The sequence below is a fragment of the Poecile atricapillus genome, chromosome 1, assembly GCF_030490865.1.
Source record: "Poecile atricapillus isolate bPoeAtr1 chromosome 1, bPoeAtr1.hap1, whole genome shotgun sequence".
In the NCBI taxonomy this organism is placed as follows: domain Eukaryota; kingdom Metazoa; phylum Chordata; class Aves; order Passeriformes; family Paridae; genus Poecile; species Poecile atricapillus.
Genome location: NC_081249.1, coordinates 62,709,404 through 62,995,541, shown reverse-complemented (window position 1 = coordinate 62,995,541; position 286,138 = coordinate 62,709,404). Strand labels below are relative to the sequence as shown.

Genomic DNA, 286,138 nt, shown 5'->3' with positions numbered 1-286,138 from the left:
ACAGGCCAGGCTGGAAGGGAACTGAAAACATCATCTGGTACAGCCTTTCATGTGAAACAGGGCCTCCATGAAACCATTTAGCATCCTCTTCTAAACTTCTAACAATGGAGACTCCACCACATCTGTGGGGAGGTTCTTCAGTGAATGATGGTTCTCATTGTAAGAAATATCTTACTTCAAGACAAATATGAACATAGTGACATTACTGACCCAAAAAATCCCATTTGAAGTGGAAGCATTGACTCTTACATTCCCATTTATTACATTACATAACCTGTAAGCAGCTTAGGAGATGTAGTCCTATAATCACATTATTCTCAACCCATACAGCTCTAGAACAAGCAAAGAGGACTTCACTGTTTCTGCTGAGCTTCTGAACTTGGGTCAAGCTGAAATGCCCCACAGCAGTAGCCAAAGAAAAGAGGTGTCCAATAATGGCACTACTAGTCTGGGAAGATCAATTTCACTGAAACTCCTTAGGGCAAGAAACAAACAGATGGCTGAGTCCCACTCCCATTATTAAGTGCTGCAATTAAAGTGCAGCATTCACCTTTTAAAACTAATGAAAAGCCAGATCTAATTGGTCAGCCAAGAAAGCCCGAAGTGGTTCTCCTGGGCTGTTCAAAGCCTTGGGAAGATGGTGTTTTACCAGCAACAAAATTGAGATGCAACTAACGCCTCCCTGAAGTTACTGCTATCTTCTTTCCCTGCCTTGATGGAAGGACAAAAGATTCTTAATTTATAAAGCTTCATTAACTTACCTCTCTCAGTACCCGAGCTAATTTTGGCATCTTTACAAAGCTTTGTACAGGACTAACATTCCCAAGGCTCTTAAAGCCACTTCTGCTAAGCCTTCAACTGTGTTGTACTTAACAAGTGCTAAAAAATCCTTTGCACTATTTTGTTTGAATCTATACAAACTCTTTCAGCTGAAGGGCTATTTATCACATTTTCATCCTTTTTATGGTGAAAGCACTAAAAATTAACTGACCTTCTCTCCACAAAGATCTTTATCATTTAATTCTCAGAACCAAAGAGCATCTTAATGCCACCAGAGTGGGAAGAGAGGACAGGAGTGTTCTGCAAGACAGAGTCACACATTATTTCACAAACCTCAACGATAGCTTTCACAAAGCCACACAGCAGCACAACTCAGGATGTTCCCCTTATACTGCTCTCAGCCAAATATCAGAGAGTCAGTGAATGGAAGCACTAATCGATCCTTGGGGTTTGCATTCCTCCTCCAGCCACATCTCCAAACTCTTGAGATGACAGTTGCATCAAGATGTTATTTCTTCATGTATTACCATGTTTTTAAAATCTACTTGCAGATTAGCACAGAACATGAAAACAATTTTCTAGAAGGAATGGCTGATGCTTGGCGAGTCCTTATGTAAATTTTAGCCACAGAGAAAAAGCAAAACCAGTTCTTGGAAATGCTGAAATCTAGTCCACAAACCCAGTGTTGAATCTGGGCTTCTTTCAGTTAAAGAGGGGATGAAGCGGTAAAAGGTAAGATTTCAATATTTTTCCCAAATACTTGAAAGTAAATGTGTTACTTCCCTCAATAGCTGCAGTTTCAAACAAGACAAAGCAAACAAAAAAAAAAGCCATTAGTGCTGACACATCCCTCTCCTACATTCAAAAGATGGAAGAAAAAGTCTTTATTTTCCTTTTCGCACTTGGCTTCTCCTTGCCTGTGCTACCCCAGAGCTCCCTGGGGTTTGGTTCACCATGATGGCAAGGCCTGCTGCCCTCTTCATCCTTTCAAAAGTGTAGCATTCAACCTTCTCTTCACTGGTGACTGTCCTGGTGCTTATGAGGCGAAATCCATCTTTGAGTAAAGTGTCAAGCAGCAGGCCTAGCACATTAGTACCATTAATCAGCTTTCTATTATCAGGCTTTATGGAAACATACCTAAAATCAGGGAAAAAAAAGGCAGTTACAACACACTTTAACTACTTCTTGACAGCACAGATCAGCACAGCTGCACTGTGTTTACAGCAGTCAAGGTTCCAGATATTATTTTACTCCTTTAAGGACAACTGGACTCTTTCCTTCATTAAGAGTAATTCTCAGTTCGTCCATTTATGTGCTGGGGAAGAAGTGCTTCTCTTTCACACCCTCCCCTGCCACAAAACTTACTTTCTTAAGAAATATCTGTGACAACCCCATCTTGTCTCACTTAACAGAGAAGAAGGGAGCAGCAGGTTCTGCAATGCTGCAACATTTTTCAGGTAAGAGTAAATGATGGACTGCAGAGTCACGTTCACCCCAAGAGCATCACTCCAACACACACGATCTCTCTCTCTACAAACAGTGACATTTATTGCAAATTACTTTGTACAGCAGGTCGTGTGGTAACAAATATGAAAATCATTTTCACATGGCCTCAAATGATTTTATTTGATATAAAGTACAGTGTAAGAATTTATCCAGACATTCTGAGGAGCAGTAGTCAGGTAAAAATACCATTACAAAATATATAAACTGACAGGTGAAACTGTTCCACAGTTCACAGGCAAGTACACCAAATATTCATGGAAAACACAAGAAAGACAAAAAAGTCCATGTCACCACAAAGATTAAGGAGATAGAGGAGACAGAAATTCAGCAAGGCAACGTAATCAAATTTGACTTGTTTCATTACTCAAGATAGGTATTTTTATTGATCTGCAGAGGGAAATTTTTACCAAGTCTGAAGAAATAAATGAAAAAATCAGAAATATTTTCCCCACTACTTAAGTTGCCATAACCTACTCAACCAATTGCTAATCCATTAAAATTAGTAATATGTCACAAAGTTAAGGTTTGGCACACAAACATATATATAAAAGTCACGTATGTTGACTGATTTCACAATTGCAAAGTAATTTTTATTCTACTTGCTTAGCCAAAGAAAGCTGGAAGAAAGATAGATTTTATTTTCTTTAAAAAAATAATCAAAAGACTGCTGTGTTGGTTCATATATTCAAACAGAATAACCCTTTTGGAAATATTTCAATGAAATTTCCATAAAATTCCAGATGTTCTAATAGCCACAGAGGACAAATTAGGTTAACATTTTCTTATACAGTAAGAACAAGTCTCCATACAACAGAGACATCCAGCAAAAGATAGTTTAAAAAACCTAAGTAGTCATTAGAATACAATAATGCTATCACAAAAATTACTGATACACAGTTATCTTAATAAAAACAGAACCTGGCTCTGAAGTCAAAGAAAACCCACTGTGAAGCATATAGTTAATAATGACTCTTCTCCCTCCTCCTAAAACGCTCTACAAAAGCTTTCCAGTCCCTGAAATGCTGTCTCAGTTCCACTGGAGTTTTTAACCCTTCTTGCCAATAAGCTACTGGATATTTTAGTACTTTAAAGTACCCCCAGTACTTTACTTCTTTACTTTGCCTCATTTAACTGCATTTTTTATGTTCTCCAGAAGGTGATACTGTGAAATTCTAAAGTGAGTGAGGAGGAAATGGCAGAGAGAAAGAAAAACCAAAGAGAGCTCATAAACAAACATCAAGAACACTATTTTAGAAAGCTAAAGAACAGGCAAATCAGTGTAACAAACTAAACTGGGTGTTTCAGAACTAGAAAAAGATAACATTGAACAGAAAGAAGGAAACATATTTCTTTTCTTTCAGTTTCTTTAAAATGAGCTTTGCTAGCACATAGCGTGCACTTCATGAACTGGAAGCCACAAAGACATGTCTGTAATGAGAAGTCACTCTAGGGACAGTACCTGGCCACAAACTGGTCTCCAGCAGAATACTCAGTACCACACTGAAAAACCATATCATGATGAGAGGGTCTTTCCAAAGGAAGTGGAATGAGTGTTTTCTGAGAAGGAAAAGGGCTATTCCAGCCCTGTCCTGACTGCTGCCCTGTACACACAGTGATCTGCTCAGCCAGTGCCTCAATGGTGCTACTGCAGGAACCAAAGATCCGGAAAAAGGCCTGCATTTCTTGGAGAGAAAAATGCACTTCCAAGACCTCCGGCTTCGGCTTCAGCAAGTGTTCTTGGCTCAGGATGTCGGCCAGGGGGTAGAGTCCATAGAATTCTGCTTCTCTCTGCAACCTCTGATAGTCTGAGAAATCAGCTGGTAAGGACACCTGTAGAGTCCTCAAGAAGTCCATGATATAACTAAACAAAGCTCCATCTCTGTCCACAAAAAACTCTCCATTCACCAGTTTAAATTCCCGGTCATCATCATTCACCATCCGTGCCAGCCTGGACTCAGGGAACTGCTGCAAGGTAGAAGCCCGGGTTACAAATCTCACACCTCCCACACTCAGAACAATCACCTCTTGACTACTCATGGCTACCTCAGCCACTCAGGAATCGCAGTTCTCTGATCTACATGTCTGTGACTTGATCTTTCCTAAACAGCAAGGCAGCTGCAAGAACCATTGCGTGCTTTTAGCAAGTGTTTGGAGTGAGGTGTGGAGCAGCAACAGCATTCCCAGGCAACAAAGATGTAAATATCATGTACAATAGTTTTGTTTGCTGGGTTTGGTTGCTTGGAAACTTTGATTCTTGGCATTTTATGTTTTATTTTTGAAATGAACAGCTTGCAAGGACTACTGGAATACAGTGAATTTACTGTCACAACTTATGAAACCTTGAGAGAGGCCAACAAATATTCCCAAAGTATGGCACACGTTATGTTTGTTTTCTAGAAATGCCAGTTCAACATTTTCATTCCATACACTGCTGTTCATAGGACCACTGCAAAAAGAGGTTAGATGAGCTTCAGGCAAGACATTTCAGTACCATATGCTTCAAAAGAAGGGCACTTCAGAGAACTCAAGCTTAAGGTTCCCTTTAAAATGTAAGGCTAAGTCAATACAACCAGAAAATTCAATTAGCTCCTGAAACGAGATACACAAAAATACAGTAACAGCAGAAGAACCTGTACAAGGCTCTTCAAACACCACCAACATCCATACACCTGCTGCATCATACAACCTGTTCCAGGAATCACCCAATCACTTTTCCTGGCTTTTGGAATTGCAATCTGGAGAGGCAGAGAGGGACAGGAGAGCAGCTGTTGTACCTGCCACCTCTGCAGGGCTAGAGTCCAGGCTGCCTTCCTGTGGCAGGCCCCTGCACACCTTTCACTGCACTAAGTTCTTTATGTTAAGGCCAGTTTTTAAGAAAGCATGGCTTCAGAGAAACATGGATCTAACAAACCAGCCCAGCTACCCCAACAATTTGATGTTGGAAAAGTAAACTGCAAAGTATGAACTATCTGCAAAGCACATACCGTCTTGCAGCTTGCTCTTATCATTACCTCTAGAATTTATGCTTGCCCTGAAGATACATCTTTGTATAGAACACACAATCTGAATGCACAGGGTAATTACAACGTTTGGTTGTACAAAAAAAAAAAAAACAAACCATAAAACCAAACCAGAACATATAGCTATTTCAGAGAGAAATAACATCATCAGATAGAAGCTGGTTCCAGAGTCTGAATGATGCACACTGCATTTTGCAGTGGAAGGGCAGTCCTCAGCAAACCTGTCAGCACAGTGCTCACCTCAATCACAACTCTTCTTGCTCTTTCCAAACAATCTCCCAGTTAGAATTTTTTTTTTTAAACTACAATTTTTAATCTTATTCTACAGTTACATTAACATCAAACTAAAGATACAGTTTGGCCTTATATTTTGGTAAGAAAAATGATTTACAGTGAGTAATATTCCCATAATCACCACTGAAAGAAGAATCCACAAAGTGTTTTCAAAGCTCCATTTCATTTTCTGGTTTAGCAGTGCTCAAACTATGTGAACATTATGAATGTTTTGGAATCATTTTGAATCTTTGAATGTTTTCACTGGAAGTCTGAAAAGACCAATTAATTTAAGAAGTTCCATGCTTTCTTCCCCAGATCTCTCTTAGTTCTTATATTCCAGCAGACTCTTCACAACAGTTTATATTTGCACACAAACTGTGCAACGTTATCCAGTACAACCAACGTATAGTTTTTACACTTTTCTCTTAAAAGTGAGGCTCCATCTGTCATCTGTTCCCAGTAAAAGACTGCATGATCTGCTATCTCCACAGTATCTGCCAAATAGGACAAACAAATTGTAAGGAACTGAGATTTCCAGCACTGGAGATTGTCAATGACTGACTCCACAAAGGACATTCTGGTGACTGCAAGAATGAGCAAGAAAATAAGAGAGTTCACTATAAATCTGCGTGAAAAGACTGAGGGAATCTTGAATTTGAAAGTGTTGCTTTCCTGAGGCAAGGAAAGTTTGTCCACATCAACAAGTTTTATTCCATTCCACTGGCTGGTATCAAAGCTCTTCATTGTGGGACTGATGTCCACAGTGGAACAAGGTAAAGGGGTTTCTTTGAGCACCTTAATTTTTTCCCTGAACTCCTGCATCTGTTGCAGAAATATGATGGGTTCAGACACATCTTTGAAGGCCTCTGCAATGTTAAAAGCCATCCGCTGCTCTTGTAGAATCGTGTTCAGTTTATTGATTTCCGGATCGTAGGCCTGCATCACTGCAAGCTTCATGGTCTCAAAGTCAGACAGGATCTCATTTCGCTTCTGCTCCAATGTGTGTTGCAGCTTCTCAAAGAACTCCTTCACTTTGTCAGAATCTTTCGTCAGCATCTGCAGAGCTTTCCTCTTACTGGTCTCTAAGGTATCCAGCCGTGAGAGGGCATCTCCACAACGCCAAGTTTCGAAGCCCTGAAACAAGGTTTCAAAAGCCCGCTTCTCCTGGGAATAAGCTTCCTCAATGGAACAGAAAACGTGCTTTGTGTGGTCACCACGGGTGGCACAAACCCCACAGATCAGCTGCATGTCTGTCCGGCAAAAAATGTTAAGGGGTTGTCCGCTGTGCACTTTGCACACAGGCATTTTTGGAGTTACTTTGATTTTGTTGTACTTCTCCACGATACCTTTCAGGGAATAGTTGACCTGCAAGCTGTTGACTCCAGTGACAGGAGTCTCCTTCCTGCATGTGGGGCACTTGAAAGGGGATGGCCTCCAAAGCACATTCCGCACATTTCCCTCAAGAATTCCTTCCAGACACTTTCTGCAGAAATTGTGTGAACAGGGCAGGACACGAGGATCATCAAACAGGCTACAGCAAATGGGGCAGGTCAGATCTTCTTCTAGCAGCTCCATCATATCCTAGGAAAGAGAAAAAAGATGGTAACAGAACTTACAAAACTTATTTCTCCCTCAAGGAGATCATACAAAAGCCAATCTCCATCTGAGACACGTCTCAGTGAGAACAGGATGTATTTTTTTCCTCCAGTACCCTTAAGACAGAGCTGCAGCTGGGTTTTTGCAGCCAGTTCCCCTTGGCTGTGGTATCTGGCCAGCAAATGGCAGGCACAAGAATGGTGCAATGCTCAGGCAGAACAATTTTTTTGGACTCTCAACTAGAAATGCTAGAAAAGAACACTTGCCAGTCCCAGCAAGGATTCTGAAAGAAAATAACTCATGGACTCATAGTAAAATGAGTCTTACAAGACTTACATCTTTCCTTGCTGATGCAATACACAGAAATGGGATTTGCACAGAAGATACCCAGCCAATACACCCTGCTAAGATTTCATTACTTTCTACTTGCTCCACTCATCCAAAGCTTCCAGTTTCAAACCCCATGCACTGGTACTGCAGACAATACTAAAAGTGACTGAAAAAGCCTAGCTGCAGTATTTCTGCTGCTACAGAGTACATCATGTGTCTTTTTGATTTACTTGCAAGGCCAAAGGAGAGTCACCACTCATTTCATGAATTAGCTTTTCTCTTGCTCCTGCAATATTTTTAAATAACCAATGGAATGTGTTAGTATTGAGGTATTCAGCATGAAGTTAAAATACTTCAAATAACAGCTGCCCATAATCCTTGATAATTCATCATGAAACAAAACTGTTAACCATTTTACTCATCTGTAATCTCTATTTCCAATTCCATTCTCACAGCATTCATGCCTCAGTAATTTCTTTCTGGAAATGTAGGAGAAACCCTACAGGAAGAATAGTTATCATGTAATCCTTCCTACGGGAATGTCTCAGTTAAGGGACACAGTGCACTACCCTCTCCCTGCCTCCAACTAAAGCCAAGTTTTCAGATGCAGACACCTTGTAACTTACAGCAGGCTCTAAGAAAACAAATAGCTAATGAAGACCAAAATAAGTGACAGTCTGTATCATCCAAAGCTCTCAAACACTTAGTTTTGAGCTATAATTAGAAAGATGCTGCACTTGCATAAATTCCTTCCATAATATACAACATATATTCAAATATATGCAATAAAATTCCTTTTATAAATTGAAAGATATCACAGAAAAGTGCATCAAAGTACTGCTGTGACATCAAGGTATGTGAATGACCTCTTAATTAGTTTTGACGTAATTTCTAAGGTTTCTGTCCCCTCAAAGAAATATTAAGTGGAAAACGTGGGAGCCAAGAAGAGAGCTGCAAGGGACGATCCATGCTGCACAGGACAAGAAGAGCAATAAAATCAATACCACTGACCCAAGGAAAGTTCGCTATCAAGAAGGTGAGGTCAGTCCTGACTTTCCCTCATAAAAGGACCAATAGTCCCAGTGCGACTTCACAGTAAAAGCCATTCTTGGGAAGTGTAAGCAAACCTCCCATGCTTTTCAGGTGAGGAGGAGGGGCTGTCACAACCCAGAAATTCAGCAGAAATTCTGGGTGGGCTGAAGAAAGACAGCAGTCCAGTGTCAGGGAACTCTTACCCTTTACTACACAGCCACCTTAACTCCAACAGCTATCCCACTATTTAGTCAAAGAAGTGTTGGCCAACCAGCTCTTAACTCTTACAGTGAACTTTACCAAGCTCCCAACTCTCCCAGCAAACTTCGGTACAGAGCAAGTGGTGAAATCCTATTGCCGCACTGGCTGGGATAGAACAAGAGAGAGTGAAGACGGAAAATAAAGTGAAGGAAAAAGAGCACCAGCCCTACATCCTGCATCGGTCCTGCCACTGTGTACAGTCCAGATCTGGGATGAACAAAAGCCCGGCACCGATCCCCTCCCTTTACAGTTTTCCTAGTGCACATCCCCTCGCTTTTTGCGCCACTTGCTGCTGCTGGCACAGGTGCGGTGAGCCCTGAGAGTCCCTCAGGAAATGAGCAGGGCTGGGGGCCTGCGGTGCTGCAGCAGCCCCCTTTAGTGAGGCGCCCGGGACTTGACCCTTCTCTTGCTGCAGGCACACTAAACGTGAGCCTCCAGGCTGGATTACACTCCCAGCAATGAAAGGGAAGCTGGCTCACAATAGTGCTGCCCTGCCCCAGAGGGACCCTCCCTCCCAATCCCAACTTCCCTGTCACAGCATGACAGTCAGAATGTTTGAGACAACCATGCTTATGTGCTTTTGCCTGTTCACATATTATCTATGCTTGTTGGAAAAAAAGAGACTTCAGAAAAATTGACAGCTTTTTTACTCAGAACTAAAGTCAGGAGGTAGAAGCAGCCACCACTACAACTAGGGACAATGTCCCAGAGAAAAAGTCTAATAACTCTAACTAATGGGTTTCCTGTAAGCCCACAGATGCCATTCAGAAACCTCATTTTCTGTGAGGAGAATGTAGTTTTGAAGCACCTCTCATGGTCTCAAAGCAACGTTTCTCTTCCATCTTTTTCCCAGTGCTAAAAATAATGGGATGACAGGAAGATGATAATTTCATCCCTCCACTCTTGAGCCATCCTTTTTGTGAGCAGCTCTCTCTTTCCAACTTGTAGTCATAGCTTTTAGGCACCGTAGCAGTACAAAGATCAGTTCTGCTCATGTGTTAAGAGGATAATAACTACAAAACTAAAATGACAGTTTTCCATCTCTTAGTAAATGGAAATGCACAGGGCAGAAAATATTTGCTCTGGTCCATCTCCTTTACCAGGGAGGATTTTACTTCCCAGTTAGGGAGCTGGAAAAGCAGCTTTGCATGCCTGACAGCAAGAACTGCAAACCAATGCAGAAAATGCTTACTATAACACTTTCCATCAAAATTGCAGGACAAACACTGAAGATTTTCACACTCCTAAGAATACAAAGAACATACACAAAAAGGCTTCATGATCCAACTAAAACTGTCCTGTTCCATTTCAACCCCACTTACCGAATTACATAATTATGTTTTATAAATGTAACTGAATTCCAAAACCTTTATACAACATCATTAAAAACACTGGATTTAGAAAAAAATAAATGAGTAGGTCTACAAACTTCCCCCCACCCTAACAATAGCAGAAATACCAAACCAAACATACAGATTTGTATGACTGGTTGGACAAATTAACTTCTGCCTTCTTTAGGAAATTAATTTCAGACAGTAAATCGTCCGTGGATTGAAACATTCCTTTGAATTGAAACAACCACAAACCTGGTATTTGTGTGATGAACTACAGCGACATTTAAATTTTTCCACGGGGAATTTCTCTGTGTAACTTCTGACCCAGATTTAGGTGGCCCTGGAATTCCCCACTTGTAGCACATGGACCAAAAGCATCTTTGGATAGAAACCCAACATATGTCACCCATCAGAAAGAGCAACTTGCACAGTTTTATCATTAGGAAGAAGAATGGCAAACAACATCAAACCATAAAAGCAAAAACAACCACAGCAGCTTTTTCCCACACTCCAGAGAGAAATTCATTTAGCATGCTTCTCAGCACAGAAGTTGGGTTTATCAGCCAGCAGTGTGCTGAAAGCAAAACCAGAATTTCACCAGGCTTCAAACAAAACAACAAACTCCTGAATTACAAGTCTCCTGCAATGGCATGTAACTGTTCTAAATGAGACTTGACCGAGTCAAGCTACATTTCTACAAGTAATTGAGCTAGTCAGGAGAGGTCTCATCTCCCTTCCTTGGAAAGGACCCTGGTCTGTGTCAGGAACCCCTATGAGCAATCCACCAGCCTTCTGTCAGACTGGTGTGTTGAACCAGCCCCAGAAAGAGTTCCACATACAGGGGAAGGGAGATGGAAGATCCTCCTTCCAGCAGCAATTATCTTAACCTTGTTCATTCCACTGAGAGAAAATGCAATCTAATGAATGGTCATTGTATAAATTTTAATGTGGAACTGACCTCTGTGTGCAGTAGGTAACAGGATTATAGAATGTTAAGGGGTTGAAAAGGACTTTGAAGATTATCTAGTCCCAACTCCCCCTGCTATGGGCAGGGATACCAACCACTAGACCAGGTTGCCCAAACTGGGCACTAACCTGGCCTTGAACACTGCCAGGATTGGGACATCCACGACCTCCCTGGGCAACCTGTTCCACTGTCACTGCCCGCACAGTAAAGAATTTCTTCCCAATATTTAAACAAAATTTCCCTTCTTTCAGTTTGTACCCATTAATTACTCCTTGTCCTGCCACTATAGTTCCTGTTGAAGAGTCCCTCCCTGGCTTCCCTGTAGGCCCCTTTCAGCTACTGGAAGGTTGTTATCCAGACAGCCAAAAAGACCTGGATAAAGTGTCCATGCTTTAAACCTGGTATTTCATGGCCAAAAGTTTTTCCAGGGGCACCAGGCATCTCCAACCCGTTCAGACTGGAAAGGCAGGAAGGCCTGGAGAAAAAATAAGCAATCTGAGCTCAGTGCACCCACAGCCCCGTGAACACCGTTTCACCCCCGGAGCTGGACGGTCTGTCGAGCGCAGGGGCTGCCCCAACGCTGGTCCCCGCGTTCACCCCCACTGTCCCTTGACCTGCCAGAGGTTTCCATGCCGCTGCTGCTGACAACTCCCTCTCCAATTCCAGCGGGGAATCGCCCCTCAACGATAGCACTGCAGCCAGCCGCCGACCCTGGCCTCCGCCGGGCACCGCAGCCCGGGGTAGGGGGCCCAGCTGCTCCGCCCGCGCCCCGCGAAGCACAGCGGGGCCCGCGGGGGATGGCGGCTGCCAGCGGAACCGGCGGCTCGGGCCGCGGCGAGCCCCGGGCCGGGCGCTGCCGCCGCCTCTCACAAAGCCGCGGCCTGCGCTCGCCCGGCCGCGCCCGCCCGTCCTGCCGCCCCCGGGCCCCGCTACTCACCATGGCAGGCCGGGGCCGCGGGGAGCCCGGGGCAGGCGAGGACCGGCCGCCTCCGTCACTCGCACGGCTCACCGCCGCTCCCGTCCCGGCCGCCGCCCGCCTTCCGGGCCCGCCGCTCCCGCCCCGCCGCCCGGCCCCGCCGCCCGGCCCCGGCCCGCCGGAGCGATGGGCCGGGAGCTGCTGCTGCCCCGCCGGCCCACCCACCTTGGCCCGCGGCCGCCGATCCAGCCCCAGGGCAGGAGATGCTGCGGCTCTTCCCTTCCTCCGCCTGCCTGCGAGCGGCCAAGACAGCCTCCGGAGCTGCCGGGAGAGAGGGCCGGCGGTGGACGCTGCTTGCCTAAGGCGGCGGCCGAGGCTGCAGCCTGTGCCTCCGCCGAGATATGTCCGCCGAGATATATATACGGGTTTCTGTTGTTAACTCTGTTAAATTACACTTGAGCCTGCAGCTCACAGGCGCACGTTGCACAGCCTAAGGAGGGGCGCTGCTGGGTGGCAAGCCTGCTGGGCATCTGCCACCTTCTGAAAGCACTTATTAAAAAAATAACATAATTTGAGACAGATAGCCTTATGTGCTTCATAAAAGGATAGCGACTCATTCTTATTTGCTTGAACATGCTGGTTATACCGTTTCCAGCTGGTGACTCTCTTGGAGAGTTAACGTGGCCTGTAAAAGCTGTGCAGGTTTTCCACAATAACACTGACTAGTCTCAGGGAGATGGAGCAGAAGAGGTAGCTCATGTCCACTTTAAAGAACATTCTAGTTACAGGACTATGAAACTCAGTCTGGTAGTGCTGAGACATCAGAGGACCTTTGTGTTGGGTATCTCTTTTGCAGTTCTGTTAGTTCGCAGTCAACAGGTCTCACATCAAAGTCAAACTGAACATATTTTCAAGTTAGACTCTGTGAAATACTACATCAAAAGCTGTTCCCAAATGTGCATACTCTGCCTCTTGCATCCCTTCCCTACTCTGCACCTACTGCAGTCACGTCACTCATCAGCACAGGGGAGACTCTTCACCCCCAGGAATGCCCCACACAAGGAAGATCATAAATCAGACTGTGCTTCTATCAAATGAAGCTCTCTCACACATCTGACATATTTATCTTGATTATTTAGGAATCTGGATCTTAAAAGCCATTCAATAAAGTGCTAAGGTTATGCTTCCCCAATTTACTGCACTCCTCACCTTCTCTCCTTGCTGCCCCATCCAAGTTGGCCTGCCTGCTCAGCTTAAGTCAGTGTGAACAGTTTGACCAAGGATAAGCATTTTTGAAAATCCCTTTCAGAGTGCCTACACACTGAGGCATTTCTTCCATTATCCACTGGAGAACAGCCCCAGGAGGTAGAGCTGCTGCACAAAAGCAACTGAGACCTTCACATGTATTTCAACATCCTGCTTGTTTCTTCTTAGTTGTCCAGCGTCTTGTTTGCTGTTTATTAAAAACAAGTAATTCCAGATAGTTTCCTTCAGCCACCTAAACTATTTTCAAGTGATATTCCAATGCTTGTGCATTTACATTTGCTGAGTACTCCTTGTCTACACTTTCCCAGCAGCCACTTTGGTCTCAAGAATTTCTAGGTCCTATTAATCTTCTCTGTAATTTTATGGTTAAAGATTAACAACAACATGGCATTTTAGATTTCTCACTATTATATATATATTTCCATATATTTCTCCTATAACATTTTTTTCTGATATATTTTTAGAGTACATTTTATTCTCTATTAATTCTTTGGGCTGGTCCAAGTCTGTCTCCTTATAAATGAAGAAGGAGCTGAATGGGTGGAAGAATGGTTGCCTGCCCACCTGGCATAATGCCTCTTTATTAGGTCCACCTGAAAGTGTTCTTGTCCCTCCTTGCCTTTGATTTCTTCTGTCAAAGAGGAAAGCTTAAACTTCTGGGCAAACACACAGCAGGATTTCTGTGCTTGGTGCATAGAAACACTGCCTAGCCAGCACCCTGCTTCAGTGACCCACGGCTGTCCTGAGCACGATCAAATAGAATTTGGGCACTCTTCTACTTCTTATCTGGCTATCAGAGCCACACAGAACCGTTTTTCACACATTACAAGTCCATCTTTCTATACTTTTTAACTCTGCTGCAATAGCAGCACTTTCAGTAGCAGTTTGTTTATGAGTTTGCATTCCTGCATCCAAGAGCACAGTGTCTTCCCAAGACAGCATCAAAGGCCGGTTGTGGAAGCTTCAGAGTAAAGCTCTGGCTGATGGAAAAAAATATTTGTAGATCTGTGGAGTAATAGATAAACAAAGCAAAGGGAAATTTAGGCTCAAAGGAGAGGCTCAGCTTGAAAGGAGGTGTTAGGATATATGCCACTTAGTTATGGGAGGGTTGAAAATACAGGGGTAGAAATTTGGAAGGAATTATACAATAGTGGCAGTTTCCAGATTTTCAAGACAAACACCGTATTTGTTGTAAGACAAAGGGCAATAATCTACTGTCATCTTTAAACTACAGAGAAAACTTAGATCACAGCTCTTCTAAGAAGCACTATGCCAGGAGTTTTCTGAGACTGAAGCTCTGTGTTGTGGTTCAGTCAGCGACCGCAGAGCTGACAGCTACTACTCCCTTTGCCTGTCCCAGCTCTGCCAGCCTCTGCAGATGCTCTACCAAGCTGATTCCACCCACTCAGCCAGCAGAACACTATTCCCTTTTGTTTGTTGAGGTGAGTTTTGTGCTGATTCAACAAGTTAAATCAGTCCAATGCAAGATTAGACAATCATCAGGTCTAACATCAGAAGAGCGAGGGAAAAAGGAACAAGATTTTTCTCATTCAGTGGAAGCAAGCCATTAACGTGACTCAAGCTGTAACAGGTAACTCTACCCTGACAGGCAGATTCTCGGGGGGGTTAAGCCAAGATGAGACTGTGCTACTGGCAAAGTCATCGTTCCATCCTTTCCCCTTTCCTTAGTCATGCTTTCCTGATGCCTCCTCTCTGCTGGCTCCGACACTCATGCAGCCACACGTTAAGCCAGATCAGCTTGCCAACAGAGCTGAAAGCTAATCCAGTTTTTAAAAAAAAAAAAAAAAAAAAAAAAAGTTTCCAGCAGGATCAATTTTGGCAGCCAGCTGCAGCTGATCCTGCAGCCGAACAATCACCAGTGCCAGGATGAGCCAGTGAGAGGGCCTGTTTCGGCGGCAGCCTGCACACACGTCAGCATAAACCAGAAGTGCCCCCACAGGCCATAATTTCACAAATGCTTCCAGCCAGCTATTGCCAGCACTGCTGCCAAAAGTAACACAGCCTTGCCCTCGGCCACACCAGCTGCTCATTCCAGGCTCCAGGCACCCGCTGTGCTTTGCTAGAGAAGAACTGATTGATAAATATAGCTGGAGTTAAAAGCAGCATTTTTTTTCCTCCCAGATTTGTATTCCACATCAGTAAAGCACCTCTTAACCAAAGACCTGTTGGATTGTAATTGTCTCCTGGGGTGAAGCTCCGGGGAAAAGAGGTGAGTTAAGGGCATTTTACAGTCTTATCCTTGGCTGCAAACCTGCCTTCCCACTAAGGCTAAGGCTTCACATCCTGTTACAGAGGTGTCAGAGCACACACAAAGTACACTCTAGCTTCAGGACAGAGACTTCTTGAAGGACTCTGCTTTATTCAGCTGTGCTGGGATGAACATACTCTCAATCTGAGGTGGATAATGTAGTTGCTGTGGGGACCTAAATATGGACATAAATCTGCAAGAGTTTAGAGCAGCTTGATAAGAAGACACACTGTAAGATAACACAAATAAATAAATTATTCAAAACTGCTCTACTTATCAAACACCTTACTGATGTTTCACAACTATATTGTATCTGACTACATTTCTTTTCAACAGATGCATCTGGACTATATTAAACATTCCAAACAAGGGATCAGAGAAAGCAGTTTCTTGTTATTGTTTCATAAAAGCTACTTTTAATATGGATTGTAGAAAAACCAGGCATTAAAAACCCATGAAGGATCATCAGCAATTGAAGTGATCAACTGTTGTTCTGAGGTCTGAATTTCAGAGACTGCCTTGATATCTGCAGGGTCTCTGGTGACTATTTTAGCAGTACTGAAAAGCTCTCTGGTTTTGCATACAGAACTTTGACCCACAGAGTTAACTAATAATCAGCACTTCGCCAGTTTTTTCTGCGGAGGGACAGGGGGGCGGGAATCGATGATTAATTCAGTCAGCTCCTTAGCGAAATCCTATTTATTTACAAAGAATGTACAGCCACGTCCCATTTCCTTGCACGCAGAGGAAGAAAATGGGAGGGAGAACTGTGCGGCAGTCCAAGTTTGCTGCTCCAGCCAGGATGCTTGCCCAGAAGAAGCTGTCCCTTGGCTTTTTCTCAGGGCCATACACCGCTGCTTCTCCCACTGTCTGCTGGCTCTTGTGTGGTGTTTCCGGTCCCGGACATGCACACAGGCAAACACAGCTGCAACCAATCTGTGCTCTTGCTGCTGCACTCACAAGCAATCCCTAGAAAAGTCTCCCTGACTTTCCCCAAATTAGTGCTTGCTCATACAAGTTAGCTCATCTTAGCACTTGGCCATGCACCCCTGTGCCATGGGCAGCAGTTTCTCATTTTTATCTATCTTATGCCATAAAATAACTTAATTGTTCCTTCCTGAACAAAGCGTGGCCAGTGTGCCTGTCAGTTTTAATGAGGTTTGGGATTGCCTATAGATCAAAGCTCTGCTCCAGTGGGTTTTGCTTGTATTGCATAAAGAGGAAAGGAGAAATGACCTCCAAAGCAAATAGAACAACAAGGAACAAAATTAATTTCCATATGTAATTTCTTCTACGATTTGGCAAGCGTCAGATTAACTGTGTAAAACAGAGGACTTCCTACAAAATGTTAATCCTCACAAGAACTACATTACGGTGAAGATTTCAAAAGCACAACCTGTTTTTCATCTGAGACCTTGTCTGTATCATCTTCCAAACCACAGGCCTGACCCTGGGAGTGGAACGACTGCTTTCAATAAACAAACCTTGATTTTCCAGTCCTGCACCATCATTTACTTCTATGCAAGTTGCATGGAGACATTACTAAATCCATTCCAACATACATAATAACTACCTTTTTTCATTGGTTTTCACAGGTGTAAATGCCTCCACAAAGCATGTGGCAGCAGAGAAGCAAGTCTGATTGGTTTTTACTTGCAGGACAAAGAGGAATTATTTTTCTAAGAAGGGATTAGTCATGTATTACATTGCTGTAATGTGTGCTGCCACAACGGGAGAGAGCTGCCCTCTCCTGCAAATTTGGCGTATCAGGGAATCCTTCTGAAACATATTTGTCTGAAGCCAGTAGATGTACTTTACAACGCTAATGAGAGACAGTTGTATTTTGTGAATGAAGCTATAAGCCAGAGAATGAAACAAGTCAATGACCATCATTTTCCTTCAGCAGATCTTCCAAATAAGTCTGCATTTTTGAAATGGATGGGAGTGGTCGTGTTCTACTAGCATGGCTCCCAGACAAAATGTCTCTGCTGCTACTGTTCAAGGAAATAAAACACTGCAAGCAGCAAACATGTCTAGGCATGCTGAGCATAATTTTGCATCCAGTGTGGGAAGGTCCAAAATACTTGGCCTCCCCAGTGAAAGAAATGAACATTCAAATAAGGCAGAAGCTGAATTAACCCTTGATTCCCAAGCACAATTATACTTCTAAATATTGAAGGCAAGATCTTAATTTCTTTGGGGCAGTTCTTTGTGCACTGTAAAGCTTTTGGTGTTCACACACTCAATACACAGGCTGACAAGCACATTTACAAACACAACACTATCCTCCTGCCATTGTTCACCTCATCCTTTAAGACAGGTATACAAATAAGCCACATTTCTTACCAGCTGACTTTTGCCTTACCTCCACCACATCAGAGTATATTCTGCTTGACTGTGTCCGGTGCCAGAGCCTTCACTCAGGGCACACAAACATCTCTGCCGCCGTTGCTGCTCATCGTGACACCAGTCTGCCACCAGCCGCTGCCAGGGTGCTCAGGAGCTGGGCTCTGCATCTGCAGGGAGACAGGATGGGCACAAGGATGAGTTGGTCCCTGAGGCTTCCTGCCTGCCAAGCACACAGGGGCTGCAATCAACGTGCTCCAAAGCAGCACCGGCAACTTTTTCAAGCTGCAGTGTGTGCTTTGCTGCACGAGGGCTGCAGTCTGCTGGCCTGTAAAACCAGCCTCTCCAGTTATGAGAGCAGTGGAGCAGGAAACTGGCAGGGAGGCACAGCCAGGCACTGCTCCCCAAAGCTTCATCCCCCTGAGTCCAACAGATTTGGCAACGCTGACTTCGTGTGGTGAGATGTGTTTGTATTCCTAGTGTTCATTTTGGAGAAGAAAGGACATAGTGGGGCAGAGAAAACCATGGGACAGGGGGTCATTTAGAGCTTAAGTCTTTATCTAAGTTTTTTTAATTTTTTTTTATTTTTAAAATGATATTAACATTTATCTTTTAGCATGTACTGTAACAAACCCACAGGCAATAAAAATCCCACAGTGACTTAAATGAGACTAAATTTGTGAACAACAAGTTACCAATAAGAATCCCAATGCCCTCCATATGAAATAAATAAACATCAGTTTCCACCTAATATTTACTTCTTGGAAGTTCAAGACTAATCCCATTTGGCATATTTTAAGGAAGTGAGCTCTTGACCCCAAATGTTTATGGTCTGTAACAGTAAGTCCAATAAAAAAAGGAAGCACATTTTAAAGCTGCTCTTAAAATCACATTGCTTTTAGGCACAATTTTGAGAAAGACAGCACTTCACCTCATGTTTCAAGTAAAAAGGGGTAAGTGTGACTGATACAGCCCATCCAGTAAGATATTTGTGGCTATGAAAGTTTCTTTTAACAAGGATTTCTGAATATCTGTATTAACCCCCTGGCCCCCATTCGACAGATAACATAGTACCACCTGGGTTACATTAATTACATCATACTTCATACTGTAATAAAATGTTAAGGGAGCCTTCTAGGTGAAATGCCACAAAACAATACATCAACTGAAATAATGAGAAACAACAATTTCATCCCAAACTGGGTTGGAGATAAATAAGCCTTCAGATGCAAGTAATCAAATTACCTGCTGCCTGCAAAACATTCTACATCAGCAGCTCAACATCATGGCACAACATTTATTTGATATTTTTCTGTAGGTAAATAAAAATGTGCAGTGGAAACGGGTAGGCTTCTATAGTCATGTTATCAATATTTACTGTGCTTGTTGGAGCCCAGTGTGTGGGTCCTGCTCCAGATGTTGTGCGTGCTGTAGGAATGCAGAAATAGACATAGAAATGCCTGTGTAACCCAAAGACCACAAGTCATGTTACAGCTTTTTTAATTACGTGGTATTCCACCTCTGTGAAAGGGACACAAAGCTGGCCCCAAACTGTGCTTTGCAAAACAAAACTGCAATGATGGCACACTGTAGCAGACTTTGCAGTTGAATTTAACTGACTAAATTAGGAAAGATTTTGAACACATGAAGAAGTACTCTAGAAGCAAAGAGTACTTCTTCAAACACTCAGGGTTAAGACTCAGAGATGGACTGGTCTGGAAAATGTGGAGAAAGAGCAACTCACAAGTGCACCTGGCAGGTGTGTGAACCTCTCATTTCAGTCAGCCACGTCTGACTTTTCCAAGAATTAAAAAAGAGAAAGGTGGATGGAGAAAAAAAAAAAAAAAAAGGAAATAAAATAAACGCTGTTCTTGTTACTTGGCGCCAGGAATAACTAAGCAGCAAATTTCCATGAAGGAGTCCCTTCTCACGTGTGAGGTTCGCTGATGTCATACCTATCACCTGACCATCATAATCAGTGTCCTCTTTTTTTATATATGTATATATGCATATATACATGAATTATCCTTTATATCCATGTACATACGTGCAATCCGTCCTTTAGGAGGCTGCGCCGGTTGCCTCACGCCACGGCGACAACGGCGGAAAAAGAACAGCAGGGGCTGCACTCACTGTCCGCTAGATTTTAATTTCCAGAGGAAAGATGAGGCTTTAATGTTGATTTTTATTATTTATTTTTTTTTAATTAAGTTTAATTTCACTCCAGCCCGCGCCCAGAATGGGGGTCCCCGCCCGCCATGTCGCGGCGGGGCGGGGCCGCGCGGGGCGGCCGTTGCGCCTGCGCGGTGCGGGGGGTGCGGCCGGCCATGGCCGCCTCCGTGTTCTGCTGCTTCTCGTGGTGCCGGGATGGCGGCGCCGGGCACATCCCGCTCAAGGAGATGCCGGCCGTGCACCTGGACACGCAGCGCATGGGTGAGCGGGGCAGGGCCGCTGCTGCCGCCGGGCGGCTCCCCGGCGGGCAGGGCCGCAGCCCCGGGGCGCGGCACCGGGTAACCGCTGGGAAAGTCGTTTTGGGGCTACTTCTTTAGCAGGAATTGGTAGTTTAAGGGAAAAGAAAAATAAGGAAGCTTGGTTTAAAAAATGGCTTAAAGCAGTTCGGGTTTAAGTGCGGTTGATCGGCACAATGAGTTGAGAGGTGCCCGAGGGGGGCTGTCGTGAGCAGGGTGGGCAGGGGTGGTTCTGAGCTGAGGGGCTGAGTTCACAGAACCACAGAATCTTTGAGATTGGGAAAGACTTCTGAGGTCATCGAACCCAACCTGTGACCCAACACCACCATGTCAGCCAAACCAGGTGCCACGTCCAGCCTTTCCTGAAGCATCTCCAGGGACGGAGACTCCACCTCCAGTCAGGGCAGTAGAGATGAAGAAGGAGCCAGGCCATACAGTCTTGTCCTGCTCTTTTGAGAATCACCCTTAGCCTGAGCTACCCACAGAACCGTGCCTGGGCTTTGCTGGGGAGAGAAGGGTTCAGGGCCAGCAGCAGCAGAGCGGGGAAAGGGCTGGGAAAGAATAGGTATGGTCCAGTGATCGAGCATAATTGTTAGCCACAGCATCCCATGTGCTTGGGAGGACAACAACAGTGCCTAAGGATGAAGTCGTCCAATGGAGAAGGAAAATTTAGCCGAGGATTTTTTTTCTCTCTGCATTGGCAGGCACATTTCTAATAGAAGGACTATTTCAGAGACTAACTAAACGCCTTGCAATTCCATCAATCATTTCTACCCGATATGCTTTTCCTTTTTGTTGCAGAATGCTTTTTCTCCGATGTTAGAGAACAGAGTTCAGGGCTTTGGTCTCACAGTGAACCCTTTCTGACTAAATTGTAAGTTATGCTTCTGATGTGGCTAAGCAAAGGTTGTAATCAGCATGGTGCCGTAAAGCCCAAGAGGTGAAAATTAGATCAGCTTATAGATCTTAAATGAATATATCCTAGTGGAAAGATTAACTACTCTGTAAACAACCTTCCTTCTCTTGCTTCAAAGCAAGGCCCATCATCATATTTTTCACAGACTAATGAAGCTTTTACTTGGGGCAGAGGTAACAAAAACTGGTCACAATGTTTAGGGCTTTTGAGGCTGTTTTCAGATTTCTAAAAATGTTTTGAAGTTCTGTGGGGTTTTTTTTCTTGCAGGAACAGATGTCGTCATTGTTAAGAATGGCAGAAGAATATGTGGCACGGGAGGCTGCTTAGCCAATGCACCTTTGCATCAGAACAAGAGCTATTTCGAGTTTAAAATCCAGTCCACAGGTCAGTCAGCAAAAATTATACAATTTTAAACTTGCCTGCTGGTGGCAATATCTCAAATGCTTGGCATATGCATCTTTCTAATTGCATCCTTGAACTTGTGAACATTAGAGAGATTTATAAGTTACTGTGTGAAAGGAAATTCTTTTTTTTTCCTTTTTTTAAATTTTTACTCTAAAATACTAAGAATAATAGTAAGTGTGTTACTAGAGGAGTGCAAATACTAAGCCCCTACATTGTTTTGTATGCTGTTATAGCCATGTTTTTCAGGTGGCATATTTTAGAAATTATTTTTGCTCAATAAATGTTTATGACCCCATAAAATACTGTAGCTATGAAGTATTTTTAAAGGAGTGTAGTTTATCCAGTGGTATTTGTATCTATTTGTCTACACTTATTTGCTCTTAGCAGGCACTGTTTGCCCAAGGGAGGGTAATGCTCCTTGTGCTACCCTTTGCTATTCAGATCAAGTGTGAAGCACTTATTCTGACACTGCCTTATCCAGAGGAGCCTTTCAGCACCTTGTTCCTTTGTTTTGCTCCTACAAATATGGTCAGCTTCAGTACCAAAGAGAGCACTCCAGGCTTGCCTGTATTCTAGCATGAAAAATCAGCCTGTACTTTTAAAAGCTGCTAGAAGATGCTCTGAAAATGAAGCTGTGCTTTCTCTAAGTGTGTGTGGGGAAGGAAGAAGGAAAGTGCTAGTCCAGAGGCAGGCCTTATCTACCAGCTGGAGCTTGATGCTGAAATTTTTTGGGTAGGAGTTGTTTGCCTTCAGGTGGGTGGGAGTGCAGGCAGCATGAACACAGATCTGCCCACAACACCTTGCAGTCCAGCTAGCTGGTTAGTTTTAAGCTACATGTAAGCCCATATCCACCTTGAATTGGCAATTTTATTAGCCTTTACGTTGGGAAGAAGCCATTGCATGTGGTGTTCATACATGGTCACTATTCACATAGATACGTATCCCTGTTCTTACACTTGAGAAACACAGGAAATAAACTCTCACGGTCCCTATGAGCCTTTTTTCCTCTATTCCCATGCTCCAAGGCAGGAGAACTCTAGAAGACATAAAGTAAGTCTTTGATTTCCAGAAGTGTCCCTGCACAGTCAATTAGAGGTTATCTGTGCGATCATCCTGACCATTATAAAGTTTTCTGAAGTTGAATCACACTGTTGTCCTTTTCACTCTTAGCATTAGAATAAATTATTCTACAGTTTCATCTTTTGAATATGAGTTTCTTACATTTTTGCCTCATTTTAGTCTTTTCTAGTCTAAACAGTCCCAGTTTGTTGGGGTTTTTTTTCATTGTCTCCTTATAGGTGAAGTTTTTACACTTTTGGTTGGTTTTATGTTTTTTTTCTACAATATCTCTAGTCAGTCTAATTTTTCTCGAGGTACAGTGCTTAAAATGGATGCTCTGCTTCAGCTGCAGGAACAGTAGATGACCTCGTCTTTTTTATACGTGCCACACATCCAGAAGTTTTCCACAGCAGTAGGGTGCACTCGCACTCAGTGGTCTGTGAACTGGTTACCAAGCCACTACTGTACTTGTGCCACTAAGTGTTCTTACTTACCTGCTCTTCTTCATAATTTAGTGAAAACAGATGCACTTTCTTTATTTCTAACCAGTTAGTGAGGATCACTTTAAACTCAAGGGGCCTCTCAAGAGCTTGCAGTCCTGTCAGGCTGGGATTGGCAGCACATTTAATCAACACATTGTCAAGTTATGCAACTAATTGATGGGAATACAGAACAGTATCTGACCTTGTGCATTCAATGCAAAACCTCAAACCCCACTTGAGTCATCTCTTTTGATTTGACAGGGTGCTACTGATGAGTAATCCTGGAATAGTTTTCTAACCACTCGTGCCTTTGTATTTCTGTAACTGTCTAGACCATGTTTTCATCATTTGACTATTTCAGTGTTGTATGAGTTTCAAAAATAATATCAAGATCTATAATATTAACACTTTCTTTTCTTCCACAAGACTAGTCTAACTAGCCAAAAAAGGAAAATTTGTTGTTTACAGATCCATGCTAGTTGGATTTATTTTTTGTATCCTCTTACAGTCTCAGAGTTTGTTTTCAATATTTTTCTGGGAATAAAAGTTAAGCTGAGTGGTTACAATTCTCTTTTTCAGGCATCCTTCTTTTTCAAGATAGATGCTGTTTGTCTTCAGTCTGCTGTGGCTGCTTGTGCTGGGTCTGATCAAGATGAAGTTAATTATCTTCATAGCAGCTGCTATGATTCTATGTTTTAGATTTGTGACCAAAGCAATACTGATAAAAAAACAATACTGATAACATGCCAGTATTTTAGCTGTTGCTGAGCAGGGTTTGCACAGCATCAAAACCTCTGTTTCTCACTCTGCCCCTGAAGTGAATACAATTAGGGTTGCATAAGAGCTTGTGAGGGGACATATCCAGGTAGATGACCCAAACTAGCCAAAGAGATACTCCATACCATGTAACACCTGTCTTGTTCAGGACAGGAAGGGGTTTAGTGAGATTAGCCATCTTTTGCTTGGGAATTGACTGGTCATCTGTCTACCCATGTGAGGTGGTTAGTGACTGCCATTGCATCACTTAGTTTTGTTGTTTCTTTCACTTCTGCTTTACTTACAAAACAATTTTTATTTTTAGCTGCAAGTTTTCTAGGTTTTACTCTTTCCTTCCTCTTCCTCCATTCCATGGGGGCTTAGAGGGGGGAGAGAATGACTGGCTGGATGGTGCTCAGCTGCTAGAGCTAGCAGAGCTAACCTACAATAATTCTGATATTTCCAGGAGATATTTACTGGTAGTACCATCATGGCATTAATTTAAAAAACAAATTCTTTATCTGTCCTGTTTCAGTCTTCAAAATAACATATTTTTTTTCTTACTGTGTTAATGTCACATTTTAGGGATTTGGGGTATTGGAGTTGCAACCCAGAAAGCAAACTTGAATCAAATTCCACTTGGTCGAGATGTCCACAGCCTGGTGATGAGAAATGATGGAGCTCTTTACTATAACAACGAGGAGAAAAATAGGCTACCAGCAAACAGCCTTCCTCAGGAGGGTGATGTGGTGGTGAGTTTCTTAAGGCTTTCTTCTTCACTTGTTCCCAAATGTCTCTGATTTACAACTCAAGGTCAAACTGACTGTTTTAAGTCAAATTGTTCAGTTTGCATCTCCTGGTTTGGAAAGTGCTGGGATTTAAATTCCGTCTGACTTTGAATGGATCAGCAGCCTGGATATGGGTGAACTTCACTCTTGGTATTGATAGGTTCCTAATGAGGGATGGACTTGGCCAGACTTTGAGAAATAGTTTCTGATGGTCTGTTGCAGTATCTGTCTGACTGATAACTCCCATCACAAGGATCTTACGTTATTTGAGATGGGACCTGCCTGAACAAACAACGTGCTGGAATGCATTACACGGCCATGCACCATGCCCAGCTGAACTCAAGATCCTTTAGCTAACTGGTTAATGATTAGAAGGACAGAGGGGAGCAGGGATGGGTCCTGGATGATAAATTAATGGTATTTTTAGCTGAATTTTTGTAGTTTGTGGGGATATTAAGTGGGGAGGGGGGTAATGTTCACTGGAAAAATGATTGAGAGAAAATTTCGTTTTCTTGTACCTTATTATTTCAGGTTTCTCAAAACATCCTTAAGTGACTTTGAACAAAGTATTTTTTCAGTACTGTCATTTTCTCCATGTCCTCTTGCATATTTTCCAAAGTAATGACAGCAATGCAATGAAGTTGAGACCATTTATCACCCCCACTTTTTCATGCTGGGTAACTTGCCTATCTATAGCCATGGTTAGAAATGCCATCTTTAGAAGCCCCAAACAGCTAAGGGTGACATCTGTACCCTTTACCCTCTGATACAATTCTGTTCTTTTAATCCCCTTCTGAAGCTGTTTTTTGATGGGTTGCAGTCTGTTTCAGGGTTTGGTGAACTAGTGTGGTCTGAACAGCTTCAACTAATAACAAAAAAACCCAAACTGATGTGTTACTGCTAACTCCCCCTTTTCCATAAACATCAAGTTATTTTGTTCTGTCATGAAAACTAATTTTTGAAGTCCTGCACGAGCACCCAAACTGTCACACTCAGACATACCAAAGCAGTGAGAAAAGTCCTTTAGCTAGCAGATAAGTAATCTTAAGTTGCTATCTTGTTAGTGTTTGCTTTCTGCTCTGTGGTCAGCATATTTATAGCATTTTGTGTGAAACCATGGTGTGTTGCTGCCAGCAGAGTAAATGAACTGAGAGAAGTATCCATCTGGAGGTATGGAAGGATGAACTCGGTTCATGGCATCATTAAATATTATTTCCGTGAGAAGATACAAACAAGAAGATTTCAAACCGCCTCATACTCAAAATCGTTGAACACCTTACGTTTTTTTAACATGGTGAAGTTTAGAAATTTGTTTTGTAAACTTAGTAAGATGCAAAGCGTACTGTGCAGTAGTGTGCTGCATCTCAGTTGAACAGGCATTAAGGAATCCTGAGTGTTTGAAAATATGGATGTTACTGGTCTTTTATTAACTTCTAACTTGGCAGGAATATGTCAAGTGAGTTTGTCTAGGATGCTGTGGTTTGCATAATGGTGTTAAAATCTGCCTGTGGCTAAAGTGAAGTAGCAGTCTTATGCATATAAACTTGTTGATGCTATTTTTTTATGTTAATTTTCTGTACTTTTTAGGGCATTACATATGACCATGTAGAATTAAATGTATATTTAAATGGCAAGAACATGCACTGTCCAGCTTCAGGAATCAGGGGGACTGTCTATCCAGTGGTCTATGGTAAGTCAGAGATTTTCACACTGCTTCACATTATGGAAAATATTTTCATTCCAGTTCTGTTTTGTGAGCTTTGTATTCTTCTCACTTAAATGGAACACACATCAATCATCTATTCTTGGCAACTACAACACTTAATTACATGAAAATGCAAACCTAGGAAATTACAAAATAATATTTTTGCCTAACTTTTAATGCTGCTTAATAGGAAAAAAAGCACTACTTACTAACTGCTTAGTATCCACATTCAGTAAGCTGAGGAGTTGCTGCACCCAGTCTAAAAGTGCCAGGTAAAAAAAATACGAAGCAGATGGCAGACTTGTTGGTTAATCTGTTTTATCTATGAAGCTTTATACTTGTGCCTTTTAATTTCACATCATAAATGCCTTTAGTGTTACATAGCAATAGAATTGTTGTTTGCATTTTCTTGAACTTCCTGTGCAGTTTCTGCCCACTGCTGCTCATCCTATTGCTTGGGACCACCAAGCAGTGCCTGGATCCACCCTCTTGGCACCTCCTCTTCACTTACTCATAGACATTGACGAGGTCCCTTCTCAGTCATCTCTTTTCAAGACTGAACAGGCCTAGCTCCCTCAGCCTTCTCTCATAGGAGAGATGCTCCATTCCCCTCATCATCTTTGTCACCATCATCTGGATCTGCTCCAGGAACTCCATGTTCAATTTATCTGAGCCTCATCTAAGTAGTAGCCAAAATCATTTTGGTCTTCAGCACAACTGTTAGCTATGTGATGAGGATAATTTTTAATTTCATGGTGGGTTCCTAATGAACTGTTCATAATGGCATGGCATATTCCCATTTATATCTTGATACATTTTGATTGATACGGAATTTTATGAAGAGGAAGAAAATACTCCAGATGTGTTGTAGAGTCTTCGAAGTCTATAAATGTAGCTGGTGAATTACTTGCTTCCAAGCCATAAGGGTGGGATGTATTATCTGGTCAAGTTGTGATGTGTCCTTCAGCCACGTGATGGCGCTGCTAAAATGCTGTGGCAGCTCCGCGGGATCTCCTCGTGCCGAGTCTCCATGAACAGCAGCAGAAGAGTTGCTGTGTGGCTGCATCTTCCCCCTGTTTTGGAAGGGGTCTAACACAGCATGAAGAATGAAGGTTGCTTTCAGAAAATACTTGGTGACATGTTAGCCGACTGCTAATCTTTTTTCTCTGACCAAAGAAGTTCCGTGCCTGGAGAATGCGGTGACCTTTTGTTGCCTGGCTCTTTTTGTCTTCTTCCACAAGTGGGCATAATTTCATCATAATTACCATGTCTCCTACATATAGCTATAACTTGAAGCCTGCAGGTTGTTTTTGTACACTACTTATTTGGTATAAACTTCAATTATAAGTGTCCTTAATTTAACGTGAACTTTTAGTCCTGTGGAAGGATTTGACCATACAGAGGAGAGTTTCTCAAACATTTACCCTATTCAGAATAGAACTATAGGTAAAAAAAGGTCCTTTTAAAAGGACCATGATAGATCAGGCAAGCACAGTGTCAAGCTTGAGAAGATAAAACAAAAAAATGGGCATAAAGGTTATTCCCTACAGCAGCTGTACCTTAGGCACTTTCATGGAAGCAAGACGTAAACACTGCATAAGCGCTAGAGAACTGTACAAACACACTGATAGGAGTTTTCACAAAGCCTACGTGGGAAAAATTCTGACCTTGTCTCTGAGATAGCTAAATTCCAAAATACAGAGATAAAGCTTTTCTTCTTTGAACTAATGTTGATAGTCTGCCAGGTTCATCTCAGAAGTTGTCTTTGAAAGAGACCTTGCTTTTCTGACTAGATGGGTGTTTCAGTTTGCTAGTGGAGTACACAAAAGTGCTGCTCTGAAAATACTCAGCAGCTTCTTCTTTACATTCTACATTGAAAGTGCTGTTGCAGGTGGGTAGATTATGCAGGGAGTCAAAAACTGGAAGAAGCTCTGTAAAAAAACCACATTAACTTCCAGCTTCAAGAAGCTCTCTTTGGATCATATGCTAAAACTGATGGTTTGATACCAACCACTGCAGACATGTGAAACGTTGTAAACCTCCAGAAATCCACAGTAGACAGCTGAAACTCCAGCAGAATGAGGAACAGAAAAATATGCACATGAAGAGGTGACATCCCTGCAAGGTTTATCTGGTAGCAACCATAATCTGTGTATTTCTGGAGAAATGGAGAAAATTTGGAATCAATAGCCTGAAGCTCTGCTAACACTCCCAGTGAAATTAGGCATTCTCATTGACTTCACCAAGGAGCCATTAACCAAGTATAGCAGAGAAGAGAGATGGTTTGTTCTCATGGCATAAGGCCTTACCAAATTCATTGAAGAGATTTCTTTTAATTCTGTATATGTAATGGATGTACTGAAGAAATTCTTTGTGGTTTGAGCACAGTCTGTTAAGATGGTGTAAAAGAGGATCAGACTGTGTTTCTTCTCTAATTCCTTCTTTTTGGTTTTCTTCTGCAGTTGATGACAGTGCCATTCTGGATTGTCAGTTCAGTGAATTTTATCATACACCTCCACCCGGGTTTGAAAAGATCCTCTTTGAGCAGCAAATCTTCTGAATGTCTTCATACTGAGAATTTGCACCCTGCACTGTTACAAAAGCTTTGTCATCTTGAAGCCTCACTTTATTTTTAGGAAACATATCTGTATTTTTAGTAAGTACTTGTGACTGTTGTCTGCAGAATAAATATGTTAACTGCAACACCAGGTAAATGTGTTGCAAATAAGAGTTTTCTGGCATTGTTTTGTGGTTGAAAATGAGTGTTTTGGGGCAGGGTTTTTCTCTGATTTGTACTTGACGCATAAGAAGACTAAGAGATTTTGCTGTTGTCAGTATTACATTCAGTATTTTGAATAAACTGGAGCTCTGTAAGGCAAATAGTTCTTATGCATATGATAGCTATGGAGACGGGTAGTTCTCATGACTTTTTCCCCCAGCCTTTTTCTCACAGAAATAATGTAATTTCTTTAAAAGATACACTGTGTTTCTAGTCTGTGATTTGGACTTGTGGTGTCCCAGTTGTGCGCAATGACTGATAATACAATGGCATAACTAGCAGCTGGATCCTTTTATTTTGGCAAGGTGTAGGTTAATCCATTCCCTCAAATTTAGACCAGCAAATACAACTTATCTGTTTCTTCTAGCTTTTCATTTGCTTTTATTGTGACCAAAAAAATTTAGAATATTTTCTAGTAATACTTTTTTGTTGAACTTTAAAAAGCAAACCTGAACACTACCTGTGTGTTTGAGGACCATCATGCTCTGTTAGAGGGTAAGTACAGATCATTCAACTTGGGTAAGCAAAGATCCAGGTGAAGGGTATGAGATGTTGTGGTGAAGCCTTACATCTCAACTGTAAATTAGATTATTCTCTTATGGAATAGCATATTTAATTTCTTTGTGAATCATTTATAAATGGCTAAGACATTGTTCTAAAATGTGATGCCCTTGAATATATGTTGTGAGATGCTATTTTTTCCCCTCCTGTCATATTTAACATACTTCCTAGAAGAATTTTTATTGTAAAAAAATATCTTCATACTGAATATTTGTGTTTTGGTTTTGGCTTTTCCTGGATTAATATGTTCTCATAAATGATTTTATTTAAATATTTTTAGAAATTACCTTATTCTAAAATTTTCAAATACAAACAGCTTTCTCAAAGCCTTTCACCTTAGGATTTACTGCACGTGTCTTAATTCTGTGGCCTATGTTTTCCTTCCTTTTAGCCTTGCCGTCACGTGACCGTATTGGGTAGTCTATTTTCAACCTTGTCAGCCATTATGGTGTAAACCTTGGGAGATCAGAGTGCAATTTTATCATTTCCCTTTCAAATCTGCTTAGGTCAGAGTAGGGTAATGAGAAATAAAACCTAAATCCTGAAACACCTTCACCCCACCCCTCCCTTCTTTCTGGGCTTAAATTTTTTCCCAATTTGCTCTACCTCATTCCCCCAGCAGCGCAGAGGGACAAGGAATGGGGGCTGTGCTCAGTTCCTCGCATGTTGTCTCTGCTGCTTCTTTTTCCTCAGGGGATTGCCTCCTCACATTCCCTGTTCCAGCATGGGCCCCTCCCTTGGGAGGCGGTTCTCCAGAACTTCTCCAATGTGAGTCCTTTCCATAGGCTGCAGTTCTTCATGACTTGCTCCAGCATTGATCCCTTGCACTGGATGCAGTCCTTCAGGAACAGACAGCTCCAGCATGGGTCCCCATGGGACCTGTTCTGGGTCACAGCCTCCTTCAGGCATCTATGTGCTCTGGGTGGGGTCCTTCACAGGCTGTATTTCTGCTCCCCCTTGGATCCCCACGGGCTGCACAGGGCACAGCTGCCTCACCATGGGCTGCACCAGGGGCTGCAGGGGAATTGCTCCGGTGCCAGGAGCACCTCCTGCCCCTACACTGACCTTGGTGTCTGTGGGGCTGTTTCTCTCATGTTCTCATCCCTCTGTCTGGCTGAAATGGTGCCGTTTTTCCCCTCCACCCCTTCTTAATCTGTTATCCCAGGGGCTCTTCTGCTGTCTCTGCTGGGCTTGATCTTGGCCAGCAGTGAGAAGGAGAAGGCACTAATGGGACAAGTCAGTAATTAACTGTAGATCTAGTGTTGGGAACATCCCTTAAGATCCTAATAGACAGGTTGTGGTGAGAGCAGACAGTGGGGTGGGCTGAAAACTGGATGAAGGCCAGGCCCAGAGGGAGGTGAGTGGCACGAAGTTTAATTGGAGGCCAGTAGTCAGCACTGTACTCCAGGGACAGTAATGGCTCCAGTCCTCTTTAACATCCTCGTTAACGTTCTGTATGATGGTGCAGAGTGTACCGTTAACGAATTTGCAGCTGACACAGACTTGAAAAGATTGGCTGATATGCCAGAGGGTTATGCTGCCATCCAGAGGGACCACAACGAGTTGGAGAAATGAGCTGATGGGAAACTTGGGAAGTTCGGCAAGGAGAAGTGCAAAGTCCCACAGCTGGGAAGAAACAACCCCATCTATCTGAACAGGCTGAGGGCTATCCATCTAGGAAGCAGCCTGGCAGAAAGGAACCTGCGGGTCCTGGTGGACAGCAAGGTGAACTGAGCCAACAGTGTGCCCTTGCAGCAAAGAAAGTGAATGGTATCCATGGCTGCTTTAGCCAAAATATTGCCAGCAGGTTAATGGAGGTGATCCTTTGCCTTTATTCAGCCCTCATGGGGCCACACTTGGACCACTGTGTCCAGTCCTTGGTACGAAAGAGACAATGACACACTGCAGAGAGACTGAAGAAGGGCCACAAAGATAATTAAGGGTGAAGCATCTTCCCTATGAGGCAAGACTGGGAAAGCTTGGACTGTTCTGACTGGAGAAGGCTCAGGGGGATTTGATCAGTGCATATAAGACACCTGAAGGGAGGCTGAAAGGAATGCGGAGCCAGTCTCTTTGCCGTGGATCACAGTGAAAGGCCTAAAGGCAATGGGCAGAAACATGTGCAGGAGGCTCCCTCTGAACATCAGGATACATTTTTTACTGTCAGGATGACTGAGCACTGGCATAGCTTAGCCAGACTGGTTGTGGAGTCATCATTCTTGGAGATATTCGGAAGCCATCTGGACATGGTTGTGGGTAACTGGGTCTAGGTGGCCCTGCATGAGCAGGAGGATTGGACCAGATGACATCTGGAGATCCCTTCCCAGCTCATCTATTCTGTGTTCATTCAAATGCTTCGCCTGGAATTATATTTCTCATGTTCATGGGTAAAGGAGGAAGTACTTAAAGAAATTCTAATCACTGCACCTAACTGCATCCAGCAAACAAATCTCTCTGAAGACTGCTGTGGTTAAGAAGATTTAACAGAAGCTGCTACCTTGAGCTTAAAGTAGACTTTAAAATAGAGAGGAGGCTGTCTTCATCAAAACTGGTGTTTGAAATGGGAAACATTTTGGTAAATATAAAATACTCAAAATAGCTGCTACATTCACCAAAAATGTGGAAAGAGCCTGCTTATGTGGCTTAAGTTTGCTCATTTCTCATCTTAAACAGAATAAGATGCATTTGTAATACTGCACAATGTAACTACATCTCTTCTGTAAAAGTTGGAAAACTTCTTGTTTTATAATTGGTGACACAAGAAAACTCCACAAAAAAAAAATAAAAAAAGAGGTGTATAAAATCTTAAAATAATCTATTCATCAAAACGTAAAGAAAGACCAATTTTCACCTCAAAATAAGTTTTGTGATGAGAGTTCTTAAAAGAAGCAAGGCTAGATTTAACTCCATTGGCCACAGAAATAGAATCTGAGTTTACCTGTGTCTCAGCCTTTCATTCCAGCACCTGGCAATGAATCCAGATGTTTTCCCAAAAGTATTCCCAGTCTCAGCTTTGCCCAAAGAAATGGGATGCAATACCTGTTTCTAAAAGTTGTGTTTCAGTAAAAAGTAAATTTCAGTTAAGATTTAGCAAAATGTATTTACTAGTAGCAAATTTATTTTAACAAGAATGAATCATACTTCCCAGTGAAATGGTTGAGGTATTTCCACTAATTGTTTATACCCAAAATGTTTTCTTAATCTTTGAATGTCACAATTTTTACACTCTGTCTCTTTGAGTACAAAACTTGGTATTAACTAATGTTTCCTGAGTCCTTTTGACATTATCCTGTGGTAGCAAGATATGAAGTCTGAAAAGGACTTAATTTTGACATCCACAAATTGATAGAAGTGACAGGACACATAATACAGGCTACATTTAGATCAGAGGAGTTGTTATTTTTACAATACTGGAACTGCCTGTGGTGCTTTGTGGGTAGATGAAATTGGGCAGTACTATTGCAACAAGATTAAAATCCTAATTAGATACAAGAAGGCTGGAAACACCTGACAAGGATTTCCTGAAAAGGTGCTCTTCCACAAAAAATCAGGATCCAGTACCATGGATTCTCTGCAAAGAGAAACTTTGTGCTGTTCTTTGGGTCTCTTAAATGCCATTCAGCACAGTTCTAATCCCACGCTGGAAAAGAGCATTCAGAGATGGCAGGACATGGCATTCAGGTGCAAATGATCACAAGAATACAAACTGCCATGAATATTCAGGCTGTTTTTCCTTTCCTCAGGCTTTCTCGGGGAGTGCACTGCCATTCCCACAGCTGTGTGCAAAAACAGCAGAAGGAACTGGGTTCTATAGTGGGAATTTCTTTACTTCATCTGAATTCTTAGATTATTTTTGTGTACTCACTCATCTTTCTTATCAGTTTGTGTTGATGTTGCCTTGCATACCGGCAACCAATCGAGCTCCTGGCTGAGATAAGGTTCCACAAAGGTCCACAAGTAAATCAGTAAAACATTGTTTCATACCTTTCTCTCTGAATCCAGGCTTAAAGGCCCAAGGATCCAGCCCCCACAAGTAACCTAAGGTGTTCAAAACCAGTGTTTCTCCTGGAAATGGAATACCTCTTGCTTTAGTGAAGAACCGCTTGCATAAATGCATCCAAAACTAAGCCACTAAGGTACTTACAGGGAGCCTGTGACGGACAATTTGGAACAAATTTAAGTGCTTCTTCACTCCTCTTCACTGTTCCTTCCCTTGCCCAGTTCTGCAGTAGTATAGTTTTCAGTATAAGTATCTTGGACTTCATGGAATTATAGAATCACTTAGGTTGAAAGAGACTTTTAAGATCCTCAAGCCCAGCCGTTAACCCAGCACTGCCAAGTCCACCACTAAACCTTGTCCCCATGTGCCACATCTGCATCTTCTACCTGCAGGAATGGGGACTCCACCACTTCCCTAGGCAGTCTGTTCTAAAGGTTGACAACATTTTCAAGGAAGATTTTTTTTCCTAGAATCCAATCTAAGCTTCACCTGGTACAAACTGGAGGCTGCTTCCTCTTCTCCTGTCACTTGTTAAATCGGACAAGAGACCGACCACCATTTGGCTCCACCCTCATTTCAGGCACTTGTAGAGTGACAAGGTCCCCCCTGAGCCTCCTTTTCTCAGCTAAACACCCCCAGCTCCCTCAGACACTGCTCAAAAGACTTGTGCTTCAGAGCCTTCAACAGCTATGTTGCCCTTCTTTGGATACACTCCAACACTTCAGTGACACAGATTTCTAGACAAAAGTGCAAAGGATTAGGGAGAGCTCTCAGGTGAACAGTGCTTTGTGCCTTTGCTTTTCTTGAGTGTTTCATGTGTAAGCTGTTGAGGCAAATCTTGGTGGCTTGAATGTTTGTTGAATGTTTGTAAGAACAAAGAGTTGGAAGTACCATTTCCCACCTCACCTGGTTTGTGCAAGAGCCCTTTAATATTTTCTTTATTTTAGTTTCCCCATCCAGACATTTCAGCTTTTCCTAGCTCCTTTTCTAGCTCTCTGTTGGAGTTAAGAAAGCTGACCTGATCTGGCTGCCAAGATGAGTCAGCAGAAGAGCTCTTTGTCCCTCCACATAGTCCTAATGTCTGACACTTCCTGGGAAGAGGAATAATTTCTTAGACGCTGGAATTTCCTTTGCTGCAGTCAAGAGAGGTGGGCTGGGGGTAAGATGAGATTGAAAGAACATTCTCAGGGGGAGTCAACTGCTAAAATGCCAGAAATTCAGTAAATAAATAAAGTAAATAAAACTAAGGTCACTATTCCTTAATTCCAGAGCATGCCAACAAAAGAGTTTATATTTTTGTGTATATGTATTTAGGTTGCATTGTGCCTGCAATTTAATTCAAGTTAAAATAGGGAGAGCAAAAATTGGAGCCAAGTCACATCCATGGAAAATTCTGGCATGTTTAGTAGACAAGACACTTCCTAGCTTCAAACGTGAAAACTTGAGTAATTTTTCTTGGATGTGCTCTTTATATTGGCAAGCAGTACATGTTAAAATCCCCATTGTTGAGAAATCTAAATTCCCTTTTCCCTTAAAATGTCTGTACTCAGTATAGGAGGGCTTATGACCTCTTCATAAATGAACAAGTATTATACTGAATAATGGTTGCAGTAGTTTGGTGAGGATTTTGTGTGGGAAAAGTGCTGCTCTTGGCCAAAGTAAATGTTGGCAAAATCGAGATAAGTTGGTGGAAGAGGCATTTTTCATGCAAGTTGATAGCTTGTTCCAGACAAAGTCATCTTTTCCTGTGTGTAGGATGGAAATAGCGCTTCCCTCTTGAGAGAGAAGTCAGGAGAACACATTGAAGGAAGGTGAGGCAGCCAAGGCCATGTTCAGACTGCCTGTACCCTAATGCCTGTCACAACTCCATCTCTCCATTGTCTGAGGAATCAAGTCTGAGCAGGCTGAGTCACTCATGACTAATTTGAATGTAGTAGTTATAACTCCTAAATTAAACTCCCCGAGTAGGGAGTGTGAACACACCTTCAGATGTTACAGAAAGGGAGGGCCATCTAATTATCTTAAGAGTCTGTGTTTTCCCAGAGATTTCTTTAGGAAGGGACTGGGTTGCTTGTAGTTCATTTCTTTGGTTCTCTTTCAATTCATAATCTTTTTTTCATCTGCTGTAAAAGACCATTTTCCCACTAATGTTAAAATAAGTGATATACCAGCCATTTATTTGTTGCAGGCTGACAGTTCCCAAATTCTGGGAAACTTTGTCCCTATTCAAAAAACCAATGGTCAACATAATCCTGTCAGCTAAAGTCCCTGTGGGAGATGCATGTCACACAGCAAAATATCTTTGCTGATGCTGCTTGAATTATTTCCTCAGACAGAGTGAGCAGTAGTGACAGATGGCCTTTTTTCCTATTCTCCATATATTGCTGGAGGTCCGCCTTGCAGAGCCATGCTGGTTGGGATAAGGAAGCAAACAGAGCTGCCTCAAGGCTTCTCAACAGCATAAGCACATTGAAAATTGGGGCTCTGGGGAGGGAGCCAGAGGAGGACAAAACCAAAATCCTCTGCATTTTCTGTGTTTGCTGCTGCTGCTATCACGGTGGGGTGGAAAAGGAGGAGGTGGTGACTGTAGCTGGTGTGAATGCATGCCTTGCCCACTCCAGCAAGGCTCTGGTAAAACTCTTCCCTAAGTAATTTGTCCCAGGTCACACAGAAAGTCTCAAATCAGGTGAAGCAGACCAGCTCTGTCGGTGAGGAGAGGGAAGGGCTGATATCCCCAGCTAACACAGGCGTGCAAGTGGGAAGGAGCTTCTGCGCTAGTGAGTGTTGAACAGTCAAAAACATTGCTTGTAGCTGCATCACTGCTCACTGCATTCATGAGGGTGTTACACTGCTAAAAAAAAAAAAAATAAAACCCCAGTTTTACTGAAATAGCTCTGTCCTCGCTAGACGTGCTTCTCAGGATAGCACACTGCTATTCCGGAGCTGGTAAGGCTGCCCTGTCGTGCAGATAGCCTTGACAATGCTGCTATTCGTTCCCCTCTGTGGAATGGCAATCATAATATTTCACCCTTTGTCTTCATCCTAAGAGCCAGGGATGTCAGATCCATCCTGGGGAAACAGCCAGATCCCCCAGGTTTGGCTGTCAATTCAGCTCTGCATCCGTCGCTCCACAATGAGCTTCCCACTGCGGGCGGCTGTGGGGGAAGGTAAACTGTGACCTTGTGTAGCAATGAACTGTATAGCTGTGCCTTATTGTCAGTGCCTGATTGTTGCTTTCAGGATTGGTCTATAAGAAAGTTCCCTTTTAGAGCAATCTCTGTTTCTGCCCTTTGTTTCTCTTCCTTTCTTATTTTCCTGTGTCTGAATCTAGCAATGCACATGATTTATACCAGTGCAAACCCTGTTGCATTGATGTGGAAGGATCTGCAGCTGCTGGTGTTAGCTTGACTGGTGAATTGCTCAGTGGCTTGGACTCCTCCTAGAGCCTGGAGTCATTCTGCAACTCGACCAAGTTAAGCTTCAGCGATTACTGCCCGGTTCCTCTCTTGGGCTGCATGATCTTGTCCTCGTATGGAGTTGTTCTGGCCTGCAGCCAGACTGCACTTCTTTGTGTCCATGTGCTCCAGAGAACATATCTAACACATTCCCTTAGTTAGCTGGATGCCCTACCTAGGCTCAGTGTTTGCTTTCACCTGGCTCTGTTTTCTTTATGCTCTGAGGAGAGCAATAAGCGCAAATCCTGATCTCTCACCAAGTTGCTTTGGCCATCTACAAAGTCATCCAGACCAGTTCCAGTAAAATCAGGGAAAAGATTATTCTGGGAGGTATTGAAAAACATCTGGATGACACAGACAATGGTCATAGCCAGCATGGCTTCATGAGGGGGAAGTCCTGCTAATCAAACCTGATGTCCTACAACAGGGTAACCCACTCAGTTGATCTTGAAAAGCCAGTGGATATAAATCTTGGACTTCAGCAAAGCTTTCGATACTGTGTCTCACAGTATCCTTCTGGATAAAACATTCAGCACACAGCTGGATAAACGCACCATGTGATGGGTGAGCAGCTGGCTCATGGGTCAGGTACACAGGGTTACAGTGAATGGGATGACATCAGAGTGGTGACCTGTCACTAGTGGGGTTCCACAGGGCTCCATCCTCGGCCCTGTGCTCTTCATCACTGTCATTAATTACTGGAAGGGATTCTAAGTTTCCTGACAACACTAAACTGGGAGGAGCTGTTGACTCCCTTGAGGATTGAGAGGCACGGCAAAGAGACCTTGACAAATCAGAGGTCTGGGCAGTCACCAGTCATATTGAGTTCAACAAGCAGAAGTGTCAGATTCTGCACCTGGGATGGGGCAACCCTGGATGTATGGACAGACTGGGGAGTGAGAGGCTGGAGACCAGTGGCATGGAAAGGGACCTGGGCATCCTGGTCGACAGCAATTTGAACATGAGCCAGCAGTGCCCCAGCAGCCAGGATGGCCAACCCTGGGGGGCATCAGGCACAGCATGGCCAGCCAGGCAAGGGAGGGGATTGTCCTGCTTTGCTTTGAGCTGGGGCAGCCTCTCCTTGAGCGAGACATTAAGCTATTAGACAGACATTAAGCTATTAGAGAGTGTTCAAAAGAGGGCTATGAATGTAGTGAAGGTCCTTGAGAGGAAGCTGTATGAGGAGTGGCTGAGAGCACTTGGTCTGTTCAGCCTGGAGGAGACTGAGGGGAGATCTCATAATAATCTACAATTTCCTCATGAGAGGAAGGGGAGGGGCAGGCACTGACTTATTCACTCTCATGGCCAGTGACAGAACCCAAGGGAATGGCCTGAAGTTGTGTCAGTGGAGGTTTAGGTTAGAAATTAGAGAAAGGTTCTTCACCCAGAGGGTGGTTGGACACTGGAAGAGGCTCCCCAGGGAACTGGTCACAGCACCAAGCCTGACAATTCTCTCAGGCACCTGCTGTGATTCTTGGGGTGTCCTGTGCAGGGCTCGGTGATTCTCGTGGGTCTCTTCATATTCAAACTTCATATTCTGTGATTCTATGATTCTATTATTAGTTGTAGCTAAAAGCTTGTTAAAACTTGGAACCAAAACTGACTATACATTTTTTCAGTACAGTCTGAACACCAGGTCTGTGCAGGATATGTCATGATTGAGCTCTGTGGACCATGTTCAGTCCTGTAGCTAGAAAGGAGCTGATCTTGGCAATGATTTTCTGGCTCAACAGTCACCTGCACAGTGACACCAAGCCTTTTTCCTGCAGTGTAGGCAGAGGCCAGCCTGGGAGTTATCTGAAAATATGATTCTTCATGCCAGCTTCACAAGGGGATGGTGAGTGACAGCAACGAGCAGGGACTTGCTTCTTCTCCAGCACTTTGCTACTACGTGAGGCTGCAGCAGCCAAATACCATAAGGGCCAAGAATCAGCTGTTCTCCAGGCAGTGCTCCTCCCAGACACACCTTCTTCTGTGATATCTCCTTGTGGGGCCACAGCAACATGCCCTACCCATAATAAAAGCATTATTCTAAGTAATATTTATTAGTCATAAACGTTACTGCTTATGGGTACTTTGTGCCATTTGGATATGTCAGTGCTGAAATATTTTATAATGCCCTTAATGATATTAATCTCTTGGGTTTTTTTATTAATTGCAGGAAACAAATCCTGCTGCTTTCAGGTAGATTGTAAAACCTGCAAAATTAGTACTAGCAATGCTCTTTGCATCTGCAAAAGGCATTCCTTCTTTTTTTTTCCTCCAGTATATTCTAGTGAATTTTTTTAATAATTGTAACCCCTTCATAAGTATCCCACAGCATGGTAGTGGCATTTTAGTCAGCAAGCTTTGGTGGGAGGTATTCTGGGGAATAGGCTGTTTTGGAACAGGGTGACCTTCACAACCACATTTTTAGATGACCCTTGTGGAAACTGTTTTTCAAACCTGTGTAAATTAAATGAGCTAATGCAGCAGTCTGCAGGAGACGATGGACTCACAGTCAGATAGGAACAAAGGCCACATGAGAGGAAATTCAGCTTAGAGGATGCTAATTCACACCTATAAACTACTGTGCACAAAAGCAGCTGGGAGTGAATTCCTTGCTCCTCTTTGGACATTGAAGACATGACAAAAAAAATGCAGCAATAATGGTTTGATCACTCTTCAAGAAAGACTCCTTGGGAAAACTGAACAGGGGCAGGGAGAGAAGAGGAGAGTCAGGTTTGAGTTCAGCAGCAGCACCAAGAAGTCTGGCTGTAGATGCCCAGAAAGGTGCTACTGCCTCTGCTTCTGCTCCCACCAGTATTGTAGTGCAGCTGCTGGTAGTGGCAGAATCTGCTTCTGCTCCAGTGATGAAATGGAACATTTGAGGAAGTGAGCAGTGAGCAGTGAGGAATGTTGCTAAAATTCCACATAATTATTATTATTGCTTTTGGATAAACCATAAGCATGCCAGGCTCTCCAGTGTGCATGCCCAGTGAATGCAGTGGATGTTAATCTCAAGTGATACATTCCTGGGTGTGCTTCAGCCTCCACACTAGCATTTTGCTTGGAAAGGAGCAGGGTGCTTGAGAGAGGGTCAAGCTGCAGCCTGTCCCTACCCCTCACAAAGCTCAGAGGACATGTGGTGCAGGGGTGCTTATCAGTGGCCTGTAGGTTGGCTCAACAACTCCTCATCCCTCCTAAAATCTCACTCATCCAATCCATCCTTTCAATTTGTCTTTGAGAGATTCCTTGTAACTGCTTCAGAGCTTTGATGCAAACACCTTTGTTTGAAATACAAAATGACAGCAGCAGATGCCTTCATAGACAGCAAGAGGCTTGGAGAAGGGCAGAGTAAATAAACAGTGAAAATTAAATATATAATATTGCCACACAGAGAGGAGCTTTCTCTTCAAAATGAAGCAATTAACATGTACGGACTCATTCTGCCGGGCTGGGAGGAAGCAGGAGGCACGTTATTTAAACAAATTGCCATGTAGCCCGTGATTATCATTAGGATTCATTCAAACCCAGGCATTCAGTAAAGCTTCTGCTCTGCTGCTGGCTCTGTGCTGCCTCTCTATCAGTACCTATTGTTTCATAATCTCGCCATACTCGACGCTTTTTTTATCCCAACCAAGTCTGCCTTGTTTATTACCCTCCCCACTGACTAAGCCGGAGCACGTTAACAATGCAGGGTTTCATTCGGCTCTTTTTCTCTGTTAGCTTGAAAGAGGGATGTCTTCTCCCCTAATTGCAGAGGATCTCTCCAGCTTTGCAATTTCTGCATTGAAGCTTGTTTAGGGGAAGGCGTGAGGCTATACATAAACCTGAGAACTCACTGGCAGGGCAGATAATTGCTCCTTCCCTCCAAGCACGGCAGAGCCCTCCTAAACAGCTCTGCACAGCCAAGCTTCTGCATGGCAGACGGGAACCTCACACGTGGCACAGCAGCCACAGGCTCTCTACCTCCATCCCAGCCAGATGGCTTCCCTCTGCTCACAGCAGCACAGCTCAGGTGGGCTATCCAAGAGCAGATCTGGCCCTTCCTGGCCATGCTCTGCCCAGGGGAAGATCCCATCTGGGGTCTGAAGCTGACCTGGTTCAAGGATGTGCTGCTGAGTGTGCCTCTTGCACAGGCACCACCACCACATGTTTCCCACCGAGAAGGGAATCACTTCCCTTGCAAGAACAGGGGGCTTGTCACAAATATTTCCAGGTTTTTAATTCTTTTCCTCCCTCTGTTCTGACCCAGATCAAAACCAACCCCTTTTTGTTGCTTTAGGAGTATTTACCTGACTGAGGAGGAATCTTGCCTCCTAGATATCAGGAGGAGCAGCCTGATCATCTCCAAGGTGCCCCAAACTGCATGGTCATTTTCCCCTTTGCACATCTGCCAAGTCCCCAGTGCCCACAGTGTCCTGTGGCAGATGACCTGTAGCACCAGGAGTCCATCCCTGCCCAAGCCTCAGCATGCTCAAACCTCCCTTGGCATCTTCCCTCACCCTTTTTCCACATCATGAGTATCTCTGCCTCCCAGTGTGGGTCAGGCACATCCAGCATCCAGGACCCCACTGCACAGACATGCAGACTCACCATCACTCCCTTCTCTCCTTCTGCCAGGAACACATTGCAAAAAACCACCAGTCCCTTCTGCAAGAAAGTGGCCCCCTCTTCCACAAACCTCTGCGTCTCCTATCAAAACCTCAAAGCGATGTTTACAGGACGAATTTGAAGCATCACTCAGGGTGGATTAATCCAATCAGGACTGGGCTGTGTTTCCCTTTCTGCATGCTGTGTTTCAAAGATGCACCCAGCACAGCGTCAAAGCCTCTCCACCCACAACTGAAGGGAAAGTGCAACACTAACACAAAAGCTACCATAGACAAATACATATTTTGCATGTAATGTGTCCATATAAACAAAATTTATAAAGATTACATAAATCTATATATACACATGTAGAGCATTTATATATGAAACAGATATTAATACTACATAATGAACACAAATCTATACTTCTATACTATATGCATTTATTTACATTTATAAAGATATATTGTGGCTATACAATGCACTTGAGCCACTGTTTTAGCTCCAATAAGACATTTTTCAGACTAACATTTTCACATATGTCCAAGAAGAGAAGGCTGTGCCCAGAGGCAGATGCCGATGGTTCAGATACTGCAGATGGGAGTGGAGAAGGGGTCTCAGAAAAGCTTCAATACAATGAGCCAGGAGACCTTAAGCAAACACAGGCTCAGGGCGTTGCTTTAAATTGCACCTCTTATGTGAGGGGAGAAGGTGCTTCCTCAGCTCACCACCCTTGCTGCTGTCTGAAGCTGTTCCTCTGCAGTTTAGGGTCACCTTCTGGTAGCCCAGACCTGGCCATGACAGGAGGATGACCACGTTCAGTGGAACAAGAAGCCGTGCTCAGCACAATGAGCCATCACCCAAAGCAGGTCTCCAGCAGCACCCCTGCAGGGTGGCTTGGCTGGGCTCCCAGTGCCTCTGCTCTCTAGGTGTGACACACATTGAGGCTGTGTCCCCAAGCCCAAACCCTCTCCAAGCTTCAGCAGCAGCTTGCACAGGATTTTGAGGTTCACATTTCTGGATTTAGGCTCAGAAATGATGGGCTGAGCTAACCATAGCCACTAAATCCCCTTCTGGATCAGGACCTTAGTGTGGTGCAGCCTAAAAAGTACCTTTCCACTGCAAAACAATGACTGGCTACAGGACTCTGAAAGGACCCGGGACTGTGCCTGGAGAAAAGGAGGCTCGGGAGGGGGACCTTGTCACTCTCCTGAAAGGAGAGTGGGGCCAGGTGAGGGTCAGTCTGTTCTCCCAAGAAACTAGTGAAGTACAGAGAAGAAATGGCCTCAAGCTGCACCAGGGGAGGTTTAGATTGGATACTAGAAAAAAATTATTTCCCGAAAAGGTTGTCAGGCATTTGAACAGGATGCCTAGGGAAATGGTGGATTCCCAATTCCTGGAGGTATTTAAAAGACATGCAGATGTGGCAAGCAGGAACATGGTTTAGTGGTGTACTTGGTAGTACTGGATTAACAGTTGATCTTAGAGGCCTTTTCCAAGACAAACTATTCTATGATTCTATGTGCTCACCTGTGCTAAATCAGCAAAAATGCTGAGCTGTAAGAAGCAAGACTAAATCCAGGTATCTGGAAGGGTTTTTACCTTCAGTCTGAGCCTAGAGAGGGCATCAAGGTGTGCCAACCTAACCTTCCTGTCCTGAGGCTGCTCAAGACAGTACAGGCAGATGTAGCCCCTAAATAGAGTGAGATAGGAAAATGTAAGAATCAAAACAGAAGTGTATTGCAATTTCTGCTTTCTGAAACATGCAGACATACTAACAAGGATGTCTAAAGTCTGTAATCTGTCCAGAATGGAATGTCACAATGAAATACTAACAAAAGTGTCTTATCATCCCCAAATATTGATTTGCCCACTCCACATTTTCTTATATTTATCCCTTGTTAATTTTCAAGTTATTTTCCATATTTTCTGAAATTTCTGTACGTCATCTGCAACTGAATTTCACAGCAATTAACTCCTCAGGATATATCAATTGTGTAAGGGGAGCCTGAGAAATATCTCAGGGCATTCCTGAAGATGAACATTGAACATCTAATGATTAATCATAGTATGCACAATAATGAGGATGGTGGTGGCCATTTGAAGACTACCATATGACAAATGATAGAGTAAATATTCTTCACTCAGCCGTTTTTTTTCTGTCTTGATACTTGTTTTGCTTCTTGGAATGTTAATATTGAGAAAGAATTAACTAACAGTTTAAATTACAATTCATCAGTGCAAAAGTATTGTGTTCCTGCAATTTAATTGTGAAAAAGATACAAATAACCTCTTAGCTAGTAATTTTAAAATATTTAAAGTAAAATAGTAAAGAAGTATTGAATCAAACGCTCCAGTACTGATTGATGTTAGGTTATCCAGCCTCAAAGAGATTTTTCTTCCTCAGATGAAATGAGCACTGCAGTGTGGTGTTGGTGAAATGAGGGCTGGCTACAGTTCCTTTCACACTACTGATTCCATCTGAGTTTATCTTTCAGCTTCCCAAATAACTTGGGTAATCTCAGCTCCCATAAGGGATTAACCTGCCACTCCACAGCTCAACATCTTGCTTGGAGCTGGCTCTTACCATGAAACCTACAGCCCTGCATGAGCAGTGATGTTCCTCATACCTGCACAAACCTGTCAGAGCCCACCCAACCCGACATCTCAGAAGCTGGCATGACCCATGACATCATTTCAGGAATCCATGTTTTCCCATAAAACTCGAGCTCTGCCCATCATCTGCCTTTGCAGCAGGCCACAGAAGTGCCCTTTGGGGACAGCTGTGTGGCACCTTGCGGCCAACATGACACATCCCAGGCTGCCATGTTGGCCCAAAACTGGCCATCCCAGAGGGTTGGCCCTCTTCCTTGGCACACTGAAGAGGACGAGAGAGCACTGTAAATCCTTGGGGTGGAGGTTGCTAACTCTAGGGCAATGCTCTATTGCATTCAAATAACTGTGATTGAGACAGGATGGGGGGATTGGCCATGGGAACAAACAAGGCAGTGCAGGGCAGTAGCTGCCACTCCAGCAAGTACTGGGTGTCTGCTGTAAACATCAGCCAGGCAGGAGTTGCTCCAGGCTCCCTGTGATGGCAGAGGCTTTGGAAACTCTCCTCCAGCTTAAACCAGATTCCCCTTCTTCAGCACAAGCCTAATGGGATTGTGAGCAGTTAAATCCCTGTGACTTTCTCAGTGTAATTTTACACAGCCTTGCCCTGTCCTTCTCCTTTCTACACCATAGCCTTAAGATCATACAGTTTTCTTTCATTTCAACTTGAGTTTACTCAAAAGAAAAACAATTAATCTCTAGCCAGTTTAAACAATTGTCAAATAACCTGCTGTGACCAGGCAGAGAGAAAAAGTGTGAGGGAAAATACCCTGCCTTTCCCTGCCAAGTCGCCTTCCAAAGCAGTATCTGCTCCTCCAGCTGATTACAGGTGTCAAGCTGCCTCAGGATCTCTTGGTGATTTTATAGTGATGCATCAAGGAAACATTACACAGCTCTGAGCTGATAGGTTTGTCCAGGCAGCTGAGAGATACATGCATGCAGAGATACAGCCCAGGCCTTGGCCCCGCTTCTGATGGCAGGGTGACTTTGCTGGGGAGCTGGGCTGGGCTCCCTCATCCATGTCCTGCCTGGTGACCTGGGCAGATGGAGCCACTGGGCAGAGGCACCAGTGCTCAAGGGCAAAAAACTTGAGAGGAGATGGTAATGCTTTCTAGGGCAGCATCTGAAGAAGGATGTTAATCCATGACAGTGTTGAAACCTGGAGAAGATCCTTTCCTTTGAAAGAAATTTGAAACTTCAATAAGCTGAGAACTTGAAAACCACAAGTTCTCAGCTTATTGAAGATAAGAGATAGCATATAGTTATCAAATTAGGGTAAACCGGTGTGATTTTTGTATAACTTCTGTTTTTGCCACCCCAAGAAGAGAGGCAAACATACCATAGCTTTTCTGCTTTCTATCCTAGACACACTGATGTTTGCTGTGCACCAGAAACAAGATCTGCTTTCCATTGTTTTCCCTGAGGTTAGCCCAGCTGCTTGAAGCATGGCACTAATAACTCCAAGGCTGTGGGTTTGACCCCCATGTGGGTCACTCCATTAAGAGCTGGACTCAGTGATCCTTGTGGGCCCCTTCCAGGTCAGAATATTCTGTGATTCTGTAACTCTGTGAGCTTACCTCAAATCCAATGTGGTCAGCAGTTTGCCATGTTTGTGAGCAGGGGACACTCGGGCACCGAGGCCATGGCTCCGTTGCAAATCCTCTTTGGTGTATAATTCAGTGAGTGTTGCCGCTTGTTTCACCTTTTCATTCTTGTTGCGCTAAGAGCCATGGAGAATTTTAAGATGATGACTCGCATCCCTCACCAATTTCCAAGGACACTTGTCCTTCAAATAATGGATTTGTGATTCATGGCAAATAATTTCGTGGTTTATGTGTGCTTTTCTGCTGGGTCAAGGATCTTTAAAAAGTCTTTGACCCCTAAAGGTGTGTACGATCGTATTAAGAGGCTGAAGGTGATGGGTGCAGCACGCTCCTAGCTCAGGCAGGCTGGCAGTGGCTAAAACAGACTATTTAATCTTTAATCTTCCTGCTTTCTCCCCACTTTAAATCAATACCAAAAGCAGAGGGGATACTCTTGTGATTTGGCTTAAATTAAATCTGCTTCTGATCTGAGTAAGCTGAGTTGAGATCAGGCATTTTTATGCCAAAGCATGTGATTTCTTACATGTAGACCCCATCATTTCAAGGAGAAGTTGGAGGAAGGAAAAGTACACAAGGGAAGAGCAAGAATTCAGTAGTGACAAAGCCATTCCTGTATTTCCTGGGGAAAATTGTTGTGGGGGCCCATCAGAGTGGTCCATAAAATCCCCACGCCAGCCAAACTCACCATGAAGAGACTGAAGTGCAACTAAACTGGCTGCCCATGACCTTTGCAAGGCCTGGTAAATCTAAAGACAAAAGAAGATGTTTGGAAAATTAATTGCTTGTTCCCTAACTGGGTTCTTTGCACTTTCCTGTGTTTGTTCCCTGCTCCTTGAGAAGCAATCTGTAGGACCGGTGCATGAGTTTGCTGAATCCTGCAAAAAACCCCACTGTAGATGAGAATGGTGAGTGTGTGTGGTCTGCAAAGGTGACATAGAAGGGTCCCCGGTGTCACCAAGCTCACTGCAGATCAAGGAGCAGGGCAGACACTGTGCCTTCAGAAACAAACTGTCATTAAAACCCATGGGGCAGGGTTCAGAAAGGGACTGACACAGCATTACTTATTATTTTGAAGGGTATGTAGGAAAGGAAAAGTGGCAACCAATTTAGGTCTGAAGCAGTCCAGCTTGTGGCCCCTGCTTTGCTAGGCATCTACTGTGGTTCTCCTCCCCACTTTTTAGCTTCTCACAGGTGAGTAAAAAAGCTATTCCCTGGGCCATGGGCATGGCTGGCACTTCCAAAAATACTGCTGCAATAGACTGGTTTGGACCTGTGCTTCTGACAGTTATCCAGGTTGCTGCTGGTGTTCCACATGCCTGTCACTGTGGCATCTTTCATCACCGTGAAAGACGTGGCATCTTTCCATCACCCTTTGCAGAGGTCTCCTGTCCATCTGCCAGAAATGCAACCTGTGTAGCAATTAAGGACACTTGATGAAAAACATCTGCCCTCTAATCCATTGTTTCATTTCTTGGCATCCTTTTGTGGAGTGAACTGAAATACAGATGGTAGATAATACTCACTATGAGGGATTTATTACTTTTTTTAATGCTATATGTAACATTCAAAAACTGTAGCTCCAAATAACGTGTATAATGGTCAAATATGTCTAAGAGGTGAAGTTTTAATAGCTGCATTTGTCTTGCTGTATTGCATTTTTACTAGATTTTAAAAACGTAATCATGTTTTACTCTGGTCCCTACTGGTACAGGTTTCTAATGATCTGCACAGAAATTCTGCCTTAACTTGTACATTTCTGCCTTAACTGTTAAATGTAAAAGTGTAAAGTGTAAAAGGAATGTGAAGAGTGATTTGTCTTCTTTCCTCCTCATAATCTGCAAGGATTTCCCCTCCAGCTTTAGAACCCAAATGTATCTCCCCATGTTTGATACCACTCTAAAATGTGACTGTAATTATTAGCAAACCACCACCAGCACCTAGCGAGAGTTTGAACAGAGCCCCAAATGTATTATCTACCAAACCAGATATTTACATCTGACTTCATCTCAGACTTCTGAGATTCTGTAGTAAGCAAAGATTCTTATTCTGGCACTTTCCCCAAAGCAACCTACCAGGTTTCAGATATTACAGCCATCAGTCAATGCAGGTTGAGCATATTTGCAGCAGAGACCCCCTGCACTGCTGTCATGGCTGTAAGATTAAATTAAAAAGCATAGTTATCTTTTGTAGCCTGGAGCACTGTTATCTCTTCAAACACAAGGAAGCCCCATTCCTTTTACACTGACAGAGCAATTCCAGGGACTCACCAAGTATGCTCTATGCAAGACTGTTTAAAAAAATTAAAATCTGTGGCACTGAGATAATTATCTCAACTCTCATTTATTATGTGGAAGAAATCTGTCAGGAATTTTGGTAGATCTGGCACTCATTTTCTGCCAGGGAAGGAATTCCCTGTAGCCAGCAGGGAGGCTTTCAGTTTCTCATCCACTTGGCCTCCCTCTTGTTTCAATATGAGCTTGCTGAGTGCTGACAAGGGACATGGTGATGTGCAGCTCAGCATTTCATAAAGCGAGCAGCGCTCCAGCTGAGGGGCAGGAGGGAGTACGTGGGTCTGCCAAGGGGATCCCTGAGGGGGACCCACCCAGAATTCCCCCCAAACAGAGTCCCCTGTCACTACCATTTTGCCAAGTGGATGAAGGAGGCTTGCAGGGTTTTGGGGTTTACCGCTGTTGTTTTTCCTCACTGCTTGTATTTACCTTTGCAGCTGGGGAAATACTGATCCATGTTGCTGAAGGTTTGCTGGAGGGTTTCTGGGAGGCCCTGGTGGTTTCTCACTTAGTAGCTAGCTGAGGGCAGGAAAAACAGCCTGGGAAAAGAAAAAAGACCACCATAAACATCTCTCTCCATTTTTCTCTTTTTCCCATGGATCAGTTCTCAGACCTGGTTCATTACATACCTGCCAACCACCCACACTGGCACATGGCAGGGGCCTCGGGGTACAGAACCAGCCCTTGTGCCTGGGGCTGCCAGGAGGGATGCCAGCCCAAAAGGCAGCCCCTCTCTCCTCGCCTAAAACAATTGGTGTAAAATAGAAATTTCAGCTAAATTTTAGTAGCCACACCAGGCTGGCTGACATCCAGTTCAACTGAGCCAGATTTTACATCAACTGCGTTGAATCATTGTAAAACTATCTGTAAACAATTGCTTACAAAAGGCTCCCTCCCCTCTCAATTAGTCCACACTCACATTTTTTTGCTCCTGCTCTGTTGTCATCGTCATGTTTTAGCTTAGCTAGAGCATTGACAACACTCATACTTCTTGAGGTTGCACTTTAAATCCACTGTTTGAGACAAGCAGTGAAGTAGTAATTACAGCACTCCTTATTAGTTTCCTTTTGCCCTTTTTTCTCCTCTCCTCTCCTCTCCTCTCCTCTCCTCTCCTCTCCTCTCCTCTCCTCTCCTCTCCTCTCCTCTCCTCTCCTCTCCTCTCCTCTCCTCTCCTCTCCTCTCCTCTCCTCTCCTCTCCTCTCCTCTCCTCTCCTCTCCTCTCCTCTCCTCTCCTCTCCTCTCCTCTCCTCTCCTCTCCTCTCCTCTCCTCTCCTCTCCTCTCCTCTCCTCTCCTCTCCTCTCCTCTCCTCTCCTCTCCTCTCCTCTCCTCTCCTCTCCTCTCCTCTCCTCTCCTCTCCTCTCCTCTCCTCGAATCTCCTCTCCTCTCCTCGAATCTCCTCTCCTCTCCTCGAATCTCCTCTCCTCTCCTCGAATCTCCTCTCCTCTCCTCGAATCTCCTCTCCTCTCCTCGAATCTCCTCTCCTCGAATCTCCTCTCCTCGAATCTCCTCTCCTCTCCTCTCCTCTCCTCTCCTCTCCTCTCCTCTCCTCTCCTCTCCTCTCCTCTCCTCTCCTCTCCTCTCCTCTCCTCTCCTCTCCTCTCCTCTCCTCTCCTCTCCTCTCCTCTCCTCTCCTCTCCTCTCCTCTCCTCTCCTCTCCTCTCCTCTCCTCTCCTCTCCTCTCCTCTCCTCGAATCTCCTCGAATCTCCTCGAATCTCCTCGAATCTCCTCTCCTCGAATCTCCTCTCCTCGAATCTCCTCTCCTCGAATCTCCTCTCCTCGAATCTCCTCTCCTCGAATCTCCTCTCCTCTCCTCGAATCTCCTCTCCTCTCCTCTCCTCTCCTCTCCTCTCCTCTCCTCTCCTCTCCTCTCCTCTCCTCTCCTCTCCTCTCCTCTCCTCTCCTCTCCTCTCCTCTCCTCTCCTCTCCTCTCCTCTCCTCTCCTCTCCTCTCCTCTCCTCTCCTCTCCTCTCCTCTCCTCTCCTCTCCTCTCCTCTCCTCTCCTCTCCTCTCCTCTCCTCTCCTCTCCTCTCCTCTCCTCTCCTCTCCTCTCCTCTCCTCGAATCTCCTCTCCTCGAATCTCCTCTCCTCGAATCTCCTCTCCTCGAATCTCCTCTCCTCGAATCTCCTCTCCTCTCCTCTCCTCTCCTCTCCTCTCCTCTCCTCTCCTCTCCTCGAATCTCCTCTCCTCTCCTCGAATCTCCTCTCCTCTCCTCGAATCTCCTCTCCTCTCCTCGAATCTCCTCTCCTCTCCTCGAATCTCCTCTCCTCGAATCTCCTCTCCTCTCCTCTCCTCTCCTCTCCTCTCCTCTCCTCTCCTCTCCTCTCCTCTCCTCTCCTCTCCTCTCCTCTCCTCTCCTCTCCTCTCCTCTCCTCTCCTCTCCTCTCCTCTCCTCTCCTCTCCTCTCCTCTCCTCTCCTCTCCTCTCCTCTCCTCTCCTCTCCTCTCCTCTCCTCTCCTCTCCTCGAATCTCCTCTCCTCGAATCTCCTCTCCTCTCCTCTCCTCTCCTCTCCTCTCCTCTCCTCTCCTCTCCTCTCCTCTCCTCTCCTCTCCTCTCCTCTCCTCTCCTCTCCTCTCCTCTCCTCTCCTCTCCTCTCCTCTCCTCTCCTCTCCTCTCCTCTCCTCTCCTCTCCTCTCCTCTCCTCTCCTCTCCTCTCCTCTCCTCTCCTCTCCTCTCCTCTCCTCTCCTCTCCTCTCCTCTCCTCTCCTCTCCTCTCCTCTCCTCTCCCTTTATTTTCTTGCTTTTTCCTGTCTCTGCTTTTTCTTTTGCCTTGACTTTCATTCCTTGCTTGCCCCTTACATCTCTCTTTTCCTTGCATTGCTGAAGAAAACTTAAAAATCCCTCCTGGGCTCACCATGAAGACAAAGCCAAACTCGGGATTGGTTTAGCTCAATCCCCGCTGCTGGAAACAGCAGCTGGTGAGTCTGTTTTACCAGTGGGTTGGATGTCCCTTCCCAGGATGATAACATCCAGGTGGATGCTGGAGACAGGGATGGCAGTCACCTGCAGTGATGTGTCCCAGCTGCAGCCAGATGCCCCATGCCGAGCTCAGAGTTAATGGGCCCCGATCTCCTCCATCAGGGCCCTGGCAAGTCCAGTGCAGCACCTGGCATTGCCCCATCCTGTCCAGTGAGCCATGAGGCCTGAGTCACCTCATCCAAGTCCCATGAGATGCTTGGGATGGCCTTGTTCCAGCTGGCCTGTGAGACTCAAGCAAGGGGCTGAGGACACTTGCCTTTAAGCAAGCTCACTCACAGCTGGCGAGATGTCATCGTAGCGAGTAGCTGTCATCACCCGCTCTGCTGGTTGTGATAATAAAAAGAGACAATTTAGAGTTGTGCAGCTCCAACTGAGAGTGTTTCCCAGCTGTGTGTGCTACTCAGCCACGCCACAGCTTTGCTCTGAGTTGAGCAGAGCTTGAAGTGCCTCAGCCTGTGTGACATGAAAAGCTCCTGTCTGGAGCTCTGCAGGCTCCTCACTGCTCCCTGCCATGCTGCTGGGATCTCTTGGACTCCCATGCAATTCCTGTTGGTTTTGTCTTATTCCCACAGCCCTGCACCTGCAAGCCCTGTTATGACAGTCTGCCATGAAAAGTAATGGCCAACAGTGTGAGAAGCACTTTTCTTTCCCATCTCTCTCCCTATTCTTAGGCTGTTGCTCTCAACTTCCATTGGAGAACACAACAAAATCATAGAATCATATAATCATTTATAGAATCATAAAACCATTTAGATTGGAAAAGACCTCTAAGATGATTGAGTCCAACCAGCAGTAAGTTTGAGTGGGTAAAAAAGAACAACCCTAAAACCCCTATATACTTACCTTGGCAAATTTTTCTGCAGAGAGGTGACAGATATCAGCAGAGAGGGTGCTTAGGGGAGGACTCTCCTCTGAAGACTTCCTGTACCTTCTCTTCCTAGCTGGTCATGGGGCTGAGCTTTCCTTTCCCTTCTGTTTCTCTCCTTTCATTTTTTGACCTTTTCCAGAGAGTAGCTGCTATCTCTGAAGTCAATGCACATCGCCAGCTAGAGACCCTGTGAATAAAGCTTTGTGTGGGTCCAGCTGTCTCAACATCCTCCACACAACAACCTGGGTGAGCCTGTGAGCAGCTGAATACCAGCCAGCACGTGAGCACCAATGGTAAATGGTGCCCAGCTTCCTGAGGGACTCTGTGCCTGCCAGCTCCTGGCATTCCTGCATAGGGATCACACAGGAGGAAGGCTCCAGAAGTGATTCAGAGTTGGGCAACCAGGAGAAAAAGTCCATATGTTACCTGTTGGCCTGTAGGGAGAGATTCATCCAGCCACAGTCCTGCTGGAACACCCTCAGAGGACTAAATTAAGGTCCCTCAGAATAGCAGAAAGCTGTTCTTTACTCAAGTGAGTAACGAAACTTACTGTGTCATTGATTCTTCCTTCATCACACATTATCTTGCAACACCTAAGGCAGCACCAAAGATGAAAACAGATTTCTATTCTTAACCAAGACAACTCACAAGGCTTCCCATTTTGATTAACAGCTCCAGTTCAAAGGGGGAACATATGATTATCCAAAATTAAGATGGAATATATTTTTCTCCCTGTCCTCTTCTGTGGCACCCTTCCAGCGGTTCTTTGCTGGGAAGAGTGATGCCTTATGGGTTCCTGGTGCACGTACACCACATCAGGTATCATTAGAAAGCCATTCAAAGGGGTCAATGCAGATCTGGTTTAAAAAATGACAATACGAAAATGTTGCTCTCTCACTCGACACATCTGACCAAGCAGAGTGTGTCTTTATGTGCACTTGGAAAATTGCTGTTTACTTTCATGACTGAAACAAAACCCTCACCCCACAAGCACACACTGTTACACTTAGCCTTATGCATACGTGGTATCTGGTTTATTCAGTCAAAATAGCTGTGCACATTGTTATTTTCAGGCTTTGAGAAACTATTGCCATGGGGACTGAAGATCCAAATAGATCCTGAGATCAGATCACAGAAGGTTTTAAAATAAATTTGCCACTTTTGCCAATAATCATGTGAAACCAGCTTTGATGTGTAAGCACAGAGACTCACCACCTTGTTGACTCCTAACAAATCATAGTTACTGAAACAAGAAGGGTAGTCTATATTGTTCATAGAAGCCTGGTACCAATTGTATTTTCAGGATTTAATATACAGAATGTCTCCTCAAAGGAGAAGGAGATGGTGGTAGCCAGCTGTAGAGGGTTTGTGTTGGTACCATAACTCCAGTTGAATTTTCTTCCATCAAGGAACACAAAGGCAAGTATCGCTTTTTCCAGATTTGTATAGGACTGCACTTGTGACTTTCTTATCTCAGCAGGAGGACAAGCTATTACACAGAGAGAGAGAATAAATATAAATATGTATCTATATTAAACTACATATAAAAATATATATAAATATATATATTAACTTATAGTGGAGCAGAAAGTAGAACTTGTTTTGCAGAACAGAAGTCACTGGAATCTGCCTCTACTTCTGTGTAATCTCTGCAGTGAAGCAATCTCAAGCTGTGCTATCAGCTCTGGCAAATGAAGCGATGTCAGGGCAGGTTAATACTTGGATATGAGAACGTGAAAGAAAATCCGCCTTTCTAAGGATGCTGTAATCAGAGCTGCATTAACCAGGGACAGAAACAGCCTGCTCTGGCTGGGTGCAGGGAGGAACTGGTTGCACAACATGCACACAGTGTGCAAATGCATGTTGTGTTGCTGGGATCGAGGGAGGGGGGTTGGGGTGGAACCACAAGGCCCCCAAATCCACCTCAGTAAATCTTTGCCTTTTTTTGTCATAATTATTGCCATTAAATTGCTTTTGCTTACACACAAAAAAATTCCTAATCTGAGTTGGTGAAATCAGATCAAATCCAAATGAAGGCTTTGGTGTCACTGCAATTCCACTTTGAGATATTTCTGCCTTTTTTCTGCAGTGCAGATGTAAGTCCTTCAGCTCTCAGCAACTGTGCTTAGGGGAAGGAGTGTATTGATAACACATACCAAAATCTGAAAACAGATCATCATGCTTTGTGATGGTGTGGTGGGTTGACCCTGGCTGGACCCCAGTGCCCACCAAGTCACCTTATTACTCTTCCTTCTAGCAAGATATGCGGAGGAAAACAGGACAAATGCTCATGGGTTCAATTAAGGACAAGGAGGGATCACTCACCAATTACTCTTGTGGGCAAACCAGACTAAACTCAGAGAAATTAATTGATTGCAAATCAAATCAGAGCAGAGTAATGAGAAATAAAACCAAATCTTTAAACACCTTTCCTCCACCCTGCCCTTGTCCTGGTTCATCTTGGAGCCGGCTGGCATTGGCGCTGTAGGACACGGGGGAAGCTTCCGGCAGCTTCTCACAGCAGCCACCCCTGCAGCCCCCCTGCTGCCGAAATCTTGCCATGGAAGCCCAGCACAGATGGTAATGTGCTGGCTCTTCACATCTGTGCTAGCTAAACACATCTGACTGTGTTTGATCAAACTACTCTCTCCCATCCCATGTCAGCTATTGTGTATCACTCATCACATCTTCAAAGCATCAGTGTCCCAGCACCTTGGTGTTTAGGAAGCTGTCAGCATGGTTTCTCATTATTGTTCTGGAGCTGATGAAGGTCACCTCACCCACAGAGCTCCAAACCTGCAGTTAGGTTATTTCAGAAGTGATCCTCCAGTGTCACCAAATCAGAGGCTACAAGAGAAAAAAACATCCTTTTCCCTCATGCTGCCAAAATACAAGACCTTGTCTGCTATGCAGGGCCAGGAGTTTGACTTGATGATACTTGTGGGTCTGTTCCAATGAGGGATATTCTGTGGTTCCATGAAACTTCTCATTGCTTGGGGTTGTCAGCATAAGGGAGTTTGCAAGTTGAGCTCTGACCTCGCAGTCTACCAGCGCTCCAGAGCCTTTATAAGTGTTCACTAAAGTGAGATTGTCCTGTCTGGATCCTCTTTGAGAGACCAACCAGAGCCCAGTGCCAGCCAGGGCTCTCCTGTGTTTCATGGTCCAACTGAAGCCCTGAGATGGGTGTACAGACTGGTTTGCAGAAGATTCAATAGTTCTGGGGAGGACAGGCCATGGGCATGTGTCCTGCCAGCTGTCAGGAGTGGGTTGTGACAACAGAGCTGCCTGTCCCTGCTGAACCTCACCAACACCAGGCCTGGGCAGCACCCAGCCACCCAGCTCTGAATTGTCCATCTTGTGCACACACTGTGACCACACAGACATGTGCAACACCAGCACCCTGCTGCAAGTGATGCTGACAGTTGTCTCCATGACCCCAGTGGCCACCTCCTCATAGATGGAGAGCGGTAACCTTCATCTGGCCATGACTCTCACAGGATGCCGTTCAGGAGCTTTGGGTAGCTGGTGTGAGTCCCACGGCTCCCAAGACAGGCTTTCCCTCAACTACTGTGACATTCTCCACTTGCCAGTCTCCATAGCTTGCATGAAAACTTTGAGGAGACCTCCTGCCTAGAAGATGCAGTGAGGCAGGGAATAGGAAGAGAGATGGCAAAAGACAGTGATTCTCACACTGGTGGCCATGGTGTCTCATGGGAGAACATCATAACAGGGCTTGCAGGTGCAGGGCCATTACAATAAGACAAAATTCCCAATTATGCCAATTGAATTACCCACTTTGAAATATAAAATTAAGAGTCATCCTGCGGACAGTCACTCCCAGGTCCTCAGGGACCTTTCCTGTAAATTGCATTCCTTTAATATCTCCTTCAACCACAACATCGACTGTGCCAGAGATTTCCTGGCCCTTTTTGGCTCTGGAACTGGGCTTCAACCAGTGCATTTCCGGGCTGCCTGTGCCAAAGGCTCTGGGCCATGGGGAAGACCGCCCAGAGCCATTTCCACAAAATGTATTTTATAGAAAAAACGTCAAGCCCAACAGGCTTTGCTGTTTGTGGCACAGCCCAACCCAGCCTCCTGAGCACCTGCATCTCAAGGCCAAAGCCAAGAGGGTGGTGGATGCATGGTTCTGCAAACAGTATCTCACAAGCCCTGCTTTGGATCCTCTGGGCAGGATGACATTCTGGCTACTGACCATCATCTGCCTTAAATTTGGAAAAGCTGGTGTGAATATCCATGACCCGTCAAGTTTCTGTGGCTGCCAGGAGAAAAGGGATGTCTTCAGCTCTAGGTGGGTGCCTGGGCCCTCAGCACATCCCCCTCCTCCTGGGGCTTGGGCTGCCTGGGCCCAGGGCCAGCTTTGACAGTGCAGCTGCCTGGCCTTGAATCAAAGAGCTGTTTGAGAACAAGCTGTGAGGAGCCTTGGCAAGGACTCACTCCCCTTATCTCAGGCACTGTTTTTAAGTAGGGCTTTTGCCCTTGCTCTCTGCCCAAGCTACATTGCAGCTATCCCTGTACCCGGCCATATAACTCCCTGGTCTGGACCCGGACATAACCTGGGACGTGCCTCAGCTCTTCTTGCTTGGGTACCATAGCAGAAGACCCTTGCCCATGAAGCCCCTATTTCATGTACACCTTGCTGTCACCCCCAAGAGCAGCTCACCAGCTCTTGTGTGGAGCCGCCTAAAAACAGGAAACGACAGAAGATGAGGAAATATTGCATGCTCTGGGATTTCCTCTGAGAATAGCAGAGAAGGAAAGTGATGCTCTGAACCAGAAGGAGCAGAAGCTAATTCTCCCAGTTAAAGCACAGACAAAAAGCTAAAGATTCTGAGACAGCAAATTTGCACACAGATAACCTAGGAATAACCAGAGGTTTTACAGTTTCTCCTTCACTAACAATGTCCCCCAGATTCTGAATATGCTAGCAGACTATCCAGCTGCTGCCCCAATGCTTCTGTTCCTCGTCTGCAGATAATGAGGCATTTGTAAATCCTGACCCTGGGCTGTTCACTGCTTCTCCCAAAGCCAGCCTCATGCCAACTCCCTCACCAGCTCTTTGTGCTGTCCTCAGAAATGACTTCTTCCAGAAGAAAGGGCAGCTCTCTGGGACTGGTCCGGGCACAGAGGTACTGAGGAGGGCCCTCATTTCCCTGAGCCCTTCACCAGTCTGCACAGCTCCTGAGAGCCCACTGCAGCTGCTTGTTTTTGCAAGGTGCCATTGACCATGCTGCCTATGGGTAATGGGATAAGGTGCTCTGCTGCAGAGAAGTATTTCAGACTGCCAGGTCTGCTGAGACACTGTTAAAAATCTGGTAAACAACATCAGTGCCAATTTGATGAGATGCACAGCCCCACTTCAGCCAGAGAGTGTTTCCTTGTGTGCATCATCCAAACCTACGGCTGGAGTTTTCTTCCAAAAAAGCAGGGTTTTTTTCACCCCAGACTGGAGTCTGGCACAAGGTAAGCTGCCTCCAGGGTGGGTGACCAGAGAAGAGACAAAGCAGCAACAGGACAACCAGGTGACACCCATAACCTGCTGCTTTGAAACTGAAGGACCACACTCCGGGACTACTCAGGTGTCAAATTCACACTGACATGGTTCACTGAGCACTAACTTTCTGCTGTAAATATAAGGACTATTGTGGGTCAGACCCAAAACATGTCTGAATAAGAATTCAGTAAGATTGTTACATCTCCAACACCCACCAGAAACGGATGTATTAAGAAAAGCATAAGAACATGAAAAAAAGTGATGCTCCCCCCAGCACTTTACCAGTGTTGCAATTGTTTTCAGCTTAGGGATTTCCTGACCTGGAGGTTGTGGATCTTTCTACACAGCAACTCACCATGGCCTTCTCTTCAATGGATCTATCTCATGTCTCCTGGCATGCATGTTACCTCTTAGCTCACACGGCATTTGTTGGCAGCCTTTGACAAAGCTGGAGTGTCTGCCAAGATTTAGCTCACTGTCATTACTAAGCCATAGTTGCAATGAGGTAAGAACACAACTCTTTTCCTATGAAGACAAATATTTTATCTCAGTGATGGAGAGAACTGCAAACACACATTAATGGTCTCACCAAAACAATATGTTTACCTTAAAGGAAAATAAGTGTCAGAGGGATTGCTTTAATTTACTTCACGCTGATGCCTGGAGAAGGCTGACCTAGAACAGAGGCTAGACAGAGTTAAGAATAAAGTAGGTATTTATTGAAAGGTCTTAAAGGATACACCTTGGGCAGTGCAAGAGCCTGGCTAGGGCTACATCCAAGGTGGACCTAAAAATGGTCACAAAATGGATGACTGATCATGAGGTCCCACATTTTTATAAGTTTTGATGCATCTGCATATCAGGAGTAATTGTCCAATTACAGCTTCAGGTTATGAAGTCACATCTTTCTTGTTTTCTCTCTTCAGCCCACCATTGTTTATGCTATTGGGACTGAAACTTGTAATGATTGTCCTTGGTATCCAGCTGGAAAAGGAATTGTTTTGTCTACTTACCCTGTGAAGAGAGCTCCCTAACACTTGATATGAAGCTTAAAACTACACACCAAGGCAGCACAGAATATGAAAAATATGAAAGATAAAACTTAAGTCATCAATGTGTTACTCATCCCTTTTTGTCAGACAGCAACACACAATGAGATGCTGCTCAGCCAGTTGCTGGAGAGCTGTACGTACAGCAGGACAGCCACAGAGGGTCTGGGCAGGGACCCCAGCCATGCAAGGGTCTGAGCCTATGCCAGTCATGCTGTCTCTAGAGGTACTAGAAGGCAAGGCATGAAAGTTAACATCTGCTGAGAGTTAGAGAGCACATGAACAGCGTGGATTTTGCAGGGCAAAAAGGCTTTCTCTCGCTCTGCCATGCCAGCAGTAACACATGGTCACACCTGTCGTTCATCCCAGGTCAGAGGTGCTCGGGTACCCCATTTTGAGGTGGGAGAGCAAGGCACAAGACCCATGGGTGTTTTAGGTAACAGCTTAAACTTAAGTAGCAATCCTTGTACCTTCCTATGATTACAAGCTGCACAATTTTACAGACTGTTCTTGGTATGTGGTTTGTAGCCAAGTGAGCAGCATCGCTTCAAGATGATCCCACCTTGCCAGCCATCCCATTCCTCTGCTGCCTGGTATCCATCCACACCTTCTCCACTCCAAAGGATTTGGTTTCAGCTGCTCATTGCTGTGAACAGAGACTGAGGAGCTGACACGTTTTATTTGTCTCTCCTGCCTTGCCTTCTAATATCCATTAGCAGGGTGGGACTGCATCTTAAATAAGTGTACCTGAACCTCTCCAGTCCTTCTTGGAGGGATCACCAGCAAGAACATGACTCAGGTTCATTACATTTTTTTTACACACTGGTTTTCTTGCAGCTCTATTGACTGGTGGACACAGACAAAATCACTGACTGCAAAAGAACAAGTGACTGGCAACCACAGAGGGAGTGTCAGAGTCCACTCTGACACTGCAGGTGGACTCCTGAGCTGACCACGTGCTCTTCCCAAAATATAGCAATATTCACTGGGCTGATCAGTTTTGCTGCAGCCAACAGGTCATCCCAGAAACAAGTACTACTCAACTTCTTCCAGTAACAGGACACCTCAAAAGTTCTTATTGCCCCATATCTTTGAATTATGAAAGATCTTTCCTCCTCATAGCTCTTTAAGCTACAAAATTTACATTGTCAGGGAACTGAAGGCACCTACAGACTTTGGTGGCCCTAACCACGCTCTTTTGCTCCCCTTTACCCTTCCCCATTGCCCAGCCAGGACACCCAGCACCAAAATTTGGGCCAGGGCTGCAGTGTAGCTTGAGACTGGCACCACTGAAGCATCACTGGGGTAAAGGATGGAAATGGAGCACAGGGAGGCTGCTCAGGGTCAGTGAATCCCTTAAATGTGCTCATGGCCCTGACACATTTCTTGCAGGTCTTGGCAATGAGAACACATTGATATGAAACTCATGGTGATGAAGAATGGCCACCCAGATGCACATGGTTTGTTCTGTTTTCAAAGTAGCAAAGTACTCATATTTTAGTAGTATCTCTTAATTACAGTGCCAAAGAGTAGTATTTGCTTAACTGCATCAAAATGTTTTCTCTGAGTACATGCAACTTCAATTACCAAGTCAAGAGCTCTGCCACAAAGCTTTATTCAGGCAGTAAAGCCAAGCAAACTTTCATGTAGCTGTGTCTAAGAGGTGTTCAATTTCTGAGTGTCTGCTAGGACTAATGAAATGCACTATAGAAAGTCTGAAGGACTTACATGAAGGAAGAAATGGGAAAGAAAAAACCAGTGAACTTATAAATCTTATCTGGTGGAATGGGTATAGATTTATGGATTGGTAAATTGAGTTCTCCAAACCTGGACACACTTGATTTTTTAGTTGCAAGTTTTCCTTTTACCTCTCAGTTTACGCTGAATGGTACAGAACAATACTCTTTTGTTCATGGTAAAGGTGACCAGCTCCTCCAGGAGAACAGATCCTGCCTAGCAGGGATCATATCAGCATTGCTCTGCTGTCCTACCAGGCCTGACTCAGCCACAGCTGGCAGCTACAGCCACCTTCCTTAGCAGGGGTGGGGGGGTAAAACAAAGTTCTTAGCTGCTGAATCTGCTCTAGGAGCACTCCTACAGACAGCTGGAGAATTTTCCTTAAACCGTGCAAATGACAGAGCCTAGAAGCCATCTCTGACAAACAGCAGCTACATCAATTGTGCCTTTTTGGCTTTGCCTGCTTCTGCCTCCTTCTTCTCTTCCACTCCTAGCAACAATGGTGCTGCACTCCTGGATAAAGCTGTTGGGAAAAGGCACAGAGGAAAGTGTATTGGGAGTCGAAACTACTTGGAAATGAGAGAGATGGAAATGCTATATTGATTCATCAGATAAGAACATTTGGCACGCAGCTCAATGACGGTGAGGAGAAGAGCATTAGTCTTCCAGATTTTTACTCATCTCCATCAGGCTGCAAGCCTTGTTTTGCCAGAGCTGTGAGGTACAAGTTACAGTCACTTGAATGATCCAAAGAAGGGTTGGGAGAAGGCAAATAAAAGCTGAGCTGTCAAATAGAGGGAGAGACTCTGAAAAAAGTCTGTGAAAAATTTATATACAGCTGTAAGGATCTGTTGGGAGAACCTGATGTGGTATAAGATGAGCTAAATTTGAATGTCACATGTTTTCATTATTTTGGGGTTTTGGTTTCCTTGGATAACGCTCTGCTTTATGCACGGTGTTCATTCACTGGTTACCACTGTCTACAACTACATCACCCACATACACCCTCTTTTCTACCATGAAAATTCCAGGTGTGACTCCAGGGCACTGTATTTGACCCAAACTGCTGTGCCCAGGCTACCATCAATCTGGAAGTGCTGGGTGTGTCTGCAGTCTGCCCAAACACTCCCAGAGCTGCACATGGGGAGTCATGCTGCAATAATTTTGACAGTTTGGAGACAATTTGTTGGGCTGGCTTTGTGCTCTGCGTTACACTAGGTACATGACTCCAGCTGCCACATGCACATGTGGTATGCAGGGTGTGTTGACAAAGCACTGGATTTGCTTTTTCCAGGTAGGGCCTGCTTCCACGGCAGACTCACTCACCAAAGGGGTCTTGAGGCTTCCCAGAACACCTGGATATCTTAGGTGCTTGTTGTGCAGCGTTTCCCAGGCAGTGTACAGCAATGTCAGTGCAGTCATGAGGAGCAGAGGGAGGTGCAGAGCAGACCCACGACACCGACACCGCCTTGGCTGGCAGAGCTGCCTGAGGCCACTTTGTGCATGAGCTGAACCCACAGCTAACAAGACCAATGGAATCCTGGAATACATTAGGAGGAGTACTGCCAGCAGGTTGGGGGAGGTGATCCTGCCCCTCTGCTCAGCCCTGCTGAGGGCACATCTGGAGTGCTGTGTCCAGTTCTGGGCTCCTCAGCATGGGGGAGCTCCTGGAGCAGGTCCAGTGGAGAGCTACAGAGATGAATAAGGGAGCATCTCTCCTATGAGGAAAGGCTGAGGGAGCTGGGCCTGTTCAACCTTGAAAAGACATGACTGAGAAGCCTCATCAATCTCTATGACTAAGTGAAGGGACGGTGCCAAGAGGATGGAGCCAGGCTCTTCTCAGTGGTGCCGAGCAATAGCACAAGAAACAATGGGCAGAAACCAGTGCACAAGAAGTTTCACCTGAATATGAAGAAGAACTTCTTTACTGTGTGAGTGACCACACACTGGAGCGGTTTGCCCAGAGAAATTACTGTGGAGTCTCCTTTATTGGAGACACCAAGAACTGTTTGGACACAATCCTGTGCCATGAGCCATGGGTTCGCCTTGCTTGAGCAGGGAGATTGGACCAGATGTCCCACTGTAGTCCCTTACAACGCGACCTGTTCTGCGATTCTGTACGCACAGTACCGCTAGGGCCTCCCCGTCGCTCTCGGGGGTCTCCCTGAGTCCCAGAGCGCCGGGCGTCGAGCTGGAGCCCCGCGGCCGGGCCACCGCGCCACGTGCGGAGCCGCCGCCCGCCGAGCCTACAAGTCCCAGAATGCTATGCGGGGTGGGGGGCGGGAACAGGGCGGCCGGGGGCGGGACTAGAGCCGGGAGGCCGCGCCACGATTGGACAGCGTCCGCCCGCCCTCCGCGTCACGTGCGCTCGCACCCCCCCGTTCTCCGCCCCCCCGCCCCTCTCCCAGTCACTCAGCAACGGCGCGCGCGCGCGCCAGCGGCTTTCCCCCCCCCCCTTCCCGCTCCCCTCCCCGCCCGTTTCCCCCCCCTCGCGCTCGTCACGGAGCGCGTCCCGCTTCCCTCCGCCCCTCGCGCGAGCCGCCGCCGGGAGCCGCCGGAGCCGCCTCGCAGGAGCCGCCGGGAGCCGCCATGGCCGAGAACGCCGCCGCCACCGGCCTGGAGAGCCACCGCATCAAGAGCTTCAAGAACAAGGGCCGCGACGCGGAGGTGCGTGTGGGGCCGGCGGGGCCCCGGCCGGGCCCGGCCTCCGCCTCCGCCGGCGGCCGCCAGAGGAGGGGCCGGGCCGGGCCGCGCTCGCGGCGGGAGGAGGCGGCGGGGGGAGCGCCCGAGGGGGGTTTTTTTTCTTCGCCGTCATGCGGGCGGGTGCGGCCGGCGGGGGGCGGAGGCAGCGGCGGGGGGAAGGGTTGGCGCGGCCGGGCCGCCCGCGGGCCCCTCCGCCGCCCGCCCGGCTCGCCGGGGCCCGGGCAGGGCCGGCGGGATGCGGCACCTTCTCCTCCCGCGGTGCTCCCCGCTCCCGCCCCGGCGGCCTCTCCGTGCTGCCGCCTCCTCCGGGGCTTGGACGGGGCCTCGGACAATGGTGCCGGCCGCCTTTTGTGCCGCCCCCCGGGGCGGTGGCGGCTCTTCCGCCGGGGCTCGGGGCTGCCCTGCCCTCGCCCCGCGGTGCCGCTGCCGCACACGGAGGCCTGTGCTGGTGCCGGGGACCGCTCCCACGCTCTGGTGAGCCAGTTTGTCTGGTGTTACAGTGTGCTGTGCTGGCCCGTTTTGTTCCTTGTCCTCCCGTGTATCAGCCCCTTTTTTCTTTTCAGGTTTTCTCTTTTATTTCTAAATGCTGGTAGGCACATCGGTAATGGTCTGCAGGGCGTCTCCGTATGAATCGGGAAAGAGTGCGGTGCTCGGTGAGGCTAATGGGCTAGGAGTTTGCTGCCCCGAATTAGAGAGTTTCGGGGTTATTGGGAGCTTATTCCCTAGAGGTGTTCCAGAGGTCTTCCAATCTGCGTGTCATTATCGGACACATTTACAGTTCTACTTGCAATTGAAAGAAGAAATCTCAAATCTCGTGTTTAAGTTTCTGTAATAGGAAAGGAAGGGGGAGGGAGCTCTGAAATCAGGCTAGGATTGAAATCGGCTTAGGATTCGCTAGAGTGAAAACCTAAATATGTGTCAGATTACTTCGACTTCACCTGAGGGTGTTTTCCATGCTTCTGTTGATTTTATCACTTTACTTTTGTAATCGGTAGACTGGAATTTTAGTCCTCTGAAAGCACATTTTGTATTTTAGCAGAATTCACACTTCTGTTGCTATTACTTGGGTGGAGACAATTTTATGCAGGTCAGGCTTAGCAGCAGCAGTGTCTTTAAGATGACATTCACGGTGTAAAGTAATCTTTAATTTTTATTGAAGTCTGCAACAGTGAATCTTTCTCACAGAAAATATTGCATGTAAAGAGTATGATAACTTCAACACTTCTGGCTAACATTAGTAAATGTTAGAAAGTAACTAAAAATTGCCCATCCTTCTGTTTAGCAGTTGCTTCTCAGGGTAAGGAGGGGGCGTGGTGCATTTCTTTTTCCCCTTCTCATCCAGTGAGGCTCTTCCTGCTGCTCCTCATTCATTTTGTCCTTGTCTCATCTCTCCGTATTGGTTACCGGCTTTGTTGCTGCTTTCTCAGTCACTGGCCTGATTCCATCAGAGCTCTAAACAGGGAAAGGTTGGGTACGTTCATGCCTAGTGTGAACTGGTCTGTCATCCACGCTTGCTTATATTATAGTGTGCCCAGGACTAGGGGAATTGAATATCTGCCTCCATGGGAGGAAGGAGGGAATGCACCGCCTAAGCTTCCCTGAGATTACTTCTGCCAGACCACCTAAGGTAGCTTAGCTCTCATTTCCCCCCAAAGGGGAGTAATTATTTTGGAGTAGTGTATTTGCTCTTATGGAGAAGTATATCCCTAGGGTCGTCTTCCAGTGTGCTGACTGATTTCCTTTCTGTGGCTGAGCCTGAGACTGGTGCAGAGCTCCAATAATGGTAATGTAGTTAAAGCTGTCGTTACCTGCTTTTGAAGAGGGTTAAAACCTAAATAACATATTTCTTTTGCAATAACAAATAGATAAAATGCAGAGGTATTTTCAAGTTGTATACCCATGGAAATATGCTAGAATGAAATTTCGGCTCATTTAAAGGACTTTCAAAGATTGGAAACATTTCAGTGTCTTTCAAAATAAATTAATTTATATTAAATGTCTAAGATTTTCTACTAAACCTCCTTTTTGACTCCTTCCTGATCCAGTTATTTAAAAGTTCATGTTAGAAATACCCTTCTGGAGTAAACTTTAACTTAAGCCTCTAGAAGTAAAACAATGTAAGTTAAGTTTAGAATGGAGAATGAATGAGCATAGCTATATAATTAGTTACTGTGCCTCTCTTGAGGAACTGGTACACAGACTGACCTGATGATTGCACAGATTGTCTCTGTGTAGTGGAAGTTATTGGCTCTTCACAAAGTATTTGTTTTCTAAATCAAATATACCTAATTCCCAACTGTCAGCAATTAAATACACTTGGTTTACTCCCAGTACTGCAATAAAGAGTTTTACATCGAGATCCTGCCTCCAGTTTTCTGTACTCAGCTTTGGAAGTCAGGAAGGCATCAGTGGCTCCCAATGTAAATAGATCATTGGCATTGATCTACATCTTCTCGTTTTGTCAAATTCCACCAAAGAGAAATGAAGTGTTTAGAATGATGGCATAATAAATCATGGTCTGATATCTAGGTTATATCCTCTGGAAAATTTTAAGTATTCAAAGCTGTGCAGTCTCAGCTTCAGTTTGATAACCATGGCACTTGAGTCACCTTCTGCCTGGAAACAGTCATTGCCTTTGAACACATAAGTCTTGAATAGATTCTTTAGTAATCTTCCTTTGACTGCTGTTAAATACTTGTGAGTTACTATTGATCCCCTCTGGGTACAGACTCTTCTGGCAGACCAAAATACTTACTCCTTTAATTTGTAGTTAACTCATATTTTATTACTGGGTTTGCTGGGCCATATAATTGTCTTTGCTTTTTCTTAATGCAGCTTTAAGGGAAAGAAAAGATGAGTGAATACTTTCAAATTTTGTTATGTACCCCATGCAGCTTCTCATTGTGCTTTTCTCAGAGCAAAGGAACAAATCTGTTGAGCAGAAATCAAAGCTTCTGAATCTTTGACCTGCACAGGTTCATTCTCCTTTTCCTAGTTTCAGGTTTGGGTGGAAGTTCCATACCTCTTTGTTGTCTCCCTCTTTTAAGGAGGTAAAGTCATTGATACTGAACTGGAATTCTGATTTTGCGGTATTAATGGTCAAAAAAAATATTTAGCCCTCAAAAGGGATGATAGCAAAATCAAATTATGTGTTAAGTAAGCCAGAAATTAAATGTTCTTCACTTAATATGAGTTTCTGTTATTTCTTTTATTAGTGAGATTTTTCTATTTTTATAGGTACTGAGATGTGATTAGGAGCAGACAAAGTTAACCTCAACCTGCAGAGCTGATCAATAAGAAGCCAAGACATTCATGGCTTCATCTGGACAAACAACTGCCCATTCTCACAGCCTTCTGAATTCTGTGTTCTCCAGAGATATGAAAGAGGTTTTTGAATTGTTACGCATAAAGAGAATTTTCCTGTGTTCATTATGGACATGAGTCTTAAATCTTAGTGATTTATTCTTTTTTGCTAAATATCCAGCACTGATTATTCCAGTACATTTGAGGGTTTACAGGACAAAATTAAACAGTTGCAATCAAATTAATTTGTGATACCCATTGTAACTGTGTTTGTTTATATTGATATCTAAGCTAGCCTAGCTTTTAGAGAACCTAATTTGAACCTTCTGATTTTTGCTTCATTCTTTGCTTAGTAACATCCTTCTTAGCTTTATTTTTTCCTTCAGTGTCCTGGATTAGAAATGTTGCTTATTCTTCATTACAATAGCAGGCACCCATTTGTTGACTCACAGTTCTGATGTTTAAGGTGATAGATCAAACAATCAGCCCATTTCTTTCTGTCAGGATTAGTCAGCATCCCTGACTAAAAGTGAGGAAAAATTATTGATGAGCAAAGATGTTATAATTTCTAGGGCTGTCTGCATGACTTGCTGATGTTTTTGTGTGTGATATAATGAGACTGCGTGGTCAGGTAGTTACCAAAGTGCGTACGAAATTAAAACTGTATGTGCACTCATTTAAAAGAAAACCAACCAACCAGAAAAAGAAACCCAAAACCTGGTAAGGAGTTAGTGTGTTATAAACTGAATAACTTCATGTAAAAACACTTCAATGACTGGGATTAGAATTTTGGATACTTGTCATACCCTTTATCAGAAATCAAAATAAGACAAGTCCTTGATCTTCTGTTGGTTAGGCTGTAGGGCTATCCTTCTGAAATTTGTTGAAGGCCATTAACCAAAAGGAAGTACAGCCTCTCTGTCATCTTTCACTTACTTCTTCTCTATTTGATTTTTAGTTTCTGAAGTCCTGGTCACTGATGTCTTTTCCCCAGTTGCAGCAGTTGTATCACCTTTTAGACTGTATCACCCTTGGGATCAGGAACTTTGAAGGATACATTTTTATTCTGTACCTTCAGCATCCTCACCCCAAATGAGGAAGAGAAAGAAAGTGGTCTTAGGCCAGATCTCCATCATCAGCTGTGGCAGATTCAGTGTGTTTACTGCTCCTGCATTGCTAAAAGTGAGGATCTGGTTTTTAAGAATACTTGAATTCTTTCCCATGTTTCTATCATGCTGCCATGAATTTTTTTGCAAGCAGGGGTATGTCATTCTGGGGAGGCCAAATCTGTGCAGCCCCTGGACATCTGGGAAAAGGTACAGGTTGACTTAAATCCATGTTCATGTCAAGTGTCAAAGGCTTTTTGCAGTGGAGGTTCCATACCTGCACAGTGTTAATGAATGAGGAGATGTGCTGCTGCCAGCTTATTTCTGGATGCTGTCCTGTGCACTGAGAGTTTTTGCTGTCCCCCTCTATTCCCCTCCAAGGCTTCATGAAACAAGTAAAGGTTGTAGCAGTCCCAGAAACCTGTTAGTCCCAGTTACTTTGTACCAATGCAGTTTCTTTCAAGATTTCATAGTACAGATTGATCAGCTTTCTGCCTTTCCCTTTGACACAGGAAAGGATACCAGAAGGGAGTAGGGCTTTAACAGCTGTTTTGGGTAGATTTAAGGTACTATGGACCTGCCATCTTAAAAGGTTCAATGGCTTGTTGAGTGAAGACACAGGTGTCAGGTAACTTCCTGTTGGGAACTAGATGTAATACAAGATCCAGTACTCTCATGCAGAGTTTTTAACTCTAGCCACTCTTTTATTACCTTTTAAACCCAGTGTATATATATGTGTGTATATTTATACTCTTGGGAGAACACAAGTGTACATGTTTGTACCTTGGAAAGAATTACATGGGTAGGAAGTTAGATACAGATGTGGGAAGCCTTTTTGGTTGCTTGTGCTGCAGAATGTTCCATGCTTTAGCCTGCAGGTAAATGGTACAATGCTGTGAAATGTTTGTGACTCTTGGCAGAAAAGAAACACCTAATAAGTCCATTTAGATGTAGTGTTTTCCTTGAGGTTCAAAATCAGTTGAATGCATTGTATTTTAAAATATTTAAATACACAGATACATTAGGAAATCATTGTTTATTTCAAAAATACCTGTGGAGAATGCAATTTGGAGATGGTATCTCGTGATGAACATAATCTTCATAAGCTTCATAAGCTGATTGGGATCTGTGCTTGCTGTATTGAGGCCCAATTATTGCTGTTTGCTGTTGTGATATACCAAGCCTCTGATAATCTTCCTGCAATTACAGAATTTGTCTTTCTTCGTTCTTGTGTTTTTCTAACACTACAGCAGTGGCACTGGTATATCTAAAGTTTCTTTCATGAAAGGATTGATTTTTAATTTGTAGAATATTGAAGTCTGGTCACAGCTGGTAGCAGTGTAGCAGACTAGTTTTAAAGGGCACTTTAACTTTTTACATGAGTTCTTTGAGGTTTTTACAATTGTAGAGTTCCAGCACATACCCAAGCAGGATATTTTGTCCTTTAAAACTGTGTTGTATGAAAAGACAGCAATTAGGAGGATGCACCAGCTACAAGTAACTGATCAGATTTGTATTTGTTGTGGGATTAGAAGTTAATTAATAATTAATTAATAAATTAATAATTAATAAATTAGAAGAGGCATCTAATTTATAAAAGGTAGAGAAGGCAATGAACTAGTAGATAATGGGTTGTGTCATCAAGTAGTAAAGACAAAGTGACTTGATTTGAAAAAGAAATCCAAAACCTGTATCTTTTCCAGGAGTAGAGTCTGTCAGTTGTTTCTAAAATACCTGCTGTGGGAAACTCTGATACTGAATTGACATTCCTGATTACTAATATAATAGCAGAAACTGGGCTTTGTATTCCATTTCACGAAATCTGGTGTGAGTAGTCAAAAAACACTGTTTTATTTCAAAAAGTCAGTCCTGCATCAGAACTGTCTGTGCCTTGGAGTGAACTAGTTGTAAAGCTTTTCACATTTCTTTAATTTTCTGCTCCCTTAGCTTCCTGAGCCAGCCTTTCACATCTGGAGAAGAACAGTGGTGGCTCAAAGAGGTCAGTGTGAAGGGGAGAAGGTATATCCTGTCTAGTGGTATTTAACTGTTGTACTGTTATCCCTTCACAATCAGATTAACACCATTAAATCTGCTGGGGAGGCTCCTCTGGGTCACCTGACACTTGCCTCCTTTCTCAGGCTAAGCAAATGTTGCAGTCAGCTTTAAACTTGATTTTGTTTGTATTTAAAAAATACAGCAAGTACAAAATAGGAATATATAATGCACTAGTGCCTGCAGAACAGGAGATAAATTTGTATCTTCTTCATTCAAACACCTGTTACTGAATTACTCATTTCCCTCATACTCTGTCATGTCTCATCAGCTGAGGACCTCTTCTTGAGCATTTTTAACCTTGGTTATTGTCAGATTCAGTAACAGGTGGACTTTGGAGGTGGTGATAGAGCGATTTGCAAAATCAGTTGGGAGAAACACCTTCCTTTCAAGACTTGGGAGCCTTGATGGAGATGTGTTTTATTGAATGTTTAAGCTCCATGGCAAACTTGCTGGTGTGGAACATAGAGCTCATCTGTATGAGGAGAAGGTGGTCAGTCCCACAGGGTGTTAGGGTGTCTTGTGCCCATGTTTTCAGAGGTGCAGTAGGGGATTCCTGACCAGGTGCAGTGTCAGATTTTGGGTTTGCAGTTCTTGTAGTCCTAGTCCTTGCCTTTTCTTGGTCAACTACAGTGTAAGTCAGAAGGTTGACGAGTTCTGTGGAGAGACGTTGGGTCTTGCTGAGGTAACTGAAACCACCCTAACCAGCAGATAGTCTTTTCATGCAGCTTTTTGGCATCAGGACCTCTCACTTCTTTTCATGCATATGTAATAGATGCAAAGTCAGTGGTAGTGACTTCTTTGCAATAAAAATCTGACTTTCAGCCAGATACAGAAGGCTTTCCATGTCAGGAGAGGGTCCTGAAATTAGAGCCATGCTGTGATTCATCAGGATCCTGTTAACCACTGTTCTCCAGGTGTGCAAGGGGAATCTGTAGTGTTGGTAGCACTGATCAAGCAGCACTGAGGAGCAACCTTCCAGACAAGAGGAGACATTAAAGGAGCACTGACATGTGCAAGAAATGTGACCGCACCTTTTTTCTTTAATTGAAGGATGTATAAATTGGAATTTTGAGAAACTGAAGGAATCCTCAAGGAGAGAAGTGTGATACCCAAAATGTTCAAGTAGTGTAAGCACACAGATTCTATGTTTCTGTCACATTAAAGGGTGAGGTAGAAGCATCTAGAATTCAGGATTGAAATTATTAAATTGAAAGGGCAGCTGACAAGGTTCATAAGATTATGGGATGTTGCTAGAGTGTATTTTCTAATTCCTAATGCTCCATGTTTTTCCTGCGTTGTCAGCTGGGTTTGTTGTTTTCTCTTGCATCTTGAGCAGAATGATCTCTTCATAGATTTAATTAGGCAGCCAGCACATGTTTAATCTTTGTTTTCCCTTTTGATTATATCTTTCAAGAAACAGCAAAGGAAATCTGATTTCATTTGAGCCATGTAATATACCAAAAAAGTTTACTGTGGTTGAATATAGCCTAGCTCTCTAAGGACTTGATTTGTTGTGGGGTTTTTTTTTTTTGTGGCACTCTGTGAATGTATGCAAATTGCAATTATTTTCCCATTTTATAGACGGAATAACAGAACTTTCTTCCCCACTTCACAGGAAGGTGCTTATAAATATATCATGGATTCATAGAATGATCATCTGAGGTACTTTGATATTACACTTGAAGACTGTTTAAGTATCTGAAAAGGGAGTGTCTTTATTCAAACACAGATTGCACAAGAAGGTATCTGGTTAGTATTTAGCCTTGTATGTTTTCTCCTTTTTTTTTTTGTTTTGTTTTTTTCTTCCTAAGGGAAACTAGTATAAATATTTGGAAAGCTTAAGAATCTCTGGTGTTCGCCCCAGAAATCTGTGAAGCCTTTCTGATCAAACACTTAATTTTTTAATGAATTTCTTGTAAGTAGTTATCTACAATTTCATATAAGTTTTTACATTTGAAAGTATTTAAATCTGTATGTTAAACTGAAGATCAAAATTTTAGTCAGTTGTTTGCACCTAGTTACCATGAAAGGTCCTAATTTTGCTTTGCTGCTTTGATGTCCTGTTCACAAGTGAATATAGTATTTTGTCTGTGAAATATGGTACTGGGTGGTGGGTTTGGTTTCTGGTAACATCTATTAGTAAAAAAAATGAAACTGTACCTGAGTTGGTCTTCTCTAGACTCTTCTAGTCTTCTGGACCGTGGAAGGGAAAGGGGCCTCGTCTTTTGTGGAGGCAGTCAGGTTTTCCACTTGTCTTCTGCCTTCCCTGCTTAGTAAAGGCACGGGAGGCATCCTTGCTTAGAAACTTTAGGAGAGGACAGAGGGGGTGTCATGTCTTGGGCAAGACCAAGGAGTTGTGTTGGTACTTCATTTGTTCTCCCTCAAGGACAGGTTAAGCTTCTCTTTCCAGGAAACTCTAATGCATTTACTACCCTGCTCATGCAATATAGGAAGATAACTAATTACCTTTTTAGAAGTTTGTGGCAAAAGCAGATTCCTGTAACATAAAAGTACTAAATCTCAAATCCTTGTATCTGTTTAATGTGTCAAGAGGTCTTAATCTTCTAACTTTCAAAAGAAGTATGAATAGGAATCACTTGTAATTAGACTATCTTGGTTTCCACTATTCTTGGTGTTTATTTGTTGTATTACAGTATTCAGATAAAGCATAGCTGGCATCTTTGTGAAATTCAGTATGCCCTTCTCTTTCTGAAAGATACAGGAAGAGAAGAAAAAGTCAGTGCATGTATCCATCAGTTTCTTTTGGGCTGCAGCATAAATGACCAAAGTCAAGTTTTTTCAAGGTCAACCTTGTCAAAATGGAGATGGCAAGTGACTGGATTGCCACTGCTTTTGTGAGATTCTGTGGAGAGGTTCCTTCTTTGCCCTGTTAGGACAACCAGTCAAAAGTAGTACTTGGAATTGGTTGGTGATCCTTGGTGCCTGCTTGTTTGTTTGTGCAGACAGGCTGTTGCTCAGTGATGAGTTTATCTTGGGATGCTGTTGAATTACCTGGAAATTTGATTTTGCCTTCAGGTGGAGCCCAGGTGGGTGTGTTGTGGGCTTTGGTCTGATGTCAGTAGAGGTGTGATTAACAGTGTTAAGATCTACATCTGAATGGAAATGCTGTAAAACTTTTGACAGGATATAATGTCCTTGATTCACACAACAGCAGTAACTGAAGATCGACTAGATTTTGTATTCCTTCCTTGAGTTTTTATGTTGAATAGAGAATTCCAGCTCTCTTATTCTATATCAAAAGGTGTAACATGTTCATTGTATTCCAGACCACTTCATGTCCTTCAGTACTGGTGCAATTTGTGTTGAATGCAGCCAGCTAACTTGCTTAGAATCCAGTCTCCTGAGGGTTTGTTTGATAGGTTTGTACTTGTAAGCTGGCTAATTGGGATATGGGAATGAAAACATGAGTGCTCACCTCTTGCTTCTTTGCTGATAGAAGCTCAGTATGGAGGTTGAATAGTTGCAGAGAGCATATCAGGGCCTTGAAGAATGTCCTTACAAAAGAGCTGGTAAGAAATAAACATAGCAATTGCTTTTCTGCCTAGATCTTTTGGAGTAGTAGAAGCAGACAGTGTGGATGGGCAGCTCTGTCTGCTTCCACAGGGCTTTCAGGTGAGTCAGCATTACGAGCAGTAATAATTGGAGGTTTGTGGCTTTCCATATTGGCATAAGAGTGTGACTTCAGTGAGTCATTACCCACCACTAAGTAAAAGAGTTATGGTAGATGTCTCATTCATCCAGTTTGCTGAGACTAGCCAGGTTCAGATACTTGAATTGTCTTGCCACAGACTAGTTAACAAAAGGCAGCTGGGTGTAATTTCACGGGCCCCAAACTGGGGATTTAAAAAAAAAGAGTGTGGCAGCTCCAACTGCAAAAGAACTAGTTTTCTTTTAGTGACCTTTATTAACCATGAGGAACATAGGTCCCAGACAGATCATGGCATAAAATACAGTAGCATAAATACTGCACTCTGCTCTTAGTGTACCTAGCACTGTGTTAAATGTTACAAGCCAAAAGGAAGCTTTAAAATATTATGGTCCTGCAGCACACAGGGAATCTCGAGTAAGTTTTTATACCTTCTGCAAAATAATAGAATATTTACCAAAAAGAGGAGCAAATACCTTTTGGGTCAAATAGTAATCAAATGAAATAAAACTCTCTTGGAGTCAGATCAAGGTACAGACACATTTTAAGTTTGTTTGGCTGCTGTGGTAAGTCTGTTGCTTGTACTGTGGAATCCATGCCCCCTGCCTGCATTTTTAACTGGGTCAGCATAATTTAATGTGGAGCTATGATAACAAAACCAGAAGTGAAGTTGTTCTAACTTCGTAGTCTATACAACTGGGAAAAAAAAAAATCCCTTCTTTTTTCTTAGAAGGACAATTAGGAGCTTTATATAGGAGCACTTGGTAATTAGGTAAATCTCAAAATTGGGCTTGGGGAAGTGTCTGCCTAGAACATACTCTGGTTGGGGGAAAAAAGATGGGTAATAATCCATGATGCTAAGTACAGGAATAAACCTAGCTAGAAGGGTTAATTTGGACTAAACATTTGGTTTACTTTGGCATGGATGTCAAATCTTTTTTGTATGTCCAAAAGAACTGGATGGAATTGGTGTCCAGAGCATCATTGTTTTTAATTCCTTCAGTTGTGATTAAGTAGTTGCATTCAGATCATCATGATGCAGTCCCAGAATTCTTCCCTCCTGTATTGTGATATACTTTCAATTCTTGGAGTAAGGGACGTGCACTTTGAAAGTGTCAACAGGTAGAACGGTATTGTTACCTCCTGTCAGTGCTCTTTTTTTTTAATCAGAAGCCAGCTGTTATCAGAACAAAATCATCAGCTTAAGCCTCAACTTTACACATACTAATTGTATGCCTATATATGCATATAATAGGAAATAGTAAAATAGGAATATTTAGCTTCTGATGTTAACCAAAGATAGGCAGCTGACAATCCTAATCATCTCATCAATTGTATACAAACAATCATTTTGATAGGATTTTTTTCTGCCCAAACCAGCCTGGTTCCTGAGGCTTCTGCATTTTCATGTGCATTGCAGTATTTTATTCTTGTTAAAAGTCAGGGAAGCAATAGGGGAAAAAAGGCCAGTAAAGCAGTTTCTAGGGAAGAACAGTGTTTACTTCATCAATACAAACATCATCTTTTACTGTCTTGCACCTGCACCTATGTTGTGAAGTATATGAATTGTACTGAAGGATATGCTTATATGCAAGAGGGAAGGCATTAGTTAAATCCAATCCAGCTGTTGGAAATGGGCCAGTTTTTTTCTTTCAGTTAGGCAGGTGGAAGTAGTCTAGAATTGACTTGCAAATGCTAAGCTATTTGGGCACTCTGTTTAATCAAGCTGCTTTACTAACCCAGTTATGTGTTCAGGGTAGCTCTTTCCTCTAAGCATGTAGCTTCTGATTTTCTGGGACTTGTTTCTGTAATGTTGAGAGGCAAAAGCAGAAATAAGAATTTAATGATGTTTATAGATTCAGGGAAATTAGAATTGGTCAGTGAATTTGTTCTCTCTATTTAATAGCTGAATTTTCAAAGGAATTAAATGCACATCTTACTGAAGTTCCTGGAAACATAACTTTTGTATCCACAGAACAGCCAAAGCTGGCATTGGGCTGTGGTGTTCATCTTGTCAGGACGATTCTGGCTTTCCCACTTGCATGGACTAACTCAAGGCTGATATGTGCTTGCAGGAGAGTGGGGGTAGGCAGCTAGCTGGTTGTGGGGCAGCTGGCAGAGTTGACGTGCTGCCTGTATAAAAACATCTGTTTCCTGCCTCTTCATTTCTGACGGTTTGTGGACTTGCTTGCTCAAGTTGTAATGGAAGTGGTCTAAATGTGTTGATTAAAAGTTGACACTGCTGAGGTATCCCACTTAATGAGGTGGGTGCTCAGGATGAGCACCACGCTGAGCTCCCTATCTTGTTACAATGGTAGGTAAATTTTTAGTTGTTAAATGCTGCTTATGCTTTAATGTTCCTTCTGACACAATAGGTATAGCTAAAAGTAGTTAAAATTATTAAAATTCATACCACTTACTGTTATTGATATTTAACTGTGGATGAGATTGAGCTTGCTTAAAGTAGTAACATTGTTTTAAAACATTCTTTCATAAGTGGAGGACTATTCTGACTGCTTTGTCTAAGGTGTGATTTTTATCCTTTTGGATTAGCTTGATTTCTTTTTTTCCCTGCAGCCTTGTATAACTATAGTATATAGTTTTGGTTTTTGTCCCCCCCCCCCCCCCCCCGATACAACACTTTATGTATTTGCTACAGAGAATTTTGAAACATTGAAGATAACATTGAAAAATGTTATCTTGTTCTAATGTACAAGTATAACTGATTGGTTTTGGGGTTCCTTGCTTTCTTTTTTTTCTTTTTTTTTAGTTTACAGAAGCTATATGGGTTGCCTTTTCAAGTAGTTTAATGTATTATGCAGTTAAATGTTTTTTATGTTAAAGGCTCAAAAAGCTTGTTAGACTTACCTCCATAGAATTTCAATGTTATTCAACAGTTCCAAGTAATCCTTTTTTGTTTCCCAGAAAGGTCTGCATGGCTCATGGTGAGGCACCCAGTGGAAGTGTGACAGGAGTGGTATTGGCTCTTTAACACATCATGAGCATCTTTTGCACCCTCATATGCACAGGATATGTGATGATATATGCATAAATGGTTCTTGTGCAGCATGTGTGGGTCAATGAAAGGTTCCCAAAGAATTTGGCCACTGAAAAATAATTATTTTTATGTGCTGGCGGTACAGCTTACGCTGATAATTCAGAATTATCAGTGGCCATTGCTTTTGGATATCAAGAGTTTGATGCAGTTTTGTGTTCTGTCATAAAACAAGTATCAACTGAAAAATAAGGAAGATATTTCCCTTTGCCTCAGGTGGCTGAAACTGAACTTTTGAGTTTCTTGTCATCTTGTTGAGAAATAACACCCTTGTTGAGAGATCTGAAATACAGATCTGATGAAGACAGCTGTATTCTTTATTCCTTCTACCCATTCAGTGTGTCAAAGGCAGTTTTACAAGGACTGTGGCATTCTTTTCCTATTTTTTTTTTCCTGAGGTCTGGTGTCTCTTAAATCTCTTTTGTCAGCTCAGCATTTCTGTGTTTTGTGTCACAGTGAAACAAAGTTCCCTTGCAGCCCTTAACACAGCAGCCCTCATGTGTGCAGAGATTTTCTTCTTTGGCATATAAAATTAATTTCAGATTTGAGGGAACTAGGAATTCTTTTTCCTTCAAGTATTAGGTGACAAGGAGAGATTCTTTATATGTAACTGTTTGTATCTGACTTTGGAAGAATATTCAGAAATTCAGGATAGAATGAAGCACTGAATTATCTAACAGCACCTAGCAGATCTTTTGGGGTTTTTTATGCTTTATTTATAAAATGACAAAATGCTGAGGAACTTGAAATTAGAAATAGTGCTCAACATCTACTTTTGACTTGTAACAAGACTTACAGTACTTGGCACATTACTGTGCTTATGTCAGCCTGTCAAACATACTGGTAAATAATTGTTCCTTACATATGGTGAACTGGGGAGAAGAAATCTCTTGTTACAAAAGCCTTATGAACTTAAGTCTGCTTTGAGTCATGTATAACAATTGAGATGTAATGTTGTAGCACAGCTTGATAAGTGTTGTGTTCTTATTTCTTAATGCTGACTGGTAGTTACTCATTTTTACTGTTTGCATTTAGTGCATGGTGCATTAATACTTTGTACTTAGGAGTGTCCTCATGGTTCAGATGCTGCAGCTGTCATCATTTTTGTGATTTGTAGGATTTTGCCTGTGCTGTGTTTTCCCTGTCTGAGATTTGGAGACTGTATTTTTTTATTCAGTGAATAATTCAGCCAGTTCAGCCTTAGCTTGGGGGTTAGTGTTGAGATGTACTGTTTCAGTGTTCCATGAAGTTACTTGTTTGAGCACATTATGCTGAGATGTGATTATAGTCAGAAGCTATGGGTGTCAAACCCTGTATTAGATCCACTGGTCACCTCTTGCTAGGCATCAACTGGTGTGGCATCTATAGACTTCAGCAGGTGTCCTCCCTGCCTGGAAGCTGGGAATGAATCCTGGGTTAAGTTGCAGAAAAATTTTGTCTATTCTCTCTGTTTTATCTGACCTGTATTAGCTGGGGAAAACATTTAGCCTTTCTACTAGTGTATAAATCCATTGTAAATGCCTATCAGTTCCCTATATTTTGGTTCTTGCAGGTTGTGTGAAAGCATGTTATTCTGCTTCCAGTGGTAATGATTCCTTGAAGGGAGACTAGCACTGGTACTTAAGACTGCTTCTTTTATATGCTATTGCATTATGTGTGTCTCTTCTGAGGCTGTAGGAAGGTGCTGATGACCTGCTGTATTTCTAAAATGGTTCATCTGAAACACGAGCTTTAAATACTTTCCTTTCAAGAAATGCCAAATCAGGACAAAAAAATTATCTGAATCATTTAAGTCTCTTTTTTTGAGAATGTAATCTGCGTTTTTCCAATCTTCCTGTCCTATCCTGTCCCATTCTCCCCACCTCACCCCACCAGATTGGAAATCGTGCCTTTTGATCTGCAAGTTTTAAAATACAACTTCCAAAATCCAGCAAGAGTATTCAGAATACAGTGCTATATGTATACCTGCATTTCTTGTAACTGGATGAAGCTGAAATATGTTTTAGGTCTTTCAAGGCAGGGATGACTAAACTGTGGACGTTCAGGGTCTTATCACAGAACAGTCACTAGTATATCAGCTCCAATGGTAAAAGGGGAAAAAATCAAGCTGGGCAACAGTCTGGAGAAATGCTCAGTAAGCAGCATGAGTAAGATTAGGTAATCAAGCCAATGTCAAGTGCATTCATGTTTTTCATGTAAAATTCATGTGTTTTTCATGTCTATAATTGCCACAGTTGCCAAGTATGAATTAAGTGGAATCTGTGGTCTTAAGCACGTTGAATATGCAGTAGTTATCTCATGTGTCAGGGACATGAGGTGTGGGGTTAGAAATAGTGTCAGCAGGCTTCAAGTAAGGAGCACTGATCATGATCCAGCCATGGCAACCTAGTTTAACTGCCAGAATGCACCACAGGCTCTTTGGTGCATATACATGTAGGAGGACACTGGCCTCAACATTGTATCACTGATTCTTGGTGATCCTGATGACCCTGACAAACCGATTTTTTAAAAAAATGCTGTGCCAGCAGGAGACTCTGTAAGACTGGAAGTCCTTAGTTGGGTGGGGGGCAGATAACACTTATTGGTTCCATGAAGTTAAGACTGATATCCCAGTTATCAGCATTTCTTGCTCTGTAAATAAAGAGGCAGCACTGGACTTAGTGGTGAGTACTGCCTGTTCTGCCTTTTAAAGGAGGAAGGTAAAAAGAAAATGTACCAGAGCTGCTTTAAAAGAGAAAACACTCATAGTAAGTTTAAAATGAAATACAAAAGAACAGCTAAAAGGATAAAATCTAGGTAATATGGAGATTGCCTTAAGAGTATTAAAGCTCAGAAAATCTGTGGTACTGGTCAGCAAAAATGCCTGCAGAGTTGATAACCCTTTTTATTAATCTTTCTAAAGAGTGGTAGCTCTCTAAATGAGGAAAATATGCGAGATTTTTGCATATTAAATGTGAAAACCATAACGGAGTAGTGAAATATTTTGAAGATCAGCTTGATAAAAATCAACAAGAAAAAAGTAAAAAAAATATTGAGGCAGAATGGTAATAGGGTAGGATCAGAGGGGCTGAAGTAATGAAAGTATGAAACAAAGATAAAACCCTAATGGAAAATCTGAGTGAATTATTTGCCCTTAGAAAGAAGCTTGGAGTCTTCCCAGCAGAGACTTCATGGATGGCTGAGTAGCTGTCTTTGGTCAAATTATTGTTAAGGAAGGTTTTCGAGTAAATTTGTGAAATGAGTAGTAATGTCTTGCCTGGAACTGCACTGTATTTGGTTTTTTTCTAAACCAAAAATATCAAGCTGTTGAACTGTTATGCACAGCATATAGTATTCCTTAAATCTGCCCTGCTTCCAGAGGAGTGATAGGTGATAAATGTTATAGTCTCCTAAAGAAGTTCAGATTTAGTCTGATTTTTCTGTTCAGTATAAGTATTCTAGAGTATTCTTGCATAGATAAATGAGTAAATTGTATGTAGGGAGCAAATCAAAAAGTAAATCATGCCTTGCATCAGTTAAATCACCAAGGCTTCAAATTTGGCATGTGCAACATTGAATTTTGGAGAGGAAAGTTCTAGTGGACACTCGAGTTGACTGATTATGATAGTGTACACCTTAAAATTTAAGATAAGTAGGAATAAATGATGAGATTTTAGGGAAAGGTGGGGAGTTGTTGCTAGTGAAAAATTCAGTAAAGAGTTTTGGTGACTAGAACACAGAATGATCAAGAAAATTAGACTTTACAGCATTGTCTAACTACATTTTTTTATTGAAATGCAGAGTTACAGAGTCACAGAATGATGTGAGTGGAAAGGAGCCTTAGACGTCTAGTTTCAACCCTTCTGCCATGGGCAAGGACACCTTCCACAAGACCAGGTCGCTCAATGCCTCATCCAACTCGGTCTTGAACAATTCCACGGTTGGAACACTGAAAACTTTTCTGGGAAGCCTCTGCCAGTGCCTTACCACACTCACAGTAAAGAGTTTATCCTAATATTGGGTGTAAACCTCTTTCAGTTGAAAGCCATTCCCCTTTGTCTTATCACTTCATGCTCTGGTAAAAAGTCCCTTCCCAGCTCTCTTGTATGCCCCTGCACTGGAAGGCAGCTGTCATGGGGAAGAGGTGTTGAAAAGCTTGGGGCTATATGATGTCCTTAAATTTGACACCCTTATTAAGATTATTCAAATATAAAGTTGTAATGCAACAAGAAATTTGAATGACTAGTCTTGCTAGTTGCATGTGATGACTTCTTGGGCTCTTCATTTGTTCAGACAAGTGAACCTACCCAATGCCCTCCCATTCCCCAGCTATCCAGTCCTTATCATACTGAGCTGTTGCAGCAGGCTCAGGTGGTCACAAGTATTAAATTTTATTTGGTTTACCAAAATGATGAGAGGGGAAAATATGTGCAGTTGTTGTAGATGCTGTAGTGCTGGTGTCCTCTTACCCTAACGAGGATATGCTTTGTTTAAAGTAGTAGAGCTCAACCCTGTAGATGTAAAAGGAGAATTTTGTCTGTATTTATATGAGTGAGCTGGTTAATCAAGCAGTGGGTAGGAAGACAAGCCTTCCTTACTCTCAAGTGAACCCAAGGTAATGAATTTCAGGATGGAGACGAGACAGCTTCAGGGAGACCACATTGCAGCCTTCCAGTACCTTAAGGGGGCTTATATGATGGAGGAAGAGAGGGTTTTTGTATGGGTGGTGACAGGACAAGGGACAATGTTTTTAAACTGAAAGTAGGTTTAGATTAGATGTCAGGAGGAAATTCTTTACTGAGGGAGTAGTGAGGCACAGGTTGTCCAGAGAAGTTGCTGATGCTCTTATCCCTGGCACTGTTCAAGGCCAGGCTGGATGGGTCTCTGAGCAACCTGCTCTAGTGAGTGGCACCCCTGCCTGTGGCACTGCTGTGCAAACTGGCTGAGAGCAGTGAAGCTATTGTAGTTATGTCCTGTACATATTCATGGTATGAAATCTGCTCATTTTTTTCTAACTATGTTTCATCTTTAGCATGTTTGGTATTTTCTTAGATGGCTGATGGGGAGTGCTGGTGTTTATACTGCTGGTCTTCGCTGGTACTTTTTGCTTGGGGAGTTATTTGCCCTAACTCAAAAGATACATGATAGTGGCAGTGAAGGTCAGTAGCAAGGATAGGACACAAAGTATTTTAAAAGGCTAATTTTAGTTAGTGTGGGTGATCTGTCTGGACTGCCAGCAGTCATCCAGTCCTGTTCTCTTTTGAATTGCATTCTGATGGTACATGTCTTTTCCACTGATAATTGAATGAACCTAGGGGGATTGCCTTCAGTAGGCTAAAGTTCTTTTCCAATCTTCTGGTCTCTCTTATCTAAGAGGTGCAGCAGCATTGTCATGAATCCGTTCCGGGTGCCCAGTATCTTTAAGGAGCCAAGATGCTTATGGGGGTTCTCCTTTGCAGAGTTTAGGCTGTAGGTCCTAAGAAGACTCAGTACTGCAGTTTCATTTTGTTTCAAGGAAACTACTTTGTTTCCTTTTTCTGCAAGCCTGATGGGTCTTGTTGCATTGAACTCGGTCATTTCCTGTCAGTCATGATTGATTTTGGCCAGAGAACTAGTATAGGTTATGTGTTTAGGTTGAGAATGTGATTATATGGGAATATAAGGTTGTCTAACCTGGATTTACTGCTGCCTTTAGTCTGCACATATAAACACCTGGAAAATAATTTCAGTGAAAACATCTGAAGAATCTTTATTGTGAAACTCCATGAGTAAGTTGGTGTTTTGTATCTTTGGGATACTTCTTGTGGTTTATGACAAAGCTTTCTGTAAGGTGTATATTTAAAAAAAACCCAAAAAACAACCAAAACCAACCGAACAAAAAAACCCCAACCCAAACAAAACATCACGAAATACATGTGCATCCTCCTAGGCAAGATTGAGTTATAAATTATGCACAGTTTTCCATGTCTTTTGATGAATAACTGCACTCTTTACCTAGAAGCAGCTGATTCCAAAACAGAATACTGCTTTCTTGACATACAATTTTTATTTTTTATTTTTTTTTTTTAATTGCAGACTATGAGAAGACACAGAAATGAAGTTACAATTGAATTGCGGAAGGTGAGTCTGCTTTTGTTTATCAACTGTGTTACAGTGCTCTGGCGTCTTAAGTATTTTTTTATAAGCTTTGCTTTGTAGCCCCAAACTGCATAGAAAAGGTGTAAATTTGTTAAATACTAACTGTGGATTCTAATTTATTTTTCTTCTCCAATTTGTGAAGTTCAGTACAGAATAGTACTGCTTTACTCCACTCTATCACTTGGAAATAATCCATATTCAGTTTCTGTACCAGTTATTACAGTGAAGCTGTCAGCTGTTCAAATGTTTAAAACCTCTGAATGGGAAAAGGGAGAGTTTTAGCATTTAGAAAGTGAGGCTGTTCATTTATTTTGTTTTCTGAAAATTATTGCTTCCGTGCTGTAAAGGGAGTTAATTTGGGAGTCAGATTTTGGCTGTATTGGGTAAATGTCAGTATGGCTGGAAAGATCATGAGTATGAGAGCTGATCTAGTTTACTGCTCTGCCTAATTAGAGCCTTTGTTACACCCTTGTCTTTCATAACTCTTCCAACAGCCTTTCTAGGCACCTCAAAGACTTGCTCCTGAAGGATATTTTACAAGCTAAGAGAAAGGGTAAACTTTTATTTGCTTTTGGGTACCTTCAATGCATTTGAGGACTGTATACTGACCCCTTTAGCTTTATCCTATGGAGACACCTTCAGTTCTTCACCCTTTTCTTGAACATTCTCTTTCCTGGATTTGACTTGTTGCTGCTCTCAGATCCAAATTGTCTGTTTTTCTGGAAGCGTGAAAATCTGAAATGCTGCAGCTGAGTTTTAAACGGAATTGTGAATAACAGTTCCTAACACACTACTCTTCTTTATATTAAGTATGTTGTTGACAGGCACGTAGTCTGCATGTGCTTTGTACACTTCTTAGAGTACCACAAAGCAAATGTAGTTGTTTGTTTTATTTGCACAGTTAAATGCAGATTTTTTTTTTCCACATTTGACTTCTGTCTTCTGAATTACATCTTTTTTTTCTGGGCTTTCCCATTCTGTTCCCCAGTATGTTTTAGGGCCACTCCAGCTTGGTATCACCTGTATTTTCTGTTATTTTCATTAATGACCTGATAAGTGTTTAGTTTGAATATTCTTAGTATAGCCCAGGCTCCTTTTGGTCTTACATTTGGTGCTTATCTCCAGTTTGCCAGTTGAATCCTTGACAGTTTAAGAGGTGCTTGCTTAGGAGTGCACACCCACCAAATCCCATCTTTTTTTTTTTTCATTATTTGCAAACTGAGAAGACAAAATCCTTATTAAAATCAAAGTGAAGATTGTAAATAGAAACTATGTTGACAGAAATCGGCTTGACTTGTTTTTGAGAAATTTTGTCTGTACTTACCACCTGATTGTGTGGGAGCAACCAAAAAGTCTTGTGCTAGTATTTTTCTGGGATCCTTCTCTTCCTCTTGGAAGAAGGGACTTTGTTTTTTCAGGTCTTAGAGAAAAACTTCTCTATCTCATTACAATATAAACAATTAATATTTCTAAGATTCATCCTGAGACTATAATAATTAGTCAGAGAAACCTAATTGGACCCAGATGACTGGTAAGTGATCAGCAATGGAAGTTTATGCTAACATGTCAGAGGTCCTCTTTGTTCAGAACCGGTTTAAAACTCGCTGTATAACTGTGAAATATGTACTGGGAAGAGTCATTCATAACGCTTGGGCAGCCTGTGCCTGCTAGCAAAGCAAACCTGTAAAAGATGGCTTAACTAATTGCAGCATATCCTTATACATCTCATTAAACTGAGATGGAATGTGAGCATTCCAGTGCAATCTCTGGAGAAAACTTTGCAGTGCAAAGTGAGACTTTTAATTTTGAATTAATTCTTACAATAGGTTTTTCTAACAAGTCGCAATTTCAGTTTATTACAGAAGTGTGGTGGGGAGCAAGTCAGACACTTAAGGCTAGGGATTGTCCTGTGTGGAAGGAATCCAGCATGTGCCAGTAATATGTGAGTGAAAATGAGGAGGAAGCGTATGAGCTGCCAGTGACTTCTCACTGGAAACTGCACATGCAAAGATCAGTTACACATTTAGAGGAGAAGCCTGAGCACTGGACATAGGTCAGACTGTAAATCAAGAGTGAGCAGCAGCTGAAGCACTCTTAAATGCAGGAATTGGTGTTCTTCTGGAGTGTTGATTAAACATCTTCACTCCAGAGACCAGAAAAAATCTGTTTTAATAATAAATTCAGTGTGTGTCAACCCAGCGGGTGCTGGTGGGCAACTTGTTTACTGTGGAAGCTCTGTAGAGGATGAGACTCTGTACCATTGCTTCTGGTACAGAATTGAGACTTAAATGCTAAGGGATATGCTTTATCAAGTTCCAGCAGTGGAAAAGATAAGTTGTAATATCATTGCTTCAGCCTTTACAGTTAACACTGCTGCTCTAGCCCGAGTGTGCCAAATTCAGGAAACTTTTGGCATGACTTTAGTAATCCACCAGTGCCTCTTCGAAGGAAGGAAATGTCTTCTCTTCATCCCAGCTACCCAGATGCTGCATGTACACCTGGCTTTGAAGAAAAGAGATGAATTGAGTGTATTCTTGATCTGTACAGTTGAAGCACTACATAGTTACGGGTTTGTCTTCTGAATCAGTGTGGATATAAATATTAAATGAATGGATCTGATGAAATTGCTCAAATCTCAGTTTGGTAAGATGGAATAAATAAAAAATCACAGCTTTGAACAGTAGTAAACAATTTCTGCATGCATCAGTGTGAGGTGCTTATTCTCTTGAAATTACAGACATCAAGGTGCACTTGCAACACATTCTGTGTTTCAAGAATATATTATCTCTACTCACTATCTTCACACCACAGCTCTCATTCAGGAAGAAGCTATTTTTTTCCTTGTTTTTTTATTTCCTAATCATTTATTATTTGTTCAAGAATTTAATTAACAAAGATATCTGACATGAAAAGGTAGCAGTAGTCTGGCAGATTCCAGGTTGAGGCATGAGGCATCATGAGCTAGTCAGATGACACTCATGGTCAGGTTTTACTGATTCCAGATTGGCTTTTGTGTTCTGTGCATTTTGAGAATTGATCTACTACATTTCTGGAAAGATAATCTTGGTCTCTAATGATATTGCTTGTACAGCAGCAGGTCTGAGAGCTTAAAAAATAGCCATCTCCCTTTCCTTACAGATAATTGTGTCAGTTTTGACACTGTCAGTGTCAGGTGATGGAGACTGTACTAGGATTTAGAATATAAAACTTTTCAGTGCAGTGTCTTGGTGAAGTCTGATTTAGAGTGTTTATCACTTGATTTCAGCATTCCAGAAACCTGAAGGCTGCTCTGTTAGTAACAGGGACTCTGGAATTAATTGGCTTAATCTGTTAGTTTCAGTCTAAAGTGGTGTATGGTAGATGAGCAATGGTTAGGATTCAGTTTAAGATTCTGTATCTAAATGAATCCTATTACTCCGTTGCTCTGAAACATCCTTTGATTCTGGATGCTTGGCTTTCTCTGAGGATGAAGTTTGACTTGAGCCACTTGTGTTCCTAAAGAAAGGTAGTCCTTACCTGGGTCAATGATGTGGTCATTGAGTTAGATGTCACCCTTCAAAGGAAGCCTTTGCACTCCTAACCTCAGCAGAAACACAGGATACCGTCCTGGTAACTGGAATCTTAAGAACTTCCATGATCTCTTACAAGGTTTATTTTTGGCTTTCTTGGCAAACTCAGCTGCCCCTGAGAGCTCATAGACATGAGCTCATGAAAGCTCTAATTGCCAATTAAGTTTGGTGCAAGGCAAAGCAATTATTTGCTAAATAAGTGATGGATTAAAGAGTCATGGGCATATGTCTTTTTTTATCTCTTTCCCTGGCATACTGTCCTTGTTTCTACTCTGATCTTTCTTAAATAAGATTGCTTATGTCCATGGTAGCTCCTGAATTAAAGTAGAAGACTCCTTGAAGAAAGGAATTGATCGTCATGTTGCTGGGAGTGCTAGGGTGGAAAAAAATCTTTGTTCTGATTCTCAGTGAGTCTGAAAATGCAAAAGAAAGAGAAAATACTTTGTTTCAGGATTGTGAAACATAACAGTTAAGTGTCTTTTCCCGTTGAGTATGTGTGTATAGCTTTTCATTCAGTGTAAAGAACATATTTTCGTCCATAATATAAGTTTGAAACATGACTACCATGACAGGAACACTGAAGCACTCTTAGTATGTTCTTCTGGAGGCTTCCCTATCTAGTGTTAGTAGCACAGATTCTTGGAAAAGAATTTGCATTCACTCTGCCTCAACTGTCATTAAAAAAAAATAATACCCTAAGAGGAAAATTACATTCCTAACGGATTCTTTTAGAGGCTTAGTTGAAAAGGGCTATGAAGAAATTCTTTGGAGGCTTGCTTGAATCCATTTTGGTGAGATCTTGATGTTCCCTGACTTAAGAGGTCTCAATCTTTGCAATCCATGCTTAGGGCTTAGGCTGTACACTGTTTAGTTAGTTTTAGTCAATCTGCTCCTCTGAGAGACATATGAGCACTAACCAAACAGGAACATTATGATTGCCCTTTGTTGTCACAAAGGTGAATTAGCAGAACTCAAATGTAGGAAAATTGCCTGTGTCTTCTAACTGTGTATCTTGTAGCTGTGTGCTTTATCTGAAGAAGAATCTTGGAATCTGACTTGGAATCAGTGGTAGCTTAAAAGAGATGTCCAGAAAACCTGAACCTACCTCCATCACTGTCATGAACCCTTAGTCTTTCTTTGGATGTAATTGCAGGGGCAAGAGCTGCTTGTTGTCATAGATGAGTGTATCTAATACTGGCTAGCATTAGGAACTCCAGTTTCTAATGTTGCAATGTTCTTGTAGTTCTGCTTTTTGTCCTCAGAAGACTCAGACATAATTAACTTTTGTGCCACAAGAACTTTTACTGGATACTGAGTTCCTAAACTTTCCCCTGACCTGAAGAAACATTTTACAATGCTATTTGTTACCTGCAGGCAAAGATTTTATTGTTAATTTCTTTTCCCTTTTAATCTTGAAGCCTCACAATAGCTGTCACTCTTCACAGAGCTTTCCTGCATGTCCAGTTCTGAAAAAATATGTAGGTATTCATATTTGACACCTTTCACAGTTCCCTTAGAGCATCCCATTGGCCATGTCCCCTAGTACTAAGTGAAGTGCAGCACTGAGCTTTTTGGATGTTTCCTTTACCCACAAGGAGTCTTCTGTTACATCATGTTTTTGAACGTTTGAAGCTTGCTTGCATTGGTCTATATATATATATATATTTTTTTTTTTTTAATTCTGTGACCATCTTCCAAGAAGACAAAAAGTACCAGGATGTGCAGGACTTGCATACTTACTGTTCATGTAGCTTGACCATCCCAGTCAGTGAAGCAAATGATGGGCATCTGTCATAAAAACTGGCCAAGAAAGTGCAGTCCTGCTATTATTACTGTTATCTATTCGTTTGGCAAGTTTACCGATGCCTTTTGTTTGTACAGAAATCTTTGTAGGCTGCTGTAGTGGGATCTCTTACCAGAATGTTGGCAATGCTTAATGACCAGCAGTCAGCACCTGTTTAAGAGCTTCCATACTTACTGTACACAGCACACAGCTCAGGCAGTGTTGAGGATATTCCCTTTAGAAGGAGACCTGCTGAATTTTGTTTGTAACAAGGTTTTACCCTTCATCAGACATACCACCGATGCCTTTACCTTTCAAAAGGCTCTCTTGCCCAGCTTTGAACGGGACAGCTGTATTCAGCCAGGTGTGTTCATTTGTCCTTGTTTTCACCACAGGAGCCTGCAGAGGAGGCTGGTGCTTTAATTTAGGCAAAACTTTTTTGAGTTTGCTACATTATGTCAAAATACAAGCATTTTAAAGCCACGGCATGCTGCAAATCATCTTTTATCTTGTATCGGGGAGTGGTTGGCCTGTCAAATTATTGGAGAGAGTGGTTTAGCTGTCCAGGGATTGTACACTTTTGCAGATGGACTGAGCTTTTTCAAATAGCCTTAGAGACAACTGTTTAGGACTGAAAGGTTTTGTGAACACTTTGACTTTAGAAGAAATGTTAATTAGAATAGAAATTTTTAGTACTTCTCAGTAAGTACTAGCCTCTCTGCCTCAGGTTGCTGTGGAAGCTCCTCTGTATTGTTTCTGACAGTCGTTTTTCAACCCAGCCACCTGCAAACAGTGAGCAGCTACAGGAGCATGCTTGTTCCTTCTTTCCTTGGCTGAGGTAACTTTTTTCTGGAGCCAATCACACCATATGACTGATGGCCTGAAGACATTGCCTGCACTCACAGAAATTGCAGGATCGTTCTGTGGTCAGTTACGTCCTGTGAAGTTTCTTTCTCTCTCTTAAGGGAGTGTAGTATCTTGGCCTTAGAATATGGTCTGTTACTCATAATTATTTTGGTTGAGGTTAACAGCAGAAGGTATTCTTTGAGGTGTGGTCCTGGTGCTGAAGGATTGATTAGTTGTGTGTGCAGGTATAGAAGACTGGAACAGGGGAGAACCAGGCTCTGGTTCAGCTCAGTGTCTGGTGTGGGAAAACCAGGTAAATACATTGCAGGTCTTTATGGTGAATCCATCGGTTAATGCCTTCCTGCCTGATGCAGTTTGTCTGCATGACACTGCTTTCTCAGTGTTTAACTGTGCTCCTTTCCATCTTCCCTCTCTTCAGATCCACTTGACAACAAACTGCCTGTGGTGCTTGTCAGTATGGACGTGATACATTTATGCAGCCGTTATTGTATGGCTCTGGAGAGGCTGCCACAGCCGGTCTCGATGGTCTTGTGCACTCTTTGAGGATCTTGTTTCTGTACTTAAAACTTCACTAAAATTAAACTATGCCAGGTCTGTGGGATGTTGTCTTCTCCTTTAAAGGGTTATTCTCAAGCTTCTTTGTTGTTCTAGTTTTGTCTTATCTGAAAAAAAAAATAATCGATTGTGAGGATTTCAAACTTGTTCTTAGTTCTTTCTAAGGTGTCTGAAAGGTAAGCAAGTACCAAAAATTTTGGACCTGGAATTGCTGTTTTTCATAACATAAAATAAAATATTGGGGACCCTTCAACACATCATTCTGTTTAGAGGGCTTTTTTACGTATTACAAACAAGGTGTGGTGTAATAAATCTCTTTAATGAGTACTGTGGTTATGAGGTAATTTGAGACTGAAAAGCCTGCCTTTCCTTGCTAGTATATTAGATTTCTTCTAGATGTTAGAGCTAACTCTTCCTCTTTTTCAGCATTTTGCATCACTAAAGAATTAACTCTTAATTAGCTTATAAAAAAAAAAAGGGTATATATATCACCTCTCTCTATCTCTCTCTCTCTCTCTATATATATATCTCAGATATATATACTGCATTATCATCTTCCATTGCCCATTCTGTCTTTGTACCTCTAGACATACCAAACAAAATATAAAGTCTAAAATTTAGAATAGACCATTTCATAGTTTTGGTATAATACTTTTAATATATTTTATATTTGTAAAAAGATATAAACAATTGATGATTTATTTTCTTTCTTTCTAAATTACTGTTTTATGTCTTCAAATTCACTAAATTAGGTATGCTAAAATGTAATATTAAATGGGTATTTTACTACTGAAGGGATAATTTTATTCTTTTGTTATTCCTTAAAGGAGCTAAGACTGGAGGGTGTCTTGTTTTAAGTCAGAAATTAGGCTAAGATTATGAGTGGGAAATACAAGTGCCAGTGTGCGTGGAGCATGCTGCTTTACACAGGAAGTACAAATAGATGTGACCAGGGAGCTTCAAAACAGGTTTAGCTGAAAAATAATACACTGAAAAAGAATTTCTGTTATGCATGGCTAAATGTTAATGCCATGCAGAGCTATGAGTATTGTGAATGCCTGTTAGAAAACTGATCCCAGACTGTAAGTTTTAATTAATTCAAATGTCATGGATTGTCGTAGATCTGTCTGATTAGCAAGCTGCCAGATTCTTACAGCTAAAATACTGCAAATTCTATTTGCAGTTACAAAATGCCTTAAAAAAAAGGCAACCTTATCTCTACTTACAGGTTGGAAGAGTCCATTGTGTATCATCACCCTGAACTAATACACATTAAAAGTGGCTTTGTTTTTTGTCATTTCTTTACAGAACAAAAGAGATGAACATCTTTTGAAAAAAAGAAATGTTCCTCAAGAGGAAAGCTTAGAAGATTCTGATGTTGATGCTGACTTCAAAGCAGTAAGTTCCTTGATTCTGGAATTATTTTTAAAACTTTGGTGGTGTCTTTAAATAATGTGTTCTGTTATCTTGCAGTTATTTGAAAGCAAATTTATTAACTGATACACTGTTAAAATAAGTTTGCTTGTATTAAATGTTTAAGAAAGCTATAATTTATCAGCAAAATTACTAAAACTTTTTTTTTTCTTTTCAAGCAAAATGTAACACTAGAAGCTATACTGCAGGTATGTTATGTTTAACTTTTTTTTTAACTAGAAGGGTGTGTTCTGTGCATTTTTAATTTTTACGGGGTTTTACAATTTTTTTTTCAGAACGCTACAAGTGACAACCCAGTGATCCAACTGAGTGCTGTCCAAGCTGCAAGGTAAAAATAAAGATACAGAAACATAATTTATACACATTTTTTGTTATGAAAGTTACTTATTTTTACTTTTGATTTCACAGAAAACTCCTATCCAGTGACAGAAATCCACCTATTGATGACTTAATAAAATCTGGAATTTTACCAATTTTGGTAAAATGCCTAGAAAGGGATGATAAGTAAGTATTCTTTTAAAAATCTTCACTGTTACTGGAAGTTTGCATTAAAAAAAAAAAATCATTGTTTGAAATGAATCTGGGAATTGCAGCACCATATAATCTGACAAGTGGATCACATTCATGATGATAAATCACAAATTCTCCAGGAATATTTATTCTGCCACTGAAATGTCATTTAATTTTTCAGAGCTTGTTCGAGTATATCCAGCTAATGGTGAAAACCTTGCTACATTTCTCGTTGGTTTTGAATATTTCAGCCTTTTACCAGCTGTTCTTAAGAAACCTGCCACAGATTTGTTGTGTGTGTTTGCAGGAAGGCAGAGGACATGCCTGGTTGTGAACAGGGGTCTTTTCCAGAATACATTTGTCTTTTCCATTAAGATTATTAGCTTAAGTTCCTGTTTTCTTCTCACTGCAAGGTGTGTTTCCTTCTGACTCTCTGCTGCTCTCTTATGTGATGGTAGAACATGGTGGGCATGCTGAGTCTTTATAGGAAAACAAAGAGCTTCAGTAAAGAAGATAGAGAACACTGAGCATATAGCTGCAAGCATTTAATGACATGTAAGAAACAAAACATGCCATATTCAACAAATCTTTAGCCCCTGATTCAGATAGATAGGGGTTAACACAATTGAGGTAAATATTTTAGCCTGTCTTTGATCTCAGGCAGACATGAATGTATTTATAGTATTTCCATTTTCAGTGTTATTTCTGCAGCTATGAGAGCTAGGAACTTCAAAAATATGGTTTGGTATTTTTGGAATATTTTGATGGCTGCAAAACTACAAACTGCGAGTAGGATTTTTTTTTTCCAGCTTGTTTAACAAAACAGTTGCTTAGAAGGCAGCTGACAATAACATTCAAATCAGGAAGGCTTTAAAATGGGTCATGAACACTTGTCTGCTCTAGAAGTAGATGGTTCAGTGCTTTGAAAATTCTTTTAATTTGAATCTTCTGCTAGTTTTTTTATGATTTACCCTTGTAAATGTTTAATAAATCTTTCAGAATTCAACTCTGTTTTTTTTAAAGTCCTTTTAATTGTGATTGCTATATAATAATTAGCAGAGTTAAACTCTGAAAAGATTTTGCATAACAAATCATTAAAGCTGTTGTTCATGTTATACTTGAAAACTTATCACGAGAGAAAGAAAAAAGGGCTTAACCTAAAACTAGAGCTTTAATGCACTTGCTCCTACTATTAAAAGGTTTATAGGTAGCTGCTGACAGGTACGATTTGTTTTTACCTCCTGTTTTAATTCTTTTGCAATCCCATCCCCATTAAATCCTCAAATTGCTTTTGAAATTAATACACAAAAAAATTTAAAATAAGCATGTACTTATGACTATATATAAAATATGACTGATAAAGACACAAAACCTATGGAAATGAAACAGTCACTTGACAGTAAATATTCTCTGTTCTTCCTAAATCCAGACACTTACAGTTGTGCTAACGACTGTGGGCTGTAAACTCTTGTGTAGCTTGTAGAACTCTTTAACTTTCAGTATTTGCTTGAGCAGCAGTTTTCATGCAAACTGTTTTACTAAACTGCTGTTGGCATAGACAACAGTTGACAGACATCTTGGAAGAGATGTTCTTCCCACTTTCATGACATTTGTAACTCATTTTATCTGTATTTAATAAATCAGGTGTGATGCTGTCTTTTCATACTGATTCTAGATCTTTCCCCTGTCTGTGATGGTTCAGAAAAATATTTGTATCCAATCCACCAGCTTGTATTTGGTCTGGAATGTAAAGTTGGAAGAATCAAGTTTAATTGGTTGTTTGGTTTTGTTGGTTTTTGGTTTTTTTAATACTAATATTAATTCAGAATGATGGATGGTTTACAAAAGGTCACAGAATGCAAGATCTCTTTTTTCTTACAGCTTTTCCCCTGAAAAGTCCAGGCTTAGATGTTGGGGTTTTTAAAATTTTAGCCCAGCAGTACTGCCTAAATGTAGAGTATTTTAGATAGATACAGCTAGTAATATTGAAGTGAACCATAAAATAGTCTTCAGATCATGTTTCAACTTACTGGTATTTCATTACAGTCCTTCATTACAATTTGAAGCTGCATGGGCATTGACTAACATAGCATCAGGCACCTCGGCACAGACTCAAGCTGTTGTACAGTCGAGTAAGTATTGCAGCTTTGGGTTTTCTGGGGAGGAGGCAGTGGGAGTGGATACTGTGGGGAAAAAGAAAGTATTTTGATAACGAATGCCATTTCTTATCAATACCATAGAAGTAATAAATACATGTTTGTCCTAAAAAATTATCAAAGATTTCTGAAAGATTTCTGTATTTGCTCTTAAACATTTATCTGCTTGTCACTAGCAATTAATGTTAAGGATCCCAGACAAGATTTTCCCATAAAGAAGAGATAGAGAATGATAGATGATACAGTAACTATGACAAAAATCTAAGTAGTTTCTCATTCTTGGTTTGATTTCTGAAATCATGTGCCATTAATTGCTCTGTGGCTAACACTTAATTTAGGAATTAATTCTTTCTGCCTCAAAGCTATGTTCATAAATTTTATTAAAGTTTTTAAAATACAAACAGTTTTGTAAGGTTACATATCTAAATATATTGTTAAGGAAATTACCGTCCTTTCCTTGTCTGTATGATTAGTCTCTCCTGTACACACAAGTTAGTTGTGCTGCTTTTGTTTCTTGTTTAACCAGACAGTGAGAAAGGAAAGAAACTCTAAAGTCAATTGGAGATAAGTTGAAATAATATTTTCAGGATTATATCTGTAGCTTTTATGAATCACTATACTTATCTTAAAACAATCACCTTTATGCTAAATACAGTATGTTTTCATTAAACTGTAGATTGTAGATAAGCAAATATATAATAAACTGTCTTGACTTACTCATTCTCATTTTTATATGGGAAAATGGTGACTTAGTTATTTGATTTTTTCTTAAGTGTGTGAACCTGCCTTTCAAATGAAAATGCTGGTTTGTATGTTTTCATGACTAATAACTGAACAGTTATTGCATTCTATATAGTTAAGATATTGGAGCAATAGAATAATAATAACAACAACAACAACAACTATTATTATTATTACTACTACTACTGTCCTCCAAAATAAGATTTGGATAACATTATCTTACCAAAATGAGCTTTAGATAAAAATCCAAAAGCTTTATAAAAAAAAAAAAAAAAAAAAATCTTGAATTTGTTTCAAAAATTCCTGATGTGGACACCTCTGTTTTTAGATTGCTTTTCTGGTGTGTAAGTACCTTTGAAAATTTACTCCCAAGTTTTTTCTTCCTTCTCAACTTGTTCATTGGTTAGTCATTGTTTTCTTTCTTTTTCGTGTCCCACAATGTTGTCCTGTTTGAATGAAGCTAACAGAAAGGATGTTTATAGTATTAGCTTTGTAGGAAAAAATCTCAAAGTAAAAATTAAAAGTAGAATAAAAGTATATACAGCACAACTAAAAGCATTGTTGTGACCTGAACAATTTCTAGAAGTTCAAGCTGGGACATATTTCTCTCAAAATCTGTTCAGTTAATGCTTGAAAAGAAGAAAATGTGCTAAGTGACTTTAGAGAATCAAAAAGCATTTTACTCATGAAGAGAAAACAGATGAAGTTTAGTCTGAAAGTCTTGCTGCTTTGACTGGAGATTGACCAAGGGAAAAGAGTCTCCCAGCTATTCTCCCTTTAGATAAGGAAGGGTTTGAGGAAACAAAGCAATAGACCCTTGCAGCTACAGAAGAGGCTGATGCAGCCTTAATACAAAAGAAGGCAGCATCCTGCAGTCAGGAGGGACAGATGGTACTTGGAAGACCCAGCAAAAGAGGAGAAGTACTAGATGCACAGAATAGCTCTTGGCAGGAGCCAGTTTGGAGCAGGAATAATTAATTTTTTGTGAGTGGTAGGTCAGATAACCTCAACTCATGCTCTCTCAGGTTGTCCTCCTGCCTGAGTGCTATTATGAAGTAGCTTCATTCCTGGTTTTGAAAGCATACCAGGATTGCAGTGTAATACAAACTACATAGTTGACCCTCTTCTCTGAAAAATGATGAATGCATATATAGCTGAATTGTAATCTCAGTAATTGCTGAGAAGGAAGCTAAAATATTCCACTTGAGCTAATGGTAGTGGGATGATTATTACAAGAGTGAGTGTTCTTAAGCAACAGTGTGTTGCTGTCCCTGCTTGTCAGTTATAGGTAATGGCTGAATCACTCATCTGGGGTAGGGAAGGAATTTTAGGTTGTCTTTATTCTTCATTGCTCTGTATTTTCCGGAAAATACATCAGAGATTTTTGGCTTATTATCACTTTACATTATCAACACGATATTGATTCACAGTTGCTCACAAACTGTGTTGAATTTTTTAAAAATTTGTGAAGCTATTTCTGCAAGAAAAAATACTCTTTAACAATATATAAATTGATCTAGTTTATTCAGACTATAGGATGAGTATGATCATATATAGATTTAAAAAACTGCTGCAAGAATCACTGTCTTTCAAACAGTATGGGTTGTTTAAAGGAAAACAGAGCATGGGAATAGTAGTGGGATGGTTTCTTAGCTCTATCAAATGTATTTAATTCCACAGAGAATGATATCTAAAATCAGTACCACTTCCTTAATTTGGTATGTTTCTGGCATTATATAAGAGCAAATTAAAACATGTCTTGGGACTGGCAGATGGATGTAAATCTTCACTGCATATGGAAACTAACTATAGCCACCCCCTGGGAGGAAAGCTATTTTCTTGAAGTCAAGATATGAAGCACGTTTGCACAAGTAGGCATGTCATTCTGCTTGGTATGAGTTGTGATCCTGGATAACTGGAAAATCTGAATTACCAGGACATGCAACCTCACACCTGCATATTTGAGGGTCTGCCTGTCACTTTGAGAAACATGAGGAAATGTTTAAATGTGGTGGAGAGCATTGTTGATTAATAATTCTATTCTCAAGTCTATTTTTCCCTTCTCTAGGTATTTATAGAAATGTTCAACTCAGGTTTTCACCCTTCATAATAGAAACATGTATAAGGCATGGTGGAAAATGTGTTTTGTGTAAATCAGTGAAAATATTGCTCATATACCAAGGTCCAATATTAAATCTAGTCTTTACATTCTGCAGATGCAGTACCCCTCTTCTTGAGACTACTTCATTCACCACACCAAAATGTTTGTGAGCAAGCTGTCTGGGCTCTTGGAAATATTATAGGTAAGTTCTTATTTTGATGACTTGAATTCAGGGAGCATTTCATTTGAGAACTTGACTTTTTGAACATTGGCATTATCATAAGAGACTATGTTTCCTCTGAATTCTGTGTCTTGGTACAATTTTTTTAAAAGTATATAATATGGCCAGAATTACATACATGCCTCCTGTTTTTTTCCTAAATAATAATATCAAAAATATAAACAGGATAAATTTTGTGTTTCCTAAAATATGCATACATAACTTTACGTATGTATATTTAATTAAATATTACCTTTTAGTAGTAGCCTATTGGTGAGGAAACATAGAATTTCAGTATCCCAACATGTCATTGCATACATTTCAAGATTTTCCATTTTTAATGTAATTTCTTTTGCAACAATTTTCATTTCCGTAGGTGATGGTCCTCAGTGTAGAGATTATGTCATATCACTGGGAGTTGTCAAACCTCTTCTGTCCTTCATCAATCCCTCCATTCCCATCACCTTCCTTCGGAACGTCACATGGGTCATTGTAAATCTCTGCAGGAATAAGGACCCCCCACCGCCTATGGAGACAGTTCAGGAGGTAAATAAAGAATTATGAGACAGATAATGTTTTATACTCTGGGCTGGAGGCCAAATGTTTTACATTGTCATACTATGAATTTTCGCATGTTTTTTGTCACTGCACATGTGTTGTGCCACTCTATTTGTTCGATGAAATAATTTGACCAATTTGGTGGTTCTTGCTACAGCTGTAATAAAGGTATTTGTAACATCTGAATCTGAGTAAGACTAGAGTGATGAGCTATACAACAAAAAAGGGACACATTAGAAAGAATTCAAATACTCAGCATATGTTTTCACTAAAAAAAAAGCTACAATGTGATTCTGTACGTAGAAGAATTCAAATGTAATTACTTTCAGCAAGAGCAAGTGTAAGCAAATTGTGGCATGTAGTGTAGTTTGTGTTTTGATTCAGTGTGCACATGCAGTCAATGCCAAGTCCCAACCTGAGCAGAAATTCTGAAAATCTTTTTAAACTGGTGAACAGAGCAAATGCTTGGTTGACAGGGTCAGCACAGTTAGTAAAATGAAGCTATTTGACTAGAACTGTAATTGTAAGTAAAGTTCTTGATTTTAAGATAAATTCAAAAGTGTAGATAAAATTTTTGAAGCTATGGGAAGTGTGTTACTGGTAACAGCTAAACCTCAATGAGATTTTAAAAATGAAGCAGAGAAACAGGGAAACTTTTACAAGTAATGCTTTATTAAATAAAACACTGTTCAAAGCAGTTTTGTCACAGCCCAGTTTTATATTTTCTCCATATGTGATTATAGAAAATTAAACTTTAATCCAAGAGGTTTATAAATTGATATTGGGCTAATAATTTTTGTGTGTGATAACAAAGCTTTTAAAATAACAGCAGGGCAACTTATCTGTGTTATTTGCTTGTTTTTCCTCAAAATACAGTCTACATTCTGTGTCTGGAATATAGTAGTCACATATTTTCACAAATCTGAAATACAGCTAATACAGTTATTTTTATACATACTTAGAGGGAATGACCAGCTGCTGGAATGTGTGTAATTACAATATACTAAAGCAGACTCAAGATAAGCTTTGTGATTGCAATACTTGGATTCATAATTGTACAACCAATTTTATTCTACTGTAATGACTGATGAACTTCTTTTCAGATTTTGCCAGCATTGTGTGTTCTCATTTACCATACAGATATAAACGTAAGTAATTTCTAAAGTTTTAGATATTTAGATTCTTTGTTTTCTCTAGAAAGTTAATGCTGCAGGATTGTGTTAAGGTAGTAAACTTGGGTTTGTGTGTTAATTTATGTGTAATTAAGTGATAAATGCATAATTAAAGACTAATGTGATTGTAGTCTTTCAGAGCATGAAAAAGAAAGTGAAAATACCATTTCTGAAATACCTTTTGCAAAGGTGGCATTTTTTATCCTGTACATTTAAAATAGCATTAAAAAATCCTGTCTTGAATTGAACACTAGAAAATTAAAATGCCAGCTTTACCATCACCTACACTTCAATTCTGCCCCAATTTATAATTTTGCATGGATGATATGTAATAGATGTAAAAAAATTACTTGTAATTCTATATATCAGTCCAGTCAAATATTGTGATCATAAGGGTAAGCCTGACTTCTGTAACCTGTTGGGTGCCTGGCTTTGCAACATTTAATTAAAGAAATTGCATATAAAAATATATTTAAACAGCAATAAACTATTGTTTTGTGGCACCTTTGACAACCTTCATGTTTTTAATACTAAACCTTCAGTACTTCCCACATTCCTGATTCATGAGTTTACCTGTATTTTTCCAAGTAATGTCCTAGGGAGTGGATTTACCTCATGAAGGCTTATATATTGGGACTTCAGGACAAAGATCTGTGTAACTGAGGGATACTGAGCTGCTTTTCTCCTCCTTTTATCAGGACTTCGTAATCCCTATAGTGATCTTTTAGCTTAGGGAAGAAGGAATTGATCCCTTGTGTTGGGTTTGGGGATAAAATAAAGCATAAGATTGGTGGGACTGTCATTTGTTAGTTGAACGCTGTAGTAGCGATGTTTCTGCTGCCTTTTTAATGGTGAAGTGGGCTTGTCTCAAATATTTGTACAGTTTAAGCTGGGATTTTGCCAGGGTTTTCCCAGTGTAATGTGAGTGGGAGACAGCACATGGTGACTTTTCAATGAGTAATTTGGACAAAGCTGAACAGAATTCATTGCAAAAGCAAATATACTTCTAACCTGTAGGCTCTTCTTCCCTGCCAAATTTTAAAGCTTTTTGCAGGCAATAATTGTATGAGAGCTTATTGATGTAGGTATGAGACTGTGATGCCAGGTTTTGACTGATCTCAATCAGGGTGTCCGTCATTTTGATCCTGAGAGTCAGGTGGTAGTTTGGAGGTACCAGTCTGGTCCCAGCCTCTCCGTACTGGAGCAGCAAACCTATCTTTGGAGATGAGTCAGTGATGCAGGTAGGTCAGCCCACAGTCCTGTGAGCACTTCTGGCGGCTGCTGCTCTTGTCACCAGCAGGGCTGTGGGGCAGCAAACTGGTCAGGCACCATCTCTCACTGCTTCTGCTGCCATAGTGGCTCCACTGCAGCACGTTCTGCTGTCCCTGCGGCACAGGAGGTGAGGCCAGCAGCAGGCTGTGGCAGGAAAGCCTTTGGGCTGTGCTGGCTGGCATCCGGAGCTGGTGGCAGCAGCCTGTGGGTCAGGACTCTGAAGTTCTTCCTGTGTTCTAGTACTGCAGTATTCAGCTGTTCTCATAGCTGGAAATTTTAAATGGGTATCTGTTTTAAAAGTAGGCTAGATCGAGGTATCTCAACAGATTATGTCCTTAGTGGGGTCCAGATTTCTTTTCCTGCAGTTCCTAATATCCTCTCTATGTAATGTAATATCCTCTGCTGGCTTTGTTTCTGCTTCAGGTACTACCGTTCAGTGACTAACTTTTCTACCTGTCTATTTTTGAGGGCTTTCTAATCATCCTTATCAAGTCATCAGTGACTTTTTTTTTTATTTTAAGATTCTCAGATGGCCCTGCATGATAGGCATTTCTCTGTGGGTTTTGCTTTGCTTGAACACTTCAACAGTTGCCACATTACAATAGTTGCTAGTTCTTCAGTTGGTATAAGAACTCCTTTCCTTTGCTGTGTTTTTTATTCTTAATATGAAGGCAGGAAAAGGCATACATACAGACTTGTTAGCAGTTTCACTTCAGAACTGCAATATGGATCAGAAATGCTAAGATGTCACATGGATTAAAAACTTAAGGAAATTCATGTATTCCATAATCATAAGATAGCACAGCTAACAAATTACAGCTATGCTAAGGAGGCTGTATTGGTATTTTCTTCAGAAAGTTACTAGCATAACTACTTACTAAGCTGGTTGTCTATCTTGGAAATGCAAATCAAGCCCAACCGTTTACCTTTGTGAGATAATATATGCTGTCACTGTATGCACCAAAATGTGGTATTTAATTAAAAAGGAATTTGAGAGGACATAACTGAGAAATTACTCCGATGGAACAAATGGCCCTGGTTTTCATGGTTTTACATAATAATCTAACATATTACTGATTAGGTCTCATCACAATCATGTTTAAGTTTTTCCTATAACTAAATTGGATGTTTTTCCCTCTCCACCCCCAGATAAGTGTAATGTTGTTCACTAAATTAAGCTTTCATTATACGTATTTTTCTGTTCAATGTGTAACCCATGTTCTCTCCAATTTGTAGATTCTTGTGGACACTGTTTGGGCTTTGTCCTACTTAACAGATGGTGGAAATGAGCAGATACAAATGGTGATTGATTCAGGAGTCGTACCTTTTCTAGTTCCCCTTCTGAGTCATCAGGAGGTTAAAGTTCAAGTAAGTCTGATTCAGTTATACTTGAATAGTCCTTTGTATGCTGTTCGCTAAAAATGTGTGCCTTAGAGTATTTATTAGTGGGATTAGTGAGATAAACATTTATAGCTACATTTTGTTCAGGTAAAACTGAAGAAAAAATGTTACCTACACTGGGGAAAAATAGTGAAAAGAAAGCTCAAGCAAAACAGTGGTAACACAGTTTTAAGTAAAAATGTCAGGTTAAACATTAACTTCTGTTATGTGCCTATGGAAGATACCTTCCTTTTCTAGTCCTAAAATATTTAGTGACAACAGATTTTGTGTTTTCCAGAATTCAAGTAATATGCACTCTTTCTGGTGCTGCATACATGGTTGTGCATATTCTATCTGAATAGCTCATGGAAATCAGTATTTTGGAATCTTTACAGTATGGAAATATTTGCAAATGCTGAGTCCTTTTAGTAAATTTGTAATTAGGTGTGAAAGGTTAACTGAGCTTACTTGATTAATTTTGAAGACAGTATGAAACTAAAAGTTATTTAATGTGTACTGGGTTTTTTATGAACCATTCGCTATAATAGGGAGCTCTTCTGTGTATCTGTGCATTGGACATGTTTGTCTAGTTTGTACTTTGGAAGAGATTTGGCTGTCTTGAAATTTGTCAGACCAGTTCACTTGATGAAGGAAGTCTCTCCAGTATTCTGTCACTTGTAAAGCATGTACTGACCAATACATAAAGATGTAAAGTCTGTTTCTGAAATCACCTGAGACTCAGTAAGTAGTCATGAGGTTTTGAACGCCCTAGTGGGGAGCTGAATGGGAGAGGTGAGCAACCTCAGCAGACATAGAGCCTAGAAGCTGTTGTTGGAATTGTAACACAGATCAGGTACATGATGAATTAATCTTCTACGGTTTTAATATTCTTTTAGTTTCTAATCTTTTCACTTTCTGAGTTGAGCTGCAGTGCATTTATTCCGTGATGTACTGATGAAACATTATCCATTGTTTACCCGTGATGTAGTTCAGAGGATGAAGTGCTAAATTATATTTTGCAAACTGTTTTTATAAAGAGACGTCTTAAAATTATCTTTGTTATAGCATAAGTTACAGCAATGTCTTTAACATGCAATTTTTTTTCCTTCCCACTTTGGATATTCAGACAGCAGCACTGAGAGCAGTAGGCAACATAGTAACTGGTACTGATGAGCAGACACAAGTTGTTCTCAATTGTGATGTTTTGTCTTATTTCCCACATCTCCTGACGCATCCAAAAGAGAAGATAAACAAGGTATGATTTGCTTCTTCCTAACTTAGTATGTTTTTAAGAAATAAAACAGTAGCCTGTGGAATATTACATGAAGAATTTCCTACAGCTATTATTTTTGGCATGTGAGCAATTTTGTATAAAGATGCAGCCTTTGAGGCTGGAGCTTAATTAGGACTGAAACCAGAAAGCCATAGTGAGTATCCATGCATTTGTGTTGATGCCTTGTGCTTTCTGGGAGGACTGAAGGGTTTTGCTTTGGAGTGACATAACTTTTTTTCATTTGCAAAGTGAGTAACTGGCTGACTTCAGTTACAGTTTTTCATCATTTTAGTCGAGTCCAGTGAGTTAGTTGCATAAGACTGATCCAGTTTTCCCACTCCACCTTTTCATAGTGAAGTTTGTTCATTTGTTCATCTTTGCCTTCAGGGAAGGAGGGTGTATCACTGTCCTTTCCTAAAATTGCCTCTGTGTTTCATCTCCTTCCTTTTGGCAGAAATAACTTCACTGCTGCAAGGATTGGGTGGAATAAGGAGAGTTTGATGAAAGTGATCAGTCCCTCCTTTTCCAGAGCTGTATTTCATGTTATCTGGGTTTTTTAAGTCATTGTGCCACCTTCCACTGCAAAGATGGTCTGACTTTTTTGTTTAGATTATGAGTCCCCCATATAGTGTACCATTGAGGAGAAATCTATTTGTGAAGAATCTGTTTCTTCAGGCTGTCATCTGTAAAGATCTCTGAAGAAGTTATCTTTGACAGTCAAACTGATGTGATTTATTTTTGCCTGCCCTCTTAACTCTTACAAAAGAATGAGGAACTCTTTTTAATGCCAAGAAATTATTTCTGTACAAAAAAAAAAAATCCAGAAATGCTTTGACTTTTGTTTCAAGTCTCTATTGTGAGAGGCAAATAGAAATATAAAGAAAATAAAAGAAAAAAAGATACACAGCCCTAAAAAAGGGGAACCCATGTTTTTTTTTTCCTGCAGTGCTTCATAATTGCCTGCTTGCCACATCTTTTACTTAAGATTGGAGCCTTTTAAAGATGTTCTGGATTGTCATGACAAGCATTCCCCTTTGTAACTGGGAATTTATAACTGCCATGAGATAGGTGGTAGCTACATTGCTGAACCTTCTGAAGGAGTAACTGCTGAGCAAAGTCACAGGATGGCATGTCATTTGTGATACTTGAATGAGATTTGTGGACACCACTTCATGTTAAACAAAGAAAGTGGGAGGTGGAGTCTTCCTTTTATTATAGCAGAAAGACACTACTGAGCTGTCAGTATTAGGATTACAGGACAAGTCCTTTTTTTATAATGTTCTACCAGTTTTCCTATTTTCCTCGTAAAAGTGATTGAAAGCTTAAATCCAGTCTGTGACTCCAGCAGTGCAAAGTGGATATAAGGTTTACATCAGTATTACTCCTGGTGTATGAGGACATTCCTTGTGTGAGAGAGAATCTGGCCCTGTGAATCAATCATATTAATTCTACGTTGATTCCCTGTTGTCTTTCACAGTGCAATAAAAGTTTGTGTGCTACAAGTGCTACTGAGGAGGAGGTCTGTTTAGTGGTTGCTCATGGTATGATTTCACGTTTTGAGGTGGTCAGGTTTGGTTGAGTTCTTTTTTTTTTAATCTGCTGACTAGTTTTAAAAGTGCTTTGCTTTTTTGCTTTATCCCATTGTAGGAAGCAGTTTGGTTCCTTTCCAATATCACAGCAGGAAACCAGCAACAAGTTCAGGCTGTAATAGATGCTGGGTTAATCCCCATGATCATACACCAGCTGGCTAAGGTCAGTCAAGCTATCAGCTATGCAAGTTGTCATCCTCTTTTTATAAATCTGACATGAGGAGTTTGTGATTTTTAATAAGTTTGACAGATGTTTCCATGCTGATTTTAATGAGCTATGAATTTTATTTTTCAGGGGGACTTCGGGACACAAAAGGAAGCTGCTTGGGCAATTAGCAATTTGACAATAAGTGGGAGAAAAGATCAGGTGTGTATAGTGGGACTTCAAGCTGTCACTAAAATGTTGCAAATACAGCCATTTGTGTAAGGACCACAATGTTGAAAGCTTTTCTTTTGTTTCTGATTATTTAGGTTGAATACCTTGTACAACAAAATGTAATCCCACCGTTCTGCAATCTACTCTCAGTAAAGGATTCTCAAGTGGTACAGGTGGTGCTGGATGGCCTAAAAAACATCCTGATAATGGCTGGTGATGAGGCTAGCACAATAGCTGAAATTATAGAAGAGTGTGGAGGTAAGAGCTTACTAGGCTTTTAAAATATTTAATTGGCTGGATGCTGTTCTGTCTTCCCCTTGCTGCTGTTGATGTTTACTGCAGTGTTACTTAACATGGGCTATTTGAGTAAACAAGGGAGACTTTTAATGAGAGACATTACTTTTTTTCCTGTATATTTCAGTTTGGAGATGGCTGTGTAGAGACAATTGTTGAAGAAGCTTTCTGTAGTTTAGGTGTTTTTTAGGTTTCAATGAGAATTGTAATTCTTTTCATTTGATAATTGCACATACTTTGTCCTGTGGTAAAACACACAATTCTTGCTCTAGTTCATTGCCTTGGAAGCAGTTTTAGTATCATCATTTCATTACAGACCAAAGCAGGATGGGGAGTCTTTTCAATATGACAATCAAAGTTGTAACATATGCTAATTAATGTATTGTAATAAAGAGATACTGAAGAACATAATGCACTGGAAGCTTTTCACTTGTTATTCCATATCCAGTTTGAAAATGGGGCTGGTGTTTTAGCTGCTTTGTCACCTTGCTGTTTTAAACTTACAGGCAATGCACAAATGTAGCCACTTGTTTTTGGGGATATGTGGAAAGCCCAATGACTAATCCAAAAGTTACGTAGTAGACAGGAGTTTTAAAAAATAAGAGTTTTATCTAAACAAAGAGAAGACTCCATTATCCATTGTTCATAAAATGGAATATTCCCTGGCATGTAAAGTTCACAAAGTACTTGTCTTTCCCCTTAGGGACCAAGATAGCTGCTATCATATTTTCAAACTGAGCTACATCTTTTCTAGTATGTTTGAGTAGTAATGTTGAATCATTTTTCTTATTTTTTTTAAGTAGTCAGTAACTCTGGTTTAATCTTACAAAACTCTTCTCTATTTTCTCTTATTCAGGGTTAGAGAAAATCGAAGCCTTGCAACAGCACGAGAATGAAGACATTTATAAACTAGCATTTGAAATTATAGATCAATATTTCTCTGGTGATGATGTAAGTATGCTAAAGGTGGAGAAATATATGCACTGTGCTCTTGGCTTAGTAAGTACATTGTCACTGTTCCTCAGTTCCTGTGATCACGAACATACATTATCTCCAAAGTCAGTTTTCCTGGTCCTTGTTCAATAGTTTCCCTCAATTTAAAGTCTTTGAAGAGTTTCTCAATATCAGGACTTTTCTTCAGTAAAATCAAGAGGTGTTCTCTAGTTTTGCCTAACAAATTGATCAGTGCTCACTTCATTTTTTCAGATTGACACGTAATTACTTGTGATTAGAATCTAAACAGTTCTCTGACTCTCATTTTTATTTTCTTTCCTCTTTATTTTCTCATACATCAGTCTTTGCAAGGGGCAGCAGATCCTTACTTTCAGATAATTTTTTGTATTTCAACTCTGTATTTGCTCAGTCTGGATTCTACAGTGTAAAGATCAAAAAAAAATCAAAACTTTCTGCACTTTCTGCAGCTGTTTGATCTAGACCATCCAATATTTGGTTCCACACAGAATAGGTATTTTGACCCTCTGGTTCTAGCTCCTCCTGGTACTGGCTGCTTGTGAGTTCCTGAGGAGCACTTCAACATGCAGTCAAAGACAAATGATCTTTTCTAGGCTGTCCAGGATGTCTGTATTCTACAGCCTAGCAAAATTGTTTTCAGTTCTTCTCTTAAATTGAGCTTTCCAAATGCCAGCTCTAACTTCAGGACTCAGTTATTTTCAATTTGTGGGCCCATCATGTGGTTGGGAAGTTAGTCACCAGAGGTTAAGATATGTGAAAAGTTCCCTATGCCTGCAGTGATTCTGTGAGCAGTGTCTTAGAGTTTCCATAGAGACTCTAAAACTCCTGTGTCTAACTGAAGAGCACAGTCTGGTTGATGTGGGTGGAAAAATATCCCTGTTGAGGTTAGTACTCCCTTTTGTGCACTTACTTCTTACATTAACACAATTTAATCTATGCCTGATGGGCTGAATATGTCTCCTTTACTCAAGAGCAGGACTTTCCTTCAGATTATTATATTGTTACTGTGTTTTCTGGAGTTTCTGAAACTCAAAATAGTAGAACTTCCATAATTGCTCCAGGGAAACAAGAGATTGGTTATGGTAGCCTGATTAGCAGTGTTAAGATGGACTGTCCAGGAGTCCATCTTCCATAATTGCTCCAGGGAAACAAGAGATTGGTTATGGTAGCCTGATTAGCAGTGTTAAGATGGACTGTCCAGGAGTGTTCTTGCCTTCTGTCACTTCAGGATCTTCTGTATTCTCATGAGCTGTTGCTTGCTGCTTGATGTCCCTTCACTGCTAATCCCATCTGTTCCTTTGCTGAGCCCTGTAAAAAGTGCACAGCCTGTACTTTAGCACAGCACTAACAGCTTCCTGACTTCAGTTTCTTGTGTTAAAGGCAGGTGAGCTTAGGTGGGGTTGCTTTGTAGTATCCCTGCAGAAGGCAGAAGTGCTAATTTATCAAAACAAAAAGGTTTTGCGAAACATTCTGAAACCAGACTCATCTGGGCATGATGTGCAGATCGTTGCTGTCACAAAAGGCCTTAATCTCTTCCCCCTGGTTTAGACAGTGTCATCCAAAGTAAAGAGAGATTTTAGGTGAGTCAGTTCTGATGTGTGCACTACTGCAAGGCCAGGTCTCAGAAAGGTGTTCAGACCCCCCCCACACAAGGGCTCTTTCCTGCTTCAGAATGACACGATCTGAAATGAGGCTCAGAGATCAGTGCAGCTGGTGATTTGCAGGAGGATGGGTTGAGTTTGAAGTTGTGCATTTTGTTGCTACTGACCATGTTATTTGCTATTCCTTGAGGCTGTAAATACCTAAATTCTAACAGCTCCGAGGAAGCTGGGTGAAGTTGGCTGCTGATCCGTTTCAGTCTGTATCCATAGTGCAATGAAGTACTTCTAGTTTAAAAGCAAATTCAGATTGTGCTTATGAGACCTATATAAAACTGCTCTGAAATGAGTAGTTCTAAATTCTTCAAATTCTGATAGGAGATTCTAAGAACTCTTTTAAGCTTTATATAAGTATTTCTATCAGCTGCTGTTAAAAATGTATTTTCATGTTGAAAGAAAATGGGAGAAAGTACAAAACTAATTTTAGAATCCACAACTAGTGATTAGCCAACTCTAGAAGTACTAAAAATTGGCACTGAAAATTAAACTGCGCAGCTAAAATAGCAACTGCTTTGACCAAACAGCAGCGCACTGTCCCTAACCATTACAATTTTCTGTTTCCCTAATGGTATTAGAACAGAGTTGTGTTGCTCTTTTTAAACAAATTTGGGGAATTGATTTGGAAAAATGGATCTGATTTTATTGCAATAATATTTAAAGAAAGAAAACATGAACATTTGTGAATTTCTTCTGTGTGTACCCAATCAAGCAAGAAATGGGCCTCTCATGTGTTTGTGCTGCTGTGTTTTGCAGATTGATGAAGACCCCAGTCTCATTCCTGAAGCCACTCAAGGAGGTACTTACAACTTTGACCCAACAGCCAACCTTCAAACAAAAGAATTTAATTTTTAAGTTCAAAAAAAGTGCAGCTTCTCTTGTCCCACACCAGTACGAAGCACCACCAGATGGCTACCAAGTGAAGAAACAAAAGGCTCCAAGACACACACGCCTCTTCGTTTTGATGCTTCTAAAGCAAGCCATGTATTGGTCACTTTGCAGTTGCCAAACATCACTATCACATGGACTGTAAATGCATATGCATGATCTCCTAAACTGTTTCAGAATTCTTTTTAACAGTCCCAACTACCTTTTTTTGCCTTTTTCCTGGTGCCACATGCTGACAACCGCAATCTGCAGTTTTGTTAAGAATATTCCATAGTGGTGGCACATTGGCTTTCCACGGAAAAGTAGCTTCTTTGGAAAATGGTGCGCTGTGGATCAAGACACTTTGGTATGATGCATACATTTTGGAAGACTTTACAGGGGCCCAGTTTGCTCTGAGCCTCCATCATCGTCCTCCACAAACATATTTTCATAAACTTTACGTGGAAGAATAGATTCAAAAATGCAAGCCAAATGAATTTCATTGGTGAAACTGAAATAAAAGTAACTTATAAAAACACAACACTTGGCAATTGATTAAACACTTAAGTTTAAAACAAACAAAAAAACTACTTCAGCTATCAGTAATTGATGTGTGTTCATTAACTGCCTCAGAAACCAGAGTTGGAGAATGAACTGTAGATTTGGACTGGTAAAGCTTTTGCCATTATACCTAATTTTTGAGAACAGCGAGCCCTATTTGACCACTCACTTCAGCCTGTGTGTTCCTGCTGTTTTGAAGTAATCAAATGCTGTGCATGGTATTTTACCTGAGCTACAACCTGTTATGGACTTGAACTTCTGTTTAAGCTGAAAGCAAGAGTCCCAGACTGTAGAAAAAAAATTCTGTCCAAAAATGTATTACTTAAAAAGAATCTTGCTTTCAACTTTCAGTAGTCAATATCTTCTGTTTTAAATTGATAATTGGATATGGTTGATTTATATTGGGTTTAAACTGTGGAGCTTTCATGTTTACTGTAATTTAGTCTTAAACTATTTTTTACTTAGTAACCAGTGCTTATGATGATGTGGTTGGCAACAAACCAGCAACTACTTAGAAGCGTCATAAAAGCTTCATTCTTGGAGTATTGGAAGAATAATTCACAAGTTAGTCTCAAATCTTATTCATGTGATTAAAAACATACAAACTGGTTGATGTGTGAGGCTGTATCGAAGCTGCCGTTACTCAGCGTAAACCTGATGTGCAGCGCACATTAAATAACTTTATATAAGGTATGTGAAGTCATTGCTTTTGGAAAATCGCCTGACCCAGTCACTTTCAAAGGGATTTTGGTATTGCTGGGGCGAAGATCGGTAATTTTGAAATTCTGTAAGCTATCACACAAACTGGTTTTGTTGCTGTTGTTTACTGGGTGTAACTTCCCAATGCATTGATGTGAAGGGATAGAAAAATCTAAACTAATTTAGTTATTGGATGTGGGTTGTATTTACTGTGATGAAGATAAGGACAGATGCCATCAGAGCTTTGTGGATCAGCTGTTTTTCCACTGATGAACAACACATAGCAGGTGTGCATTCATTAAATATATATCTGCCAAGGTGGAGCCACTTTAAAGAGTGAGTTGTCTTGTATCTCAGCTGGATACAAGCGTATGTTTAAACTGCAAGATTTTTACTTGCTAGATAATCTGTTTTAATATAGTGGTTTGGCCTCTGATTATTTATAGGTTTTATAAATTTTAGAATCAATTTCTCTTTAAGGTGGCTCAGATTTTTCAACTCTTGTGCACATAAAATTGAGTTGAAGTTCATTGTGCCTTTTTTCTTTTCCCAGAAGTTGAGTTGAAGCTTCATATGGTAACTGCATCCTATTCACACACTATAGTCTAAAATCTTGAAACTGTGTGGTGTTCGCTAAAAAACTAAACAATAAAAAGTCAAAGTTAGGTAAGGTCACAAAGTTTTTGTGAAATTAGAGTTCCAGCAGATGTTATTGTGAACAAATATTTCGCCCCTTCTAATTCAGTCTAGTCTCCCGTACGCCATATAGACTGATGCATACCCGGTTCAGCCTACACTCACTGTTATTCTAGAAATCACATACAAATTGATACTGAAACAACAGTTTTCCTCTACTGTAAAGATTCGATCTTTTTCTTGCACTCAATGCATTACAATAAAAGTGAACATCGGAGAACTGGGTAAGGCAGGACAAAGTGCTTGCTCAGTTCTTTCTGCTGTGACCTTATCAGCTTTTGATTGGGATTGCACCATTTCATAGTTAATAAAGGAAACAAAGTATATTGCTGCACTTTTACGTTTTCAGAACAGTGTTTAAAATTGCATTGTTTTTATTATTTTTTTAAACTATCAGTTAAAATAGACTAAAACGTTCTTTCAAAGAGGCATCTAAATGTGTTCCTAATTTTGTATATGGGCTTAGGTTTTGTAACCAATAAAAAGCTGCTATCAAATACTATACAACATTCAAGAACTTATTTTGAAGGTTATGGAACTGCTTAGTCTTCATGGATTGACTTAGGGGTTTTTGTCTTTGACTAGATATTAGTTAGCAGAACTCCGCATCAAAGTTTGAAGTATGTTACAAGTATGAATAAAGTAAGCTAATGCAGTCATCTCTGAAGCTTTGGATACGGAGTTTTATACTTTGTATGGAGATGTTTCCCAGGTGTGTACAGGGGGCTGTGGTAAGTGGGCTGCAGCTGTTGCACATCATTATTGAAATAATGACTTCACTTCAAAGGCTTGGTGGTGAACCAGGAGTGTCAAGGAACTTCCACAGTTGCATTTTACCTCCAGAAACCTTCCAGGCTCCTGGTGTGAGGGTGATTGCTGACTGAGCATTAATTTAAGCTCAGGATGCTGCTGCACAAGGGAGGCCCAACTCCTGCCCAGTGTGGGTTGGGAGGGAGTGTGCACCCAAACTGGTCTCGGGCTGGACAGCCTTTCATGGCCAGCGTCCCTCCCCCTGGCACAAGTGACCCCATTGGGGTGCTGCTTGGGAACAGCCTGGAGCTGTCAGAGGCTTGCATTGTCCAGCAGCCTCCTAATTAGTACAGTCCTGCTTTAATTACAGGACAGCACCAGTGGGAGGAGACCAGTTGAACTGTTTGAAAGGTGCCTGTGGCTGCAGCTGTGGCTTTGCCATCCTTTCTCTGTGCCGGTTGGCTGAGCCACCTGGAGAAACCCCTCTCCCCATGGGTGGGAGATGGGCTTCCAGTGCTGTATTTAAATCCTTACAAATGCTTGTCCATGGGGATGTAAAAGACAAAGATTTCATAAGAATCTGGTTCCCATTTCCAAAAGCTAATTAATCCCTTTGGTTCCTTCAGCTTTCAGTTGACAAACTGAACGGTGTTGGGATTTTGCAACCTGTTAATCATCCTCTAAATCCTACCTGGAGGACTTGAAAGACACTACATTGTTGGACTAACTAATGCATTATTTTAAAACATTTCTAATTTAGAAGGAGTAAAACCTAGATGATATCTTAATGTTTCCCCATCCTTGTAAAAGTACAGACACTTTCATTTTGTTTGCTTGATCTGCTAAACAGAGAAATGAATAAGCAGAGCCACTGACAGGCAGGTGTTGAATCGATTTTTTTTTAATCTCAGTGGGTTCAGTGATAGTTGAGGTCCACTTTGTTATTTTCCTCTTCTTTAATGCCCTCTAGATTCTGAATGTCTTTCAAACTAGTCCTTTCCACCAAATGCAATGTGTTGTGTTCCTTCTATTTTGTTGCATAAAAAGTACTCCTCTTTGTGGCATAATTATGCTTCTATTCAAACATATGTAGGACAACAAATTATGCCAAGCCATCAGGAAGCCCTTTTCAGGAAGAAATGGAAAAAAACCCAATCAGTAGAAAACTGTGGGCTCCAACAGGCAAAGCCTTGGGAGATTTTGCTGCAGGGGTTTGTTATGATTGTCACTGTCACCTTGACAGCAGCATGAGCTGGAGCTGCCTGAGCTGCACAGGTCTGCTTCAGGCTGGGACATGACTTGAGGCTGCTCAGGAAAACTGCCTCGTGTCAAGATGCAGAGTTAGGAGCTAGAGCAGCCTTCTGCTCCCCTGATCCTGGTTTGTGTGTGCATCATCCTGCCACAGAAACAGTAACGGGCAGGTCTGCTCCATGCTGCTGGCTTGGCCCCACAGCTCCCCAGCTGCTGCTGCAGGCACACGAGCGGCTTCATGTTCAAGTGCACTCTTGATACAGCTTTCTTGAGCAGCATCCCAGTTTGTAAAGGAATATAAGAGCTGGGTTTTTTCCAACTTTAATTGTAAGGTTTTGATGTTGGAGACATCACAACCTTGGGTATCACACCTAAGAATGTTAATAACATGATTCTTTTGTTTTAAAATGAAGGTTGGAGCCTTTAGGCTGCTCTCTGCCTTTATCTATAGCAGTAGAATAGGTGAATGTCACCACAGAACCTCCGAGGAAAAATGGCAAGTTCTGTGAAGGATTTAGATGCCCTGCAGGGAGACTTTTCTCTGGACACCTGGACACGGTGGGGGAGCTGCAGGAGGAAGTTGATTGTCCATTTGCTCCGTACGTTAAATAGGCTCCAGGGACACACAAAGGTGTGGAACATGGATTAACCATCCTCTTGCCCAAGTAGGGTCCTATGGAAAACTGGTGGTTGGATTTTTTTAACGTGCTGAAATGAAGTGTAAGAGAGCTCACATCTGCATCTGCCGTTCGCAGGCTGATCATTTTCAGCCACTTTATTTGCTTGTTTTTAACCCTAATTCAAAGAGACAGATGATCGATCACCCATACAAAATTGTTTGTACGTGAAGAGGGAGGATGAAATTGAAATACTTTGCCAGTGGGCTCCAGCAAGTCCAGTTCTAGGTTTGTGCAGAGAAATGCTTAAGGGAAGCTGCAGCTCTTGCCCTGAGATTAGACCCATCCCTGTTCCAATCTGATGCAGTTTGCAGCTGGTTTCCCCGGTATTTCATATTTTAATGTCCCAGTAGAGCTCCCTGAAACCTACATACTGCCTGCATGTTATAACATTGAAAATAGGGGACAAATTCCTTCTGTTCTTGCCATGATGATCCCAGCTTGCAGGAGGTCTGGCCCAGTAATAGCGAGAGCATTTATTTGACACAGGTTCTCTAGGAGGGTTTTGCCTGCTCTTTGGTTTTGTCACGTTAAGCACGGCAGCACATAAATCGCAGGAGGTGATAGGTGTAGAGGGAGCATTTGGACTTGTCAAATTCTCATGTTTAAATGTTAAACATGTAGCAAATTTTAAAAAATGTGTTGCTTTGTCAAAAGAAAAGTGCTCTTTCAGTTGTTTCAGATATCTCAGTCACTGCCTTTACCAATTTAGAACAAATATTAAAACTTTTAAAAAAAGAGGCCAACCCCCCCTCCCCTCCTTTTTAATGTGTATTTGTTTCAATTGCTGCTAAAATGTTGTATCTCACATGGAAAAAATTCTGTCCAAAGGGCTCATTTATGAACACTTACAGGGAGCTGGATGTCCTGGATACTTAGTGATAATATTTCCCAGCTCCCTAATCTCAGTCTCAAATTCTTAAATTTCAGGGCTCTGTGCTAAAATATTTAACCCTTTGGTGAGAAAAGGGCCCAGTCCAAGGGGAGTAATTAACAAGGTGGCATCTTGCTCCTGCAGCAGCAGCGTGTTCCTTTCTCCCTGCTATCGAACTGCTAGGGTTTTAAACACAACCTCATTGTCAGCAGCATAGAGCCAAGTGTTTGCACTGAGCTTTGCATGGCTATTTGTATCCAGGCAGGTGTTTTTATGTGAACTCAACCAGAGGTCTGTTCTTGAAATATTAAAAACTGCTGGAAAGGGAAGAAATAGCTTCTTGTGAAGGTCACAATTTTCTCCGTATTTGATATTTTAGTTAACATCTAAACTCTTGATTTTTTGTAGGAGTTTTACTCACCTCAGTTGTGTATTAGTTTAAATTTAATAGAAGAAAGACTTGGCCCCTAAAGATTGGAAAGAAAATTTCCAAATGTGAGTCCTGCATGTTTAGAAATGGAAGTTTACTCAGGTCCATGATTTTTCTTTATGTAACCTTGGGTCTGCTTCTTATGCTTCCAGTTGCAAGAATAGAACAAGTATTCCTCGGGGCCTTTGTTTGCTCTTACCCCAGTCCCAGTCACCTCCTCAAAGAGAAGCACTGCAAGCACTAAAGTGTTAACCCCGAGGACCTGGGGGCTCTCTTCTGCCCCCTTGAAAATCATCACACAACAGGCTGCTGAACTGCATCCGTGTTCCTTCCAACCTAACATCGTGCAAGAGCTAAAGTGGTGGCAGAGAGGCAAAAGCTCCTTACAGGGTGGGTGTCAGTGCCAGCTGCAGGCTCTGTGCCTGGGGACTGCCTTCCCAAGTCAGGCTGTCCCCTTCCATTACACCAGAGAAAGTTGGTCTGCATGTAATTTGCTCCTTACTCAGTGTGTAGTTACTTAGGGTTATAAAGCAGATGGCTGGAATTAACCAACTGACTTGAGGCTACCTAGCTTTTGTTTTGCAGCTGAAATTTCCTGTGCTGTTCCTGTTTTTTAGGGTTTGGGTGTTTGTTTTGGTGGGGGTTTAACAGCTGTATTTATTTATACTGCTATTCTATCATGGGTATAACATGCAGTCTCAAAACTCACAGCAGGCATGCCATCGTAAGCTCTTTCCTGGGGCACATCGCCTTCAAGAAATGGCAAGGAGATCCATTAAGTTCCAGCACCAAAGAGACTGAAATAATTTGATGAGGATGCATCTCCTAAGAGGAAGATGGCAGGGGCTGAGATGCTCCTGCGTGGCCATGGACTGGGACCGCATGTCCGCAGGCTGCTGATCCCAGTGACAGGCAAAAGCAAGGCACAGTCTGTCAGAAGCCATTCTGTGGCATTTTCAGCCTCACTCTCTGATGAGGCCCTCATCTTTCCCAGAGAATTACTTCTCTAAGGATCCATTTTCCAGCAATTTTCCTGCTTCCAGCAGCACATAAGCTCCCATGAGCAGCAGTGGAGGCGACCAATGGGGGTCTTCAGCTCTGCCAGGGGAAGGGTACAGGAAGGTCATTTGTTACCTCTGCTGATGGTGCTGGGGGAACAGATAGCAACGTGAGTGTTTTTATGATGTGGAAGAAAGGTAGGGTGCAGAAAAGAGCAACAAAAATACTGCATCTGGATTTTTTATTTAAGATACAGTGCCGTCTTGTTGAAGTAAATCACAAGTGCTTCTTCCCAGGGAGGAAATACAGGAGAATAAAGGTATCTCCAAGGAAGAAAGCCTGGGGGAACCAAGGAGTCAAGTCAGCACCTTCCTGCCAGTATCACCTGAAGGCCTGGGGTTGCCTGCAGCCATCTCCAGCAGGAGGGTGTTCCCCACCCTCCCAGTCATTCCCAGGTGCTGTCTTTGCAGAGCTGCTTTTCCTCGGGAGCATGGTGGACATCATGCCCATTCTTCCCAGGGCAGCTCTGGAGACTCAGGATTATTTTCCCATGTTTGCTGCTCTTCCTGGCTGAGCTTCCCTTGCTTTGCTAGTGATGGGTCCACCCCATCCTGCAGAAATGGAGCATCCTCAGGAATGGTCTGTCATGTTTTGCCTCTGTGTTGGCCTTCCCCAAGGAACAGGGGGGAGCAAGCTCCACCCTGAGGCACTGACCCCTTACAGCTGGTGCAGTGCTCCAGCCCTGTACTGACCCAAACCTCATGTCTCTGAAAATAACACCTGTGTTGAAGGCTGGACTTTTAGCACTCATCTTCATTTACACCATCATTAAACAAAAGAACTACTGGGAAATGTTGTCAAAAATTTGGTATCTTTATGAGCAGAACAGACTCTCTCCTGATCGCTCAGGAAATGAGGGCCCCAACTCTCAGCTGGTATTGTTCTTTCCCAGGAAACTCCCAGCTTAGTCTTTCCTAACCATTATCAAACCTTTCCCACCATTATCAAACCTCACATGGGCCCTTGTGACTTTGTTGTCTCTCTGCAGAAACCAGTGGCTTTGTAACCCCACCACTGTTTGGTTAAAACACAAATATTTATCCTATGCCCAAGGCAAAGCATTGCTGCAGAGCCACGATCACCAAGTAGGGGGGTTTTTTGGTGCCAGTGGCTGTGGCCTGTTGGAAAAAAAACCCTTATTGCCACATCCAAATCTGTTCAGCCAGCACAGGCCAAAAAAACCTAATAAAAATCTGAGGTGTAAGGAAGAATTAAAGAGCAGTTTGTCAGTTCTAGGAGCTCCAGAGAGATTGTTCCTCACAGCAATTAGCAGACAAGACATTGATGGTGCTGTGTAACTTTTTAAAAAAATTATTTTTGTTTCTTTTTTCTCTCTGAATTCTGCTCCTGTGCTTCTTCTGTGATTCTTTTCACTCTTGGATTTCTCAGCTTCTCTGAGCTGAGCTCCTTGGGGATACTCCCTCACGGGGAGTCCCACTTATCACAGTCCTCTGGGTCAGGACAAAAACTCCAAAGCCTGTTAGGATCTTGTTTCTCGTGTTTATTAGGATGTTATCACAAAACTTGGCAGGTCTCTCCAGACTGTCTGTACAAGTTCAATTCACTGCAATCTGGCTCATTTCGTTCTGATGGTACAAAATGGCCTTGTGGCTCACTTAGGCCTTTGAAGATGCAAAATGGCCCCGAACCACACAGTTCTTTTATCTTTATACTCATATATATTATATATTATACTATTAACAATAGACACGTATATTACTTTTCTTAATGACCCAATGACCCAACACCTGTGTGCTGCACTGCAGCATTTTCTATCCAATCACTTACTATTACCCAAAAACCTCTAGAAGAACATGAAGAAGTAAAAGAAACAACACTAAATCCTCCATCTTGTCTTCTGCTTTCTAAACTATTTTAAACTCTAAACTTTAACTTTTTCACCCAGTGACTTAAGAAATCTAATTTACACACTCACAGTTTTGGCTTTTTCTATCTAGCTTTAACAATTGTTTTCATGTATCACATGAAAACATTCTCATAAATTTCATGTTCTATGAAATTCATTGTTTTTCTGGATCTTAGAGCTAAGCATCAGAAGGAAGGGCACACACTTTGTGTCTCAGACTCCAGCAGTGCTGGTCTGGTTTACAACATTAGAACTTTGGAGGGGAGAAGTGTCCCAGTGTGGTTGGAGCAGAAGTTTCTGTTTCTGGTCTGACCCCAGAGAGGCAGGTGGAGCACAGGCAGAGGAGAATACACTTGTCAGGTCAGGGTCATAGCACTTGGTTAAATTAGCTTTTTTTGAAATTATTTTTGGCAGGAATTTTGTGCAAGTCACACTGTGTGAAGTATGAGATGGGGGATGATGCACTCCTGGCCGTGGATGCATCGCTGAGTTCCTAACCCAAACCCCAGCCTTCACCTGGCATTTTTAACAATATCTAGGTGGCAGGCTCAGGCCTTCATTCAAGCAAATGCATCATGAAAAAAATCAAGTGTGGGAAAGCTTAGATGAAGGCCAGTTAATTAACCTTTGAAGCCTGTGATGTATTGAACAGTAGTTTGTCATTTGTCGTAATCATTATTGCATGGCTGGCTTTTAATACCATTTGGCACCAGTTTTGATTTTTTTAAGAGATGGCTTCACGTGTGGTTTTGCTCCTTGTTTTTTGTTGGTGAATTACCTGTGGACAATCTTTATAGGTGGTATTTCAGGGTTTCTTTAAGAGAAAGAATTTACAGCTGTTAGGTGTATTAACCAAAAATTAAGACATTTCACTGCATTATACAGCCTGTCTCCTAACAAAAAAAGGGGGGAACTGGGGAATATTTTTTCTCCATATTGTATCTGAAAAGAAAGCTCTTCGTAGCCTTAAAAGAAATTCTTACTGACCTTTCTTCTCCTGAGCGTTTTCCAGGTCTCTGGCTGCTGCCCAAACACTCCCCCTCCCGGTGTTACATCCGGTCACAGATCCCTCTCGTGCACCCTGTGCCTCCCTGTTCCCTCTTTGAATACTTTTGGCAACCATCCATGCCCTCATCCTGCAGCCCTGGGATCTCATGGTTCCCCTCTGATCCCATTCAGCAACACTGAAACCCATCAGGGAAGCTCCACCAGAAGCTGCAGGACAAATGGCACGTAGCTGCATCTGAAAAGAAAGCAACAATGCCAGCAGCAGAAATCAGCTACTGTGCAAAGTAGAAACTGTTTAGTGTCACAGACTGGCTGAAACATGGAAGTTGTGAAGAGAGCAGGGAAAAGGTGAGTCACCCTTCCTGTGCTGGTGAAAAAGAAAAGATGAATCGTCCTTCCTGGTTTTAATGTTGGTTGTTTGTTTTTGTTTTTTTTTTCTCCCCAGTTTGCTGCTTTCCTGCTCTCTGGAGGTGGATGGAAAACTTTTTGACAAGAATTAAAAAATAAATCTGTGCTGGGTTCATACTCAGGAAGCTGATTTAAAAACCAGTTCCACAGAAAAGTTAATAAATCGGTGAGGAGTAAGCTATGTCCTTTCATAAACAGTGTGAAAGAACAATGAGGTATCTTGGTGTCCTTGAAAAAACAGCAAGGCATGCTGGTAACTCCCACTGCAATGATCCCTGCAAAACAGAGATGGGATGGGAGGCCCAGGGGCTGGAGTTGCTAATGGGCTGGGCAGGGAGGCTGCTGTGACAGCTCCAAGCAAGGGTAGATAATTACCTGTAGGGCTCATATCAGTGGAGGGGTGGCTGAGGAGATTAATGCACAATTATGGATTCTGCTGATGTCACTATAAAGGTTAATACACACCAGAGTGCATCCAGAAAAGTTTCTAAAAAGGGATCTTGAGCAACCAGAGTGGGCTCTAGGACAAATAACCTGAAGGATGCTTCGAATTGTAAGGAACCTGAAACAAAGTTCAAAGGATTTTTCTTTTTACCTGCTATTCAGAGAGAAGCTGTGCTATTTCTGTAAATCAGTGCCGAGACTGTGACATCGATCACATGCCCAGGAAGACGGAAACTAAGTTTGAGGGTTCTCTCCTGGCTGAAATCAATAAGTAGAGGTGTTTTAGGGCTTAATATCTCCATGTGGCAGGAGCTCTCCTGCAGAATTGCCAGGACTGAGGTAACAAACTTCCCTCCTTCAAGCTAGCTGCTTCCTGCAGACTGCCATGCTGCTCCCTTTGAGCCAGGCAGGAGTTTTGACACCGAAACATTTAAGTGCATTTATTGGGTGAGTGTCCTGCAAGCCTTTGATTAGAGCAGTGCAGTGCTCATTAGACTGACTTGTTTTAGCAGCTGTCCAAAACAGGAGAAAAGAGAAATCATTAGAAGTATACTCTGTGTTGCTATTTCAAATATTATAACCCATCATTGTTTTGACAGTCTCTGAACAATGGCATAAAATGGACTGAGTAATGTGACCCAGTGTCCAGAAAAGCCTTATCCTAGAAAACAAGGATGGTAAATCACATGATGCCCCATGAGATGGGGTGTTTTGCCAAATTACTGCTTCAGGGGAAGTGAGAACAATTTCAGTAACTGGAATGTTGCTTCATCAGGATTCCCATTGCCCTTTCTTCCCCACCTCCTACCTTGCTGTTTTCCTTTTTAATTGGTGATGTCTACCAAAGTCTGGCAGTTACCTCTATTTGCTGCCAGAGGAGCCTATTTTTTATCGTTTTTAAGAGCTTAAAAAACACTCAGGAAAATGGGAAGGCTTCAGAGCCTCTTTTAACTACCACCAAACAATCCTTTAGAGTCAAATGCAGACATCACCACAACAGCCTTTCAGTCTCTGTTGAATTTACCTTAATGCACGTTTCTCTGTTTTGCACCATGCGAGACACAAGACCAAAACACCAGCAAACTCAAAAAGGACAAATTTTTTTTGGCATGGCAATGCAGCACAGAACCTTTCATGTTGTGCCTCTAGAACACCTGTCCAAAATGGCCAACAGGTGTGTTGGAGCCTTGTGTGCTAGAGGCAAAAAACGACCACCTGCAACAAGCTGGAGGTAGATCAGCTTATGTCACCTGCAAAGATTTGAGGATGTGATTTTGTCCTCCTCACCATGCACACAGGTCATGTAATTAATTCTATGATTCAGTGCTGTTTAAATACACTTGTAATTGTGGTTGCTTAGGTCACATCGATGCTGCAGGACTGTTTTATAGCCCGTAGTAGTTCTACAGTAATGCAGCTGAAACAGTTGGGAAGGATTATTTTATTGGGACTTTCCTATAAATGTCTGATTCTGTTTCTTTGTGACTTTGAGCTCTCTATTCCAGCTGCTGCCTTCTACCAAGTGTGGCTAATAACAGCACCAGTAACAGCTGGGCAATTAATTCTTTAACAACTGTTAAATGCTCTGCTATGAACAGAAGAGGATTTTGCCATGTATTTCTCCTTGATTGTTCTAGGCTGAGTATACCATTCCTTGAAAGTAGCTGATTTCTGAATAGAAACAGAAATGGAAAACAGAAATAAAAATGTTTAATCCTATTCCTCCCACATTCATTTAGTAATGAAGCAGGGACTATGAAATATTTTAATTTTAACTCTGGCTAACAGAATATTGTCACATATTTTATAGGTCTTTCCAATGGTAGGTTGAGCAGGATTGGACAAAGACCATCACCACCACATGGGACCTGGTCCTGCCAAGAGCTGCCAGGTTTTCATTTGCCCTGGACACAGCTGAGTGTGGAGACATCTTTGGTCACCAGCCTGCCTGTGCCCAAAGGTGCCCATGGTTAACAACCAATGCATGTGGAGTGGTCTCATGCAGTTTCAAAAGTCTGAGAGACAGGGTTTTGTCTTGGCTGTTCAGACCACCATGAGGATATTTAGAGGTTGACTGGCTATAGAGACGTATTTCCAGGCAGCTTGAAGTCAGGTCTTATTTCTTTATATTTAAAAATAATCCAAGGAAAATGAAGGACCATTTCCATGAAATAATTATTTGATAAAAATGATGAATGGAGAAAGAAAGAACCATTACAAGAAAAGCATAAATTAATATACGTACATCCTCGAACTGCACTACACCATTAAATCGCAGCTTGCTTCCATGGCTTGAAGATTATTATACCTGTACATGCCACACTAAAACCAATTAGTTGCTTGTCCATTTGAACTGCCGAGCTTACGCTGCTCCTGATCAGCCATTCCTTTCAGTGCCTTCCTGCATTCCCAGCCAATGAACATGTGATTCATGCTGAGACAGAAGCAGCAAGGGGCACATCCAAGCTCCCCCGATGTGGGGATCATCCCGTCTGGATAGGTGCATCTGGGCTGGGAGCTGCAGAATGAAGAAAACTTCTGTCCCTTGCACACATCTCTGTTATAATTCATAAGCGTTAAAAAAACATCCTTGCTGAACCTCTGGACACACATGAGTGGTGGATGAGTGGAACATGGTGACAGTGGGACGAGCTGCAGCCAGAGATGAGAGTCCAAGAGATGCAGCCAAAACTGCTCCACGACAGGAGTGTTGCTCAGAGATCTTCCTGGTGGATTTTGGCAGTGAGGAGCTGGGTGTTTCACAGTGTGTGCCAGCTCCAGCTCTGCTCCTTGTAGGGGGTGTCTGGAGGCTGGAATCCCCCGTGACAAACCTGCTGGCAGCTGTGAGTGGGAAGGGTCCATTGAGGTTCAGGTTTGCTCTGGAGCTCACCTCCTCTCTGCCAGCCCCGTGATGGGCTGCTCCTGGGATAAGGAGCTCTGCTCTGAGCCCCGCAGCAGCATTCCCAGGATGGCCAGGACTTCTTGCAGGCCTTGGCCAGTGTGGGCACTGCAGCCCCGGAGCATCCAGCGGTGCTTTGCCAGCCCCCCCAGCCGCAGCATCTCCCCCAGCTTAGCAGGAGCCAGCGCTCCTGGCACGTCCTGCTTGTTGGCCAGGAGCAGCACAGGGATGCCAGCCATGCCGGGGTGGCTCAGGGCCTCCTCCAGTGTTGCCATCGCTTTGGCCAGCTGGGACATGTCCGTGCTGTCAAACACGAAGATGAGGGTGTTGATGTCCTCCAGGTAGTTGGGCCAGCTGGCTCGCAGGCTGTCTTGTCCACCAACATCCCAGAGGGTGAAAGATATGCCACAGGGTGTTTGCAGAGATTCCACGTTGAATCCCACCGTGGGGCAGGTCTCCACAGCCTGGCCGCTCTTCAGTTTGTACAGAAGGGTGGATTTGCCGGCAAAGTCGAGCCCCAGCATGATAACTCGAGCATCTCTTTTCCGCCAGCCTTTGGAGATCAGCTTCCCCATCAAGATACTGCTGCAGCTGGCGGGGGAGGGAGGGGAAAAGCAGCCAAAAAAAAATAGCAAGCAAGCGTATTTCCTCGATGATGTCAGAAATGAACAGAGTGCTCAGTCCTGCCTCTCCGAAAGAGCGCCTTAGGTTTGCTGAAGAAACGCGGGCAGCCGGCTTTTGCTTCTCTCTGTAGCTCAGATGAGGTGAGAGCGATTATTGATGAGGTTTGGAGCAGAGTCAGGAAGTGATGTTCAACACAGCAGTTCCTACACCCCAGCTCCGCTGCTGCTCACTTGTTTTCATTCAGGACCCGAAGTGATTGGTGCAAAAGAGAGCTAACATTTTGCAGGAAGAGGTGGAGAGACTGTGGAGCAAGTTTCCTCCTCACCACATAAATAAATAAATGAGCTTCTGTTCATTGGCTTGTCTAGGAGAAATCCACCCCCGCCTGGACAGGACAAGGAGGAACCCGGGTTTCAGATCAGGGTTACGCTGAGAATTTGCTGAATCACAGCTCAAGGGTGGGGATTGAAATCCTCTTGAGCAACAAGACAATGATTTTTCTGCCAGTCTTACGTTAAAAAGTAGAAAACAAATCACTCTATCATCAGCTTTTACTACCTTTTGTGCAAGTGATAACAACAGCAATTTTAAAAAATGCACACAAGCATGCTTTTTTAATGTCTCACTGAAATACAATGAGTCAAAATGCCATTCCTAAGGCAAAAATCCATAAAATTCTTTACATCAAAGTATTTACGACATTTGAACTTTTTTAAGTGAAGCAAAGTCAGTCCTCTGTGGCTGAGGAGGTACAAAAATCCCATAAAAGAACAGAAAACTGTTTAACGAGACAGCACGCCTTGCACTTTACATGCCAGAGGCAAAAATGTGCTGCTGTGACAACTCCCAGACTCTCTTGTGCAAGAGCAGCTGATGACAGCCAGCAGAGTCCCAGCAAAGCCAGCATTTATCTCCCCTCTTTATTGGTTGGGTTTTGCTCCTAAGAGGCTGCTCAGAGGTGTGCAGAGCTCACCTCACAGCAGTAAGTCAGAGCTGCTCTCTAGCCACCTTTATCTGAGACAGAAATGGGATTCACTCCTGCTTCCCTGGGACCACAGGGGAATTTTTAATGCATCTGTGGGAGATGCAGTTTCCCCAGCAATAATCCTCACATGACAGCTCCACATCACAAGCATTGCTGGGGAAGAAGTTCAGCACAGCATGTGGAAGGGGCCATCTGGTTAGCTGGTCACTGAGAGGCATATTTCTTCCTCTGGGGACAAGATACTTCAGTTTTCCATCTTTTAACAGAAAAGAAGATGCATGAAAAATAAAATAACACAAGGAGACCTGCTCACTTAGGCTGCATGGGATTGCAAAGGGTCCAAAATGTTTTGCAAGATACCTTGGTGATAAATGTCTCTCCCATTGTTAACCCACAGAGCTGGCTGGCACCAAGAGCCTCCACAAGATTTATGGATGTGTAAGATGGGTTTTAACAATCATGGAATACCAAGTTGGAAGGACCTTGATGATCATCTGGTCCAACCAACCTTTCAAGGCAAAAGCATGGTCTAAAAGAAGCTCAGCACCCTCTGCAGCCAAATCTTAAGTGTCCCCCAATGCTGGCAAACACACTGCTCCCCTGGGGAGATTATTCCAATGAACAACAGATTGTTCTTGTTGTGAAAAGTTATCCCCTTGTGCACAATCAGAATTTCCCAAGGAATAAATTGTACCCATTGCTGCTCATTTTTTCCATAGACTCCTTGTAAAAAGGGATCCTCCATCTTCTTTGTAACCACCCTTTAAATACCAAAACACAGTGATAAGGACTTTCATACGCATTTTTTCTCAAGATTCAACAATAAAATTGTGTGGCATATGTTCATGTGTGATCTTTTCTAAAACCAGTCTGTAAGTGTAAAATTGGCAGAAAGCTCTCTGGATGTGGATAAAAAAAAAAAAAAGAGAATTGTAATATGAAGTGGATTCTGGCCCTTCAGGGCACTGCTTTCACACCCTGATGTGTGTGCTGCTGCATGAGGGTTATCCTTCTGTCCATATTCTTAACTTTTTAAAATAAATCCTTGATCTGCTTGTTCACCATTTTGGAATAATCTTCCTTCCCATATTTCACTGTCCTTTGAGATCAGTATAGCTGGTATTTTTAGACATAACAGTGGGTCAAGTGAATTGTGTCTTGATCTTTTCTTGTTTCTCCTGCCTTTGCTTCTGCTCATCTTCCCTGAGAATTGGCAGGTGGCTGTGAGACACATCTGTTTAATCTGACCAGGCATTCACAGCACTGTAATTTCTTTCAAGTAAATTAAAATATAGGCACAGGAAGCAAGGATGGAGACTCTACCATTCAGTGAATAATTGAGCATTTGAAATACAATGTGATGGAGTCTTTGATTGCATCACTCCCTCACATGCTACAGAAGGAGGCTGCTTCTAAAAGACAAAGAAAGGGAAAGGGAAAAAGGAAAAAGGAAGAAATAAAGCCAGAAAGAGGATGCAACTAAGCACAGTTTTACTGATGATTCCCTTCAGGTTTTCTGTGGCACAGAACACAGTAATCCATGGGCAAAAAGAGGAAACTCTATGTTCTTTTTCTTTTTTTACATGTTTATACCCTATGTATTGAACTGCAACTTATTTTCTTTCTTCCTGACAATTATTCCAAATACAAGGTTCAAATTGTGCCTACAGAGCCTGTTCCGCCCACAGCTATGTTACAGAAGCACAGTATTTCAAATAAATAATACATAGGAGCAATTACAAGTCTGTTTAAGATAGAATGAAAGAAAAGAAAGTAAAAGCAGACAAGATTAGTTCTGAGTGCATCTATTGCTGGAATAGAAAGGCCAGGTACTAAATAATTCAGGCATTGTGTTCAGAGACAAGGACAGCCCGTATTCAAGCTGTGTATTCTGTGGACAGAATAAATGTTCTTGTCTTGTGTTTCATGTCCCCAAATTCTCAGGAGCAATTCTAGTTCCATTTATAGTTTCACAGAATTTCAGTCAATTTATTTGTTTGCTGTTTTTCAGGCATGAGTTTCTCTGCTTCCTAGATATTCATCCCAAAATAAGCAGTAATCAGTAGTAGTAATAGGAGTAATAGGAGAGAATCCCCCCTCCTTCCCAAGCCCCAAATATTCCAATTACAAAGATTTTGTCCTGATCCTTATATTAACTCACATTTGTTCCAGCCTGTGGCACCTCTTTGGAAGGCAGCTCCAGGGAGACAACTCTTCACATAGCCTGCTATAACAGGTATAGTTCTGGTCCTTCCTGTGAGTGTTCATTCAAATGGCATCTGCCTGGAACAACAACAAGTACATCTCAGTCCAGCCAGTGTGTGTCCCCATCCAGACGTGCACATGTCCCTGAGAAAAGCCACCAAAGCCACCATGCACCCAACCCTGCCTGTGTTTTCTGCAGGATTTCATTGTATCATATGTGGAAGGCATGGAGGGCATGTTCAGACCAGCAGCTGGTGAGAAAGCCCGCTGGGCACAGGCAGGTTTCTTGACCTGGAGAGTCCACCTGTGACCTGGCAGTCACCTTGAAGGGGACTTCTCTGTGTTTGGCCTGTGAGAGTTCCTTGTGGACCTGCTGGGATCACTGGATTTGACCTAGCCATGGCCCCAGGCTAAAACCACAATAAAGCCAAATGTGATGGTTCAGGCTTAGAGAAAATTGTCCTTTTTCTTTTCTGCATCCTGCTCCATTCCTCTTGTTCTGCCCCCAATTTCTGGTGTGCCCACAGGAAACTCACTCCTGCTAACAGACTCATGCCAGTTCACCGGGCACGTGCCCAGGAAGCTGCCAGTTCCATCAGGGTCAGTGGGTAGCTGTGAGAGCTGGCAGCTGAAGGCAAGCTGCTTCCTCCCCAAGACGAATTCCCAGAGGCTTGAAACATGGCTTAGCATAGTCTGGAAGTTACACAAGGCAGCCACAGGCTATGACATGCCCTAGAAAAGCCTGCCTGCAGTGATGTCTCTTGACAAGATATGATCGCCTGAAGTTGTACCAACACCCTAAAGTTCAGAATGGCAGGACTCACGCAACAAAAGACACATCAGATGTTAAGCACGTGTTCTTCAGGTGCCCAACAAGCATTCTGAGAGGTGTTGGTACCTCCAGGGCATTCCTGGTGAGATTGGAAATAGGACATCATTCTCATGCCCAGCTCATCCCGAGGTCCTTGTTTTCCCCTCATTTCCTGGGACAAACATTTTGTGAAGGAAAATGGGTTTTGGTAGCATAACTGGTAGCAGATAGAACTTTCCAAAGTTAACTCTTTCCAGCAGGGAATGACTCTAGCTGGAAAGCACAAAAACTCACCTGCTACACTCTTGCTTGATGCCATGTCACAGTTTCCAATAGAGGAAGCTTGGTTCTTGTCTCTCCTCAGTCCCCACCTGTCTGCCCTGCTGGGACCCATCCCTGTGTTGCAAGACAGCAGCCTCTAGGACACAAGCATGCCCAAGGGTGTGAGATCCTGCTCAACACAGATGCCTGATGGCCAGGGCTGGTGGTGTCCTGCATGTGCCCCAAGCCTGCCTGCTCCCTGGCTAGGGACAGTGGGACAGGTCCTGACCATCAGACCCTGACGTAACTCCCTGCACTGCACCCTGACAACAAGGTGAATGTGGAGAAATGTGGCACAGAGCAAAGACTTTTTTCCCTCATGTTTTCATCCCTTAGCTGGCAGGTGCTTCAACAGCAGGATGACATGGAAAGGAAAACTATTTGCCTTGATTTGATTTCTGTTTGAATTACTATGTCTTTTGTATATGATTGTAAAATATTTTTCATAAATATTATTACTCTAATCACTGAATTTATAATTTCCAAAGCTGTTTAGAATTTTATCAGGATGCAAGTCATCTCTCTAGACATACTTGCAATCAAAGTGCTACCCAAACTGTTTTAGTTTTTCCCACATAAATTGGCAGTGCTCTGTATTCTCTTCTATGTCAGTGAAACTCTCATTCCAGGTCCTTCTTCGTATGCCTTAAATTCGCAGATCTCTTCCTCCTTGACCCCCAACATCTTAGCTTTGTCTCCTCAGGACAACTTAAAACTAAGCTTCTTTGGCATCTTGCCTTATCCGGACACCATCATTCCCTTTCCTGATAGTATTCATTAACTCTTCTTCTTACAGTTGGTCTCTATCCTAGCTTAGGTCGTACACTCATCTATGCCACATACTGCATAAGCCATTTTCACCTTAGAAACTAATTAAAACACAGCTCTGACTATTGTGAGAGGCCTTAAGTTGTCTCCAGTTGAAGAGAAAAAAAAGGAGCAAAAAATGTGTACACTTACAAAAACATCACTGTTACGTGTGCGAAAAAAATGGCTCCTGTATCCTAAGATGTGCTTCTCCATCTCTTGAATGTAAAAACCATGAAGCAAGGACTGGCTTCTGGGGGGCTTTTTTTGGTATTCCTTTGTTTTCTATGGAGAGGAAGCCCTAAAGATCTAATGATGCCTAACCCTACTCCCTACCTGTACTAAATATTATATAGCTAATATCTTACCTGTTACTTTTATGGGAAGTAAAAATTGTACTTTGGAGATATGCTGATGAAATTAATCTCTCTGGATTAGTCTGGAGGAAATCCTGCTTTGCAATACATAAATACATCTCCCTTTAAGGTGGCCTTCCCTTGTTCCAGTTCCACAGCAAGAAAATGGGATTAAAATGACAGTGCAAGCTTGGGCCTGAAAATGTCCTTTGTGCAACTTGACAGGCTCCAGAGCAACAACGGAGTCTCATTCTCAGTGCTCCTCAGATTCAGGAGGTTTGGATGCAAAATTTTGTTTTATCATTTGTTTTTAATATTTGCCTTCACTTGCCTGTTTAGAACATTTTATACCAATAAACAAAATTTACTGAAAAGATACTGTTAATTAGCATCAAGAATAAAAGCTACAAACTGTTCTTTACTACATTTCTGTGTGGTAAAATGGAAGAAAGTGATGAAAACCTGTGAAATTTCAGAAGTTGCATTTTATCTGTCTGGCCACAGAGTGTCAATGTTTTCCCACACATTTCTCAATGGAGTGACTATCTCCAGTAGAATCAGCTTCTGCCAAACAGCAGATGTCAGAGTTCTGGCTTTGATTTAGGGGTAGGCCCTTGACACCTTTTTGCATCTGGATCACTTTGAAACAGGTTTTGCTGAACAGCAGCTGTAGGTTTGTTTTGTGTTCCACAGGAAGCTGATGGTGAGCACTGAAGAACGGAGCTGGAGTGAGATGTCAGCTCCATGCAGGTCACATTTAGCTTCAGATTGTTTTCATATCAGATTTATCGTGGTATGATAAATATGGCATCATGTCCTAGGACTCCACACTTTGAGTGAAAACAGTTAACCTACTGATGGAAAAAAAATAATGCTTAATGAGGAGAAAACCAAGAAACACTTTGAAGAATTTTCTTTCTTTAATATCCCCTAACAGGTCACTGACAGTTGCCATCACAGCTCTTCACTGTTTGTGGTCACTTACAGATCTGCAGACACAGAACAAGCTTTTAAATCCAAAATTAACAAGATCATAAATTCCTGATATCTAGTCCAGAGATAAACTTGGGTTTATCTATGACTATGCACACCTTTGTCATTTCTGGGTTTGACAACATATTGTTAGGAATGAAATTACAGAATCAGGTTGCATTAGGGTTTGGGGTATAATTCCATGCCAAGCTATTCTCCATTTTTCATTTCTAGTGTCCCCACTTTGATCACTTGAGGAAAGCCCTTCACAGTCACCTGCTACTGATATCAAGAGATGTAAACTGAGGCTGTTGGTGTAAGAGAGAGGGATCAGCACCCGAGCTGACCCACCAAGGCCAGCAACACACATTATCTGTGTTGTGTCTTGGGCAACAATTCCTTTTGTTCTACAAAACTTGTCTCTGAATAGCATTGCTTTGCCTGGTTGGCCTATTTAATGCTTTCATAACATTTCCAGTCGGTCATAACTTTTCCAAGACGGATATCAGGTTTCATAATCCTTTTCCTTGTTGAAAAAGAAATGTTAGAAGAAGGTTGCTTTTTGTTATTGCTGGCTTTTACAAAAAGCCACACTGAGAGAAAAAGAACTGAAACTAGTTATTTGCAAGATAATAAAATTATTTCTGCTCCACACAGAGCACTTTTGTAGCTCTTTCAGCTCCTTGTAAAGCTCAGACACAGTATAAACTGCCTGAAACTACTATTTAAGGACTTACTGTATGATAAAGTTAGTGTGAAAACTAACTAGTGATAACTAATAATAAGAAAAATAAACTCATGTGAATAAAAAAACCCCTGACTTGTGTTCTGGTGCTTGTTAAAACAACTGGGTTTCTGCATATGGTAACTAAGCAGGGCTGTCCTGCAGAACTAAAATCACATTTTTTATGCAGCTCCACCTTTGCACCATTTCCCAGCCATGTCAGGAAAGGCAGCTGTTCTTGACAGACAACTCCTTTGCAAAGCCACAAACACAGGCTGAAAACAAGTGTTGGGTATGTTCCCTTTCTGGCTCTTTTGGGCCTCCCATGGAGGCGATGATGACACTTTTCCACGTATCTCATTTATGCCTTTTCTTTCTGTTGCTCCAGAACTCCCACAATGTATTCAGCAGTACTTTCCTGATGCTGGCAGCGTAGCGAGCAGCAACTTGGCAAGAAAATTCTCTTTTTACCCTGGACCCACCACTGTGCTTTCCTTGCCTCATATTCCAGAGCAGAATTTTTTCAGCATCACTGATTCCCTCTCAGAACAATCCATCCACACTTGATCCCTGAGTTACTGAAACTGATTTTTCGTCTCTTCTTTCTTTCATTTTTTTTTTTAATTACAATTTCTTCATTTGATCTTTTTCTTAAATTGACCACCCTCAAAAAGAGATTGATACCTCCAGTAGGCTTGACCTTACTGCTTTATGTTCCAGATCCATCGGCTCCCCACTCCCTGCAACCCCCAGCTGCCTTCTGACCGACTGGCAGGAAAAAAATGAAATTCTGAGAAAGCAGGAAGCCATTTCCTGGTAACAAATTTGTGTTAACAAAAGACTTCTCTTGGGAAGGCTCATTTCCAGTCTTCCCTTTCCTGGATCCTCCCTACTTGATCTGCAGGTATTGAAACGGAAGAGTAAAGGGACAAGACCGTGCCAATGCTAAGGTCTAGCAGCGGTTTATAGGCTGCCTAAATACTTTTGAATTAAGAAAAGTCGCTGAGTGCATATGTCGGCAGACCCTTGTCCCTGTCTCTGGGATCCATCTGGACTCAGGCCTTACTGGCACCAGCCTGCAGCAGGACCAGCAGGGATCCTGTCACAGCCCCGGGACAGGGAGCCTGGGCTGAGCCACCTCCCTGAGCCCAGGCAGGCTGGGCTGAGCTTTGCCCTCGGCTCCGCGCCGGGGAGGACGCGGAGGCAGACAGGTGTCATCAGTTCAGGAAAGGCACTGAGATGCTGGATGTGGGTCCAGAGAAGGGCAAGGGAGCTGGGGAAGGGTTTGGAGTTATAAAGGGAGTCTGAGAGAGTTTGGGGTTGAGTGGGTTGCTCAGCCTGGAGAAAAGGAACCTCACGAAGGGAACCTCATCGCTCTCTGCGGCTCCCTGAAAGGAGGGTGGAGCCAGGTGGGGGTCGGCCTCTTCACCCAGGTAATTTAGTGGCAGGACAGGAGGACAAAGCCTCAAGCTATGCCAGGGAATTTCTTCACAGGAAGCGTGACTGGGCGTTGGAATAAGCTGCCCGGGGAGGTGGTGGAGTCACCGTTCCTGGAGGCGCGTAAGGAAAGGCGGGAGGAGGCACTCAGTGCCATGGCCTAGTTGATGCGGTGGTGTTCGGCCAGAGGCTGAACTGTACAGGATACCAGGGTCATTCCCAGCGCCCCCGTCTCCGCCACCCCGCGCCCCCCGGGGCTGAGGGGGAAATAGCGGAGGAGGGGCCGTGTCACGCGCCCCGCACACCCGCGGCGCCCAATAGGGAGCGAGGAGCCGCCCACGTGACGGAGCGCGCGCGAACGGTCAAGAGGGAGGGGGGGTCCCCCCCCACTCAAGGTTCCCGCGCCTCTCCGGCGAGTCACGTGATGCGGCGCTGCTCTGCCTCCCCTGCTCCCCTCCCTCCCTGGTCACGTGCGCTGGCGCCGGCGGCGCGCGCGGCCCCGACGGCCGTGAGGGGCAGCGCGAGCGGCGGCTCCGGGCGGGTCGCGCGGGGGCCGCGCCAGGCGGAGCGGCCGCGGGGAGCCCGCCGGGAGCCCGCCGGGACCTGCCGCGGGCACCGGGTGAGCAGCGCCCGCCCCTCGCCGTCCCGCTAGGGCCCTGCGGGCGGGCACCGCGGCTGCGAGGGGCTGCGAGGGTGGCGGTGCCCGTGCGGAGCGCGGGGACTGGAGAGGGAGGGAGGGAGAGAGAGAGAAAGAGGGTCCTTGTCGCCACAACAGGGCTGGGGTCCCTCACCCGCGCTCTGTCTCGCCGCTAGCCAGTTTCCCCCACAGCCCTCTGGAAAGCTCCTGCTGCATGTCCTTAACACTGTGTGTTCTTACTGATTTTTTTTTTTTTTTTTTTCCCTGGTTCGTGGTGTTTCGGTTTATCCTTCCCTTTTGTCGCCGGCTTCCTGAAGCCTGACTGAGGTACCCGGCTGGTCGGGAAGAAAATATAAAGGGGGGCAGGAAAAATTAAACGCTTTTTGTTTTTCCTCGCCCGGCTTCCTATGAACGTTTCCAGCGTTTGTTCGGCTTTATAACCCGCTTCTTCTAAGTTGAAGGGGTATTTATTTTGTTTTTTTAAAGGAACTTGCAGAGTTCCAATTTAGAAAGTTCTTGTAAATTAACACTAAAGGAATATTTGCCGGTTTTATAAGGAGCCTGCAAGGTGCTGATTTAGAAAGTTCAAGTGACCCGTTTGTGTTGTCCTCTACTGACGGAAGGTAAAATGGGCTTTAATCGTTCTGACAAGGGGTGGGATTAAGAGAAAAGGGTACAAGGCATCATAAATAGAAATGTATTTGGAGCATAAAGTTTTTTAGGAGAAACTTTAGAAGCTGTTCGGTAGACGCATTCATTCTTTAGTGCCTTAATATGAATGTTTCCCCTTGAATGCTTATCTCTCTATGAATGCATCAGATTGAAGGGCAAGCTTTGCTTTGGAAGATGTGTTGTCCTTAGTGAATGGATTTGATAAGTTGCACCAATGGCTCAGCGGAGGAAAAAAAAAGAAAATAAGGCAAAGTGTGGTTGTAATTACAGTTTTGTAATTGAGGTTTGTTATGATGGGTGAATGACTGTCATCCTCATAAGGGTGGTTTCTTGTGGCTAAACCAGTCGTGTTCAGCAGCCTTTACGTGCGTTATGGTGCTTTTTGCTTGCTTATCTCTCTCAGCTGGTTGCTCAAAGCAAGCAGGACTCTGGTAGTCAGCCCTTGGATCATCAGTTCTTTCATCCCCCGTATGACTCATTAAAGACATCTGAGAATAAATTGTGTAGAGGTTTGGAACACGAGAGTTTTGCCATAGAAATTTTGTTTTCTGCAAGGTCCGAGGCAACTAAGTTGAGGCACATGTTTTCAGTGAGTGCAATCTCTTCATTGGTAGGGAGAATGCCTCAGTAAAGTCACTTAGTTCATACATTTACTTAATAACAATTGTATTGTTAATATAATAATAATAGTATATTGTTTCCATGTTCCTTCTCAATGCCGAAATATGAAATCAGAAAAAGCAAACGTAGACTGGGGGAAGGTCGGTGTGATGTGAAGGATTTGATTCTTCCTTGGTTAAGGTGTACTTCAAATTAAAAAGGGATTAAGTGTGCCAGTCAGTCTGTGTTCTTCTAAAGCCAGATATCCTGTGCCAGCTTTTGTGTTCCCACTGCTGTTCATAATTCCCAAAGACAATTAGGAGAAATGAAGGCCTGAGCCTGCAGTTTTTCTGTGCAGGAGTAGGTCTGCCCAGCTGGAATAAACTGCAACATTGGAGCCTGAGGAAAGAGTGAAACAAACAAACGTGCAATTGTGTTCCAACAGCCTTTGCAAATAGGGGGATAATCTTTGAGGAGTTAACTGTAGTTTTTTTGTTGCAAGGACAATTGGTACTGTTTTCCCAGTAGGATGTTGTGTTAGGCTATTGTTCTATCCAGCGTGGATTTATTTAGCTGAACTATAAACTCTGTAGAACGGTATCTAAAATAATTTTAACAAAGCATTTTGTAAACGTTGCCTTTTTTTTTTTTTTAGGCAGGGATTCATGTTTGTCTTTCATGTGCCACTGTGAATCGGCTTGCAGGCTTTTTATTTAGTAAGCAAATTACTGAGGAGATGAATGTGTAGGCAGCAAATTAGCATAGAATTTTTGAGGGGCCTATGGCTCCAAAAGTGTATGGCTTTTTTAACCTGTGAGCAGATGTAGATGTTTTCCTTCTAATGTTGATGCCTACCCCGAGGTCAATTTCTTTTTCATCGCAATATGCGGCCAGTTCAGTTTCCTTTCTTGCCTTTTCTTGCTCATTTTTAGCTTGAAATTCAAGTGAAATTCAAGGAGTGATCTCTGTTTCTGTTCCTGTTTGGATACTGAGGTTGTTGGATAATTTTGGAGATGGCAGAGCCATGAGAGGAGGTGTTGTTGATATAAACTCCCTCTGCTGGTTAATTTTGCAGCAGAAATAAAGCTTTGTGTTGTATAATTGTTTAACTTTGCATCATGCAGCAGAAATTAACAGTTGAGAGGTGGTATGCCGTGTTTCTAAAAGCGACTAGACTTAAGCTCAGGGGTTTTATACTCATAAAGTTTTTAATTGCAACCAGCTTAAAAGCTGTGTGTTGATACATGACAGATACTCCTCAGAGCCACTGCTGCCTTGTTTCACACAGAATCTGAGCAATAGCTTGAGAGCCAATATATTGAGAGAGCTGTTAGCAAGCAGATTAAAATACCTTGACTGCTTGGGGTTCCATCTGGTACATTTGCTCTTTCAAACTTCTCAGCTGAGGTGCAGCCCTTGCACAGTGTGTGATGTAGCAGGGTCCTATCAGTAAAAGTAAATAACCTTAGGTCTGGGACTGACACAGTGCAGGAAGGGTGAGTGAAGGACACTGGGTTTCTCTGTTCTAGTGCATACAGTGCCATGCCTGGAGTTTCCTGGATCACCAACCTTTCATGGCAAGGATTTGCCCTGGGGAAACTTGGCACACACCTGTCCCTGCTAGATGCAGGCAAATATTGTGCAGGGATGAAGCATGAGTGTGGTTGGTGTGAGAAGTCAGTCATGGTATCACAGAGCATCTGCTCATTTGGAAAGTGTGCACTATGTCTTACAGGATGCTAGAATCAATTTGGTTTCAGTTTTAATAACACTGAGTTACTTTACTGACACCTCCATTTGCAGTCCTACATTTAAAAATAGATTCCTCAAATACTTTTTTCTTCACTGTGGATTTTATTTTTCCTTCCTGTGACTGCCAGAACTGTTGTTGGAAAACTAGGAAGTTGGCTGGGCTTGTTAAGGAATCTGTCTCTAGAGAGAAAAATGTGGTGCTTCTACCTAGGTGGAGCATTAGTTTTCTGTGGGAAGTGAAGAATAGGTAGTTAAGTCAGCTTTTTATGCAAAATTACAGTTAAGAAACAGTAGTCGATGTATAAGGCCCAGAACTTTCAGGTTTGTGTGTAATTTCTCTCTCTTAGTCAAAAGGATAAAGGAAAATAGCTGCTGTTGCTGCCATAGAAATGCTGAAAGGTACAATGATGATGGGTCCTACAGCAAATAGCAGAATCTAAGGACAGTAGTTAATATTTCAAGAGGAGGGAAAAGTGTGTCTTTGAGGAGAAACAGTACATATTACATAAAAGGCAAGAGAGGTTTTTTTGTTGTTTGTTTGGTTTTTAAGGATTTTTGTGAACCTTCGTTGGTTGGTAAACCTGGATAGACTTTAGGATTGAGATTTATTAAAGAAACTAACTTGCCAGTGGCAGATGAGTTGTCCTTAAGAACCTTTTGAGGAAAACCCCTGGAATAACTAGCATTGTAGTAACAGTTGAAATGGCTGAAAATATACAGCATTGTTTTGAACAAAGCAATTGTTAACACCTGTTAACAATTGTAAGGGTCTTCACCTGTGGATGGAGTTAATTGCTCCTATCTCCAATTTGGGAAGTCTGGTGTGCTTGAAAGCTTTTATCTATCGATAGGTATTAGTTTGTCTGACAAGATGTCAGGTTGAGCTGTGAGGTGTGGGAAGTACAGCATCACTTGCATAAGTTTTGGAAGTGCTTGGAAAGGTTTTGTCAAGGAGCAGTGATTAACTGAGTCATACAGAGCAGAAAGGAAGTCAAATGGATTAGAGACCTAGTGCACAGGTGAGGAAGGGAGAGAAAAGGCAGCACATGTCACACTTAGTACTTTTAGAGTATAAAAGGTTCTCTGAGTGATGAAAAACTTGTCAATTCGCTGGGACATTCTCTAGCAAAATAACACCTTGTCTTCATGTCTTAACTTCACTGCTTATGTTGAAAATTCTTCAGTGAAAAAAAGTTTTCTTAATATCCAGGTTGACACTTTGTGCTTTGGCAGTTGTATATTATATGAGGCAAGTTAAATAGGTGAAGTCAGAAGGGACACTTCCTTGGTCTGCTCAAAAGAACAAGTAATTACTTCCTTGTTTTAATTGATTGATAGTGTCATACATTAAAAGATTTGCCAAGGCGAGGTAACAAATCTTAGCAGCTAACTAGCCTGTGCTTGTAACTGGACTAGAAATTAAGAAGGCTTAAATGCATTCAAACCTGTTTAGCTGTGTAGAATGTTCTATGCCTGGGCATCAGGTAGACTTAAAAAAAATAGTGTTCTACAATTAAATCTATTATGATTTGTCATCTATTATGATATATTTGCCATCTGGAGATTTCAGGTGTTTTCAAGACCTGCTTCAAATGTGAAATGCAGAGTTAAGTCAGGCTCTTAGTAAGAGCAGTGCCTGTAGAGCAGAGCTGGATTTGTTGGATCAAGGTTATGAAATCTGATAAGGAAGTAACGCTGCCTGGGTTTTGTTTGCGTTAGGGGTTTTTCTGTGGACATAATTCCACAGTTACCTCAGAGTTTCTCAAACTTCATTTTTTTATTATTATGACTACTTTTTTTTTAAACTCCCTTCCTCCAAGAAACATCTGCACTGAATAACAGTTGACTGCTGTTGTTAAATGGCTTTCTGAAGCCAAGTCTTGGTTGTCAGCACAGTTCTGAGAACCAAGCATGAGAAGAAGAGCGGAGAGGGTATCTTGTGTTCTCACTGTTATACATATCTGGTACCCAGGCATCAAGGGGTAGCTTGACTTGAAAGCAAGGCAGTAAAGAGTAGGGGGTTTGGCTGCACTGAAGCAAACAAATGGAAAGGAAAGAAGTGTTGAGAGGATGGCATCTGGGTAGAGACTGCAATTCTTACCCATGGAATGATTCCCTGCCTTTTTGGTTTTTACTGTTTTATGATGATTTATCTTGTCACTGACATTCTGTGGAATACTTCACCCAATGCTCTCCATGTTTCACAAAACTTGCTGATAGCCCTGGGCATGGATCATAGATTGTAAGTGGCAGAGTCCCTTCCGGGTGCGAGTGATGTTATGTGTAGGGTTGAATGCTTCAATAAGCTCTGGATGTTTGTGCTGTCAGCTTTGCTATTGAGCTGCTGCAGTTGTCCTGAGGAAACTGGGAAGAGGGAGCCCTGGAGAAGGATGGTTGTATACATCTGTGTTCACTGGCTAACATCTCTATACCCTGTCATGTTTCCAGCTGTTAATGTGATCCACCTTGTTTCTAAGTAACAGATTATGGCAATTTTACTTAATTGCTGTTCTCTGATATGTTTCACTGCCTAATTGCACAAGCTCATGCTTTCCTGCTTTCACAAATATTTTTTGACCATAACAGCTTTTGATTACACAAGAGATGGCAGATTTGGGTCATGTTCACAACAGCTCCAGCCTCATTTTTATTTGCACGTTTCACATATGTGTTGCTGCTGGACATGAAATGAGTCACACGGACACAGCTCGAGGTGTGCTGAAGGAAGGAGAGAACTTTATTTTTTCTCTCAGTATTTATAGGTTTCTGACCACTGCCAGGGATTGGATAGTCAGGATAACACTTTCCCAACCGCACTGGCCATGAGAGATGTCTATCAGAAGACGTGTATCAGAAAGAATGTATACATGTCTGTGTTTACAGTTACTGTCCTGGGAAAGTCTTTAGAAACTATGTCAACAAGGTCGAAAAACTGAGTTTTCAGGGTGACACATGTATCAACTGCTTGCTTTCATGGCATTTATAACTTGTAAGGCTACAAAAAAAATTCACAAGTGAAAATTTTCTAAATTCAAATTGCAGCTGAAATCCCCTTTGAAAATTCCTTCAGAGTTCCACTCTGCTGGATATTTGCTAGATCACAAATTTTTAATAAGTTTGCATGTTAAAGAGCAGATATTTAGCTATATTGGATATAGTTTACTTAAATACCATGTTAAGCAAAGAATCTGTTTTTCCACTGACTACCTTTTGTTCACCTAAATACATGGAAATACAATTATATATTTCATACAGAATAGAACATTTGCTTTCAGACCTACATGTCTTTCTTCTCCACATAAAGAAATTTACTTTCTTGTCTGTTAATGAAAGCACAAAATACTTTTTTAAATAAGCTTTTTGGTGTTTTTTGTTGCAGCAATGTCCTCTTGCTTGTAGAAGCGTCATGACACAAAGCAGCATCATGGTGGATGTAGGCAAGTGGCCAATATTTACCTTACTGTCCCCCCAAGAAATTGCTTCCATTCGGAAAGCGTGTGTGTTTGGAACGTCGGCCAATGAAGCCATTTACATCACGCACAACGACGAGGTGAGCCTGGCATCGAGCTGGGTGGCTGCTCCTCAATTAGCTATTTTCAGAATGTTTGTAGATTAATAGCTTCTCAAAAGCATTATGCAAAATTTATGTTCTCCAAAACATGGTGGCTATAATGTTTGATTTTTTCTATTTTTTTTTTAAGTTTTGTGTAGGGAGAATATAAATGGACTATTTAGAAAACTTTCACATGGCAGAGGTCAGGATGGATTACATGCACTTTTGAAGACAGGCAGAATTTAAAAGAAGGTGTGGTAGTTTGAAGTTAAGTGCAAACAGGTATGAAGATAGAAAATGAGGTTATGGCTTGCTAAGTAAAAAATACCATGGAAGAGTATCTGTAGATTTTAATGATTCAGAAACTCATTGAGTTAGCATAGTGCTGCTGAATGGAAACAAGCCAGATGTTCTGGGATGCATTAATGGGAAGATTTCTCATAAGACTGGGTAGAGAGGGATTTTTTTTTTTTTTTCCCTTAAGTCCTATCAATAGTGCCTGTAGGATGAGGCTCCCACATTATAGCTCTTTGCATACTTATGCTTTACTTGCTGTTTACAAACTGCTTTTAAAAGAAGGTGGTGTCTTCCACTTCTCACAGTTTCAGACTTTTTGTGGTGCAGTTTGTAAAAATGAAAAGGCTAACTTCCAGAACTGTACAGATCTGAGTAATTCAGACTCATCAATTAACATCCAAAGTGTCCTTGTGCTGACTCTTGAGGTTGTTAATTTCCATGTGGGAAATCTCTGGACCCTGGAGGTCCAAGGTGAAACTCTGTCCCCAGTTAATGAAGACCTGAGTATTGCACATCTGTGCATACCTGAGTATAAAACATTTTAAATGATTATTCTTTTGTTTTTCAGGTATTTGTTTTTGGACTGAATTGCAGTAATTGTTTGGGAACTGGAGATAATCAGAGCACAATAGTACCAAAGAAATTAGAAGCCTTATGTGGAAAGAAGATCTCCAGTCTCAGTTATGGAAGTGGACCCCATGTTGTTCTTTGTACTGAAGGTAGAAAATTAACATTTAGTATAGAAACATAAGTTAGAGTTTTTTAAGTTCCACTTGCATTTAACAGAAATGGATTATGGTGTAATTGTATTAACTTGTTAACTGGCTAATGTACACTAAGAGGTTCTCATTGGTCTTAAGTGGAAGTAAATGGATTTTTATAATCAGTAAAGTTTCCATTTCCATTATGTTGATGTTGTAGGATTTTACTCTGTCACTTATGATGTACTTTGTCTTACCTGTGCAATTCCATGTGTTCCCATAATCTAGAGGATATGTTGTGATATATTATATAAAACAAAGTATATAATTTTCTAGCATACAGATGATTCTTATAATACTTTCACTTTTTGTTGACATCCTTTCAATTTCATGTTGGCATTTGCTAATTTCTTAAAATTCTGTCTTAACCTCCTTGGAATTTTTAGTGGTTTTCATCACAAATATTTTTGCAGATGGTGAAGTGTATGCTTGGGGACATAATGGTTACAGCCAGCTTGGAAATGGCACAACCAATCAGGGCATTACTCCTGTTCAAGTTTGCACAAATCTGTTAATAAAGAAAGTGGTGGAAGTAGCTTGTGGATCTCATCATTCCATGGCACTCTCAATGGATGGGGATGTAAGTTGAAACCTGTTCAAATCTCTTAATCTCCTTGGTGAAGTGAATAGTAGAGGTGACCTTGCAGTTTGAACTTCTCTCTGTTTCTACAGTATAATTACAAACACAACCTTTTCTCCTGCTGCCTCAAACTAGGCTGTTCAGAGCAGACTTGAAAACAACTAAAAAAAAAAAACCAAAACCAAATTACTAAACCCCCCTGCCAAAAAAAAAACCAACCCTAAAACCAAGGGAAATACAACTTTCGTGCCTCTGAGAGGGATGAGACTAGAAAGATGTGCCACTTAGAGGTGAAATAATGGTTTGTGAAGTACAAAATGTAATTTATTTGCTTGCAGTTCTGTTAGTTAGTGGGTGTGTTGAATTTGTATTTCCTGGGTTAGAATTTTGTCTTGTAGAAATGCCTTGCATTTCCACACTGGTACTGCCAAAGAATGTTGCTCTGCACACCTCTGAATACCTTGGTGTGTAGCTAATGAAAGAGCACTTGGTTTATATCCAAGTCTGCTTCATGCTGTTTGCGTGTCTTCAGGCTACATGTCGTGGGAAACACATACAATTAGTTTCCAGTTATGCAGATTTGACCAATGCACAGTGGAAAATCTGGTTTCAACTGTGCACTAACAAAAGAAAAGCTCTAATTTTAAAACCATTTAACAATTAAAAGGGAAACTACAGTTCTTCTCATCTTGAGATGATCTCATCCTGATCTGAGCAGGTCCAGTATGGAATAATAGTGCAACAGGAATACCAAGTATTTTAAGGGTAGGGAAGAGAGATTGGGTTAAGTGGTCTGTGTTTTATCTGAAAGAAGAGCCTACATGTAGGAAAGATTTTGTGCTGTCACGTTTGGCTTGGTTAAACTATAAAACTTGGTGAGCATGCCGGAAGGAGAGGGCATTCAAGCATTACTTACACTAGAGGTGCCAGCTGCTGTGTGGTAGCTGCCTGTGAAGGCCATGCTGCCTCTTGTCATAAATGTGGCATGCTTGAAATCTCAGTGGAAGCAGGGGAATTTCTTTTTGTTGACCGTGGAATTGGTATTTGCAGCTGGCACACCAGTGCGGCTCGTTAATGTACTTTGAATCCATCCCCGGCGTACCTTGCAGTAACTTGGTGTGTTTGTACTCTGAGCCTTTACCATAACTGAGTGCACTAAAAGCAGCAAAAGTGTTAAGCAGCTTTACAGAAAGATTTGGCTGCTAGCCCCCTGGTGTCCTGATATACCTGAGGCCTCAGGGAGACATTGAAGTTGGAAGTATTTGTGGCAATACCTGGCATAATTTGTTGGTATGGTTCAGTGCAGTTTTAATGCAGTGCAAATTTTAAAAAAGTATTAAAATACAAGGAATGCAGACATCCATGCTTCTCTGGCACATCCTTTGGCATTTTGATCTACCTTCTGAGATTCTACCTAAATATTTGCTGTTGTCGAAATTGAAGTATTTTATAAAGCATCTTCAAATATTCAGTAGGAATCAAATATCCAGCAGTTAGAAGTAACAAAAACTGAAGGACTAATTCTTTCTTTTGTTCATTATTATTCATTTTAAATGAATGTAAATGTTGTGTTGGTGATGGGGGGTCTTCTGTTCTTGTATTTGGTGGGTTGGGTTGTTTTTTTTTGATGCTGATGGAAGTGTTAGCTTTTAATGTCTCTTGGTTTGGTGTTGCAGTAAACAAGCAGCTTCTGGCACCAAAGGGATGTGTAGGCTTCTCATGAGGGTACCTGTCAGTGTGATTGTACTGCTAAATATGTCTGTGGAAGGGGTTTCCAAGAAGGCAGACTTTTGAACTGGGTGAAGCACCAGAGAATGAGCCATCAGAAACAGTTTTATGCCAAGCTGTGGGCATGTAGACATGTAATAAAAATTGGAAGCGCTGAAAACACAGACTTGCAGATTTTTTTTATAGCAAACTACTTCCCTGTCTTCCTGACTTTCAGATAAAAGGAACTCTTATTTTTGCTTGTATTAGTACTAGTTTGCCACCAGAAACTTTAAACTGACAGAAATTGTGGGGTTTTTTAATTAATGCTGCTGTGTGAGAGAATTTAACTATTGTGAAACATGGGCTGACAAAACCCTATTCTTTCACAGCTTTTGAAAAATGTAGAAGTATGAGTGTCCAGCAATAACCTGGTTTATGTTCTATGGAGAAAATGACATAGTTCTGAACTGGGGAGTTAGTGTGTCTGGGAAACAAATGATGCTTTGGCTTGCATTCCTTTTCCCAACATCATGAAATTATAAAGACAAAATGCTCTTTGTCTTACAGTTTGACTTGTATTTAATATGGAAATATGTTCCTTTTGTTTCCTGTTTTAGTCAGATGCTCTCATACTGTTGCAATAAGCTGGAAAAAGTGCTATATTCCTATTTGCTAAAGGAGTCCTAATGCTGTTGATCATTTTCATCTGTTGAAAATTAACTTTAAACATTTTAGCTTGTTAAGTAGGATAGTTTACCCTATCTGGTGCTGACTGAAGGAAGATTATCTATTGCTATCATTTCTATTATTAAGCTTTAAACTGTGTGGTTTTGTTTGTTTGTTTTCATGGACAGCTGTATGCTTGGGGCTACAATAACTGTGGTCAAGTTGGATCCGGATCTACAGCCAACCAGCCAACTCCTCGCAGAGTTTCCAACTGCTTGCAGGGTAAAATTGTGGTTGGCATTGCTTGTGGCCAGACCTCCTCCATGGCTGTAGTAAACAATGGTGAGGTAAGTGCTGCTGCTGCATTCCCTCATTCTCTGTTACCTGAATCTACCAAGTTGGTGTCTGAACATGGAGAAATGCTGACAGGAGTGCTCAGGTTAGGGCTGTATTGACAGAGTTATCATGACAACTTCTGTGAGACCACTGCAGGAAAACACTGCAAGTAACTGGAGATGCACTCTTTCAATATTCCTTATTATGGCAAAGACTGTACTGGAACACAATTCTTACCGAGTACACAACTGCAAGAATTTGAACAGTTGTATTAACCATGTTTGTCTTCATGTTGAAATAGATTATCTAACATAAATTATGTGAAATTTTAATTCATTAAATTAGTCTCAATTTGTTTCTTTAAAGCATGCACAATTAAACAGTTAATTTTTCTGCAAGGATACATTGGCTGATCCTGTTTCTTAAACACATTGCTTAATTACCAGCAACAAATCCAAAACATTCTTTTGAACATTGGCCTCCCATTATGCAACTGTTCCATATGACGTAAGTTTATGGTGCTGTCTTGCTTTTAGGTATGAACTGTAACCCAAATTTTACTTCATTTCACCAAACAGAGGGCAGTATCTCCTTGTGAATGGAAGGACTGTAAAGTCCCTGAGGCTGAGATGGGCTTTTGTTGTACTTAGCGTATGTCATGGTGTGTCCACTGTAGTAACAAAACTAAAGAAAGAATTAGATAAACTGGGGACTGCCATTTAAACTGATCAGTTCATCAGAATAACTAATTAAATGTTCTCTTTAAACAAAAAAAGGGAAAGTAATAAGGAGAAAGGATGACATAAAAGTCAGTGTTGATGTTATGGGAGAGAATTTGGTGTAATATAAATTTACTGCAAAATTCCCAGTGTTTCAAATGTGTTTTTTTAGCTTCTTTAAAAGGTAAATGCAGGGCGGAGAAGTTTGAGTGCAGTAAGCTGTTGCAGTTTATTTAATATCTTTCAACCTTCTCTGTATTGCTCTTCAAATAGCACACAATTTTTTAATAATAAGTACTTTCCTTGGCTTGTGCTTGATACGAGGTCTTAAATGCTCCATATTCCTAGTGAAGTGTGGCTTAATTTTGTTTTCCTCGTGTGCTCAGGTTTATGGCTGGGGTTACAATGGCAATGGTCAGCTTGGCCTGGGGAACAACGGGAACCAGCTGACGCCGTGCAGAGTGGCAGCGCTGCACAGCGTCTGTGTGCTCCAGGTATGCCCAACGTGGAAGTGAAAGTGCATTCCTGCTGCTAGCTTCTGCTGGAACCCTCTCTTTGGAATATTATACCTGCTTTGAGATTTCACTAGTTACAATGATCAATTTTTTTTTAGCTAGGATCAATTATGTTTTGCTTTTACAACCTCCAGGCAAGCTGTGAGACACTTGCTTTGGTAAATGCTTGGAAAGATTTAAAGTTAGCTACTGTAGCTAATAGCATATTATGCTGTGGATACAAATTGTATTTTTGTTACAAAGCTGAATGATCAGTGCTACTCAAAGACAAGAAATGAAGGTGAACCAGATGTTTACATTTTTTCTAAGAATTCTAATTAGTCCTTAAGAAGCAAGGGGAAAGAGGAAGGACAAGATGCATGGGGTGGGTTTGGTGGTTTGGTTTAGTTTGGTTTGTTTGGTGTTTGGTTGTGGTTTTCTTTGTTTTTTTTTTCCCTAAGTAGAGAATCAAACTAAAATTTGGGATTTCCTGGGTTTTTGGGAAGGTTCTGTAGAGTTGAATGTGATAAATTGGGTTGAACTGCAGCTCTCCTCATTACAGAGTACTCGAACTGTATGGTATTCAGAATAATCCAGATCTGAAATACTTTCAGAGTATTACAAGATGTGATGAAGAAGGTCAGTGCTCCCCACATGAAAAGAAAGCGTATAGCATCTGGGGAGACTTGTCTAGTGTGCAGTAAATTACTTGGGAGCAGCCAATTTAAATTAATGAAGCTGGGACTTTGCAGTACCTACAGCTGACATACCTTGTGTTAGCTGCAATTACTGAGAAGTAACACAGTGTGGTGCTGAGTGAGGAATGCCTGAGATATTTACTGTGAGCTAGCCGAAGGTAATGTGTGCAATATTTTGTTTCTCATCTGTGTTTGGTTCAGGAGTAACGCTTTATACATTTACTTACAGATTGCCTGTGGCTATGCGCACACTCTAGCACTAACAGATGAGGGCTTGCTCTATGCCTGGGGAGCTAACACTTATGGGCAGCTGGGGACTGGCAATAAAAGTAACCAGCTCAGCCCCGTGCAGATCATGATGGAGAAAGAAAGGTAATCTTGCTGAAGCTGTTTCTGGATTGATAAAGTCTGAGCATGTTTTATGCAGTCTGTAGCCCTGGAAGCATGCATGTGTAGGGCTTGGTGGATTGTTTTTCTGTTGCTAATGTTAAAAATGTGGGAAAGGATGGTAACTTACTGTTTACAATAAGCACTGAGTGCTTTTTGCTGTCTGTAATGGTTGTTGAACACACTTTGCATTTACCTGGTACTGAAAGATAATGAATGAATGTTATGCTATTCTCTATATGGTTCCTTTGCCTAAAACTGGAGTTATGAAATCAATAAGCCAATACATGAACTGATGCCTACATTAAAAAAAAAGAAAAAGTGAGGAGAAAGGAAACCTTTGCAAGAAGTGACATTGTGAGGAAAAACAATTTTTGAAAGGTTGAAAATGGTCCACCATGAAAACAGAATTCAATTTGCAAGGCTGCTTGAGCTAAGGACAGTTAGTGCCCATTTTTATTACTCATACCAGTTAGTAGTTTGTAGTTTTTTAGTTTTCTGGACTCATAAAAGAATGAAATTAACGCTTGTCAATCCTCTTACATCACCCTTTCATCATCCTCATCATCTTTTGCTGTTCCACCTACAAATGTGGACCTTAGTCCTGTTCTCTGGGCCCTTGTGTATACCTACAGATTAATGTACCTTGTCATGGTCTAGAGATCTCTTAATATGCAATTTCCTCTTAACTAAGAAACACTTTTGCTTGGTTTTTCTCCTCCATCTGGGAAAGTCATTCCTATTTTTTATTGTTTCTCCCACTTAGCATTAAATTAAAAGCTTCACAGTACTGAGAATGTTTAAGAGCTTAAAAAATGGGGGGCAGGGAAAGAAGAAAGGAACTGTCACAATAAAAACCAGTGAAGTGGGTCTGGTTTGTCTGTGGAGGAACTGACACTAGCGAAGGATAATGAAATATTCTTTGAAAAAGCAGTGGAAGAAAAGTGTGTGTGTTTGCAGATCAACTTTATTTTGTTAGTGATTTATTTCATGAGTGAACTAAGGAGAACTATTGCATTTAGAGCTGTATGTGAACTCAAGCATGTTATAATGTTAAGGTTAATGTAATATCAAGGTTATAATAAACCTGGCATTATTCAATGGATGGAGGAGGGGGAAAATACCATAGAACATCTGCTTGGTATCTAGTAAGGGAGAGATAAGTCACTTGAACTTACTCATCTTGCTTGACTTGGCTCCCTTGGAAACAGTGCTAAAAGTGGGTGAGCTGTCATTTCTCATGAAGCACATTGCTGGTGCAGCTGATCTTTTAGTTTATGTAATTCTTTTGTCATTTATATTTAATGCTGGCAGCAGTTACTTAGGAGGTTTCATTTGGTGCTGTCTTGAAAAATATTTCACATACTGCTTGTAAGGAATGTTTAGACTTTATTTTAGCTTGGAGGAACAGCTGTGAAGGTCAGCTTCCTGAATTTTGGTGTTAAATGCATGCTTAACATGTTACCCTGTGCATGTACTGTAAGTATGTTTACATGTACCATATGTGTATTACCGTACATGTTCTGCTGGTACAGCTGAAGTGCAGTATAGTCTGTAAAAAAATAAGACTCTGTTCTGCTAAGACAAGAAGGTTTGGAGAAGGAAGTAGCTTAGCTTGATAGCTGTGATAAAAAGTAAGTTGTCCCTAAAATAAATACTCTGATGTGTCTTGTAAAGATGTTGCATAGAGGTTCATAAGTTGATAGTAGTGTAAAACAACCAATCAGTTTTCTGCCGGAAATTGATACATGTACTGAAGGTGATGTAGGTTCTTTGAGTTTCATCTTGAAATAATTTTTGCACTTAAAATATGAGCATTGTATAAAACTTTATTTTTTTCCCCTAAAAATCTAACTCTTCATGGGTATTGTTTTGTAAAGGAGCACACATTTCTGTGTGTGTATTCTTAGATTGCTTGGAAAGATATTTGTTTGTCCTGGTTGATGTGTTTCTGGCACAAAAGCATGAAATTCTCTGATGTGTTTTTACCACAGAGAAAAAAACAGGAAAGCATAGCTTTTATTTTGAACATGGGAACCTCCGTGTTTAGCTTATCACAGAAACTCTGGTAGTGTCTTCGTGGGGTTTTAATTGGAATTGTGTTTCTTAGTTCTTGCAGTGTTTCAGATAAGAATCTAGGGATTGCCTGAGCAGTGGGAGAACAGGATAGGTAAGTGAGCATCATCAGCTCCAGTATTTTGAAAAGCTGTGAGGTGGGCGAAAGGACAATGTAGACTTTATTTAAAAACAACCATAGCTCTTAAAGGATTCATTCCCCTCAAATGAAGCACTGTGTTTATGTTGAATTTCAGTGTTGAGGGAAGTAAGCTTAACAGCAAAATAAGAAGTGTGAAGTACAGGCAGTGGGTCAGAACTCTATCAGCCTTCAAAATCAAATTAAAAGGAGGTAGAAGAAATTTCTTTTCGAGAATAAGTTTCTGATGTGTGTTGGTTTTAAGGGGGAAAAACAAACTTGTTTTTTCTTCATCCCTTTTTCCATGGTTATGAAAAAATAGGAGAAAAGTCAATTTAAAAGAATTACATAGTTAAAGCAATATCTGGTTACAATAAAATCTACAAGCAATCTGAAAATATTGTGGGATTTGTTAATAGCTGTTCAAGCAGTATCACATTTCTGCAGGACAAAAACCTGAGTACAGGGATGTTGCTGTATTGTTTGATTGGCTGTTATTTTGGTGAGGCCTTTGGAAAGTCCCTGGATTCCGTACCTTCTGAGTGCCTTACTACGTTTCTTGTGCCTGCAGGGTAGTGGAGATCGCTGCCTGCCACTCTGCGCACACGTCGGCGGCCAAGACCCAGAGTGGCCAGGTGTACATGTGGGGCCAGTGCCGGGGGCAGTCCGTGACCTTCCCCCACCTCACCCACTTTGCCTGCACTGACGATGTGTTCGCCTGCTTCGCCACCCCTGCTGTCATGTGGCGCCTGCTCTCCGTAGGTGAGCTCCAGCTCCCACAGTCCCTGTGTCCGTTAGTGACTGGTACAGCATTCTGCTTCCCTGGCAGGCTCCTGTTCCAAGGAGGGAAGCTTGGCAACTCAGCAGCTACTTGTTTTCAACTTCTAAAGAAAAGAGTCTATTTCAGCAGCTGGGGATCCAGGGTAGGGTTAATAAGGTTGCTTGCCACTCTACATCCAAAGAAAACCCTGTTGTACCATTGCACCATGAATATTGCATATTTCTTCCATTTGTGTTGTTTGAACTCCGGCTCAGGTCCAGGAAGGAATCCTGAGTCATTTAACAAAACTTTGGGGGTTTTTTCCCCTCTTAAAACTATTCCTGCTTGAAAAACTACTTTTGAGGCTTGTTTTTTTGGTATCTAACAACTTTTGATTTTAAGTGTCATCCATAGCTTTCCCCTCATTAGCATTTGCCCTTCTAGGAGCGAATCTCTTCCCTATGTTTTCTTGTTTTGAAGGTAACAGAGTTCCAGGTTTTCATTTCATGAGATGATTTGTCTCAAGTCTGTTTAGCTTGACTTTCCTCAAGGACGGACAGGCTTGTAAATAATAGTCCCTGTGAAACAAGACTGATATAATTGCTTTTTCTGTTGGAATTCTCTTCTTATACTACTTTGAAGTACTCTGTGGGATGCCGTTTCTGTGTCCCACAAATAAGATCAAGCCTTTTTTTCTTGATTTTCTTTGATCCGCATGCTGTTAATTCTTATTTGACCCCAAATAGGATATAAAGGGCTTAGATTGCACTTCCTGGAAAACATGAAGGTGTTTTCATGTTAAAAAAAAAAGGATGTTTCATCTTACCCTGCTGCCTCAATTCTCAAGATCTCTTAGGACGTCTAATCCATTTTCATATTGACAACAGCCCCTAATTTTGTTATTCCCTGTATGGAATTGTTTTTGGGAGCAATGGACCACATCCTAAGTAACCTCTCTCCAGTTAAGTCTCTCAGACTTTACTGTTGCATTTGGCTTGTCCTAACCCAGTTTCTCTGTGTTAACTTCTTGTTTAGCACATTTCCACATTTGTAGAGGTCCAGGTAACAACATCTCACCTGTAGGGGAGAACTGAGTAGAATTACTAAAGAGAGAGAAGATTAACTTTGAGCAGTCTGCTCCTGAGTCAATCTAAGTCTGCTTTTATCCCATTTGTCACTTTCTCCATTCTCTAATCCTCTGCAATATGTGCTGGTCTTGCTCCCTCTTGCCTCAACCACTTGTGGAGGTCTTATGGTTGTCCAGTCTGTTGCCTTTTGCTAATAGTGAAAGCTGTTTAAATGATATCTCTCCTAGTTTCAAGTTCTGGTTTTTATGAGGTATTCCCAGACTGAGTATAGCCAGGTGTCTGACCCCTATTACCTGCACTTTAATTCCTCTTAGCCTTTGGGGATTCTTCCTCACTTATTCTGGCAATCTTACTGAATATTTAAATCAAAAGAATTAATTCTGTGGGTGTTTTTAAATCTCCATTTTCCAAATGCATGTTTTCCTTTCCCCACCTGTTTTAATCACATAGGAGTAAACCCTTCTTTTTTTTTTTTATGTTTTTTGTTTGTTTGGGGTTTTTGTGGTGTTTTGTTTTCTTAGGGAGAGCTAACTCTGTGTAAAGGGCATTGTTCTACTTACAGTTATGATGTCTCTGCCAAAAAATGAATCAGCCAGTCAGGATAGACTGTGGTGAAGTATAAATCCACAGCCTTTTTGCAGGACTCAAAGTATTTGGAGTGAAAGTTGATCAGCATAGCTTAAGCTAAGCTCATGACCTAGCAAAAAAAAAAAAAATCACATGAGCAAATGGAGAGGGATTGGAGGATGGGTTAGTTAGGCCAGAGGAGATGCAGTTTCTGTGGGTGATTTGTGTAAGTCAGAGGGAATGCAAGGTCTTCTGTGGCACAGGTGTGACTTGTCAGTTCTGAGTAGTTTGTTCCAGCAGTATTTCTTTTTAAATACAAAATAATTTAGTGTCCCTAATGGTGAAGAGTGGTGTGCGGATTGTATATGGATGAACACTGTACAGCCCTGTGGGACACAGGAGACGGATTGCATTCCATTTTGTAGAAAACCATTTGTTTTCTTTTCCATGCTTCACTTCTTAGAAGCCATGTGCTTGGAAGCACACTTGTAAGATGCATCAAAATGATTGATTAAATTAGGTTTTCTGAAACTTCAGAGGCCTTGCTTTACCAAAAGCCTTGGACAGCTTGTGCTGCAATTCCTTTGTGATTTCTAGAGACACAGAGTGGGACTTCTGTGGGACCAGTGCCATAGGCCTCAATAGAGAGAAATGTGGTATCTCTGCTTTAATCCACTTCCAAATCTGCTGAGATTGTGTCCTTGGTTGTACCTTCAGCAGCACTGCTGCTGGATTTTGTGTTGTTATAACTGACTCAAACTCAGTCACTGGTGTCAGTGACAGCTCATGTTAATGAGCCCTGGCAAAGACCTCATCAGCCTGCAGGCTGTATCCAGTCTGCCAGCACAGAAAGGTGACCATGTGGTGACCTGTTTTCTTTTTAGGCCCAGCCCCACACCATGTCAGTGTGGCTGGAGTGCTGCAGGCCACATGCCCAGTGAGTTCAGGGGTGTTGCAGACTCCCATTAGCAGCACAGTGCGGGTGAGGGGGCAGAGCTGAACTGAGCCAGCACAGGCACTGAGCTGCCTGGAGGCTGGGAATCTCATGGGTAGTGCCCACATGGAGACAGTTCTCCAGGTACTTCCCTTAGTGCTGTGCTACCTCTGCAATGGGATGGCATGGGTGCTGCTGACCACTGCTGTAGCTGTTGTGGAGCAGCCCTTCCCAACAGGAAATGCTATTGGATTAATTAATCCTTCCCATTTTGCTGCTTAATGCAATGGATCCCTGACACAGATCTGTTTTCCTTGATACACTCTTAGCTGAGTTGCTAGCTTTAGTTAGTGATGTGTGTGTTCCATTTAAGATGCTTTTAACATCTTGTTTTGTTTGTTTTGAAATTGTTTCTGTAGAGCATGAAGACTTTTTAACAGTAGCAGAGTCTCTGAAGAAGGAGTTTGACAGCCCAGAAACCTCAGACCTGAAGTTCCGTGTGGATGGAAAGTACATCCATGTCCACAAAGCTGTTCTAAAAATCAGGTAGTTGTCATGTTTCACAGCTCTTACTTGTAGAGAACAAACTTTTAGGGATATCTTCAAAGGGGCTAAAAAAAGTAAGAGGGAAGGAGGGACCCCTAAACTTCTAGTAGGTAGCATCCACATATCCATAATAGCTTTGAATGAAGTGATTGTAAAAGGGGTGGTCCACACTCATTTTTCACTGAGCCTGTTTTTCCTGGGTTAATAAATTCTGTTAAGTTGGTCTGATTGAAATGTATACACAGATGTTTCTGTAGCATGGACACAATAAGAGTTTTATTTAAATGCATAATGAAGTCTACAGTGTTAGGAACCAAAACGTGGACTGCTGGCCCTGATGGGGCACGGTAAAATATGGCAGGGTGCGCATGGCAGGGTGCCCCAAATGTGTGTTTCAGGGGGACTGTAAGGTAACATTTGTGTATAATAGCGTTCCAGATGATGTCCCTATCTCCTAGGTGTGAACATTTCAGAACCATGTTCCAGTCATACTGGAATGAGGATATGAAGGAGGTGATAGAAATAGACCAGTTTTCCTACCCTGTGTATCGTGCCTTTCTCGAGTACTTGTACACGGACAGCGTTGACCTCCCGCCTGAAGATGCAATAGGTACTGCTGATGGGCCAATTGTGTCAGAAAGCAGCATCCAGAAAAACTGGGGCAGGGCATGCAGAATAAGTGACTAAATACAGGCTTCTAGTCTAGCCTATAACGCATTTTGTTGGTGATTAATTAAACTGTATTTAAAATGCTGTTGTAGCGAACTCAACTACAGCAAAAATGGTGCGTATTTAGAAATAAACTATGAGCAGTTTAGTCAAGCTTGGGAGAAAAACTACTTCTCTGGGTGAAAATACTTGCATATTTTACTGAATTGAGTCAATTACTGTTTGGCATACTATCAAAGAATCTCAATAGCTCTAATGGGGAGGAAACTTGGACAGCAGAGCAATTACAGCAAGCTGTAATTCAAGCCCGTATCTTGATAATAGTAGTTTTTAACTTGTGTTGAGGTGCTTGCCACTAGGTATACAAGTCAGTAGGACAGCTTTCATATTTACAGAGATTAGCAGGAGTGCAGAATGAGGTAATAAAAAGCCTTTCTTTGCCTGTAATTTGCATTTTCTGCATAGTAACCTACTTGGAAAAAGCACATTATAGAGATACAGAGTTTTGCAGGAGCAGAAACTGATACTGGAAGAGCAGAGATCCTGTTACAACTGACTGATATGATGGTGTTTTCATTGCAGGGCTTTTGGATTTGGCTACTTCATACTGTGAGAACAGACTGAAAAAACTGTGTCAGCACATTATCAAGAGAGGAATTACTGTGGAAAATGCATTTTCATTGCTCTCTGCTGCTGTCAGATATGATGCAGAGGTAAACTTCTAAAGCTCAATCTCTTAAATGGGTGGCTGCTTCCTGATTTAACCTATGGAGAAAAGCAGCTGTTTACATTTTCCTATAAGCTCTCTCTTACTTTCATTTAATACTATTTGCCATTTTCAGAATTTGAGAATTTTGGACTTGCATCTCATGGCAAATACAGTTTTTTTATCTCATTTTTTAAATTTTTGGTTTTCCCCATTAACCAGTACTGGGAAAGTGAGCTAGTACACAGATATTTCTCAGGATGGAAATACTAACTCTGAAACGAGGGGGGGTTTAAATAGAAAGTAAAAGAAGTAACATAATGAAAAGCAGGCTTTTAAACCTTAAGCTGCTTATTTGTAAGACGGTGTGTTGTGTGTCATGACATGGTGGTAGGTTGGGGATTGAGTGCATTTGGGATTTTTTTTTTTTTTGGTTGGTGGGGTGGAGATTTTTTTGGTTTTTTTGTTTTGTTAGGTACAAATACACTTCCAGTTTTCAGAGTATGCTAATGAAGTGTTCATGGGCCTTATAAACAGTGAAGACAGCAACAGTGTGTGAGAAGGGGAGTGAAACCTCCTCACTGTAGAATGTCTGACTCCACTACTAGATCCCTAACATGCTGCTTTAGGAACTAATCAGGAAGTATTCCTGGGCTTGCTTTGGCTGCTTGTGTTCAGTAGTATCTGTGCATTGTGTTGGCTACTTTGCAATAGGTTGGTTTTGAACTTGCTACTTATGCTTAAAAAGCAGTTTTTTGGTACTCAGTAAATCAACTTATTGCTTTTTCTTGTCCTTAATTTCCAGCAGCTGGCATGCAGGTTGCCCTAACTTATTTCAGAACCTTGAAATGTGTTGCTTGTTTGATAGATCTTACCGAAAGGCTGTGTTAGTGTCTGTAGTGGCTTCTGATCTACTGTGAATAGTGATGTCTTTGATAGAAGTTCATCAAAAATAGGAAGATTCCCACAGTTTAGCCTCCAAAGATAGTTTGCAGGATGGGTCTTTGGTGTGTGATTGATTCTGCTTTTAGGGACTGTAAGAAATCCCGTTACTCTGCCTCACCCAAACCTCTCTAGCTAAGTGAAGTTAGAACCATGGGCTTCAATGCAGGTTCCAGGAGAGAATGGGTGATGTCGAGGGGTTGGGCTTTAAGGGTTTACATGCTGCAATGCTGGCAGGGGGCTTGGAATTGCTTGGCTGATGTAGTTCATTCAGGGGGGTGTGGTCTGGAAGACAACACTTAAAACAAGCTGCTTCACTAATTTAAAATACCTCCATGACATAAAACTCCTGCAGTTTCTTTTGCTGACTGACTGAAGTGGCAAAAATTAGGTCAGGGCTAGCTTCTCATTGTAGCTTTTAAAAATAATCCTTGGCTGTACCTTGTGCCTTTATTCACCTAAGTCTATATTGAGTAGTTTGCTGGGAGCTCATCCATCTGCAAATGAAACTCAGCCTTTGTTTTTATACAGAACTTTAGGTTTTCCAGAGTTACTTACTAATACTACAAAAATTCTGTTTATTGTACGCTTCTGTTGCATTGACTTGGAATTTGAATTTTTTAATAAAGCAGTGCAAAATATTGTAATGTGTATGATGTAATTTTCTTTAAAATGCTAGTTAATTCTGTTATTTAAAAAAACAAACAAACAACCGTCAGTGTTCAGTTCTAATAAGCTTGTCTTTTTTTATTGCACAGATGCCACACAAGTCAAGATCTGCAGCTTCAGAATGCCTGGTTTTAGGCCAGGATATATTTTTATATTGTTGTTGTGTCAAGAACTATCACTGGCACATACAGTTGCTCTAGTTTCAGTATTGACCTTAAGAGAAAACATGAATATTATTCAGTCTTTCATACCTCATGGGGCTTAGAGAGCTCTGCAAGTTTGTTATGCCTGCCTGCAGGGCCCAGTCTGCTGAGCAGCCAAGGAAGGATGTGTTTTCATGTACAGAGTCCAACAAACATCTAATAAAGAAATGAGAATAGTGTGGGGAGTTGCCCTTTTGTCAGGACTGCGACATCCTCCTTAAAGCAGCTTAGATCTGCACCACAGAGTAGATTTCCTCCTCAAAGGAGGACTTGGAAATAATCTGAGTGGGAAGTGTTCTGTGGGGAACCTTACACTGACCAGGACTGTGCCTTGTGCTCTTTAAGGCATCCTCTCTGTCTGACATCACCTGGGTGCAATGGTGGTTGTGAGGCTTCTCTGATGATTACATGGAAGGCACTTCCAAGTAAACTCAAGTATCTGGAGCCAGATATTTCTGCAAGAATTGCTGTGCTGCACTGTGCTCCAGTACTGCATTTGAATCACATTTGGAAGACCTGTGAAGTACTTTGTAGCATGAGTCTGTTTCTAATGCACAGAAAGACCTTCTGCCTAATCTTTGCTGTACGAGCTATCCAGTAAGGATACACGTGTAGAGCTGGGGACATGGAACTTCAAGGCTCTAGCTAAGCCCTTCAACAAGCAGGAAGGAAGTCAAGCAACCTTACAAATAGATTTGTTTATATTGTGAAATGAAAGAGCTGAATTTTCTTTTTCCAGTGTCTTGCTTATACATCATTACCCCAAGATCTCCTATTTATATTGGAGTTTCAAAGTTGTTAGAGAATGCAGATGAAACTCTTCAAGTGTGAGAACTTAAAATATATATTGCTCAGAACAGCTGTTTTTTGTGACTGCTGCTATATAGTGAGAAACAAATGTTGGTTACTCCCCCCAATAACTGCATTTACATAGTGACATTCAGGGGTAAATAATTATTTTCTGTTGCATTTACATAGTGACGGTTGAGGGGGAAACACTGAGAACCACTGGTTGTGTTTGTCTAATTTGCTGCAAAAATAAAACATAAACAGGCATTTCAGCCTCCATGACATTTTCTGTGATTGAAAGCAAAGATGATAAATTTTTTTTTTTTTTCTTCCTCTTTAGGACTTAGAGGAATTCTGCTTTAAGTTTTGTGTCAATCATTTGACGGAAGTGACACAAACTACAGCATTTTGGCAAATGGATGGTCCCCTGCTAAAGGAATTCATTGCTAAAGCCAGTAAATGTGGAGCCTTTAAGAACTGAAAAAATGAGGCCGTAAGTCAAGGTGTTTGGAGGGTTCTTTTTCCAGCTACAATGTAACTGTGTGGGTCCAGGCAAGTGTTAGGCGGTCTCTTCCACCACAGGACCGAAAACAAACGTTTTCAGTGCTCAAGAGTGAACTGTTGTAAAAATGTCAAGCAAAATACTCACTTGCGTTTAGCAAACCCAGATGGTGGAACCAGCTCAAGGTTTCAGGCGGAGACAAAATGCTGCAGTGTGCAAAGGCTTCTGGTTGGTGTTCTGGACTTGCCTTTCCAGCCTAGGAAATCTCTGTTGTAGCACCGCCTGCTCATATTTCCAGTTTACTGTTTGGGGTTCGAAAATAGTCTGACCTGAGCCACTGAATGATGTCACTTAAATCATTAACTCTCTGGGATTATAGAGAAGCAAATGGCATGGTTATCTCTTCCTGCATTTGCATGATTGTGAATGAATTTGCCATTTGCTGTGTGTAATTAACCAAGTGTATCCAGTGCTTCAAGTGTGCAAAAATTATGTATCCTCAAGGCCTAAGCAAGTGACTTTGAAGAAAGGAGCTACTAGGAAAACTAATTTGAAGTAAATCTCTATATTTGGGTGTATTTTAATATAAGTTGTAATGTGTACTTTGTGTAATCTGTTCAAGCAATATTTATAATGCTTAATGAAAATAATTCCACTCTTCAGTGACTTCAGATGATGTTGGTTCCCTTGGAGGGGGAAGGGAAAGCAGAGCGGGGTTTTGCTTTTAATTATTGTCTAAATTTAAACTACATGTAATAAAATACACTTTTTTGTACCTTTTCACTAGAAAACTTTGGATTTTGTAGAACATTGCAAGCTTTTTGTGTTACATACAGCATCTAAGTTGCTTCGTTTAAAAAACCTCATCAAAACAACAAAGGAAAACCCAAACAAACACCAAATAAAACCAAAACCCAACTTGCCCCATATAATGAATCTTGCTGATTTCACTGTGCCTGACAAAATACCTGTGATCTTGATTTCAGAAATGAGCAAATTTCTTTGTAGGCACTGATTTTAGACATCAATGATTCACTCTATCAATCTGATTTTTTTATACTAAGTCATCCTTAAGTGGCTGTAACCCTTCAAAAGGTATGTATGGACATCCTTATCATTCTCCTTGTGTTTAATAACAGAGCTCCTTGTTTAATGCATTTTTGGTTTAGATGGGGGTTTTTTTAGGCTGAGTGGCACTCAAGTCCTGGGCTTGGGCAGTAAACTGGTGATGGTTCAAGGCCCAGAAGGGCAGCAGACTTGAACTGTGTATGTAATTAAAATTACTCTTATTTTATTGAATCACACACATCTTATAGTTCAAGAGCTCATTTTTGAATGCTATTATTCTGTGCTTATCAATCTCCATCTTCCTACAGAACAAGCTCAAGTGAGGAATTCCGAGTACAGCTATTGTAACAGGATCTCACTGGGGTCAGGCCAAGTGGTGTTTGCCAGTGCTCTGCTCGTTCCTCAGCCAAAGGCTGGGTAAATCACAGTCTGACAGCACTCCCCCTTCTTGGCCAAATCCTGTGCAGCACCAGGGACAGGGAGCACAACTCCACACACAGCTCCTTTAAAAAATGTTTTATTTTATAGACTTAGTCTGTTGTGGCTAAACAATGCTTTGCTGTATTCAAACAATATATGAAAGTTGAACCCTTTCTTAATAGTGAAAGGAAGATCCAGTCACTGTTTTTCTCAATTTTACATCGTATGTTTTCTGAGTTTAATGTCCTACCCTCCCTGGTCTGCCTGCAAACATTGCTTTACCACTGCCATTACAGCAGAAACAGCTACACCTTGACCAGTCAATAAGGAAAAACTAGGCTTTTAAAATTAAACTCCTGTTTATAATCCAGAAGGCTTCCTTGAATGCAAGTTCTGCTCATTTATATTTTTTGGGAAAGCCAAAGCAGCACTTTGGTCCTTCAAACATCATCATGGTCTAGAGCCCAGCCAAGAAAGGGCTCCCACAGTTAAAGTGACTTTAGCAAGTGTTCTGTGGCAGTTGAACACTGCCTTGGCTTTGAGAAAAAGGTCTTTACTGGGGGGTTCTCTGGAGTTTTTGTAAAAGCTAAATTTACTTTAAAACATTCATTTATTTTGTAAAAGCTAAATTTACTTTAAAACATTCATTTATATTCCATTGTGGAATACAAATGAAAATTTATAGTGAAATGAGGGAAAAATTTGAAGATGAAGATTTTAACACTTGAAGAACTTTAAATTATTGCAACAGTGAGGTATAAAAATAACACTCCATTCTTGCACCTCTTCAGCCCCTGCTCGCAGCTGGGGCTGACCTGACTGCTCTGTGGTTTTTATCATTAGAAAATCTTAACTCTTGCACCATCACAGACAGGGGTTATTCAGACATCGTACTTGATGTACTGGCTGTGTTCTCTGGAGTAGGAAGGATGACTTCTTTTACATCCTGCAGTAGCTCAATCTTGTGATCCAGTCTTTTTCTGTTTTCCAGAAGTTTCTGGATTTTTTCTTCTGTTCCTATTACAAAAAAGGGGTAAAAAGCTTTTCTTATTAAGGGATAAGATTTTATTATTATACGTAAGTATTACTAATATAAAACATGTTACGTATTAATTAACTCTGCAGAGCTCCCAGTGCTTGGTTTAACCTACACTAAAAGCTTTTCCTTTCTACAGCAATGTCTGTGACCCTGCACACCTGGTGTCTTCACAAAGAGCTGAACCCTGTCTGCTGAGAGAGTCTGGCTGGTGTGTCAGAGAAAGCACAGAGCAGGAGTCACATACTCTGCTATCCATATGCTGAAATCTGTAACAGCTAATTTGGAGATGAAATTTCAAAACATCTCGGCATATGTAAAAATTAGTAGTTTAGCTACTAACCCCCCGTGTTAACCAGCATATGAGCTTTTAACGGTTCTGTTTTCAGAGCCCGTTTGTGTGAGAACTCCTCCAACAATGATGTCTTTTAAATCTTAAAAGATAACATCTCTAAATGACACTCTAAAGCAAATTTACAAGCCTAGTGGATTTTAGCTAACAAAAAAATTAAACCTAAAAAGAGATGGTTTAGACAACTACATTCAACTAGATTCTCAAAAACACAATTCAACAGCACCTATTCTCCTTCTTCTGGCAAAATCATTACTGACAGTATCCTGATGGGATTAACCAAGTTGTTTACCTTATTTGCAAAGCCCTGCTTGACTGCATTTCTGCTTCCCTCTGCTGCTTCCATTTCCCTAATGTTAAAGATTATTAAGTCAGTGAGAGCTCAGAAAGGAACCATGCCAGTATTCAGAAGCATTACCACAACCGTACAGAGTTATTTAATTGCAAGTTTTAAATGAAACACCTGCTTTATTCAGTTAACATGACACACAGAGGTGTTGGTGACCTCTGTGCAGCAAGGCTGGTCTGTGAACAACAAATGACTTTCTCAGTGTGTGAGAATGTTGAGAGTTCAGATTCTAGTAAGAAGGTGGCATTTTGTACAAACTGAATATATTTTTCCTGTGCTAGGGGAGCAGATATTGAAGGATGTCTCTAAAGTTTCAGTGAGTAGAGTGGAGAAATTCTCTCCAGATGTTTACCCTATGCCATTCAGAATAAGAGAGCTTTGTTAAAAAAAAAACAAAAACCACAAAACAAACAAACAACAAAAAGCAAAGTACTTTGGCCTTTTGCTTCCCTGCTCCTTGCTTCTTCCTCTGTAGTCAGAAAGCACAGACAGCACAGCACCTGCTGTCTGTGGGTGGATGTGGAAGGTGATGGACATGGACATGTTTTTAAATACATTACCCAAAGCTGGGTGTAGGTGTTGAAAACAGGCAGCCAGAGCAATGTTGGTTCCTGCTGCCCATGGGAAATTTTGGTAGCATTCACTGAAGAGGGAGCTGGTGCCCCAGCCTAGCTCTGACTGAAAACGAGATGTCCCATCCCTCTGCACTCAGATGACACTTACTCAAAGCAGTTGGACGTGTACAAGTGGAACCAGGGAAAAAAAAACTCTTAGAGAGAATCTGGATATGAATTAGTCATCAGAAATAAAGAAAGCAGCTCGGTTGGTTAGAGCATAGTGCTAAATAATGCCATGCTTATGGGTTCAATCCCCATACAGGCCACTTAAGAGCTGGACTCAGTGATCCTTGCAGGTCTCTTCCAACTTGGAACACTGTGAGCCTGTTGATTCAGCATTTGGGAGAGCTACAGATGGAACAAACACAGCTTGAACCCACAGCTGAGTTTGCTGCCAAAAGGATGTGGCAAAAATAGAACTAGCCCAAGGATGTCAGTGATGGGAATGGCTGGCCTACAGCAGTGCTTCCACAGGAAGGCAGGTAACTGATTGGAAGCCTTCCACCTCATAGAGGAAATAGCCTGAAGGGAAAGAAAATGTATTTCTATAAAATCAGGAATGGCCTGAGGGACATGGACCTGGAATGTCTGCCCCAAAGTGCTACGGGATTCTCGGTGAAGGAACTGCACGACAGTTTTAAAATTAATTATCATGGCCTTTGTCTCCAAAACCTTTATCTGAATTGCAGAATTTGCTGCTACAAACCCCCTAAAAACAAATGCTGTCAAGGAGCTCAAAAGCTCCTGGCCAGACTGCTGACCAGCACACAGGAGAGGGAAGCTGATGGAGGCATCCTGCCCAAGCAGGACACACAACAGAATTTGAAAGCAAAACTAAAAGTTGGTTCTCCTTGAAGGAGAGGAAAAGAAACCTCCAACCTAGAAATCTGAAACTCCTGCTGAGGCAACAGCATATCCTGTGCAGAAGGTTTTACATGCAGTCAAGTTTGCAGTAAAAGCTGCACACTGCAAAAGGAGTGTGGGATCCCTGTATATAAAAGGGATTTTAAAAAGCCCTTTCAACAGTTCCGGTTTGGAATGTTGTGCTGGCATGTAAGGCTTTAGAACAGGTTTTGCATCATGATTTAAAAGGCGTGAAGTTAAAGCATGGCAAATGACCCAAAACCATCAGCTTGAGACATAGTATTTATACCAGTCCTACTTTATGTAGTCCTTGACTTAGTATGTCACCGCAGAGACATGCTAGCTAGAGCATGTACGGGATTATGACAACAGTAACAATAATGAAAAAAGAAGAGGGGGGGGAAAAAAAAAAGCAGCTGGTGATTTTCTTCCCTCTCTACTGTTTAACCTGTAATTAACAGGGTTTTCATTCCTTTCTCATTGCTTCATTTTAAGAGCTCCTCTTGGATCAGTTTTGGAACCAACCTCATTACTGATGTTGAAATTGAAAAGGTCTCAGAAAAGGAGATTGTGTGGTACAGGAAGAATTGAGCTGCTAGAGTTGTGGGGATTTGGAGAGGGGACAACTAGTACCCATGAGAATCACATGGTGTGTTCAGAGAGGTGCCAATATCAAGAGATTTTCCTGTAAGCTGAGAAGAGGATGAAATAATTGATGCAGCAGTGAAAGAAACAAGTGTGATCCAAGGTTGTGTCACATGAGGAATTCTGAGCAGAGATGTTTTAATGTCCTCAGCTCAGGCACTGGTGGAACCTTGTGTCAAATAACTGCAATACTGGACACTCCAACTGCTGAAAAAGAAATTTAAATGCAAGAACAGGACACTGAAGGGAGGAGCCTGGCTTTTGGCAGTCAAGTGAAGGGGAAACAGCAAATATCATTTTCACATACTAAACCTCAACATTAGCTAATTAAACCCCTTTTCACCAGACTAAATTAAAGCAAAAGTTAGAACAACTGTTGGAGAGGGAGATGGGAAGCATGAGACTTCCCTGTCTGAAAACAGCTTCAGCCTTGTTGCTTCAGTTTCCTTCCACACCGGTGCTGTTCCTGCCTTTGTTTTCATATCACTGAGCATTCTCGTCTTGTTTTTCAAGGCACAATTGCCCCCCAGTCAAGGTGAGTTCTACTGGCCTTTAGTTGCTGTGTTTCAGTAGAAAGCATTACTCTGACCAGCACTTGTCAGCCAGCAGCAGAGCTGCAACACTGGTAAGCTGCTGAAGGGAGGTGGTGGACAAGGAACCCAAAGAAGCTGCAGGAGAAGGGAGTTCCCTGGGGTGGAGACCCTTTGGCCATTTAAAGCTGTGGAACTGTGAGTCGCTCCCTCTTTCAGGTCAGCCAGCCAAATCTGATATACTTTATTTCTAAAGATTCAGCTAGCCATGGCTTTTATTTGACTGTTTATATAACACTGAGAAAAAAAAGTTCCTTGGAATTTTCATTTTAAATGACTCTTCTATCAAAATTCTCATTAGAATAACTCCAATGCCAAACCCCAGACCAATTGCTGCTCTGACAGCTTTTCTGCACATACCTGAATGAATATTTGTCAGTATATTTTCAAACAGTCCACAGTCAAACAGTGCCATCACTGTCTCTTCATACTCTGGGGAAAGAGATAACTTGATGTAATACTACTGAGTAAAGGTTTGCAGAGCCCTACATTAGAAGTACCACAAAACAGTAATTACTTCTTTTCCATCATACTGACTGCTTGAGGTTTTAAGATGTCTTCCTTCTCATATAATCTATATTGAGAAAGAAGGATCAGGTTGTCAATTCTTTTTAGTTTCATACAGAAAATTACTCCCTTTTTGGGTCTACACCACATGAACAGTGCATTTAAAGAAGAGATAGGTACTTAAGTAACATTTCACTTCAGTGTGCCAGGACTGTGTGATGGCAGAGCTGACTGCACCAACTCCTCCTGACAGATCACATGTGGCACTGAGATATCCCTGTTTGCTGTTAAGAAACATCCAAGAATTACACCTCCATTTCATACCTGAGGCTTCTGCTGAAGCAAAATACAAAACACTCGCAGAGTTCAACTGACCATTGACACACAAGCTGATCGTGAAGCAAGACGTACCAGGTAGGACATTCCACTTTCCACACTACTTTAGAGTGTGCTACTTTACATAAAATAGCATTCTTTATGCAAAGGTATTACTCCTAACTTTTCAAAACTGGAGTACGATAGGAGAGGAAGGCTTGAAATTTTCTTTAATTATGTTGTGGACAAAGCAACATTAGATTGGAATTCCTTAAAAACACGGTACTTCATAAAAGGTGATAAACCCATAAAAACCCCAAAGAGACACTAACAGCTGACAGTACAGTAGTAACAAATCATCCAAAGCCTCAAAATGTACATACTTGGGGATTTTTAGAAGAGAGTGCTGATATTAACAGAGAGCTGGTCCCCTCTGTGAAGCTGCAAGAGCAACACAGACTTATGACTTAAATAAAACCTGGTTCGCTTCAGGACCTCTCTGTTCCTGGGAGAAGAGGCTGGATTGAATCTTTCTATGCTTATTCCAACTTGTAAAAGGTGGCTTCAAAAATTCAAGTCAGAAGGTCTCGCTAGAGACACTGAGTTGGCAGCTCTTACATAATTTTGAGAAAGAAGTTCCTTGGAACTTTCATTGTAAGTGGTCATTCAAAAGGGAAGGTCATTCTCAACCTCCTGCACAGCTGCAAAAATAAGAACTGAGTTTTTTAGCACCATGGTATCCTCAGGAAGGTGGCCCAGGGCCAAGTGCCTGGGATTCAGATCTGCACCTCTGCTCTGAGAGCTGAGTCCCTGCCATGGGTCCCCCTGAAACATACCTGTTTCTGAAGTGTTGTCATCCATCAGTTTTTCCTGAGCCAGGTGAAGTGTGTCCAGCATTTCTTCAAATATGTCATCCAGAAGCCCAGCTTGTTTGCACTTCCTAACAAAGTCTGTTCGAACTGTTAAAACACAAAAGCATTCTCATACAGAAGTGATCTGTAAAGTGGGCTTTGCTCCCTCTCTTCAGAAGCTGACACTTTGGCCAAAGCCCTTCTACCAGTAACAAATACTTTTGCAGATCTCTGGCTCCTCCAGCCACCCACACAGCCCTTTTCAGTGGGAACAAAAACGCAGCCAGGCAAACATAAGTACTGTGCTGGGTGTAAAATTCCCTAAGCTCTAGATCTGGCTTCATTCATCACAAGCAAACAGCTCCACAACTCTAAATGTGCCATTCCCAAAGCTCATGATACCCCCTAGTGATTTGTCTTGCTTGCATTTCCACCAATCCTGAGCCCACACCATGGACTGAGCAGGCTAAAGCACAGAAAACAGTGCAAGAAAAGAATCAGTATTAGATTTAGTAAAAATTGAGGCTACTTTTACTCCAAGTGATCCAGGAAACTAAACTTTTTTATTACAGCCCATTTTACATAGCTACTGATGGAGAAATAACCGTTTTTTATTTATCTCAGAGCAGCAGGTCAGTGACATGTTTTAGTAAGATCAGTGCAATGGGCTGTTCAAAAGCAAAGAGCTATTGGAGGGCTCACAAAAGTCTGCCCTTAAAAACATTAAGTCAATTACAAAAAAACCCACAAAAGTCCATTTAAAACAAGGTTACATTTTACTGGAGACATTTGTGAGGAAAGAAATGCCATCTCATTTACATGAGATGCTCTGTGAGTATTTCAGGATTCTTTGTATGTCTCCTGTTCTTTACAGTGGTAGTGAAATTCAGAAAAAACACTAGGCAGCCACTTGCAATACCATGCCCATATATTAAACATATCCATAGTGAGGTGAATAATCACCACTAGCACATTCCAGACTTTCAAGTGCCAGCAGAATCCCAACAAGCAACTGCAGCTGGAGCTTCAGGGTAACATGAAAACTGCAGCACTGAATCCTGTGGTCCATCTCGCTGTTGTAACACCACATGTATGCAGTAAAACACTTCATTGTGCTAAGCACCCTGTGTACACCCAGGCTTCCAAAGGTAAGATGTGCTGCCCCCTCCTCAGAGCACCTCCTCTGTTAACGCCCTCCAGGGCTCCCATTTTAGATTTAACAGTACTGATACAGAGGAGAGGTGTCAGGCAGAGGCACCCCTATCTGCAGGAGACGGAGCTGAATGCAGCAGCCAGCCAGAGTGGGGTCATTCCCATCTGAATCACCAGCTCACATCACAAAGCAAGTCTCACTCAGCCAAACCACAGGTATTTGTTTGCTGCAGCTATTAAAACATATCAGACTTCTGCTGCCATGCCAGAGCACAGAGAGCCACTCGTCTCAGGAGAATCATAAAGATACATTTGCAGCCCAGCATTTGCTACCAGCCATCTCCAAGCTCTGCACTTCAACATAACAGATCACAGTACCTCCTAGTTGCCCCATAAAGTTGTTACCAAATGTCTTATATATCAGAAAAAGGCTCCTCAACACTGAAGTTGTGTTAAAGAGGGAATCCTTTCTTCAGGCCCAAGGTCCTGCAGGGGTACTCGTAACCTTACATTGACACCTTGATTCTATGTTGTGTTGCTTATATACACTCCCTACATACATATAACAATTTATCCATTATCATAAACCCACCCCAGGCTCACAGAGACTCAGTCCTTTGTCCCATCTATCACTGCATTCTCATACATGTCTTCTTCTTATCTTCCCACTGTCCTTGCTGGAGGAGCAGTGTTTGCATGCCTTGTTTCTCTGCTAAAAGTTTCACAGGCACAGTAAAAACTGAATTAACCTTTCTGTATCAAAGTGAGTCTCACCTTTATGTCTGTTGTTCTTTCGTTTTAGTATTCGTAAATGGTTTTCTTCTGCTGTCTCTTCTGTACTCTGTAAGAAAATCAAAACAATGTATTTTTACATTATGCTGACATTTACTGCTGTTCTCATTATCATACTTCTGTCTTAGCAGAAGGATAAAAAGCAGTCCACATTTCTGAGAATACAGTCAGCTTCTCTGCATGGCTAACAATATTCTTCTCCAGACATTCTATTTTGAAAACGGAAGCAAAAACCGCTTCAAAGCAAAAAGGCTTTAAGAAAAGCCAGACACCTGAGACACCACCTTCCTTAACCATTACATTTGCAAATAGCAGAGAAGTTAACAAATGCCTACTGGGAGCTCCCAAGGCTCTTTCTGAACATTGTCAGAATCCTTTGATAAGTAAATCCTTTGCTGTAGCAGGTCCCCTGGTCCCCAGTTTTAGTACTACTGAAATTCAGAATTACCATTTCTTCTGTGATGGTGGGAGATGTCAATGTACGTCTTCTTTTCTTATTTGCTGCATCTAGGAATCAACAAACAACAAAATAACAAAAGTGAGAACCTCAGACTGACCATCACTCATCATTCAAATTCCTTCTTTTCCCAAAAAGCTACAGAAGTGAGGAGCTTTGGGTGGCAAGGCAAAAGTATGTTTCAGCTTCCCCAAACACCTGACATTTCAGCAGAATTCACACTGTTTCCATTTAAGAAAATTGCAAGCATGAATCAACCATTAGGAAAAAGTGCAAATCATTACAGCATTAGGATATCACTTAACATTTTCAACTCCGTAGATTTTTAATTGTGGCAGAGCGAACTTATTCCTCCTGGCAGCAGCACTACCTCTAGGTGGTAAAAAACTGTTTGGTTTCTTTTCCAAACAATTATTTCATATGTTAATACACCCTCAAAACTAAACTTAAAGAATTATTGGATGTCTCAAAGACATACAAATGGCATTAAGTTTTTCATCAACATAAGAACCCTCCCAGAAAACCTCCAGAAGCCATTTGACTTGTCAGTTTAACATTATTTATGCTATAAAGTGTTTGTAGCAATGTGATCTGACATCTCTGAAAAATTCTCTCTGCTTTCACTACGTTGTTTTCATCAGGATGCACCAGAGACTCTTGCCAACATCGTAACTGGCAGCTTTTGGAAACAGCTACAGTATCACAAGCAGAGAAGGATAGCCCTGGCAAGGAAGACATGGCAGGAGCAGAGAAAGGCAGAGAAGAGTGCAACCACCCACCAAAACCTGAGTATTTAAAGTACAGTGGGATTACACTTCCCCTTCCCTGTTTAATTCCAGAACCTCTGGGCAGCATTTAATAAGGCCTTTCCTGTTAGAAATCATCCTATCTAGAGGAATGAGGAGCCACTGCTGTACACAGAGGCTGTGGAATCAAGTTTGGGCACTGGTGCTGTACATTGGCATTTTTCATGGCCTGAAAGGAAATTGGTCTCTCACTTCATCCAAAACAAACCTGTAAAGCCTAATTTGGGGCAGTGTGGGAGATACTGCTGTAGGTACAAAGTGTTTCTTGCTGCCCAGCAGGGTATTTTTGACACATGATGGGATTTTCTGAGCTCTCCCTGATATCTGCTGTAAGGATGCCTTATACAAGAGGAGCAGGATCTGAAGAGCAGCCCAGCTCTTCCTGCCCTGCACAGTGCTAGCTGCTCTCCTGCATTTGTCAGTCTTTACTCTGTCCACATTCAACTCTTCCAGTTAAACAGGTTGGAGTCTGTTTCCAAGTCCAAGCTGCTCTCACATCCTTGCTGCACAGAGCTGCAAGGGGAGTTCTTGGCCCATAAGGCACCTTATCCCCTCCCAATCACACAGCAGAGCCCTGACATTTCAGCACAAGAATATTGTATGAACCAAGAATAAGGCAATTTTCCTTGACTCCATTTTCTGCAAACTATGAAGCAAGAGACACAGGGCTTGGGGAACCAAGTGTGTTCTACTCAACTCTCCCACTTGCTTCCCACTTCCCACAGTACAGCTACTCTCAGGAGGTCAGAGAAGCTTGTTCAGGAGGCAGACTAGACACTGCCAGCAGAATCCATTTACCCCTCATAAAAAGAAGGTCTCTAAATTAAGTGCCTCTGAAGAACTCCTCTAGGAGAAAACTCTCTTTTCAGGGAACATTGTATATGCAGCATTTGAAGACAAAAACCATCCAGTATCTAAAGGGGGCTACAAGAAAGTCAGAAAATGACTTTGTACCACAGCATTTAGTGACAGAACAAAGGGAGATTGCTTCAGACTGAAAGAGAGCAGGCTTAGGTTAGACAGAGAGAAATTCCTTACCGTGAGGGTGGTGATGCTCTAGAACTGTTTGTCCAGAGAAGTTATGAATGCCCTGTCTCTGGAAATGTTTAAGACCAGTTTGGATGGGGCTTTGAGAACCTGTTCTAGTGGAAGGTGTGCCTGCCCAAGACAAGGAGCCTGGAACTAGATAATCTTCAAAGTTCCTTCCAACCCAAAGCATTTTGTGATTCAACCTTTTAAGACGTAAGCCGTCCTTATGAACAAGGTGGTCTAGAGGGCTGGATCTAATGCCTGAATATTATCTGGTACTGGAAAGAAAGCAATCCTGGGCCTGCCCAGTACTTGCACAGGAGACCACCTGGGAGCCTGGGCAGCCCCAACAGACTCTGACAACCATTAGACCACAGAAAACAAAGTAATTTTGAAAAGTGAAGAAAGGTCAAGATTCAGAACTATGGATAAATAGAAAGCACAGCTACTAAGTAAACTAAGAAGATGGATTTGGTTAGTGAACCACAGCAGTATCAGATATTAAACAGACTGTCTGGCTAAGAAGCCCCAGACCTCATGACTAAAAGCTTAAATAATAATCACCTAACCTATTCCTTAAGTGTCATCAGAGTGCAGCAAGACTGTCAAGAAGATTAGCCAAAATTTGCTAGACTTCACTGGGAACACACAAGTGCTCACAGCTCAAATGAGTTAAAATTCAAAGTGAAGGCCAGTCTAGAACCCACTTCACTGTAAGCAGAGTTGTATGCATTAGGCTAACAAGATCCAGCTTTGGTTAGGATTCCCAAATACCTCTGAATCAGGAAGGGCCAGGACTGCCAAACAAAGCTGTATTTCTGTAGCACATGAAGTATTCCTTAAACAGGGGTAGTACAACTCTTTTATTAAACTTAAAAAGCTCTTTGGGATCCTTCAGAATGAAAGGTCCTATTTTAAAAACTGCTGCAGTGAATACAGAAGATGCAAATGTGAAAGTCTGCATAACCACAGATAAAATCCCAAGGTGACCTCTCTGTAACAGTCCTCTCCTTGCTAATCTAGTGCAAACTTGTGTGCAGCTCTCCTGTCTCACATGGATTTCACAAGCTGCTTGGACCTACTTGCCCAGAGTAAGAATGATTCCATAAAGGATTGTGTACATTGTGGTTTAAGTCAGTTTTCAGTGAAATTCAGGGATGACTTAATTTTGACTTCTCCCACTTCAAAAAAACCTTCTTGATTTCTTTTGTGCATACATGCAGATCTCAACCAAACCACTCCTGCAAGATTAGAAGTCCACCACTCAATATGAAGGTGGTGATACTTACCTTGTTCATATGACCTACTGACTGTAGAATGAAAACTTTTAAAACAAATTAAATCAATGTCATTAAAGAAACTCACCATAGTGATTGGTCCTATTCCCTGGGTCATGTTTTGGGCAGAACACTCTAAAATTTAAGTTAAATTTCAAGAAAAAGAGAAGAAGTATTAATAAATATGCAGAGTTATGCTGACAGATTTAAACAGATATTTTCCCCTCTATTCACTGAACATAAACTGAAAGACAGTTAAAAAAAGTCAGGACTTTTGTTCAGCATTATCCACCTCAGAAACCACCTGCTTTAAAGCATGCACAACCTTGTATCTGTACTTCCAGAACTTCAATGGACTCTCAGCACTGAAGCTCTGAATGATCAGTTCCACCAGCCCACCATTCAGACCCTGAGTCAGACCCGTTTCATGTGTGTGGCAATCACTGTGTCAGAGACATTGAAATGAGATTAAGGCTCCCAAGGTGAAACACCACAGTCCTGACACTGTTCCATCACAGCCACTGCGGCTCTGCGCCCTGGCCCTGCCCCGTGCAGGCCAGGAGCCTCCTCAGACACATCTGCTCAGTGTCACTCTCCATTCCTCAGCCCTGCAGGATAGGGGCAGTGCCACCACACACAGCACTGGAGATCTCTGTGCCCCTCGCGCCTGCTGCCCTGTGCTCACGGAACAGCCCCCAAATCCTGACTAAGTAGGGCAACCCTGTGTGAGATCCAGTAGCTTAAAGCTGCTCAGTCCATTTGTTACTTAAAAACTTCAGTAATATGTGAAATGGGAATATTTTCAGCGGTTCTAGGAGAGCAATGTAAACTCCTTGGAAGAGGCAAAATGAAACAAATTTATCTGAAAATATTCCTTATCTTTTGGATACAATACTGTGCAGAGAACATGAACCAGCTTTTACAATGTGCCTTTCTTACAGAAGGATCCCAAGTCACTTTTTAAGCAAAAATGCCTTGTCAGGAGCATGGCTTAGTTTATCTCTTCCTTACAAATCTATTTGCCAAGACTGATGCAATATTTAAAGGGAACTGCATTTACTAGGACATTTTCTAGTTACTGTCATTCTTTTAACAAAAACAGAAGCACTGTCCTTAGAAATGCAGACTGCTGCCTTGATGAGGAACTTCTTTTGCATGAAATGCATCTTGAAGCACAAAAAGTCAGGTATGCCTAACAATGCAATCAAAAATATACTGGAGAGACCTTATTTACATCCCTGAATTTCTAATACTGCCCTTTGGAAAATGTTTTTTATTCTTCCCCTCCATTAAGTTCTAGTCTTTCACAGTGAAATACAACCCATCCTAAGCATAAGAACATATTATAAAGTACAGACAATATATTTTACTACTCAGGCCACTTTATTTGGAGGCACTTCCCTACTATCATTTTTGCGAGACAGCAGTGCAAATTGCACTTATTTCTCCACCTCTGTTCTTACTGGCCACTTCCACAGCACCATATGCTTTCTCTTTTCATTCTGCTCAATTTGTTTTGATCATCACTACTCATCATTACAACAATGGCAACTCAGAATTTAAAATCACCAGCTCTGCCTCTCTTGAAGGAATTCTCTCTTTTCAGTATGTTATATTTCACCATGAAAATGTGAAGGTGCTGTCAATCCACATCCACTGTTTTTCAAGTCTACTCTCCAATAATTTCAGCTAGTTACAATTTTGTGCTTTATTTATGCCACTCCTACTGTACAAAAGTCTTCAGGTTTACATCCTTGAAAGCTGTCCTAGTATCTTCCTCTAATCCAGTCCTTTCCCAGCTCTTCAATACAGGTTACTATAGCCTAGTTTCCTAGGCTTTCAGTATCACACAGTGACTTAAAACAAGGCATTTTTAAGGGTCCCTCTTCCAAACCTCCAAGGTCACCATCTCCTAAATGCCACCAACTGTATATGCAAGCACTTCTTTACCAGTTTGTATCTAGACTGCTGTCAGTCCCACTTGTTTTTCAACATCTTGAGTTCAGCCTTCTTGTACCTTCTAAAGCTATAAGATGAAAACCATTAATTCTGCAATCATTGAAAGTTTCCATCTTCCCAGTTATACTCTTTCCTGAGCTCTGCAGATTCACAAAGGTTTTATAAGCATCAATTAAGCATCACCTCCTCCCTGCACAGCTGGGCTTACAGCCTTGAACAGATACATTCATTTTAGGCAGAGCGCTGTGAACCAGCCAGGAGTGCAAGTGTCTTGACACAAAAGGACCCATCTTCCACTGCTACCAAGGACTGCACTAGTCCACCCCTTTCTGAAACAAGTAGGATTAGACAATCCTCAAATTAATCGAAGTCTAATGGGACCTGTGATCTCTCTGGCCTTGCACAGAAATGAGTACCAGGGCTATTATGCACCTCAGACATCACTATAACTTCAACATTTCTAAAGGTCCCTGAAGCCCAAATTTTTCAAATCATCCATCTGCATCCTCCAAACAGTTTGTCCCATCTGTCAGTGGCCATGCAGGCAGACCAAGGGCAGTGGACACAAGGACTAGCATGATCAGGACAGAAAATTTACTTAGAATCCAATCAATTGTGTTAATGCTAGCAACAAACTTGAAATACAAGGCCTTTGGTGGGAACCAAAGTTCTTTCCTAGCAGAGAGAGGGAAAATTACCCAAACCTGCCTAACGTGAGCAAACCTAAAAGTGCTATAACCTGCTCTGCACTCAGACCACATTTACTGAAGCTTCTGAACCAAGAAAGAATTTAGAATCTGAGTGACATTAATGAAAGTCTTGATTCTTGAAGATTAGCCAGAGTCAGTAGGACTGACTTTCTCAGATTTGGCCCTGTTATCTTTCAGTGATGTTTCAGGCTTAAGCACTAAACAGATTCCCTCCCACTGCAGTGAAGTTTTCCTATGAAATGAAAATATTTCTCCCACAGTTTGTAAACAGAGGATCAAGCATCACTTTAGGAGAGGAGAACTTATTTCCTTCCCTAAAATCCCCTTAAGCCCCACCCAAGGAAGTCCCTCTTGCCAGCCCTAGAGGCTGGCAGTGACAGAGGACACTCGGTGAGTACCGGTAGATGCCGTTGACCTGGTCGGTCTCCACGGCTGCGTCATCGCAGAGCGCGCAGAAGAAGTGGTAGCTCCTGCGGCACGTGCGCTCCTCACAGCCCACCGTGGCCCCCTTCTTGCGGCAGAAGTTGCACACCTACAAAAGGAGGGGTTTCACCAGGTAAATGTCACAGGCAGCTACTCCAATTCCTGCCAGGCAGGGCAAATGCCATTCTCTGTGGGAAAAGCTAGTATTCCATTGCAAATCACCTCTGTGTAATTCATCGGGCAAATTCACTCCTGCAAACTCCTACCCTGGTCATTATTTCCGCCACCTTTTTGCTATCTCACCTCTATTTCATACTGATAAATTTGTAAAATGAGGCAAAGAGCCATGTGAGAGCACTGAGCAACTTGCCCAAGTTATTTCAACATTAATTAGTGTTAATGTTTGTATTTATGTTTTCTAGGCTAACTTCATAATGAAGAGAGTTCCACCCAGGACACAGGGGAGGAGGGCAGCTGAAGACAAAGGCAATTAAAAAAAGTCTCATTTAAATAATCTTATTTCTGCTAAACTCAGAAGGTGCTCCCCTTTGCAATTGTGGATCACATTCTTTTGTTTCAGGCACTGGCTTCCTTCTTTACCAAAGTCTCAGGAAACTTTGACTAAGGACATAAGGGCCAGTAAAATACCCACCTGCATTTTAATACAGAATTAACTAAATCTCACTAAACCAAATGTTAAATCAACGACTCCAACACTAAACCTGTAATTTCCATAATCTTACTATATCAGAAGGACCAGCTACTTTAATGAATTTTTTTCACTATTATAATGAAAGCCAGACAGCCTTCAATACTATGAGACAGGACTAACTGCAGATTCAGAAACATTTCCTTACCAGCCGCTTTCCTCTCCTGAGCTCTTTTAACACCGATGACACATCAAACCTTATTTCCAGATTTTCTGGGTTATGATCTTCAGATTCCACAAATCCTGAGGAAAATAACTAAAAACAAAAGAGACAATTTTAAGAAATAAGAATGACTCAGTCACCAGTGCAAAAAAGAGAGAAGGAATACATCTTTTCTTCTTGCACTTGCCCTACATAATGAGGCTGATTTTTCTCTATCTTCAAGAGGTTCCAGCTACACTGAACAAGGAGCTGTGCTTAGAAATTTCTGCAATCAAAAGAAGTTTCACCTTCCACATAGGAGATTTCACATAATCTGAAGGCAAACTAAGAAAAGATAATAAGGTGAAAAAGTTAATTGATTAAAAACATGAACAAAGAAAATCTGAAATTCCAGGGTGCCCAGAGGTAGGATGAGAAGATCTTCAAGCAACAGACCTCCACACCTTGGACATCTTATTATGTGCTCAGCTGTTCAGACCTACAGCTGGATGCAACATTTCTCTGTAATAAGATTTCCACATAGCCCAATGCTGACAACAGCTGACTGCAGGAAAAAACCAGAAACGTTGTACACATCCTGGGAGAAACCCCCCAAAAATACACACATGCACACTCAAGCATATTTTAATTCCCACAGAACTACTGAGCCGTGACAATAAGTGAGGAAAGAGAAGTTCCTGGCAATTATTTCCTACGCATTATATGTAGCAAATTCCAAACAAAAGGGAGTTACCCTTTCATCATCTAGCAGGCACAGTCTGTCTGCTCAGAAGGTGATAGCTGACTGCAAAAAAAACCCAAACAGTGCAAACAAGTCTAAGGCAGAGAAATGAGTAAAGTTGATGGGAGAAGAAAGAAAGGAGAAAGAATAAAAACACAGATAATTAAAGCCATAATAAAACCTGTTTCAAACAGAACATTCGAGTGCTGTAAAAAAACATCATTGTGAAACATTTTGTTAAAAAAATAACCAGCCAAAAGAATATATCAGAAAAATAACAATGTAGATGTAACAATTGTAAGAATAAGGCTGGGACAGTGACAGGAAGTTGCTCTAGCAGCAATCACTGGCACTAAATGGCCCTCAGCTATATTCTCCCTCTGCTGAAGGAAGAATACAGCAGCTATAATTGATTCTGCACACCAAGAACCAGATTCACCAACATTCCAGAATAAAGGGGAGGCAAGAGAGTAGAAGGATCACAACACACTTAGAGCTTCACAGATTTTTTTATATTATCAACTTCTGATATTTTTATTCCTCATTTTAAATAAGGCACACACTGGAAAGTTTTTTAACCATCAAGAGGTATAGATATTTTCCTGCAAAGGTTTAAGTACACAACGTTCTGTGTTCTGAGAACACTCATCCAAGAGGATGAGTCTCAACAGTGTCTCAAGAATACCTATTCCTGTTGCTAGGCCATATGTGGTCTTTGTGGTGTTTTCATGTGTGTCTGGGACCACTGATTAGCAAAAGACATCTATGAAAACATCACAAATCAACAGCTCTGGGTGTGCAGACACATCCTCTCCCACTATAGAATCCTGGCCAAATCCATTTTCCTTTTCACAGCTTTTCAATCTAATATAAACTTGCTGGTTTGAGTAACCAGCCTTTCAATCCAGACATCATGGCAAAATCCAAAAACAGGTAAGCAGTGGAAACTTCCCCCTTTATCCCTTTTCCCCTTCTCTTCAGTACTGGCACTCACCAGACAATCCTGATGAGCTGCAATATCTCTCTCTGTGGCGATATACATCACAGAGCCGGCCTCCCCTTCTGAACAAAATGCACATCTTCTTCTCACCATCTTCGCCATTATCCAGAAAGCACCTGGAGCAGGAAAACTGGGACAAAACACAAAGCAATTGACAACTTCCTCAGGTCAAGCAGGACAGAAGAAAGCAGAGCCTGCCAACACCTGCCCTCTGACTGCTCTTTCACCTACATTCCCGACCCTTGGTGCTTTCCTCCTCCAGTAACAACCGGTAGAACAGGCAAAGCCTACTCTTGGCATAGCAGTGGGATGGAAACCAGATCCCAGGAGGTCCAGCAATTAGAGCAGGAGAAAGAGTGGTTTATCTCCTCTTAGAAAGTCACTAACAAATCATAAGGGGTAATACAAGAATTTTCAAGCTTGCTTGGCAATATCTGCTCCAAAAACAGATCTAAGAGCAGCCCAGCACGTCATGCCCTAAGGTGTGAAACTCATTTATAAACGGAGAAGAGCAATCGCTTGTGTTTTCTTAACCTACAGCTGCCACATGTGGGTCTGCAAAGTCAACAAAGAACCAAAAACAGCAGCCCTCGAGCTTTGCCAGTGCCTTCCAGGAGCTCACAGAAAACAAGGAAGAAACACTAATTTCTTATTGTAAGGAGGATGCAGCAAAGTAGTGTGGAGCGGTCTACAAGTAAATTGGGGCACAAGAAAAAAATCAGAAATGAGAGATTCAAACATTCTCTCTCGACAAGATGAAACACTAACAGGAATGACAGAATTTTCCCTGAGGGGAAAATTGCCCCAGGGACACCTGTTATCTTTTCCTGGCCATATCCACTCAAGTCTTAATTGTTCTTCACACAGCCTTTCTCCAGCAGCTGCAAAATTCTGAGGCCAGCTACTTACTTCACAAAAGCAGTCTAAATATTTCTGCACAAGCCTTTACACACATCCCTCACCAGCAGGTTAGAGCATCACCCCACAACATCTGCAGCAGAAATTTTACTTTGTTTTTTGTGGAAGTCCACCACAGAAATCTTCAACAACTTCCCACTCCTACGAGGTGTGATTCTCCAAACTGTCCTCTGCTGGAGATGTAACCTCTGACAGCACAAACTCCTGTATGACAAGGGGGAAGAAAAATCTGCATTTACTTTCAAGAAATAGGAGGATCTGCAGTCAAATTATTCTAGTGAGAGGTAGTAAGGCCCATGCACAAAATAGGCAGGAAATCTCATAGTCCAACAAATCCTGCAACCTTTTTCTGGGTTTCAACAGACAAACTGTTTTCACTAGTTCCCATCTCCCTTGCACAAAACAGACTGGGTAGCCCCACGTGAAAACACCACCAGAGTAGAAGAGGATGTTTTATGTTTTCTCTCCTCTGGCTCACACTAGTGACAACCCTAGTGTTTGAATGGCCTAGAATACAGGAAAACCTCTCTGCAGCAAACCAATACCTGGAATCGATGCAGACACATAGGCCCTGCTCAGGCCCAGTCAGAGGATCCAGGTCCAGGAATTTTTTAAGGAAGGGGCTAAAGGCAGAGTCTACAGTCCCTGGTGTTCTTACAGGCTCCGGAGAAATCCTGGTGCTGATGGAGAACAGAAGACACTTGGTCAAGGTCAGCTTTGGGGTTACTCCAGCACTTTTGTAGGGATCCTGAAGCAGTGGAAGTACAGCTCTTGGCCATTCCTCTGTGCAGAAGCAGCCAGCCTGCACCTACTGCCCTGTTTAGCCCCATACCCTGGCCCCCTGCGGTAGGTTGGCCCTGTCTGGATGCCAGGCAGTCCCCCAAGCCACTCTATCACTCCTCTCCACAACTGGATGGAGAAAGAAAATATAACGAAGGATTCATGGGGTTAAGGACAGGGAGAGATGCCTCACCAAATACCATTACAAGCAAAGCAGACTCTGCTTGGGGATAATTAACAGAATTTATTACTATAAAAAATCAGAGCAGGATGATGAGAAGTAAAATAAGTTTTAAAACCACCTTGCCCTCACCTGTCCCTTCTTTCCAAACTCTACTTCCTTCTCCCAAGAGGAACAGGGAGGTGAGGAATGGGGATTATGGTCAGCCCATCACTCATTGCTCCTGCCACACTCAAGGAGAGTCCTTCCCCTGCTCCAGTGTTGGGGTCCCTCCACCAGAGACAGTCCTCCACAAACTTCTCCGTGAGTCCATCCCATGAACAAAAGTTCTCCATGAACCGCTCCAACATAGGTCAGTCTCCCCTGGGGTGAAGTCCTTCAGGCACAGCTTGCTCCAATGTGGGTCCCCCCAAGGGTCACAAGTCCTACCAGGAAACCTGCTCCAGCATGGGCCTCCCACAGGGCCACAGCCCCCTCTCAGGCATCCACCTCCTCCACAAGCTGCAGGTGGATCTCTGCATCTCCATGAACCTCCATGGGCTGCAGGGGTACAGTTGCCTCCCCATGGTCCGCACCAGGGCCTTCAGGGGAATCCCAGCTCTGGCATCTGAAGCACTTCTTGCCCCTCCTTCTCCACTGACCTCAGTGTCTGCAGAGTTGCTCCTCTCACACATTCCCACCCCACTCCTCTCTGCCCACAATTATATCTGCCCAATAACTTTTTTTCCTCTCCTTCTTAAATGTGTTACCACAGAGGCATTACTATCATTCCTGCTGGGCTCAGCCTTGGCCAGCAGAGGGTCAGTTCTGACACTGGCTCTGCTGGACACGGGGGAAGCTTCCGGCAGCTTCTCTCTGAAGCCATCCCTGTAGCTCCTCCATCACCCAAACCTGGCCATGCAAACCCAACACACCCCCACAGGAACTTGTGCTCTTCCCAAGTTTCTGCTACAGAGTACTACCAGGAAGAGGATATGGAGGAGCTGGCTGGCTGCTCCTGCGCAAGAAGGGAGAGGTTAAGGGCAGGTTTCCAGTTTCACAGTTTAATTACATTTTATATAAATAATGCCTTGCTTTTGCAGGGCTTAAGCCCGCCACTCAGGGATTCCAGCTGACACCCTAGGATCTGTCTGGAAAGGCAAGAAATCCTTGCTCCTCTCTTTCAGTAGCACTCATGACAACACTGTTCTGGTACTATTTCTCCTGCTGTCTCTTTTTAAAGTTGAGCAATCTGAAACTATTTAGCTCTTCTTTGTACAGAACAAAAACTGCTGGTCTGCAGTTTTTTTCACCTCTGTCACTTCTCTACTCCTCTGGCTACACTCGAAGAGGAACAAACCATCTCCAAAGGGATGGGTTACCATTTATACTACGAAGTCACAAGATCACTCTGTATTTTTCCTCTTTCCTTAATAATTCTCACTATTCCAATCACATTTTAGCCTGCTTCTGAGTGCAGAGCTGACAATTCCAGAGAACTACCATTAGAATCATAAAGCAGTGAAAAAACCACAAAGCTCAACATGGGGCCCACGGTGATCAGAGCAGACAAAACTGGGTGGAGGGCTGGTGGATTGTGCTGCCACGGGTCTGGGGAGGAACGTGAAGCAGCTTGGGAGCCGTGTGGCTTTGTTCCAGCCCTTGCTTAACAGGAAATGTTTTGCACCAATTGCACCGCCGGGAGCACTCTGTGCAATGCGACCACAAACACTGGAAGGTACAAAAGTACCCTGATTTGCACCTAACTGGAAGGTGAGAATTCAACACAGAAACCATAGGGACAGATCCACAGGTTTGTCCTCCTGGCTCCCCTAGAAGGGATGCCTTTCAGTGAGAGTCACAACCTTGTCACAGAATCAACTAGGTTGGGAAAGACCTCTGAGATAACCACGTCCAAACAATGAACCAACAACACCCTGTCAACTAGACCAGTAGTACGGAGTATTACAGTTCCCCAGATCTCTTTCTCAAGTGGAATTAAATTAAGTAGGGAGAGCATCAGCGTTATGGTTGTTTCTCTGACACATCTATCATCTTCCACTTACCAATGCTGGATCTTCACCTGCTGTTTTAGTCATTCCCTTACTGTCCCAAAGCCCTTCTGCAACACTTTGCTTCCACTGTCACCACCACAGGGAACCCAGGGGGCCTAATTTAGCTGTAAGATTTGGGGGACCTTCTGCTGCCCTCCGCTCATGACAGAACAAATGATGCTGCAAAACAGAAGGCAGAGCAGCAGCTGAGAGAACAGTCACACCGGGCCACTTCTCCTCTACCTGTGCCATTTCCTAAAAGCAGGGCTGTTGGTTTTGGTTTTTTATTTTTTCATAATTGCTGGAATCCAAAATAAAAGCCTCTCTGAGCTCCTCAGAGAGAGAAAAGAATTAAAATATATTAAACCATAGATATAGAGTAAAAGTGTAGGTTTCAGTTTTAAGTAGGTAAAAATAAAGCTTAAGTGCCCTAAGAGTCAGTCCCTGTTAGCTAGTGAAAAGCCTTATTACCCAGTTTAAAGTTCAGTGATAATACTCTTCACAGATTCAACTTAGCTCTAGAGATAATGAAAATATACTTTGCATTCTTGGATAAGAACAGATAGGATTATTTATGTAAACAGATAATACCCTATATGTAAGATTTAGGTAAAAAGAACATTGCTTTCACATGTTAGAATTAAGTTCAAATTGGTGTAGAAAGTATTGTTTTAGAAGCGTGTTTTTAGTTGATTGGATGATTTATGAATTTAATCCCCTGTATTGAAGATCAGAGAAAGAACAACCGATGGAAGAAGAACAGCAGCTCCATCATCATCATTACCAACTGCTTCTGTGGTCCAGGACAAGGACAACAGAATGCCACGCTGTGAAGCTGCTGCCCCGAACATCGGGACTTTATACCAGAGAGTTGCTGCTCAGAACTTGGGATTTTATGCCAAAGCTTTTAGTAAAGCCTTTAACTTCCTAAACTGTTTGGCTTTGAGACTGATGCTTTTCTACAATAAATACCTTTCTAGCAACCATCAACTGCTCATGTCTCTTTGAGACCTAGAAATATACCCAGAATCTGCGTTGAAGTGTCGACACATAATAGTGACTAAAGGGAAGAAAACGAGAAAGGAAACAGAAAGTAGAAAGGGAGAACAGTGCTGGCAAGAGCGCAGGGCTTGCGCCACTTTCAATCCTGCTGAAACATTACCAGTGTGTCTAAGAACTTGCTCTCCAGAGCCAGTTCTGAAAGCATCCTTGTAAATATCCATCTTTTACAGAGGAGAAGGCTAAGGCACAGAATCTCTTAGTATATCCAGAGTGCAGTAAGGAAAAGAACCCGAGTCCCCTGACTTCCAGCACGCTACTGAAACCCACTGCCCCAGCTCCCGCTCTGCTCTCCTCTTCCTTCCAGTGCAGGATTGGATCTATAGAAGTAGGAAGAAAGAAAGAAATCACACACCTGTTACCACATACTCACTGTGTCCCTCATTTGTGCTTTGTGAGGAAAGAAGCACGGCAGGATATGTGGTATCTAAAAATGACCAACATTCACTCCCCCGTTCTCCCCACGTCATTACAGAACAAAAACATCCAGATTTCTCAAGGAACGAGAACGAATAACAAAAGTTGTCTTTCTGATCGTCTTTCACTTGTGATCACGTCTCGTTCGAACCCCCCAGCCGCGGGCAGGGCACCTTTCGCTACACCGGGCTGCTCAGAGCTCCATCCAACCCGGCCTCACGCACCGCCAGAGATCAGATAGCCATAGCTTTTCTGGACAGCCCGTGCCGGTGCCTCACCACTCTCACAAGTAAAGAATTTATTCCCAGCACCTCCTCGGGCCCTCACGGAGGTCCCGGTGCCGCCTCGCGGCCCCCCCGCTCAGCCCGAGCCCCGGCAGGGTCCACTCCCTGACCCTGCGGGGAGAGCGGCGCTGCGTGACCGGCGCTGAGGATGCCCCGCGCTCCCCCCGCCCGCGTGCCCGCTGTGGCACTTACCGCCCGCTCGCGGCGCCGCCCGGCCCGAGCTCGCCGTTACTCCCACCGCCCCCTCCCCCACCCTCAGCTGTCCCGCGCGGAAGTGAGCGTGCCCGGCCGGAGCACGGAGCATGCGCGGTGGCGTCCGCCGATGCTCCGCCCCGCCCAGCCTCGCGGCGCTGATTGGCTGCCGCCCTCGCGCGGCCGGCGGGAAGGCGCGCCGCTGCGGCCCCGACACGTCATAGGGGAGGCGCGGCCGGGCCGGGGTCATGGACCCGGTACGCGGCTTCGACCCGTGCCAGGTACGGCAGCGTCGGGCAGCCATTTCCCGAGGGCTTTCACTATGGGAAAGGCGCTGTCCTGCATCCCTGCCTAGCCCCGTGTTCACTTTTCACAGAATGATAGAACTGCTGTCTAACCTAAACCTCCCTGGGTGGAGCTCCTGTCACTTGTTGCCAGGGAGAAGGTCTCGACCCCGCCCTGGATACGCCTTCGTTTCAGGCAGTTCCATAGTGGGGTAGGGTCACCCGTGAGCCTCCTTTTCTCCGGACTAAACAACCCCATCTCCCTCAGCAGCTCCGCACAGCAGCTGTGCTCCTCACCTTTCCCCAGCTCTGGACCAGCTCCAGCACCTCCACGTCCTTCCTGATTTTAGGGGCTCATAAACTGAACACAGGATTTGAGGTATGGCCTCACCAGGTCAAGTAGAGTGGGACAATCCCTGCCCTGGTGCTGCTGGCTGCCCTATTGCTGACACAGGCCAGGATGCCATTGGCCCCCTTGCCCACCTGGGCACAGCTGGCTCTTGTTCAGCCACTAAGCACCAGCACACCCAGGTTGTTTTCTGCCGGGCATCTTCCCAGCCACTCTTCCCCCAGCCTGCCTGGGGTTGTTGTGACCCAAGTGCAGGACCTGGCATTTGGCTTTGTTGAACGTCCTCCAGCGAGCTCACCAGCCGCATTGACGGGTGTTACAATGAGCTATGTAAGAATTGGCTTTTGCTATTATATATTTGCTTTTGCAAATTATTATAAATCGAAGCTGCTTTAATTATATAATGCAAATTGTAGTTGCTTTTGTGGACAGCTGGGTTATTGTTTTGAGTGTCAGTTCCTCACAACAGGCCCCCTGTTCCGTGGTTTCAGCAGGTAACAGTTACTGATCATCGAAGGGTCAGTGGCAGGGGTCCTCATCACATCTGTTCCTTAAATGTTATCTGACCATGCAGACAGTTTTGGCTATTTGAATTATTGTAAGTTAACCACAAGTACTTTAAATAATTTTATTTTTTCATAAAAGTGACTAAAGGGAAGAAAACGAGAAAGGAAACAGAAAGTGAAAAGGGAGAAGAACAGTGCTGGCAAGAGTGCAGGGCTTGCACCACTTTCAATCCTGCAGCTATTCTACAAATCCATTTGAGTTATTTTCATTACTGTCAGTTACAAAAATAAAACATTAGTTATTATTTCACAACTTGTCATGGGGTGGCTTTACCTTTAAGATGGCTTTGGGAGCTAAGAAAGTTGAAGCTGCTGGTGGCTGATGGGAGTCTTTCCTCCTGACCAATTATCAGTCATTTCTAAGAATTGACAGCAGTTTTGACCATTAAAAAGTAAAGTCAACCTGTGAACACCTCCTTAAGATGTAAAGTCAGAGGACTCTTGTGCTCTTTGTTCTCCTGGCTGTGAAAGGTAACAGAGCTCCGGCTGGCCTCCCGTTCCCTGCCCAGGCCATGTGGCCCGGGCAGGGGCTGGGCTGGGCCCAGCGGCTCCCGGCCGGGAGATGGGGCCTGCGGGGCTTGCCCCGGGCTCTGGCCAGGCCAGGCCGGTCCCTGGCTCGGCTGCAGTTTTGTTTTTGCTGTGACTGAATTCACCAGAAACTGCCGAGTAAAGAAAGGAAAAAAGCTCTTGACCTGCGGTGGGCTGAGACAGTGACCACACTCTCCAGACCAGCCATGAAGAATCTTCTATCGCAGACAACTCCAGCTGCTGCTCTGGCAGAGATCACAGAACCATCTACAAAGCCTGGGCAAGATTTTAACTCTTTCACTACCCAGATGAGACTTGCAGATTAATCCTTTTATCCAGAGAGAGAAAAAGAGAGTAATCAACATGTAAAGAGACTTTATAAACTATCAGAGACAGTAAAGAAAAGAATTAAGCTTCAGAAAAGGTAGAGATACTTTATAAGCTGAAATATTTTCTGTTAAAGCTATGGAGATGAACAATAGGGTCTTGAAAATACTCCTTTAATCCATGACAGAGTATATTGGGAGGAATGGAGTGTTCAAAGTTTGGATTTTGAGCAAAAGGTGGAGTAATTGTGATACAGTGAGGTGCTGGAACAGAGTGAGATAGAGTAATAGTTGAAGATTTGAGGCCTTGGGGGGCAATGAGAAAACTGTTTCACAGAAACAGATGAAGAGAACTTTTGCCTTTGAATAACTCATCCTTAAAAATAACATCCCTAGACTCATTGACCCATTACACACCTCAGAGTTGAAGCCATAAAATAGATAGCCTTCGAGAAATAATGGGTTAAAACATAGATTATGAAGGGAACATCTGGAAGTAATAAACACAACGACAGGAGGGAAAGAGAAGGATAAAAAAAATCACCGGACTAAGCGTAATTTAAGCCGAAGCTAAAGCATGCCTAATGTCAATATGATAAGTTGGCCCTAGGAGGTTGGGAACTCGGCCAACTACACCGGGAAAGGACCAAATTTGGAAAGAAGTTCAAAAGTTTAAGGAGGAAGACTCCTCGGAGACCCTCGCCCACGATGAAGGCCGACCGGAACGACCCCCGAAAAGATCCTCAAAATAGAAGTTTCCGCCCACGCCCCGCCTACGGCACGCCCCATATGAATATGCATGGATATGATGTAATTCCAAACCTAAAACTGTATAAAAGGCACGCTTTTGTTGTAAGACTTTGGAAAACTCCCTTTAGAGATTTCCCCAACGTGCACGTTGCTAATAAAATACCTCCTGTCTATCTGACTTAAACTGCGTCTCTTAGACAGTTATTTATCGCCTTTTGGGGCAAAATTCGGCATCAGAGTGATGTGAAATGGGAGGAGTGAACTGATGACAATATTTCTGGGCAGCTGGCATCAGGAAAATAGAAAGCTGTAACAAAAATAGCTTTCTTGTAGAAAACTCCATAGATTAGCAGAAGAAAACTTCTGTTTCTCTACAAAGACTGATGAAAAGACTCTAGCAGGAATTGGGACTGTTTTAAACACCAAGGTTGCAAAGTTTTTGTCTCTATGTTGTCATGTGAACAAAGGAATGGTGGGTAGTAGGGGATAAAAAGGGTTTTCTGGAAGTTTATTCTGGTGTTCTTATTCTTGTAGTTTGTTAATAAATCTTCTTTATTCCTTTTTAAGTTTTAAGCCTGTTTTGCTCTTGCTCTAATCCATATCTCACAGCAGGAAATAAGTAATTTTTTTAGTTACTGTTTTAAAACCACGACACAACTATAGCTACTTCTGCAAAAGTTAACATTATAAAGCACAATGCATAGAATCCACTTTAATATTTGTGAAAGCCGAAACTATAATGTGTTCATCACACTGTCCACAAACTAAAATACCATCCATAAATGATGTTCTAAGGGTGCAAGCTACACAGGGGCCAGGGCATCAAAAAGCTAACAAATTATACTTTATCAAAAACAGTTAAAAGTGATTATAAACTGTATAATATTAAAATCATTGTGATTAATAATAATTTGCAAAAGCCAGTACATAATAGCGAAAGCAAACAACTACACAGCTATTTGTAACAGTAAGATATGGCTGGTCTTGTGTATAACCAAGATAGCACAGGCAGAGAACAAGATACCATAAAAGTAAAAATACGAAGTCTAAAGGGCATCAGAAGACCACCCTGGACTGCCTCCTTGATGGACTCTCCGACACTGTAAATGTGGCTTTATGCAATGCTGTAACAATCTGAGGTAGAGTTGTGGTTAACAGACTCTAGGAGTCGGCAGAGTCATTTGGGGAAGTAATGCAACTGCAACAGTATAAAGGAATGCTTGCTAGAGAGGTGTGTGTGTGCATCCAGTGCTGTTCCTTTTGCTTCATTGATCTTATTATCCCTTATTAACCTCTTAAAATTTTCAGGAGTGGGCTTAGTTTCTCACAACAGGCATAATCTGGCTCATCAGGAGGCCACACCAAATACAACATGGAGCTTTTAAGATCAGCTACCTTTACGAGCTAGATCAGCTTTGGCTTTTCAGCACTGCTGGTGTCATTCCAGCTGGTTTCCCAAATCCCTTTGTACCTGCCCAGATGCAGCATAGCAGAGCTAAGATCAGCCCCTGTGTCCAGGCTTGGAATTCGATTACATCTATTAGCCAAATGGTGCCACACAATTCCAGTTCCCAGATCTCTTACTTAGATGATACTCAAACATGATTCAAACACACACAGATGCATAAATCTTGAATTAGTAAAATCTTCCTAACAGAAGTCTGTTCTTCAACACAGGAAAAAATTCTCTGTGGAGGAAAATCAAGTCCAAAACCCTTGTGAGCTCTTCCTTCAACCTGTTGCCCTATTAAGTTCTGTGAAATACAAAGAGCTGGAAATTAACGCTCAGTGATTTTCTGTCCCAGAAAAAAAATAAATAAAAAAATCAGTTAATATCCTCCAGTCTAGTCTCTTTTATACTTAAGCCATAAGTGGTCTTCAGCTGTCTTTGCATTTGTATGCTTGTATCTTGGGCACTAATATTAATTTCCATGGAGCCCTTATACATCCTTAGATCCCTGCTGTCCCTCCATAGGGATCATCTTGCTCATTTTAAGAGCTGCAATTCACATCTCAGTGCAACTAATTCCCATCAGGCCTAATAAATCCCATCCCTTCATTTATGATGCCCCTGACGGGCTGATGAGAAGTCCCAAATGTGCCATTCCACAAGTGCTTTTGAATACTTTACTTGGAATACCTTCACCTGTTTTTCTATCAGTGCTTATAGCTCAGTGCTTCTACACACTGCTCTGCTAAAGCACGGGTGATGCAAGGGGCTGTGCTCAGAAACATCCCCACCTGTGAGCTCTGACAAGCAGAGGAACGGTCAGCAGAGCAGGGAGAGAGCTCAGGTGAATACTCCTGTGGTCATTTCCCACAGCGGACACTTGCAGGACACTCTCAGCAGAACTTGTCCTAGTAATACTACAGAAGCAGGCAGAAATCACACCTTGTAAGGTGATTTTGCTTATGGATAGGTTATGAGCTCTGGACTGGAGGAGGAAAATGAAGAAGCACCAGCCTGGAGACAGACCTGATAAACCCAGCTAGCCAAAAAGCCCTGTCTCATATACATCTATGCCCACAGCAAGCTCTCCCAGAGTTGTAGATCGCATAGAGCAAGTAAGTGCTGCCTCTTGAAACATCAGGTCTGTTCTCCTGCATTAGGAAACCGGGCTTTTCCTCACCAGCCCAGTATCATTAATTTCTACCACTGATCTGGAATATATAATCAACAGCAGTAAAATGTACCTTCTTTTCCCCCCACTCCTGATGCTTTAAAAACAATCCCCTCTTCTTTCCCCATTCAAGTCAAGCATAGACACAGATGTTTTCTGTATTTTCATTTGTTTAAAAGGCTAATTCCACTCCTGGGTTACCCGTTGGTTTGTCATACACTTCGGCATGTCTCTGGTTAACATTGAAAGATGTTCCCCCCAGGCATATTCCTCCTGAGTAGAGACAAATCTTCAATGAAGCAAAAAGCAACTGGGCTGAGTGCTGTCTTCAGCTAACACAGAGGACGCAGTGACAAAGAGGCTGATCAGTGCAAGAGTGGGTGGCTCTGACTTTCTGAGGAGGTACTGCACCAACATTGGGGTAACCCCCCTCTTCTCTGGAGATGGGTGGTGAAAGCCCACACAAACCCAGAGTGTGATGACTGGGATGAAAGCTAAGGAGAGGTTTGCTTGATGGATATGTCAAACTCTCAAACAGAGCTGTGGGAGAGAGGATCCGGTTTCACTGTAAGCAGAATGGTTCACAGGTCTGTTTTCTCTGTTAAAGGTCTACTTTTAACACACTGAAACTCCTCATGCATGCTGGAACTTGAGAAATTCAAGAGCATTCTGTGCTGCAATACAACCCCCCATGATTTTTAAGCTCGAAGCATCCAAACAAACTAAAAAAGAAAACCACTTAGGGCCACAGATGCTATGTTTGTCCACAGTTACAGAGCAGAGATACAACCCAATTAAAACAGAACCCTAAGCTATGTGTGCATAAGACATCCATTGCCTCTTGGCCTCAGGGCTGAGAACTGGTTCATTTTGCAGTATAGGCTTGGACATAACCAGGCCAAGACCTTCATTTGTTCCAACCATTTCTCTGAAAACCCCCACAGGAGCAGGGTGACATGGTGAGCACCGAGGCATGAGGACTTGGAATCTGGGATACCAACCAACCATGCAATCAACACATGAATAGTGGGTGGTAGTTCCAAGACTAATTTATCAAGGAACAAAGAAAGGTGCAGGTTCAAAACTCTCATGTTTACCTTTTCCAACAAAGGTAATTTGACTTCAAGCCAACCATTTTATTCCATAAATGACAGCCTGAGTGAGTGGGTTTTCTTAGCTCTCATGCTAATCAGCTGGCTGTATGGCAGTGATCTCCCCATGAGCTGGGATGCTCTCAATGTTACTCCTCGAGGCTGAGAGACCCCTGATCAACCGAAGGTCTCTGGTAAGTGACTGATGTCACACACAGCCTTGTATTACAGGGCCACTAGATTTTGTATTGGTAACTTTAAATCATTATATCCTCTGCAGCAACAGAGTAAACATTGCTATCAAACTATGTTAAGTCTTACTTTTACAACATTTTTAATAAAACCACTTTTTTTTAAACCTTTGGGAGTGGTTCTTCAAGCATCTAAATTGCTAATCTGTGACACCTCCTTGCTTGCTCAAGGCTGCAACACATTCAAAAGCCACACCCATCCCTTGTTCCATTTCAGAGCCACCTCCTGCACTGCACTATGTGTCTCCTAATGTAGCTTGTTTCTGTCTTACCAACAAACCATGTGGTAAGCAATTCTATGGCCCATCTGTCCCATACACAATATAGCACTGAGATGAGGTACACTGGATTTCTCACGGATTTCTCTGTGTCACAGATGTGGAAAGGGGTGTGATCCAAAAAACCCAGTCATTTCTCTCCTGCTGCAGCAGGACTTGTTTAGCTCATTTTGTAGCACAAACACAGCTCTGTAGAACTGTTCTGTTTAATTCTGTCTCTGTTCAGGACTATCTGTCCCACCGGATCCCATAGGCTTAGTGTTGGGGTGAGAAGCACAGAAAATAGGCCCTTATCTGTGGTGCCTGGCTCTGACACACAAGACGGCACTGAGTTTAGTCTAAAACCATGGAGACAGCTTTTAAAGTTAAGTGGAGAAACTGGTGATGTGAGTGTGTAAGTTACACAGAGTTTTCTTAAGTCACTGGGTGAGAAATTTAGAGTTTAGGGTTTAAGCTATATTAGAAAATAAGAGACAATATGGATGATTTAGGGCATTGTCCCTTTCTCCTTCTTCCTTCTTCATCATCTTCTTCCAAGGATTTTGGGTAATAATGAGTGATTGGACAAAGAAATCTGCAGTGCAGCACACAGGTGTCGGGTGACTGGGTCACTAAGAAAAATAATTTACTTGGCATTCGATTATTGGACAAAAAGACACATAAAATACCTTGTAAAGATTCTTTGCTCTCCATTTTGCACCCCTCTATCTTAATGTATGTAGCTTCTTGTACACTGCATATATGTAATATAGATAAGGAAAGAATAAACAACTAAGCCCAAACATGAGAAAACAGTCTCTCTCTTGTTAATCTCAGTCCTGGGGAAAAAGAACCCAGCCACCAATGTCGTGACCTGACATCTTAGGTGTATTTTAACAACTCCTAGAGTCCAGACAGGCAGTCTTGCATTCATAATGAGTTTCAGAAATCTGAGTTTTGCTAACTCAGCACTGTGGAGGGACACAGAAAGCACTGAGGAACTGTTGCTCTCATCGTGCCTCTGCTGCAGATGGCATGGAGCAGGAATTCTTCCAGTACACTATGAACTTTGCTTGTGGATTAGAAGCACGGAGGAGGAAGACCAGGAGAACAGAAATTACCTAGGAAAGGCTTGAAGTCTCTTCTTAGGACAAACAGTTCTAATTTTGTAAACTACAATAGTGACATTTAAATGTAAATTTAAAAAATCATCGGGTGAAAGGCATTTTAGTTGAATGCAATTAGCACCATGGAGTTGAGGGCTGTTCGCTGAGTAGTCATCCCTTCCAGCACATAAATCCCCAGGTACAAGACGTGTTGACAGTAGGAAAGCTTTGCCTATAAGGTTTTTTTCCTGCACTTCTGAACTCCACAGTGACAGGAAATCTCTGTCTCTGGCATGCTTCCAGCTTCATAACCATAATCCCATGTGAGTTCAGTTCCAGCTTTCACATGTCTAAGAAATAAAACACTCAGTCAATTTGCTTGAACTAAGTGAAACAGTACTGTGCTAATAATTTGTCACCAACAACACACATGCAAACCCAAAAACTGCACAGGGCAGGGAGCATTACACAGGCAGCTTGTTGGGAGAGAAACAAGGGATGCAAAGAGTCACTGGCACACTTGTGCTGCTTTGCCTATGGAAATTGCTATGGAGATTGCAAATAGGGCTGGAATCTAAACAATGTGCTCTAACTTAAGTAGGAAATTCTAGGAAACAAAAATCAAACAAAGAAACCCCATCAAAACCAAAGCCAACCAAACAAAAAACCAAAAACAAAACAACAAACAAACAAAAATTGCCAAAACAAGAACTCAAAAAAACCCACCAAAACAGAACCCCAAAACAACAAAAAAGAAGAAAAGGAAAACCACATAAGTGATACATCTAAATGAATAACACAGTTTTGTTGTTTTTACTATGTACAGAGCATTACTGAAGTTTGAACAGATTTTTAGATATGCTGTTGAAGACTAATCTTTGGTCTGACTGGCTACCTTTTAATGCAATTGCACTATGTGAACAAAGCCCAAAACTCAGAATTAAACACATGCTCCTTATGAACCGGCTGCTCTGGTAGTACAATAGAAGAAATGTCCAAAGTAGGAAATTCATTGTCCAAAATGAATGCCAAACTAAATACCCGAGACTATGATGCTGAGGGACAACTGATGGAAAATGTAATAAAATATGAATATTGTGATGAAGAGAGTAATTCTCTGATGTTTCTCACTGGATATGGTATAGAGGACAGCCAGTGAATTCCCAGGCAGCTAACTGACAACAAAAAATGAGGACTTTTCATACAGTACATAACTGCAGCCTGGACTTGCTGACTTGAGATGTTCTAGAGACCAGACATGTAAAACAAATAAAAAGGTGATTGGGCAAGTTCATGGAAAGCACACAATCAAGCTCAATTATCCAGATGAAGTCCTTAATTTTGAAAAGTTGTAAAAGGGTGTTGCCCAAACAATGGAAGAGCCAGTGAGGAGAACTCTCCTTCAATCATCTTCTTCCCTAAATGTTTTTGCTGGTCACTTATTATCTCTCTCCAGTGGCCTCAGTCCCCTACAGTCCACTACACTTCTTTACTGAGTAACTAAGCAAGGCAGACTCTACCTAAAATAAAATCTTTTTTTGGACATATTTCAAAACATTGTCTTTGCAGTTCTTGGAGACCTCCCAGTGCAATCCACAGTATCTGTGTCAGCATGGAGCAGAGCTGCAAGGCTCCACAGAAGATCAGTTCCCTGGAACTGATCTATCAGCGCAAAGTCTCACCTCTCTGTTCTGTTCTCACCTAGTACTACTGCTGGCATGCATGTCAGCTAACTTCACTCATGCAATTCATCTTTCCTCTCCTGGGTTGAGTTGCTGCCATATTGTGTCTTGCTGGCACCAGCTGTCTACCTCTCTTTCTGTTAGACACTAGGGAAATATCTGCATCTTTTACTTTCAGAACAAATTTTCCCCTCTGAATATCCCATTGTCACATCCTCAAGACATGCTGGGCTACACAAAGTCCTGCTTGTCTTGATAGCTGTGAGGAAAAAGGACCGAAGCCAGCTTGTTTGGCCCACAGTGTCTCAGCCTTTATATCCTGTGGGGTTCAGTCCTGCTCTATAGGACAGAGATCTGGTGGCCATTCATTGAGACACAACAGTGGGGATGAGTGAATCTTGGCTTTCCAAATCATTGTGCTGAGTGAAACTTATTCCTCCACTGAAGAAGGTTATCACTGAAGTGGACACATCAAAATTAACCTTCCCTACTTTACATTCCAGTGCAAAACTGAAGCAAAACTCATTAGTGATAACCAATGAATTGTATTTCTTCTGTCTTTAGTGCACAATAAGAAGTCACCTATAAGAAGGTAGTTTTGTGCTTTTATGATCTAAGCATCTGCCTCACCCCTCAGTGTAATTATTTCCTAATAACTAAGCACCGTTTCTTTCCTCCTAGTGCCTTGAATGAACAATATTAAGCTTCCAGAAATTCACCTGTTTGTGAAGAATGCCACCCATGGAAAACTTCTGTTGTGAGTTTCTACAAACACACTTTGTGCAAAGAGATTTGGGCAGCAGCTGTGCTGTAAAACAGAAAATCTGAATTAGAAACAGTCCAACACCACATCATTGCCTGAAAAAATATTTTGTGCCAGATATCTGTCACCAGTAAAGGTAGTTTCTTTCTTCCTTTCTCCAGTCCACATGGAAAGTTTATCATCCAATGCCATTGCCAGGGCAGCAGTGCGAGGGAGCAAGCAATGGATAACATGACTGTGTGCTGGCCAAGTACAGGATGTGAAAGGTCACTCAGGTACATGTAGGACCATGTGTATGCTCACAGGAGCAGAAGGAAGGTTTCTGCAAGATGCACTACTAATATTAACACCATATTACTTCTGCAAGGAAGAACAGCTTCAACATATGCAAGGGCTTTGCTGTAAGACATATTCATGCCAATGAAGAGAAATAAACTATTTGCAGAGTATCTGCAGATGTGTCTATGAACCATTTGTTTTAGCTGGAGGTACTTGGTAATTAATTGCTATTTATTTCTTGGCAAGTCAAAATTGAGAGACTTAGTTAGCAAACATGTACACTATGACACACCACTTTCTGAAACTATGACTGAACAGTAGGGAAGTTTTATACAACAACACAACACATGTCCTAAACCAACACAAACTAGAATTTACAATGGCTGGGGAACAAAGCAAACAAAGCTGGGAGAAGGCATATGGTTCAATAAAATGTGCTATTTAGTCTCTGAACCTCTAAAAAAAGCCATCACAAAAAATGTATCATTCATTACTGGGAATATTTCTCTCAGGAACCCAGTGGTGCCAAAAGCTACAGCTGGTACCTAGCATTATCAGCTTATGGAGGCATGAACAGCCAACCTGTAACTCTGCCTACTGTCCTGCCACCTGTGGTGGCAGGGAGCACCACATGTGCCTCTCTTGTCATGTGCCTACCACCCATACTGTTTGTGTGCAAAAACTTTCTAGTTTAAGCTTAAATAAGTAAATAATGTATTTGCAGAGATAGCAAAGAGAACCCATGCAACTTAGTACTTACATTTAGAAAACGACCCACATTTCCTTCTCTTGTGGCATCCAGTACATAAATATTTCCTTCATTATCATTCTTGGGAAGCATCCCATCACCATCAGACTCCTCACAAAGTGCATCTTGTTTTGGCTGCCTGCTACTTCCTTTGCAGTAAGCTTTTAGGGGTGCATTATTGGATGGTCTCACAATACATGTGTCATCCAGCACACTGGACTTGTGACAATGAACACTCTGCAGTGACAGACTCTTTCTTTTGCATCCTGCACTCCGTACACCAGCAGAGTCAGTCTGTCCAACTTCCATCAGATGTTCCTCCTTCTGCTTCTGGTTGGATTCTGCCAATGGACATGTATGTTATTTCTCAACACCAGTTTAAGGCAAAAGCCTTTCCCTTGATTGGCCCTGAACTCTTAGCCACCCACTTTTCCCATGTCTTCCTTGCTAGCTACAAGTCTGTAACACAACTTTTCCATGTCTCTTATCAAGCCTCCCACAAATTACTGTTTCCGACTGTGATGCCTAAAGCATTAGCCCAAGGTGCCTCTGAACCACCTAGTGTCTCCTCACTCTTCTCAAATCCCATTCCAGACTGATTTCTCCCACACAGCATTTTTGATCATTCTCCACCTTAATTCCCAAGAGAATCACAAACTGTAATTAAGACAGAAACAAGATGTGTGCGCAAACAGCACCAGTTTCACACTGCCTCTCCAACTTGAGGTCCCCCCACTCCAGTATTACATCCTGTTCAACTTTTGTTGTCTGGAACAGGTACTGGGTGTGACACAGCAAGATCTGCAAGACTGACTTTCCACAACTGCACAGTATTTGAGAAGCTGCTGTCTGGACAGTTCAACATGTCTCAACATCTACGGACAACACAATTCTACTCTAAGAACTGGCCTGCCCACACTGTCTACATTAAAGTGTATCACCTGATGGGATACAACTGTACAAAGCATGCAGTATGTAGCGCTCTGAAAACCTACTTTCTTTTCCTTTCTTGGTTCCACTCGTTAGTTTTGTTTTGCTTGACTGATGATTCTGAGAACAATCATCTTCATCTGAGCTGACACTGTGCACCTGTGTATCAAATGAAAAGGCTGTGATGTGTTGCTGCACGCAACTCTGGGCCAAAGAGGGCACGGCAAGAACTCCAAGGCTGAAGTTTCAAAGCTACTGTCATGCATAGTTGTGGCTGAATTTGAAAAAGTTAATACATTTACTGAAATGTATCAGTACATTTATCTTAATTTCAAATTATCCTTCATAATAACCAGGAAAGAGTCCCCGAGTCAATAAGACATGCAAAAAAGTGCTTAAGTCTCAACAATTTCACAGAATTGTAAGTTGCTGAGCCAAATCCCAGAGATGCTTTTTACACAGTTTCAATGAAATGACCAGATGTGGCAGAATTTTCCTCTCCCATCACAAAAAGGCAATTAGTTACGGGGCCTCTGGAATGGACAGCACAGCAAAATGTTCGCATGAAAATTCCATGTGCATTTCTTAAGGGTAATGAATCCAGTAAAACCTACAGCATAAGTTTACACCAGTTTTCCTCTGCACATGTTTGCAGGCACACTCATGAAAGGTCAGGAGTCACATTCAGGTCAGTTCTCCCAGCTCTGCCACTGTATGAGAAAACTGCATAGACATCCTGAGATGCCTTTTTCTCCCCACTACACCATTCTTTGGGGAGACATCACAAAAATTTTATCACTCTGACCCCCTAACCCTGTACACAGGGGGTGTAGGGGAAGAATAATTACTTCAGGCTCTTGAGGAGTGTAAGTGAAGGGTAGAGAAGGAGAGGCAATGAGAGTAGATAGTGCTGGTCTGGGGGAACATACTGAAGGACTGATAATGGAAAGGGGATGGGTTGCACCTTCCAGCATGACAGCCTAGCTCACAATGTGACACAATCTCATGAAGAAAGGTCATTAACACTATCTAAACATACAAGATGAAAATGTCAAAATTAACATACATATTCAGCACAGTGAAATATGAATATGTTGAAGCCACTAATTACCATTTTTAGCTGGTGATTGTGAAAAACAAGCGTTCTTGTTCCAGGACCTCCTACAGTTGCATTACTTGAGTTCTTTAGATGAACCCTATACAGAAAGGTCGAAAGGAAATAATAGAAGACAACAGACCCATAAGTAACTCTCACAACACACATTTTTCTAACAGTCTCTAGTCTCTTCTCTAGCAGGAACAACAGCAGAGCCTGCAGTCTGCCCTCACTCCATGCTCTGTGGGTATTTTGTTTTTAATTGAGAACATAGGCTAGGTTCTCTATAGTATTTGTAAGAAGGCAGTTGCTCAAACTTTTTTGAGAGATCAGCAGCTGCTTTTATTTTAATTACTCCTTTTCTAGTTTTCGTTCTGAGAATCAAACTGTCTGTTGCTTTACTATTATATCAGATTATCTCAAAAGAGAGCACCTACAGAGTTTTGCCTTTTCCTGCTACTACTTCCAACAGTTTTGACAGTACAGCTTTCAACTAGGAAAACATATTCACTGCAAAAGTGAGGTGTTGCCAGACTATTAACAGGAGAGGTTAAGGTTCCTGGCAAGAAAGGTTATGTTATAAATAACAAGGTTTAGAGACTGGGAGCAAAGGGCAGAACAGCTGGTGGCTGTGGTATTATCAAACCCTTCAGTGTCATCGTGTATCTTTAAACAATCTATCTCAAGAGTATTTTATTATTTCTTTCAAATTAGCATTACCATTAATGCCCTGAACAGATCAAGTACACCTAAGAGATGAACTGAATTTCTAGAAAATGACAAGTGGTACACATAAGAAAAATTAATATAGAGGGAAAACTCTATCTCACTAGAAGAAATAATTAGGAATTTAATAAGAAGTTCAGACAGAAAAAAACCACCACCCCCATATGAGGACATACATTAACTTATACAACAAAATTTCTAGATTAGCAGAATGTTAGTTTTGTTATGCTTAAGCTTACTTTGCTAAACTTACAGGCTTGATTTATTTTCATTATCCACAGTCTGAGACAAAGATTCCTGATTCTCAAGATTGTCATTTTTGTCAGTCTGCACTAGTTCAACCACTGAGTCTGAACGATCAATGTCAAGTTTTCTTTTTCTGGAAGAAAAGTCATGGCCTCTGTCATTCACTGCACTTTTCTCCTTCAGCTCTTGCTCAGCATCTCCCAATACTTCAGCTCTGCTCATTAATCTGCCTGAAAGAAAAAGTAAAGTTTTTTTGTTGTTTTTTTTTTAAATGCCTGTTTGCTGAGTCACTATCACAGGTCAAACTTACATTAACAAATATAAGAGCATTACTTGGGAAAGCAAAATATGAATGTTGTCTATAATTCTACAATGTCAATATAGGCTGAAGTACAAACTGAATTAGACAAGGGCATGTAGCGATAAGACAAAGGACAATGGCTTTAAACTGAAAGAAAGCACATCTAGATTAGGTACTAGCAAGAACTCCTTCACTGTGAAGGTGGGAGGCACTGGCACAAGTTGCCCAGAGAAGCTGTGAAAGCACCATCTCTGGAAGTGCTCAAGGTCACGTTGGGTGGGGTCCTGAGCCACCTGGTCTAGTGAATAGTGTCCCTGCCCATGATGAGGATGCAACTAGATGTTTTTTAAGGTCCAACCCAAACCATTCTACGATTTAATGATTTTTACTGAAGGAAAATTAGCCCTGGCATAGGATGCACAGACTTGTGAGGCAAAAAAAACAGCAGTCTGAGACAGGTTTTGCTGCATATTGTTTTGTTTGTCTGTCACCATCTCATAGCAGAGCTCTTCAAAGTTCTTCTTTCCATTTGATCATATTGCAGGTTAAGATTCCATTGATACACTTCTCTTCCAACCCTGCATTTCCCCGTTCTCAAAAATATCCAGGGCATGAACCATAGGAGAGGGAGAATTATGTTACATGTCTTCACAGGTCCCCTCCTGCTACCTGAGTAAGTACAAACAAATGTCCCCTTGTCGATGTCATCCAGGCAGCGGACACCCCAGCCCTTCTTCTCTGTGTTGAACACTTGCAGCCTGACTTGAATGCCGTGCTGTACAACTCTGTTCTGACACATCAGCTTGTCACACCTGCACAATACGCTACACTCATAAATCCTGTCAAGAGGAAGAAAAACAAAGCACAACATAAATGGATGCATTACCATAACCAAGTTCCTATTATTAGTTCCCCTTCCAAGCATCAACAAGGCAGTACACTGAAATATAAAGACTGTGGCTCAAACTGGTTGTGCAGCAATGCTCTGAAGCTTGTGACTTTCTTGACTGCTGATTCGTCAACTTTAAGAGTCTGTCTGCCAGATTTTGGCATAAGTATACAAGAAAATCAAATGCCGTATTTTTGTTTAATAGGACTAAATCACACAGAAACAGAAATCCCTATGAAGCACCTAATTCTATACTGGAACAGATTTTCCAAGACAACCTATGCCTGGACTTCACTGTAGCTGTCATGAATTCCAGGATTTACTGAAGCATTTCCAAAAGGACTCATAATTGTGCTTTATTTTGCATCTGTTTCTGGGTTCTCTGACAACTTTAATTCTGCATGTTGAAGCCATAAAATAGATAGCCTTCGAGAAATAATGGGTTAAAACATAGAATATGAAGGGAACACCTGGAAGCAATAAACACAACGACAGGAGGGGAAGATAAGGATGAAAAATCACCGGACAAAGCGTAATTCAAGCCGAAGCTAAAGCATGCCTAATGTCAATATGACAAGTTGGCCCTAGGAGCTTAGGAACTCGGCCAACTACACCGGGAAAGGACCAAATTTGGAAAGAAGTTCAAAAGTTTAAGGAGGAAGACTCCTCGGAGACCCTCGCCCACGATGAAGGCCGACCGGAACGACCCCCGAAAAGATCCTCAAAATAGAAGTTTCCACCCACGCCCCACCTACGGCACGCCCCATATGAATATGCATGGATATGATGTAATTCCAAACCTAAAACTGTATAAAAGGCACGCTTTTGCTGTAAGACTTTGGAAAACTCCCTTTAGAGATTTCCCCAACGTGCACGTTGCTAATAAAATACCTCCTGTCTATCTGACTTAAACTGCGTCTCTTAGACAGTTATTTATCGCCTTTTGGGGCAAAATTCGGCATCAGTTCTGGCGACCCAGGTGGGACCAAACAGGAGACTCAGACTTTGAGGGGTTCCCTCCGAAGAGCCGGTCCGGGGCCGGGACCCTCTGGGGCCCCTGACGGATTTTTGTCAGAAGAGACTCCCCTCCCGGACCAGCGCTCTTCGGCAGAGGAAGGATTCCCTGCATCTCCTGCTCCAATTAAGAGGTATTTTTAATTGTTTATTGGTTTTGGTTTAAAGCGCTTTATTGGGACACGGGGGTCAGACGTGACCACCGAAGGGTAAACCAGGGGACGCCCTGGTAAAAATCCCTAATTGGTACCATTTGTGTTCGATATCTCGGACATCATAGGTTTTGGTACCATTGGTGTTTGTCCCTAATTGGTACCATTTGTGTTCGATATCTCGGACATCATAGGTTTTGGTACCATTGGTGTTTGTCCCTAATTGGTACCATTTGTGTTCGATATCTCGGACATCATAGGTTTTGGTACCATTGGTGTTTGTATGTGTTTTGTGTGTTCGTTTTATGTGTTTGTTGCAAAGTTTTATAGGAGACATCTTGTTACTCTTTATGTAATAGATTGAAACGCGCATTGTGCTGTCTACGTGCCTTGAATTTGGGAAGCCGGTACCTCACAGTTTGTGGGCGACTTTTTTTGTGACCAAACCTGGTAAAACAATTTTATTTTATAAGTGTGTGTTGTATGTGAGGGTGAGTGAGACGCAGCGTAGCTGCAAAGCGAGAGGGAGTCCTGCTCCGCATTTCCTGTTCTTCGCGAGAAGCCAGGTCGGAAACGGACGAAGCGATTGAGATTGTGTGCATGAAGTGTTAAAATATATCAGCATATCGTGGTTGCGAGAGAGGGACTGTTTCGGTTAACAGAAAACGCAGATACAGGGGATAGTCATGGGAGGTCAACAGAGTAAGGACGTAAATATGAAAACCCCCTTAGGGTGCATCCTAAAGCATTGGAAGGACCTGGGAGGGATTCCGGGGGGAAACATAAGTAAAAAGACACTTCTCAAATATTGTACGCAGTGGTGGCCATTGTATAAGTTAGATGATAATGAGAAATGGCCGCCCGAGGGAACAATTAATTATAATACCATTTTACAACTAATGCTCTTCCTCCGCCGGCTCAATAAGTGGGATGAGGTGATGTACGCAGACATGTTTTTCACCTTGAGGAATAAACCTGAGTGGCAAAAAGAGTGCGGAATTAATGTAGCCCCTCAGGATCCTCTAGTACTAGCCCTGGAAAAAGATAAGAAAGGTTCAAAGCCCAAAGAACGTTGCTGCGATGCATGTAGCATTGGGCAACAATGTCTTAAGTTAACAAGAAGGGACAGTGGAAAGGAGAGCGAAATAAGCCTGTGGGAATACCATCCATTTGCCCCAGGACGAGAAGGGCCCCTCCCCAGGCCAAAAGAGGAACAAGGGGATCCTACCCCATTAAAGGAACTAGAACGATGGTGGAAATCTAAGTTTGGGCACAGCCCCCAGAGGCTAGACAACAGTTGGAAGGAGGGCAGCCCATTAAAATCAGGGATTGACGAGAGGAAAAACAGCCCTCAGGGACTAGATAGTCCACAGGGGTCAGGGAGCTACATGGATGCTGACAGCCCACCCAGACTGGAAGTTGAGGGGGAGGAAGGCAGTGGGTCAGAAGCAGAGAGCTGAAGGGAGACACGTAGCATACCCGAGCTCAGTCCATATGGAGATAGCAACACCTCCAGAAAAGGAGGCGTCTGTAGAATGGAAACCAGTACACCAAGGACTGGGGATAAAAGCAATTCACCGGGAGGCGACATCCCTAAATTGAGATACAGCGAGAAGAATGATAATGAGACATGCGAAAGGGAGGCAGAGAGTAACTCACAGAAACTGAACATAGTAATTCAGATAGAGGATAAGAGAAGTGGAGGGGGAGCAGAGGATGAGAGGAACCGCAGCCCGGGACAGGATAAGAGCTGGCAGATACAAAAGAGGCGACAGACGCAGGATGAGAATCGGATGGATTGTGTGATAGAGATAGGAGAGGAAAATGAAGAGCAGGAAGGGGGAAAGAAGAAAGAGAAGAGAAAGAATAGGGAAGGCATTGAGGCACAGGAAGAAGATCCCGGGGAGGGGACCAGTCACTCGTATTACACCAGATCTGTGGCACGGGGGGAAGCAAAGCAAGGGGAGAAAGGGAATCGCACGATAGCTCCTCTCCGACAAGTTATGCCAATGGTAGGGGAAAAGACTAGAGTAAAGGTGCCATTCTCGACGAGTGATTTGAACAATTGGAGGGATGAGGCAAGGAACTTCAGGAGGAATCCAGAGGGAGTAGCAAAGAGGTTTGAACTAATGGCAAAGAACTTAGATATTGATTGGGAGGATATAGAAGTGATGTTGTCAGAGTTGACAGATACGGAAAGGGAACTCGTATTGGAAACGGGGAGGCGACATGCCCAACTATTATCGGGGAGACTAGAAGATAATTTTCCCAGCAGTAAACCAGAGTGGGACCCGGGCAACGCGGAACACTATCAACGGCTAGTGCAGTATAGAAAATTGATAGCGATGGGCTTGCGTAATGCGATCCCTAAGGCTGTCAATTGGTCGATGCTGTATGATGTCAGGCAGGGAAAGGATGAGACCCCGTCAGAATTTCTGGATAGGCTTAGGGCAGCAATGAGACAATACACACCCCTGGACCCAGCAACAGAGGAAGGGAAACAGCATTTGTTAGGGTTAATGATGGGACAGAGTAACCCAGACATCAGGAAGAAATTACAAAAGCTCGAGCACCCGGCAAATAAAAACCTAGAGACACTGCTGAATGAGGCGTGGAAAGTATACAATAATAGAGAAGTTGAGGAGAAGAAAAAGGAGGACAGGAGGATAGCTTGAGTAGTGGCTGTAGCAGTGGCAGCTCAGAAGACAGGCTACTCGGAACCTGGAACCAGGGGAAGAGGTAGAGACAACCCAGCAGGAAGGGGAAGGAGGCTCCAGCCCCATTCAAACGGGGTAGGGCCGAATCAATGTGCGTACTGCCTGCAGACGGGACACTGGAAGCGAGAATGCCCCCAGCTAAGGGAAAGGCTAATGGCCACCACTACTACCACGCCTCAGGATAGTGAATGAAGGGGACCGGTGGGCCGTACCCTAGCAGACCCACTGGTTAAGATAGAGCTAGGGGAGGGTAAAAAGGAATTAGACTTTTTGATTGATACGGGAGCAACCTTTTCGGTTTTAAATCAAGAATTTGTACCTAAAAGTGATGAATTTGTACAAGTTGTGGGAGCAACAGGCCAACCAGAAAAGGCTTACTTTTTGAAACCCATTAAATACAAAATTGGGAAGCAAATGGGAATTCATCAGTTCCTGTATTTACCAAATTCACCAAAACCCCTACTAGGGAGAGACTTATTGGAGAACTTGAGGCTGTAATAAAGTTTAACAAAGATCAATTGGAGTTTCAAGTAAATGAAGAACAACTGATTACAGCTTTAAGCCTAACGATCAGTTGTGTAGAGCCTAAACCTGAAAGCCACAATTTCGAGCAAATCCTGAGCAAGACGTACCCATTGGTGTGGGCTACTGATATACCTGGAAAATCAAAACAAGCAGCACCGATTGTCGTTGAACTTAAAGCTGGGACAAAACCGGTGAGAAAGAAACAATACCCTTTGAGGATAGAAGATAGGAAAGGGATTGAGCCCACAATCAGAAGGTTTATGGAACTGGGGTTATTGGTAGAATGCGAATCAGATTTTAATACACCAATCCTGCCAGTCAAGAAACCTAATGGAACCTATAGGTTAGTCCAGGATTTGAGAGCAGTAAATGAAATAACTAAGGCATTGCATCCGGTAGTTGCTAACCCATACACGCTTTTGACCAGACTGAAGGAGAATTTGGCCTGGTTCACCGTATTAGATTTAAAAGACGCGTTCTTTTGCCTCCCCTTAGCTCTCGAGAGTCAAAAGATTTTTGCCTTTGAGTGGGAATCTGTAGATAGTGGAAGAAAGACCCAACTCACCTGGACAGTGTTGCCCCAAGGGTGGTGCAATTCCCCTACGGTTTTTGGGAATCAGTTAGCCAAGGAACTAGAACAGTGGGAAAGGCCGCTGGGAGATGGCACCCTTCTGCAGTACGTAGACGACCTCCTAATAGCAACAGCGACAGAGGAAGAATGCATTGAATGGACTATTTCCTTGCTGAATTTCCTGGGTTTAAGTGGATATCGAGTCTCTCAACAGAAAGCACAGCTGGTACAGAAACAAGTGGTGTACCTGGGATACGAAGTCTCCAAAGGACAGCGATCCCTGGGAGCAGCTAGGAAAGAGGCCATCTGCCAGATGCCCAAACCAGAGACGGTGAGAGATCTGCGCGCCTTTTTGGGGATGACAGGTTGGTGTCGGCTATGGATCTACCCGTACGGGATACTCGCTAAACCACTGTATGATTTGTTGAAGGAGGCTAAGAACATCCTAGTTTGGACTCCCGAGGCAGAAGAAGCCTTCAAGAAGCTGAAGATGGAACTAATGAGAGCACCAGCCTTAGGTCTCCCAGATGTATCAAAACCATTCTGGCTGTTCTCCCACGAACGACAAGGGATGGCCTTAGGAGTCCTAGCACAGCAGCTGGGACCACACAAGAGAGCTGTGGCCTACTTCTCTAAGCGATTGGATGAAGTAAGCAAAGGATGGCCAGGCTGTCTGAGGGCAGTGGCCGCAGTGATAATTAACATAGAAGAGGCTAGGAAGCTCACGCTGGGCCAAAAGGTGACTGTACTAGTATCCCACACCGTGTCGGCTGTGCTGGAACAGAAAGGCAACCATTGGTTGTCGCCTTCCAGATTCCTAAAATACCAGGCCGTTCTGGCTGAATCAGATGACGTAACCATTCAGGTAACTAACATTGTGAACCCAGCTTCATTTCTAGAAGGAAGAGCCCCGGCAGAACCCATCGAACACAACTGCCTGGAAACAATTGAAGCTGTCTATTCCAGTCGCCCGGACCTCAAAGAAGAGCCGTTCGAAGATGCGGACAACTGGTTCTCGGATGGCAGCAGCTTCGTGAAGCAAGGAGTAAGAATGGCTGGTTATGCAGTCACTACTACAGAAAGGGTAATTGAGTCGAACCCCTTGCCCACAGGAACTTCAGCCCAGAAGGCAGAACTGATAGCTCTGACTCGAGCTCTGGAATTGGCAGAGAACATGCAAATCAATATATGGACAGACTCTAAATATGCCTTTTCTGTTGTACATGCTCATGGGGCCATCTGGAAAGAAAGAGGACTGTTGACTACACAAGGAAAAACAGTTAAACATGCAGAGGAGGTTCTGCGATTGCTAGAGGCGGTCCAACTCCCAGCTCAAGTGGCCATAATGCATTGTAAGGGACATCTGAAAGGCAATACTATTCCAGAAATAGGAAATAGAAAGGCAGATACAGAGGCCAAATTAGCTGCCACAAGGTCTAGGGAAGTGGGAATAACGGCCCTAATACCAGGAGACCTGGATATCAGTATCAAGCCAGATTACCAGGAATCAGACCATAGATGGATTCAAAGAAATAAGGGCAAAATATTAGAAAATGGTTGGGGTCAATTGGAAACAGGACAGTTAGTAGTACCAGGAAATGTGATGTGGCAGTTTGTAAAAGCAGAACATGAGAAGGCCCATTGGGGTTTGGATCCGCTTTACCAATATTTGCAAACCAGGATAGCAGGACCGAAATTATTTACTACTATAAAGCACGTAACATCCCAGTGCGAACGGTGCCTGAGAAATAACCCGAATACGGGAACCAAGATACACCAAGGAGCCATAAGTCGAGGTAAATTCCCAGGTGAAGTATGGCAAATTGATTTTTCTGAGCTCCCAAGAAAAGGGGGGTTTCGATATTTGTTGGTATTAACTGATACATTTTCTGGGTGGCCTGAAGCATTCCCTTGCAGGACAAACAAGGAAAGAGAAGTGACCAAAATACTGTTGAGTGAAATCATTCTGCGGTTTGGGGTACCGAAGAGTATTTCCTCGGATAGGGGTACACACTTCTGTGCGAAAGTGGTGAGAGCAATAAGCAAAGCATTACAAATCAAATGGCAATTACATACGCCTTATCATCCACAGGCCAGTGGACAAGTAGAAAAAATGAATCATCTTATTAAGCAGCAAATTGCCAAAATATGCCAAGAGACTAATTTGCAATGGTATCAAGCCTTGCCTATTGCTCTGCTGAGGCTGAGAGTCAAACCAAGGTCAAAAGAGAAGCTAAGCCCATTCGAAATCCTGTATGGTAGACCTTATGCTATGCAAGTTGTAAACGGGGATGCCATAGACCAAATCGGTAACCAGTACATTTATGATTATGTAATTACAGTGGGGAAACAATTAGATAAGAATGCTACCGTGGTGATAGAGCACCAACCTAAACAACCTGATTGTAAATTGCATCCGTTTAATCCCGGTGATTGGGTGTATGTTAAGAATCTTTTAGGAAAACCCCTACAAGAGAAGTGGGAGGGACCTTTCCAAGTGCTGCTGACTACCTTCACCGCGGTCCGGATCAAGGAGCGACCTACGTGGATTCATTACTCGCGGGTCAAGAAAGCTCCAGAGAGTAAACAAGAGGAACGGACATCATGATCTTGACTTCACCTCAGGCCCTTTCAACCCTGATCATTGGACTCTCGATAAGTATAGTTCTTCCCCAAGACTCTGCCCCAATAGACCCATGGTCTCACGCACACCAGTGTATCCACCCGGAATGGGGAGCGAAGGGACCCTATTTCGAGGTATATGCCCTATGTAACAATCAGCCATACGCAAGTAAATTATGGCATCAACCTTCCATGGTAGCATACAAGGGAGACCAAATCCAAATTGGGTGTCGAGAGCTTGACTCAGTGGAAGGAAAAACAAGGCAGCTAGTATTAACAATTCGATCCTTGAGGAAATCAGCATCCGAACATAACCTAATTACCTTTAGTCCGGTGAAAATGGGCAAGCCCACTATTTGGAGGCAGCAAAAAGGCCCAATTTCATGTCGGTGGAGTGATTTCCGGGAAGATCCAACCGGATCACAGCCCCAAAACACAGTAATTTATAGAAAAGATTCGCTTGGGGAGCTGCGTCCTCAAAACATAACCCTTGACCCTCACCCTCTTCTTTTTCCTGCGGGAAAGATCGTGGCATCTGGTGGTCCCGAGGAAGGGAAGGCACGGTGTGAGATAGCATTTAGATTGGATCAATCGATGTCGTTCATATGCGAAAGACAGTTGAAGATACCGGAACAAGGTCTTAGCCTAGAGGGGGTCCCTGGTGGGCATGCTGTTGAACATAAGGTGGCACTATCGGAAGACGTGATCTCCTTATATCCAAATCTAGACTTGCCCCAAGAAACCACTCCACCAGCGGAATGCAAAGTAGTGCACAACTGAACTTTTGTAGGGCCTCAAGTGATAAGGAAATCTAATGAACTAAAATTATTATTGGACCCCACTTATTCCCTGAAAAAGGTGCAGATGAATATACATGCCGATGTTACGCATCTGCAGAAGGACTGCCGACCATTTGTACAGCAAAGCCTTAAGGGATGGAATGCATGGCTAGCAACTAGGTCCTATCACAGGCGGGCGCAAAGGGATATAAGTGGATGGGTTGGTACTGGATTTGGAATACTGAATGCAGTAGATCAAGAGGTATTGGTGAACAAATTGAGCACTGTCACCACCAACTTAGGAAAACTCAAAGTGCCGCTGAGTTCATCTATGCTTACATTGGCAGAGACACAATCGCTAGTAGTAAAATTACTAACCATGGTAGCAAACCATACTGCAGAAGATTTTGTAAAGCTCGCTAATTACACAGGAGAACTTAGTAAAGACATTGCACTCGCTATCCAATGCTCTCAGACACAACAGTGGGTACAATCGGTAGCGGCAGGAATAATGAGAGAAGGAACGTCAGGTATATTACCTCAAGAACTAAGGGAAACAATATTAAAGGACAATCATACTACACAATTCGAGAAGGACCACCAAGCCTGGTGGCAGTTAGTAAACTTCACTTATGAACCTCAACAGGAACATATCGAAGCTTATGTCCTCACCATCAGTGCGGCAGAGGAAAGAGCTATTTTTCCTATCCTCACCCTAGGGACAATACAACAAGATGTCATTGTCAAGCCAATAGATCACAATGTTTGGGCCAGTTATGATTATATCAAAAGTAAGTGGCAATCGGTTAGCACAGAAGCATGTATTCCTAGAGGACAGCTAGGTTATGTTTGCGAAAACGCTGTAGTAGAAGCAGAAGATTTATGCTTAGATGCTGAAAATAGAGTGTGCACCTTTGAAGTGCTTTTGCATAATAGAACACAGTCACAAGTTTACTATATAGGGAATGGGTGTGCTTGCGTACGGACAGCCTGTGACAATGTCACTATAGATAATTGCCAAGAGGAAACTAACAATACTAACTTTTGTGTGTGCAACTTCACCAAAATAGTGGGTTGCGATTTTCATTATACTGTCCCAATAACTACTCAACAGCTACTTAACACAGATTTTAACCTGTATCGAGAAATACCAGAGTTGCAAATAGGGATGGATGTCAAAATTCTTAAAGCAATGCTCACACACCCTAAAGTAAAGAAATTGGTGCAAAGAGTGAATCAAACGACTAAACGGATGGTATGGCAGGTAGAACATGATTCAGAAAGAATAAAGAATGTCCTCACCGAAGTAGAACAAGTAGGCCAGCATCATTGGTGGGATATCTTCACAGGATTTTCCCCAACAGCTACACAGGTTTTCAATTACCTGGTGCACCCAATGATATTGGTAGTTGGAGCCCTGTTGGTTTTAACTTTTACAAATATTTTTATGTGGTGGAAGCTAAGGATCATAATGAAAAGGACCCAAATGGTTTGGGCTATGGTACGAGCACATCAGCGCTCTTAGGATCAGACATCAGCACTCTTAGGATCAGACCTTGACGAAAGAATTCGTAAGTCATAAGAAAAGGGGGGAATGAAGCCATAAAATAGATAGCCTTCGAGAAATAATGGGTTAAAACATAGAATATGAAGGGAACACCTGGAAGCAATAAACACAACGACAGGAGGGGAAGATAAGGATGAAAAATCACCGGACAAAGCGTAATTCAAGCCGAAGCTAAAGCATGCCTAATGTCAATATGACAAGTTGGCCCTAGGAGCTTAGGAACTCGGCCAACTACACCGGGAAAGGACCAAATTTGGAAAGAAGTTCAAAAGTTTAAGGAGGAAGACTCCTCGGAGACCCTCGCCCACGATGAAGGCCGACCGGAACGACCCCCGAAAAGATCCTCAAAATAGAAGTTTCCACCCACGCCCCACCTACGGCACGCCCCATATGAATATGCATGGATATGATGTAATTCCAAACCTAAAACTGTATAAAAGGCACGCTTTTGCTGTAAGACTTTGGAAAACTCCCTTTAGAGATTTCCCCAACGTGCACGTTGCTAATAAAATACCTCCTGTCTATCTGACTTAAACTGCGTCTCTTAGACAGTTATTTATTGCCTTTTGGGGCAAAATTTGGCATCAATGTCAACCAAAAACTAGCATCATACAGAGGACTAGAAGGGGCTCCTCAAGCCTGCAGTTCAAGCCCTTGGTTGTTGCAGAAAGCTACCTTGCATAATTCTTCTCCTAGACACCTGGAGTAACTGGCATCTTCTCCAGGCCACCTATTAATCCACAGGAGCTGAATAAGAGAAAGGGGAAAATGAAAGAAAAGGAAGCATTGAATGGCTTTGGAGATTCTTGGAAGAGTCACCCATAACTAAGCCTGGCAAAAGCAGCTGGCTGATGTGTCTTTAAGACTCTGGTAACTCTTCACACTTCTCTTGGACTTTGGCCTAAGCTGTGAAAACTGTAGGATCTGCAATACAGAAGGGTTTTTTTTGTCCTATTACTCAAGTCATAGTAATTATTTATCACCCTGATCTATCACTGAAATTATGACAAAAATGGAAGGTTTCGGTAGTACAAAAACTCCAGTTATTTTAATCCTGTGCCACTTAGACTGAACTGTTTACTGCTGTTTTATTTGTATGCTGTTATTTTACTCCTGCAGTCTTTCTTACCCACTAGGAACAGGTCCCTCCAGTCTTTTGTAACGGTATCCATGGGATCTTTTACTACTTGGTGACAGAGGAATTTTACTACAGCCTCTTGCTGTTAGCTGTAGGCATGCACATTTTGACCTAAAAATAAGAGTAAAACATCTCAGAATGGATTTGAAGCAGCATAAATCAATCATAAATCTAGGTAATTTGAAATGCACTTGTCTATACACACACACACACACTTCCATGTATACACCTGTATTCCCCCTCCCTGCTCCTTTTACTCCATGAGGCTGTTTCAGGTACCTTTTTCCTTAGTCTCTTGTCTGGTTACATATGCTTTGCAATAACCATGTTCTCTCCACCCCAACTGCATTCTTCTGCCAAGCCCCTTAAATGGCACATGCAAACAGCTGAAGTACAACAGAAACTTATTACAAGCAGGGCACTGTCACATGGATCAAATGAATAAAAATCACCTTTCTGGCACAGCATCCCAGCTTGTTTGCCACTATTCGGTTATCTCCCTCCCTCCTTAGCCACCATGAAGTGAAGAATTTTACACTGTAGAAAATTCAAGCAACAGTGCTTGTCTTCACCATTGTATGTCACAAAAACTGCAAAGAGTCACAGCAATTGTGCAAATCCTAAACCCCAAAATTGCACAGCAAAAGCATCTCACTTCTTGTGTGACTTCAGTGCATAGAAGTGGCATGCTGTGTGCTTGCTCTTTCCCACCACTCAGTTGAAACTAAATTACTAACATTAAGCTTCATTACACCAGGTTGTCATTTCAAGCTTTTTCTGGGTCATGAGCAACTATGTTGCATAGCAGCATATGCAACGGCCCTTGCTGTCAATAATACAAGATGGATGGAACAACAAATAATGCCTACAGATAGAGATTAGACAAACACCCTTCAAGGAAGTAGACGTAGACAAAAATACCACCAAACTTGCATATGGTAATTGTGGCAGGTTTCCACAGTGTCTACAGTTCAGAGTTATTGGGATTTAGAAAAGATGACAATGAGCAAGAGTATTGGAACTGCTCAGACCACAAAGGTATTCTGTAACCACTGAGTTTTGTAGTTTCTGTTTAGACAAGGGGAAGGATGACATGTAGAGGTTGGGATGTTTCTTCATCTGCCCTCAGTAACCCTCGAAGTTCCAAATTATCTGATCCCTCAAGGCTGTCCCACCCAATCTTTAGGATGCCATTTTACAGTAGGAACTGCAGCAGAAATTGTCATGCAGGATCCCTCCTCGCCTGCCATGAAAACAAGCCTGCCTCTGCTGGCACAAGACTCCCTTCCCTACTCTTTTTCCAAAGCCAAGATATCTGCTTGTCAGCTCCACCAGGAGCTCCAGGAGAAGAAGCACTGCCAGTTTGGGAAGCAAGAAAAAGGAGCACAATAATCCTCCTGTTGATCGCTTCTTTCCCTACAACAGAGGGTGGGCCAATAGAAGCACCCAAGTTCTGGAGAAAAGAAAGACACAATGGTGTCAGTCAACACAAAGCATGGCACAAGATAGTGCTGGTCCTGTTTGGTACTTTGGTACTTGGGTGCCTTCACACCCCACCACCCTGCTGTTGAGGCATCCTGTGTCACTGGCCTGAGATGAGATCTTTCTACCTACCTATCAATGCAGCCATCTGTGCAGTCACAGGAATCAACAAAGAGGCTGGAGAAATTGTTGAGATAATATCCACGTGGCCATGATGACTTCCGATACTTGAAATAAGGCAATCTCGCATGGTCGAGACTGTTATAGAAGGAGACAGGCACAGACTCTGCTCCGTTGCTAATATCGAACTCAAACACGAGGGGCTCGGGATTCATGGTGTTCCTGCCCAACAGCACATATGTGTTGAAGGAGAAGTGATCAACAAATAAGAAATTGCACTCTGTTTCAAACAAGTAATTTCGTACATCTCGAAAGCTTCTCAGACTCCGACCGCAAGGAGCTTTGTAATTCACATCCAGTGGCTTTGAAAGGCAGTCTGCTTTTGCATGGCGTCTTTGAAAGTCAAACAGGATTGGGATCTTCAGAGGATTTTCCCCCTTGTAGGAGCCCGCTGCTCTGTTGGCAAGACACGCACTAGAGCACTTGTGGTTCTGATATTGCACATTTAAAGATAAACCTTGAATTTTGCTAGATGCTTCTTTACTCTCTGAGCAGGTTCTTTCCATGTCTTCTTTTTCACTATTTGAACCAAAGGAGGAAAAAGAAAGAAAGAAGAGCAGCATCTTAGACAACCAGTGTGGTGTTCAGTTTTTTAGCAGTTCAGTATTTTTAGCCCCATTGCTAGAAGGCCCAAGGTTTCACATGGTGTAATCGTCCTAATATATAAAGACATATTCAGTTGTATAAAAGAAAAAGTTCTGCCCAGAACTTACATGCTAAAACACAGAAAGGACATTTAAAAAAAAGGAATGATGTATTTATCCCATCTTTCAAAAAAGTACCTGAGGCTAAATACTAAACACAGAGAGACCAAGTTACACACCTGACTATCTGCACAGTAAGGAAAGCCTGAGAACTGATGCTTAAGTCCTAACCCCGATAACACTCATAAACCTTTATTCACAACCTAATGCCCTATTCTGCAACGTTCTCACGTGAGAAATTAGACAAGTCTATCCAAAACCTCAGGTTTTCCACATAGATTAAGTTAAAAAGATTTTTCACTTTGAAAACTCGCAGGATTCAAACAGTGTTTAAAACACTGACTTTAGAAATACAAATTTGAGAACTCTCTTAACTGCAGTAAAGAATATGTCAAATAAGGAACTGAAATGAAGGCACTGACCTCTCCGAAGCTTCTACAGTGTCTGCAGCATTGACATCTGGAAGAAGAGGCTGCAGGTTGGGTTTGGTTTCCTGTGTACCATCTCCATTCAACTCATCACTTACTGAAAAAAATTGAATGTGAGCAAAAACTTCATCAATCCAGATTTCAACTTATGATTGAATTTACTTTAGTTACTAAAGAGATAATTAACAAGACACATTACAAACAAGGCATTGCTATGAACTACAGCTAACAAAAGCTTGTTAGCAAGTGCCCTACTGAAAAACCTTCCATGTGGTTTTCAAAGTGACCACAAAGAACATGCTCATTAAACACATTTACAGATTTCCCTTCATTCTTAGAGGTAAAAGGATGCCAAGCTATTACAGCTAGTGGAGCCATGCACAGAATAACTGCTCACAGACAGCTTGGGTTCATAAGCGCTTACTAGTTCAAACTCTCTTCCTGTGGTACGAGTACTATACACACAAACCACAAAAATACAAACCCAGGTGAGAGTTCACAGTACTTGAAGAAATTAATAATTAGGTTTTCCTCAGTGTAATGCTAATGACCTTCTCAGAACTATTTTATTGATTTCAAAGAAGGGAATTGAGCTTCCGGTGAGTAAAACAAGACAAATTACACCCACATACCAAACAAACACAATGGAAATGCACATACCATTTGCCAAGGTTAAGAGATCACCTAGATTGGCTTCATTCACCAGTGCCCAAGCCTGCCAGCATTCTAGGCAAAAAAAACCAAACCAAAACAGATACTAAGTTTAATTTAAGTAATGACATAGGTAAAACAAAGTGTTAAGTCCTCCACATACACTTGCTTCTTCTCACTGTGCTCATCTAGAACATTGAAAGACTGATATTGCTAGAAACAACACACACAGACTTTAGCAGACACATCTAGGAATTACAAAATTGTTACAGCTCGTAGTAGTTGTGAGCTGGCAGTGAATATCCATCAGCTTTTGGACACAAACTGGTGGCCTACAGTTGCAGTAATATATATAAAGATAATTTCTACCTTGGTCATCAGCCTGATCATCTTCAGGCTAGGAAGGGCTGGAACTTGGCAGACTAAATTAAGGCTACTTCTAAACTGGTGGAAATGGCCTTCAGATAGAAGAATGCAAGAGACCTGTTCTGTCTCAACCTCTTACCCCATGCAATAAATATTACAAGCTGGCAGACAACTCTCAGCAAAATCCATGTTAATATTTTAGCTTGAAACCTTTACAGAACAAAGCATAGAAAAATTCAAATTGAACTTTATCACAGATTCACTGCATCATCTGGGGATTCAAGTTCACCTTTTATCTCTGCACTGCTTTGACATTTTTTCATAACAGTCAAGATGTGGGAGCTCAAGAACACAAAAAATTGCACTTCCAGTTTAGAGGAAGTGTTGTATATATATAATGCAGTGTGTGGCTACAGATTAGGTTAAAAGCATCTTACACCACTGTACATTTTCTTGCAGAAAAAACCCCAATAAGATCCATAGATTACATTTATATGGGTGACTTAACAAAAAGAACAATTTTACTCAATTAAATAAACCAGTAAAAGGAAATCTGTATACTGCTCCAAGGTTATCAGAATGACAATTTTAATGTATTTTGATGTAGACACAGGAAGCTTATTTCCTTGAAAATCAGGAACAATCTGAAATTGCATCAGTGTCACATTTTTCTACTATTTTTTCAAGTTATAATGGTGTCTCTGACAAAAAATAATAGTGAGATTATTCTTATCCCACCCCAAAACCACTCAATTTACTGAGATCAGCTTGAAAGGCTAAAAATTCTGATGATAAATTAAACACAAGGCACTGCAGATATTTCTTTACTTCTCAAAAATGAATATTTCAGTTCCGCGTACTTAAGAGCCATGCATTGTTTGAAAAAGTATACAGGCAAAACAAGAAAATAGCCACTTGTACCTGAAATTACTTTTCTTTTTTAAAAGAGTAAAGATTTTTTTAAGTGCTTAAAACCACCAACAGCTAAGTTATTAAAATTCACAGATATCTGGATTATGGCAGATATCACAGACCTACACAATGCAGGCCACAGCTACTCTGCAGTCCAGTTTAACCACTACAAGGATTTCAAACCTTGGTTTGTTGCAGTTCCATTCTTGATCTTTTCCTTCAGCACCGACAGCACATTTTGCACTTGCTCAAATATGACATCCACTTTTCTACCTCCCAGTTGTGTCCAAAATGTCTTCACATCACCTGAAATGCAAATTACCATTTACAGCTCCTGAGAAGTCTAAAAAACATGCCTAACTCCTAGTGGACTATTCAAAGGCTCCCACTCATTTAACTCGGAGGCACTTCTGAAAAACAATCAGTACAGCAGGATGCATTATACCTCCAGAAGTCTATTCCTAAATTTAATCAAAAAAGTGAAACAGAAGTCAAGTGATGAACTGGAGTGGCTTCCAATTGTGCACAATGCTCCTTCATTTTAAACAAGTCACAAAGGGAGCTGTGGAAGTCTTTCTTCAAATAACAGCAAATGAATCCCACTAAAAATTAATCATTGAAACTCACAAAAGTGAAACGGGCGAATACTTTCAACTGAATGAACTGCATATTTTACTTGATAAAAGATACTGGGATTTTTTTTTATAGCTGTAACCTCTCTTAGCTGCACAGCTTGTCTATCCTTTCCCATCATTAGTTTTGGTATGTTTAGTAGGGGAAAAAACATTCAAAATATTTTCAGATAAAAGCAGTTTGATGAATTTTGTTCAACAAGGGGTATCCCTTGAAATAATTAACACACCCCATATATCATGCCTCCTTCCTCCAGTAGAAATATTTATAAAGGACATTTTGTTTAAATAAATGTTTTTTAAGCTACTGGTTTAGAACTTCTCCTCTTCCAAAGGTATGTACCTTTAAGGTACTAAGCCCATTCATGAAGGCTCTTGTTAAAACTTTAGCTGTGCATCTTTGTCAAGGACTGTGAAAAGGAAATATGTTTCAGCATGTCAAAAAATGATGGCAGAACAAAGAACCAGCTCTTTCTCAGTTAATGTTGCTCTTCTTCAATGACCAAACACAAAAACATAAGCAAATCTGTTTTGCTACTCCATTTCTAGAGGTGGAGTCCACTGTCACCACACTAGGTTTACATTCCACTTTCAGACAGCAAATCTCTGTTGGCAAAAGTGCTGGGGTGACACCTTCCCAGCAGTCAAGAAATACTGCATTCTTGTAAGGCTCATAAAAAAATATTCCTTCATTTTTTGACTTAGTAGAGAATGAGTTCTGTTGCCCACGGTATCAGAAGCCCAATGATGCTATGGCAGTGTGGTTACTCTCAAAAGCACCATGACAGCAGTGAAAGAGGTACCAATCTTTTGTCACCACAACCCCTGCTGTTCATGTCACCAGCAGCTAAAGGCATAATACTTAATATCAACAAGCAATGATGAAAGTACTTTGTGTTGCGAAATAGTTTGATTTGGCACTAACTCTCATCAAAATGTAATGATCTCTTATATCCACAGAATTTTTTTTAAACATGTGGAAAGGGTAAAGTCCAGTTACAGAAAAAGTCACAATTTTTGGAAAACTACACTTCTGGTCCAAGGGACACCACCTGCCCTGAGCCATTCCCACCCTTTTGCTGTTCATGACAGCATCACAAATTTAGAATAACAAAAAGTATATTTAATATTTGTGTTTAAAATAAAATTTAAAAAATACATTGAATTTAAAATATGCATTTAGATATTCTAGTAATAAGTTTCTCCACTGCAGATTAAGACTGCTGTCCTTCTTCATGATGTGTTCCCAGAACACATTTCCCATTTACTAAATCTGGATAAATAAATAAAATCTGGATAGTACTGGTGGATGAATTACTTCAGAGGACAGGTGACAGAACAGTTTCTTGTTTCTGGGTCCTCAGCTATAATAATGCATAGGCCATAGGGAAATAAAACACACATTGGAAATGCCTCCCCAATTCTCATGCTGGAGTGCCCCAGAAATTCCAGCAGCAAAAGCTTTGTTTTGCATGGAGAAGCAAAGACTGCATTTGAAGTTGATAGTATAATATTAATTTCAAAAAAGATAGATGTCCACACCACTAATCTCTCCAGTGCTAACACTGCTATCACCAACCACAGTCAGAAGGACAGGGAATCAGGAGACACTGGTTACCTCTACCTTGTCAGCATTCAAAACCACCTCTCCAGCTGACGGATCAGGGTGTGCACTGGCATCTGGCTGGAGGGATTTTCTTTTTCCTTTACAGAATCCTTGTTATCACATATCTCTTTTTTCCCAGCATTGTGCAGGGTAGTGATGCTAGAGCAAGATACAACCAGCCAAGGTCAGGGCTACTTACTCCAGCTACCAGACAAACGACCTGAGTGCATGTTCCCTGTAGTGCTGCTGACAAACCTCTCACATCACAAAAGGCAAAGCTGTTGTCTTCCAGTTGTAATTTTCATATCCAAAGCAGTGCCAAATATACACTCTTTTCCTCTTTCCCTCCATAAATCCAAATTATACTACCTTCAGTGCTTTCCTCCCTGGGACTGGTAAGGTTCTCCTCTTCAAAGAAGTCACACAGCACTGCAAGAGGTGCAGAATGGACAAGTAAGAGATCAGGTGAGAAATTTAAAATAGCTGTAGCTACTCAGCTTTTCAAAATTTATACAAGTAAATACTACAGCAGGTATCAGGAGGAGCACTGTGTGAGAATATGTTGTGTTGAAATAGTCATTCCTCTTTCAAACAGTCATCCCACGCCTTTTCAAGATCTGGCTGAGGAACACTCAAGCAAGCAAGGTGAGGAAATTTTTTTACTTAGGTAATTTCTTACTGTCCTACAAGCATGAAGCTGTCACAAGGTGATCCAAACTTTCCAGCACATTCAGATGAGTCTACACAAACCCTCCTGCCCATTAACTCACTGTTTTCCTTTTTTTTTTTTTCTTAAATTGATGTGCTCACTGTAACATCAATTTAACACTGTAAATTAATTAACTAAATTAATTTATTTGGGGGGAAAAAAGAAAGCTTTTTTTAGGTAAATAAATTACTGAATCTGTTTCTTGCCAAATGCAAGAGACCCTTCACTGCAAGAATACTAAGGAGAAGTAAGACAGCACTTTTCAACCACATTGAAGATTCCAAATTTTTATCTCCATGAATCACGGAATCAAATAGATTGCAAAAGACCTCTGAGACCATCCAGTCCAACCTATGACCGAACTCCAGGATGCCAACTAGAGCACGGCACTGAGTGCCACATCCAGCCTTTCCTTAAACACCTGCAGGGACGGTGACTCCACCACCTCCGTGGGCAGCCCATAGTGACACAGACAATGTAACGCATGCCTTGTTTACGTTAGCTACTTCATCTTTTCTACACTGTAACTGAAAAAATAAATCAACCCCAAACCTTTCCATTCAGTCTGGATACTTCATCTAGCTGAACGGGAAGACAGGTTAAGACAGTCGACTCCTAAAAATCTGATAAGATTAATGGATGCCCAAAACATGCATATATATATATATATAAATCTAGATATAAATATATATAATTTTTTTAAGGCTTACTTCTTTTCTCTTCCATCCTCCGGGAATGTCGGAGATCTGTCACCCGCGCTGGGGTGGCGCCGAGCCCGGCTCAGGTCGGGGTCTCGCTGCGCTCCGGCACGGCCGCAGGGCCCGCGCCGAGGGCCGGCGGGCAGGGGCCGGGGTGCCTGTCGAGCTGGGAGGCTGGCATGGGGGGTGCCTGCGGTCAGGGGTCTGGCCCCAGGTCACTCCCGCACCCCTCGGGGCCTCGCTCCGGCCCCTGCCGGCTTCTTCTTCTCTTGCTTCTCCCTCCCTCCTCCTCCTCCTCCAACGCTGCACCTGCGTTGCCGACCGCCAGGGGGCGCAACCCCGCCGGGGAGCGCGAGCTACTGGATGCGGGCGATGTGAGGAGGGCGGGGCCGCGCGCGCACCTCCTTTCCTTCCTCTTTCCATTGGCTGTTGCGGCAGGAGAGGCGGCGGTATCAGCCAATGGGAGAGCAGGGAGGGCGGGGAGGGGGCGGGGCCGCGCTGCAGCGGAGAGGCGGAGCAGGCGGGGCGGGGGCGCAGCCGAGGGAATGGAGGTGCGTCCGCCATCTTGGAGGGGGCGGGTCGAGGGGGGGGCGGGCTGTGGCCGGGGCTGTGGGGGCCGCGGCGCCATCTTGGGGCCGGGAGGAGAGCGGGGCGATGGGGGGGTGGGCCCGCTGCTCTGGGCGGGCGGCGCTCTCTGCGTTAATGTATCGTAATTTACAGCGTTTGGTACGCGAACGGGTTGCGTAATTTCACTGCTGGCCTCCGCACTTCATCTTTGCTGGCTGCTGTGTGAAGCGCTAAATTATCGCTGCTCTTTTCTGTTGGAAGTGTGAAAATAAAGTTTTATATCGCCCTTTAAAATTTTCAGCTGCGTTGCCTTTGCGAGTGTTGGTGTTGTGGCCATGTAAAAATATTTGTCAGAGGGGCAAAAATATAACCACACTCTAAAAAAGCAGAGAGAGTTTTTTTTTTGTTTTTTTGTCCCTTCTTTTTTGCCACCATTTTAAAACTGTAAAGATAAACACAATATGCTTAAATAATTGTGAAAATATTTCCAGTCTTGTAGATATTGCCACTCTTGTGGCGGGGGTTAGGGATGTGATTATTCTGGGGACGGGGATGCTGTGTTATGTGACTCGGAGCTCTCACCTGACCCAAGATCCTCCAGAAGATTTTGATGTCCAGCATCTGCTTTGTACTTCTATAAAGTTTTTAAAAGTACTTCTATAAAGTTATTAAAAAGAGACTTCTCCCTTGTAATTGTTCATTTTAAAATTAAGCACTTGCTTTTCTTGCTGTTGGAACATTCTGCATTATGAGATGATGCTTGCAGATTACTTTCGCTTTGCTGAATTATTAATACGTGTGCTTGTGAATACTGAATGTTAGGAAACACTTGTGGCTTTACAATTGTATATACAGAATAAACAAAATACAGAGAAGATGGAGCCCAGTGCTAGAAGAATCTGAAAGAACATAACTGCCTGCCTCAGACAAATTTTGAATTTATGACTATATTAGAAAGTACTAATAGATGTTGCTTACTATTTGAAGCAAAAAGAATGAGAAATACATCTTTCTTAAAACAAAATTAATGACTTAGGACAAAATTAATGAGTAACTTTTGAAACATGCCTGAGTTTCCTTCATTTTGCTTTTAGCCTGGAGCTGCAAGATAGGCTTTCTGCAACACAGCAGCAAAGTCTGCCAGTGAACCAGTAAGCTCAGTTCTTCCCAAACTTGTTAGGTGGCAGAAGCTCACAAGCAATGCTGATCTGACATCCCAGCAGCCTGCCTGCAGCTCTCCTCCAGCAGCAGTGCGAGCTTCCTGGAGCTCTGCAGTCTGGACCTGGACTGACTACCTGTACCCAGAGGTGAGAGCAGCACTCCCATGTGCCTACATATTTGCTGGCACCTTTGTTGGGGTGGCAGTGGAAGGACTGACTATCCTGGTGAATGGTGCTGTTGACTGAGTTGCTGAATTAAGCTTTCATTACATAATTCTGGTCTTATGTAGTGAGTTAAAATGAACAATTGCATAGACAGGTAGGGTGCAAGGAGCTCCTTGGAGTGGGAGGAGGTGAACCTGGTACCAAAGGGATTCATCTAGTTCTTTTCTCCAAGGATGTTTTTTTCATCTTGAATGCAGTGGGAATTTGGCTTTTTCTTCATATGACCAGGTAGATTTGGGTATGGTAGAGACACATAAGTGAAACTCCAGCAAACAGCAAAGCAATCAAAGGCGTAGACTTTGAAAAGCCATGGGCATTCAGAAAATATTTTTAAATCTGATAGAACTTTTTGTGCTTTTCTGATGAGCTTGACTCTTTGTTTTATTGACTCTTCTTAAAAATTGTCATATCTGTTGAATACTTCTGCCAGCTCCTGCACTGTCACATCTTCCCTGTTGTCCTTGATGATTAACTTGCTCCCTTACAGATGAGTGTCTGCTCTACATTCTTTCAAAATGCAACTTTAGCATAATCTTTTATTTTATTACATTGTCTAGTTTGTGTGGTTTACATGTAGTCACTTGTTATTCACATCTGTCTTCAGTAAGGCAACAGAACAGAGAACAGGCAATGGTTTTAGTGAGGCATCCTTTGGTTTATCTTAGAAATTTTGCTATTACGCATCATTATCTATGAAGACACAGGCTAATATTCCCTGTAGGTATGTTGCTCACTAATTGGACTCATCTCAGACTATTTACAGGCCCCCTGTATGTTTTGTTACTATGTTTTGTAATTCATTTGCTGTTGTAGATATGGTAGAAGGTTTTTTGGATATTATTTTTTTCCAGGTATTAAATGAAAGAAAGGGGAGATTATGGGCTTCTGAGAAGCCTGTAAATTAATTTTGTTCTACCTCTGGTGTAAGCATGTTTGCATTCTTGGCAACTAAAAATCTAACAAATTGTCTGTTTGAGAAGTGGAGGTTCTAAAATCATAGGCTGTTTAGTCCTAAGGGAATCTTAAAACACAGGCAGAGACTGGCTAGGAAAAGGAAAGGAAAAATTTGTGTCACTGTTTTAACAATAGGCTTCTTTCATGTGGAGGACCTAGATGTCTGTTAATTACTAACTGGCTTGAGGGTTTTGGAATCTGGCCCAATATGCTGAAACTTAACCATCCACTGGCTGGCATTTTCTTCAAGGTCTTCATTTGGAAACTGGTAGTGCAATGGATTTCTTCTTTACTGACTGTTTACGTAGTAGAGGTGTTTTCAGTTTCAGCCATATTTGTCTTACAGTCTCGGTGTTCATTGCCAGCAAAGATTCCAGGCAGCTGCGTGAGCACAGAAGGCAAGGACTGGTTTGGACTAGATAATGTCAGACCAAGCTGAGCAGCATGTGTTGCCTTTGCTGTGCCACAGCCCCGCCACACTGATCAAGACCTAAAACTCTGCCCTCTAATTTTGGGTGATGTGAATGAATTAACGAGATCTGAAACCCTATGATTACAAGTGCACTTGAAAGGGCCTGAGATCTCTGGAAACCAGGCAGTAGATGTATATGATGAAAGGAATCCAAACTAAATGGGTGCCTAAAACCCTTTTTACCTTCATTTTTCCATGTGAACACAGCAATATATTTATCTGAAATAAATTTTCACTGGTACTTTCTGAAGAAAGGCTTGTGGTTGTAAAGTATTCTGAACTGTTTGCTCTTTGTGGGTTTGCCTGCAGGGTAAAATATGCACACAAACTATTTTCATTAAATGAACATGTAGCAGACATTAAGCAAGCTGCAAGAATTAATGAATTTGTGGTGTTCCTACTCTGAAGAGATGATCTATGGGGACCCCCACAATTTCATTTTGATTTGTCTTGTAAATCCAAGTGTGGAAGCAGCTGCCCTTGTGGTGCCAGCTGATAGAAGCTTGATGGGCTGGTGCTGGTCTTGGTAGCTGCTTTGCAAAGGCCAGAGAGGCAGTGCCTGGTGTGGAATTGGACTTGAAATAATAAAAGCCATCATGAGGAGGCATGGGGCAACAACCTGAAGTCATTATTATGTGTGGTGAAATAACCACTTCCAAATAAAACCAAAACCTGTAAGGTTTCAAATGTACTAAATGGAATTTGACAAAAACCTTAGAAAACAGGATAGATATGTGTTGTCATGGCTCAATGGTAGAGCTCTTCATGAGAATATTCTGGACTAAACAGTCCTTAGTCACAGCTTCCTGTGGGGAAATTAATTTAGTTGAAGAAAATTCTAATTTTTTAGTTGATTTTTTTCCTTGATCCAGTTCAATGTGCTGCATCAGAACTTGGTTTGGCTTAATTTTGTAGAGGCGTGGAACCAGCAGTAAGGTGTGAAGAACAGGAGGAGCAAGAATGTGGGGGAGTATTGTCCTATTAATATTTATTTCATTTGGGTTTGTTTATAAGCGTCTGAAGGGTCAGGGAAGCCACAGTTCCCTGAACATTTCAAATTGGCACTGTCAAAGAAAGAAACAGTCCAGATGTCCTTGTGCTTCTTGGATTGGCCTGTTCCTTTGTGTCATTACTCAGGGGACTAGTTGGGGTTCAAAAAAACCTCCAAAAACCCAAACAACCCCCTCAAACAAACAAAAACCAAACCAAAACACTCAGACAAATAAACAAATAAAACAAACAAAAACTCCCAAAAAACCAACCAAACAAAAAACCCAAACAAAAACAAACAAACAAAAAACCACCACCACCACCAACAAAAAAAACCCACAAAAACTTATTTGGCTCATCTATATTTACCTGAATAACTTTTCTCATCTAATTTGCTGTGCAGCCACTGGGTGTTTGTGCTTTTCTCAGGGAACTGGAGGTGACCTAGGTGCAAAATGAGCGTCTGGAAATCAATGGATTGCTTTCTAATTTTATTGTTGGCGACATTTATCTCAGTTTAAAGTGCTTGAGCCAACTACTTCTATAGTATAAACAAAGTGGTGGTATGGGCAGAATACTTACTGTATCTAGGTTATTTTGGATGGTCTTATCACACAGCAGGGCCTGGACCTCTCTATGTTCTCAGTTGTGCTGGATCAAAATCCCCTCCTGCCTTTTTACAGACAGTGGAGACAAGTGGGTTTCTATTGTGAGTGCTTGCTTTTAACTTTATTACCTTTTTTCCCTGTAAAATTCTTGAGGGACTGGAACCAAAGAAACTATGTTGAAAGTATGTTTGACATTCTTTCACTAAGTGAACTGTGGGCCCAAATCTTTGTAACCCTTTCTTCTTAAGAAAAAAAAAAAAAAGCTATTTTTCTTAAGAAATGTTACTCTAGTGACTCCAGTGTATGAATCTGGCATTCCTGTCACAGAAGGGCATACATATCCTATTTGTTACAAAGTAATCACAATTTAGATTACATGCAGGCTGGCAAAAAAAAAAAAAAAAAAGCACTTTATTAAGATTAAATGCTTCTAGACACATAATATGCATTTTTTTAAAAAACCCACCAAACTGCTGTTTGTCATAGTGAAGTGTGTGGAATTGGTTTCTGTCAAGTTTGTGATGAGCCAGTTACTTGAGAAGTTTTTGGTAGCATAATTTGCTTTCGCATAAAGTGAATGATCATTTTTAAGAATGAAATGATTTTGTTAACAAATTCATAGGATGGTGTTACAACCCTTGCATTAACAGATCGAGATGTGTGGTTGCAACCTGGATGTAGAAATCAGCAAAAAGGGACAAGATTTTTTTTAACTGTTTTTGCTGCTGCATATTGTAGAAATATTTTTAAATTGCATCCCACCTCTTCCTCCAAGAAAATGTTCATGATTGGATGGATTTTTTTTCTTCTGTTCTTTTAATATTGTTCATATTGATAGAGGTAGTTCTAAAAATTTCATACAATTTACATTTAGTAAGTCCTCCACACTTCTTACTTCTCAAAAAGCTGCACTTTTAGGGGAGGTACCAGGGTTTGTTTTTTTTTTCTTTCTAGCTGTTAAATTTTCATTCAGCAGGCTGATCTGCCTCCCTCTGCAGTCATGTCATTCCTAGAACTGATGCAAGGGAGGTGATGGCAGTAAGGACTAGAATTCTCATTTTGACAGCAATGTGTCCTTAGAGCAACTTGATAAATTGTGAAACAACATTTTAAAATTATTTTACAGCATGAGTTAAAAACACCCTTTCTGATATCACAGTAAAGTTTGTATCTTGTTTTTTCTGCTGCAAGAGACAATAATTAAGATGGAAGAAAGTACTGTTACATAAGTGGATTTTGAAATGTGGGGACAGTTGTGTGACAGCCATCGGCTCTTTGGCTGGTCTTTCTTAAAGATCCTGTGTCAATGTAGCACAGAGGCACTTGTACAAATTTATACATCAAATTTATTGTAGCAAAAATACAGTTTGTTTCCTCTTAGGAAGGAAATTATGTGCAGCTTCTTAAGTCATGGCACTGGAGACTGCTGAAGACGGATAATATTATGTGGGAAGGGTTCATTTCCAGTAGCTGTAGTGTCCTGAGCACTCAGGTCTTTGTTTTGCCTATTTTCATATGTCAGTAGGGAGACATGGCTGTATCAGCTTTCCCTCTTCAAGTGTACCTTTTAATTGTGTACTCTCACTTTCTGCAGTTCACTGGCAGTGAGACAGCTCTCTTTCACTTTTTCAAATAAGCAAAACTTATTCTGGACTACCAGTTCATGGTGGTCACTCACTACCTGTTGCTTTTGGCTACAAGAGAAGCTGTCTGCAATATATGATTTATTTGTTGTTGGAAGTAAGCACCAAATTGAACCTTAGAGAGTGGGTGCAGAACTGCATGCTGTTTGTAGTCCTCTTTTAGGGTAAATATTGTGTATATCATATAATTCCTTGGAAAATAATCTGTGGGGGTTGGGGAGAGGGAAGTAAGTGAGCGAAATAAGGCTGAACCTTCTACATTAAAGGTTATTACCTAGAAATTGTTTTGACCTTTGGTTCTACTTCTTACCTGCAGACCATTAATAGGTCTTGTCTTTTACATTACAATCCATGTTTAGGTCTGTAGCTGCTTGCAACATCTGTACTGCTCTGTTTGCAAGCATCACACACAGCCTTGGGCAACATATGGAAGTAAAAGATAAAGTGCTTTAGGTTGAAGGCAGTTTGAATGAGGACAGGTTTGAATGTACTCTGAGGTCAAGCTGGCTTGGTGGTCTTCAGGTTGTGTTTTTGGAAAACTTTTACCCTTCAAGAAAGCAGCATTAATGTGAGGAGGTACACTCCGCTACAATTCTTCAGTGTTCCACCCTTTTGTCAGGGAAGGGAAGATGCTACCAGAGGATTTGCTGAGATATCCTTATGCTGTTCTGGTTTCTTGGGCAGCAGTTAAGTGCTAGTTAAAAATGCACAGAGATGTTATCCATTGTTTTTCCTCCCTTGCTGAACTCCCTCCACACTGTAAACTGTCTCCTCACCAGGGTTCCTGAGGTCTCAGCACAGGTCATCAGGCCATGGGAGAAGACTGCTGCAAAAACTTGAGGGATTCAGCAAATCTCTGTGCAGTGTGATGTGCTGCTACATAACTGGTACACTTCTAGCCCTGGCTGCAAGAGTGTCTCCCAGAGCTGGGGAGCGGCTGAGGATGTGGGAACACATGGCTGTCTGGAATAGATACAAAAAGAGGGTTTCAGCAAATGGAGGAGTCACGTCTTGACTTAGAAATAGTTCCAGGGCAGCAGCCAATATATAGGAATAAGTACAAGTAAGTTTTATAAAGATGATTACAGAAAATTCACTGGGTTTTCTTTGGGATTTAAGGCTAATAAGAAGTTTAAGAATACCAGGAGCAAAAAGAACAGTGACATTTGTCTGATGGCTGTGCTGAAGTTGTCAACAATGATGCTGAAAATACAGAACTGTTCCATATTTCTGTAGTGAGAATGAAGACGAATATTACAAATTATCACATAGCTGTGAACATATCCATCATATTACAGCAGTAAATAAAGACTGACAGAATACTTTTGAAAATCCATGGAGACTGAGAATTTTTTTTTGCTGTTTAATGTAAAACTCCAAAATTTTAAGGATTGTCATGAAGCAAAATATTAAACATGATTAATAGAAAATATATTAGAAAATGTCTAGTATTTCGGTTAGATTATGGGTTTGATATATTCTGGCTAAGAAAATCAATCTTGAAAATATTACTGTCAATAAGAATATTTTAATTGTTATATAATTTTTTTGATGCTCAGTCATTGGATGTTAGTTTGCAAAAAAAAAAAAAAAATCCCCAAATGAACACACAGTTGAAAGAAAATGCACAATCCTTTCTGACAGTTTTATCTAGGCCATGCAGAGTAGAAAGATGACAAATGATGGCATAGCCTCATGTATTTGATTGAATCAAAGAGCATGTTGGCTGACTCTTTTGAAAGATGGACTCAAAGCTTTGTGAAGTTAATAACCATGGGAAGAGGCTGGATATGCCTTAAAAGATGAGGAACAGTATCTGAAAATACTTCAAGGTGTCAAAACTCATGGGCAACAGGCAGTGGACAAGACACTTCCCTGTAGATAAGTGGTAGCCAAGAGCTGAGAGGAGCTGAATACACAGAATGCAGAGTGGGAGATTTGTTTTGCAGTATTAATGACCTTACTTCTGTAATACAATCAGATTTGATGGGTTATCTTCAAGATATTTTTTAATTGAAGTTGTAAGTATCAGAAAACTGTATCTGTACACTTAACGTAGGTGGTGATGAAGAAGTAGATTTTGAGTTTGTTAAAGTGATTTGATCACATACCTATGCATGAAGAAAATAGAAAGCCTTCAAAGAACACACATTTGCAAACACAGGAATCTTAGTGGCAGGGAGCAGAAAGTAAAACAGAATACGAATTTGCAGAAAGGGAAAAAAACCCAAACACTGAAAGTGGTAACCAATTAACTGTTGCACTCTGTAATTAATGGACTTCACAGATTCTCCAGCACTAAAAATTAGTGTCAAGATACAAAATCTTTTAAAATGCTGCTCTTGTTCAAGAAGCTGTTAAGCTTCTGGAAACCAGAGTAAATATTTGAATTTTTAAAACTCCTTTGCTGGTAGTAACGACCTTCTTTTATTGTTTTGAGAAGAACAAAAACATTTATTTCAAACTTCTTTTAAATCCAAACAAGGTCTTATTTTGTAAGTGTAGGAATCATATAGAACTTGTCTTCAGTTTTGAAAGGAAAGCCAATCCGTGTAAACTGTCACAGAGTCATACTATTTTTTACTTCTGAACTTCCGTGTCATCTGTTTTTAGGGTTTTTTTTTAATGGAAAAACATAAAAATAGGTAATGTGGTTCTTGGGTTAAATTATAAGGTATTAAATAGCTTACATTCACATCTTTGGCTGCTGTGCAGCTCCCTGGATACAGGCCTTTGTGTGCTGATATGTGTCAATGGAAGTTCTTATGCTTGTGAAGGTAATTTCATCCCATGATGACAGCTAGCAGGAGAGCTAGATGTCTTGCTCTGGTCATGGAAAGTTGAACTGATAAGACTTTTGCTGGGTGACCTTCTCATGGGATTCTGCCTGCTCTCAGGAAACAAGCCATTTCTTTTCAGTGGTACTTGGGTGGAAACTCCAAAATTTGCAACAATGCTGGACATAATTTTGTGTCCTTATAAGCACTGCAGTTCTGAAAGAAACAGTTTTGAGACTTCCCTCTGAATTCTGCTATTGGGCCTACAGCTCTTAAAAATTCAAGGTGCTGCATGCATATACAGTAGAAAATATGTTCTGCAGGTGATCAGGCTCAGTATCTAGATAAAAATATTAATTTTTTTGCAAAGATAGTAGATAACTTCTCATGTCTGGGCTAATACAACTTGGGACTCTTTTTTCATTTGAGAGGCGTACATCTTACTCATTTTCAGTGTTAAACATGACTTTTATAAGTGGACAGTAGCAGTCTTTTACCCTTCAGAGGTGTAGATTTTGATGGTAGATAAAGTTATTTTGTGAATGCACACTGCAAAAATGGATAAGAAAATTATCTGTTGCTTCTGTGGGAAGGGAACAGGTATGTGAGTGACCCTTAGCATGAGAAAACTGATTTCTTAAACTATTTTCAGAGGGTGTGACAAAAATTTGTCTATAAAGAGTATAGATCTGTGTTCTGTGTGATATTGAAGCTGTCAGATTTCATTAAGAGATGTCTCAAAGAATGATGTTTGCCAAGAAGATTTCCGTGAGAATATTTGACCTGTTACAGCTTATATATCTAGAGCTTGCCATTTATGTCACATGGTGAGTGGTTTTCTTCCAGGTGTCCAGAGCCTGTCAGGGATCTCCATTGTTGAGCCTACACAGAAATGGAGTTGAATCAAAGCACACTCAGGTGCCAGAGCTGCTCTCCCTCCAAAACAGAAATTGTCCTAAAGATGAACACACTGCTCATATTGGTCCTTGTTCAGGACAGATTTGGCTAAAAAATGCCAGTCTGCAGCGTGCCTGCTTCCATTTAAGGACTTCAAGGCATGACCCTGGTTTATTAATTAAAACAAAAGGAACTCAGCCCTTAATTGGACACTTTGCAGTTGTATGTGTCTGACATAATAATTCATTTGTAATGTCAGTTGTTGGTCAACATGGATGGAGAGAACAGCAAATAGCTTTTTAGTAGTGTGGGAATGTTCATGGATAGGTTTTCCCCACTGGGGAGTAACAGTACTGGACTTAAAAGAATACCCTACAGGTTAATTTGCTCAACAGAGTCAACTTTTGGCCAGGAATGGACTACAGAGGTCTTTAGGAAGGCACTGGAGGTTTTCCTGGGACCAAAAAAATACATTACTAAAATCTGAGATAGGGGCTTTGTAACAACATGGACTGTTCACCACCTAACAGGAAAGTAACATTGAAGTTGTGTTAAAATACTTAATGTGGGACAGAAAAGTGCAAGCACCCTGTGTTTCATCAAATGGCCATGTATCTGTCACATGAAGGCAAATATGTTTGCAATCTGACAAATGATGAATATATTAATTGTTTGTCAGGAGGAATGACTTTGGGGTGCTTGTGAAGACAATTTCTCCTTGTGCAACTTGAGCTTGATGAGTTCTCAAGGTTCCCTATCCTTTTCCAATATGTTAAACTAATGTCACAGGACAAAACTTATAAAGAGTAAAATGTGAGAAGCTGTGGGTTCTCTTTGTCGAGGGAGCAGTGTTTTTCTGTGTGATTTTAGGCAAGTCAGTTTAGAGCAGCACTTAATCAAGTATAACAGCCATTTTTCAAGAATATAGTAATGCTTGGGTTTCATTATTTGACACTGAGAAAAAACTGTAATTCATCATCTTAAAGCAGCAGTTTAGACTTTTAGCCTAATATTCTAGTTTTGTTTTGACTGTTCTGCTTTAGTAGGATTCTTAACCCACATGAGAAGACTCAGAAGTTTGTTGTGTCTGTGGGCATGGTCTCTGGAGACCTGCATCACACAAACTGCAGGACTGTTATGCCAGTCTGCAGGAAAAGGACACAAGTGAGCTGGGCACTGCCTGCTGTGTTTGTTTGTGTTCCATCACCGTAGTGTCAAAGAGCCTTATGGTTTTGAATGCATAAATTTTCCAGTGGGGAGGCTAAGTGGCTTTTCCAAGATCACATAGTGTGACATAAATAGGAACTGACTCTCCTTAGGTCTGAACTCATCTTCTTCATGAGTATAACACCATGTCTCTAGATGGGACTTTCTGGTAGTGCTTGTTCCCTTGTCTAGGGGTGACCACCTGAAAAATACAATGATTCTTCAGGTAAATCCTGTCTCTGCTGCCCTGAAGAAGGAACTAACTGGAATGCAATAAATTGATGCTGGAGCCTGTCTTGTTTGGCCCCTCATCTAGAGGAAATAGCAGTCTCTGAGCTGAATTGGTTGCTCAGTCTTGACAGTCAGAAGCGATCTTAAGTAATCTGTTGTATCTGAGTATTGAAGAAGTGATTTAAGAGTCCCCCTAGAAGGGGAATAGTGCTCCTTTGGGATCTTTAAAGTGAAAGGTGTGTAACTATTCATCACAGTGATTTTGGATCATGCTTCAGGAAACCTCGAAGGTGTTAATTGCCAGAAGCAGAAGAGTAGAGTAGTCCTTCCTCTGGTATATGTTTCTTTTTCTACTTTGCCCTTGGTGTCAACCCCTCTTAGAGATGGGATTTAACAGAGCTTTGTCTTATCCAGAATGATGATTCCTATCTCCTGATATTCTTTAACAGTACATTTTAGAGTGCACGCCTTTGGGTGTTTGCTTGGTGCCACCTCAGTTTCCTTATACTAAATTGGGTGTTACAGTGAGCTCCTCACTGGAGCATTTAACTTGTGTTTTTAATTTTGTGTTTAACTTAATTTTGTTTGTCTGCAAGTCATCCTGAAAGCATCTGATGAAAAATGCTTTAGCCTTCTGTAGCAGTGATCAGTAGAGGAAAAGTCTTAAATTTCAAACTGCCTTCCAGCTTGTCAGAAACAGCCACAATTTGTGTATCAAGAAATTATAGGCATCAAAGGGCAGTTGATCTGCCCAACATTTTCACTGCATATCACCATTGCTGAGGTGAATATACACTAATACAGCTTTTGGCTTTGAGCACTCTTAGGAAGTTTAAAGTTCTGCTTAGGGGTGCTCCATTGTCTTTGACCATCAAGGAAGTTGTAGGGAACATCTATAGGGTTTTTGCATTAGTGTGCCTGGGGGAAGGGGATGTCTTAATCTGTGGTTAACCCTGTGCTGCCTAACATTAAGAAAAGTGCTTGGTGCAGCTATATGGAGATCAGTAACTAAATTCAGTACTTTCAGGAGACTAAACACTTTTTATATTCTTAGACTGTTTCAGAAATGGGAGATCGCAGATAAATGCTTTTATACACTTAAAATAACTTTTCAATTCCACGAAGAAAAGCATTTTTTTAGTGTGCTGCGATAGAAACTGCAAGACTGGCACACATGTGCTGAGTGGTTTTAGGTCTTCAGCAAAGCTCTTTTTGTTGCACCTCTTGAAATGATCTTTCCTCTTCCCATTTTTAATTCTGTGAATGGACCTTGAAGAAACAAACAAACATGGCCACTAGGGTGATTGACAGTACAGAACTGGGATAGAAACAATTTGGAGAGGTGAAAGCTTTAATTATTTTAAAAATACTTGCTTGGCTCTTCAGGCAGTCACTTATTTTGGGGAGCTAGTTTCTGTTTGCATGAGTCTGCAGGTAAAAAACATGATGTTGTCATGAGTTTACTGTTCCTCTGCTCATAAAAGTGGAAGTGCAGGTATGGTTCTCATTTGTGTTTTGTGTTGGGACACAGTAGATAAGGGGCACAATTAACATTTTATAAGTGACTTTAGGGCAGACATAAAATTTAAATGTGCTATATTTTTCAGTTGTTGGGCTGTAGTAACATTCTTTTTAGACACAATTCCCTTGAGAGTAGGAATGCTCAAGGAAAGGGATTCATTTTAGTTGGCTTTCTCTAATGATGGAGCAGGATGCCTTTAAAATGAGTAAACTTTTAAATACATTGGCCTATACATGAAGTATTAATACACAAACATTTCTGGTAGAAAGGCCACTGTCAGTGCTTAGTTTCTGGAGTGATTGTACTAATGAATAACATATTCAGTAAAAATTCATGAGCAGTTTATAAGAGCTATTGCAGATCTTAAAAAACCCCAAAACCCCAACTAAACCAAACATCATCTTAGCAACTGTATTTGCATTAAATAAATGAGGAAGGAAAAGGCCGTATACACTTAAAAGCGCTAGAGGGAGCTAGGAGGAAGAGGGGAAAATAATCGTTGAAGACGTGTCTGCATTTTTAGGAGTAGCTTATATAAAGCATCCATTTAAATCCTTCCACTCACTTCAGCTGAAATGCAGCTACAGGTCAGCCACTGCATCTTGCTGCTCTCTGTTTTCCACACTTCACTGAAGAAATTTCAATTTTCTAGTCCCAAGAGAGGCCAGAAGCTTTGCTGCTTTTAACATGGCTGTAGGGAAGGCCACCTGCCTCCATAGACTGTACCCCTTTTTCTGCCTTATTTTGCATTTGGATGAGCAGCCAAATGTTAATTTGCCTTTTGGTGCTGGTAGCTGTTTTGGGGGTACTGACATACAGGCTCAATTCCAAGCTTGTCTCCCTCCAAGATTACATGGAGAGAAAGTGTGAGTGTTGTATGTCTGTATTTGGGTGCTACTTGATGAAGAATTATTTATTTGCATTAATCTGAAGTGACCACGTTTATCTGAAGAAATTGAGTGTCTGTGAACTCGCAGAATAACAAAGAAGTATGAAGTTACTGTAAAGCATCTTATTTTATGAGGTTTTAGAAGTGTTGTTGGGCACTTTTTATATTGCTCTGCCAAAAAGCTAATTGCTCTGAGTTAAAGTGTAACAGGTTTACGATGTAGATTATATAAGTTACTTGTTTTCAGTCCCCCTCCACCCCAATAAACTGCCAAAATGTTGATATCTTGGGATTTGTAAGAATAGCATGAAATCCTGTGGGGGATGTTCTTTAGTTTTCAGGTTTTGGAGGGTGGGGGAATCTTTTTAGTATGCTAAAGCTTCTCCTCTTGATATTCAGCATTACACAACTAAACCTGTTGCTGTGGAGAACTGAATTTTGATGGCCTGGGGCATTGAGCAATTTGGGGGGAAGGAAGGATTTTGTTGTTATTATTATTAGAGGCTGCTTAGGGCTTTGGAATGCTGGAAATAATCTCAGAGGAGGTACACAGACTGGAAGTGGATGATTAAATAAGCAGAATTAATATATATATGCTGTGTGTTTATCATCTGCTGCTGTAATTTATTTAATTCATTGTTGAAGTTCCCTAATTTCTCTTTTCCACATTAGAAGGAAAATGGAAAGGGCAGGGAAAATCAACCAGAGTTTTCTTCCTTTGTTTTTTATTAGATGGAATGATTTTAAGTTATGAAAGCAGGGACAAATGTTTCTCAAAAGTACTTTAACCATGCCTTAGCCCGAGGACTCTGCTCTCTTTAAAGGAAACAAATAGAATGAAATTTAAATATGTGGAAGCTGGAGTATTTTAGCAGTGCAGAGATTTTTTTTTTTTTTCATGTACTTTGAGATTGTAAAGATTTTTTGTCTATTTTAAATTACATCATTCTAGGTTTTAGATGGCTACAAATTAAGAATTGAAGAAACCATTTTTGGAAATGTTTAATAACCTCTTGGCAAAAAAACCCAAACCAACCAACAGATAAGAGCACCAAGTAATTATGGCTTAATTAACACCTTAATGGACAGGGCCTTTTCCTGTCATCTGAGAATTAACTCTACTTAAGATGAAACAGAGTATTGGAATAGCAGAGAATCTTTTTCCCCCTGCCCCTTTAGCTACCTTGTTTTGCATAGTTTCTTCTTCTGCAATGCAGGGATGGAGGCAGGTGGGTTTCTTGCTCTCCTGCTGTGTAGAGGGCTCCTATTAAAGCCCTAAAATACTTCCTCAGGTAGAAGATGAGCAAAGTTGAACTGTAATTGAGTGCAAATTCAGTTTATTGCTCTGAATCAGGAAAACAAGCCTATTTAGTCTGAATCAGAGGACAGTTACTTTGTAGATAAATTTCTTATACTTCCAAAGAGCCAGGATACTCAGAATCATCTGTGATACTTTATGCAGTGCAGTGGTACACAAATTATCCCCACTGTCCCTTATGTGTAACTAAAACAGCTTTTTTGGTGATATTTCAATCTGTTTTGTGATAGTTCAATTTCAGGGTAACATCTACCACCATTAAACTCCATGGTACAACAAAAAGTTGGGGTTTTACCTGTTGAAGTGATTGTGGATTTACAATGGAAAAGATATAATTTCTCTTGGGACACTTTGCAACCGAAGACAGACAGGTAGAGGAAAGAAGTTTTTCTCTTAAAAACACACAGTGGAAGCAGTGATGTACTTTCATTGTTATGTTGCCGTAGGAAAAGCCAGTACCTTCAGAAGTAGCCCAAGGGCAGGGTGTTTATCATTTGATTTTCACTGTTTATCCAAAGGCTGAGGTATTCAATAAAAAAGAAAGGGCCAATGCCAGAGTGGGTGTAAGGTACCACAAGGACTGGCACCCCTTCCCTCTCCCCACCCAGCTGGGACAGAGCAGGGAACCCCCCTGTTCCAAGGTGCCCAGTGCCAGTCTTTCTCCTCAAGTCCTTCATGCCATGACACATCTGTGCAGGTTTTTCATGTGCCTCCTAAGCTTTTTGGAGAAGGAGGCTGCCTTGAAGGGTGGCTCATCCTGTTCCAAGCATTATGTCCACGGCGTCCCTTGTTGAGCTTTCTGTGGAGGTGGCCTGGAGAGGAAACCTGGCCAGTGATGGCTAATGTGAAGCCTTTAATTCAGCGCTGGAAGAATATTTCACAGGGGGTTTGGAGCAGAAATTGCCACTTGGTGTCACTTGTTGCAGTGCTTTCTGGTGCAGCAGGAGCAGCACTAATTAATCCCTGTTCCCAGTGCTGTTCAGGGCACTCCAAAAACACAGGGCTGCAGCATCTTGATGATCTGTTAGGTAAAGTGTGAGCAGAAATGGTGACATGCTTTATAGATAAGTTGAGGGTACAAATCTGCTGATCTAAGGTTGGCTTGGTTCTTCCTGTGCAAAGGCAGGAACAAATGCAGGGAGGTTAAGGGATGGCTTCTGCCTCTCTGAAGCCAGGAAGGACAGGCGAGTGGCTCTTCAAAGTGAGGATTTGGGATACTCCTGTGTGCTTCAGTTTGGAGCTGGCATTGCAAGCAAAGACCGGTAGCCTTTAAAAGGTGTGTGTTTCATCTGTATTCCTTAGAAACGAGGTTTCCCATGTGTTTTTTGGCTGTCTTTAATTTAGGGCTGTGAATAGCTACTGCAGGTGAGCCTTAAATCAAGATCTGATGCAACTGTAGAGCTGCTAACTCTGCGATCAGCTCCCCAAGCAAATGTAGCATATCAAATTATTTTTAATAATGTAGGACTTTGGCTAGGCTATGCCCTGTGGAAGAAGTGATGGGAGGTAAAGATTTTCCCCCGAGCTGGAGAGCTTGGCAGAAAGACATGCTGGGCACACATCCCTTCTGGGACTCAGCCAAGATCCAGATGAGGATACATTTTAAATCCCACCTGTTAGTGCCCATAGTAAGGCATCCTTCTTTCCCTGCTCTCAACAGCTGGGGGCAGAGGCGACAGCACTTGCCATTCCCTTTGGGAGTGTGTGGTTCTTGCCAAACAATAGTTGCCAAGAGAGAAAAGTGAAGCACTAAAAATTCCTTTAATTACATTTTGCTGTATTTGTATGCTTGATAATGGCTGGTAGTACTTGTTTCAGAACACTTTATACTTTAGGGGGTTTTTTTTGTTTTTTTTTTTTTTTTTTTCCCCATCACATTAGCCTTTGAAAAAATACTTTGGGCTAATGTTTTTTCTTCATCAGGATTTAAATAATTTTGCGCAGAGTATTCTGCAGGTCTTTTTTTTTTTTAATTTTTTTTTTTTTCTTTATTCCCCTCAAGTATGATTGCGGAAAAGTATTTGGATCTTTGTGTAATAACATGTAGTCAGGCAAGAAGCAGCTTAACTTCAGCTTTTCTGAAGGACAGGACTTTGGTGAAAGATGTGGTGCGTGAGCATGTTGATTTTGTTACTATCTTGTAACAACAATCCTCAGTTGGGCTCCCTTATTTGCATTCCTAGCAGGACGGCAAGGTGAATAATTTAATTCCAGCAGCCACGTGATGGTGCAAGGACCCGGCAGCGATGCCTCTCCCTGCACCGACAGACTTTGGAGAGGAATGGAAACTTACAGAAATGATGCGAAATTGTCGCATGTCCTCCCTTAACCCTGGGGAAATCTCTCGGCGGAGCGATCGCTTCATCCTTTGCTTTTCCACGTGTTCCTCTGACGTGGAGTTTGGGGGGTGTGTGTGTGAGCCTGTGAGCAAGACGAGTGAGGGAGTGGGAAGCGGGGAGGGCGGTGGGGGGAAAACGCACAGCCAGGCACAGAGCTGGTCGGAGCAGGAGCAGCGAGGAGCCGCGAGTCCAGCCGCAGGCAGCGGGGAGTGGAAATTTACAGCTGCTTGTGAGCGCCTGTGCATGTCCAAGTGATCCTGTCTGCTCACGCTTTTCCAGAGGCTGTCGGTCTCTGAAGGAGAGGAGCGGGAGGCCGAATCGCGGGATCGCTGGTCTCTGCCACTTGTCGGTGGTCGGCGCGGGGGAATAAAGCGGAATTTAATGGAAGATCACTGAAGGCGGCTGCGGGCGGCGCGGGCTGCAGGGAGGCGGCAGAGCTGTCTTCAGCACCTGGCCATGGGGCTGCGCCGGGCTGCCTAGGAGCCCCCACCTTCCCACTCACAGTAAGTGTCAGCCGAGGTGATGCCCTCCGAGCGACGGAAAGTTGAGCGATTTAATGAAACTTTCCTTTTTTTTCCCGGTTAGCACCAACCTTTTGGTAATAAACCGCTTGCCTGCTTCTTCTCGATAGTTACGCTGGTAGCTTTTTATAGCTTTGTAAACTGTGTTACCAGGAGTGGCTCTTTAATGCAGGCAACCCTAAACAATACTCCTCCTGTTACATAAGGCGCTGGCTCTGCGACCAAGCACTCCGTGTCCATGGAATATCTCTGGAAATGGCTTTATTTACAGTGTGGTTTCCAAAAATAAAATATCTGCAATATATCATTTCTCCTGCTCCTCTCCTCTGGCTGCCTGCAGCTGCGGACTGGCTCTTGAGATGCAGAGGAATAGGAGTGTGGCCACTTGCATAAGCCAGGGGGAAGGAGATGAAGGGAAGATGAGCGTGCGTGTGAAGTGCCACAAGGAACGGCGTGTGTAAATGAGCCAGCCCCTCGTTTGCAGCCGATAGGTCTTGTCCACTTGAAATGCTGATTCTGTGCCATGGGCGATTCATGAAGTCTTTATCAAGCAAAACTTTAATGGAGCTTAAGGGAAGTAGGGGTTTTTCTTAAAAGCAAAGGCTCTTTCTTGGGCTAATATTGTGAATAAAGTGAAATTACTACTATAGAAAATTATTTTAATCCATTATGAAGCTATTGAAAGTAACTCAGCAGATTTGCTATGAACTTGATCAAGTGAATGCTGTGTAGAGAGGTAAGTTTAGTAATATGGGACCAAATGCAAAAATAGTTCCTCACTAATGGATGTAGAGGAAGTCCTATTCCCTCTTGGCTGCTGCCTATGTTATTTAAATTATGTTACCAGTTTCCATTATTTTTACAGTCACTGTTCCTACTAGAAATGGATATTTAACTCGGTTTCCCTTTTACTTAAGTAAATGAAAAGCTGTTAAGGGCTTTTCTGTTAGAATTATGTGTACTTCAGAGACATTAGTTAAGAGAGCTCTTTCTGCATGACTGAGTTTGTGGGAGTTTTGCTATGGACTACAGTTAGGCATCGAATTGAATTCTTAATCTTTTAGGTTTTAAAGATCTCCGTGGTAGCAAATGCAAATTTGGATTCCAAATATTCTTGGCTATTGAATTATTGAATATCCTGCAAATTTGGTGGCTGTAAAACCTCTGGTGTAGTATATTTCTAGTTTTATTGAACATGAAGTAATAACCTACCACTTCTAGCTTGTTCATTAGCATGACTGGGAGAGCCCATGTGATCCTGTGATACAGATAAATGATGCTGGTGTGAGTATGGTGCCACAGGATTCCGTTTCTGCATGGGTGAGAATCTGAATGTTACCTGGCATTGCAGTGTGAAAATTCTGTAAAATAGTAATAATAGTAATAGTAATAATAATAATAATAATAATAATAATAGTAGTAGTAGTAGATATGAAAACACAGGACTTTCAGTAGAAGGACACAAGGTAGTGAAGTCAAACACCTAAAATGTACATAACTTCCGTTCTGTTCTCTGTACCCTAGTCATGATAGATTTAGATTTGATATTAAAAAGAATTTTTTTATGGTGAGGGTGGTGAGACTGGCACAGGTTGCCCAGAGAAGTTGTGAATGCCCCATCCCTGGAAGTGTTCAAGGCCAGGTTCGATGGGGCTCTGTGCAACCTGGTCTAGTGAAAGGTGTCGCTGCCCATGGCAGGGGGCTTGGAACCATATGATCTTTATGGTTCCTTCTGACCCAAACTATTCTGTTATTAGTATTTTGTTTGTATTACCATACATTTATACCCCATTTATGGTCATCACTGCCTCATTCTGGGTTTGGCTGGTGAATATCTGTGCTGTAGCATCTGCTCCAGCAGCCCTGTCTCTGTACCCTCCTTCTGTCCCCTTCTTCTCTTCTTGTGCTGGTACAGCTCTAGACTGTATCTAGGCAGAACTCCACTGGAAACCTGTTTGACCTTTTTTTGCCTCAGCAGGCTATTTTTTGTTAACCTGGGTCACTTCCCTGACCTGGCTCACCATGTGGCCCTGCAACAGCTGAATGGCTCCCACAGAGGCTGTAGGGATGTGAATACATGCGGAGCAGGGTGTCACCATCAAAGAGCGAAACATCTATCAAAATAGATTGCCTCAGTGACCAGGCTGCTTTTCAGTGTTTCATTTTATCCCCTGTGTTTGCTATAAAGACTATAGACATGTATAAAGACTATACATGTGGGTTTTATTTGTTTTTTACTAAAGTGGCATTCAAGCACTCAGTTAAAAAGAGTTAATAATTTCTTTAAGTGCTTCCATAGAGCTACACCACAGCACTTGAGCAGAGCATCCCCATGAGTGACTTCAGTTTCACAACGGTATTGAACAATTGTGTGATATTATTATTCTCATTCTGTAGAGGTGATCAGATTAAGGGCAGAGCTGCCTACTTCTTTTCTATGTCCGATCTTCTGGATACTTGACATCTGCTAAAAAAAGTGGCATTTGTGCTGATGGTAGGCATTACTGTGATGTTTTGTGTGTTCAGGTGAATTTTCAGCTAATATCCATCTTCATTTCAGGTAATGCAATGAGTAGCCAAGGTCAAAGCTTACATTGAGTAAATTCTTGAGTTTTTGGAAAAATTAAATCTCCAAGCAGAGATGGCATTCATTCACCCTAACCATAAAATTGTCCCCTCCTCTGTTTATCTTTTGTCTCACTTGCAGTGTGCCTTCCAAAATCTGCAACTCATTGAGAATTTGCAGAGAAGCTGCTTGTTCCATAGCCTTGATTCCTTCTGCGCATCAAATAAAATGTGGGTTGTGTGAGGGGACTGCACTAGTGTTATAATTCTGTATTGTGATATTGGCTTTCACAAGTGTTAAAATGAATATTATATGTTAAATACTTTTTGGCAATGTATGTACTTTTTGTCTTGCTAACAAGTTTTAAGCTTAAAGGAATTTCTAGTACAAAGCAAGGAAACCCCAGAGGGCAAAGACAGTGGGGCCCAAGCTGTTACCAGCGGAAGAACAATGGAGACCAGGCTGTTATCAGCAGCCAGGACCAGGCCGTTGGCAGTGGAAGGACGGACATGAAGCCCAGCTGTCACTGGTAGCAGAGGGAAGGGGCTCAGACTGTTATCAGTATTGACCATTTGCAGGAGAAAGGAAACCAAACTAAAAAATAATGATGATCAGCAAAAATAAAAACCATACAGAGCATGTTCTAAATAGACAGAACCAGGATGGGGACATGCTAAATACTTCTTGAAAAAGTTTGGATATGCATTAAACCCTCACAGCAGGATGGGATAAAAAGGGTGTTCCCAAGATACCAGGTGTGTTCCTGGCAAGGTGCCAGGGCACCCGGCTGTTTTAACACTTTGCTTTATTTCCTTTGTCTCCTAATTGTCTTTTTGTTTATATTAATTTTTTTTTAATATAATTTATTAAGTGAATCTCATTTTTCACACTGGGGAGAGCAAAAGGACAAACTGGGCTTCTCTGGGTGCTCATCACACATGGGGGCTTCCATCTCCTGGTTTGAGTACAATGCTCTGTCATTGCAGCAATTTTCCCAAATATGGCAGGAGGGAGAAATGAGAACCTCTTCCACTGAATTGTATGTATGTATGTATGTAGAGACTGAATTAGACAAAATGTTATAGAAAGTGTGCTAAGTCAGGACCCAAATATATGGGTCATAGGCACACTGCGGTGAAAGGGAAACTAAAGTATTTTTTTCCATTCCAAAAACTCTCACACAATATGAGTTATTAAAATGTTTTGATTCTGATCAATAGCTTGGAGGTTGGGAGCTGAGGTAAGACAAATGTCTGATACTCCATGAGGAGGAATAACTTTTGCTCATTTATTTTTGAAGACCAGATTTTTTTCCCAGAAGAGCATCTGCAAAGAGTGCATGGATGGGTTCATGTGCTCTCTTCCATTCTTGCTCTCGTGGGCAGGAAGAAGCCTTTGTTACTGAGCTGCTTTAATGAGTCACTTCATAGTGGGAGGGGCTGCTGAGCAGAGTGGTGTTGCTGTGTGCATTTTTCTTTCATTGTGCTTACGAGTTCAGATGCACTATAGTATTTTGAGGAAGTGTATGACTTAAAAGCAAAGAAATTGTGGAGAGCGCCTACAGTCAGAACTAGATCTCTTTCTGTACTTAATAGCTGTGCAAGTTTTTTTTTGTACATTCTCCTTATGATCAGATAAACTGGCAGAAGAGATATTTTGAAGCCTAATAAAGTGTTGGCTTTGTTTTCTGATGATCTAGGTTGCATTCCTGACACAGCCACTGATTTTTTTTTATGTGGCCTTGGGTAAGTCTTGTAATTTCTCTGTGTTTCACCTTTCCCCTTTGCAGAGGAGATAGAATAAAAGTAGGTAGATAGGTTTTTTGAAACTGTGTTTTTCACCTTTGTTAAGTGTGTGTAGGTTTGGAAACCTCTGAGAGACTGGGTGCCCTGAATATGAAAGGATGTTAACTTTGACACGCTACTGAATACCCTAAAACTCATGTCTTGTAAACCACATCCAGCTCTGGATTCAATTCACTGCTTTAGTCCCTGTGGGTTCTTTTTTTCTTTTTTCCTGACTTGAACAGAAACAGACTGACGTTTAGAAAGTGGTTCTTTAATGTTTCCTTTTGGTGTTTCTATGGTTTATCTAATGTAAAGTCTGTGCCATTTTTTTCTCCCAAAGATGGAATGATATTACATTAAAGTATTTTTGTGAAAGTAGAGTTTCTAAAATGTGCTGGACTCCAGCTCTGGTGTCTGAAATGTCATGTTCATGCTGATGGAAACACCAGGCTTAGGAAACTTCATTTCCTCCTACAGCACTGCCGAGGCATTTTCCTCATGACTGGGAGAGACAACCTCTGAGACCAGGAGAGTTAGTCTAGTAAGATACAGCTGTTTCTTTCCTTGGTCTCATAAGCTCCTCTCAAAAGCACCCGTGAAATAACATCATCAAAATTAAATGTTTGTTTCACAAGTTGGCTGGTTCTCCATTATGAATTCAGGAGTGTCCATAATCCATTTCTGATGTTATGAAAACATATGTTGAATAACCATTAGATGGAAAAAGTTTTCCTAGAAAGTGGGAAAGAAAGGGGTTCATTCAGTTAATTCATTCTGTCCCTTGCTGCCAGACAGCAGTGTCAAAAAATTATGAACAGATGCTCTGTAGTATGCCTGGTAGAGTAGGTCATTTCAAAACCTCAAAGCTCCAAAGGGTGGAAACCTTTACATTTCCAGCTGAAGTTTATTCATCAGCAGTTTATAGCCATTTGCTTCTGCATAAATAAAGTGTTATTGTTGTTTAAACCGAAATAACCTTTTTTCAGCTTTCCTGTATTTTTATTCTAAACTATGAAGGTGGGCACTTGTAGCCTCCAAGATATGCTGTTCTTCCCATTTTTCTGGCCATCCAGTGTGCTTCTCTCCACCCACTCTAACCTCTGTTGATGTTGCTTGACTTTGGGTGTTCAGGGCTGTGTGCAGTGTTTAGTATGAAGGTCTTTAGTATGAAGGTCTTTAGTATGAAGTATCAACCTTTGTAGAAAGGCATAAATTCCTTTGGATTTCTACTGACCATTATTTTTGTGATTCATCACAGATTTGCGTCTGTCTTTTTCACATCTGTAAAGCACTTGTGTGTTTGTATATGTCATCAGCTGCTTGTTTTTATCATTGCTGATGGTAAGCCCTCAGCTTGAAGCAGATATTCACAGAATGATTTGGGTTGGAAGGAACCTTTAAGGGTCATCTAGTTCAATTCCCCCTATCATGGATGTCATCAGCTAGAGCAGGTTACGCAGTCCTGTCCGATCTGATCTTGAATGTTTCTGGGGATCTGGAACATCTACAAGTTGTGTCTTGTCCACCATTCAGCATTATCCGATACTTCCTTCTCTTAACTTTTATCCCGTTTTTATTACCTTGGTTCTTGACTCCATCCAGTTTCCCAGGTAATGATATTCCAGTCCTGTTATGTGTTGATAATATCATTATATTTTCAGTCACCACAATTTTTGGATAGGCTCTTAATTCCTATGCCTCTCTAAATATGATCCCATCCACAGATTGCTCTTCCCTTCTCAGTCAGATGATACAATAATTTTCTTCTTCAACTATTTTTTTGGTGCTATATTCAAATCAGTGCATTTCCATGTTAGATACATGGATTCTACCGTGTTTTCTCTGTTTAAAATATATTTATAAGGGATTGTAGTATGAGCTACCTTTGGTGAGCCGGTGTTGCATTCTTATCAGTTGTCATTCATCTTTGTTTTTCAGTTATTTTTAGACTGGTTTCTTGAGAAGATGAAGCTTATGTGGTCACACTGTTCATTTCTCATCCTAATTCTCAGGGTAACTTTTGAACTTACTGTGAAATTTCAAGCAACCTTGACAAAGGACTAGTTGCCAGGAAAAAAAACAAGTTCCAAAAAACATACTGAAAATAAGTGATGTAAAAAATAGGACCTCTAAGCCAAATTAGTGCCTCTACTGAACAGAAGGCCTTCCAAGAAAAAGCTTAGAGAGCAGAGAGCTGATACAAAGAGGAGGACAGGACAGAAATGCCCAGCTGTGATAAAAGCTTCTTTAGTAAGAGCTTGTGCTTTCTTCGATTCTGAAAACTCCAGAAATGTGAAGCAAAAACTGTAGGAGTCCTTGTTTTGCCACTTGTCTTATGGGATAGCCAGCCATAAGACTAAGGAATATGACTCCCAAATCTCACAGAGTGACTTCACCCCCTTGTGCTTCTACCTGTAGCTATGAACAGCACGTGTCCCCCTTGAAGATTCCTGCATGGGGAACCAAAAGGTTCTGCAGCTGCCAGTATGTATTTTCTGAAGTGATGGATCATCTTTTGCCAGGTTAAAAACTGTATCTTGAGAAGGGATAAATCCAAAAATGTTATTTCATGGACATCTGTGGCTCTTCCTGCTTTTCTCTCTGCCCCCCCTCCATTTACATATAGCAGAGGCTTTGCTTTGTATATAGGACTTTGTATCTAAAGAAGTAATGCAGAGACTTGGCTCTGTTCAACAGAACAATGAATTAAACAGTTTCTTGAGTCCTTTCCTGCCCTATTATTGGTGTTTTTGCTGTTGTGATTAAAATACTGGTAGGGTATGTAGTGGAAAAAAATGGTGTTTTATCACTGAGCAGTGCTGTGGTGACTTGCTGGTGATACTGGAATTATGCAGTGGAAAAGTGCTGGTTCTATGGCAAAATTAGTGATTATTTTAAATACACTACTCTAGACAGCCATGTAAGTTACTTTTAGAGAGGAAATAATAGTTTATTGTCAGCATTTCGGTTAGAAATGTGAACTTCATTTTTAAAAATCTCAGAGCATCCCGTTTATGACTACTTAATTTGAAAAATCAATTTATCCCCCCCTGTGCTTTTCTTTGTGTGAAGACTTTTGAGAAGAAAAGATGAAGGGGTGGCTTTAGCAATCAGAGTATACCTACCCCACCCTGGATGAAAATAATTATTTTCTGAAACACAGCTTGCCTGTTAAGCTCCTGATTTCAGATGTTCTCTCTCTTGCATCATCACATCCTCATGCCATGCCTTCAGGATAATAAAAACATGCAGAATCAGGTCCTTCTCAAAGTGTATTGTGAATTATTAATCTTCTGTTTGCATCACATGCGGGATTACAGAGCGCTTGGCGCTCGCTAGCAGCACCTAAACAACTTTATTGTGTAATACTGGCATCGCAGTCTTGTGTGTAGCTGAGTGTGCTCCAAAAGGGGAGCTGTTAGTACACCCAGGCTTCAAACTTGTACCTTGTCAGGCTGAGGTGGGACTCTGCTCTGGTGACTGGTGCTGCCAAAACTTGCACCTCTGAGCTGCATGGAGCAGGACTCTGCAGCTGGGAGCTCAGCTGAGGAGTGAAGGCCGTGTAGCCAAAACAGGAGAAATAAAAATGAATTTGAACAGGACTGTGAGGAACTTGGGAGTGGGAACTCGAAAGTGGTGAGATTTCAGACACTGAATGTGAAAATATCCCTGTAAAACTGACCTCGCAACAAATGAGAAGCTATATACAAATTTACCTGCTTTGGACACTATAAAAGAACTTTTGGTTTAAATAAGACATTTAAAAATATTTCCTGTATGTCATAGAAACTCTTCCTATAAAGACAATCTGCAAAAGTGTTTTGAAATGTTTTTTAGTAAGATATTGTGACAAAGCCTGTGTAGACTTTGCTTTTAAAGTTTGAATTTTGTGCTTGTCTAATTTATATGGTTACTATTTATATTTGCAATAGAATGTATGCCTAATCTGGGTATTAATTCCATAGGTTATTTGGGGATTAGTAACATATGGATGTGTGGCTCAAATGGGATTGTATTTCCTCATGGACTCTGTAGTGTGCCCATAGTAACAATGAAGCATGAGAAGAGTTGGTTCTTTGGGACCACTGTGTTTTCTTCTTTATGCTGTGTGTATTGAGCTTGTTTAGTTCTCTTATTTGATACCTCTTGTATAAAGCTTTTTTATAAATTGCAAATGTTGGAGAGTAATGGGACTGAAGTGGTTTTTGTGTGTATTTATGTTTTCACAACTAATTTTACAAATGTGTGTGTGGAGGAATTGTGATGTTTTTCTTTTGTTGTGGAAGGAGATGGAAGTTTGAGATTATTTTTTGCTTTTGATCCTTTTTTTTCCCCTTTTACCTCTTTTTTATTGCACCATCTGGAATGTGGTCCAGAACAGTGCTGAGTTTCTAACCAGAACATATTCCCATCTGTAGTCAGTCACTGACTTCAATAGACCTTTGTATAGGACCCTCAGCAAAACCCATAAGAATTCACAGCCTAAGGCTTTGTAAGATCAGCAATTGAGCTGCTTGGTTTCTTTCATATATAAATTCAGTGATGTGGTATTTGCCTTTCTAACCATACAGAAGAAGAATGTTTTAAATTAAACAAACAATCAATTTTAATTAAAATTCTCAGTCTGTCATTTAAATGTCATTAATACATTTGTGTTTATATTTGGGCCTGATCCTCTGCTCCTTATTTAACTCAGGCAACATTCTACACAAGTGAGATCTGACCCATAGATTCTTGAAGTCTGTCAGACTTAGGGGATAGCTTAAACTGCTTCTTCTCAAGGTCCCCTAGGCTGACAGAGCAAAGCAACTGAAGGAGAGATGGCAGAGAAGCTGGGACTCCAATTTGCAATGCTTTAAACAAAGGGTGCTTTTGGTGTGCTGGCATCTACAGTTGGTTTTCTGTACTGTGATGGAGCTGGTGAAGTCTGACAGAAACCCATGTGTGAAATCTAGTGGAGCCTGCCAGATGTGCAGTGTCCAAATTGCATTGGACCTGCATGGACTGGCTGGAGTGCTGACCTGTAGGTCAGAGCTTCCTGCAGGAAGCCTCCAGCTCCTGTGCAGGTGCTGAGTAGTTGCTTTTCGTGTTCTAATGGTGGCTTGCGAATCTTTGATGAATTGGCAAGAACTACACATGAGAAATTTTACTGCTCCACTGGGTGTCTGAAGCAAAATGTAGTGCCTGAAGCGTAACCTTTTCTTGTTCATAGTGTCTTTGTGTGTTTTTACTGCGTTTTTGTATAAACCTTAAAAGCTGCTTTTGTTTGTTGTTTGATTTAAGGCAGTCCTCTCGTATCCTGAAGGAAGAAATCCAGGTGAAGGAAGACCATGCCTTTGTTTAGTAAATCGCACAAAAATCCTGCTGAGATTGTGAAAGTTCTGAAAGAAAACATGGCCATATTGGAAAAACAAGAAAAAAAGACAGACAAGGTATGAGGTAATGCTGTAGAGGACATATAAGGTTTTTATGCTGGGAGAACAGCAGAATAAAGGGAATAATATTGTGTTTGGTTACTGCCCTGATTCTGCAAGTGCTTGCCTGTGGATGTAGCTGTGTGTTTGAATGGTTCTGCTGAAATCAGGGGGCTTTTGCGTAAAGTACATAAAATCTGAGGGTCAGACAGAAAATGCTGAGATCCAGGAGCCTCGATCAAAACTAAGGGTGATCTCCCACTAATTCAAACAGTAATGGATCTAGCAAAACAGCTTGGAAGGCTGTGTGAAAACTATTGTACTGTTAATGGTTTTAGCAGGATAACAAATGAGGTTGCCAATTAATGTGTAGGTACCCACAGAGAAAAACTCTACCTCCACTGAACACTGTTTGCAGAAACCAGGAAAGCTGTATGTGTCCAGATGTGTATAAAAGAGATCTCTCTCCCTCCTTTATAATGTTCTGGGTGCTACTACTTCCTAAAAGAGCTGAATTTTCTATTTATAGTGCTAGGCTTTTGCTAATATTACTGCTCTCTTCTAGTTCTATGACACAGAATCAAGTCACTTTTGCTGCTTTCCCAGTGACCACTTGATAAGGTACACCCCAACACACAAAATGATCCCAGATAGGAATTTGTGCTTGCATAAAACTTTTTTTTTCCCCTACACTATTGCTGTAGTAGAAGTGTATGGTTTTAGTTAACAACAGACTAATTTTAAGTTAAAAGTGACTGTCAGTGGAAGCAGAAATAGCTGATAAGGGACACTTTTCATGGAGCTGACGTTTGCATGCATGCATGTTGTGCCTCCCCCACCTTATGCAGGAAGTTGTATGAAAACAAACCCAACCCAAATGGAGGCATGGAGCCCTTTGTACCTTTAGTGAAATCCTCTTGAAACTTTTTGCTTCAAAGCAAGTAACTCAGAGTGTTTTAATTACTTAAGTCACATAGATTTCTGGGCGGTCTCTGATATTTGATGTTTCATTCTGAAATGCCTTCAGTAACCTGAGAGAGTTTGACTCTGAACTAAAACATAAAATAAATAACTAAATAAATCAACAGAATTTGTTCTCCCCTGCTGAATTCATCCTTTGGAGCCTGATTAAAGAAGACATTCAAAGCAGAAGTTCCATGCTTGGGTTTCTTTTTGATTTGTTTTGCAGAGTGACTCTTCTGGGTTGTGGTTTTGAGAATTTTTGGTTTTGAGCTGATTTGTATATTTGGGTGTCAGTGACAAGGAGAAATTCAGACTTCTTAGAAAATTGAGTGTTCAATGTAAATTTTTCATAAAAGTCAGAACAGCTGGTGTGTGTTTTCCCCACAGAGTGAAAGATACAGAAAATTTCCCTGGAGTATTAGAATGGAAACAGCTCATGAACTTAATGGTGCTTATTTTACAGGAAAAGGCTGGTTTTCACTTAGTTTTTATGTACTTCATTGCAATAGGGTAGAGGCTGTTCCTGGGGTGAATGTGGGTGATCGGGGGAGAGGAGAGAGGGGGACAAGGCTGTCCCTTCAACAGCAAGGCTGAAGGTGAGGAAAGCCTTTTGTTTGGACTTGTTTAAGCTTACGTGGCCTGTTGACTCAGGGCTTTGTGCTGTGATGTCAAGGAAGCACATAGGTCCCTTTTCCTTGCAGAAGGAAGGGTTTGAGACTCCTTGGTAGTTCTGCATTTCATCTAAAGTGTTCCACTGAGCTGTCCTGAAATAATACCTGTTAAAGAAAATAGCTAAATTTATTCTCCTGAGTTTATGGAATTAAATCATAAGGACTATTTTTACTACTGAGATGATAATAAACTTTTTAAAATGTCAGGAAAAATAGCTCTTGCAAAACCAATCAGTGCAATCACACCTGTTGCTATCAAGTTTGTGAACTTAGTAATGCCATTTCTAAATGTTGTTTGCTGTTTGAATTGGAGAAGAAAAGACAATAGGAAACCTTTCAGTGGCCCACAGATTTTCAAAAGATACTCAGTAATGTTAATGAGTAACGTCTTTCCATGAGCATGATTAGAGAAATTTAACTGAAAACAAAAGCAAAGAGAAACGAAGCACAGTGCTGTACACTGTGCTCTTGAAGACCTAGCAAGGTTTTTAACTTTACCTCCAATTTGATTTCTGGAGGGAGAGGATATTTATCAAACTTTCATGCAAGGGCTTAGAGGTTTAGCTACTGCAAGAGCCAGAGACCCTGGCTGTCTCAGAGCTAGGTTTGGACCCTGTGGCCCTGTGACCTGAGAAGTTTGCAACTCGGGGCTGTCCAATTTTTCAGATTTCTAGCTCCTAGTCTGCTGTAAGAACTAGAAGACTGCTGTTATGCCTCACCATAAAACCAAGGTTCCCAGCACTTCCAGGGTACAGCTCCAGAGCATCCCTGATTTTGCATGCAAAGTAGTTTCCAAATCTGTCTTGCTTCAGATGCTTAAACAAGATGTATCTGGTGACAATTAAGCTGTTATTGTAGTACAGCCAATGTGGTATGTGGATTGAGATAGCTAAAAGCTGCTAATACAGCCAGAATTGTCAGAGAAGTGGGGCAAAGCCTGAATGAACTACAGGGCTGGCAGAGAATCTCCTTTCCTTTCCCAGCTGAGAAATCGTGAGTTTGAGGTGAAGATGCTGTGGAGGAGCCAGGAGGACACAAGATCAGATAGTAACAAAACTTCGCGCAACTTTCAGCAGGAACCAGCTGTGTCTTGGAGGGGATATTTCTAAATAATGCAGAAAGGATCATTCCTGACAAGCTATGCAGTGCACAGGTAGAGGGAACTTTACAGCAGGGCAGTTAAGACTTCTCAGGTAATGGGAAAAGGGTGGAGGATATAACTTGATAGACAGGATGCAGAGAAGCCAGTTGTAAATGTAAAGGAAGTTATACATCTTTTCTGAGGCATTTCCATATGCACACATAATATACAGAGATTTGCACTCTTTCTTCATTATGCTTTTTATTCATGGAGCAGTACCCATTCACGCTTTAACTAAACTCTATTGACTGCACTAGCATCTGTCTTCTTAGATAAGGATTGAATTTGACCCACTTTCTCCACGTGTCTAGTTTTTTTTTTAACTATTAATGTATGTAGTGTTGCCATAGTGCTTTTTAATGCTTTTTAAACACTCCCAACTGAAAAATAGGCCAAGTTTGACACTTGGTTCTTACTTTTATGTGTGGGTTTTCTTGTTTGTTTGCCTGCATGGATATATGTGTGCTTAAAGCTTTGCCATTTTCTCAGCTACATTTTGATGGTTCACAGATCATAGGTTGAGAAGTGCCGGCACATCTGGCTCCTTTTCCTCTGAAGAGCTCTTTCTAATACCTTCTTTTTACAAATTTTTAAGAATAGTATTTATTTTAAAGAGGGGATTGTAGCACTGGCAAATTTAATGCTATATTTGGGAGATTAAGTAGGGTAAGACATAGCTGAAAAAGTGGCCTAAAACCACATTTATCAACAATCCTCCTCTCTTCCAATGTCTGAAATAAAATAAGGTGTTCTTGCAGCACATACAATTGCTGATATTGTGTTTGGGCTTTGATGTGGTGAAGAACAATTAATTAAGTTTTTTTACAGTATTGTATCAATGTCATTATAATTTAATCTCAATCATGTAGAACCAATCAGTCCTTGAATTTAATGACAATTGTCCACTCTGAAGCTACCTAGAAAAGCAGGAAAGTACTTAAATACCTAGGAAAGGAAGCCTTCAGAGCTTAGGCTCTCTTCCTTCTTTCTGGCACAAACTCCTACAGCATTTGGAGGATGCATGTAAATAGAGATGAAGAGAAGCCATGATACCAAGGGGTCATATCTGTTGAACCTGAGGAAGAGCAGACAGCATGTGACACTCTGGTCACAGTGCTTCATTTACTACTGATGCGTCACCGTGTCTTTTGTTGATGGAGATTGTAAAGGAACATTGATAGAAAGGGTGCCTGACCAACCTCACAAGAAAAAGGTGTGTCATGCTGACTTCTCAAAGCCTTGTGTTCAGCTGCTGAGCCCAGTCAGCACAAAGCAGTGCGGGTGGCATCCAGCTTGTCACTGAAGGACGTCCTTGAACCCATCACCCTCTTGCTGCTAACCAAACACCTTTGGGTGTGGCAGCCTGACTCAGTGCCATCTGTGGTGCCTACAGGTTTGGTAACATTTTCTGAACCTGCCCTGCAGCAAAAGCCTTCCAAGTGTCACAGGCTTTTAATTTAGTGCAGCAAACGGATCTGAGGTTGGTTGAAACTTGGTCTAATCTTTATATGTGGTCTAGATGGGCTGAAAGATTTGCAGTTTCTGGTACAGCTGATCCAAGACAAGGGTTTATTGTGGAAAATGAACCCAAATGCGTTAGAGCAGGTTCAGAGTGCTGTGCTGAGTGCTTTCCTGTCAGGCAGAACTGCAGGCTGCAGTGCCTTTAGTCAGTGTTCAGAAGCATAGTGAAGTGAGATGTAAAATAACCTGAAGTGTTGCACTTCTGCCCCTTTCACTTAAATCTCTCTAACAAGACTGCTGGTTCAGGTAGGTCACTGTAATCTGTCCTCTCTTTCATTTCCACATGCTGTAACAAATTTGGTGCTGTTCAGAAGGGTCAGAAGAGCAGCAATTTATTAGGGCTACAATTAAAAGACTTCAAGATATCTGGAACAAATACTTGTATCAATAAATCCTGCTTTTTTTCATAGCAACAAGGAAGCCATTCCTGGCTACAGTTCACCTTGCTGGCTGCTGCATCAGTAAAGCTCTAGGGACTGGTGTGGGAGATGAGGTGCATGCAGAGGGCTCTGTGTGCATTTGCATGGAAGAACAGTTACGTGACTGCTGGGAACATGAACACCATGGATGCGATTCTGCAGCTGCCAGAGCCAGTTGCAAAACCGCTTTCCATTTCATTGCTGCACACTGAAACCGAGGGAAGGAGATAAGAAGGGTTTGGCACCCCTTCCCCCTAGCTCTGTGTGTCCTGGGGTTTTGTGGAGCGTTTCATGTTTCAGCTTCCCTGTTCTGCTAAGGCCTGTTATTGCTCTAGAGGTGGGAGAAACTCCAGATACTCTCAGGTTCTGGTGCCAAGGGTTTAAACCTGTCTCTTCTGCTTTTATGTTTTAAGAACCTTTAGAACCTTTAGTTCTGTCTTAAGTACAGGATAAACAGTGGTAAAAGAATTTATGTCCAGGTAGGGCACAGCTGTCTTCTCCATTTGATCATGCATCCTTTTAAAAGGTGTTTCCCTGTTGTGCTTGCTTGCCCAAATCGTCTTTGCCAGCTTACTTGAGTAGTAGTCCATAATGTTTTGCTAAATGACAGACATCATGCCTCCTGATCTAAAATATCCACAGTTTGGCCCTGTAGATCCATTTAACATGAAATTGCATCAAGAATAAGCCAGTTGAGGTGATCCTGATGTTATGTGGTTGTTGGATTCAGATTCTGCTAGTGGCTTTTCTTGGGAATCCTTACAGTTGCATGTAGAGAGAGCTGCATTGGCACTGTTTTATAGGAGAAAAAGTGGTTTGAATCACACAGTAAGAATATTTTTGAACCAGATAGCACTGAATCAAGGAGCTTTATGCTTTTAGTTGCAATATATAGCATGGAGTACTGGCAGATCACTGAATCACACATTGAAGTATTTAACATCGCACTGGGAGGCATCTCTGTGTGTTACTGCCTGCTGCTGTGCAAGAGGGAAACAGTTTATAGAGAGATTTTCTATCTGGAAATGTGCTAGGTACACAAACAGAAGCTGTATGCTCCTATTTGCCATATTCTTATGGCACTCCACAGCCTATCCCACATGTGAAAATCAATCAGTCTTTCAGGGAAGACTTTATAATATAGAATTTCAGGGAATCATTTCTCTGTAAGCTCCTTTCTTTGTGTTATGTTCCCATTAAGTCAACAGTGACAAAACTTTGATCTGTGAGGAAAATAAACTGAGACAACAATCTTCAACTTATAAAATTTCCAGCTCTGGTTGAAGCTGTTGGTAGGTTTAAAAAGACACATAAATGCTGACAAAAAAACAGCTTTATGAGGAGGGGATGTTGAACATGTTTATAATTTAACATAGAGAAGTTATGCAGGTTTATCTATACTGTCTGTTTTCTATCTCCAAGGCTGTTGTAGATCATCTAGTCCAGTAGGGTTGGCAGAGGAATCCAAGGATTGTTAGAGTTCAACATTTACACAAAATCCTGTCTTTCAAGATGGACCCACAAAAACCTCTCGTGGGTTGGTGGTTAGTTTAAACTGTGGTGTGTGGAGGCAGAGTCAGATCTTGTTGGAAAGACCAGAAACTTGGCCTAGGAGGTTGAGATCCTGATGTCTGTGTAGGGACAGCAGTGCAAACACTAAAATCGTGTGTATGCTGGGAATCAGCTTGCATTTCATCCTCGTTTTTTGTCTCTACCTGCAACTTCTGACTGTCCAAAGTTCAGCATATCCCACTTTTGACATTAGTATGTATGTGTATAAGCTGTTCTGTTTAGGATTATGTTTAGTTTTCTCCTTTCCTTCTTTTTTCCATCTATTCACAACAGCCTCTCTAAATATAACGGCATAAATTCAGTCATTGTGGAAAGGACTTGTACCTAGAGGATAAAAGGAATATCTGCTGGAAATAAGCTTGTACTTAATTGCAAGAGTGAGGCAAATGACTGAAATGCTTCGATATTTCATGAAACTGTTTTTTTTTTTTTTTTTATTTTTTACATTGTAACTTCTGTAGGAGTGGTGGTTGCAGCACTTTGCTATTGTTGCTCTTCCCACTGATGGAAAACAAAAAGTAGCATGGAAGTCATGGGACTTCCAATCACTTAGGGATTTCTAGCAAATCCTTTTTATTTTTTTGTCACTGAAATTCTGTTTGTGACATCACTGAGGGGAGGATGTCTTGCTGAGACTTTTTGTTAGTTTTTGCAATTTTTCCTAAAGAGGGTCAGGACTGGTCTGACTTCTTGTACAGATATGTTTTTGTCGTCTTGTATTTTCCATGTATTTGAGTGAATAAATGTGCTTTGTTGTTTGTTTTGGACAGATGTTGGGTCTTGGAATGTCTTTTTTTCTCTGAGTCTTAAGAAAGTTTCCATCCCAGAAACAGCGCTTATGTACTTAAGGTATTATTCTAAAATTGCTGTGAGATTAAGTGGTAATGTCAAAATGGAGGCTGTTAATTTAAGAATCTGTGTTTGGGATTATGGATTTCCTCCAGCTATATTATGAGGGATATCCACTGAGGAGTGGTCCTTAGATTCGACTGTGAGTAACTTTTGGTGCTGAGTTGCACATCAAAACACAGGCTGTGGAGAGGCTGTGAAGGGGGAGAAAGTGACACATGAAATGTAAACTGCATGTGGAAAAGCTGAGGAGACGAGTGGATGGGATGGCAAGTGATTAGAGAAATGCAGCTGTGGTGGCCATTCCTGCCCACCAGAACCAGTGTTCTGTGTTTCATTTTCTCACACAGCACTTTTTGGCCTCCTTTTTGAGAATTAAGCCTAAAGCTGACTCCTGCAGACCTTTTTTCTACATATCAGAAAAGACTACTTATACTAGAAAGCAAAGTTATTAATGTTTTTTTTTAATTACAGAATGCCAGAGATATTCACACCCAGCCCAGCAGAAAGGGCGGAAAGCGAAAAAATGTATGGGCTTTTCCTTTGAAATGAAAATATTTCCCTAGCTCTTATAAAGATTTAGAGCTTTAGTTTCTAAGATAGAGCCCCTGTTGTTAATCCCATCTGTACTCTGTGGGACATCTCAAGTGACACACCACTAACATTTGAGGTAAAAATAGTCTCTTTTGCTGAGTGATGGTAAAGAACATCAAGACTTCTGCTGTTAGAATTTATCACATAGCCATGCTCATTTAGACGCTGCTCATGCTGACCTATCTCAACCAGCAGAAAACTGTGAGTAGGTACAAAGAGGTTGGAGGACACCAGCTCTTTATGCTGTGCAAAACCAGTGCTTAAATCTTCCAGGTAGCTACAATGTAAAACTGGCTTTTTACTGTGGTTGGTTTTGGTTTCTTTTGGGACCTCTCATTTTTTCTATAATTTTTATTCACTAATGTGAATAAAATCTGTGGTTGAAAATGTTGGGATATCAGCAGCAGGTGAGAGACGCCTCCTCAGAGTACTGTGGGGTTATGTTATACAGATTGATGGGGTGGTATTTGAAAGCATGATGTTTTTCCTTTCAATATATGTAAGAGATATATAGACTTGGCTTTGAACATCCATTAATTCCCAGTTAGCTTTTACAAATCACTCTTGGGTTTTCTGTGTTTGTCTTGATTTATTTTTTTTTTTTTTTTTTTTTCCACCTGCTATGCTAACAAAAGGCTAACTTCAAGTTAAGGTGTTTCAGAGATGCAAAACACTGTCCTGTCTTCAGCATCCTGCCTGGGACTTTGCTTTTGTCATTCTCAGCTTTGCTTTCAAACCTGTTCCTTACTTCCTTCCCACTCCCTACCAAAGAATTCAATTGACCTTGCTGCAGGTCATGCATGTATCAAATATTACCTGACCCAGAAGAATCCATTGCCTCCGTAGCCCCATGGCTGGAGACAGTGGGATTTTCAGCACACACACACACATCAAAAAATGACTCCTTTCCTCCAGAGAGTCTTTTTTTGTTCCAAGTGGAATGAAGTTGTGAGGAGAGTGTGAGCCAGAGCTCCCATGCTGCAGCCAGCAGTCATTTTCCTTGGGAAGTGGGGTATTATGACTTACATCTGATTTAAACATGTTACATGAATGCTAAGCTGTTACCTGTTTACAGGCAGGTCTCTTTCCTTCCCTTGTTGTAATCTTTCTGGTCAAGATACTTCGTAAATTAATTCCTGATTCATCCTCTACATTAGGTACCTGAAACATTGCACAGGATTAGTATACTCTAGGTGGGAGAAAAAGAGGTGAAATATCTATTTTACTTCACTTGGTGGCAGCTGTGGAGCTTTACTAAAGCAAGTTGTTTAATTTAAATTTCTCAACCTGAGATTGAAGTACCTGCCTCAGTGAGCAAATCCCTTGTGGAAGATGTTGGCTCAAATCACACCCGATGAAGAGAAATAGGTGGTGGCAATGCAAAGCTGTCAAGCTTTGGCTGGGTTAAAGTTAATTTTTTTCCTAGTAGCTGGTAAAGTGCTGTGTTTGGAATTTAGGATAGGAATAAAGTTGATAACACTCTGATGTTTTAGTTGTTACTGAGCAGGGCTTACACTGAGTCAAGGCCTTTTCTGCTCTTCACCCCACCCCACCAGCGAGTGGGCTGGAGGCACAAGAAGCTGTGAGGGGTCACAGCTGGGACAGCTGACCCCAGTGGGCCAAAGGGATATTCCATATCACACGGCATTATGCTCGGTATGTAATGCTGGGGGGAAAGCTGGCCCAGGGCTGCTGCTTAGGAACTGGCTGGACATTGGGTGGTGAGCAATTGCATTGTACATCACTTGTTGTTTGTTATTGTTATTATTGATACTATTTTTTCCTTCTTTTTCTATCCTATTAAACTCTCTTTATCTCAACCCAAAAAAATTTACTTCCTCCCCCCAGTTCTTTCTTCCATCCTGCTGAGCGGGGAGCGAGCAAGTGGCTGTATGGTGTTCAGCTGCGTGCTGGGTTAAGCAGTGCCACAGGGCTGTGAGGGTTTATTTGGGCTTCCAGCAGGGGAGCTGGGACAGCCCATCAGGAAGCAGTGGATGGGAGCAGCCACCCCTCTGGTGAGAGTAACCACCTGGTTTGAGACCTTTATCTGGTACCTCTTGCCCCACATGTGCCATGGAACCCACTGGGGAAGACAGGGGGAGCAACAGTGAAATTGTTGCTGCTTCTGCAGGGCTGTGCCTGCCTCCAAACCTGTTAAAGGATCTTGTTGGCACTGGTTGGTAATTGCTCTCTTGGTCCTATTTTATGCCTGTGGTCTGTAAGTGATGGTATGCCATGTTTAAATTGAATTTATCTCGTGTAAGGCCTGCAGGGTACAGTATGGATGCTCCAGCCTCCATGATTATCTAAAATTAGGATATCCTTTTACAATAGATAATGATCATTGTAAGTACATTTAGTTACATTTGTTTTGAAATGCATGTCTTTTAAAAGAACACCCTTTTTTTTTCCTGTTTCATTCTTTTAAAACAAAACCCATTATCTGCTGGCAAAAAGGCATCGGAGGAGGTGTCAAAATCTCTGCAAGCAATGAAGGAAATTCTATGTGGAACCACAGACAAAGAGCCACCCACAGAAATCGTGGCCCAGCTGGCACAAGAGCTCTACAACAGTGGCCTTCTAGTGACGCTTATTGCCAACCTGCAGCTGATAGATTTTGAGGTAGGTCATAAACTTCTTTCATCTCCCTGGTCTTGGTGTTGTCAGTGACTAGCGCCATATTTTTCTAAAGTCTAAATAATTTAATTGCATTCAAAACTGTTTTCCACAGGCTGAGGAAAGTTGCTGCTCTAGATTGGTTGGTGTCCTGAAAGATATGCTCAAACACTGGCAGTAAATCTGGGGGGTTTTGTTTGTTTTTTTTTAAATTAAAACAAAAACAATAAAGAAATATTGCCATGTGTATCCAATCAAGATAGGACATGGTACTGGGAATACTGTCTAGGACCAACCTTGAAAACTGCAGGGATGATCTTTGGGACAGTGCAGCTAGAGCTATCTGCTGTCTCTGAAGAGTGTCCAACTTAGAAAGGGTTCAGGGACATAGAATAAAAATAATTGGAAGCATGGAGAATTTCATGTTACAAAGACTGAAAGGATTAAAATGGCTTAGTTGAGAGAAAAGGAATTGGAAAACATGTTAAAAACAGACAGCAAGTCACAAGGTAATTTGGATGTTCTTCACTTAATTGAACTAAAAGAAGAATTACTGTTGACTGGTAGGGATGGGAATAAACTCTGTCACTCTCAGGTCATTGTCGTTCTTGTGGTTTGCTGACTAGCTGGGATAGTGGCCCCCAGGGACTGCTGTTATGAGTTCTGTGATTTCTGTAGCTCCTGGACACTGGTGATTCCTCACTAGTGTCTGACCATCAGTGGGAAATCCTCAGCTCCCAGGAGCCAAACCTCCACCACTGAGGTCTGGAATAGGAGCAGTACCCAATGTACAGGCAGCTGCTGAAGTGAAAAATCGGTTTCTCAAAGAGATCGGATGCTCTCAGAGCCACCTTTTGTGGGAGTCATGTGTAGAAGTTATTTTCTTCCCATTTTGTAAATGAATGGAAGAGAGGAAAATGGGTGATTTATGTTTTATTTTTCCCACTCTGTCCCCTACCACCAGTAAATCCAGGATCAAGGACTGATTTATTTATTTTGTATTAATTTTTGAAAATGTTTTTAGTGGAATTCTTTCACTCTTGCTCGGGTCTTAAGTTCAGGAGGTTTTTTTAATGCTTTGTCTTCTCTGTGGCTCCTCTGGTTACTGTTAAATGTCTAATTGCAAAAATACTCAAAACCCAACAACCCAAGTCCTTAAAAAACCCTTTAAGAAAAATGGAGAAGAGGAAAGGAGAAGATACTGTTAGCACAGAAGGGACACTTCTGCATTTTTTTAGTTACACGACAGCCTGTATTGCTTCTGCCAGAAAAAAAATTCTGTATGAACATATTGTACATACAGTCCTTAAAAGCAAGCACTGGATGAAATACCTAATCTGTTGTTGAATTGCTGTTATTACAAACAATTCTCATAATTCTTATTGCAAAATATATTTTTTTTTAGTTGCAAAAACTTTCCAATCATTTAGACAAGCTGTTATACATGTTCTTTGAACTAAACACTAGAAACCAAATGTCACTGAACAAGAGGACAGTAAGAGTATGTGCTGCTTTGTCTTCATGTCTTCCTACTGACTTTTCCAGTTTATCAACTTTTCTGTTTCCATTTTGTCATATTGGTGGCCCCAGCTGGTATTTAAGTTTCTTCTTTGAACAAGCAATTTCATTACTCTATAACATGCAAAGTTAATTTTTTCATCCATATGTAATGGTAAAAAGTAAATCATTAACTACTGAAAATCTGATTTCTGAAGGCGATAATGTTACTTTGCTTTGTCCTGATTCCCTGTGTCCTCCTCACCAACCCTTCTGCCTACTTTGATGCCAGTTTTTCACAGCTGAGCTTCCCTTTGTGTTTTCAAAGACTGTATAGGGGAGACTTGTACACATCCATCACACATCTGTAGAAAACACAGGTTTATTACTTCTGCCTCTCAACAAACAAGATATAATTTCAGTGATGATGTTGTTATGAAACATTAAAGTCAGGTTTGGGCAGGAGCCCAGAATCAAGATCAGACTGGATTTTTAGAAATTTAAAATATGAAATTTATTTTTGAACTTTGAAGAGCTGAGGCAAACAGAAGAAGTCGACTAAAAATGTAGATGTTACTGTGTGTAAGCCTAAAGGTTTAAAAACCTTTAGCTTTACCAAAACTCCTAATATAGGCAATAAATAACTACAAGCCCAGGACTGGTGATTTTATAATCTTTCCCTTACTTTGCCTTGAAACAGGGGCTAAATCATGGCATAGGTATTATACAAATTTTATTTATATAATGCATCCTTGGCAGGTTTTTTTGTTCCTGTCTAGCCTCTTTCTCTTCATGCTGCCTTATCTTTTCCTTCAGTGGCCATATGTGTTTCATTATAAGGCAAAATTCAATTGCGGATCCAAGTAAGGAGTGTTTTGAAAGTACTCCTACAATTTTAATGTATGTCAGGTGGTGAGGGAAATCTGTCAGAGTTCCCTCCTATCTGCCTCCATTCCCTCCTGGAGAACCATGGAAATCAACTCTGGCTTTCACTGATTTCTAGAAAATTAGCTATAATTGGATATATATATCTATATATCTATATCTATCTCCTCCTCTGTGCGTGGATATTATGCTGCAATGCACACAGTATTAAGTAACTAATATAAAATCCAGCCTAGCAGAGAGGATCCCTTAATTTCTGGCCATCTTTACCTCACCCTTTCAACAGCTCTTCTCTGTCTGAATTGTTTTCATCTTGGAGCAACTGCTGAAGCCCGTGGGGATTGCAGGATTCCAGGCATATGGTATGGGTGTTGTAAAGATAGGGGAGAATGGGATGTCTTTATACAGAATTAGCCTATTTGAAATTATGTCCAAGGGTCAAAAAAAGTGTTGCAGACAAAGGCAGATGGACTGGCCTGCTCTGATTTGATTCTCCTGTTTAATTCCCAGAGTCTCCAAGTCTCCAAGCCAGCTGGGCTGGAACAAGTAGGAAAGCAGAATACTTTGTGTTCCTTAGCACTGATTTATTTGTAGAGGTGAAACCAGGGAATTTTCCTCCGTGTGAAACTATCTGCTCCTTGGCTTCAAACATTTAATAAATTCTCTGCCAAGGAATGTTTGTCCTCCCAAGACAGATCAATGAGCATGTACAGATTATAAGTGACCTTTTGCTTTAGCTTGCCCTGTGCATAGTGACCAGCTGTTGACTCAGTGCCTTGGTTACTGGTCCTTAGTGCAGCCATCTCCCAGCTCCCTTAACTTCACACATCAATTTGTCTGCTGTGCAGGGGAGGAGGAGGATTTCTAATGCAAGATGCATTGGTGAACCCTGTGGCTGAATAGAATGTGATTTGGAAAGACCTTCCGGAAAGCTGTTTGCACAGGGAAGCATTTGAAGACAAAATGTGATTGTGTAGATAGGTGCATACAGCACAACATTGGGACAAAGAGAAGGACCTCAGTTTTGATTAAAGCAGGGGCACGTTTGTGATGCAGCCGTTTTACTGGGAGTAGTTACTTCATTTTTCATGGTAAATAATGGGAACAGCTTAATTTCAACCCTGATTTTAAGAAATGTAATCACACTTGGAGTTGTTTGCATTTGACTAATGAAAAGCTTTAGCTTTTTAAGTGTTGGCAGTGTGGCAGTGATTTGGTACCAGCTCGATTACTCACATTTGGAGGCTACGGGAATAACAGCACACACGGCAACAGCATGCTTGACTTGGGGTAGTGGCTTGCTTTCATGGTGCTTTAGTGTTGCTGCTTGAAATAGCCAGGGACTTGGTTGACACTGTAAGAGGAATGCACATCTTCACTTAGGGGAAAAAAGGTGCAAATAGGAGTGGGGAAGTCAGGAGCCTTCAGAGCTGCCTGGAGGAGGAAGCCTTCTTGTGGAAACAGCAAATATGAGGCAGAGAGACTATGGAGAAAAAAATAAAAGGCTGACCTGTTCTGTTTTCACTTTCATTTGTACTTTAAATCAGTATTATAGTAAATGGTTGTTTGCTCATGTTTTTCTAAGCAAAGATATATTTTGGTTCTTTAACAGGGCAAAAAGGATGTTTCCCAGATATTCAACAACATCTTGAGAAGACAAATTGGCACACGCAGCCCTACTGTGGAATACATTAGTGCCCATCCACATATCCTATTCATGCTTCTAAAAGGGTAGGTACTTTGAGTTTCATTTAAGAGCATTGCCTGGAACATGTTGGTATTGCAGTTGATCTACTTTCTCACTTTTATTTTTCTTTTTAAAAAAAGGATTTTAAGATTTTGTTCCATATTTCTAACTGTATTTTTTCATATTGACTTTCTTTCTATGGAACTCTATAGTTGTTAATGATCGGGTTATTTCATTTGGCTGTTATTTCTTCACCAAACTTCATGTTGAAATAATTATGTGCTGGTTGTTTTTGACTGCTCCCCGTGTGATATATAATTAATTTCTCACCATAAGCTCATGTGTAGCATAGTCGGTGACTGCTCAGGTTCAGTTAGACCTTTTTGCACTGCAGGAGTGACCAACAGTGGTGTCTGTAAATAACTGCCGTCAAACTGGAGCACTGTGTGGTAGAACAGAGAGAAGCAAAGATGCATTAAAAGAGTAGTTGTGCCTGTGGGACAGACTTCTCCAATGCTTGTGGCCACAAGTGAACTACAACTTTAAATTATTTCTGTAATTAACTCCACAACTTTCAACATTAATTTTTTTTTTTTGTCTTTTCAACCTCAGGACAGTGATGATAATTCTCTCATCATTATTAAAAACAATTTTTAATTTCCTATGTATATACAATCATTTTCTTCCCTTTTCTCTATCTTTGCTTTTTTCAGTTTTCACTCATTTTGATCTTGCACATTGAGTATGTATCACTACCATATGTCTGGGCTTTATTTAAAGATAAAAAATATTTTTGGATTATGTCCCAGATTTTCTTTGGCATCTGTAGCAACCAAGAATATTAAGATGATAGTAAAGTTTTTATGCATATGTGCTTCTGACAGACATTTTACAGTAAGTGACCTGAGTCAGTGGATGAATTTAAATGACATCACTTAGATGCTTTTTTTGGAGAATGCTGCTGCATGCAGCAGCATGTCTATGGTCCTTGGGCTCCTTGTTCATGATGTCTTGACCAGCCCTCTTTAGCCCTGCACTGGCTCAGAATTGCCATTTCTGGAATGTCTTGTTAAAAAGTGTGGTTGAATCCATCAGCAGAGGTCCAGAGTCAGTCCTGCCCAGCCTGAGCAGCTGCTGCAGAACATGCTGCTGTAATGATGTCAGACGTGATGATGCCTTCCCTGCCTGTGTTCTGCTGCTGGGACTGTCTAAAAATGAGACCTAAAATCTGTGCCTGCAGCCAGAGCAGGTCCCTGGACACACAGCTTGCTGCATGCCCACAGCGTGGGGTGCGTGTGTACAGTCAGCTGTAGGATTGGGAAACAAGCACCTCGTGTTAGACACCACCATGTGAAAATGTGACTTGAGGACATGTTTTCTTATTTATTTAATGCTGAATTAATTATATCCTTTATATTATATAGCTATATATTTATATAATGCTACAGGAAATACAGGAAATCAAAATCTGCTTAAAGGAAATGGGTTTGGCTAACTTGTGCCAGTTTGTGTTTATTATATGACATCATGACATTACCTGGAGAGAAAAAAAAATCATCTCTACCATGACTATAAAATAAATGGCCCAGGACTACTGTGAACATTGTATTTCTATTGGATGCAAAATATCCTCTGCCCCCGTCAGTCCCCGCTAGCAAAAGGTTGCTTTTATGTGGCTCAATGTGAGCTCTTTTCAGTCAGAGCTCCCACCCAGTGTTTCCTGTCTCATACTCCAGTGGAACTGCCAGCTTGAGATAACAGTTCCTGCCTTTTAGGCTTAGGTTTACTTGTTGCCTGCTTCCATCTTCTCAGTTTCAAAAAACGCACAGCACATAGTTAATTTCTTTATTTTCTTCCTTTCATTCATGCAGGTGATTTGCTGCTGCATGAGGACTTGCTTTAATAGCATCTTACTTTCTGAGTGCAGGCTTTGTGTATAAGATTTCAGATGAGTACAGTATTTGGTGTACACAGAGAACCAGGTGTATTTGGGCCAATTTTTTTCTCTGGTGTCAGCCTATTGAATTAGCCCAGAAATAACTTTGGTCCTCTGTAATTTAAAATATTTTCCCTCTAGGTAAGTGACTGTTGAGGACTTAGTTTATGGCACTTGCATTGTTTCTCTCAAGTTACACATTTAGAAGCTTCTTTTTGAATATATATATATCTATATAGCTCATGCCACATGCTATCTCTACCCTAGACACTGCTTCATACTGTGTTGTGATGGCCTCTTCATATCACAGTTAGATAGTTAGGCCAGTTACAGCTTTAATGGTATATTGGCTGAGGTTGCAGAATTCCCCTTGAGTTCATCCAAGGAGAAACTCAGGCTATACAAGTAGTGTAAAGTCGGATCAGAATATATCTGTTTAACACCTTGTGTCTCCCAGCCTTGATGCCTTCCAAATCTCCTGTCTGTGCTCCTCACCTTGTACCATCTTCACTAACCATGGAAGAATGATTCCCTTTACACAGAAATGCATTTCTGCTCTCAGTCTTGCCTCTTTCAAACTCTACAATAAGTGTTTTGAAATACTTCAAGGCCATTGTTTAATTTTCTAGTTGTCTCCAATATTCACTGTGTGGGGGTTTCTTTAGATTATAAGTTCATCCAGACAGAGAAGAACTCAGTATTTTTTTCTGCTGTGGGAATTAATCAGCATAGAGCACTAATTACTCATTAAAAGTGATTTTGAAACACATTTCTATCATTCCTGCCTGGTGGCTGTGCATTTAAGTGTGGGTGCAAAGGACATACTAGCTATGACTGGGCAGCCTGTAAACTTCTTCCAGGCTTATTCCAGGTGCCAAACTCAACTTCCCTTGCTCATGTGAACAGCCAAAGGTCCATAACCCACTTCCAGATAATGGAGCATTTGACTAAGAATGATTCTGTTGATACTTAATGTTTTTAAAAGTTATTGTGCTGGAAACAATGTAATTTGCTTTTATTCCAACCAAAATATTCATTAGCCAACTATTAAATATTTTCCTGGCTGCACTCCTAGGAGCAGCTCTGCCTCATTTCTCTTAAAAATTAATATTCCTGTTAATGGAGTTGATGCCTCAATAGGAAACATCAGTGAATTTCTGCTGTCTGTAGAGTTAGAAATTCAAGTTTGCAAATGCTTCCCCAAACCAAAACAAATAGGGGCTTGAGTGCCTGCATATCCTTGAGGGTGGGAAGCTTCATTTGCCTGTTTGGAATAGCAATCCATTTTCATTAAGCCAACTATTGTTGACAGCAGGTTGAAGTATGCAGCTCTGGTATGCTTGCAGAACACTACCATTCTTTTAAATTGCATGCTGGTGCTAAGTTTGAGGGCCCACTCACTTACAGCACAGATGGCCTTTTGTATTTTTCTTCCTTTCTTATAATTGTATTTCTTTTGGCCTAGTGATAGGAATTAATTGTGCAAAGGAAAAACGATGCTGATAAGCTCTGGGTGATAATGCACAGTTCTGATATAGTATAACCAGTTTATTGAAACAGAGAGTGCTTTCTGTCCCCCTGGACTTCAACCACTTTCACATGATTTCTGGCAGACTGCTGGAAGAACTTAAAATTAAGTCCTTCTTGACTGTTGGATTTCATCCTTTTTATTTTTAAATGTGTTTCTAACAGTTTTGTTTCAGATTAATTTCAGCTTTAAAGAAATCAAGACTTTACAGAAACTGAAGATGATCAGAATTGCCTCCCTCCTCCCTCCCTCCTTTCTCTGAGGGCAAGATATGTGCGTGCTCCTGGCTATTGCAGTGCCTTTGCCGTAACAGGATTGTAACTTGAGGAATGGGTGCTTGTGTCCAGAACACAGACAGAGACTCTGCAGAAGAGGAATTGAGCAGAATTCCTCTTAAACTAAAAAAAAAAAAAAAAGAAAAAAAATCAGACTTACAAAAAGCTTAATCCTGTGTAGACTGACTGGAGAGACTCTTCCTGTCTTCCTCACTAATACTCCAGAGTGATGTCCTCTAGAGGAGGAGTGGGAGGTGATGGATGGTCATGAGGTGTTACAGTTTTCTTGGATAAGCTGAGGAGATTTAAATTCTCAGAATTAAATCTGAAAAGGGAGGTTATTATATTGTACAGGCAGTGCTTTCTCACAGATCCAAAAGGGTGAAGGAGCTCTGTTGAAATGTTGCACAGTCCCTACGGTCTTTCCACAGAGAGGAGGTGTAGTGCAAATTTACACTGAAATGTGTTTTGACTTGGGAAGAGAGAGCTTTGCAATGAAGAATTCTGGCAGCCTTATCTGTGTGTCTGCTCCTGAGCTTTGGGATGAGGTCCTACAGCTGGGTATGGCACTGTGGCTGGGAGCTGCCCTCCACGTGTGGTGTCCCTTCTGGCACATGTGCTCCCTGCACCACAAAGTTCCCTGTTGCTAGAAAGGTGCCTGTTTATCTTTGTTCTTCTGTGTTTTGATGTTTTCTGTTTCTCTTCTTTCTCCAGATATGAATCCCCAAATATTGCCTTACGTTGTGGAATTATGCTGAGAGAGTGTATCCGCCATGAACCCTTGGCCAAAATCATACTATTTTCAGAACAGTTCAGAGACTTTTTTAAATATGTGGAAATGTCAACATTTGATATTGCTTCTGATGCCTTTGCTACATTCAAGGTAAATTATTTAATATGTGCATCATAGTTTATGTCAAAAGCAGCACTCCATCAGAAGTCATCACTGAGCATTGTGCTGCTTTGAACTGGGTGGCTTTTTTATTGTTCAGTAAAGGATGTAATTAATTAACCCTTGATCTGATTGCAGCAGGATTCACAACAGTGATCAAGTCTGCAAAGAATCTTTAGAGAAATGTAAATCTCTGTTTAATGAACATTCTTCACCTTGACAACCTATGGTCTTTCATGCTACTATTTAAAACTCAAATTAATCATGTATTACCTGCAGCTCTTGTAAAATGCATAACCTTTTTCTCTCCCTGCCTTCCCCCAAGACAAACCCACTGCCCATCATGACCACACGAGTAAATAGAAGACACCATTTAAAACCAACATTTGAAATCATTGTCATTTTTGCTGTCCCTTCTGAGCTCAGCAGTCAAGTTTAGATTAATGCCACGCCTGCTGATTATTTTACAATGTATTCATAGTCTTCTGTGACCCATGGTTCAGTGTAAGCTAAAAGCTAAGTAGGTGGAAGCACTGCATAGGCTCTGTGGAGTGCAGAGTGTACTGTGTAGAGTTTGTGCTGTATTAAAAATGAGGCTGGGTGAGGTTGCCAAATTTCTTGGAGTTTGTATGTGGCCAGCATCCTTCCCACCAGGTGCCAGTACAGTCTTTGAGGAAAAAAAAATAAATTGATGCCTTTGAACTTCACATACAGGGAAGATTAATTTATTTCTGAAAAACAGCTTAAGAAAGCTGAGGGAAAATCTTTTTAGTTAAAGACTCTTCTAAATATAGATGTGACTCCTTTTTTTCTTCTATCACTGAGCTCCCTGCTGTCATGGAAACACATTGTTTATTCTTTCCTTTCAAAGCTAATTAGAAACATGATTAGATAGACCTCAGGAGTAATTGTAAGGAATGTTAGAGCTCAGCTCAGTGATTCTATATACACTGAAACCTGGCTTTTTGCTGGTGTTTACAAACCTACTGAATGGGATAAGGATTTGCATAATGGAGATAACGTTGCATTCTTCAGTAATGACTTGAGCGGGATTAGCAATTCAAATCACCCCTTAATCAGTTGCAGCATCTTTCCCTTATTTTAAGTTTTCACTGTTGTGGTGTCCATTAGGTAAAGGTTATGAAATTCAAAGTAGCACAAAAACACAGGCAAGGTATAAAAATGCAACATAACAGATATTTAAATCTTCTGTTTCTGGTACTTTACTCTATGCTCAGAAGAATATTTGTCTCTGGTCAGAAAAAGTGCTCCTGGACTCAGTTCCCAGCTTGACAGAAGAGATTTGCATCTTCTCCCCAAGTCCTACTTTGAGCAGGACAGCAGAGTGTGTTGGTGGTGATGGACAGTCTTCACCCCAGCCAGGAGGCAGGATGGGGACAAGGGTGAATTAAGCTGTGACAGGGACTGTAGGCTGTTACAGCCGTCCCAAAAAAAGAGGGGTGGATGTTGTTCACAAATCTACAGCTGTAGAATGTACTTCTGTCCCCTGTGAACAGAGTGTATTTTTAGCAGGATTTAAAAATAGGATTCTACATCCTCATATGCACTGGAAAGAGAGGAGTATGAGGGCAGTTCATCCTCAGACAAAGGACAGAAATCGCCTTTTAAAATGCTTGGGGGAAATGTATAAATGGCATTTTTAGGTTTTTTTGAAATTGCCTCTTAGCACCTGATACATGGTCAGTTCTGGAAATAAACCAGCTGCTCATCTCATCTCATCTCCTGTTTGTCTGTTACTCTGAATAGCTGGAACAGCAAGAAGTGATGTGGAAGCAATTGAATCATGAAATTTGGAGCTACCTCATTTCTAATAATGGAAAAATAAGTGCTGTGATTGTTTGCTGGCTGGATTACTGAACTCACGTTTTTGTTTCTGTTGTCCCCATGTTGGATTTGCAGTTGCCACCACGGTGTCTGGTTTGGAGCTGAAAGCCTTGGATAGTCTATGCACCAGAGGAGGGCTTAATTAAATGTGCATTAAAGTCTGAGGATATTTATAGTAGGGAAGCACTGGAATTTTTGATGATCTGGAGATGTACTTCTTAATTAAAGTTATCCAGGTGCACTGCAGAGAGGAGACAGAGCTGTTAAAAATGCAGAGGGCTTGTATTTCAAGGTATAAGCTGGGTGTGGAGGGTGCAAGCAGCAGCTGGAACAGGCTGGCTGAATGCTGCTGCTCCACACTTCCTTGTGGAGGAAGCTTGCTTTTCATTTCCTATGAAAAACTCATTTTGGATTATATTTCATTCGTGCCCCCTGTTGAAGGACTTATACTTGCCTCTAAGTGCCCTGCACAAAAGCTCCTGAATCACATGTTTCAGTCAGCCTTTAAAACTGCTGTCACTGCAGTCCTGCTAAATGAAGGGATGTATTTAAAACAGGCACTGGATTTTGTAACTCTCTGCTTTTCTCTTATAACTGATGGTAAAAATAAATTAAAGGATTAGTATGTGAAGGATTTCTTTTATTTGGGAGGATGTGTCTGTCCATCTGCTAGAGCTCCTCATCAGCTTCAGTCTCTGCCCGGGTAGGGAAACCAAGAAAAAGATTATGAAAAAGAGCAGAAACTGATTCACTGAAAAATACCAGATTGAATGGACTTCATCAGGCATTTCTTGTGATCAATGTTATGTTTTAAAAGAACCAGTAAGATAAAAATCTTACTTAAATGCCTCACACTGGCTACTCATTTTGTAGCTATTCATCCAGTTGAAAGACTCAATTTCTTGTGGAGCTGAACATTTGCAACTCTGTCACTGAGCACCAGCATCCCCATTCTGTGGGAAAGGTTCTTTTAATTTAAATTTAGATTAGTTTGCCTTCTGGAATGGGAGGCAGTCTGTCCAGCTGTCTGAAAGGTCCACTACTGCTTTGTGTCAGAAAGCAAACCTTGGGCAGGAAAAGCTCTACAGAAGGGACTCATCCCACTTACCTGACACTCCTTCCAGGGAAGGGAGTGGAGATGGAGGGAGCCTGGATGGCTTAGATTAGGCTGGTGCCTAGCTTTCCTTATTAAATTGTTGAATGTATATAAAGTGTCTGAATTTGAGTTTTCCTTGTTGAATTCTTGGAGATGAGCAATAGCAGTTCTGGCTTAGCATTATTCCCAGCTGTGGGGTAGCATGTGGATCACTTTTGGCTTGGAGACCATAGCTCATCCTCCATAAAGGATTAATTTAATTTCTTGCCTTTTCCCCATCCCTGTTTCATGTGCGTACTGTGCACTGTGACCTAACAACAACAAGAAAAGGTGGGAGGGAAACAGGAATAAAAAGAAAGAGTATTAGAATAGCTCTATATTGATTCTCTTAGCATTAATTAACTGAGTTCTCCCCTAAAGTCCTACTAAACACATAATGAATGCAATGTTGTCTATGGAAATAATGTTGTAAATGCCTTCTGTTCAAAAGTGCTGAAATACATTTGAGAATCAAGGGACAATCAAAGGCACTCACTCTCTCAGGTAACCTTTTTCTCTGTTCTTCCCCAGGACCTGTTAACACGACACAAATTGTTGGTGGCAGAATTTCTGGAACAAAATTATGATGTAGTAAGTATCAACGCTAAAAGTCTTTTTAAAAAATCTGTTCTGGCTTGGCTGGAAAAAACTGTGCAGGTGGTTTCCTGCTCTGCATAAACTCCTCACACAGAACTGCAAAATCAAACACTGCTTTGTACTGGAGTACAATCCACACCTGGCCTGTGAAATGCAGATATGCCCTCTGCCCACACCTGGGGACAAACACCAAGGTTTCTGGAGAACTCATAGGTTAAGAGCAAGTTTTACTCCTCGCTGCATGCATTAGATCTCCTCAAGTGTGAATGGAACTGAAACTTCCTGTGTAAACAGATCACAGGAGAAAATTTGTGCATGGTTTTAAACAGTTTTGTGATACCCCAGCACTGACAGGGCCATACCAGTGTTATTTGTTGTACTTTGGGACAGAGGAGAAGTGTTATTGGAACAAGTTCTGGCATTACTGGAAGTTACATTTACCTAAATGAGGAACTGAGGTCTGAGTATTCCTATCATCTTCCTAAGGCAATTAGTCCCTTAGTTGCTGTTTTTAATTTTAATTTTTTGGCTCCCTTTTGGACCAAATGTGGGTCAGAAAAATTCCATTGGATTCAACTAAAATTGGATTGATACAGATCATGGAATTAGACTGTGGGTTATGTTTTCATGTTACTTGAGGTATTCTTTATTTCATTGCCAAAATGAAAAGACAAATTTCTTTCATTCTGATTACCAAAAAGGTTAAATAAAGAGCAGGCTTATTATTGCTGAGTCACTAATGCAGCTTAGCTGGAGCAAAATAAGTGTCTCTGCTAATCTTTTCTCTTAATACTGAAGCACTGCACTGGAACAGTCCCCATTCTACATTTATATGACATTTTAAATTTTTAAGTATCAGTTGCCTAAGCAAGCTGGTTGTTTTTTTTTTTTTTGGTGACTATTGGACAGCAGTGTTGATTTTGCCCACTTGTTGGGTAGATGGTTTGAACATACTGCAGCCTTCTCTCTCAGTCTTCCTGAGCACAAGATCCCCTTGGTCATCCCTGCAAAAGCCAGCACACACTTTGCTCCTAGTGACCCTCCCTGGGCAAAGAGCTTTAATGAGCGAGGCTGCTGAAGGCAGGTGAGGTGGCACCTCACAAAAGGAGCATTTGGGATGCCCCATCACCATTTCGGGGTGTTGTATTATGTCACACAGCCAGGCATGACCATGATCTGAGTGAGTGGATGTTATGTGCTGGACCCACACGTCCTGGCAGCAGAGTCACCCTTCTGCAGGAGAAGGCTGTCCAGGCGTACTTCTATTCCAGTTGGCTCACACCAGCCCCTGCTCCATCCAGTCCATATGTGGTATTCCCCCTCTGCAGCACTTGGAAGAGGAGTGTTCCTGGGCGTTAATTCAGTGCATGATAACCAGCCAAGAGACAAGAGAAAAGCCAAGAGCAGCTGGGCCTGGCACTGCAGTGAAGTGTTAGAGGGTGGCACTGCTGCAGCCTCTGCTGCTCCTCTGGGGTGAGAAGGACCAAGAGAAGAGAGGATGGACGTGAATCTGATGTATTTGTGTTTTCTTGTTACTCTAGATCTTTGAGGATTATGAAAAACTCCTTCATTCTGAGAATTATGTAACAAAGAGACAATCTTTGAAGGTAAAGTCTCTCAGCACTTTCCTCCTAAATTTGTACTCTCTGTTGTGCAGAATATCAAGGTACATGTATAGCAATGGAGCAGCCATTTTTCTATTGAAAAAAAGAGCAAAGGGCTTGTGATGCTCTTCCTGAAATGCACAGGAGGTCACTGTGTCTTTTCTTTCCTGGACCTCTGGGGAAGCACTGGGCCATTTCTATGGAGCGAGCGCTATCACCTCTCCTCTGAGCTCAGATCTGTGCTTTGGTTCAGAAAGTGGGTTACAATGAACTTGAAAGTCTCTGTCTGGTGCACCAAGTGTGACATGGCCTGCACATGGAAGCAGAGGGTGTGAATATAACATGGGAATGAAATAAGGGACAGCCGCACTACACTTGCTTTTGTCCCAGCTGCTCACACCAGCCCATATGCAGAATCCCTCTCTATAGTATTTAGGAGATGAGCATTGTTGAGTATTAAGTAACCCACTGCATGATAAGAAGTCTAGTTATTTTTTTTTTTAAAGGTAGTGACATTGAAACCTCTTAAGCAAATATTGAAATAGGCTGCTGCTTTCTTTGCATTCAAAAATGACGTGGTTAACTGAAAAAAATGTGGGTTTTTTTCTAATTGTGCTTACAGCTTCTGGGTGAACTGATTCTGGACCGACACAACTTCGCCATCATGACAAAATACATCAGCAAACCAGAAAACCTGAAGCTGATGATGAACTTGCTGCGAGATAAAAGCCCCAACATTCAGTTTGAAGCATTCCATGTGTTCAAGGTGAGCCAGTATGAGGTGGCAGACTTTCTCTTCTCATAAAAGTGTCTTTCAAGTTGGGCAAGAAGAACTCCAGAAAATTAAGGCAAAGGTTGGGGTTTACAGTCACTTGCAGTGTTTGAGAGTGTCATAATTGAAAATGTTTCTATCACTCAACCTTGGATTTCTGTTTGCCTGCCTTCAGGTGAGACCTAAAGCAGTGTCATTTTGGTTTGAGCTGGGGGTAGTCAGTCAAGTAGCCATGAACTACAGGTAGCAAAATACACAACTTCTAGGTAGTATCCAGGGGACTTTCTCCCCACTCCTGGATCATTTTACAATGTGATTCTGGGTAAAGATAAAAAAATAATCTTAAATCTTTATCTAAAGATTAAAAGTAGGTGTGCTGGGCATCAGTGCAAAAGCAACATGCTTTTAAAGGTATTAAAAAGGTTTGATAAATCTGAGCTTGAAATGAATTTTACCCTTCCATCATTTTGCAGTGACATTAATGCAGTGTTAAAAAATTACCAGACCCAACCAGTGTCCCTTTTTTCTTGATGATCAATGTTACTAAGTTAGAAGTTTACCATTTTCCTATCACAAGAGTTCTTTGCTCTGGAACAGAAGGTGAGTCAGATTGTTATGCAAAACTAACTCTAATTTGGAATGAACATGTTAATTTCAAACTATAAATAGAGTTGTTAATTATTACCAGAAGAGGAATTTTGAGCCTCTAAGGATATCCCTTTTCTAAGCTGCCTAAGAAAGATACCAGATAACACCAAATGACTGGAAAGAGGTCACAATACCCTCCACAAATTCAGGGTGACTAGTTGAGTTTTGTACTTATGCCATTTCTGATTTGGAAAAAAAGCTTTCAGATCTTCAGTGTGGAGACTTAGAGAATGTGCAGCTTCTCCAAAAAGCTTTAAGTTTTCTAAAAAAAAACCAAAACAACAAACCCAAAAAAGCTTCAAGGAGGATTAAAAGAAAATTCCTTGTGTGAAATAAGCAGCTTGGTAAGCTGTTCCCTTGCTGGCTTCCTCCAGTCAACTGAACCACTGTGAGTAACTTCTCCTCCTCCTCCTTATCAGGAGGTGTGTGGCTCCAAGATAAGCAAGCGGTCTGGCTCCAGACACTTGCAGCCTTTGAGATGCCAGTGGGGAGAAGGTATTGGAGGATTGGGGTTTCTTAGCTGCTCTGTGAATAAATGCAAGATTTTTATTTATGAAAGACATGAGTTGCTGTTCCTGGATTAATGATAGGCATGGACCAGGCCTTGGGAATGGCTGATTTCACTTTTTTTAGGAGGCATTCAAAAGAACTTGGAATAATGTAAAAGGATTCCAGTGTGCAACCATGTAATACAGTACTGTTCTTCCCAGTCTGCTTTCCCACTCCTCCCTTCCACTATGTCACATCCCATTTCCAGTTGGAGTGGGGATATTGCAGGCTCATCCTTGCTTGACCACTTGCAGTTGCTGCCATGGGGACATAATGCTTGGAGTGCCAGCAAAACAAACCATGAGCAACAGTGGTGTTGTGTCTCTTCAGTTCAAAGGGCCAAACCCTGTCCTCAGACAGTGGGGTGTTGTTGGTCTTCTCCAGTGGTACCAGTCAGCAGCATTTCAGCAGGGCCAAGGTATTCCCATGGCACTCCTCACACTGCCTCAAACACTGTGCTCACTGTGGGGCAGCTGCAGACTCAGAGCAGAACCTGATCAACTGGAAGTTGCTCATTCACAGCCACCAGCAGCACACCACAGAGTAGCTGTAGAGGTGCAGCAGCTCCCCTTTTAGGATCCTCCTTACTGAGGGTCTGGGCTCCCTGGACATACCCAGATCCTCTCCAGGGGGAAGGGTTGTTACAGGGTTTGTTACAGAAAATTGCACTGTGAATTAGCTTTGTAGAGAGAGTCAGAGAAGCTCTTTTCCCTCTGATTTCACTGCTTAAATTGGGTTCTAACTTCTTGAGGACAGCTGAAATCCTTACATATTTAAGAGACTGGCTGTTTGTGCCCTGTTCTGCAGTGTCCCTGCCTCCTGTTTCTGGGTTCATGTCCCTCAGCCTGGTTCTCTTGTCATCTGTAATATTCCATGTTGATGTTACCGGGAGAGGAACCTTGTCCTCAGCTTCTAATCTCATAAATTTTAAACTGTGCCTGCATTTTTAAATTATGCTTGCAAAATACCTATGCAGTCCTGGCTGAAATTACAGTAGAATAACCACAGTGATTTGGAATCAAAGGTCTGCTGAGAAGTGAATACTTGCTGCTCTGTCTGAGCTGCCAGAAGATTTGGGTTTAAATTACCTGATTTAGATGTTTCACCAGTTAGACACAGTTTAAATGAAAAAGTGTTTGTTTTGTAAGCATCCAGACTCCAACACTCCCATGCCCCAGCTGACCCAAAAAAAGGCTTATGACTCTTACTCCCTGAGGCGATTTCTAATTATTGCAGATTTGAAACTGTAAGATAGAGATGAAAGTGATGAGCACTTCTAGTGCAAACTTACTTTGGAGGAACATTTTGTGGCTGAAAATGTCAATGCCCCCAAGCTCTGAGAATATGTAATTCATCCAACTTACTGTGAGTGGGAAAATGAAGACAAAGTGCCCACTTGGAGTGCCTCTTTCCATTCTCCATTTCAGAGATGGCTGATCTTCCTCCTAACTCAGCCCCATCTCTTCTTTTGCCTGAAACAAAATGGACCTTCTGCCTTGCAGCACCATCCTAAAGGCCTGCAGCTGCTTTGCGAAATTGGATGTCCCAGGAAACGTATGCATAAGGATTACCCAGTATTTTAGCATGAGGAAAAGCTAACACACCTCACCCCTTCCCTCCTCCTTCATAATAATCCAAGGGGATCACTTAGACTTGCAGGCTTTGAGAATCACTGGTTCTTCTCTGCAGTGATTTCAGTGGAGAGAAGGACCAGTCTTGAGCGTGCTCACTTTGGGGATCAAATATTGGGAAGGGCTCTCCAGCTGTGGTGGATTTTTGATGTGTTCCACTAGCAGAGCCTGCTCTGAGTTTGCCTGTCTGTAGGGGAGGCTGTATCTTTCAGATGTGTGTGAATGTGGTGCAGGGATTCCTTTGACCTCACACATTCACAAACAAAGGGTAGGAACAGCTCTCTTGGATTTCACAATTTGCTGATTTTGAGGAAAACACCCTGCAGCAGTGAGCTGGGATTATGTGACTTTCTTGCTCTTAAGGAGACATTAAGCAAGATATATTTTACTGTTTAAATCTAAAATTAGAATGGGTACACTGTGTTTTGTGACCTCAGTTTCATTTTTCCATTCTCTTTCATGCACATTACGAGCTACCTCCTGCAGCTTGCTCTGCAAACGGCCTCACTTAATTTGAACATACTGACAGTTTGCTCTTGGTACGAAGCTGAGGCCTTGTTTGTGGCGATGTGTCCTCTCTGTTTCTCAGCTGCATAATCTAAAGGGCAAGGATTATTATGTGAAGCACTGTGCTATGAGCAGCATGAACAGTGTGTGTTCTGTGTGTGCAGTGTCCTGACAGTCACATTGTGCATGACCCCAGAGTAAGTCCTAAAATACTCAGTCTGGAGCATCCTGTAATTGCTCTTGCTCTGCTCTTGCCCCTGAAGGTGGTAATGCCTGGTTACTAATTGTAAGGAAATAAGGTCAAATTTTCTAATCAAATAATTTTGATGTTTGTTTGCAGAAGTACATTAGGACTTTTAATGGAGAAGGTAACAACTGTTCCACTTTGGACAACTTTTGAAGCTTTGGAGTTGATTTTCATTCCAGGCCTTTTGCAAATACTCATGAAAGGAAGCTGTCTCTGTTTTGAGACAGTTATATTTAGAGTTGGATTTTTTATATGGGTGCTGTCTTCATTTTGGGTTTCTGTCTCTCTCATCTATCTGAATTTAGTGCTCTAGAACATAGATCCTTTCATAATAAAACCACAGGTGACACCAAGTTCTCTGTGGTTTGATCCAACTTCATTTTAGTTGAAATGTTCCAGATAGCATTAATAATGTTTCTGTTTTTAGGGATTGATTGCCATCTCTATGCCAATGCAGAGTTCTGAGTGAGGGGGACCTTTTCTAACAAAAAGTCTTGTGGTGGTCATACTCCTGGGCTCTGTGAAACTGGTCAGTTGATACTGGCAGAATTGATTTTGTTTGCTTAGCCAAACTATTGAATAACATTTCAGGAATTTTCTGGTCCTTGAACATTCTCTCTTTACGAGTCCCTGTTGACACTGAGCAAGACTGGCAGTTGAGATGATCTTTGTTTGAACGTTCACTTTGCCAGTTTTGCAAGGGGAAGATTGTAATCTATAAATAATTGAGCAGGAAGATAAACAGGATGTGATGGCTTCTATGAAACTAAGTTCTTTATTATTTGCTATGGTAATACCAGTGGTAGGTCCAATATGAAATACTATTTACTAGGTTTACCACCAACCTTCCAGTTCTGTTTGCAGAGCAGAGAGCTTTTATAAGAAGAATTATTCGGATTTCTTCATTTTGAGAGTCACCCTTCAGACAAATATTAGGGAGGCCTAATACTCATTGAAGGAAGATGTTCAGCACTTCAAGGTCAGGGCTTCTTTGGTGCCTTCCATTTGCATTGTCATCAGAGGATGTCTGAGCATGTGCATCCTGCCAGTGCATTTGATTGTTTCTTCACCTCATCACCAAGGGGGAACTAAACTCCAAAATAAAAATTTCTCATAAAGATTAGCAAATCCCTGCCTGTAGGTTTACATCCTGCTTTGCCCCAAGGTAGCTCATCCAGATGACTGGGGGCTTATCATAGTCCAAATCCTGGAAGTGTCTGTCTTCCCTCAGAAAGATCACCTGCTGTAGGTCAGCACACAGGGAGCTGCATCCTGGGGCTGCTCCAGCTGAGAGCATGAAGTGCTGCAGCCTTCTCCAGAGAGAAACATTCATACTCAGGAGATCTCAAGATTCATGTTCCTTAGATAAAGCACAGACTGGAAAGCTGTAAAGTATATTCAGATTTACATCCCCAAACCCTTTTTCCTCCAGTCTAAGGGGAGGAAATGCACCAACATCAGTGTATCAAAGTTATTTGCAAAGGAGGTGATGCTGCTCTCAGATGCATCAGCTTTTGAGTGTCCCTCAGGTGAAGTGAGAGCTGTGAACTGGCCATCCCACGCACAGGCAGATGTGTCCCTGGTACAGGGCTGCCCTGTGAGTACTTCAGGCATTGTGCAGGAAAGTGGCTGCTCAGAAGGGATCCTTGGGAATGGAGGCTGTTAGTGCTACACTTGAGAAGTTTTAGATGGCAAGGGGGAATAAAAAGGAATCATTTAGGATGATAGCTCAGGGTAATTAGAGAAGGACAAGGTGGAGGCCTATGTGTATAACTGTAGATAGTGTACTGTCACTGGGACCATGGCCTGGACACTAGATCAAGGAAAACTGTAGCACATTTGGGGAGGGTTTACCTAGCATGGCAGAGATTGCAGCTCTATCTGCACAGCAGAGGGCAAAGTACCTTGCAGCAGGGACTCCTAGGAACATCTGAGGAGGAGGGATCCAGAGGAGACAAAAGCATAGACAGAGATTAAGACTATTCTAGCATCAGGATGCCGGCGTTTAAGAGAAGATGCTTTGCTTCACCTTTGTGAAATGAAAAAGTACTTCTAGGTTCCTTTTTGAGCAGAAGTATTCAGTGAGGTACTGTTGGTGTGTGTTGAACCCCACTCCTTCCATATGTTCCCCCAACGTGGCACTTTTCCCACCACTTCTAGAACATCCTCTGATTCTGGAGTATGAAGTCTAATGGTGGGTCCAGTCTGAACCCTGCCCCACCTTTACCAGGTGTTGTCTTAAGGACAAGAGGCTGTAGCACAGCACAGAGTGCATGATTCTCATCAGGTAGCACAGCTCCTCCCTGAGCAGCTGGATGTGGCCCAGGTTCTCCTGTGGGTACAACCTCAGGGGAGACAAAGGGACCTGCAGAAGAGCCCGAGATTGGGAGCCAGCAGTGGTGCCGCCTGTGCTCGGCAGGGCAACATGCCTTTCTGTACTGTCAGCAGATGTTTTCATTCTGTTTTGGACAGGCTTGGAGGGAAACTGGATGCTTTCCAGTTCTGTCCATCCTTAATTTCTTCTCATTGGGTAGAGAATAACTGGAGTTATTTCTGTCGTTGCACAAGCGCTCAGGCGGTGTTTGTTGACCAGCCATGGTAACCTCGGTGTGAGCCAGATGTGGGAGCTGCTCCTGGGGTGGCTGGGGTGCTCTACACGTGTGTTCCCACCACAGCCCCGCGCCCCATCTGCCCCTCCTGACTGACGTCCCCAGAGCCCCAGCTCTGTGGCATCCCGAGGTCCCTGAAAAGAGCCTTTCATTGCTGCCCTTTGCAACCAGCCTAAGGGTTGCACTTAACCCAGAGAAAATGTTAAAGAAACAGTGTTGTGGCATGAGGGGTCATACTCAGAGCTGGAAAACTGCAGCTTTAGAGATTACAGAAAGAAGAGTCAGAGCATTGAAGAAGGCCACTAAGCCCACGGTGCTGGGCTGGCTGTGCCAGGTGAGCATCTGTGTCTCATGTCACCTTCCTGCACTGCCACCCTCCTCTGGTCAGCAAAGGCTGCAGAGGTGCTGGACACACCACGACCCTCCTGCTCCTGCTGCTGTAAGTTTCCATGCTCCCATGAATGGATTAGGCAGAGGGAAGTGAGGCCTCTGACATACTTTTCCAAACCAAAACAAAGCTGGCAAATCTAATTTTAGGCCTGGTTTAATATGGAAATGATATCAATACTGACACAAAGCTTTTCCATTCTCCTGATAATTAATTTCTGTGTATTTGTCTTGTGGGTGGGAAGAGGCTGAGAATATTGATAGCTCCCTCTCAACAGCTGGGTTTACAGTCAAAAGTTTTTATCACCAAAGACCAAAATGAAAGGGAAGCGATACCACACGCAGGCATAGTTTTGCTTCAATTTGCTGTCGAACCAACATGTTTGAACTCCTGTCTGACTGCCTTGGGACAAGGTGTGTAGCAGTCTAGTATCTGCCTGCCAGCCTTCAGCAGACTCGTTAGAAAGCAATTTATGGGGATGTTGTGACTGATGTTCCTCTATCTCTCTCTCTCTCTCTCTCTCTCTCTGTCTCTCTCTCTCTGTCCCCACCCCCTCGCTGTCTGTCTGTGCCTGATTTTGTTTGCATGTTAGGTTTTTGTGGCCAGTCCAAACAAAACACAGCCTATTGTGGAGATCCTGTTGAAAAACCAACCCAAGCTAATTGAGTTTCTGAGCAATTTCCAGAAAGAAAGGACGGACGACGAACAATTCACTGATGAGAAGAACTACCTGATTAAGCAAATCCGAGACTTGAAAAAGCCAACGGCATGAAGAACACCTCTTGTTTTCCACTGTAGGCATTAATCTCAGTTGTTAAGTTCCTCTGTGTCCCTTAAACACCACAATAGTGCTTGAGAAGGCACAGCAAGTGCCTGGTTTTTATTTTGTCTTTGTTCCTAGATGTCAAGAGTATAGGGGTTTTACATGAGAACTAAAGAACCAAAAATCTAGAATAATATATTATTTTTAATCAAGACTATAATTATTTATGTCAGTTTAGAATCTCTCTGTGATAGAAGCTGGTTTGACAGATTGGTTTTTTTGTGCTCAAGAAGAATGAACTTCTTTGCTTAACTTTATCAGCAAACTCAAGCTCTGGCAAGGGCACAGAGCAGGTCTTCTGAGGACTGTGACGTTGTTCCTTCACACCTGTAGTTGTGACTTGGTTCTAGTGCTGCACACACACACAAGACTGTGAAAGAGTACATCGGTCTCTGGAGTTAGCTGCACTTATAGGTCAGGTTCTTTAGTCAAAACTGTGGAAGATGAAAAGCAGTAAAGGTCACGTTTTTGCTTCATTTTGTGTTCTTTCCATCTTTTTTTTTCTCCCCTAGATCAGAGGTTTTCTATTCAGTGCTAGGGAACGGATGGATGTATCAGCCATCTGAGCTGTTTCTGCCTAACTCCCATTTCTCTGTGTGTGATCTGTCTTGTGCTAGAGCACAGGTTTTTCCTACCAGCTCCCAAGCAGTCTCATGAGGAGCAGCCCCACACACACAGTGCTCACATGCCCCGTAATGGGAAAAGGCAAGGGCAACCCCCCATCAAAGGCCTCGCTGTGTTGCCGATAAAGTGTTCCCCCACCTACAGAAACCATCCATAGTCAAGAATATTGGGTGGTAGCCAGAGCTACTTGGCTGAATTGTGACAAGGGCTGAGCCTCAGCACCAGCGTGAGAGGAGGGTCCTTAGTGTCCTTGCATCTGAATTCCAGTCCTGGCTGTGCAAGGTGGGGTTGAGCTGAGTTCAGCAAGGGAATCATGAAAAGGCCTCAGCCAGATCTGCCCAGGAGGCCACTGGGCAGCCCCAGGCACCAAAGGCCACCCATAGTCCAGCATTCTCTGTCCTTGTTCATCATAACATGAATTCAGGTTCTGTGTTAAAGTTGTAGAAGAGGAGGTTGTTGCACCAATAATGTTTTGAGTTTATTAAACTCTATGGTACAGACAGTGTTTCCCTGGTGTGTTTGAAGTGTTTTTGGGGTCTTTTGTTTTCTAACAGGAAAATGTTACTCTGATGCTTTATTAGGAAGTGGAGTTTGAGAGCAGGGAGTGGAAATTTCTTGAATTTTTCTGGACAGCCTAAGTTCTGAGTTTTCCTATTTGCTGTAAGAAAGTTGTCTAGTTAAAACTCTAGCTAATGCTTCAGATAACAGGTGACACTGAATTGTAAAAACAGAACAAGCCCCTTAGCCCCTTTCTTTCACTGAACTGTTGTATATTGAGGTAACTGACACTTTAATTTATGTGCTTTAGAAAAGGGAAGAAACAGAACAGATTGTGGTCTCATTTTTTTTTTTTTTTCAGATGTCAGATACAAAAAATGTACATCTTAGTTGCCTGGAATTTTAAAGAAAAAATATTTACAAGCTATTAAAGGCATGATTACTGATCACTCTTTATTTCTGTCTCTGGGGTTTTTTTCCCTCTTGCCTTTCTGGATAGCCAGACTCTACAGTGCTAAATTCCTTCTCTCCTTTGCCAGCTGGTTTCAGCAGATGGAGAGGGATGAGCACTGCCTTCAGAGCCAATGCTCTCTGAAGCATCACCTCTGCAGCTCTGGCTGGCAGGGGTCTGGCAACCCCAGCCCAGCTTAGTCTGGCCATGAGCCTCACCCCCACTCTGGGTGGTGTTTGCTGGCAGTGGTCACTTGCAGGTCGATAAGGGAGCATCTCACAGTCCTCAGAGCCAGTAATTTTTAGTCTGATCCTCTGAGATTTGGAGCCTGAATCCGAAGGGTGCTTGGCTGTGTTCTGAGCTCCTGGGGTGGGGCTGGTCTCCAGGGCTGGATTAACACAAAGACACGTGTCCATTGCCTCAGCCTCTGGAGTCACATGAGAACATTGGGATTCCAGCCAGTGCTAGGAAAAAGTGTCTCATGGTGTGTTGCTGGGGAATGCCTGCCCTTGACAAAGTGAGCGTGACCCACACAGAGGTGCCCAGAGAGTCTATAAGGGATCATGCTGTGAGAGCTTTGTCTGCATGGTCTAGACACAGAGGAGCACTTGAAGAGATCCAAACCTGGTGGTAACACGTGGAGTGGGGTTACACCCTGGTGTCTTCATAGGCAGAGATGTGTCAGGCCAACAGGGAACAGGGATGGGCCTGGCCCTGCGAAGGAAAGGCAAGAAGTCCATGGCAAGAGGTCTTTGGACCACATGAGAAAGTAAGTGGTAAGGATGACTTGTGAAAAAGGGCATCTGTGTGTGTCTGTAAGGGTGGCGGGGAGAATAAGTGGTGTTACAGGTAAAATGGCATGTACCAGAGCCCTTGCAGCTTGTCTTAACAGAAACTGGTCCTGCAGTAGATAACACAACACATCGCAAAGTAGAGTTTTCCTCAAGCTTAGCTTGCTTAGATCTTTGAAAGAATAAAAAGCACAAAAATTGGTGAAGATGAAATTAAGCACCATAATATTTCACAGCAGGTGGGGAAAGATCCCTAATTAAATGAAAATTAGGTCTTTTCTAATGTGACTTTGAAAAAATGACAGAACTCCCAATTTCCTTTGGTGAATTCAGTCAAGGTGGTTCTTCTGCCTAAGGGAACGTTCCCACCAGGAACTCACGATTTATCTGAAATTACTATCTGAGGGGGCTGTGTGATTGCAGGATGTGGTTCATCAGAGTGAAGGCAGGAAAGAAGACTGTAAACTGGAAAGATAAAGAAGCCAGAGGAAGCCTCTCCATTCCATTCTGCACACAGCATTCAGGGGGTTTGGATCGCATGAATGAATCTCTGCCAACATACGATGTACGATCCTGCAATGTCAAACCTTATTTGATACAGCAAAGAGTCAGGAATCTTTGAACCATAAGCTTCTGTTATGGGATTTGGGCAGCTTGTGCTGAAATCAGGAAAATCTGATTAGAAGCAGCCGCAGGCTCCCCAGAGTGTCCTGGTGTGTACAGCAGCAGGTGTGAACGCGGGAGAGGCCAAGGACTCTGGCCTTCCACAAATGTGGGCGTTAAGATCACTTGAGCCTCTTAATCTGCATTCTCCAGAGACAAGATCAGATGAAAAGGAAAGAATGACTTGGGCCTCTGCTGTTATCTAATGATAACAGCACTCATAAGAGGGAGAGAAGATCCAGATCCCATTTGTTCTCTGGCATGTGCTTTGCTCTTGCCTTTGAAATCAGAGCAGGGCTAAGAGAACCCAGGCAAGGGGTGCAATGGTGTTGGTCAGTAGAGAAGCTTTTTCTCTGGGCCAGCAAAAGCTTCACTTCTCTTTCTGAAGCAGAAGCACTTCAACATTTTGGCTGAAAGCATCTTCCTGCAGAACATCTTATGCCTGGCAGTGAAAGTTGTTACGAGGAAGGCAGAATACGGGTTTTGGTCTCTGTGACATAAAAGGGAATTGTACATAACTCTCCCACTCCTTAACTAAGTGTTCTTGCATAAAGATGCAGGTTTCCATGGACTGAGTTCAAGGTGTTCCAGAGCCTCCAGTGGGAGGTTCAGCCACATGGTGAGAGGCAATTCTGCAAGCAAGAGCTGCTGTGGCCTGGGGAAGAGAAGGAGCTAAAGTCCCTGCCATCACAGACCATGCTGAAGGGAAGCCTTGCTTCTAGGAAAGGCTCCAATCCTTCAGGTTCTGTTGTATAAGGCCACAAGGTACCAGCAGCCCAAGCCAGCTCTGAGCACAGCTGGTGCTGGGCTCGCAACATGGGATCAGGCTAAAGGGAAACGCAAAACAAGGTTAACAGTTTTGGCCGTGTGGTTCAGCTCTAAGCCGAGCGTCTGACAGGGCTGTGACTTCGGTCCAGCTCCCCCAAGAACCCCAGGGAGAGGCAGGCGGTGAGCCCAGCCCTCCTGACTCATGATCCTGCTCCACAGCGCCTGCCTTGAGCTGGCCTCTCTTTCCAGGAATGGGAGAGGAGGAAAAACAATTAAACGATCCACCCCCTTCCTGTGGCATTGGTTGCGAGGGGCTTTCCAAAAAGGGTAAAAATAACCTTTCCCACCTCAGGCTGTGTCGCACTGAGTGGCAGCAGGGGACAGCCTGTGCCGGGGGTGTCGCGCCAGCCACCTGGCACCCCCCACCTGGCAGCAATGACGGCGCACTGGGGACAGGGACGGGTGGGGTGCCAGCACATCCTGTGAGACAATGTCCCCGTCACTGCTACAAGAGCCCCGCGGCCCTTGTTTCCATGGCCCTGCCGGCACTGGCAGCCGCTGGGAGGGCTTTGCTGCTGAGCACTGGCCCAGGAAAGCCCCGCAGTGCCCTCGCTGTCTGTAAGGCTGCAGACCCCTGCTGTGGCGTGGCACATCAGGCATGGCCAGGTGTCCCACACGGTCTCAACCTCCTCCCTCCCGCCGTGTACCAGTTTCGCACGTTGGCAGTGATGCCCACAGGGCCATGGGATAAGGTGTGCTTTTCTTCAGAACCTCTCCCCCAAGCACAGATTTGGGAATGAAATTTCCAAATGTCAATGTCCCATGGCCAAAAATGTAGCCTGTGTATTTTAACAGCCACAGTGTGCCAGCAGACACCTCCAGCATGTTGAGCTTTGACAAGTAGTTGGACACAACCAGGACCGGACTACCAAGGTGACAGGTAGGAACAGCTTTTTGGCTGCATGACAGACACCAGCCCAGTCATGGCATCATAGCCCAGCTCCTCACAGTTAAAGAAACAAAACCCACGCAAATCCCCAAAGCAGCTCTCCTGGGGAGAGCTATCAGTCTGGCAGTGAATAATTTCTCCTGAGTGCACAGAGAAGACAGAACCTTGTCTTTGGGGCCATGAAGTGCCTTACTCAACTCTTAGGAATAGAGGCCCTTTATTTCCAAATTGCTGGGTACGTTGCCTCTACTGACGCTCAGCTTTGGCAATGCCCTTCAACTCCCTTGTAGAACAGCTGGCTTGACAAGCGTTCGGAGTGGATTTAAAAATACCGTAGTCAAAGCAGAGCCTGCTGCATCTGTTTGTGCAAACATGCAGCCGGGGTTGGCTTTTGGGCACACCCCGGCACAGCCCTGTCCCGGCAGCCAGCAGGGAGCAAACAAACCCGGTCTTTGCTCAGGCAGATGGTCAGATGCCCAACAGGCTCTGTGTGCCTGGGACAAGTGAGAGCCTGCAAAGAGCAGGGCTCTTGAAACCCCATGGGGGAAGTGGAGAAAGGCATCTCCTCCCCATTTTAAAGCTGGGTGTGGGGAAAAATTTATATTCACAGATGAACTCGCCTTGTGGCCCAAGGAATGTCAAGGGCAGAGCCACAATTAGCTCATAGCACAGAGCAGGTTCTTGCTGTGGGCTGACAGGATTCCTGTCAAAGGCTCAAAGGAAAGTGACACTGTGGACTAGCAGGCAAGAAAGCAGGATGTCCCAGGGGACAGCAGGCATTGCAGAGGGAGGAGAGACATATGTTCCTTCCAACAAAAGGTCCAGCTCTCCCTCTAATACATACCACTTCTAGCCATTCAGTTAAGCTCATCTGCTTTCTGCTGGCTTTTGTTTTCTCTAGCTAAATCTGTCTTGCCCCACAATAGGAATGAAAGACCAAATGAAGATGAATGCACTGGAATTCACACATCTTACATACTTCTTTCAGGTAGTTCTGAAATAATATTGATGAAGAGGAAATGTGTCTGTGCTGGCATTTGTGTGACATGTACCTAAGGCCTGGCTCCTGCTGCAGTTATTGTTCAAGCGCTTCATGGTTTCTCCACATTTCTTCAACCCCTTGTTTTTCCTCCAAGTTAGAAATTTAGCTGCCCTGGAGGAAAATTTACTGGCAAAGCAGTGAGGTGACCTCACTGGAGCCATAGTGCAGATAGTTGAGCAATGAAGGCAAAGAAGGAGGAAAAAATCTGGCTTAGTTGTTAGTATACCTGTCTTGTGCCACTGAGGAACACACTGAAGCTGGAACAGACCCCATCCCTCCAACAATGGTCCTGTAGCTACAGGAAGCCACCCAGACACCTGAGACAGAGCCTGGCTCCCCAGGAAATCAAAGCGGAAAATTTCCTGTACACACAGCTGATCCTTGGGGTACAGAAGGTAAATGTCACACTGCAAAATACCCCAGGGAAAAAGCCATACTCAGCATTTTCTTCTGCATGTCTGTTCCCAGCCCAAGCATGGTGAAGCCTGTGCTGCTGCATGCCAAGTGAGAAGGCCTTTTACCTACACAGCATAAGTGTCAGCCAAGATTTTTCCTCTTCCCATATGAGCTTTGAGCTGCCTTAAGTGTTCTTACATTTACAATGAGCATCAGCACACCATTGTCTTGTTCTGTCTGCAGCAGCAGGACTCTCTGGGTACTGGTCACAGCCACAGAATCATGGAGTAGTTGGGGTTGGAAGGGACCTCTGAGGACCACCTTGGCCAACCCCTCTGCTAGAGCAGAAACAGTTTGCAGAGGACTGCACCAAGTGCAATTTTTGGGTTTTGAGTGTCTCCAGGGAAGCAGACTCCACAGCCTATCTGGACAATCTATTCCAGTGCTCTGTCACCCTCACAACACAGAATTTTCCCCTCATATTCAGACGGAACTCCCTGTGTTTCATGTGTACGTGTTGTTCCATGCTCCTGTCACTGGGATCCACTGGAAAGAGTGTGGCCTCACTATCTTTACACACCCAACCCTAAGACATTTGTTGCACTAGTATAAGACATGTAGATAATACAATATAAATTCTTTGAGGCACACGAGTGCTAGAGCGGCTCCCGGGACGAAGGCCGGCAGGCCGCGAGTCCCGGCATCCCGGTGGAGCCCGGCAGCCCGTGGATCCCGCTTCCCGGGCTGGCATTTCCCTGCCAACGGCGCCCTCTCCCGGCCTTTCTGTGCCGGCAGGGGCGGCTGCGCTGGGGAAATTAATTTAATTTACTGCCAGTCAAATCCGAGCAGGGTAATGAGAAATTGGCACATCTTAGAACAACTTCCCCTTTCTCCTCTCTTCTTCTTGGGCTCAACTTCACTCCCGAATCGTCTGCCTTCTCCCCTCCAGCAGCACAGGGGGAAGAGGAATGGGAACTGTGGTCAGTCACCACACTTGGGTCTCTGCCGCTCCTTCCTCCTCAGGGAGGGGACTCCTCACACTCTTCCCCTGTTCCACCGTGGGGAGGAGGTGTGGAGGACCGTCCTCCATGAACTTGTCCAACATGCATCCTTCCTTCGGGCTGCAGTTCTTCATGAACTGCTCCACTGTGGGTCCCAAGTCCTGCCAGCAAACCTGCTCCGGAGGGGCTCCTCTCCCCACTGCCTCCCCACAGATGCTGCCAGGAGCCTGCTCCAGCACGGGCTTCCCACGGGGTCACCGCCTCCTCCGGCATTCACCCGCTCCAGCGTGGAGTTCAGGGGGTACCTGCTCCCCTATGGCCCTCCCCGGGCTGCGGGGCACAGCTGCCTCCCCACGCTCTGCACCACAGACTGCCGGGGAACCTCGGCTCCAGCAGAGAGCTCCTCCTGCCCCTCCTTCTCCCCTGACCCGGGTGTCTGCAGAGCTGTTCCTCTCACATATTCTCACTCCCCTCTCTGGCTGCAACTGTGCAGCTTTCCCCCACTTCTTCAATCTATTGTCCCACTGGCACCACAGTGGTGGCTGATGAGCTTGGCTTTGGCCAGAGGTTCATCCATCCTGGAGCTGGCTGGCATTGGATCTGTCAGATATGGGCAAAACTTCTGGAAGCATCTCACAGGACCAACCCCAGAAGCCACCCACTACCAAAACCTTGCCACACAAACCAAATATAACAGTGACCCAGATCTATTTGAAAACAGCACATACCATCAGTCTTCTTTGCTTTCCTATTCTCCAAGCAATGTCACTTACTGGATCCAGAAAATCAAAGCCAGATATTTGGGGTCTGGTTTGTAGGCACAATGGCTGAAACAAAGAAAACCTATTTAGAGGATTACAAAGCTCTTCAGAGTAGTCCCCACATTAAACATGGCTCTGGGAAGCCTGTCCCTTTGCCAGCCCAGCTGTGCCCCACTAACTGCTCACTGTGGTTGATGATGTTTCAGTTCAAGAACACTTCTGAAATGCATCTCCCATCTGTCCCCACTTACTGTATGTGGCTCTGTGACATGAGCCACCCTTGGAGGGCATTGAGTGGATTCCTTTCAGCTTAACAGGAAAACAAACTGTACGAATAGCTACCATGCACTCCACTGGCTATTAGGCCCTCGCTCCAAATGCCTGGGCTGGAAGCAGGTGGAAGTGAAACCCGTGGTGGGCCAGAGTCCCAGCATCACTCACTTGATACAGCTGCTGCCTCACTGCCCCACAGGCACACTGCGGACTGGCACTGTTCTCGGCCCCTGTCACCGCAGTGATCCTGCTCTGCTCTGTAGTGTGCCCATACAGGCAGTCCAGGGCACCAGGGCAGGAGGTGAGGCAGGGACCAATTTTACTGTTGGATGGTCAAAGCTTCATCCACTTTGATCCTCTCCAGCCAAAGGACAGGCTGTGGAGATGGCAGCTTGCAGTGCTCCCTGATGCAGTTCCCACTCTCCTGAGGAAGAGCAAATTAATCCTCACAGACTGAGAAAGGGGATCCCAGCCCTTTCCCAGGGATGACATGAGGCACAGTCTCATGTTGAGACAAATTCTTCAGGCAGAACAGAGGGAGGCGTTACAGCTCAGCAAACAGTACGGGGCCTGTAAGGAGTGTGAGCATTCCAAAGCACTCTGTCATGTTCCTAATAACCCAAAGCACTTAAAAATACACATCAGTACTTACTGTCAGATTCATTTATTAGCAGGAAGCATGTTTTGCTGTAAGGCAGACAATTAACAGAGAATTTCTGTAATTCTCAGTCAGGAGGCCAAATTATTACTGATACTTAATACCTGCAATTGAAATGATTGTTCTGAAATGAATGAGTCTCAAAATCTCAAAATGCATATGGAAATTTCATACAATGTATAAAATATATAACTTTTACATTTCTTGAGTAAATATTTTGCAGTTTCTATGTAAGAAACAAACATCCTAGAGTTGATTTGTAAAATAAGCACTGCAGTCCAGTATTTAGTGGCTCTCCCTGGCAAGCAGCACCTACAGAATCCATAGGCTGAGAGAGGAACCCCATTTGCATTGCTCCCGTTGGCCAAGATAAAGTTCCTACTTCTTAATTTCAGTAAAAATTAAAGTAGGGTTACACTGACAATCAGAGCCTGCAGAAATTTTTGAACCTCCGGAAGAATCTATAGAATACAGTAAGACAGAAATAAAGCCAAACTTACAAGTTTTCAGCCTTACAAGGGATTCCAAGTTTCACAGAAAGTTTTGCAAAAAAATCTTCTTTTTTAAAAAAGTAATTGAAAGTAAAGGCAGAATCTTAACTCCTCCTGAAGGAGAGATTACCAGTGGCATTCACTGCAGTGTAGTTATTTCATGTGTGTGACACTTGACTTAACTTACTCCTCTGTGTACCCAGGCCACCTATAATGTTTAAGGGACTTTTTAATTTCAGCTGTTCCTGTGAGGATACAGATTTTACTGATATTGATACCAGCAAACTGATCACTATGAAACTTCAAGGGGCCTTAAATCTGGCCCTGTTTTTTCCTTGCTTCTACTTCAAGTAGATGAGCATTGCCAATGGATTATGGAAAAAAGAAAGTTTCAGTGGGTGGACTAGGGCAGACTTTTTTTCTGATTTGGACAGTGTACACTATCCAGTCACAGCCCTGCTACCCAGTTCCAAGCTTCCCCAAAACCTAAAAGAAACAAAAAGAACCTACAGATGCATCTTAAGACATGATTCCTCTTCCAGGACTTTAAAAAGGGCAGCTAAGACAAGATGCATGGAAGAACTGGGAAAGGGCTGTTTACATATCCTACCAGCAAGAGCAGAAAAAGATTTAAGGTATTTGCACTAGAGAGAGCTCAGCAGTGGAGCTAACAGAAAATCCTGGGACATCTGCTAAAACAAACAGAGGTCAGATCCCAAGCAGGAATCCAAAGATTCTGCATACAGCTCTTTGTTCTGGTTATGTATTACTTGCCCCTTCAAAACTAGCAACAACACCAGACTGCAGTTTCAGGGGCTGTTTCAATGTCACCCTTGTAGTGTAGTCATCCAAGAGATGGGCACCTGAAAAGATCTGGCCTATTCCACCAGCACAGATCATCGTGTCTAAGAAACAACAGGACACTGCTGATTTATTAGCTTCTGTAGTCCTAGAAGCCTGTCAGTGAAGACTAACAAAACCTCAACAGTATCAGTCTTCACAGGTATGCAGGTGTCAGTGAGATGCACACAGCCAAATGCTTTATGCCTGCCTCCAGAAGCTGAGAAAAAGCAAAACTAATGTTTATCTTTATTAATTCAGATGGACTGCATGTGAGGAAGCACACAGTGCAGCAAGGCAAGTACCACAAAGCTAAACAGCTCTGCTGCTATGACAGGAAGTGTGTATGAGAGACAAGATTGGTCTCCAAATCATTTAGCTA

General features: G+C 42.1%; 9 protein-coding genes across 24 annotated transcripts; 4 read left to right on the top strand and 5 right to left on the bottom strand.

Moving 5' to 3' along the window:
* Positions 1–1,664: 1,664 nt before the first annotated feature.
* On the bottom strand, positions 1,665–5,903 carry KCNRG (potassium channel regulator). The gene is made up of 2 exons (XM_058853821.1): positions 3,746–5,903; positions 1,665–1,917 (listed from the first exon to the last, which is right to left on the bottom strand). The coding sequence occupies exons 1-2, from the start codon at positions 4,321–4,323 to the stop codon at positions 1,665–1,667; spliced, it is 831 nt and encodes a 276-aa protein (XP_058709804.1). The 5' UTR covers positions 4,324–5,903.
* An 11-nt stretch (positions 5,904–5,914) lies between these two features.
* On the bottom strand, positions 5,915–20,118 carry TRIM13 (tripartite motif containing 13). Of its 4 annotated transcripts, XM_058853808.1 has the most exons (3): positions 19,947–20,118; positions 17,919–18,069; positions 5,915–7,163 (listed from the first exon to the last, which is right to left on the bottom strand). In XM_058853808.1, exon 3 carries the CDS (start codon positions 7,158–7,160, stop codon positions 5,931–5,933), a length of 1,230 nt encoding a protein of 409 aa, XP_058709791.1. In that variant the 5' UTR covers positions 7,161–7,163; positions 17,919–18,069; positions 19,947–20,118; the 3' UTR covers positions 5,915–5,930. The 4 variants fall into 4 exon arrangements, with proteins under 4 accessions (XP_058709791.1, XP_058709783.1, XP_058709766.1 ...); XM_058853800.1 differs by lacking the exons at positions 17,919–18,069; positions 19,947–20,118 and adding an exon at positions 12,040–12,193; XM_058853783.1 differs by lacking the exons at positions 17,919–18,069; positions 19,947–20,118 and adding an exon at positions 11,475–11,560.
* Positions 20,119–20,191: 73 nt separating this feature from the next.
* SPRYD7 (SPRY domain containing 7) lies at positions 20,192–29,358 on the top strand. The gene is made up of 5 exons (XM_058853832.1): positions 20,192–20,332; positions 21,551–21,667; positions 24,571–24,737; positions 26,361–26,463; positions 28,941–29,358. The coding sequence occupies exons 1-5, from the start codon at positions 20,227–20,229 to the stop codon at positions 29,036–29,038; spliced, it is 591 nt and encodes a 196-aa protein (XP_058709815.1). The 5' UTR covers positions 20,192–20,226; the 3' UTR covers positions 29,039–29,358.
* A 33,606-nt stretch (positions 29,359–62,964) lies between these two features.
* Positions 62,965–110,307, top strand: KPNA3 (karyopherin subunit alpha 3). 2 transcript variants are annotated; one of them, XM_058845073.1, is made up of 17 exons: positions 62,965–63,166; positions 82,443–82,487; positions 90,588–90,677; positions 90,872–90,901; positions 90,989–91,041; positions 91,122–91,217; positions 93,270–93,355; positions 96,337–96,423; positions 96,818–96,987; positions 98,103–98,147; positions 100,680–100,811; positions 101,950–102,078; positions 103,744–103,848; positions 103,981–104,052; positions 104,157–104,319; positions 105,212–105,306; positions 107,739–110,307. In XM_058845073.1, exons 1-17 carry the CDS (start codon positions 63,089–63,091, stop codon positions 107,835–107,837), a joined length of 1,575 nt encoding a protein of 524 aa, XP_058701056.1. In that variant the 5' UTR covers positions 62,965–63,088; the 3' UTR covers positions 107,838–110,307. The 2 variants fall into 2 exon arrangements, with proteins under 2 accessions (XP_058701056.1, XP_058701066.1); XM_058845083.1 differs by lacking the exon at positions 62,965–63,166 and adding an exon at positions 63,341–63,676.
* Positions 110,308–115,207: 4,900 nt separating this feature from the next.
* ARL11 (ADP ribosylation factor like GTPase 11) lies at positions 115,208–122,422 on the bottom strand. Its single transcript, XM_058829577.1, has one exon. The coding sequence runs from the start codon at positions 122,045–122,047 to the stop codon at positions 121,460–121,462; it is 588 nt and encodes a 195-aa protein (XP_058685560.1). The 5' UTR covers positions 122,048–122,422; the 3' UTR covers positions 115,208–121,459.
* Positions 122,423–131,200: 8,778 nt separating this feature from the next.
* On the top strand, positions 131,201–155,928 carry RCBTB1 (RCC1 and BTB domain containing protein 1). The gene is made up of 12 exons (XM_058829914.1): positions 131,201–131,333; positions 137,755–137,925; positions 138,794–138,944; positions 139,400–139,566; positions 142,131–142,289; positions 143,384–143,491; positions 144,419–144,561; positions 147,342–147,532; positions 150,539–150,665; positions 151,124–151,275; positions 151,917–152,047; positions 154,984–155,928. Exons 2-12 carry the CDS (start codon positions 137,782–137,784, stop codon positions 155,122–155,124), a joined length of 1,614 nt encoding a protein of 537 aa, XP_058685897.1. The 5' UTR covers positions 131,201–131,333; positions 137,755–137,781; the 3' UTR covers positions 155,125–155,928.
* Positions 155,929–156,075: 147 nt separating this feature from the next.
* Positions 156,076–179,930, bottom strand: PHF11 (PHD finger protein 11). 4 transcript variants are annotated; one of them, XM_058829917.1, is made up of 13 exons: positions 179,822–179,887; positions 179,032–179,248; positions 175,421–175,555; positions 174,967–175,079; positions 173,952–174,087; positions 172,222–172,329; positions 171,340–171,473; positions 168,361–168,407; positions 165,152–165,210; positions 164,686–164,752; positions 162,745–162,867; positions 161,447–161,518; positions 156,076–157,650 (listed from the first exon to the last, which is right to left on the bottom strand). In XM_058829917.1, the coding sequence occupies exons 5-13, from the start codon at positions 174,057–174,059 to the stop codon at positions 157,511–157,513; spliced, it is 858 nt and encodes a 285-aa protein (XP_058685900.1). In that variant the 5' UTR covers positions 174,060–174,087; positions 174,967–175,079; positions 175,421–175,555; positions 179,032–179,248; positions 179,822–179,887; the 3' UTR covers positions 156,076–157,510. The 4 variants fall into 4 exon arrangements, with proteins under 4 accessions (XP_058685900.1, XP_058685902.1, XP_058685898.1 ...); XM_058829919.1 differs by lacking the exon at positions 179,822–179,887 and adding an exon at positions 158,314–158,371 and having other exon boundaries at positions 179,032–179,244; XM_058829915.1 differs by lacking the exon at positions 179,032–179,248 and having other exon boundaries at positions 179,822–179,930.
* Positions 179,931–187,647: 7,717 nt separating this feature from the next.
* SETDB2 (SET domain bifurcated histone lysine methyltransferase 2) lies at positions 187,648–215,382 on the bottom strand. 3 transcript variants are annotated; one of them, XM_058829910.1, is made up of 14 exons: positions 215,076–215,382; positions 214,026–214,085; positions 211,602–211,724; positions 210,150–210,215; positions 209,484–209,586; positions 208,310–208,876; positions 206,687–206,806; positions 195,391–195,560; positions 194,428–194,650; positions 193,464–193,548; positions 192,418–192,511; positions 191,435–191,763; positions 190,352–190,440; positions 187,648–188,300 (listed from the first exon to the last, which is right to left on the bottom strand). In XM_058829910.1, the coding sequence occupies exons 1-14, from the start codon at positions 215,089–215,091 to the stop codon at positions 188,183–188,185; spliced, it is 2,163 nt and encodes a 720-aa protein (XP_058685893.1). In that variant the 5' UTR covers positions 215,092–215,382; the 3' UTR covers positions 187,648–188,182. The 3 variants fall into 3 exon arrangements, with proteins under 3 accessions (XP_058685893.1, XP_058685896.1, XP_058685895.1); XM_058829913.1 differs by lacking the exon at positions 210,150–210,215; XM_058829912.1 differs by lacking the exon at positions 214,026–214,085.
* A 174-nt stretch (positions 215,383–215,556) lies between these two features.
* On the top strand, positions 215,557–277,072 carry CAB39L (calcium binding protein 39 like). Of its 7 annotated transcripts, none has more exons than XM_058849758.1 (11): positions 215,557–215,614; positions 216,811–216,937; positions 233,141–233,364; positions 243,019–243,167; positions 253,337–253,501; positions 257,490–257,608; positions 262,018–262,186; positions 265,707–265,766; positions 267,314–267,379; positions 267,999–268,142; positions 275,320–277,072. In XM_058849758.1, the coding sequence occupies exons 4-11, from the start codon at positions 243,066–243,068 to the stop codon at positions 275,497–275,499; spliced, it is 1,005 nt and encodes a 334-aa protein (XP_058705741.1). In that variant the 5' UTR covers positions 215,557–215,614; positions 216,811–216,937; positions 233,141–233,364; positions 243,019–243,065; the 3' UTR covers positions 275,500–277,072. The 7 variants fall into 7 exon arrangements, with proteins under 7 accessions (XP_058705741.1, XP_058705725.1, XP_058705734.1 ...); XM_058849742.1 differs by having other exon boundaries at positions 215,568–215,614; positions 216,725–216,937; XM_058849751.1 differs by lacking the exon at positions 215,557–215,614 and adding an exon at positions 215,685–215,789 and having other exon boundaries at positions 216,725–216,937.
* Positions 277,073–286,138: the final 9,066 nt, after the last annotated feature.

Excerpts from the sequence above, each read along its gene's own strand:
- KPNA3 (XM_058845073.1), top strand. The coding sequence starts at position 63,089 with ATGGCCGAGAACGCCGCCGCCACCGGCCTGGAGAGCCACCGCATCAAG. Across the intron at positions 82,488-90,587 it reads TTACAATTGAATTGCGGAAG|AACAAAAGAGATGAACATCT; the intron begins GTGAGTCTGCTT and ends ATTTCTTTACAG. Across the intron at positions 100,812-101,949 it reads ATCAGGAGGTTAAAGTTCAA|ACAGCAGCACTGAGAGCAGT; the intron begins GTAAGTCTGATT and ends TTGGATATTCAG.
- PHF11 (XM_058829915.1), bottom strand. The coding sequence starts at position 174,059 with ATGGCGAAGATGGTGAGAAGAAGATGTGCATTTTGTTCAGAAGGGGAG. Across the intron at positions 171,474-172,221 it reads TCAGGAGAGGAAAGCGGCTG|GTGTGCAACTTCTGCCGCAA; the intron begins GTAAGGAAATGT and ends CTCCTTTTGTAG. Across the intron at positions 161,519-162,744 it reads TGACAACACTTCAGAAACAG|AGTATGAAGAGACAGTGATG; the intron begins GTATGTTTCAGG and ends CTCTTTCCCCAG.
- CAB39L (XM_058849758.1), top strand. The coding sequence starts at position 243,066 with ATGCCTTTGTTTAGTAAATCGCACAAAAATCCTGCTGAGATTGTGAAA. Across the intron at positions 243,168-253,336 it reads AAGAAAAAAAGACAGACAAG|GCATCGGAGGAGGTGTCAAA; the intron begins GTATGAGGTAAT and ends GCTGGCAAAAAG. Across the intron at positions 265,767-267,313 it reads TGGAACAAAATTATGATGTA|ATCTTTGAGGATTATGAAAA; the intron begins GTAAGTATCAAC and ends TTGTTACTCTAG.
- RCBTB1 (XM_058829914.1), top strand. The coding sequence starts at position 137,782 with ATGACACAAAGCAGCATCATGGTGGATGTAGGCAAGTGGCCAATATTT. Across the intron at positions 137,926-138,793 it reads ACATCACGCACAACGACGAG|GTATTTGTTTTTGGACTGAA; the intron begins GTGAGCCTGGCA and ends TTTGTTTTTCAG. Across the intron at positions 147,533-150,538 it reads GTGGCGCCTGCTCTCCGTAG|AGCATGAAGACTTTTTAACA; the intron begins GTGAGCTCCAGC and ends TTGTTTCTGTAG.
- TRIM13 (XM_058853783.1), bottom strand. The coding sequence starts at position 11,543 with ATGCCTGGTGCCCCTGGAAAAACTTTTGGCCATGAAATACCAGGTTTA. Across the intron at positions 7,164-11,474 it reads AGCATGGACACTTTATCCAG|GATATGATGGAGCTGCTAGA; the intron begins GTCTTTTTGGCT and ends TCTCTTTCCTAG.
- ARL11 (XM_058829577.1), bottom strand. The coding sequence starts at position 122,047 with ATGGGGAAGCTGATCTCCAAAGGCTGGCGGAAAAGAGATGCTCGAGTT.
- KCNRG (XM_058853821.1), bottom strand. The coding sequence starts at position 4,323 with ATGAGTAGTCAAGAGGTGATTGTTCTGAGTGTGGGAGGTGTGAGATTT. Across the intron at positions 1,918-3,745 it reads GGAGACCAGTTTGTGGCCAG|GTATGTTTCCATAAAGCCTG; the intron begins GTACTGTCCCTA and ends CCCTGATTTTAG.
- SETDB2 (XM_058829910.1), bottom strand. Across the intron at positions 206,807-208,309 it reads ACAGATGGCTGCATTGATAG|GTCAAAATGTGCATGCCTAC; the intron begins GTAGGTAGAAAG and ends TCTTATTTTTAG. Across the intron at positions 193,549-194,427 it reads AATGAAAATAAATCAAGCCT|GGTTCATCTAAAGAACTCAA; the intron begins GTAAGTTTAGCA and ends CTTTCTGTATAG.
- SPRYD7 (XM_058853832.1), top strand. The coding sequence starts at position 20,227 with ATGGCCGCCTCCGTGTTCTGCTGCTTCTCGTGGTGCCGGGATGGCGGC. Across the intron at positions 21,668-24,570 it reads GTTTAAAATCCAGTCCACAG|GGATTTGGGGTATTGGAGTT; the intron begins GTCAGTCAGCAA and ends GTCACATTTTAG. Across the intron at positions 26,464-28,940 it reads TGTCTATCCAGTGGTCTATG|TTGATGACAGTGCCATTCTG; the intron begins GTAAGTCAGAGA and ends TTTCTTCTGCAG.